Raw genomic sequence first — 288358 nt, forward strand, 5'->3', positions numbered from 1 at the left:
AATTATGTTCATAGGTATCCCTTAGCCTATAAAGCTTCACCCATCCCCATGTTTTCCTTTCAGTGTTTAAAGGAATAAATGAACAATATGTTTCTGGAATTTTTATCTGTGTTAAAGCACATGGGTAGTGTTGATGATTATATGGAGTGCATGCTTTGGGACAGCATGTAAACTTGTACTGCCAGCAAATGCATCTTTCTCTGTTCTATTGTATGCAGACCCTTTTATACGATATTCTTGTCTTTGATAGTTCTGGAAAGAGTTTCATCTTAAATAATGAAGGAACTATCTAGGCCTTGCTTGCTGAACACAAATATTTTCTTAACCCAACATGGAAATAATCATTGTGTCAACTTGTGGTAGAATGGCAGACAGGTTATTAATTTATAGAAGTGCAGTTTTCACTATTCTGTTTCAAGCTATTCCTTCCATCACTATTATTACAATCTGAAGACCCAGCATCATTATTTTCCAGGGACTAGAGAAGAAGGCTGAAGTCTCGGTTTATGAGGGGGAAAGTCAAGGATCTGGATATATATGATAGAAAATTTAGATGTTAATACATTCTAATTAAAATTGATGCTTGCATTGGCCATTCATATGAAAAAAGGCAGAAGATGAGGAAGCAGAAAATTTGAGATAAGGAAATATAAGATAAAGGATGGCAAATGTGACAAGAAATTAACCTCCTGTTACTGATAAGAACTGAATTGATGGTAGAAAGACAAAATGAAAGAAGTTTAATTGTCTCATAAATTAAGAAATTTGAGGATGACTAGAAAAGGGAAAATGTGTAATCTACAGATGGAAGTTTGACTGCAGTATCCTCACAAATTATGCCATAATAACTGTCAGGATTTTAACATAGATGACACTACTAAAAAAAAAAAAATCAAGAATTAGAAATATAGATTTTTTTTTTTTTTGCAACTGAACTTTTTATGTTTTTAAACCCTTACTAATCCTGGCACAGATAACTTAATCTAGATCTGTTCCAGTAAATTCATATCAATTCATATCAGTTTAATTGCTTATGTTAGCTAAATTCAACATTCACAAATCATTTCTAGTCCAATTTGCAAACACAGCCTAATCTTTCTTTGCTCTAACTGCTACTTCAGGTCTCTTGTGAGTGCAAATATTAGAGTAAGATTGCTGGTGGCACAAGGCACTTAGAAACAAGAGGAGCCCTTGAGCTCACCAAGAATCCCATGGCTTAGTGAAAAATGAAAACTATCTACAAGTTTCTGCTGTTCAGAGAAATACATTCATGGTTAACTTGAAGAGTAAAGGTCAGGAAAATATTAGAAATTCAATTGGAAGGGTAAAAATATCCAAACATAAGAGAAGGACAGCATTTCCATATTACCATTACAGCTTTTGTAAGAACTTAGGCAAATATACTGTTATGGTTTGGATATGAGGCATTTCCACAAAAGCTCACATGTGAGACAATGGCAGAAGGTTCAGAAGAGAAATGATTGGGTTGTGAGAGTCTTAACCCAATTAGTGAGTCAATCCACTGATAGGGATTAACTAAGTTGTAACTGAAGGTGGGCAGGGTGTGACAAGAGGATGTGGGGCATTGGGCTTGTGCTTTGGGTATATATTTGTATCTGGCAAGTGGAGATATCTGTGCTTCCTTATCATCATGTGAGCTGCTTCCCTCTGCCACAATCTTTCACCATGATGTCCTCCCTAACCTTGAGCCTGGAGCAACGAAGCCTGCTGTGTATGGACTGAGACCTCTAAAACTGTGAGTCCTCAAATAAACTTTTCCTCCCCTAGAATTGTTCTGGTCAGACATTTTAGCCACAGTGGTGAAACAGTTGAGTAATACATATACTACTATTAGAACTACTACTGATGATTACTTGTGCCAAGAGAACAGATTAATAAGACATCAACAGCCTAAGACACTAGAGACAAAAGACTGAACTCTGCTCTGATTCTTCATCTTCAACAAGGTCCTATTATGCAAATTGATTTCTTCCACATTCTTACAAACCATCCGATATTTGTACATATGAGGAGCATGAAGCTGTAGTTCAACAGAAAAATATTAAAGGTGCTTATAGACTGGAATGGAACTGTGTTGTGACCCTTGACTTTATTAAAATGTATAATCTGATTAATAAAATCTGCATAAAGATATCTACATTTAGTTAGCTTGGAAATACTGTGGACACTGAGAAAATTATTTATTTTCATAGTTTTATATTTATGTTCTTGATCTTAAATTAGCATTTTCATTAAAATTTAAGTCAATGTTCTTGTCAATTTTCAAATGCACAGTGTCAAACAGTACTATTTAGCAAACTGATGTATTCTTGAAGTCATTTTCTATCTGTCTCCCATTGGTGGACACATCATACGATCATCCTTCATTAGATTATATGATAATCTAAAAGAACCAAAATAAACTGCACCTTTTCTATTTTTCTTTTTATGTCAAAAGTTTACTATCATTAGTAACCATCATAACTTTCTATGCCCAAACTGTCTCTCACACCTTATGTGACCCAGTAGTTTGAGATCTAGAAAGATGTTTTCCTACGTAACATGTTTATCTTAAAGAAAGAAGGGAGAATCTCATGAAAATTGAGAGGAGAATAGTAGAATAGAGTAAAGGGACCAGGGGGAGGGAGAAGAGGACGGAAAGGGGAAGTACTGGCAAATGATATTGGCCAAATTGTATTGTCATATTTTATGTATGTAAAGATATGTAACAATGAATTCCACCACTATGTTCAACTATAATTTCCCAATAAAAAATTGGGGGTGGAGATAAAACTTTATCCTAAAGAAGAAAGTAAAATGTTTTATCTTCTCATGGACTGCTGAAATTTACTTTGTGTAGTTCTGCCTTGATACACATTTGTTCCAGAAAATATGTCTATCTCCTTTTCTTCAAAACCATTTCACTTTCAATAACTGTGGATCTATATATAATCTTCAATGAACACTACATCTGTAGTAGAACACCAAGAACTCATTTTTAATTGGAATTTCTGAAGAAATCTCCTGTAAAACAATTGATACTTGAGATTATTTATTCCTTAATGATTCTTGTCTAGGTCTTGCATATTATTATGTTAGTCCACTTTTCATCACTGTGAAAAATAACTGAGAAAAACAATTTAAAGGAAGACAGGTTTATTTTGGCTCACTGTTTCATGGGAAGCTGGTTCCATCACTATGGGTCTGAGTTAGGCAGAACATAGCAAAAAAGGGCATGACAGAATAAAAGCTACTCAACTCATTTTGGCCAGGAAGAAGAAAGAGCAAGAATCTAGGGACAGGATACAGTCCTGAAAGGCATACCCAATTCCTCACTGTTTACAACTAGGTTCCATGCACTACAGTGTCCACCACATCTCAACAATCCATTTAATTTTGAATTTCTCAATGGATTACTCTATTAATGAGGTCAGGGCCTCATGATCTAATTACTTCTCAAAATCCCCGCCTTTGAATATTAGTGCATTAGAGCCAGAGCTTTCAACACATGAGACTTTAGAGGACATTCAGATCCAAATCTTACAGTTATGCATTAAGGTGTTTGCTGAAATAATTACATTTTTAATTTCAACAGGTTATCTTCCTAATTTTGGCTTAAAAACTACTTAAAAACATTCCCTCTATTTTATTGAGTTGACATTTAAAAACTCATACAAAATTACTTTTGCTTATGTCAGTCCGTTGTTGGAGGTAGCATGTGTCATATATAATAATGTCTTTTAAAATGGAATCATGTAGAGGATCCAAGATGGCGGACTAGAGGGTGATTAAATCTCCCGTTGCTCCAGAACCCAGGATTCAAGAAGGGGAGGCATTGAGAGACTCAGACCAACATAGAACATTGGGGTGAGTCTCTCCCACTGGGTGAAGCTTGACCCGGGTGGCAGACCCAGACAGGGGCAGCTTCTCGGAGCAGGGCAGGGCAGCTAGAGTCTTCCCCAAGCAGCCCTGCTTTCTCCAGCAGCAGGCTCGATCCAAAGTCAGCTACTAGGAGGAGGCCCACCCAGTGAGAGCTTTTCTGCACAGAACCAACCCCAAGTCCTGAACCCAGCAGCAGGCCCTGGCCTGTAGGTGACTTCTGGGACCAGGGCAGAGCAGCCAGAGACTTCCCCAAGCAGCTCTGCTCCCTCCAGCGGCAGGCTCGATCCACAGCCAGCTTCTTGGAGCAGGCCGCCCAGTGAGAGCTTTTTCGCACAGAACCAACCCCAAGCCCTGAAACCAGCAGCGGGCCCCAGCCCGTAGGTGGCTTCTGGGACCAGGAAAGAGCAGCCAGAGACTTTCCCAAGCAGCTCTGCTCCTTCTGGTGACAGGCTCAATCCACTGCCAGCTTCTTGGAGCAGGCCGCCCAGTGAGAGCTTTTCCACACAGAGCCAACTCCAAGCCCCGGACCCAGCGGCAGGCCCTGGCCCACAGGTGGCTTCTGGAATCAGGACAGGGCAGCCAGAGATTTCCCCAAGCAGCCCTGCTCCCTCTGGCGGCAGGCAGGGTCTACAGCCAGCTTCTTGGAGCAGGCCCGTCCTGTGAGAGCTTTTCGGCACAGAGCCGACCCCAAGCCCTGAACCCAGTCTGCAGGCAGCTTCTGGGACCAAGGCAGGACAGGGAGAGGCTTTCCCCTAGTAACCTGGCTCCCTCAGGCAAGGGCAGGCTCTGTCTATAGACAGCTTCTAGGAGCAGGACCACCCAGTGAGAGGATTTCCACACAGAACCAACCCCCAGCCCTGGAACCAGTAGCGGGCTAGGGGCAGCTTTCTTCAGAAGCACTGCATTATCAAGTTCCTCCAAGACTTCAGGCTACTGAAGGCTGAGAGGTGATATATTGGAAATCTACAGGGACACTATAAGCCAAAGAGGAAATCTGAAGTATCTCAGAGTCCCACTGATATCTGACCAATATGAGAAAACAAGGGAAGAAAATGTCCCAAACAAACCTAGATACTATATCAATAAAACCCAATGATAGCACAGCAGAAGAAATGTCAGAAAGGGAGTTCAGAATGTACATAATTAAAACAATCAGGGAAGCAAATGAGGAGACAAAAGAGCAAATGCAGGCATTGAAGGAAGAGATGAAAGAGCAAATGCAGGCATTAAATGATCGCACCAATCATCAGTTAAAAGAGCAAATGCAGGAAGCAAAAGATCATTTCAATAAAGAGTTAGAGAGACTGAAAAAAACCAAACAGAAATCCTTGAAATGAAGGAAACAATAAACCAAATTAAAAACTAAATAGAAAGCATAACCAATAGGATAGAACGACTGAAAGACAGAACCTCAGACATTGAAGAAAAATTATTTAATCTTGAAAACAAAGTTGACCAAACAGAGAAGATGGTAAGAAATCATGAACAGAATCTACAAGAATTATGGGATATCATGGAAAGGCCAAATTTAAGAATTATTGGGATTGAGGAAGGCTTAGAGAAACAAACCAAAGGAATGAACAATCTATTCAATGAAATAATATCAGAAAATTTCCCAAATTTGAAGAATGAAATGGAAAATCAAGTTCAAGAGGCTTATAGGACTCCAAATATACAAAATTACAACAGACCCACACCAAGGCACATTATTATGAAAATACCTAACATACAAAATAAAGACAGAATTTTAAAGAATGCGAGAAAAAAGAACCAAATTACATTCGGGGGAAACCAATAGGAATATCAGCAGATTTTTCAATCCAGACCCTAAAAGCTAGAAGGGCCTGGAACAACATTTACCAAGCCCTGAAAGAAAATGGATGCCAAGCAAGAATCTTATACCCAGCAAAACTTACCTTCAAATTTGACGATGAAGTAAGATCCTTCCATGATAAACAAAAGCTAAAGGAATTTACAAAAAGAAAGCCAGCATTACAGAACATTCTCAGCAAAAGATTCCATGAGGAAGAGATGATAAACAACGATGCAAATCAGCAACGGTAGGAACTAGCCTAAAGTAATAGCCAAATAAAGGAGAAACCAAATCATGTCAAAAAACAAAAATGAGTCAAATGACTGGGAATACAAATCATATCACAGTAATAACACTGAATATTAATGGCCTGAACTCATCAATCAAAAGACATAGACTGGCAGATTGGATTAAAAAGAAAAATCCAACAATATGCTGCCTGCAAGAGACTCACCTCATAGAAAGAGATACCCATAGACTAAAGGTGAAAGGATGGGAAAAAACATACCATGCACATGGACACAGCAAAGAAGCTGAAGTATCCATCCTCATTTCAGATAATGCAGACTTCAAGTCAAAACTAGTCAGAAGGGATAAAGAACAACATTACATACTGCTTAAGGGAAGCATAAATCAGCAAGACATAACAATCATAAATATCTATGCCCTGAACATTGACTCTTCCATGTACATCAAACAAATCCTTCTCAATTCCAGAAATCAAATAGACCACAACACAATAATACTAGGCGATTTTAACACACCTCTCTCACCACTGGACACATCTTCCAAACAAATATTGAATAAAAGAAACCATATATCTCAATAACACAATCAAAAATTTAGACTTAATGGCATATATAGAATATACCATCCAAAAAGAACCAATACACTTTCTTCTCAGCAGCACATGGATCCTTCTCTAAAATAGACCATATTTTATGCAATAAAGCTACTGTTAGCAAATACAAGAAGATAGAGATACTACCATGTATTCTATCAGATCATAATGGATTGAAATTAGAAATAAATGACAGAATAAAAAGCAGAAACTTCTCTAATACCTGGAGATTAAATAATACGCTATTATATGATGAATGGATAACAGAAGACATCAGGAGGGAAATAAAAAAATTCTTAGAGGTAAACGAGAACAAAGACACATCATATCAAAATCTCTGGGACACTATGAAAGCAGTACTTAGAGGAAGATTTATTTCATGGGCTGCATTCAACAAAAGAAGTAAAAATCAACAGATAAATGACTGAACACTACAGCTCAAAGCGCTAGAAAAAGAAGAGCAGACCAACACCAAAAGTAGAAGAAGACAGGAAATAGTTAAAATCAGAGCCGAAATCAATGAAATTGAAACAAAAGAAACAATTGGAAAGATTAACAAAATAAATAGTTGGTTCTTTGAAAAAATAAACAAAATTGATAAACCCTTAGCCACACTAACAAAGAGAAAGAGGGAGAAAACTCAAATTACTAAAATTCAGAATGAACAAGGAAATATCACAACAGACACGACTGAAATACACAACATGATTAGAAGCTATTTTGAAAATCTATATTCCAATAAAACAGAAAACCTCGAAGACATCAACAAGTTTCTAGAGACATATGAATTACCTAAACTGAACCAGGAGGATATACACAACTTAAACAAATCAATTTCAAACAAGGAACTAGAAGAAGTCATCAAAAGCCTACCAATAAAGAAAAGTCCAGGACCAGATGAGATCTCAGCTGAGATCTAAAAAACCTTTAAAGAAGAGCTCATTCCAATACTCCTCAAAGAATTCCATGAAATAGAAGATGAGAGAAGCCTCCCAAACCCATTCTATGAAGCCAATATCACCCTGATACCTAAACCAGACAGAGACACATCGAGGAAAGAAAATTTCAGACCAATATCCTTAATGAACATCGACGCAAAAATTCTCAACAAAATTTTAGCAAATCGCACACAACAATATATTAAAACGATAGTGCACCATGATCAAGTGGGTTTCATCCCAGGGATGCAAGGTTGGTTCAACATCTGGAAATCAATAAATGTCATTCACCAAATCAACAGACTTAAAGTCAAGAATCACATGATTATTTCAATAGATGCAGAAAAAGCATTCGATAAAATACAGCATCCCTTCATGCTCAAAACACTAGAAAAAATAGGGATAGTGGGAACATTCCTTAACATTGTAAAGGCCATCTACACTAAGCCCATGGCCAATATCATTCTAAATGGTGAAAAACTGAAAGCATTCCCCCTAAAAACTGGAACAAGGCTGGGATGCCCTCTTTTACTACTTCTATTCAACATCGTCCTTGAAACTCTAGCCAGAGCAATTGGACATACCAAAGAAATTAAAGGGATACAAATATGAAAAGAAGAACTCAAACTATTCCTTTTCGCTAATGACATGATTATATATTTAGAGGATCCTGGAAATTCCACCAGAAAACTTTTAGAATTCATAAGTGTATTCAGTAAAGTAGCAGGTTACAAGATCAATGCTCTTAAGTCCAATGCATTTTTGTACATAAGTGATGAATCTTCAGAAAGAGAAGTTAGGAAAACTACCCCATTCACAATAGCTTCAAAAAAAAAAAATACTTGGGAATCAATCTCACAAAAGAGGTGAAAGACCTCTACAATGAGAACTACAGAACACTAAAGAAAGAAATTAAAGAAAATCTTAGAAGATGGAAAGATCTCCCATGTTCTTCGATAGGCAGAATTAATATTGTCAAAATGGCCATACGACCAAAAGTGCTATACAGACTCAATGCAATTCCAACTAAAATCCCAATGATGTACCTTACAGAAATAGAGCAAGCAATTATGAAATTCATCTGGAAGAATAAGAAACCCAGAATAGCTAAAGCAATCCTTAGCAGAAAGAGTGAAGCAGGGGGTATCACAATACCAGATCTTCGACTCTACTACAAAGCAATAGTAATAAAAACAGCATGGTATTGGTACCAAAATATACAGGTAGATCGATGGTACAGAATAGAGGACATGGACACAAACCCAAATAAATACAATTTTCTCATATTAGACAAAGGGACCAAAAATATGCAATGGATAAAAGAGAGCCTCTTCAACAAATGGTGCTGGAAAACTGGAAAACCATATGCAACAGAATGAAATTAAACCCCTATCTCTCACCTTGCACAAAACTCAACTCAAATTGATCAAGGATCTCAGAATCCGATCAGAGACCCTGCATCTTATAGAAGAAAAGTAGGTCCAGATCTTTAACATTTCGGCTTAGGATCAGACTTCCTTAACAGGACTCCCATAGCACAAGAAATAAAAGCAAGAATCAACAACTGGGATAGATTCAAACTAAAAAGCTTTCTCTCAGCAAAGGAAACTATCAGTAATGTGAAGAGAGAGCCTACAGAGTGGGAGAAAATCTTTGCCACTCATACTTCAGATAGAGCGCTAATTTACAGAATCTATAAAGAACTCAAAAAACTCTACACCAAGAATACAAATAATCCAATCAACAAATGGGCTAAGGAAATGAACAGACACTTCACAGAAGAAGGTGTACAAGCAATCAAAAGATATATGAAAAAAATGTTCCACATCTCTAGTAATAAGAGAAATGCAAATCAAAACTACCCTAAGATTCCACGTCACCCCAATTAGAATGGTGATTATCAAGAACACAAGCAACAATAGGTGTTGGTGAGGATGTGGGGAAAAAGGTACACTCATGAATTGCTGGTGGGGTTGCAAATTAGTGCAGAAACTCTGGAAAGCAGTGTGGAGATTCCTTAGAAAACTTGGAATGGAACCACCATTTGACCCAGCTATCCCACTCCTTGGCCTATACCCAAAGGACTTAAAATCAGCATACTACAGAGATACAGCCACATCAATGTTCATTGCTGCTCAATTCACAAGAGCCAGATTGTGGAACCAACCTGGATGTTGATGAATGGATAAAGAAACTGGCATATATACACAATGGAATATTACTCAGCCATAAAGAATGATAAAATCATGGCATTTGCAGGCAAATGGATGAAATTGGAGAATATCATGCTAAGTGAGATAAGCCAATCTCAAAAAACCAAAGGACGAATGATCTCGCTGATAAGTGGATGATGACACATAATGGGGGTGGGAGGGTTTAGTGTTAGTGTTAGGGTTAGGTTTAAGTTTAGGGTTAAGGAGGGTGGCAAGAATGGAGGAAGGAAGGACTGTATGGAGGGAAAAGAGGGGTGGGAGGGGTGGGGGGAAGGGAAAAATAACAGAATGAATCAAACAACATTACCCTATGTAAATTTATGATTACACAAATGGTATGCCTTTACTCTATGTACAAACAGAGAAACAACATGTATCCCATTTGTTTACAATAAAAAAATAAAATAGAATCATTTAAAGATTGGTTTGCAGAATTAGTGAAAATTAAAATTTTACCTTTCCCAGTGAAATGGCACTCTTTCGTTTATCAAAGTATGAGCATCACATACTTCCTTGTATTTTCTGAGGCACTTGGTTTTTAAAATCCCAAAGCAAATATTAATTTGATATAACATCACATAAGCGTAGCTGAATGAAAAGGGAAAAAAACTTAACAGTTGGCAGCAGAATTTCTCTAAAAACAGCTAAATGTCTTTGTTCTAGGCAAGTGTTCCCCAAATGTTAATATTTCATGAACTTTTGCAATTTTTTGCTGTAGACTAATACCTCTTATATTATTATCTACCTACCATTTTGTAAATTGACTCATTTTTAATTAAAGTACTTTTTAAGTGAAAGCAAAATTTTAATTACCACAAATAGAAATACAAAATTTTCAAAAATTCTGATTTTATTAGCTACTGTTGCCTATGAAGTCTTTATCCAAGGTTGCTTTTCTTTTATTTAAGAAAATCATTATTAGTTAATATTAGAAAATGATAAAGACAAAATAACTAAAAACTGTTGCTTTCTTCTGGCTTCAAAAGAAATATTGAAAGAAATAAACTTTATAATGGGTTTTATTACTAGTTGATTTTATCTGCTACTTAACATTTTGTTCTTTATCAACTAAAATGATACCAGTTCTATTAGAAAAGTATTGATAGTAAGAGTTGGAGACTATGAAATACCTAAAATATTCTTTAATTTAATTACACTGTTTGGGAGATGGCAAAGATTAAAAAAAAATGTGTGAAGGTGAACAAGAAGAGGGACTGACTGGATTTTATGTCTAACTTGTCATTTACATTTGTATGATATTAGCCATACTATCTCTACCAAAATTCAGTCAAGTTGTCTGCACACAAGAAATTGATGTATGCAAATAAGGATTGCATGTCACATCAAGGTTTCTATGGTATGGAAAAGGAAATGCACATAGATGCTGTTGAGCTGACTAAAACAATGGATTTAGAAGAGGCAATAATTCTGAAACAAAAATTGGCTATGGATTTATAAAATAATTAGGCAAACATTAATCTTTCCACAAATAGTGGAATAGATATTTCAGACAATGTTTTACAGATCTTAAGAGGATAGCTTCAGCTTACACTTCCATTACATATTGTAGAGTTAATTTTTAAAATGTTCTTCATATCATATCATATTTTATCATATCTATTTATTTCTGGTATTTGAGATCAAAAATAGGACCTTTCATATGCTAGCCAAGTACTTTACCACTGAGCTACACACCCAGCTCAATTCTTATTTTTCTAACATTTAAGTTATTGTGAACCTATATTATATACTCAATTCAGGTTTATTGGTTGAGCAAAATTATTTTTCCCCAAAACCCCAGAAAGAAAATACAAGAAAGTTAAGTTCAATATTAGTTTAAATACATAAATGAGCACCATTAAAATTATGTCAAAGTACATCAAAGATAATTATGCTAACAAATTTATTATTAAACTGTCAATGATTTTTTTCAAAAAAAAATTCTAGCCATGGTTTCATAAATTTTAAAAACATATGTGTTAAAAACAATATACTGTTCTCCTTTATATTTTGGAAATATGAATAAATTATAAACATGCATATGATTAGAAAATTGTTATAAAATCTCCACTCTGGGGAAGTAGATTTAGTCAAATTTTTAATTATGTTCTATGTTTACTTAGCTTAATGTGTTTGCACATACTTTAGAATACCTTCAAACTGTACTGTTTTTAAATATCAGTTTATCCCATAGTGTTGCCTCACCATATATAGCCTTTGTGTTTTGTTAGCTTATCTTTTGTTTTGTTAATTATTTATGCAAAGATCATATAAACGTGCTTGGATCTACATCTTCTCCCGGTTGATTTGACTTGGTACTATTTAAAACTTGAAAACAAATATATATTGTTTATTTGGAAAATAAAAAGAAAATTTCTTTGTTTTCAGTACTGGGGTCCAAACTCAGCAGTGTGCTGCTTCAGAGATATATTGCTGGCCCTTTTTAAAAATTTTTATTTTGAGACAGAACCTTACTAAGTTGTCAGGACTGACCTCAAAATTGAAATTCTCCTGCCTCAGTGTCCTGGGATTATCAGTGTGGGCCACCATGCCCAGTATAGAAATATTTTTAAGTTTATTTTATAAAATAGAAATAGTTCTGTTGCTCTTGAGTAGTAACTGAAATCTTTATATTATCTACTGTGAGAGTGTGGGGCATGGATCTTAGATTTTCATTTCTGACTAAAGTGCAATGATATAATTTGGTTATATGTAACTTTGCTGAAATTTTAGGCTCTGGAACACCTGAGAATTGTATGTTTGTGTCCTGTTATATATTTGACAACAAAAAACATATCACTAAAAAAATGTTTTACATGATGATACTTAGTAAATTCATATACGCATGGTGGACAAAAAATTAAGATGAAAAATAAAAAATGAGATATTTTTCTTTAGCCCCATAAAAAATTGTACATATTCAGGGGAAAAGGAGATTAACACTAAAAATACTTTCATCATATTGTCACAATTGAATTCTGGTTACAAAACTAGTGTGTCATAACATCTTCATACAGCAAAAACAGACACAGAAATTCATGCTGATAGTGTTGTTTCTAACCTGATCATGTAGTTCAGAATATTTGGAGCTAGTTTGTAGGAAGAGTTTGAAAACATCTGGAGATGCATTCTGGAGAAGACTTAAAATGTTGAAAGAAAAACTTAATGGGTAATTCTGGTGGGAACTGATAAGAATATGTACTGACTGTACTCTCAAGTTTCAGAGAAGAACAGGACTCAATTAGAAATTGAATTAGATGGTATTCATGTTAGATTCTGGCAAAGAAGTTGTACACATTTTGCTCATGTCCTAAGACACTGCATGAGACTGAATTTAAAAGTGATGAACTTTTTAGTCTGTTTATTGGGAAAATAAGAAGAAAATTTCTTTGCCTTTTGAAGACAGCACAGAATTCAGACAGTGGCATGGATTTTGATGTTAGCTTTTAGCCAGGTGAGAACTGGGAGCTGAAAGCAGAGCTGAAAGATTTTGAAATCTTATAGTTTAATCAGAAAAGTTCATACAAAACTGAACATGAGAAAGTTGTGATGGTTAAAGACACTACAACCACTACAGAGATGCTAAGTTCTTTTCACAGGTGTAAGGACATCCCACGGAAACCATGCCAGACACGGGAAATCACATAAGGGAATTTATTAAGCAAACAGAGTGTCTCCCTGCAGGGTAAGAGAGAAAATGAGAGGAAAAGAGAAAGGAAAGAGAAAGGACAAGCGACTAGAGAGAGTGGAAAGCGAGGAGGAGGAAAAGCAAGTGTTGTAGGAGAGAGAAGCAAGAGAGGAAAGATAGCGGTTGAATTCCACCGGGCTAACAGGAGACCAATATCGCAGAAGGATACTTGCAAACTGAATGATGAACCAATAGCTAGCTAGGATGTTCACAGATTGACAAGTGGTAGGGAGCTGGGGAAAATGACTGCACCAGAAAGGGCGGGGGAGCAGCTTTATACATTACAACAGGGAGAATAGAAAAGATGACTTGAGTCCTTTCAGTAAACAAAATACTACAACCATTGCAGGCTTCCTACTTGTATGAGTGGAATCAGTCTAAGAAGTTGTTTTACTGTGGTCAGCTGCCTAAACACTCAGAGACCACTCAGCCAGGGATTTTGCAAACTGATGGCAGACTTTGGCATCATCCATGTGGTGCTGGTTCTGCAGTAATACAGGATGTTAAAGGATCACGGAAGTTTCCACAGTGATTTCAAAGGAAGACCTGGGAGGCCAGGCAATGTGTGTTAGTGTGAGAATCTCTGCAGGTCAGAGGGCTATATGTGATGCTGTGAGGAGGCAGTTGAGGTTGCAGTGGAGATCCCCCTGATTAAGAGATGATAGTAGCATGGATCATCTGCTGAGGTAAACTGCAGACTGTGGACAGAGCCAGGCTAACAGAGCAACAAGCATGGCAAACAGCGAGGCCAAAGGGATTTATCAAATCCTTGGAGAAAACATCTCACCACCATGTACACTTAAGGCTGGGTGTGGAACCATAGGACTTAATATCTGCCCGCTGGGTTTCATTTTTGCTTTGGTTCCATTGTTTCTTTTTATGCTCCTCTCTTTCCCTTTTGAAATGGGAATATTGACTCTGAGTCATTATATATTGTCATATGTAACTTGCTTTTTATTTTAACCAGGACTTATGGCCAAGAGTTAGTCTTGAGTTCTAGGTGAGAATTCAGACTTCAATTGACAATATTAAAATGATGGGGACTCTTGAACTTGTAATAAATATATTTTGCATTGTGAGATGGGTATAAGCTTTTGGGGGGCCAAGAATGAAATATTATATTTTGAATATGGGGTGTTCCCCAAAAGCTCCTTTGTTAACACAGGAATATTCAGTGTGAAATGATCAGATTATGAGCAATGTAACCTGATCAGTTCATTCTAGTTTGAGTGAACTAACGCAATGATAACTCTAGGTGGCTTAGGTGGGTGGGGCATCAATGCAAGTGGCTGTTCACTGGGGGCTGCTCTGGAAAGGTTCATTTTCCTACTGGCCTCTTCTCCTTGCTCTCTTTTTTCCTGACTGACATGAATGGATCAGTGCTCCTCTTCTATGCCCTTCTGTCATGACATTCTACCTCATCATAGATGCAGAGCAATGAATTCAACTCACTTTGGACTAAACTTCTGAAATGTGAGCCAAAAAAAATACCCTTTCCTCCTCTAAATTGTTCTTGTTGGGTATTTGGATCACAGTGACAAAAAGCTGCCTAACACAAGAAGGGAGAAAAGAAACCTTTAAAAATTTATGTCTTGCTTTCAGGCAAATAGGGAGAGGACAGAGAGCTTTTCTAGTGTTTTTTTTTTCCTCTCAATTACATTTAGTTCAAAATGATCCTTATATTAAATTCAAGTGGTGTCTTTTAGGGTGGCATATTATGCTACCCTTCACACACATATAAACAAAAATAATTCCTGCTTATTTTGGATTATATATATTCCAGGCTAGCTCTAGTGTGTTTTAGGCACTAAATGTGTAATAAGTAGGCATTAAGAAAATGAATGAATTAAAAAATTTATTATTTCCCTGTTTATTGAATTTCCACTCTTTTTTCCCATCATGAAAGTAGAGAAAGTTCCTGAATCTGACTTGAAATTGAGTTTGGGTTACAAGCATTGGACACTGTTTTTGTTTTGGATGTTGTTTGTGTGTTTCCACTAAGGATTCATGTGTTAAAATTTAATTTCCATTGTGAAGTATTAAAAAAGGAGGAAACAATCAGACCGTGGTATTTGAGATGGGACCTTTGGGAAACCATTGGGATTAGATAAGTTCATTAGGGGGAAACACTCAGAATTGAATACTGTAGGTTTTATAAGAAAGAGGGAACAGAAGGGAAACACGTGAGTGTACACTCTGTCTTTTGCCATGTGGTGCTCTGCACCACTTTGGAATTCTTCCAATAAGAAGAACAGCATCAGATACAGATTCCTGAACCTCCAGAACTCTGAGATGACAAAGACCTATTCTTTATAAAGTCACTCAAACTCAGCTATTCCATGAAAATGGACTCCACAGACCTTCTGCATTTTCAACCATCCCACACTAAGGCAGACAACAAAATATAATAGAGAGAGCTCAAGTTTGATTCCAAGTCCTAGGTTCTGTGAATTGATTTGATCTCTAACTTCTTTCTGCCTCAATGAAATTGATACATCATAGTCAAAACTCACAAGATGATTTCAGGAATTAAATGAAATAGAGTGGTTACACAGTTTTTGCTAATAAACTTTCAAATCTAGTTTTCATACCAGAATGAAAATTATTCATAATTGGATAGAGTACAAAGTTCAGAAATAATCTAAAACATCTAGAGGTGAGTGTTATTTTAATATAATAGTTTTATAAGTAGAATATAATTAAGGCATTGAGAAGAATGAGGCAGATATTTAAGTGCAGATATTGGAGGATCCTTAAGACAAACTGATAAAACATTAAGATGTATAATAGTGAAATATATGTTTGTCTATATTCTTCTTTATATATGTATATCTTGAGTACTGTGTCTGAAATTGCTGATAATATTTATTTACTTTCTGGACACAGAAAATGAGTTAGGAAGTAGAATCATTTTTCACTGTAGTATTTAAATTTTGTCCCTTTTTATATGTGCCCATTAGATATATATGATGCTATATAACAATCTACCCCCAAATCTAACAGCTTAAAACCAATATCATTTATTTTCTTTCATCAGTTGATGTTCACCTGATGTATGCTGAAGTGAATCTGACATGACTCCTAGCATCAATCTGGTTCCAGGTATGGTCCACATATCTCTTATTCTTCCTAGATGAATTAGCTATCCAAGACATATTCTGCCCCTGGTGATGCCAGAAGCATAAGAGTCAATATCTCATTGCACAGGCATGTTTCAACTCCTTGCTGTGTTATACTGGTAAATATTTCATTGGCTAATGCATATGGCCCGGATAGGTCTAAAATCTAGAAGAAGAGAAAAACAATCTTTCACCATGGAACTAAACAAAGTTACTTGAGCAACATGAGCTACAGTGGAAAGAAGAAATGTACTTATACTTCCTTTCAGATGAGGATGAAATGATTTATAACCAAAAATAAATATCTATCATGTTGTGAATGACTCACTTACTCAAAATATATAGAAGAAACAACAGGAAGGAAAAAAAAGGTGCCAAAGTATGTATCTATAGGATAATTACAGGAAAGAGAAGACATCAAATGGTGGAAATGTTAAATATTCATCATACAGTTTTTCCAGAGCTAAAAAAGGCACATCATTTGTCATTCCCACTCTAGATAGAGATTGTCTACGTAGGTAGGTAACCTAATGAGGAAAATAAAAAAAAGGTGATTTTAATTTTGAAGACCCACTGTTCTCTTACTATAATATTACATAAGGATTTACTCTCATTCATACAGAGCAATAGAATGATTTTTGTCATTGTTTTTTAGAATATCATTAATTATGAAAATAAGTTTTAGTCTGATTTTTTTGGGGGATCATTTATTTATTTTGTGTTTCTATGGTCGGACATTATCCTGGTGTTCAAATTTGCATTTGTTTGCTTGCTGTTCTGTTTGCAATTAAAACAAAACAAGAACAATGGAGACACCCTGCAGTTTTCCAACAGTTTTGAGGTTTTATTTTTTCCACAGTGTAATTATTTGTCTTCTTTAAGGATTAAGTAAATGATGGGATCATTTCAAATGTATCCATGTTTTTAGTATTTTGAGATTTATACATTGTAATTTAAAATCAATCATTCATATCAATGTCATCACTGTGATTACAGATAGACTTAGACATTTATTTTTCTTGAAGGAAGTTGGAACAAATTTTCTCCTGGAATCACATTTCTCTGCAGGGTGCTTCTTACTTACTGGTGACCTTATGAGAGAGGAAAGAGAATTATTGTGTTTGAAGATGCAGAACAGAACACATTGAGCCTAACTTTGACTCTGCGCAAATCATTTATATTATAACAACTGCAACCTCATCTACTAAATGATGGTAAGAAGTTTGCTGTTTCTATAAAATCTTCAGTGAAGGGTGTGGTACTGCCAAAATGGGTTCTGTATGGCCAGCAGACATTTCCACTCTATCACAGTACAGGACCAACCCAGATTTAACATGAGAAAGGTGTCACTGTGCTATTCCTGATACAGAAAAATGTTGTTGGCAAAATCTGATGTCCACGTGGATTTCTGTAAGCTGTCAAAAGTATAAACGAAAGAGAAAAAAAGACCCATTCTATATATTGTATAGGCACATATTATTCAAATCCTACTTGACTACATCAATCAGAAGATCTAAAGAACAAATAGGAGATATTTTAGATTTTGACTGTGATAGACCCAATGTTGTGCCTCAGTATATCTGCTTGCTTTTGTGTCAGCAGGTGAGAGGAAGATAGTTACCTGCTGTGGAAATTTAGAAGAGGGATGTATCAAATAAAAATTTCACTGGACAGATTTAAAAGGGAGGGAGAAGATTTTATTAAAACTACTGCAACAGAGGAGAGAGATTGGACTCCATTCCACTGAAACAGAGGGTAGGAGGATTTTAAGCAATGTGGTACAGTAAGAAAGTATTAAAGGCTTTTAGGAGGGATGTTAACAAATGTGATTAGGCTATTTATGTTTCCTAATTGTCCCCTTTAGAATTTAGGATCTTACCTTTCCACAGAAATTAAGAAATAGGGATGCTTTCTTTCTTAATCATCATATTTCATGTCTCCCAGGTACTTATTCCTAGGCTGAAAGACTATCAAGAAACAGGATTTACATCTCAAAGGAGCAGAGGAAGAATTTACAAATTTGTAAAGTAAATGCTCTAAGAAAAAGTCACAAGTCTGTACTTAACAGGAAACCTGGCTGAGTTCAGACAGGCTAAGTTGAACATTAAGACTACCTTGGTCAGGAGATAGGTTAGAATGACTCATGTGGACCAAGGGAGAACCAGGACTGAAGAAAGGAATAGACTCAGTTTTCAAATTTTATTATTTGAAATAATTATTCAAAACCTAATTTGCTTAATGTGTGGTGCATTATAAGATGCAATATTATAAAGAAGCAATTCTTTCTTCTGGAATTTTACTTATTGAAACATAATACACACAGACACCCAATAACTTTGAAATAAGATAAAACTGAGTAAGTATTGTCACACACACAAAAAAGTTATAGAAACAAAAGGAATAATGTTCTCAAGATACCTTCATGAAGGTGGATAAATTTCCTAGATAGATTAGAATTTGACTAGTGAAAATAAAAGAATACTCAAAAGAACGAAAATCCTTTTCTTAAAATATTTAAGAAAATTAAAGATAAAAATTTTTAAATACTATCTTAAATATTTTTGAGTATCTGTGAAATATTCAAGTATACTCTTGAGTATTTATTTTAATATCATTCATTTATTACTTAAAATATTTCCCTAGAGCATCAGACATGTTGTTCAAGATGTTGTAGATTCAAAGATAAATACTACACTATCCCCTCAAAGTACTCATGAGTTCAAAAGACAATTGTCAAATAAACATACAATTAAAGAAAAAAAAATAGATGTTACAATAATGTAAATAACATGAAGTGGGGAAAAATGACAGGAAAGATCAACTGTTGTATGTCAGAGAAGGTTTATCCTAAGTATATAATATGGCAAAATACATTCTACTGTCATGTATATCTAGAAAGAACAAATAAAGGAAGAAAGAAAGAATATACGAAGAATTCAGAGAAGGACAAAAGTATTTTTGTTTCTATATATACAGTCCAGTAAGAATAAGAGAATAAGTCAACAATGAGGTAGAAGGGAAGTCAGGGGAAAAAATGTTAGGAGACTGATTTATGTTCTCCAATTCAATCACCAAACAGGACAAAATGATTATTTTAAAACATTAGTGAGATCATGTCACTTCCCTACCCTAACTCATTCTATAGCTTTCTGTTATTTTGAATTATATATACACATATAAATTAAAATTTAAAACTACATATTACAGGGCTGGGGTTGTAATTCAGTGGTAGAGTGCTTGCCTAGCATATGTGAGGCACTGGGTTTGATCCTCAGTGCCACATAAAATAAATAAATAAAGCAAAGGTATTTTGTCCCTCTACAACTAATAAAAAAAATATAAATATATATTTAATATACATTATATATATTTAACATATACATACATGCCTTCTTGGCCTACAAGAACTCTTCCTAGTTCTCCAAGATCCAACATAACTGTAGACCCTTTTCTCATTCCTACTAATGTTCAAATTCACTGGATCGATTTCAGGTTGCAAAATGGACCAGATGCATCCAATGTCCAGTTTATTAAATAAGTAGATTTTCCTAATTCATCATCTCACAGAATTAATGTCACTTCCCTATAGAAACTTTCCCACAACATCTTATCTAAGTATCCCCACAACACATTATTCTCAGATACAATGCAAATTAACTTTCACCTTAAATTGACAAAAATTTGTGATTATTTTAACCAGTATTTATTTGTATGTTTTATACTTTTCCTGAAAAAGAGTAATTTTAAGTCTTTAGTAAAAATTTCCTGAATAAATAAATGGAAAACTCTGGCTAGAGACCACAGAAGAGAAAAATTAGAAATAGAATTTTACATATAAATAGTAACATTTGTTTTTATATTTGTGAAAGACAAAACAAAACTGGAAGGCAAAAGCAAAAATCAATGAAGATGTTTTTGTATGGATATAAGGAACCTAGAAAGGGGTTAAGAGAAGAAGCCAGGTACTTCAGAAGATATATTACTATGAATTCTGACTTAAGACATGAAAATTTTTTATATATTAAAAATAAATTTACAATCGCAGAGCCCGTCCAACCCCCCACACCATGGTCGATGCCATTGCTGAGCCTACCTACCTGCCCACCTACTGCTGAGGGACACTGCACTTGCCTCTGTGCTGACTCAGCGCACTCTCACTGGGGCTCCCCAACTTCTTTGGAGGCTGGTGCAATCATTTTGAATTATTCCCGAGGGCGTGGCCATCATCATTGGAAGGGCAGCTCCCTTCCTGAGACATCTAAGGGAGATTGGAGGCCCTTTGACAGGACTCAGGATTCAAGAAGAGGAGGTATTGAGAGACTAGGGACCAACTCAGAGCCGCTAAGTGAGTCTCTCCCACTGAGCGATGGTCCCTGGATGGGGCAGTAGTCCTGGAATGCAGGGAACTTTGTGGAATAGAGTTGCCCAGTGAGACTCCCCCACTGGACCCATGAACGCAGACAACTGGGAGCATTTAGAGGAGGGCCACCCAGCAAGAGACTTCGACGCAGGGTGAGGTTCCCTGGCCCAGGCCGTAGTTCCGGACACCAGGAAACCTCCCAGAGGTGGGCTGCCCAGTGAGAAAGTCACTTGCAGGGCGAGGCTCCCTGGCCCAGGAGGTAGGTCAAGACTCCTGGGAACATTGCAGAGGAGGGCTGCCCAGCCCAGGAGGTAGTTCTGGACCAAAAGGAACTTCTTGGAGGAGAGCTGCCCAGTGAGACTTCCCCACTGGGTGAGTCTTCCCCTCAGGGCGAGGTTTCCCCACCAGGGCAGTATAACCATAGACACAGGCCCAAACCAGCCATGCCCCAACCCTAAGTCTAGTCTCCCTTTGACTAACTATCGGTCAACAAGTGGAAGTGCCTCTACCCACTAGCAGGGAATCTACTCCACCTGAAGGCCACCACCCCTAGAGGGGCAGCTTCCTTGCAGATCACTGCATTATCAAGTTCCTCCAGGACTTCAGGCTACTGAAGGCTAAGAGGTGAGTTATTGGAAATCTACAGGGACACTATAAGTCAATCGGGGAATTATGCAATATCTCAGAGTTTCACTACTAGAGGAGTAGATACCTGACCAATATGAGAAAACAAGGGAAGAAAATGGCCCAAACAAACCTAGATTCTACATCAATAAAATCCAATGACAGCATGGCAGAAGAAATGTCAGAAAGGGAGTTCAGAATGTACATAATTAAAATGATCTGAGAAGCAAATGATGAGATGAGCAAAGGCAGGCTTTGAATGATCGCACCACTTAACAGTTAAAAGAGCAAATGCAGGAAGCAAAAGATCATTTCAATAAAGAGTTAGAGATACTGAAAAAAAACAAACAGAAATCCTTGATATGAAGGAAACAATAAACCAAATTAAAAACTCCATAGAAAGCATAACCAATAGGATAGAACACCTGGAAGACAGAACACCAGATGTTGAAGACAAAATATTTAATCTTGAAAATAAAGTTGACCAAACAGAGAAGATGGTAAGAAATCATGAACAGAATCTACAAGAATTGTGGGATATCATGAAAAGGCCAAATTTAAGAATTATCAGGATTGAGAAAGGCTTAGAGACACAAACCAAAGGAATGAACAATCTATTCAATGAAATAATATCAGAAAATTTCCCAAATCTGAAGAATTAAATGGAAAATCAGTACGAGAGGCTTACAAGACTCCAAATACACACAATTACAACAGATACACACCAAGGCATATTATAATGAAAACACCTAATATATGAAATAAAGACAGAATTTTAAAGGCTGTGAGAGAAAAAAATCAAATTATATTCAGGAGGAAATCAACGTGGATATCAGAAGACTTTTCAACCCAGACCCTAAAATCTAGAGGGACCTGGAACAACATTATTCAAGCTCTGAAAGAAAATGAATGCAAACCAAGAATCTTATACCCAGAAAAACTTATCTTCAGATTTGATGACAAAATAAAATCCTTCCATGATAAACAAAAGCTGAAAGAATTTACAAAAAGAAAGCCGGCATTACAGAATATTCTCAGCAAAATATTCCATGAGGAAGAGATGAAAAACAACGATGTAAATCAGAAACGGGAGGCGCTAGCCTAAAGGAACAGCCAAATAAAGGAGAAACCAAGTCATGTCAAAAAACACAAATGAGCCAAATGACCGGGAATACAAATCATATCTCAATAATAACCCTGAATGTTAATGGCCTGAACTCATCAATCAAAAGACATAGACTGGCAGACTGGATTAAAAAGAAAGATACAACAATATGCTGCCTACAAGAGAGTCACCTCATAGAAAGAGATACCCACAGACTAAAGGTGAAAGGATGGGAAAAAACATACCATGCACATGCACAAGCAAAATAGCTGGAGTATCCATTCTCATATCAGATAATGTGGACTTCAAGCCAAAGTTATAAGGGATAAAGAAGGACATTACATACTGCTCAAGGGAAGCACAAATCAGCAAGACCTAACAATCATAAATATCTATGCCTCAAACATTGGTTCATCCATGTATGTCAAACAAATCCTTCTCAATTCCAGAAATCAAATAGACCACAACACAACAAAGCTAGGTGACTTTAACACACCTCTGTCACCACTGGACAGATCTCCCAAACAAAAATTGAACAAAGAAACCATAGATCTCAATAACACAATCAATAATTTAGACTTAACAGACATATATAGACTATATCATCCAATGAAAAGCAAATACACTTTCTTCTCAGCAGCACATGGATCCTTCTCTAAAATAGACCATATATTATGCCACAAAGCTACTACTAGCAAATACAAGAAAATAGAGATACTATGTTGTACTCTATCAGATCATAATGGATTGAAATTAGAAATAAATGACAGAGTAAAAAACAGAAACTACTCCAACACCTGAGGATTCAATAATATGCTATTGAATGATGAATGGAAAACAGAAGACATCAAGGGGAGATAAAAAAATTCTTAGAGGTAAACGAGAACAAAGATACATCATATCAAAATCTCTGGACACTATGAAAGCAATACTTAGAGGAAAATTTATTTCATGGAGAGCATTCAGTAAAAGAAGCAAAAACAACAAATAAATGTCCTAACACTACAGCACAAAGTCCTAGAAAAAGAAGAACAGAGCAACACCAAATGTAGTAGAAGACAGGTAATAGTTAAAATCCGAGCTGAAATCAACGAAATTGAAACAAAAGAAACAATCAGAAAAATTAACAAAATAAATAGTTGGTTCTTTGAAAAAATAAACAAAATCGATAAGCCCTTAGCCACACTAACAGAGAAAAGGTGAGAGAAAAGTCAAATTACTAAACTTCGGAATAAACAAGGAAATATTACGACAGACATGATTGAAATACAAAACATAATCGGAAGCTATTTTGAAAATCTATACTCCAACAAAACAGAAAATCTTGAAGACATCATCAGGTTTGTAGAGACATATGAATTACCTAAACTGAACCAGGAGGACATAAATAATTTAAATTGATCAATTTCAAGTAATGAAATAGAAGAAGTCATCAAAAGCCTACCAACAAAGAAAAGTCCGGCCCCAGATGGGTTCTCAGCCGAGTTTTATAAAACCTTTAAAGAAGAACTCATTCCAATACTCCTCAAAGAATTCCAGGAAATAGAAGATGAGGGAAGCCTCCCAAACCCATTCTATGAAGCCAATATCACTCTGATACCTAAACCAGACAGAAACACATCGAGGAAAGAAAATTTCAAACTGATATCCTAAATGAACATCGACGCAAAAATTTTCAACAAAATTTTAGCAAATTGCATACAAAAATCTATTTAAAAAATAGTGCACCATGATCAAGTAGGTTTTATCCCAGGGATGCAAGGTTGGTTCAACATCCGGAAATCAATAAATGTCATTCACCATATCAACAGACTTAAAGTCAAGAATCACATGATTATTTTGATAGATGCAGAAAAAGCATTTGATAAAATACAGCATCCCTTCATGCTCAAAACACTAGAAAAAATAGGGATAGTGGGAACATTCCTGAACATTGTAATGGCTATCTATGCTAAACCCATGGCTAATATTATTCTAAATGTTGAGAAACTGAAAGCATTCCCCCTAAAAACTGAAACAAGGCAGAGATGCCCTCTTTCACCATTTCTATTCAACATTGTCCTTGAAACTCTAGCCAGAGCAATTAGACAGACCAAGGAAATTAAAGGGATATGAATAGGAAAAGAAGAACTCAAACTATACCTATTTGCTGATGACATGATTATATATTTACAGGAACTGGGAAATTCCACCAGAAAACTTTTAGAACTCATAAGTGAATTAAGTAAAGCAGCAGGATATAAGATCAATGCTCATAAATCTAATGCATTTTTATACAAAAGTGATAAATCTTCAGAAAGAGAAGTGAGAAAACTAACCCATTCACAATAGCCTCAAAAAAAAAAAAATCAAATACTTGGGAATCAATCTCACAAAAGATGTGAAAGACCTCTACAATGAGTACAGAACACTAAAGAAAGAAATTAAAGAAAACCTTAGAAGATTGAAAGTTCTCCCATGTTCTTGGATAGACAGAATTAATATTGTCAAAATGGCCATACGACCAAAAGTGCTATACAGATTTAATAAAATTCCAATTACAATCCCAATGACGTATCTCAAAGAAATAGAGCAAGGAATAATGAAATTCACCTGGAAGAATATGAAACCCAGAATAGCTAAAGCAATCCTTAGCAGGAAGAGTGAAGCAGGGGGTATTGTAATACCAGACCTTCAACTATACTACAAAGCAATAGTAAAAAAAACGGCATGGTATTGGCACCAAAATAGACAGGCAGATCAATGGGACAGAATAGAGGACATGGACTCAAACCCAAATAAATACAATTTTCTCATACTAGACAAAGGTGCCAAAAACATGCAATGGAGAAAAGAGAACCTCTTCAACAAATGGTGATGGGAAAACTGGAAATCCATAAGCAGCAGAATGAAATTAAACCCCTATCTTTCACCCTGCACAAAAATCAACTCAAAATGGATCAAGGACCTTGAAATCAGACCAGAGACTCTGCATCTTACAGAAGAAAAAGTAGGTCCAAATCTTCAACATGTGGGCTTAGGATCAGACATCCTTAATAAGATTCCCATAGTATAAGAAATAAAAAGCCAAAATCAATAACTGGGATAGATTCAAACTAAAAAGCTTTCTCTCAGCAAAGGACACTATCAGCAATGTGAAGAGAGAGCCTACAGAGTGGGAGAAAATTTTTGCTACTCATACTTCAGATAGAGCACTAATCTCCAGAATAAATAAAGAACTCAAAAAACTCTACACCAAGAATACAAATAACCTAATCAACAAATGGGCTAAGGAAATGAACAGACACTTCACAGAAGAAGATGTACAAGCAATCAACAGATACATGAAAAAATGTTCAACATCTCTAGTAATAAGAGAAATGCAAATCAAAACTACCCTAAGATTCCATCTCACCCCAATTAGAGTTGTAATTATCAAGAATACAAGCAACAACAGGTGTTGGCGAGGATGTGGGGAAAAAGGTACACTCATACATTGCTGGTGGGGTTGCAAAATAGTGCAGAAACTCTGGAAAGCAGTGTGGAGATTCCTTAGAAAACTTGGAATGGAACCACCATTTGACCCAGCTATTCCACTCCTTGGCCTATACCCAAAGGACTTAAAATCAGCATACTACAGTGATGCAGTCACATCAATGTTTATAGCTGCTCAATTCACCATAACCAGATTGTGGAACCAACCTAGATGCCCCTCAATTGATGAATGCATAAAGAAACTGTGTTACATATATACAATGGAATATTACTCCGCTATAAAGAATAATAAAATTATGGCATTTGCAGGCAAATGAATGAAATTGGAGAATATCATGCTAAGTGAGATAAGGCAATCTTAAAAAACCAAAGGGGGAAAGATCTAGTTGATAAGCAGATGATGATACATAATGGGGTGTGAGAGGGAGGCAAGAATGGAGGAAGGATAGACTTTATAGAGGGAAAAGAGGGGCGGGAGGGGTGTGGGTGAAGGAAAAAAATAACAGAATGAATCAAACACCATTACCCTATGTAAATGTATGATTACAAAAATGGTATGCCTCTACTTCATGTACAAACAGAGAAACAAGTCGTACCCCATTTTTTTACAATAAAAAATTTTAAAAATAAATAAATTTACAAAAACTTGAGGACATACTTAAACAAATCAATTTGGTGATATAACCATACAGGTAAAAACCAAATCTTGTCAAGAAGACTTACAAAATAGAATTTGAACTGTACCTTCTGAATAGGAATGTTTACAAAGAGAGAGATTCTAAGGTAAAACTCTATTTGGTTGTATGGCTCTAGTTAGGACATCACTATGTTTATTTAAATTTGTCTTTATGTCCATTATAGAGAAAATTTTAAAAATTAGGTTTTTCAGTGTAAGTGAAGACAGGAAATCAAATTTTAAAAAGTTAAAAAACCATAACATTGAATTCAATGTTGAGAATGAATTCAGGGTTTCTGTTGTTGATATTGCTACTGTTAAAAAAAAAAATCTCCAGCTTTGTCCACTGAAAAGGACTAAAAGCAATGACAACTCTGTCTCTGAGTTTCCACATGAACATATCATAATACCTAAATATCATTTTTCTCTAAGTGTCATCAATGCTGCTTGAAAAAAAGAGCTTTGTTTCAGGCTTAGGAGAGGAAACGTACTAAAAAGAATATAGAAGAGTTTGCAAGACTCAAAATCAGTAACATGTCAAAGACTAAAATGGGCATGCAAGAAAATCACAGTTCACAATCTTAAGGGGATCCAGCTGCCCAAGATGGAACAATAAAAAGAATAATAACTGAAATTAACTTAAAGTTTTAAATATATTTTATATCTGTGCAGTTAAAAATTATTCTAAAGGTAGGAAACCAAAAAAAGGAAAGCCTCTTTTATTACTGAAGATAGAGTATAATAATATACTCAAAAAATAGTAATAAAGGCAATACATTAATTTTCTTTTTGTCTAAGTAAATTTTTAATTAATTAATTAGTTAATTAATTAATTTTGAATTACTAGAGATTATACTCGGGACGTTATACTACAGAGCTATATTTCCAACACTTTGTATTATTTATTTTGAGACAGAGTCTCACTAAGTTTTTTCAGGCTGGCCTTGAACTTGCCATCTTTCTGCCTCAATTCCCCAAGTATCTGGGATTATAGGTATAGCTCCTAAAGTCAATAAGAAATTATTTTAGGTAACAGAATGACCTGGTTGCTAAGGAAAAGTTCTTCATGTATTAATTTTAGTTAATGCATATGTAAAAAGAAAGAAAATATAAAATTTAAGAAAGTACAATAATATAGAAGAAAACAGTTAAAAAGCTATCATTTTGAACCAATAATGTAAAGACAGTATTAAGTCAGAAATGTCTTTTGAAAACATTTTTTGGAAGACTGATGGAGTATGCTTATTCTCTTTTAGAATAATTTGCTGATTTTAAGATGTAAATAAAAAACCCAATTAAACAAACAAATAAAACTTGCGTTTGCAACAGAGGGAACAAGCTATCACTTCCTGAACTGATAACCCAGTATATGAGAGAACCAGAAATTATTTGTCTTCTAAAAAGATGCAAAATAATATCCAGAGTACCTCTTATGTTGTGCTCCTTCCAAATGCTGACTGTTAATCTGATTGGTCTGAACATCTTACTTTTAATTTACAGGAAATAAGGGGGTAGAGTCATAAAATGAAATGACACCACAGAGAAATAGTATGGATCATTTTATATGATAATTGATCTAGTTCCATCAAATAGTCAATGTTATTTAAAAAGATACATTTTTCTCTAATAAAGGAGACTAAAGAAAATTAATCAAATACAATATAGAGACCTTGTACAGAGACTGACTTGAACAATAAAGCTGGGATATTTTTGAGATCATTTGAAATACAGAATGGATATTGTAGGGTACTGAAGACTGCTACAGTTTCAAAACATATAATCAAATTTATTTGACACTCCTTCCATTGAGAGTTAGGATACATATGCCCTTCCCCTTATTGTGGACAGGTTTTTGCTGTTTTGACCAATAAATCACATCAGAAGTAACACTATGTGACTTCTAAAGTTAGAGCAAAAGAGGGTCTGTGTTTTCTGCCCACAAGTAATTTTGGGTTAGTTATTTACCAGAGGTCAATATTTATTAGGAAGTCCAACTACCTGAAATTGCAATGTTGGAGATGATATAAGTGGATATTCCAGTCAAATACTCCAGTCCCTAACCCAGGTCATCTTGGTTAAAGCAACAGAAATTTGTGTCAAACAATTTCGAACCTTCTAGAGTGGCCCATCACCAGCTAAGTACTACTGAGTAAACACACAGAGCATAAGAATCAGCTAGCTGAGCCCTGCCCAAATTTGTGACCCAGAGAGCTATGAATGTAATAGCAGGGAAGTTTTATAACAATGATCGTAATGGATTTTTTATGAAGAGTAGATGACTGGGACAATTATTAATCATACAGTTTTCAGTGAGTAATGGTATTGGGAATATGACAATGTATTTATTTGTAGGAAATACAAAATAATATGTTGAAGGGTAAAATGTAATATTTGAGACTTGAATGAAGCATGTGAATAAACATTAATCCTACGTAATGGGTTTAGGAGAGTTTATTCTATTATACCATTTACCTTGTTTTTTTTTCTAAAGTTTCTGTTTTTGGAAGCCCTACAGAGAAAAATGCAAATGCAAATTTAATATCCTGTTCAAAATGAAAGCAGGGTGGGTGGGGGAACTCAGTCTCTTGTAATTTTAATCCAAATTCTAGAAAAAAGTAAGAATTAACATAAGACTTGCGAAGTACTTAAAAGACATATGTGAGAGGAATAAAGGTAGGATGAAAACTGGAAGATCAAAGAGCACCTTGAAAGACATGATAAAAATCACTTTGTACTGTGTTTTATGTAGGCCTATCGTCCACTAATTCGTAAAATCATTTTGGACCAGGACATTATCTTTATCTATGTATTCCTAATGACTACGAGCATGCTTTGTGGCATGTTTTGGACACCCAGAAAATGTTACATAAAGAAAAAAATAAAATTGGTAGAAATTGGAATTTAAAAAAAATCTAACATATATTAATCCAAAAATTCAATATTGAATCCATAGAGAAAGAGGTAGTGAGGATTAATGGTTTGTGTTCAGGCCTCTGAGTACTGGTCTGTCATGCTATAATGGATAGAAAGGAGGTACTGAGCATGGCATTGAGACTTTACAATGTATAAATGAAAATGAGAAATGGAAATTGAAATAAATTCACCTCCCATTTAAAACAAATGCAAATGTATGTAAGCACATAACAACTTTTCAGAATGTTATAAAAACTGACAAAAATTGTTTTAGTTCTAAGAAAAAAATGATAGAATAACTTCAGAAGAGGAATCGTCATTGACAATCAGCATCTTGACTCATACCATTAAGTGTTTTACAAATATTATAGCTTATACACAACATCTGCATAAGGGAGATACTGATATTTTAATTTGACAAATAAGAAGATTGAAGTTTAGAGATTTAAATATCTTGTCAAAAATCTAATATATAACAAATACATCTGAAAAGTGACTAAGAATCACATAATTAATAACAACCAAGTTAACATCATCTTCATTTTTTTCATGAAAAAATTGAGACACTAACATTTAGCTTATAAATGGCTGATGTCTTAGGTGCATCTAATTCTCAACTATTTGTTAATAAAGTAAAAATTGTCAGACTATCTGTAATACCAGATCGAAAGTTACTAATTTAGATACTCATGCTCACAGTTGTGAATATTTACCAAAAAATTCCCTGGAAAGTGGGTCAGAGGAACTGATAGTATTTTTTATACAAGGAAAAATAGAGGTTGTATAATGTAGTGTGAAAGATGTTAGCATTTCTGAACCTGCTATGGTAATAACTGAAATTAATTTCTCAAATGCGGAGAAATTTGGCAGAGGTATTTGGAGGTTAAGAATATCCCTATGAGAAAAAGAAGAAATTAAAAAGTATAAGAGGGATGATCAAGGGTAGAGAATCTCTGTTCACCTTTCCAGATGTCACAAAGTGGTGGCTCATGTTTAAAAATGATATAAAGAAAAGTCCTCAGGGAAGGAATCAAGCCAACAGCTTTATAGAGTGAAATAGCTGCAGAAATGTTTAAAGGAGTACACAGACTGAGAAAACCAGAACGAAGTCTTGGAAGTAGTAACCCATAAGAAAATAAGAGGTCTTGTAAAGATAGGGAGATGACAGAAGAAAGAGACAGCCAGACAGGAAAAAAATGCTTCCCACAGACATCTGAGTTTGTGTAGGGAAATAAGAAAGAGGGTTGAAGAACAAAAAAGGTTCAGGTTAAGTTGGCACTAATGAGAATCAACAACAATGCTCACATTACCTAAGTAAGGTCAATGATCTTTATAAAAGAACATCAGAAAGAAGAAGGAATCTGAGCTGATACAGGATGCCAGTTAAAGAATAAGAGAGTGATTTATTGGTAGGGATCACAGCTCCGTGCGGAGTTAAAAAAAAAAAGTATTGAGTAACTGTGGTCAAATTAAATGCATTATTTGATGTTGTTTACTAAAATATTTGCAAATGCTCATCACGGTGGAATCTCAAGCAGGTAAGCTTTAAAAGAATCAAAAGATGTGTATTAAAGTTGGAGAACCGTGGAACAAGATGTGGATTTCAAGTTTCTTTGAAGCATAACATGGGACATGATAGATGCCACAGTAGGAGGGGCTAAAGCTGTTGACTTTGGAGAATCTAAAGAGACATCAGGCTTTAAGAGGAAAGTGGGAAAAATATTAATTTTATTTCAATGAAGCAAATGTTTGATCAGGAAAACAGCAACACCACAAACAGTTTCTCTTCAAGACCATCTGTCTGAGCATTGCAAAAATATGTGAAGATATTTCCCAACACCATCAGCAGCTTGTACTCAGTGGTGGGGGAATGTGTGTGAAGGTTGTGTAATTAAAAGTGCCAGAGAAATGAGACAGACCTGGTTTTCTAGCTTCTCTCTGTGTGTGGTCTAAAGATTCTTTTACAAGGAGATTCTTCAGCACTTCCAGAGAAGTAAAATACAAAAATGAAGAAAAGACACTAATAGATGGTGCAAAATCAATCGTACTTACTGCAGATGACACCACCCTTTGAATTACAAGAGGAGCATGAGGATGCAGACAGATGTAGTGTATGGATCAAAACAGCAAAACCATAAACATGGGCACTGGCGCACACGTGGCACTATGACATATGGTGTGCTGAGAACAGCTCAAGGAGAATTATTGGCCTGGCTTATAATGGGGACCATGATGCAAAATAAAATGAGGTATGAAAGTCAAGGAAGAAATAAAGACACTAAGGGGACTGCCACCATGGAAAATAGAGCAAGGCTAAATTATCAACTTCCAGTGATAGATCTTTGTAGTACCTTAGTTTTATGATGTCATCCCACAGTAGTTGGCATTTCCAGCAGGGGATTGTTTCAGGCTCCATTGGACAAGTAGGAATGAGTTAAAAGAGGACTCATACCTGAGTGAAAAAGAAATACACAATTTACTATTGTTTCTCCATGTTTCTGTTAGGATCCAGAAATTAATACTCGGAAGAGTGATGCTTTGAATTGCTAGCTCTTCTGTTGTGGTTTGAATGGGAAGTGTCCCCCAAAAACTCACTTGTGAGACAATGCAAGAATATTCAGAGGAGAAATGCTTGACTTGTCGTAACCCAATCAGTGAATTAATCCCCTGATAGAGATTAACTGAGTGGTAAATGAAGTGATAGGGTGTGGCTGGAGGATATGGGAATTGAGGCATGGCTTTGTCGTATATGTATTTGTATATGGTCAGTGGAGTCTCTCTGCTTTCTGATCATCGTGTAAGCTGCTTCCCCCTGCCACATTATTCTACCATGATGCTCTGCCTCAATTCAAGCTCTGAGGAATAGAGCCGGGCTTCTATAGATTAAGACCTCTAAAACTGTGAGCTCTCAAATAAACTTTTCTTCCCTAAAATTGTTCTGGTTGGATCTTTAATCATAGCAGCGAAAAAACTGATGGAAACAACTTTGAATTAAAGGCAACTGGATGTCTTGACAGCTGCTTAAAATCAAGGTCTCTCTGATAGCCCCACTGCCAAACACAGGAAGGGGCTTGCTCTGAGCTTTCCTTATCTGACTGAAGGAAATTCCTCAGAGAGAAATAAAATTGTCTCAAACTCTCTCCTTGAAATTTCATCAACAAAGGAAATAGTCACCAGAGGAGCCTAAAGTCAGGTAAGTGTCACCCCCAAACAGACTTTTTGTCTGTTTTTCTGAGGACAGACAGCTTCCAGGTATCACCTGAGAGGCTTTCTCTGATTTTATCTGAATAATAAGACGGTCTTTTTCTATAGTGCAGTTCTGGTCCTCACCTTGAGCATGGTGTCCCTACCTCCCCCACAGCTCAGAGGAAGGTTGTTGCAGACTCTTATCTGTTCTTTGGGCTCACTCATGTTCCCTCTAACTGCTTGCTTTGGTCCGCTTCCTTCTTCCCTATGAAGAAGGTGCTGAAGCTTCAACCATTTAACCCTCATTTGGGGCCCCATGCACATGTGCAGATTTACTCATTTGTATGCTTTTTCTCCTGCTAATCTGTTTTCTCTCAGTTTATTTCAGTAGTCTTAAACCTTCAGAAGGAAGGGAGAATTCCATCCAATCCAACATTTCAAAGTGAACAAGACTTTGGGGAACAAACTTCAAGTTCCACATGCTCATGTGAAAGAGTGAGGAAATGGGAGTACTTTACTAAAGATAATTTTTTTAAGGACGAAAAGGGCAAATAATGAAAAGGATATGGTGAAGTAGATGACAGTGTAGAATATAAAACTTAAGCTTTGAAAAGAAAAAATGGGAAAGGTATCATAGAGAAATATCAGAGGAGATCTATATGTGTGAAGTAGAAACTCTTAATCCTGAGGATGAAGATATTAAAAATGGTTTTTAAAAATCTAAGGAAAGTAGTAGAACTGGGTCAAGATAAAGATGTCTTTTTGGAAAAAAGTGAATTTCTGGCTAAATTTCATACAAAGTTAGACTTAAGAGGACTAGGTAAGGAAGAGACCAAGGAACACATGTTCACTGACTACAAATCACTTGAGAGTTATAACAGTGATTGTTGCAATGTCCTCTGCATCTGTGTATGTGTTTTGGTGGACCCTGTATGTGTTCTTACACATGTGTCATTTTCTGTTTATTTTGTTTTGTTTTGTTTTCTTTTGTTTTTCTTGGTAATAACACTGAGTTTCAAAGAAATTTATCAGCAATTCTAGGGGAAAAATTGTTATTCTCATCAGCATCTGCTTTACTAATGTACAGATGCCCTCCTCATTCTCCAGGGAAATCTAGGAGCATATTAATGTTCTTATATCTATACTTCTCAAAGGCAGTAGTCCACACACTTGAGTGATGCTCTGGGTGCCTGTGTACCCCAAAGCAGTGGCCCTTCCCTGCAGTCCTTCACATATTGATGCATCTTTCTCCATTGGTCTCAGTTACATATATGACTTTCTTTCAAGTTCTGTAAAGATACTAGGTTCCACTTGTCTGGTTTGCTACTACCTCATCGAATTGTCTAGAATTTCTTATGTTTTGAAGACTGGATATTGAATCAGTCCCCAAATTCATGTTTGAGGTCCTTATATTTTTTTCCCCTTAGGAACTCAGGGGTACTTGACCACTGAGCCCCAGCCCCCAGCCCCATTTTGTATTTTATTTAGAGACAGGATCTCACTGAATTACTTAGCATCTCACTTTTGCTGAGGCTGGCTTTGAACTCTCAATTTGAGAATATATAGAACAAAAACATTGGGAAAAACTGACTACGGCCACTGTTGGTTGCCCAGTTGACTGAGCATCTTCATATGACCTACTTTGCTGCACTTGTGGATGCAGTATGTGAATTTTTTGGTTATTATCTCTGAGAGAAAGACATAGTCCATTCCCTTAACCTTAATTAAGTTGAGCATACTCTGTGCTTTATTTGGGGCCTGTGGAATCAGTGTCATTTATATCACAAGAGAAACGATGTGGGGACAGAGGTAGGAACAAACTGGCAAGCAACCAGGAAAGAAGGTGAGTAGGGTACTTTATTAAAAGAGAAGGGAAAAGAAAGTAAGTTATGCTCTGAAAGCCAGGAATCCACAAGAAAGCAGAAATGCTAAACAGGATGACTCAAGTTGTGGCTTGTAGAAAGGGGTTTGTTGCTGTTTTTTCCAGATAAGTGAAGAAATTGAGAATACATGTATAGAAACTAGTCAAATCTAGATCAAATAAGTAAACAAGCAAAAACAAATTCCTTTGTTATGTTAAAATGTTTATATATGGCTGGGAAAGGTGGCACATACCTGTAATCTCAGCAGTTCTGGAGGCTGAGACAGGACGGTAGCAAGTTCAAAGCTAGCTTCCCCAATTTAGCAGGGCCATAAGCAAGTTAGTGAGAGCTTGTCTCAAAATAAGAAGGAAAAGGGGCTGGCGATATAGCTCAGTGGTTAAACATCTCTGGGTTCAATTCCCAGTACCAGGAAAACAAAAATTTATATATGACTCTACAGTGTTTTTTCAGAGTGTGAGCTACATTCAGAATTTCTATTTCACTTATAACTCTTGGTTTAGTGAAAGTTGGAGTATAAAAGTTATAAATATAATGATAAGTGTTTTAATTAACAAACTTCACAGATTTTATAAACTTTTTTCTCATATTTGTATAATATTTATGAAAATTAATGTTTTTTTGAGTGTGATATTAAGCTTGAATTTGCATTTGATATATCTTTTCTACCAGTTTTCTAGTGATTCCTATCATATTTTATAAATTTATTCATCTATGATTAAAAATAAGTCTGAAAATAGTGCAAGACTTATATTTTACAACAATTATATTGAAAATCACTGTGCTAGAAAAAGTCAGAGATATCAGAAGGAGGACTAACCAGGAAGGTAAATTAAATCATGTAAAAAATTTAAAAATATTAAGGTAAAGTGATAACACTGGGGAAAATGAAATTTATAACAGAAGTTTTTTGTCATATTTATGTAACTATAAGAATAACTTAGTTTCAAAATAACCCCACAATAATAAGATATTGAACAAGCAAATCCACCTTATTTATGGACATCATGAGAAAAATGGAAAAATTGTATTAATTATTCTTGAGTTGAACATGAACATATCTGTATATATTTCTCCTGCTAAATTCTCAGAGGCCTAATTTTTAGATTTAGCATTTTGTATGGTTTGGGAGTTCCTAGCTTATATTGCTTTTTATGCTAAATTGCACTAGAGTAGTTTGAACTTTTTTTTTTTCTGGGCAGCTGTTAAAAAAGAGTGCATAATTTTTTTAAATCCTTGTGAACAAGTGGCACTATCAAATCATCTTAAACAAAAACTAAGCAAAGAATAAAAACTAAAGCATTGTAATGAGACCCTGCCTCAAAACAAAAAATAAAAAAGTGTAGGGGATGTGACTCAGTGGTTTAACACTCCTGAGTTCAATCTCTGGTGTAAATTAACAGATAAACAACAACTAAAAGGGTAAAAACCTGCTCATAGTTTTGATCATATTTCTACTGACCCACTCCTCTTTTTCTCTCACATATATATGTGTATATACTGTTAGGTACCATGTATTAGTCTTTGGCTTTATGGGAATGTAGGAAACCAGACTTTTCTGCAGTTTTCTGGTGGAGTGAGCAGAAGGTATTTCTGGAAAGAAATGTTGGGGCAAGGATGACAATACAAGATCCTGAAGCTGGGAAAAACCTAAGAGAAAGACTGGTGGAAGAGTCTTAGGAGGTGGCAAATTTTGAAGATGGAAGGAAATGGTCATAAAGTGACAGTCTGCAGTTGCTAATGAGTCTTCTGTAGGGACAGGATTGTGTGGAGAAGTCAGCTGCTGCCCAGAGGTGGTCATGGTGGAAGCAATATTGAAAATGGGCTTCTGAGCACCATTTCCTCAAGTTGGAGATAACTAGGGGAAGGAAAAAAGAGCCCAACACCTGCTGGTGTATTGTAATTTATAACATGGAGCAATGCTTGGAATTTCACCTACAGAAAGTTTCCAATATAAATAAACATAAAATATTTGAAGTTATTAATCTATCATGTATTAATAAAAAATTGTGCCTATTGCTTTTTCCACTAACAAACATAAAATAAGTTACTGTTTAAAAAAAAAAAAAGGAAATTAGGATTTGGTCTGGGTTTGCACTTCTTTGGAATGTGGATTATACAAGTAAGTTGCATAACTTCCTTATTTCTAATGTAGGACCTGAGGAAACATATTGTCATATGAAACCTGGAAAGCACCCACGTTTGTAACTAGAACTGTCATTGTTAGGGTCATTGGCATGGCTGTTTCAAAACTGGGCTTAAGGTTTTGCCTACGGGTAATATTTAAAAGTTCGTAGATTGTTGCTACTACTACTCCAAATCCAAATTACTGTAATTGTCATATTAATTTCACTTGGAGTCCTTTATCTGGATTTTGTAATAAAAATCCTAGGGAAAAATGTCTTCCAAAATCATATCAATACATGCACCTTTGTCTGTTCTAGTTATTAATGGCACTACAGTACAAAATAAAGAAAGGAAGGAAGAAGGAAGGAAAGAAGAAAGGAGGTAGAGAAGGAAGGAAGGAAAAAATGAAGTCCCTCCCAATCAATAAGAAAATTTTAATCTTGTTTGGGAGTCTGACTATTAATCATGAGAGAGCACATATTAATATATCATTGAAAATCAGGAAATTAAAAAATAAAAAGAGGGAAAATCACTGGTTTATAGATCAAATCTCAAAGTAGCATTTTATGATAAAGAAGGATCTTCCTGTATTTGGGCATTCTAACTTTGAGCATTATTATTTTTGCTGGAAGAAGCCAGAGAAGCAATCCCTTTTCAACCATTAACAACATAATTAACCATCTAAATGAGAGGTATAATTCAGAATATAGTTCAATCATGTTTGCACAAATGTGCAGAAATTACCTATTTACAAATAAGTCCTATATTCTTTCAACACATACATACACAAAACATTTCCCTTTTCTAACCACTTTCTTTGCCATTTACTATAGTTGTTTTGAGAAATGGTTCCTTAAGTTTGGAATCTTTCTACAATGGAGTAAAAAATGAGTGATTGATACCAAAGTTAGGGCAAAAATAGAGAAAATGGTCTTTGGGGTGAGCTTTTATATATACATATACATATATATATACATATATATATATATATATACACACACACACATATATACTTATATATACATACATGCACATATAACTTGAATGGATAATTTTATGGGTGGGTTAAGTAGACACATACTCCTCAGGGGAAATAAAATTTTCAATATCCCTTTGAGAAGAAAAATTTTCATTTTCTGACATATGTTTCCATGTAATTCTTATCCCTAAAGTTTATATCTATAAATTCACACCAAGGAAGTTTCTTTGCTAGTATTAAAATAAACTAAGGCTGTTTTTAGAACCATTGGTCATCATCCTGTGTGTGTGTGTGTGTTTGTGTGTGTGTGTGTGTGAGAGAGAGAGAGAGAGAGAGAGAGAGAGAGAGAAAGAGAAAGAGACAGAGGGGTGGGGGGGAGAGAGAGATTGGGAGAGTAAGAGAATGAAAGACTGTTTTGTGTATACACTTAAAGGCAGTATATCTCTAGGCCCTAATTTTTAGTTGCTATTTTATTTTCCTCCTTTCCAGTATCACTTTCCTTGCTTCATTTTTCCTCATGATATCTGTATGCCAGCATATCTATTAACACCTCTTCATTTTTGAAGATGGCAAAATTACTAAATCCGAAAGTCCTCTTAGCTCATACAGCAGCTGGCTTGTACTGCATCCAGAGAACAAACTCACACCTGTGAGTGCTTAATAGTCGCTTTTTCCCCTGGATTTTAAAATCACTCCACACTGAAACATTTGGTATTTGGGAAATCTTTTTAAACCTGCCACTGAAAGTCTCTGAATTTACATCCATTGCCTTCTAAATAACAAAATAATCCAGGATAGTTTATCTTTTCTATGGAACTGGAAATCCTTATGAAACAAATATTTGAGATGCCTTTGTAAGAATGATTCATTGGAATTCACAGTTGAATTTTTATGATTTAATTCATTTGTAGATAGATATTTGTAATGATCCTCCACTTTTAGCTTTTCTATCTAATAGGAAAGTTGCCAGGTAAGCAGGTAAACTTATCGGTCAATCTAGTGTGATTGTTTTCCTCCAGCAATAGGCAATTTTAATTTCCTATCACGTTTATAGTCATCATATTTGAGAAAGGGCAAAATAGGTTAATGAAATCATTATAATTGCATTCAAATGATATATATTTTAAAAGCTCAATTAAAGAAAGAGATACCAGGGCACCACACGTTAGTTTGCCTTATGGAGTCCATTGCTCTGTAGCACCTGTAAAAAATCTTGAACAAACAAATTTCCCAATGTCAAAATGAACGTGAAGTCAATAAACATGCCTATAAAGTAAATTTGTCTATTAAATAGATCTATGGTGAAAATAGATGATGTTTTGTTGAAAATTCATCGTTTCTATATGGAGTTAATGCATATTTTATCAAATTCCTGGTCTTTTTAAGACAACATAGCAAAGTTATTACTAAAGAGTACTTAGAAGTTATACTCAGCTGGAATGTTAACTTGCTTCTTATTAGATACTTGACTTTGAATTTGTTAATAAGCTTCTTTAATTATCAATTTCTTCGTCTGTAAAATGAATATATTAACATTGCTAGCCCCATATGATGGGGGAATGAGATCGCAATATAAAATAAAAAATATAAAAACACTGTGACTAATTGATAAGAGGTAAAGCATTTTATCAGTTATCTTTCTCATTATTACTATGTCACAGATTTTGGGATATGGAAGTTTCTGAGATAAATAACACATTGCCCTCCCCACAATTTCAAGTTGTCCAAGTGAGAAACAGATAAACACTGTACCACGATCTGATACGAATATTTATATTAATTCATCGATATTAACTGATATTATCAATAATTATTTTAGGTAGCTTTTATCAATTCATCGATATTCACTGATATTATCAATAATTATTTTAGGTAGCTTTTATCAATATTCCTATTGTTCAGATAAGGAAATGATTTAATAACAGGATAAGAATTGCTCAAAGTTCTCTGGCCAGCTAGCCTTGAGCAGGAATGTCATCCAAGGCAGTCTCACTTTTTCTTTTCTATAGCACTATAGGTGTGTATATTTCTGACAAATCTTTGAATGTTTGGACAAAATCAACACCTAAAGGAATCTGAAACACTTCTACTTTTCTGTCAGCACTCCCTGACTGAGAAATTTCAGGTAACATGTAATTCCATCTTGTAGAGGAAGGAAGAGTGGTTGTCCTCCAGCACATTTAATTCTACTTAACCACCAGGACACCAGCTTCCCTGTGCATAATTTCTCAGATTTCCAGGGTGGGCAGCATTTTTTTCTCTTGTTCTACTGTTCCATCATCTCTTGCAGAGGAGAAACAACCCTCCAGGGCATTCAGCTGTCTTTTTCCACAGTACTACAGCTCCTTCAGGCTGTGACACAAATGAACCACTACCTTGACCCAGATCACTTACTGAACATCTTTTCTGGTTCTAGCTCCAGGCAAACAATGAGAGGAATGCATGGTACTGTCCCTACTCTCTGGAAGCTTACAAACTTTTTCAACAAATATGCAAACCCAGGGTATGCATTATGAAATGTTGGAAGATGGATGGTGTGTCTTCAGAGCAAACTCACATTTATAAAAAATTATGACATTTGGTTTTAAATATAATGTAGAGAATTGTGTCTGTTTTAGAATTATTTTCTGCTTTCCAATCAGTGTCACGGGTCCAAACATATCCATTTCCATGGTGTGTATAGGGATAATAGTCACTATTTCATCCTTATTGAGATAACATAATTTCAAGGAATACACAAGGAAAATAAAGGAAAGAACAATATGCCAAGAATCAACAAACAGTGGAATAAGATCCACCAAAATTCCAGACACACATTTTGGGAATGAGCTTTAATTCTTTAAATCAAACTTCAGGTATAGGAAATATATGCCAGACTATATGATTTGATATGCCAGAATAAATGAAAATAAATTGATTAATATGAGTGTAAATCAAAATAAACTATGATTAGAAAAATGCTATGCTTAGAAAAAAAATTGTGAAATAAATTTTGGTGTTAAAAGAAAAAAACGAACTAAACAGATAATAATGGTTTGCAAAGTAGGAGCCTGGGATCTAAGACTTCATAAATTCTGCTACTATCAGGAGTAAGTTGAGAGAATATTCATAGAGATTTTGATAAGTATGCATATTCAAATCTCTAGGGCAATCACAAAAGAATAAAATGATAAAAATAACCTATCATATAATAAGAAACAAATCAAATGAAAAATGACTAAATTAACCCATAAAGATCTAGAAATGATAAAAATGTAAAACAGAAAAAAAAATCTATAATTTAACTGTCAGAAACTTGGTTCTAAAGTTAAACAAATGGAAACTTCTGACACTTTGGTCTGTCCCTCTCCAAAAATGACTTAATCATTGTTAAATTATTTGCTCAATTTTGATATTCAAATGAGGGAAAAAGCAAGAAATGAACATTATTATTCTCATTATCCCATACGCTAATGTCAATTCAAGGATAGATAAAGACAATTATGTATTGGGCTGGGTGGTGAATGCCTGTAATCCCATCATTTTGGGAGGCTGAGGCAGGAGGTTTGCAAACTTGAGGTCAACCTCATCAATGTAGTGATGCCCTAAGCAACTTAGTGACACCTTGTCTCAAAGTGAAAAATAAAAAGGGTTGGGGATATAGCTCAGTGGTAAGTGTGTCCCTGGGTTTAATCCCCAGCACAAAAAAATAAATGTATTAGCAATATGAAAATATAAACTAAAATCATAGTATAGTATCACTTTACTTGTACCCACATTGTTATTAAATTCATAGCTTTCAAATATTAAATATTGGTGATGCTATGAAATGATAGAATTTTTACATATTGCTGATAGGCAGGAATGCAAATTAGTATAAACATTTTGACAAATTGCTTGGCATTATCTATAACAGTTGATAACTTACATGTCCAAGGACTGGAAATTCTAACACTCAATCTTTACAAGAAAGAACCTTGTGTTTATTAATCCCAAAAGACATTAATATCTTCATAGGAGGACTTTTTGTAATAGCAAAAACACTGGGAAAAAGCTTAAATGTCTACCAATGGTAGAATAAGTTGCTTTATAAAATGTAATATAAGACTATTTTATTAGGGTTCTCTAGATGGAACAGAATCAACAGGAAGTATGATTACAAAAAAGGGGATTTATTAGATTGACTTACACAACCAGAAGCTGGATAGTCCACAGTGGCCATCTGTAGGCTAGAGAGCTGGAAGAATCAGTAGCTGCGCAGTCCAAGGTGCAGAAGCCCCAGAACAAGAAGCATCAATAGTGCTACCCTAATCTGAGAACAAGGCTTCTGAAAACTACCTGGAGAATCTCTGGCAGAGTTCATTTTGGAAGAGCAAAGAAGTGAGAGTCTGATATCCTCAGACAACGAAGCAGCAATCAAGAACCCGCTCAAGAAGTCAATCTTCATCTGCAATCTGTTTCCTTGTTTTTCCAACTTTTATTCCATTCAAGCCACCATCTTATTGGGCAGTGCTGTCCACTCTTAGGGAGGGTCTCCACTTCAGTTCACTATCCCACATTCCAATCATTCCTAGACATGCCCTCACTGACATACCCAGAAGCCTCTTAATCATTGGCATCTCTTAATCCAATCAAGTAGACAATTTAAATTAACCATTACAACTTTATAGTAATATAAATGAGTAAAGTTTAGGAAACTCAAATTGTACTAAGCCTCAAATAGAAAGAAATAATAATTATATTTTAATAGAATTTAGAACCAGGTGAAATAAATAATTATTTTTTAACAAATTCAAAATGTATGATAAAAATTTTTATAAAGCAAATGAAAAATAAATCCAAAATTCAGAATAGAGGTTATCCAGGAAGAGAGAAGGACAATTATGAGAGGAGGAGGGTTGCAAGATGTTAAAAGCAAGGGGAATCAACTTTCTCCCCCAAATATCTCATTTTTAAAGTAAATATGCCTTAGATAATAAAAATAATTTCAAAATTGACTTTTTCAAGTGATTAAATATAGAGTATAAAAAATGCTATACACGAAAAAGAATCTATATGTCAGTGTTCAAAAATGGCAATAAATGCATACATTTGATTTATATAGAAAATCAATTTGATTTTATTGGCTGTTAAAATACTGTATAGCTATAAAAATTCACGTATTTATTTGAAAACTAATTTATGCAAGTTCTGAAGAACTTTACATCATAAAAGTAAAAGTACCAGTTCTTTAATTTTCAACTTAAAAAATAAAAGTTTTGGATAATGCATAGCTTGAATCTGATTAAAATGGTTTTCAAAGATATTCTACTTCTTCCAATGTAAACTTTTTAAAAACAGACATTCTCAGTAACATTTATACAATTTAATGTAAGACCCTTATTTAGAATTTTCAAATAACCAAAACCAGATCAATAATTTAAATTATTACTGTTGTAGCAACTAATTTTTTAAATAACTAAACCCTAGAGTTGAGTAGAATTCACTTTGTAGACTTAATTTTCCCCAATATTTTTTTTAGTGAATACATCTCACTTGGACATTTCTATATTTTCTCTCACTCACACACTGCATATTAGGTTATAAGTTCCATGAGAATAGGGATCTTATCTGTCCTATTCACATCTCCCATACTTGAACACAATGAATGTTAATTAGTAGATACTTGATAAATACTTTTAAATGAATAAATGTATCATTTATTACATTGTTGCAAAAAGAAGAGATAAAGATAAAGACAATATTTCAAAAGTAACATAACACACTTATTCTTTTCCCTACTTAACATTTAAGAGATCACATGGCTCCAAAAAGATAAATTTAATTTTTAATTAAAATTTATTTTTATTAAATGATATATTAACATGATTCAAATTTCAATTAAAATATATATAGAGAGAAAAAAGTTGATTGTACCCATATCCTTCTCTATAGATTTTCTACTTCATTTTTAAAGTAATTCCTTTCTTAATGTATTATGTAGTCATCTATTCTTTCATCTAGTATTTCATTAAGCAAACAAAGCTAATATGAAAATAAGGTCTTATTGCCTCTCATTAATTATATATAAGTTACATATGATATATACAATTTTCGGATGCCAGTAGACTGAATCTCTTAAAAATATGCCCTGGAGAGCATTTCATATTGGTACACTGAGAGCAGCCTCAATCTTTTTCATAAATATGTAGCCTTCAACTGACAATGTTTGTTTGAATTCACCTCCTTATGTTCTTTACAATGTTATGGTCTTACAATGCTGTAATAATGAATAACCTTGTGTATACCTTATTTGGGGCTTGTATGGAACTGCCCCGTCAAAAGGCAAGCACATTTGTATATTCGAATGATACTACTCTATGGTTATCCTACTATTTCGTATGCCCACTGGTGGGTTAATCAAGGTCTTCCAAGAAATAAATGCCAAGATGGTATTAAACATGAGAGGATTTGGAGTAAATACCTAATAAATAGAGAGTGACCAGTAAAGACTGAAAAGTTTTCAGAAAGTAAGTTTTATTTGACTGAAGAGAAAAGAAAGGTTGAAGGGACTCTTTATCAGTCATGCTGTCTAAGGAAAAGTTGGCAAAAACCATCAGCAAATCCTAGAGCCAAAGTCAGCCACCAAAGACCCTTTTCTTCAAAGAATGGATCTGCTTCTGTATCTTTGCTTGGTATATGGTTGATGAGGATCAGTCATGGAAGGTCAAAAAGCAGTAGCAAGGGTTCTTGAGCGATTAAACTCTCTTTAGTTGGAGGTTTGTTAAGGAAGGACAAATAAGAGTAAAAACCAAGAGAGGTTTCATTTTTCCTGTTGAAAATGAGAATAGAGATGCTCTTCTATTTTCTTTAAACAATATTTACCATAGAAAACTTTTCATCATATAAATTCTTTGAAAGACTAGACTGGCATTTATTCAGCTATTTTGTGACCTACAGATATCTTTCTCAAGGACACTGGAAAGTCTCTGAAATGCAAAGGTCAGGAGAGATAGCACCCTGTCTCTCAATTTCTGTGGGAGGGGAGTAGCTTGTCTTTGATGAGCATCTTGCCTCAAGTTACAAAATTACTTTCTGTTCAGAGGGAATGCTGTTTTTCCTCTGCGTAAATCCAATCATCTAACATAAACGGTCACTCCAATTACAAGGTAAAGTTAGGATGAATGATGAATGACAAATGGTGGTGTCAGTCCTCTTACCTGAGGACTAGTTTTTGTTCATCTTTGGAACATGTATGTTATGGACTGTATCTGCTTGGCTATGTAAGAGGGTAAGATTTCTTTCTGTTTTCCCAATCTCTGAATTTCCTGCAATGCTTAATCATATTCCTGTTTAATGCTTTTTCAATAGTAAAAATGTTTTATTTCTCTGTTACATTTTTGGAGAGGATTTGGGAATTGGAATAAGATATTATTTTTTGTTACATATTCTCAACAGGTGCAGAAAGGTATTGTCAGTTTACCCACAGCTGCATCAATGTACCTTATCAAACTTTTCACTTTTAGATGCTCAGTTTTCCTGTTTTTAAATGAACATAATTATACTTGGCTGCTCATCTACAGTATTGTATGCTTTGGAAAGGCTAAATTAAATTATGAAAATCAAACTATTGAAAAACATGAAACACCATATGTATAAGTTCGTTAATCCGAACATTATTTAAAGGCATTATTTTAGAAATATTTATAATATTTAGTATTATGAAATGCTTAGAATAGCATGAAATGTCCTGGAAATATTTAAATACAAAAAGAAGTTTAACATACTGCTTACTACCTAGTCTATAAGAGCATTCTTATTAGTACTTCATTTTAACAGAATTGGAATTTGCTTGAACAGATCAGGTGATACATTGAGTCCCTAGTATAATAGAAATAACAGGGATAACATTAGTGGTTTTGAGCACAAAAGGGTTTTGCATGAATTTACAAATAAGCTGCTGGGTAATGGTAATTATAGCATTCCTCTCTGACTTTGTATTATATAAATGTATCTGGGAAGATCAAACAGACATGAGTGGGGAAAACATAGCATTAATATAACACTATAATAGATTTTAATGGAAGGATTAAACTCACTTTAAATAGGGCAGGATAAAATTATGAATTCCACAACTATAAATGCTTCTCCTTTGTCCATTATTTTACTATCGTTTGCTGAGTGTCAGTTTTGATGTAAAACATTGCTCCACTTGTTGAAATGACTTCCTTCACTCTGCTACACTTAAACCAACTTTAAACCATTTCTCTCCTGTTTTGTAGATAGAGGAGCTCTGGCAGAACCTCCTTCACTTGTAACATGAGCACTATGCCAAGCAAACCCCATTTAGATACTACCATTATTAGGCTCAGCAATCAATGAAATACTTATCTAAAGTAGAGGCACTTAAATACATATTCAGAATGGAAAATTCTCTATTCAAATTCCTTAACACACAGTGTAAAGACTAAATCTGGTACTGAATTCTCTGTATCTAGACTGAGCTGTGTGCCATTATCTTTATGCCTTTCCTGTTGTGTTTTTCCCTAGGGGCACATTTACCTATTCTGCATTCTATCTTGGTTACTTTCTTTGACCTTTTCTTGCTTTCATTTCACTCCTTTTGACTTACAAATCCCTTTCAATCTATAGTAAATGCAATGGATAAATAGCACAACTTTAACTTCTCACCTCTTTATTTTAAATACACACTTTCTGCAAACTGCTGGTAGTATTTATAGAAATGTACCGATATTCTACTTTTCCATAGGAGATAACAGTCAATACTTCTGAAAATTTTAAACTTCTCTCATTCTAAATGAAGGAAAACAACTTTGAGTTTTACTGAATAGGAAAAATTCAAATGACAAGAAAGTATGTGCAAACCTTTAAGCTGCTCAAATTTCATTTATGTAAAATTAATCAGAGGATGTTGTGTTAATCATCTGTATTGGTAGAGACAGTTGAAACAATGCAATTATTGTATGTATAAAGCTCTCTTTGATTTCAAAACAAGTGCTTCTTAAGGTTTTATTCCATAAACATGCTACTTGTAGCATGTTTGACCAATACTAACCAGTACTACATATTGACTGAAATGACCACCTGATCCCTATATTACACACATATTTGTCTATAAAGACATATTGTAAAGCAAAGTTTTAATGTGAAAAAGAAAAGAGTGATACCATAACAACCAAAAATCTACCTAGCAAGAAATATGCACATCAAAAATAAAACTATCAGTTGATTTGGGCAGATAATCACTGTATTCCAGTTTCTTGCTCACTGGAAGATGGTTGAAAACAGAGACAGCTATAAGTGTTGGGTTTCTGTTTTTTCAGTTTGTTGTCTATGAATTTCACACAAGGGCTTATGAGTTTTGTCTTTATTTGGGAAACAGGGTCCTAGTAATGTTGTTTTATTTTGTCAGGGTTCACATTTCATAAATATTGTTAGTCAAATCTCCTAGCAGTTTGTAATTGCTCCCCAGTTAGATTTTTAAAAATATTATAGAGCATTTTCTTTCTATTCCTGTTTACTTTCTATCCTTTGGAAAGATATCTATTTATGTGGTACCTCTCTTTTTTTATGGTGAGCAAACTGCACACAGAAGTTGGAGTTCTACTTCTTTTCTCCTAGGGCAGGGCTGGTAGGCGTTCAGTAAACCTACTGGAAGTGCTGTCAGATTCTGTACATTGGTATTGAAAATTTGATTTACTCACACATGTATTCTTTAATAGTAAATTCTATCACACCTCCATATGCCAACTATTTTGTTTCATTTCTTAATGTGTTCAGTGTTTGGACAGATATAAGGGGTAGTTGTTACTGATATGCCCTAGAGGTACAATCTCAATATATTTGGTTGATTTCCATTTAATATATCCTGTCTGAAAAAATCTGTTGAAAATTACTTAATACAAAAAATATACACTAATGTTTTTACAGCCCTAAAAATTGGTTGAAATTTCTTTATTTCACTTTTGAGTCCTTAGTGTTTTAGAGTACTGTAGAGATAATTTGATAATAAGGAAAATGTTATTTTATTGTATCGCTAAGGTCTGAAACAGGCCTACCAGATTCCACAGCCCAGAGATTTATGCCCTACATTCTATTTTCCTTCCAGTTTGGCTCTGCTCACTCACTATTAACCTTTGGATGAATTTGATTCCAACCAACCCAAAAGAGAAATGAAGCATCCTAAAAGTACATAAAAATAATGAGAATCAACCTGTTTATGCACCCAAAATGATAAAAGTCATGCATTTAAAATAAAGATTAATTTTAAAACATCGTTTCCTATCTCAGTTTCTCTGCCTACCTCGAGTCTCTTCTAATATTAACATGCCATTATTATTAGGCTTGACTGCCTGCTGTGAACCACAGAGAAGCACACAGAAGAATCTCACTACAGGCAAATGCAAACGCTGAGATTTTAATGGCTGTTAAGTAAATTTGAACTTAAAAATAAACAACAGACTTAATAGAGGCTTAATTACTGTCAGAAGCAGTGCTTAAAAAAAAAAAAAAAAAAAAAAAAAAACTGAATTTATCTCCATACCTGTCAGGAAAATGTATTTCCTCTTGAAGGAAAATCTTATTTGTATTTTAAAATATGGGATCTGCCAGGCAAGCAGGTACTTCTCTGTTTAATTATTGATTACTTTCCTTTAGATATAAGACCAGCCTTGCAGATGAGATAAAATTAGACCATCAAACTACAAAAATGTAGCATGCAGACATTCAGTTCTCTTTGTTATAGACACACCAGAGTATAGTGTCTTCTGACACTTAATTTAAAATATCAGTTAAGTTAGAACTTGACTTTGCTCTTTGTTCTATTTGCTTTGGTATTTGTCTTATTGCTAATCTTATTAGCTTGCTTTCTTAGAACTGCCACTGTTGGATATTTATTGATTACAATTTCACATTGATGTGTCTCGAACACATCTACAAAGACATGGACATGTGAAAAGAGCATAAAACCTTTCTTTACCTTCTTCACATTAATGTTCTATGTATCACCTATCTATCTAAATTCAGATTGTCAAGAAAAAGACACAAAACTGGGAGAAGACAACTCTTCAAGAGTGACTTCTCTCAATTTTATGTTTGCAGATAGGGAAAATGAGGCATGGATATATTAACAAAGGTTTGTAATATAACTGCAGCTGTATGGAAATTTTGCTGACTCTAATGATATAGTTACTACATTTGACCTTCCATAGGATGACCTGCCATGCCCAAATCAGAAGTTACTCACCATGTTGCTCAGCTCCACTTCTATGTGGTGGTAGACAGAGCCATGATTTTGGAAAATATCTTGTTAGTGTAATACAATATATTTTTGGAACTCAGAAGATGTCACTGGACCCCAGAAACCAATATCCTATAAACTACTGCTTTGTCATAGTGAGATCTTAAAACCTACCTTGGAATTAAGGTCTCTCTGACCTTTCTGTGTTCCTGTCCCTCCCAACTCAGGAATCCCTGAGACTTACTGCAAAGTTCCCTCATTTGTCCAATGTCTATTGTGTATTCCCACCAATGAAGAAATAGTTACTTCAGTTCCCTTCCCTGAGTTTTCATTAATACACTCATATTGCAGAAAGAAAGATGAAAGTCTGTCAACACACCTGAATGGACTTTTGGCACACACCATTGTCCTCTATTTGGGTCCCAAAGACAATTATTTACAAACCATGCCTGTTCTGAGGGCAAAATATACTTTTACCCAAGGTTATTTTACATTCTCAAAGTCCATTGAACTCTCCTAAAATCATATACTATTCCTCTAAAAATTATCTACATTCTCATTCTCAGCTCCCTATCAAGAAAATGGGGTACATAAGGTACTGAATAATAGTGAGCAGATGGGTAATTAACACTATGCAGTTGTCTCTATGTGTCAAACAAATCTGTATGCCTTTTATCCTATTTAATTTGCCTCTATTAGATTATTCCATCAAAACTATAAAAAGCAGAAGAGAAATTTCCCTTTGCCTCTACAAATTTGGTGCCATGACTCAAATAAACCAAAGCTGCTCTGATCTTCTGGAAGCCAGAGTTAAGGGAACACAGAGCCTTATATGGCAGCAAAAGGGTAAGCATTTCTTCCCAGTAGGTTCCCAGACTCTGACTGTGAAATCTGGTTTAGTGGATGGATTTTTACTGTCTACTAGTCTCCTTTTTCTTTCAAAATTAGATTAATGAGAGAAAAGTCTTTGATTTGTTTGGGACTAGTCCTGAAGTCTACTGACTCTGGCAGATTTTGATTTGAGTAGTCATTTTCTGATCCCTTTCCTCTAAGAAACTGTGTTTTGCTTTGTTCTTTAAGTTATTTGTGTTGAGGATGGGTTCTGTAGGATGGAATACAGGCCAACAATTCTAATAATCCCTGGTGTAAATTGGCCCTGAAGACTGGTGAGTTTTGCAATTCTCACCAGATTGGTTTCTGTTTGATTCCCTGAAACAAACACCAGATGAGGTTCCTCTCATCTTGTTTTATGTTCTTGATCTTTGACCAAGTGAGAAAATTCTCTTGGTCTCCTCCAACCCAGAATAAAGTGTTGGCTGATAAGGAGTGAACAGTCTGAAAGAACTAAAAATTGAGACTTCTAGGATGTTAAATAGCATATTTTTGTCAGATATGTCAATCTGTCAGGGGAGTTTGTCTTAATAAGAAAGTTCCAGTCGTAATGGGTGTTTGTCTTAACCTGGTTGCCCAGTAAGTGTTAAGAAAGTCCAATTCTAAGCCTGTTACCAGTGTTTCAGATTAACAGTTCTGTGATTGGACAAACCTAGATATCTCTGTGTTGTGTTCCAATGTGCCCACATGTTACTGCAAGTTATCACATATTAAACAAATCCTTGAACATCCATGGCAGCAAGAGTCCTTGACTTTCTTAAGTTTATTTCTGGAATGAATTTGGGAGCATTATGGGGGCTTTCTCTGCCTGCTTCTGGAATGCCTCTTGCTCTCATGGTAAAATTTTATTCCAAATCTGTAAAAGTATACCACTCAGTCTTTCTCTGAAGAGGGATATTTGAATAAATACACCATTGTGGATCCTAATTGTCAGTGACCGGACAATGGATCTTTTGAATTACAAAGACTTCTTCATGTGAAAGAAAATTTTAAAGAGCTCTCTCCTCTTAAACAGATGTCTTATTGGTACCTATAAAAAGATACAAAAGAAATATAATGAATAGCTTTAAAGGACTCCTTTGACAAGATTAAAAGGCAGAGATCAGATTTAGAACAAAACCAAAATCCTTTAAACCTGAAGATCTTTTGGATCTCCCTAGGCCTCTGAATTGAAATTTCCTTTCTCTCAATCTAGTTCTGTTTCCTCAAGTAAATTCCTTTCACTCAAGAGAGACACATTTAGTTTGAATTATTTTAAAGAATTAGTTTGAATCATTTATGACTTGAATTTTGGGGGAATCCATTAGTAATCATTTTCTTTTCCCTCAGGGACAGTTTTCCTTCTGTCTTGTCAATGGCTCTTTTTGACTGTCTATATGGACACATGGGTTAACAAGCTTTGTGTGCACACAGCCAAATAAACGGGTTGGGCCTCCTGAGAGGATGACCTACTGAAATGGTTTGTAAGGCTAGTGAAACCTGTTTTTTTTTTGCCTCTTTAAACTGATATTGTGGGTGGTCTGCACCTCGGAAGGGCTGCATTCTGGCTCTCTCTGGAGATAGGCTAAAGTCATCAGAACTGACTTGTTTTGGTCTCATGCACTTTGGTTTTGAGTCACCTGTTTTGGTCCACCTCTGATTTAAATTTTGGTTTATATTGGTTTATATTTAGAGTTAAGTAGGAACATTGTTTTGTTTATCTTTCTCTCTTAGGCTGAACTGGGACTGTATACCAGGTCACTAACAGAAGAAACAGTAGTGCACTTTTGGAAGGTCTCTACCCTTCCTCTTTCCCACCCATTAGATGCTTTTCTATAGTTTTTCTTAGAGCACACTGGGCAGCCATTGAGGCTAGGCAAAGACCGAACTAGAGAGATAAGCTTCCTACCACTGCTGGGAGTGGGCAATGCAGGCTCCTCTGGGGGAAGAGAAGAGCTGCTCCCACCAACACCACTACCTTGTGACTCTGGTGTGAAGTCAGATGCTCTTAGGGCAAATTCTTCCAATGTTTGTCTTTCCTTACCAATCTCTGCACCTCAACTACTCACCTCAAGAAGGAAAAGGGATTCTTTAAAAGGGATGTGTGGTAAAAAAATCAGTCAAAGTGGAAGCCAATATTATGAGTGCATGCGTATGAGTGTGTGTGAATTTTAAGGCATTTCTTTTCTCTTTCTCTCTTATGCCTACTCAGTCAGCTGAACCCCTTTACTCAAGTACTTGCTAATGAAAACTTCCCTGGACCTTTTGGGGAGAGATTACAATTTCCCATCTCCTATAAGACACGATCTCTCCATTTGTTCCTCTTACGTCCTTCATTGATGCTCAGTGGATATGGAATTGCTAAGGAATACCTAAGTGGTCTGGCTATCACATAAGGTGGCCTGGGAAAGACATAGGAAATCCAAGACCCCTTGCGGAACATAGAAATAATGTCTCCATTTGATTTAATGCATATTTTTCTTATTATTTTCATTTTAAGAAATTGTTTTTTTTAAAAAATTTATTATCATTGGATGCAGTGGCTCATACCTATTATCCCAGTAACTTAGAAGGCTAAGAAAGATCACAAGTTTGAGGCAGACCTCAGCAACTTAGCGAGACCCTGCCTCAAAATAAAATACAAAATGTGTTGGGGGTATAACTTACTGTAAAGCACTTTTGGATTCAATTCTCAGTACCTCAAAAAACTTATAACATATATATTAATATACTTACTCAAAAGTGAACAAATGATAAGTTTTTATTTGGTCAAATATTTACAAAGTGACTATACCTACATAACTGTACTTAAACTGAAATCTAGAAAATTACCACCCCTTTTATTTTATAAAACTTTATGTTATATAAATAATTATTATATAAATGAAAACATGCTGTTTTATTTGGTTTTTGTCTTCTTTCATTAAATACCAGGTGTTAGTTGTATGCACATTATAGAAGGTATTTTGATTGCAATATTATATTGCAACATATGAATATACTAAAATTTCCTCACTTATTCTATTATTGGGGGAGCCTTTAAAGTTGTTTCTACTTTTGATTTTTATAAATGGCATTGTTACTACTGCTATTTTATATATACATATATATGCATATATAAGTGTACCAATAGATATATATAACAGATGTAATATATATATGTATATATACACATATATGTATTTATATATAAAACTATTTCTATATATCGAGAAATGGAATTGGTTGGTCATAGGTTGTATTCAGTTTGGTAAAATATGCCAAAATCATTTCAATTTGTGATGGGCTGACAGATCTGACTCCATGAGAATGTTATAGGCCAGACTATAAGGGAAATCACTAAACAGACTCCATTTTGCTCTCAGACTCCATGTTATGTAGGAAATAAGCTTCTCCCATGGGAACACCTCGCCTCTGTACCCATCATCAGTTACTTAGTATGACATGTTTAACAATACAGAATGACAATTCCTATGTAAAGAAAAATTGCTCTTTTTTGATTCCTATTGCTCCTAAACAATGTACCATGTAAACAGTAATTGTGTGGATGTTAGTAACCATTCTTTAGTTTGCACCTAGGTAAGGGTCATTTTGACCCACTTCTCCCTCTGTTGATGGTCTCATGATGTTAGTTTGTAATTTTGAATCATAGCAACAGACACTTATGATTGATGTGATTTTTGGTATAAGAACCCCTACAACCCTATGATCAGGGCTGTTCTCCCAGTAGCCATTTCTTGGGGCATTGTATGAGAGTCAGCTGGCTGGCTTAATAAAGACTCTTAAATTTGGACTTCTCAATGGTGATCGGTCTGATCTTAAGTTGCTCCCCATAAGAAATTTACATGCATTCTCATTAATACCTAGTTATACCAGTTTTTATTTTGTTCATTTATGTATTTTGTTTTTCTTTTAGATGTTATTATGATATGTGGTAGAATATCTTCTACTTAAAATTTTTATTTTCCTGAGGGCTAATCATATCAATTACCTTTTCATTCTCTGCATATGTGTGTGTGTGTGTGTGTGTGACTGCATCCAGATCTATTCTTGATGCTCCATCTGGCTCATGCTCCTGGAGGTTAACTGGCCCTGATGGCACCAACACAGTCCTTTGCTTTCTGGGTTCCATTATTGGCAGGAATTGGAAGTGAGTCAACAGAGGAATGAATGAAACATTTACTTTCTCTACATTCTCCTGGTTGGGCTGCAACCTGTCTTACCTTCCACATAGAGTCCTCAGCTTCTGTCATTCAACTTGTCTCACAATCTTCTCTGTCTGTAATTTTCTGCTCACTGTTGCTTCACCCACCCCAAACCTAGCCATTGTGTTGGAGACTTGATATATCACTATCACTTTGTTTTTCCTATCCCTTTACACAACCAGGTATATAGTTCTTTTATTAAGCCTTCATGAATTTTAATGTGTTCTTTCTTGCAAGAAACCTATATGATATGCAGTCATTTCTACATTTTTTTTTTTTTTTTTTTTTTGTGGTGCTGGGATTTGAACCCCAGGGCCTTGTGCTTGCGAGGCAAACACTCTACCAACTGAGCTATCCTCCAGCCCTCTACATTTTATTATGTATGGAAAGATGGTATATGCAAGAGACTAGAATTTTAAAATTGAACGAAGGATATTTGGTAAGAGTTATAAGTTTGTGTTTTTTTTTTTGTTTTTTTTTTAAATAACACTGAGCTACATCTCTTTTGGGCTTGTGGTGAGGCAGCACATCATGACAGGGAGGATGTGGTAGAGCAAAGCTGTCTGCCTCATGGTGGGGAAGTGAAAAGAGGAGTAGGAAAGGGCTAGGGTTCCACTATTCCCTTCAGTGGCCCCATCTGTAAAGTTTCCACCACCTCCCAATAGTGCCAAGCTGGGGACTAAGCATTTACTATGTGAGCCTTTGGGGGACATTTCAGATACAAATTATAGTGTAAATAAAACCATTCAGAAAGAGGAAACTTTACAGGGATTAGAAATGTACAAATCCCGGAAAGAGTGAGAGCGAAGTTTATAATTCCAGTCTTAAATATCTTTAAGCCAGAGAGCTAATCTTTTTTAAGGAGGGGGTTTATAATTATGAAAAACGAATAGGGGTCTAGCAACAGTGCCAACTTAGAGCTGAATCAACTCAAAGTGCACAAAACAGCCCTGTGATCAAATTAATTTTCACTGATGCAGAGGGCGACTACTGGAAATAGTTCAGCTGGTCTCATGAGCTCTTCACCCTCCAGTTTATACCCCAACCCATTCCAATTTGGTATCTGCCCCAAACAGCCCTCTGGAAACTGTTCTAAAATTTAGTAGTGATTTTTTAATTATGAAGTCTACTTAAATTTCTGCAGCAATTGATAGTGTGGATCCTGCCTTCTCTCTTGGAACTTAATGACATACTGCCCTCCTTGCTGGTCACTACTTTCTGGTCCTCTGCCTTGATTCCTTTTTCACTACCTGCCTCTTATTATCTGTGTTTTTGCAGCATTCAGTTATTGGACTTTTTCTCTCTTCATTCTACATGAGTTTAGTGAACTAATTTAATTCCTTCATAAGAGTGGTCATTTATTCTAAAGAGTTCTAAAATCAGTATTAATAATATCCCCTTGATCACATAACAGGGGCCTGCATCCAAAAGAGGCTTGCTGAGTATGTTCCTCACGGACACTCATAAAAGACCTTAGTTTCAACACATTCCAGGTTAAAGTTGTTATCTTCCTTTCCAAAACTTCTCTTTTCCTCTTTACTTTTCCTTTTAGTTAATGAAATCACTATTCAGTGAGTCACCCAAGCTAGAAAACCTCATTATGATCCTCAACTCATCCATTTATCTCATCTCTCACATTCAATCAGTCAGCCCATCGTGTTAATTCCATCTCCTGAATATCTTTGGGATATTCTACTTTTCATTCCTACAGCTACCTCTGTTGTTTATAGCCTCATCATCCCTTTTTCAGCTCGTAACTATGGCCTCCTAACTAACTTCCCTGACTCCTGTGGTTGGCTTACAAACAACCTGACCCTCCATTGATCTTCGGCCCTGCTATAAATGTGTGTTTCTAAAACATAAATCAAATCATTTGCCACTCTTACTTTAAAAGCTGCAATTACAGAATTAAATACATGTTTTATGAGATCTGGCACAGGATGAACCAGAATTTGAAACAGTAATATCTTTTTTGAAAAAAATAAAATAAAATAAAAGGCATATTTTCCTCCCATGGAAAAACCGAAAATGCATATGGCAAAGCATTCTTATTAATTTATAATGTTTTTTATGTTTTTAAAGAGTATACAGTGTTTATCTTGAAACTATTCAAGGATATAATACAAATTTAATATACAAAAGTCCATTTTAGATTTTCTCTTTAAATAAAGTTATTCTCTAGTTACCTTCTTCTCTGTCCCTCTCCATCCCCCACATAGTATATGTACTATGTAAATATATATACATATGTATATTCTGCTTAAGCAACAATCTAAGTGAAACAATATTTATGAATTCATAGAAATTTATGAATTCATTAAAATGAGCCTAAACTATCTAATTAGAAAGATTTTTTTTTAGGAAGAAAGAACTCTTGGGGTGCACTGAAAAAAAATGAAAATTGTTTCTAATCAGCACTTTTCCCCTTAATGAATAGGGCCAATGAGTTGGTATTAAAATGTGCATTTATAAGTAGGATTCTGCAGGCATGTGACATTACACACCTGCCCGATAGCTTTAAATTGCAAATGCAAGTTTTTTCTTGTCTTTTTCTATTTTGTATATATTTATAGCAATTGATCAAATTGTTTTTCATACGTGATAAAACTTCTATTACTTTCTACTATTTAAAATTCCAAGTGCTCAGCTTTACAGCAAAATACTAGCTAACTTGGGTATTAATAAACTTTATCAAGTAAAGAGAGCATGGCAAAGTGCAACCTTAATGAATTATTATTCTGCTACATCTTTAGAAAACTTCTCTGATTTTTTAAAAAAAGGAACACATTAAGGAACTTGATTTTGCCCCTCTTTTCTTCCTGTAATGCTTTTAATAATTCAAGGTTTCGGATTTGTGCTTCTAGAGAAGCTGCAAAATCAAGAAGCATAGATTGAGTGTGTGGGCAAGAGCATGGTTGCTGATTAAAACTATGAATGGGTGAGTTTACCATGATTCCCCTCTATTAAGGAGAGAAATAGAAGCAAAATGAAAACTGCATGCTTGATCATTAGTTATCAAAGTAATTAGTACTCTCTCTCTCTCTCTCTCTCTCTCCTCTCTCTCCTCTCTCTCTCTCTCTCTCCTCTTTCTTGCAGTGATAGAGATTGAACCCAGGGGCACTTTATCGTCTTTATTTTTATTGTGAGACAGGGTCTCACTAAGTTGCCAAGGATGACCTCAAATTTGCAATCCTTCTGCCTTAACCTCCCAAGTCACTGAGATTACCGGCATGTGCTAGTGTGCCTGCCTTCAGCATTCATCTCTAATTCCTTGACCCTATTCATAAAAGGAAGACCCTTCTGAAGTCCTAGGGAATAAGTTTGTAACCCTTGTATTTTTCACACCTGTTAGACATTGTTCTATTTATTGGATCACAAAGTGTCAGGTACTAGAGAAGAAAGGTATCATTTGATGATTTATTGACTTGTGAACACTCAAGGTAAAATGACTTTCTCAGCATAGTGACTAAAATATAATCTAAAATTAATGCTACATACTACTGTAACTGATGCACAATGTTGTTTGAATAAATGTATAAATAATGAGGGGATTAGAGAGATACATGTTTTGATGTTGTTATAGATAATACTTAGAGATCTAGATAATTTTCCTGACTTTTCTGAGAATGCAAAATGAAGTAACCTATGGCCGAGATATCATTGGTAACCATACTTCCATTTCTGTGTATTATCAGGGCATGGATCTGGTTATACGTATTAGGTTCATCAACTTAAGGATTTCAAGAATGGAGGTCATTAAGAAAACTTAATATCCTTGAAGAATAAACTCTTAGGTCATATTTGTCCTCCTAGCCAAGAAGAAATATGCCACTATTTTGGGCATAGTCTATAGCTCCAATAATTTAATTATTATTTGTGTTTCATTTTACCTTAAAGTTTTAGATAATGCAAATGTCTGCCTAACATTCCAATTTAAGGTGGAATTGATGTTTATCAGGTACTTATACAATGTGAAAGTCTGTCAATGATCTTCAAAAAGAGTTTACAACACATAAACCAACCTGGACAGCATTCAGAATATGTAACAGTTACTATGAATCGATAAAAAAAAAAAAATCATTACATAAGCTTCACTGAAGAATCTCAGTAAGAAGAGCTCATAAAATTTATGAAAAGATGTTAAATTCATTAATAATCAGGAATATGAAATTAAAAATGACGTGCAGTTTCAGACTCAGCAAATGATCAAAAACAACTAATATCATGTTTTCATATGGATATTGGCTGCTAGGAATTTTAATTGTTATAGTCATTTGGCAATCAGTTTGGTGTAACCTAATACTGATTTGCATGCACTTACTCTATAATTATAGATTATACTCCTGGTTATCTTCCTTAGAACTTTTGCACATGTATATTAAGATGTATTAACAAAAATGTTTATATCAACATTATTATTGATATAAATTTAGTACAACTCCTACCCAAGTATCTGAAAATGGAATAATAATCTGAAATACATTCATACACTCATTACTGAAACAAAACTGAAAACTGTAAAGTCAATACATCAAAACTGTTGAATTTCAAACCAAAATTTTGAGCTCATAGAAGCATTTCACAAAAGAATATCTTTTAAAATACTGTTCTACTTCTATTTTAGGAATTTTGTTAAGGAAGTCAGTTCCTAAGTCAATAATGTTGAAGTGTTGGGTCTACATTTTATTCTAGTATGTGCAGGGTTTCTCTTCTAATTCCTAGGTCTTTGATCCACTTTGAGTTGAGTTTTGTGCAGGGTGAGATGTAGTGGTTAAATTTCATTCTACTACACATAAACTTCCAGTTTTCTCAGCACCATTTGTTAAAAAGGCTATCTTTTCTCCAATGTATGTTTTTGGCATCTTTGTTTAGTAAGAGAAAACTGTATGTGGGTTCGTCTGTGCGTCTTTCATCTATTTTATTACTCTTTATGCTTCTTTTGGTGCCAGTACCAAGCTATTTTTTTTATTATGGTTTTGTGGTATAATCTAAGGTCTGGTATAATGATGTTCCTGCTTTGCTTCTCTCACTAAGGATTGTTTTGTGTATTCTGGATTTCTTTCCAAATAAATTTCATAACTGCTTTTTCTATTTCTGTGGAGAATATCATTGAAATTTTGATGGAAAGCACATTAAATCTGTATGTGCTTTTAGTAGTATGGCATTTGGACAGTAAATGCTGTGGCATCAAATTAAAAAGCTTCTTCACAGCAAAGTAAACAAGAATCTCAAGAGAGAGACAACAGAATGGCAGAAAATTTTTCCCACCTGTTGCTCAGATAGGGCATTAATATCCAGGTTAAACAAAGAACTCAAAAAACTTAACCCCCCAAAAACCAAAGAAACCAAATAACCCAAATAATAAATGGGCAAAGGAACTAAGCAGATACATCTCAAAAGAAGAAGTACAAACGGTCAACAAGTATATGAAGAAATGTTCAACACCTCTAACAAGCAGAGAAATGCAAATGAAAACCACACTGAGATTTCCTCTAGTCAGAATGGCAATTATAAGAATATAGGTAACACTAAATATTGGTGAGGATGCAGGGAAAAGGGTACATTCAGACATTGCTGGTGGGACTGCAAATTGGTGCAATCACTCTGGAAAACAGTATGCAGATTCCACAAAAAATTAGGAATGGGACCACCATATGATCCAGATATTCCACTCCTCATTAAATATTCAAAGTATTTAAAGTCGGCATTCTACAATGACATAGCCACATCAATATTTGTAGCAGCACAATTCACAGTAGTCAAGCTATGGAGCCAACCTAGGTGTCCTTCAATAGATGAATGGATAAAGAAAATGTAGTATATATACACAATGGAACCATGAGTATGATGACTTTATGGCATTTGCTGGCACATGGATGGAACAGGAGACTATCATGTTAAGTGAAATAAGGCAATCCCAAAAAGACAAAGGACAAATGTTTTGTTTGATATGTGGAAGCTAATTTTAAGTAATGGAATGGGGATAGAAGTAAGATCATAGGAATAGACAAAGGGGAATGAAGGGAAGGGAGAAGGAATGGAATGGGGGAGACAATGGAATGAATCTGACCTAACTTTCCTATATACATATGTGAATCTCACCATCATGTACACCCACAAGACACTAATTAAAAAAAAAAAAAAACTATAAGTAAATAGCAGAAATATCAACAGAGTAGAGGGAAGGGAAGCAGGGGTGGGAAGAAGAGAGGGGAAGGGGAATTACCAGGGATTGAATTGGAACAAATTATATTCCATGCTTTTATAATTATGTCAAAATGAATTGTATTGTCACCTATAACTAAAAAGAAACATTAAAATTTTTTTAAAAACTTCTATATCTAGACCTGAATGATCATAATCAGGTATTTATTTTTATTTACTTTTTGTCTTTAAACTGTGTGCTTATGTTCCTTTGCCCACTATTATATGTCCTGTGTTTTAGATTTTCCAAAAAGAATCCACGTACAAAAAGGCAGTACTGGTTGATGAAGGAAGGGAGGACATCAAAATAAAGAGCAATTGAAGGAGTTTTCTCATGTAGTTTACTTTTAACTCCTTTTCAGCATTCTAGATTTTTGGTATCTTTTCATAATTTCTACCTCTTTTTCTAACTGAAAAACTTCCCTCTCAGATCTCTATTTTATCTAGTATTAGAGGTTTTAATAAACCAATTTTAAAAAGCAAAAAGAACAAATTCCCTATAATCTCTTTGTAAAATCGAGCTTATCTGGTATCAGAGTTCTCTAACAGTGATATTGGTGTGTGAAATGTTGCTAGGAAAGCTGTATCAGCAAGGTCAGTGACATTGCATTGGTTGGAACCCAAGGTAGCGATGGCAGTATGTAAGCCCTGAAAATAAGTAACATTAACTAAAGAGGTAATACTTTTGGTGATCACTGTTGGCAGGTCTCTAGCCTTAAAAATGATATCGAGTAAAAAGAACAAAGATGAAAAACAACAGGTAGGCTAAGGCAGATCCCACATAGCACCTTTTATGGTAACTTTTAAAGCCCATGCTAAATAGCTTTTGGAAACTCCTAGTACAGTAAGCAATTTGAAATTTGTAGGAAAAGAAATTGAATGGAATAGAATCATGTTTAGGAAGGACTTCTGATGGAGATGGTGGATATATTTTTAAAATATATTTATTTTGTTGATACTTACCAATTTATTACATCTCAGTCATTGTAGCCCTACAAATATTGGTCACACTCACATGGGAATATAAAAACATATTTCCCATCGTAAAATATTATAATGGTTTATATCCATATCACCCAAAAATGTTGCTCAAAAGGTTTTGGTTGTCTAGTGTTTTAGTCAGCTTCTTCACTGCTGTGACTTAAGGACTCAACCAGACCAACTATAGAGGAGGAAAAGTTTATTTAAAGGCTCACAGTTTCAGAGGTCTCAATCCATCGGTAGCCAGCCATCTAGCTCCATTTCTCAGGTCTCCAGTTGAGACAGGAACAACATGGTGAAAGAGTGTGCTGGAGGGAAGGGGCTTACATGGTGATCAGGAAGCAGAGAGAGACTCCTCTCACCAGATACAAATATATAAAGCCACGCCCCAATTCCCACTTCCTCCAGCCACACCCTACCACTTCAGTTACCACTCAGTTAATAGTGTATCAAATCACTGACAGGGTTAAGACTCTTACAATCCAATCAATTCTCCTCTGAAACTTCTTTCATTTTCTCACACATGAGCTTTTCGGGGATACCTCAGATCCAAACCATAATACTTCACCACTAGTTCTCAAAAGCTCACAACAATCTCACAATGCAAAATATACTTTTTCCATTTCCAAGAGTCTCCATAGCCTCAGCAGTTCCAAGATTGCTCAAGTTCAAGTCCAAAGTCTTCTCTGAGGCTCAAGGTCATCTCTCATTGTGAGTTCCTGTAAAATTAAAATCAATTTACAAGAATCCAATATATAAAGGTACAGAGTAAGTATTTGCACTCACAAAATTAGGAGCATAAAAAGAAGGAATAGGACCAAAGCAAGACTGAAATCCAGATGGGCAAACAAGTTCTGTAGCATGTGGGTCTCAGGGCATTGTGAAGTTCTCTCCAAAGGGCTTGTGTAGATCTGCCCCGTGGCCTTGTTGGTTGCAGCCCAAGTGGTCTCTCTGTTGGCTTGTCTCTGCTCAGTTGTTGCAACTTTCCTAGGACAGTCTCCCACCTTACTGGCATTTCTTAATCTTGGGGTTTTTCACTACAGCTTCAGTTTACTCCTCAAATCTCCATACCTTGCCTTCTCAGGGAATGCCTGCAGGGACTCTGATCCTGTTGCACTTTGCTTGACCTCCCAGGTCTTCCTTTGAAATCTTGGCAGAAGCCTCCATGAACCCTAACTCCAGCAGCCTGCATTCTGACAGAACGAACACCATTTGGTTGACACGAAGGTCTGTCACCATCCAGAGCAGTAGCTAAGCCTCCAGGGGCCATTTCTACAGCAGCCTCTGAATGTCTGGCTGGCGGAGCATGTTGAAAAAACTTGTGCAAGAAGGGTGCCCCACTGGACTCTTCTCAAGAGAATTTTCACCTTTACTCCCTTGAGCTTGATATAGGTATGGTCTTGCCAGCTCTAGAGATACCCTCAAGTGATTTTTCTTATTGTCTCTGGGCATTTCTTTAGTGGCAGTAATGTCTTTAACAACTGCAACTTTCTTAACCCCATTTTCACTCCCAAATTCCAAGTCCAAGTTTTTCAAATTTTTCTGCTCTTGATTTTCACAATAAATTTGGTTAAAAGCTGCTAGCAATATCCATGCCCCTTCCTGAATGCTATGCTGCCTAGAAACTTCTTCTGCCATTTTTAAAATCATCTTCACAGAAAGTCTCATGACATGGGTAAAAGGCAGATAACTTCTCAGTCAGAACATAACACAAATGGCCTCTAGTCCAATTACTGATAGTGTCCTCCTTTTCCTCTAAACCCTTTTTAGTTCTGTCTTTACTATCCAGAGTCCTATTGGCATTCTGGTCTTCTGAGCTCTCACCCAACTGGCACTGCTAAGCATCTCAAAATTCCTCCCACCAATTCCAAAACGTTCCCAAAGCTCCTGAACCATGTGGTCAGGTTAGTCACAGTAAGGACCCCCTTCTTGGTAAGAATTTCTGTTTCAGTCAACTATTTCCCTGTTGCGACTAGAAGACCCAGCTTGCACAACTATAGAGGAAGAAAAGTTTATTTGAGGGCTCACAGTTTCAAAAGTCTAGTCCATAGAAGGCTGACTCCATTCCTTGAGGTTGAACATCATGATGGGAGAGGGTGGTGGAGGGAAGCAGCTCACATCCATCATAGACTCAGTAGCTTATAGACAACAGGTTTATGTCAGGGGCGGGCTCTGAGGGCCCCAGAGCCGCACTGTGGCCTGATCTCTAAGATGGCGCCTGGCAGCTTGCCAGACATAGCTGCACTCATAAACAAGTTTTAGGAAGTAACTCTGGTTGGCTGTTGTACATGAGGCGATCCTGGTATCTGCCTGGAGACTGTTCCTTGTTAGGCTGACTTTCCTGGTAGTCTACTCTCTGATAGGCTGATGTTCTCAATATAAGTCGGAGACTTGTGGAATAAAGCCCTCTTTTGGTTCCTGTGATCAAGAAGAGCCTATGTGATGTGATTGCCCACCGCCTGTGGGCGGTGGGCGGTCATAAGTGGTGCCGAAACCCGGGACCCTCGAGTTATAAAGAAGAAACTGATCAGGTAAATACAGGGAAAGTAAAGTACAGTCTGGCCAGGTTAAAGTTCGCTGGATAAGCGACGAGTTAAAGTTCGCTGTGTAAGCAACAAGTTAAAGTTCGCAGGGTAAGCGATGAGTTAAAGTTCGCTGTGTAAGCGACAAGTTAAAGTTCGCAGGGTAAGCGACAAGTTAAAGTTTGCTCGATAAGCCACAAGTTAAAGTTTGCTGGATAAGCGACAGAGTTAAAGTTCACGGGAAGCGACAAGTTAAAGTTCGCGGGGAGCGACGGAGTTAAAGTTCGCAGGAAGCAATGGAGTTAAAGTTGGCAGGAAGCAACGGAGTTAAAGTTCGTGGGAAAAGTGATGAGTTAAAGTTCGCAGGATAAGCCATGACGCGGAGATTGAGTGTTTGTAAGTGCTTTCGCTTTTGTTTTGCTAGTTAAAGTGCTTTGCATTGTTAGTTTAATAGAGAAATATGGGCACTGAAATGTCACGAATGCGCATGGAAGGTCCCTTAAAGGATTTGCTCCGGGCCAATGGAATTCCTCTTGAAACTAAAACAGCCCGAACCAAATGCAGAGAGGCCATAAAACAAGGGGAAGAGGTTTTGGAAGAAATAAAAGAGGAAAGGTCTAAAGCATCAGAAAGGGTGTCAATAAGATCAGAGACAGACAAGGAAAATGAAACTGGGTGTGAGGAACAACTTGTTAGGAAGAGGGAAATCAGTTTAGGGGAGGGTCCCCCATTAGGAGTCTGCCCTACGTTATCCGCCCTTAAGGCCTGCTTCTCTCCAGGACTTCCTAAAGGGCGCTCCAAGTTTCTCCCCAAAGAGCCACCACCTAAAGAACTGCTGGCTCCTCCCGTTGCATCTCCTTCTAGAAACTCACAAACTCTAACCTTCCCCCTCCCTGTAGGGCCTTCCCGGTAAATGTTAAAATGTTAGTTTGGGAAGGAATGACTACCGATAACAAATTGGCCTGTGCAGGGATGAAAGATGGTTCCATGGGAAGGTGGATTGTGGCTACCAAGGATATTGGCACACAGCTTCCGCAAGCGAGCGGGCAGATGGAAAGGGATTTCTTATCTTCAAGTCTCTTCTTTCTTGCGCTTCTATGCTAATTCCTTCTCCTCCTCCAACTTCGCCCCACCCAGCCCACCTAGTTCTCTTGCCATGAGGTGTGGAGGGAGTAACCAGCCCAACCATCAGTGGCATGTCCTAGTAAGGAGTATGATATAGTAGCCCCAGTCCCCACAATATTGGGAGATAATTGTTTCACAATTTTCTGCGTCCAAACCTGAATTGATTACTAACCAGGATTAAGGGTGAAAATGCCCTAGGCATCAAGTTTCTGCTGGAACATTTCATCCCCTTTCAGATCCAAATCTCAGTCAAGGCTTACATTGAAATGTAAATAGAGAAAGCCTGAAGGCTCAGTAGGAGACCGGTCTCAAACCCAAGGAAAAAAAAAAGAGCAAAAAGAGTCTTACTTGAACTCCAGCAAAAGTAAATTTTATGGTGCTTTACTAAAGTAATTAACAGCCGTATCATTTTTCCCGTATCATTTTTCCAGTACTCTTGTTTTTTTTTTTTAATTCCATATTTTATTTTTTGAGCTCATGACTTTTTTGATCAGTTCTATTTTTTTTTTTAATTCAACTAGAGTTTTTGAACATCTGTTACATTGCAATGGAGATTCACCTATAAAGTTTCAAGGCCTTTGATTTTGTGTTATGTGTATGTCGTGCTGTCTAATATCATGTTTTGTCTGTATCAAAATTGAACGCTCCTAAAATTAAAATTTAAAAATGGATCCAAATACTTTTAATTCACGTGATTTAAAGGTTCAATTCAAATTGGGTAAACTAATGAAAGTAAAATGTCTTTGAAAATAACTCGCAAGTCTCTAGGTGGTCAAGCTAATAAAATATTGATGTTAATAAAATGTCTAATATCAATTGTTTCTAGGACTTTTCTTCAACAGGAAAGAGACAGCAAATACTGTTCAGGACTCTTGTCTGATTTCTTGGTTTTTACAGAATAAGTGAATTAGAGTTAACATGTATGGGATTACTCAAATGTGTTTGTAGAGACATCTGATTAATTTACAAAGTTAAAATGCTAATTGTTAAATAACATCAAGTACTTTTAACTCCTTAAATTACATGGGGTAACATACTTAAACATTATTGGTGTTTTCATAGATTGGTAAATAAAAAGGGTTTAAACTTGCTTTGTGTCATCGCTAAACTAAAAACAAAGTTACTAAGAGTTATGTCCTAACAAGTGCAATTCTATATACAAAGGGTCCCAAAAGTTTCAACTATGCTTCAATTAGAGTACTATAAACAACAAAATATTTAATCTTATTAAAATAGAGTAATTTATCTAAATTCAGAAATTTCATAAGAGTTGTTTCAGAATGTGAATAAAAAGGGGTCAACAGGAAAGAGAAAATAAAGGTTCTGGGTTTGGAAATATATTTAGTAAAAGGAAAAGGAAATGTTTCTGGGTAAGAAAGTGCTTGTGTGATTAAATAAATGAGGGTCTAAGTAAGTGCTAAGAAAGTCTACGTAAGTAAAGGGCAAGTTTCAACAAGTTTGCATGTAACTAAGTTGGTTGTATGTATGTGAAACATTTAAAGCTATTTAAGGTTTTTCCTAAGGTGAAATGCTAATGTTCTAATATAAACCAAAGTTTAATCTATATGGTAAAATGACATGGTAAAATAACAAGGATTTCTTAGAAACACTAATTTACTCTTAACTTTGTGTCTATTAAGTTTTATTCTTTAGAACAATTAGTCTTAAAAATAGGGGTTTATACAATTATGGTTAAGCAACTGTTAGAGTATTGTACTACATTATAGAGTCTAAATTTTTCTTTAAAAACTAAATTTGGTAAGAACCAATTTCTCATTAAATTTGAAATAACTCTAACCACAGGTATACCTTATGACCCACAAGGACAAGGTATTGTTGAACGTGCACATCTCACCCTCAAAAATACTCTTTATAAACAAAAAGGGGGAATACAGGAGACCTTCAGGTCTCCTAAAGATAAACTTTCTCTTTGCCTCTTTATTTTAAATTTTTTAACTCTGGATAATGAGGGTCGCTCTGCCCCTGAGAGACATGGCAATCATAAACAACATTATAGAGCAACGGTAAAATGGAAGGATGTTCTTACAGGACAATGGAATGGCCCTGACCCAGTGCTTTACTGGAGCCGTGGCTCGGTTTGTGTGTTTCCACAGGATAAAACATCACCTATCTGGGTTCCTGAGCAACTAACTCGACCAGTGCCAACGCTACCAACAAGTAACTCAGACCAACATACTCCTGATAACCATGATGATCGTAGCCCCCCTTGAACTAACTTACAACCTCTTTTTAGTCTCTTAGGATGCTATCTCTCTCAATGTTGGAATGCTTCTAGGTTCCCGCTGGCAGTCTTAATGTGTGTTCCTACCTTCCTACCAGTCCCAGTCTCTGTTACAGATGCGGAATTGCCAGTGTTACTATCAAGAAACAGGAGAGAATTTGGCATCACAGCGGCTATGGTCACTGCAATAGTGGTTTTTGCAACAGCAGCACTAGCAACTGCCATACCTACAGCAACAGCAGTCAATCACTTGGCCGAAAATACAGCTGCAGCCTTACAGACTTAAGAGACCCTAAACCAACATCTAAGAGCAGCCTTACTCCTTGTAAATCAAAGAGTGGACTTACTACAAAACAAGTGGATATCTTGCAAGAACTTTTGGGACTGGGATGTGTTTATCCTTTAAGAGCAGTGTGTGTCACCCCTATTGCTTATAATAACTTTAGTTCTGTGATTATGTTATCTAAAAATTGGTCATCTACGTTTGATACTCAGAGTCAATGCCACCAGGGTTCAGTTACATCGGTATCTGAGATGTTCTCTTTGTTATCTAAAGCCCTGGGATTGACAAAACAGTGGGCTGGAACAGTAGCTGTTCTGATTATTATCTGCTTAGGGATAGCCTATGTTATACGCAGTCAAATCAGTGCTCGCCAAGATGCCTGATGTCATCGATGGGCTATAGTACAGACTTTGACAGCCATTGAGACAGGCACATCCCCCCAAGTATGGCTAAGCATGCTGGACCAGTAGTCAAAGATGGGTAAGATCCGTGGAAATGCATACCAACCTAAGACAGGGTTCTGACGCCTGGAGGTCAGAATTCCAATGACGGGTAAGGATGTACTTTGCCATGGACAACCTAAGACAGGCATGGTCCCAAGTCATCTTTTCTTTATTTAAAGAATAAGGGGGAGATGTCAGGGGTGGGCTCTGAGGACCCCAGAGCCGCACTGTGGCCTGATCTCTAAGATGGCACCTGGCAGCTTGCCAGACATAGCTGCACTCATAAACAAGTTTTAGGAAGTAACTCTGGTTGGCTGTTGTACATGAGGCAATCCTGGTATCTGCCTGGAGACTGTTCCTTGATAGGCTGACTTTCCTGGTAGTCTACTCTCTGATAGTCTGATGTTCTCAATATAAGTCGGAGACTTGTGGAATAAAGCCCTCTTTTGGTTCCTGTGATCAAGAAGAGCCTATGTGATGTGATTGCCCACCGCCTGTGGGCGGTGGGCGGTCATAGGTTTATATCTCACTGTTCTAAAGTCTGAAAATTCAAGCTTACTGTGTCAAAGTGTTCAACGTTCTGGTGAAGGTCCTTTTCTGGGTTGCAGATTATTGACTTATATTATTCCATTGCAGAGAAAGTAGGGGAACTTGCTGGACCTCTTTTACATGGTCACTGGTACCATTCATGAGGGTCTTATCCTAATGAAATAATAGCCTCCTAATAACCTAATAACTTAGGAGGAAAGTATAAGAAATAATGTAAGCTTTCTTTCCTCAGATGAGAGGAGACCATGTTCATTCACACGGAACAAGAGAATCAGGCCCATAAAGCTGAAGCAGCATATAATCCACAAATATAAAAAAAAATTATCAGTAATAATTTAAAAATAGCAAATCTGAGAGACATTGTGATTAATGATTTTGTTTGTTTTTCTTTTTTATTTGTTTTATAGAAGTTTGAATGATTGTCTCATGTAACCAACTGTAGTTACTTACACATTTTAGGTTAGTTACCTGATACAATGATAGGGTATAGTTTTGCAAATTCCTTAAATGCAATTCATTGAAATAATTTTGTTTTTGTTTATTAAGATTAATACAATACCATTGTAAGAATATCTGCTCTGGATTTCAAATTTCTGTTAGAACCAGATGGATAGAGAACTTTAAATGGAGAAAATAGAAAGTTATGCCAAATTGCTAATATTTCATGAAGTTAAATATCTGTGTAGATGCAAGGAAATAATAAAATAACACTCAAAGAACCTATGTAGATATCCAAAAACATTTAACATATTCACATAAGAATGATAAACTAACATTAAAATCCAAGAAACATTAAAATATTCACATAGGAACAATAAACTAATACCATACAAATACAGTGAAACTAAATTAGTATTTACAGTGGCTCTTGTTTATAATATCACAATGTTAAAATAACCATATTTATAATTCAACATTATGTTATCTTGATCTTTTTAATTTCCTAAGACATATAATGAAGTGATTTTTTAAATCTTTTCCCATTTAAATGATATTGCATATGGAGCAATTACATACTATAATTATTTACTTAGAAAAATAAATTGTATATGTGTGTGTGTGTGTATGAGAGAGAGAGATGAGTTTTAGTGTACATAAGAATTGAGATTGATACTATTTGTGGTGAGTATTTGAATATAACTATGAATGTACATTTGTTAATAAAATTCATTTTTACACATGTTCATCTAACAAATATATGCAGAATAGTATCATCTATATTTCTGTATATTTAGAATACAGTAGTAGATTAAGAAAACTTATTTTCTTCATGGATTTTATATTCTATTTCAGAAAGTTTTTCTAAGGTTACATTTTCTTTTTTAAAAAATGTAACAAGTATTTAAAAATTATAAATTACCAATCACCAACTAAAACTGGCAAAGTGCAAAAATATTATTTTATTGTTAGCATTAGCATTAAGAATAACAATCAAAATTTGCTCTTGTACAGTCATTTTCATTCATGAGTCTCAAAGAACTACAACATTCTAATTAATTTTACAGCACCCAAGAGAGACAGGTAAGTATTATTATTATAATTTTACAATTGAGGAAAGTAACATATGAGCTGAATTCACATTTTCCTTCATACCTCAATAGAGCCCTTAAGAAACCCCACAGCTATTGTGAGGTTTCAGCTCAGGTATAGATGTGTACCTCTGTGACAATTTTTTTTATTACTCAAGATAGACATTGTTTGGGAAGTGATATAGAAGAAATCTTTATGGGGATTGTGTCTGAACAGTGTTAAAAAGTTGATGGAATCTACCCAGCAAATTATGTAGGAAAGGTAGACTAGTCAATGCTTATTTCTCTTGTTATTTCCATAAAGATGCAAAACCAGACATGCATTTAATTATAGAAAACAAGATCATTTTTCCAATACTTCATGATACTGTGACACTCCCAAATTAAATTTTAAATATAATTCCTTCAGTACAAGAGAAACCAACCAACCAACAACAACCAACAAAAGAAACAGGAAAAGAAGGCAGTTTTTTTTTTTCTTTAATATACTAACAAACTATTGCTGTATTCTAAAGAAAGTACTAATGTTCAATTAATGCAAAATATAAAATGTAGACAGTTCTATTAATCAATGAGTACAGATTCGAGAACATATAGGCAAGGAGACCATATAACTCAATAGAGGGAATATAATAATAAAAACTATTATAATGATGTTGGAATTACTAAAATCAAACAATAGGGAGAAAAAGCAATCAGAAAAATCTAGATTCAAAAAGCGACTCAACAGAGGAAGAATGCAAGAAGGAGGCAGTACTGGAGTGTGGCCTCCCAGGCTGGAGAAAGAAAGAAAACCCAACCTTTGCTTTTTGATCACCATTCCAATGGAATGCAATTATCCTCACACTGTTTCATTTCTGAAAGGTCAAATGCCTCTCTCCAGACCATCTTCATAAAAATCTTACAATCTGGTTTTTCCAAGTCACAGAACAATGACACAATCAGACAATGCTCATGAATAAGTAGCATGGAATGTGTTTTCTTCCACATAAAATGACTAGACACACATCAATCAGTTTAGTGCAAAGGCTTTTTAACTGGTTTTCCTGTTGTTATCTTCCATTCTTAGTCTTCATACAGCAGCCATAGTGATAATTTTTGAACATAAGGTGGTATCATGACAGAACTCTGTTCAAAACTCCAGAGAAGTTTCCACTCACTTAAAAGAAAATCCAGATCTTGAATTGTGATCTGGCCTTTGCTCTAACTCTGTAAATAGACTTCTACTACTGTCAAAGTAAAAATTATACCAGACACAGTTAAATTGACCAGGAAGACTTCATGGAAGACCATCGCAGTAGGGAACAGTGACTGAACTGGACTCTGGTTAAAAACAACAACAACAACAAAAACCTGTAGAGTTGTTCCTAATCTCCCAGGGAAACTGAAAGATTAAGGTTACTATTTCCTTCAGTGTTTACATTTCAAACAGAAGGTTCCAACTTCCTTGAGAAAGATATTTATGAGTTTGCAAAACTGGTATGTAAAAAGATTTACATTCATTTCAAAAGGGCAGAAGTAGTCAGGAAGAGGTCTTTCTAAAATTTAGTCAAGTCGAGGGGAACAATGAAGCCATATTGATCTGGTACTCGATTCACATCCTCAGTCTCAGCATATTGCTCAAACACAAGCTCATTTCTGTTCCATAATCTTTGCAGTTGCAGAACTCCTTTCTGGAACCATATTCTGTCAACTTACAATGTGCCTTGTTTTCTATTTCCTTCTGATTTGTTCTTACATGTTAACATAGCAGAGTAGCATTTCATGACTCTCTATTTAAACAGCAAACTTCATATCACTCCTTATGCCCGTTACTGTTTTATTTTTCTCTTTATCACTTAACATCTGATATAGTATCTATAATTTAAGTGCTAAGAACCTAAGTAAGGACTTAACCTGAGTTATTACTCATATATCCTCAAAATGGAGCATATCCTAGGTACTTATGGTGGGTGTTCCATAAATTCTTGTTGAATGCATGCATTAATGAAGGAGTGACTTTATTTTTCATAATGAGGACAGCAACTACTAAATATATTAAAAGTACTTAAAGCTATAGAGTTGTTCAGTGCCAGAGTTATTTATTAGTATGTTCAACCTTTGCTGACTCCAATCTAATAATTAAAACATAAAAAGTACTTGGAATTTTTTTATAACAAATTCATTAAAGTGATTTTAATATGTCCAAGTTAAAATGGGAAAGCAAAGTGGCCACTCAGTTCAAATGTGGTTTTGGTTTGTGTTGGTTTGTACAAGTTTTCCACAGATCTTACTGCAGGGTATCACCCAAGATAAAAAAAAAAATCACTAGTGTTTTAAACAAGATAATATTCAATAGTCAATGAATAGTACATCAAATACTGTAAGTTTAGTCTGGATTGAGATATCTGACTATTCTCTATAAACCTGGAAAGAATCATTGGTGGCAAAATGAGAACATAGGGTAGATTGTTTTTATAATAGTGATGGCTTGCTAGCCACCAAAATTCATACTCCCCTTCCATGTAGAGTGTTGATGCTAAGAAATAGCTACTTCACATAAGTCTATATTCTGATTTTTTTTTTATTCCAGGGCTCATCCCAGTTGGAATAATTTATATCACATGTGGACTGAAGTTTAAAGAAGTAAGTATATATTTTCCACACTTCTTTACCTTTCTGATTATAGATTTAGGGAACCCAGGCTAGGTAAAGATAGAGCTAAAGAAAAAAAGCAATCCATCTCTGTAAGTTACCATGTGGAAGAATGCCTTCGCAATCAGCAGCACATAAAGTTGAGCACAAAATGATATTTCCTGGTATGTGATCCATGAGATATTTGAGTTTATTTGTTACTAAGCTAATCATAGCCAAAGTATGATAACCATTTTGTTCCAAATATAAAATTCAATATTTTGTAGTTCATATAATTTTTAAAACGTTAAACATAATTTCCCAATTAGAAGACGATAGTATAATGTGCTAATTATTTTAAGTTATCAGTGCCATAACCCTAGTTGTAGTACAATTAGCTAACATTTTAACGGCCACACCGTCTGTGTGGTCTCTTTCATCTTTTTTTCTTCTTCAAATGACTGACCTTCAACAATATTTCTTCCCATTTATTTTTCAATTATGTGCTATCACTTTTAAGCAGGATAGGTTTAAATACCTAAATCTGACTTTGATGTCTTCCAAAAAGTCCTATCTAGAATTCGTCTCCTGGTTTTCCCCAATGTAAATCTACTTTAACCAGATCTCTAGCCTATATCTCTATCTCTTCAGATCATATGATTATTCTAGTTCCTGAGGCTTTACTGCCCCCCTCCCAGTTACTTTCTTTTCATTTGTACTAATATTTAAGACCTATATGGTAACATTTTTTTTGAAGACTTTACCCTCCCCCCAGTCTATGTAATTATTGTTGATTTCATCTGTGTATCCTTTGATTCCTAGTATCTGATGTCAGAAATAAAAATGTTTAAAGTATATTTTACTACCTTGGATATAATCCTGCCTCTATTATTAGGACAGTATTTCTGAATGATCTAATAAAATCAGACTCTGAATCCTTCACAAAAGTGGATTTTAGGCTGAAACCATAAATTAGATTCAGTGACCCATTCCTATTTTAAACTATAAGCTTACATCTCTTAATTCTATGGAAACATCATTCTTAGGTATATATAATAATTCCATTAGACTACAATGTTATTAAGAAGAGGGATTCTGATAATGACTCTAATCACAGAGTATAAACTTTTTAAAACTATTAACAATAGTCAATACTGTACAAAAACCCTAAACATTTGAAAACAAACAAAAAAAAGGACATAGATTCGAAATATGCAAACTTATCTCTAATAGTAATGTGTTCAAAACAGGGATGTAGAGACAATCCAGCCTAGTAGAAGTATGGTATGATATTGTAAGTTTTCTGTACACAGTTGATGGTCAACATAAAATAAAATATTTTAAGTTTATGTTGAGAGACAACACATATTTCAAAAAAAGATGTTGCTTTCACTTTCATTCAATTTAGTACAAAATTATTAAAGCAGAGAAGGTTGAACTGAGGAATATTACTGCAGTAGGTAATATTATTTATTTATTTTTAAATTTATCCATTTATTTTTTTAGTTTATAAAAGCAAGGTAGATGATCTATATTAGTCAAAGCATTGTTATGCTTAATAAATGCTAATAGCAAAATGATGTTAAGTAGAAATATTTGGCTGATAAATAAAACAGAAAGTGAATCACAAAACAAAATTACCTTTGAGTGTTTGGCAGATTTCTTCAGGTGAAGGCAACATGAGAGTTCATTCAAAGAACACTGATACTTCCAAGAATATTATTATAAGACAGTGTTTATTTTCCCAAAATAATGTTCAAATACCAGAAAAAATGCTTATTAGCCTATAATTTCTTCATGAAATTTCATAAAACTTATTTGATGAAGTAATTCTAGCAAATTTTGATAGAGGAGTCTAAAATTGTAGATAAGCTATGTGTTTGGCAAAAATTAAGCAATACAAAACTATTGTTATTACAGAAGTAGAATATAAATTTTGAGAGTCTATTGTCTGCTAAATTTCTCTAAAATTTAATTTATTTAAAAATACTGCTATGAACACTTTACAGTTAATTACGAAGCAAAATAAGTATAGTGGGTTTAGTATGAAAATTTAAACATATTTTGGTGCAAAGCTTTTCAAATTAATATTTGGAGTTAAATAAATAACATGCTTTCATGATTTTATCCAAAAAGCTATTCAATGGTTGAGGTTTTATTCCTCTACACATTTATACAAATGCCAGCAGTAGATAAACAAAGGTATAAATACAGTTTATTTAGTGTTTATCTTCTCAGTCAAGTTCAAGTGTTCTGTCAATTAGAACTTAAACTAATTCAAGACATCTGCATAATGTGTTCTTATCAGTGCTGTAAGAGGAATCAGGGTTGATAAACAGATTCATGAACATAGCAGCAGGCTAAAAATGAGTTATGCCACCAGGTGGTATGCAGAATTCTGGGTTTAAATTGGGAAATTTCAGAGATATTTTAGTTATACAGGTGACTATGATAAAACTTTTGTGTTAGAATAGTAATTTGTGATAATATGGACTTGAATGGTCTTGTTAACAAAAGCAAAGACAATCCCTAGCAGTCCAAGTACTCATCTATTTCTCACTGGCCTCTATAGGTTGCTGGGGTAGGGTAGGCCTTTAAAGAAGAAAATCTCCAAACTAGGAGATTCCTACTGCTAGCAAGTTGTTCTACTTCCTGGAGTTGGCAGGAAGCCAGAGCAGCAGGTATAGGAAGCTGTTGTATAGCCACTTCCCTAGCTTACCACAGCTGCTGAGAACAGATCTGGTCTATTTACCTGGCCCCTATGGAATTCTCCCTCTTGCTCACCCACCTGGCTAACAGCAATCTAAGCAATGCTAGCCTTCATTTTAAGGTTTTTCTAGTGCTTTGAAGAATTAATGCCTCTCCGAAAATGTTTTATATTCAGGGATATCTCATTAAATCATGAGAGTACAGTATAATTTAAGAGATGCTACCTTTGTAAGAATCAGACCATTATAGACTTAGATAGGGATGGGATGTATGGAAAGTAATACCTAAGTATGCCTTGAATGTGATTGTAGACATTTAGTTGAAGGCATAGAAGTCAGTACATACCATTGTTATTTGCTCTCAGAATTCCATTAATCCTAAAGTCACTAGTTAGACTAACTGAACACCCCCATTATGCACTTGTTAAGTCCTGGCCAGTAAAGAAAGGATCATCTAAATCGAATAGAAATATTACTCTCCACTGTCCCAGAAAACTTTTCTCCTAAATAAATAAAAAAAATGAAACTTGAGAATTATCTCTGAAAGTGGGGAAAAGGGTAGATGATTCACACTGTTAGTTTTCTTGATCTTTAGACCTACTGCCATCATTGCAGTTATATGAATTTTATCTTATTGGGAGTGACATTTTTTTTTTTTTTTCCATTCAACATTCTGTATTTAAGTCTGTCCATGTCAGGTTATATAGAATCTATCTAGTTCATTCCTTTTAAATGCTCTGTGGTATTCCATTGTATAAATAGACTACAAATTATTTATCTTTTTCTCTACTGACGGAGACATTTGGATTAGTTCCAAACTTTTACTTCTACAAAAATATTTCAGGGCTTATAGCTGTGCATGTCTTCTTATACTGAGGGAATTTTAGTAGGCTATATAATAAAAGTGTAATGACTGCATCAATAGACTACCATTGGTTTCACTAACATACCATTCAACAAAAGGTGTCTGGGAGTTTTTCCCCCGCAACATCCCACAAATACTTGATATTGCCAGATTCATTTTTATTTTGCTAATCACCTGCAAATGAAAAGGATCTCATTTTTAAAAATTTGCATTTCCCTACAGAAATGCAAAATGGATGAGAAGCTTTTCATATGTTTATTGGCCATTGTGTCTCCTGGTTTACTAATTCCTGTTCATATCCTTTGCACATATTTCCTTTTGAGCTATTTGTCTATTTTTATTGATTTGTGGTGGTGACATATTTTCTCAGTACTTTTATTTATTGTAAATATTGGAAATATCTCTTATAAGTCTATGGCTATCCTCTAATTTTTTTATTTGTCATGCAGAAGATTTTTAGTTAGTGCAATCATATTAAAAATCTTCTAATTTTTGCTTTGCACTTTTTGCATTTTGCATAGATTGCTTTGTTCCTCTATCCACTCAAGATTTATAGTTGAATATAAGTCATACCTCCAGTGTGACTATATTTGAAGATAGGGCCATAGTAATTATGGTTAAAGAACATCACAGTGTATGATCTTCTCAGGTTGCCATAACCAAAAAAACAAAAACAAAAACAAAACAAAACAAAAAAAACAAACACACACACACACACACATTGGATAGCTTAAGCAACAAAAATTTATCAGAATTTTAAAGAATGAGACGTCTGAAATTAGGATTCCAGGAAGGTGGCTTCCATTCTGATGATTTTTGTCTGTGCTTGTATGTAGCTTCCATCTCACTTTGTGCTCATATGAACTCTTTTTGAACATTGGAGAGAGAAAAAGGACTCTGATATTTCTTCTGAGAAAGACACCAATCCAATCCAATCCAATTAGAGCTCCAACCTATGGCTTAATTTAAACTAAATACTTCTATAAATTTTTTGTTTTGTTTTTGGCAGTACTGGGGATTGAACCCAGGGCCTTGTGCTTGCATGGCAAGCACTCTACCAACTGAGCTATCTCCCCAGCCCTTCCATAAAATTTTATACCCAACTCTGAGTCACATTGGAGGTTAGAACTTCAGCATATTAATTTTAAGGTGCCTTAGAACATTTTCTGTAGCTATAACAAAATGTAAGAGACAAGGTATTTTATAAAGACTATAAATTTATTTAGTTTATGATATTGGAGACTGAGAGAGTCAAAAACATGGCACCCATGTCTGGTGAGGACCTCACAGCTGTGTTATAAAATGGTGGAGGTAGGCAAAATAGAGTCACTATTCTACCTTGGGTTCTTCTACCTCTTTTAAAGTCAGTAATTCCATCATAGGGGTCCAACCCTCACAACCTCATCTACTACTAATTACCTCTCAAAGGCCCCACCTTCAAACACCATCAATATATGAATTTGAGGATTAAGTTTTCCACCCTTGAACTTTTAAGCCATGCTTTCAAATCATAGTCATTGAAGACATAATCAGTACTTAAGAGGTGGGGCTATATGATAGGAGGGTGTGGCCTTATAAGAAGAGGATAATCTCTTATCCTTCTCTCTGTCTGTTTCCATACATGCTGAAAAGAAAGGTTCCTTAAGTTCAAAGCAGCTATCTGTAAACCAAAAAGAGACTTAACCCTTCAGAAGTGTGAGAAAATAGTTTTCTTTTATGTATACCACCCAGGTTATGGTATTTTATGGCATCCTGAAGTAACTTATATACATATGTTAAATATATATATATATATATATACACACATACATATAGATTTATATATATATATATATATATATATATATAAATCTTTCCTTCTACCAAGCTTATAGAGATATTCCCCTATAATGAGTTTTTAAAATCTGTAAAATCTGACTTTTTGCATGTTGGGCAGTTGACCTATATAACTTGCACACACACACACACACACACACACACACATGTATTGTTTCATAGTGAAAATATATTCTTCCCAAGGCATTTATTGAAGAGATGACCCAGTCACCACTGAATAACAATGTTTCCTCTTTCCCTTGAGGCCTTGCCAGAAAGCTATATGTAATAGGTTCTATTTATGTTGCTTATTTTGGTTTATTTTTCATCTATAAATGTTTCAATGCCACTTTGTCATGAATGCCATTCTAGTAATAAGAAGTGCTAGTATCTGACAGTAGAAACTCCAATGCCTCACAATTTTTTTCTTTTACAGTATTTTGGCTTTATATTCTTGAAAAAAATATTACTTTCCAAACTTTTATGTATGTTCAAGTCACTTGTGATCTGGGTGATATATTATGTATAGAAAAGACCTGAAATGCTGCATGTTTTAAGCTCGTCATTAATCAACTCACTTATTGTAACGAAGACCCAATATAAGTCAACTTAATAAAATAAAATTTTACTTTGGCTCACAGTTTTGATGCTCTAGTCCATGGTCAATTTTCTACATCGCTTTTGTGTCTGTGTTGAAGCAGTTCATTGTGGTGGTATGTCACAGTGTTCACTTTATGGTGATTGGCAAGTCATCGTGTAAAGAGAAGAAAGAGTGCCTGGGGTCCCAATATCCCCTTCAAGGGCATACACCTTGTCATCTAACTTCTTCCCACTAGGCTCCACCTCTTAATGGCTCCACTACCTCCCTATAGTGCTATAGTCTACTGAACTTGTAATGGGGTTATTATTTCATATTGTGTTGTGCCCAGATCACAAATCCCCAAAGACCACCAGGGAACTGTCTCCGATGCAAAAGCAAAAGGGTCTTTATTGCAAGCTAGAGCTCGGACTCACAGCATTCACTGACGCAGTAGGTACTGGCTGTGAGTCCTGAGTCTAGATTCAGTGGGATTTTTATGAGTTCCACAGTAGAGTGGGAAATTTGAAGAAAACAAAGTACACATTAGGCCGATCTTTCAGCATGTGTGGTTTGGCATGTTCCCATGGGCTTAGGGTACCCAGGTCTTAACATATTGACATATATGGTTTGGAATGTTAGGCATTGGATTGTTAGCTCCTGATAGAAAACTAGGCCTGGAATCTTTCATGCCCTAAACACAGCCTGTCATGGCCGCAGTTCAGCTCCCTTTTCAATTATAAAATATGTTAATAAATGCATATTTTAACATTGCTTTAATTTTTAAATGCTATATACTGATAGACACAGCCTGCATAAATCCAAACTCTTGTGCTCTTCAATAATTTTTAAGAATTTTAAAGTTCCTAAGACAAAAAATGTTTGAGAATAACTGCTGTGGAAAATTATGCATTTTGTCTATATTTTAGAATTTACTATATAAAAAATTTCAATATTTGCTCATCTTTTAAAAACAATATATTAATTGCTTTTTATACTGATTTTATTTGAAAAGTTTATTTTATTATACTTTTAAAGTGATCATCTTTTAGTTTTAGTTCTTTCTTCTGGTTGTTACTTATTTTATTAGTAATTTTTTTGTGTGTATTTTCTTCCTTTTATGATGGTTTGGCCTATTTTATGTGGTTAATACTGTTTCTTGAATACTGACCATATCAGTCATTCTTATATTTTAGAAAGGAAGACTAAAAGTACCTATTTATCACTCTCTTTTCATGTAATAAGTTCTCTGACAGAGAATATTTTTATTAACTAATCCTAAGAATTTTTAAAAATGTCATTTATTCTGTACTCCATTTTTCACAGATTTTAACTATTTAAAAATGAATTCAGTAGACATTAAGTATATTCTGTATGATTTCAATTCTTTCAGATTCACTTAAATTTCCCTTGCAACCTAGTATGTGGCAAATATTTCTAAGTATGCACTTGGACTTACACTGACACATGAATCCATACACACACTTATCTAATATCATGAGCTTTCTTTAAAATTTGTGCATTAATCATAAGCAATTATTATTGACTTTATCTCTTACTTTTTGTGATGGGCTGACAGATCTGGCTCCATGAGAATGTTATAGACCAGACTCTAAGGAAAATGACTAAATAAACTCCATTTTGCTCTGAGACTCCATGTTATGTAGGAAATAAGTTTCTACCATGGGAACACCCTGCCTCTGTGCCCATCATCCGTTACTTAGCATGACATGTTTAATAATATACAATGGCAACTACTATGTAGTAAAGAATTGCTCTCTTTTGATTCCTATTGCTCCTAAACAATGTACCATGTGAACAGTGATTGTGTGGATGTTGGTAACATTCTTTAGTTTGTACCTAGGTAAGGGTCATTTTGACCCACTTCCCCCTCTGTCAATGATCTCATGATGCTAATGTGTAATTTCAAATCATAGCAACAGACACTTATGATTAATGTGATTTTTGGTATAAGAACCCCTACAACCCTGTGGTCAGGGCTGTTCTCCCAATTAGCCATTTTTTGGGGCATTGTGTGAGACAGTCCGCTGGCCAGCTTAATAAAGACTCTCAAATTTGGACTTCTCAGTGGTGATTGGTCTGTTCTTAAGTTGCACCCCATAACACTTTTGAGATACGTATATTTAAATCTTCCATTATGATTTAGGAATTATCTATTTCTTTTTACCATTTTCTCCATATTTTCAGCATATATTTCAATGTTACATTGTTGAGTGCATGTATGTTTATTATTGTTACAAACGGTTGGTTGGAGAAAGAACTGTGAAGTATTTGAGATTTACCTTATCTGAAAAGTTAGCATTTATTAATTTCAAGGATACTACCAAAAGATATAAGATTCCTGGTTTTAAGTCAGCATAGTTTATAATTCACAATAGTACCTGTCACAACATATCTTTATATTTCTTCATCAGCTCCTTGAGTCCCAATTCCCATAGGGTGTTATTTCAAGGACCAGATAATTGTGTAAGAGAGAAACTTCAAACTTAAAAATTTAGTCTTTTATAATATGTTGCTATCAAAATAAGCCCGAATTTTCTCTAAAGAGACAATTTAACAAATTATCATACTGGGCAATAAACAAATCTACTTTTGCTCTGGAAGAAAATTCTATCTCTGTGGTCCAAACCTGTTTTCTACACAAACATCTCTGAAAAGATACTTGGGAAAGAAGTCTATTGATACCTCTATTTGTAAACTACATAAAAATGTGAGAGATTCTTGGAGAACTACAATATATTGTTACTAATTGTCATTAGGCCAAATTTAATTTGTTAACACTAGAAATAGATTTATTTTTTATTTGGGGACATTATATAATACTCATTAACTTCATCTAATAAACATTATAATCTGAATGGAATATTGTCAAACTGGCATTAATTGTTAAGTGGTTAAATGATATACTTTCTCAATACTGCTATGTATTATTTTCAATTTGCCTTTCTATTTTGATTTGAAGGTAAGTGTATAAAAGCTTCAAAATCTAACTGGATACATCTTCATTTTTGCAGAAAAAATTACATATACATTTAAAAATATTATATATACATTATGTGGATTTATTTTCATTCAAATTTGACTTTATATTTCACCTGCTTTGCTTTTCATTATTTTCTTCAATTCATTTTTAAGAACTTTTAACCTACTTCTTCCTGTAGGTACTTGGGATTTTATGTATATTTCCATATGCTTGCAGAATTTTCTCTTCCTTTACTGTTCATAGTTAGGCCTCCTTCCCAGGAAATCAAAGCTCCTCTCCTCCCCACCTCATGGGGAGAGATGTCATGATACTGACATTTATTTCACAAAATAGTTCTCTTTGGCTGACTTCCATTGGAGTTATTCGGGTGCCATTATCCTAACGCAGTAGAGTTTCCATCTATCTCTTACTATCTTCCAATGTTAGGTTGTAAAAGAATCATAAGAGGTTAAAATGCTGTGAGAATCAAGTCTAGACAAGTTGTAACAAGTTGTCTAATTATTATTGTCATAAACTAGGGAATGTTAATAAGCTTATGTTTTTGAAGGTCAACCTTCAGCCAGTCACCTTTCTAGCTCTATTGGTATTATGATTCGTAATTAAAGTAAGCAAAGAACTGAATGTGTTGGAGGATAACACTTGAAAATGGGACTGGACTTATTTATGTTTTCTAACTTTCTTTTTCTTTGGTCAGGCATAAAGTGAAGTTAAGTCTTATTAGGATTAGTAAAATGAGATTAGTAAAATTCTGTATAATTTGAGAAGCCCAATTGTTTTTTGTTTCCTTTATTTTTCTACAAAATTCTAAAGAGCTAAGCTGTTCAGAGGAGGGTTTGTGTCCTGCAATAATATTTATGATCTCATTTACTATTGCCATTTTTTTTATTGATGAGAGATATTTTATATTTTATTACAATTAGTATAGATGTATTAGAAATAAATTTTAAAGCAGTTTTCAGAAAAACGAGACTAGCCAAATTGAACATGACCAGAAAAAATATATTGTTCATGGCATATTATTTTCCTAATTTGAAGTCAGAATTGTCACCAGATTTTTCTATTTAGCAATTTTTTAAAAAAAGTTTCACAATGTATTGTTAGGTGCTATTAATATTTTGAGAAGGAAAAAAAAATCACTTTTAATGTGAAATCTTCCATGGTAGACAGACTTCTAATATGGCCTGCAATGATCCCCACCTCCTGCTTTTTTTTTTTTTCTTCCTTTTGTCTTTTTTGTTTTTTTGCAATTGCATCTCTTCAGATGAGACCTGGATTCATTTATTTACCTCTAATGAATATAATGTACCAAAGGTGATCAGACGTCTTGTCCAAGGTTGTTACAAAGCATGGTGACTTCTATCTTGCTGGTAGACTCTCTATTGTTGGATTTGATAAAGTCAGTTATTATGACAAAGAAAAAAAAATAACAGAATGAATCAAACAACATTTCCCTATGTAAATTTATGATTACACAAATGGTATTCCTTGACTCCGTGTACAAATAGAGAAACAACATGTATCCCATTTGTTTACAATAAAAAAAAGAAACCCATGAGAAAATGTACTAAGGGAAGAATTTAGCCAATAGATAGAAACAAACTGGTGTCCTCTATTTAACATGCCCTGAAGAATGGAATTCTACCAACACACACACATTAGCTTGGAAGTGAATCTGACTCCAGTGCATCCTTAGGAGCACTCCCAGCCCTGGCAATATATTGATTGACCTTTTTGAGAAACCCTGGAAAAGTAAGACTCAGTCAATCAGTGCCCAGATTTCTGGTCTACAAAAAGTGTAAGATAATGAATGTGTGTTGTTTTCACGTACTAAGTTCCAGGGTAAATTTTTGCACATCAGTAGATAACTTAAATAATCCCCATGACTTTCAAGCTAAATGTTATATTGTTTTCTTATGAACGCTACAAAGTTATTTACTCATAATGCTAGTTTATTCTTGTCATATTATTTCCCCAGAGCACTCAAATCTAAATCCCCAGGGGCAAAGATCTACATCTGAATAACACATTCCTAAATCTAGTAGAGGTTTGACTGTATTCTCTCTTTTTTGGAAAGGAATTACAGATATCTCTAAACCTGTTATATAAATATCATTTTTATCACTTAGATTAGGGCACAGAATAAATACCTTATGTGGCATACTTGTTTTCATAAATTTATAATGTGAGTTACATAATAAACATAAATTTCATGTAGTTTTTACTGTGCTTGATTGCAAACATTTTTGTTTTTGTAGTATATTGGAAATTATTGCTTCAGTTTTTCCAGATCACTTGTATCCAGATTCTCATTTTTCTTTTTCCATGTAATATTTCCTGGGACAGTTTCAAGCAATAGAAGAAAAACAATCTTTTAAAATGTTTAAAAAATAATTTTCACCAATACATCCACTTTATACATTATTTAAGTACTTCTTTTCTGGTTTCAATAAGTTTAGTGCGCCCCTTTAAATCATAGTTTTAAAAATGATGCTCCTGTATCTAACAATTTGTGATTAATTTTTCCCCATGACACAAACTGAAGCCTGAAAGTACTCCCTGTGGTTCCCTTTATTCATTACTCAATGATTCTGTCAGTGATTGGTACATAGAATTAAAATTTTTCTAAGCTAACTGGACTGCCTCAGCAGGGTCTGGGAAATCTATCTATGAGGGATAAAAGGGGAAGGGTCAGGGGATCTCCATATACATGTAGGCGAACACCTGTTGGAAAGTCTTTTCTTTTCTGCCTGGTCCCTAAAAACACTGAAATTCATTTGCATGTAAAATCTTCAACAAAGAAGTAAAGAAGAGAAAGTCTTGAGACTATTTTATTTGCTTTTAAATAAATACAGGCAATCTCTCAGAGCTAGGGAAAAAATGACATCTATCTATATGAATCCAGCTGTTACGATTTGCTTTATTTTTAATTTATTATTATTAGTAATTATTACATTTTTTGTCAAAAGAAGGAGCACATTATATTTGGAACTTGGAGAAATAAGTTTTTGGAGGCAACACATGCTTTATTTTTTTGGATAATGCTACGTGAGTGCATCAATAAATCTACATATTTATTATGTATTCAGCATTAAGTTAGATGGTGTTAGGTTGCTGCATGATTCCAGGACATTTACCCTAATAACTACGATATATTTTCAGTTTCAGAAGCTTTCCTCTGTTATTTTTTACCTTTCTGCCTTCATCTTCAATTTATGTTTTCTGCCACAGGTGGCGGCAGAGTCTCATGGGTCCAGGAGAGTGAGCATGCTGGTGTGAGATCCAAATTTATTAACTTGGTTCAAACTTCCTTTTAAACACATTTGTATTTAACTTCACATTTAACTTAGGTTTTATAATCTTGAGAATAATATATGGTATAGTATAAATATTCATATGGAATAACAAAAGGTTATAGGTAGAAATTACTTCATTGTAACATTATCAGCTTCATAAAACCATTTCTCAGATATAATAACTTTTGAAGTATTTCTTAGTTATTTTTTCCAGATAATTTCTATGCACATGTCAGAATGTTTCAAAAGTAACGATATAATTTGTGACACTTTGTGTAACTTGATTTGTAAAATTAACAGTGAATCATTCTATATTCTTTCAATTAGGTTTTTATATGACAATCTCTTATTCCATAGGGTAGTTGTCCATTAGTATGTTAACCAGTCTCCTATTCTTTTAATTCTCTTTCTCTTTTTTCTTCCTTTTTGTTACAGGACCCCTGTAATGAATTTCACTTTACATATATCTTTGTGTACATGTTTGTATTTAAATGTGGATAAACTCCCCAATGTGCAATTGCCAGTTCTTATTGTATACGCCTTTAAAGTTTTTCATAGAAAATGTTGAACAACTTCGAAATCCTACTAGTAGCATTGGTGGATGCTTAATTCTCCTCAAGAATTATTCGTTATTAATCTTTGCCAATCTGATTAATTTTAATAATTCATATCTTGTTTTAATTTGTTTAATGTGAGATTAAGCACATTTTCCTATATTAACTGGTTATTAGTATTTATTTTTGTTTAAACTTACAGTTTAGGTTTGTATTAGAATCTTTTGCTGTGATAAAAATCCTGTATCTTAGTGGTTTCTGACAAAATACATTTATGCTTTGCTCATGTTATATAAATACATGGGCCTACTCTGACAGTTCTGTAAATGTTCTCATTTTGGAACACTGGCAAAGTTCTAATAGTGACTATCTGGAATTTGCATTTTTCACAGTTATAGATCAGAGCAAGAAGGACCCTGTCAAGATATATAATCACAGCTAATGCTTCTGTTCAGAGGCGGGACCTCCGAATTGGGACAATGCATCCCTTTATAATTTCCCTTTAGAATGAACAATTGGGTCCCGGGGTCAGGATAAAATTCAGTGCAGTATGAAGATGTACAGAGGAAGGAAAGAGAAAGAAAACAATTGGGATCATGTGATCTATCATTATGGTTCATTGTTAGTCCTTCTGTTGGTTTAATTTTCTTGTATATGATTAAAATTATTTGTATAATGAGAAAACTATTCCCTTGACATATTTATATGAAGTTTTTGGTGAATGTTTTCACTTTGTTTTTTATAGTTACTTTTATGCTAAATAATTTAGAAACTATAAACTTAATTTAAGGAATGATGAAATAATTCAGTGGTAGAGTGATTGCTTAGCATATAATAGGCACTATGTTCAATTCACAGTACCACCACAAAAAACAAAAAAACAAAAAACATAAAACAAAAAGAAGTTAATTAAACATTTCTTTTTATAGATTATGGTCCTACATAATGTTAGAAAGAATATACCTATTCCATTAATATGAAAAACAGCTAAACAATATATTGATAAATAAGTATGCACAAAATTCATGCAGAATAACTAAAAACATGGATTTTAACAGATAATTTCTATCTTTCTACTTTCCATCAAACTTAATTATTTTAAGAGAAAGAGGATCTGCTCACATTCTCTTTGTTAAGATAATTCAATTAGTCCTGTAACAAGTGATTTTTCTTGTCCTTAATCTCTGTTTCTTTGTGTCCATATATTTACTGCTTGTGTGCAGGAATGTAATACAATTCCTGAACATGCCATAAAGTTCAAGTTCCTCAATCATTCTACTTGATTCATTTTCAAAAGATCTATGCTTGACATTTTCCATTTTTCAAAAAATGCTATTTCTTCTCTTGAATCTGTACATACATGTGTATGAGAACGTATGAATATGTGTATATTTTTATATTCATATCCACATTATTAATTGTGTATTTATCATTGTAGAATGAAAGATTTCAGATGACTTTTATCATTTAAAGAATATTTCAATGATGTCTGACAAAGCTATCCAATTCCATGAGTTTTGGAACAGGATAACGCAAAAGAGAGTTAAATCATAGTCTCACTAGGAAAGGACTTATAATTTAATTCAGGTAACAGTTATATGTGGAAAATAATTACTAACTAATACACAATATTATGTAACAAAGTTACATGGGAGCAAAATGGAAAAATAATGACTTAAGGGTCAGAATCTGCACAGATTAGAGTTATCAATGTAAGTTTGCTAGAGGATGGTTGAGATCTAGGTAGATTCTATCAAGGCAAAGGAGCAAACATTGGGTATAAGAACATGATAAAAAAAAGACAGTCAATAATTATACCTATAAATGCAAGACATAGCATCTAGAATAACCTGCTTACTCAAGACAGAGTGTCTATTAACAAAGAGTAGACAGGTGAGCTTATGGCATGGCAGTGTGAGCAGCTAGATGACCACCTACCCAGTAAAACTGATGAAAATTAGTTAAAAAAAAAAAAAAAAACACATTAACTGGGCTGAGGTTGTGGCTTAGAGGTAGAGAGCTCACTTAGCATGTGTGAGGCCCTGGGTTCAATCCTCAGCACCATATAAAAATAAAATAAAGGTATTGTGTCCATCTGCAACTAAAATACATACACACACGCACACACATACTCACACATATTTATATATATATATATAAAATCAACTATTGAAAGTCCGTGGCCATGATCATAAGGGCATATTATGAATAAAGAAATATCTATTTAAGAAAATCTATGCAAGTTTGATAAGAAAAATAAGAATGCATGGTTTTGAAACAAGATTCATTCCTCCAACTCCCTCCTAGTTGATTCAGGCAGAAAGCCCACTCCAGACTGATGCTTTTGAGAGTACAATGCTCCCTTTTATCCCCAGCTCCAGGTCAGAAGGTTTTCTTCCTGAGAGGAATAAAGCATCAGTATTTCTCATACAACTCCATTCTATAAGCTGCTGAGTCTAATTCTGAGCAAATGCAGTTGAGGTATGGGGGTTCCATTCCTTCATCCAGTAGCCACCCATGGAATTGAGACTACCTTGGGCATGGTGTCACCGAGAACATTGGAATACTAATCACATTTGTTCTGACTTATGTGGAGGTGATACCATGAGAACCAAGAAAAGAAGTCTTTGTGCTACTGAACACCCCACCAGGAGCTAGCTCCTGAAGTAGGAGTATCACTTAGAATGAAGTGTAGTTTTGTTGCACCCCAGCCTCAGAGACCTGGTTCAGAGATTTTGCCTCGGGGGTAGAAGCAAAATTTAAACCAAATAGTTTCTAATCTAAAAAGTGGTTGGGTTAAGCCCATGGAAGGTTTTTGTCAAGGCAATTGAAAGGAAATTAACGGATTTGGTGAAGATACAGGCGAAATTGTGTGTTAAGTTTTTCAGAGAGAGATTGAAAGGAAAATTGGGGAGAGGAGACCTCTTGTGGAAAGAACAAATGTCAGATGTTGACCTAGGGAACTGCTCCTTCAAAGGAGCAACTTAGGTTCAGCAATTGTGGGTAACAATAGAACAGTCACTCAGCCATCAGTGGAGTTTAATAGTTGGGTATGAAAAGAGAAAAAGACAAAGAATACTCCTTAGTACTTCATGTACATATATGACCGCATGACCGATGTGATCCTACAACATGTACAATCAGAAAAATGAGAAATTACACTCCATTTATGTATGATTTATCAAAATGTATAAATGCATTCTACTATCATGTACAACTAATTAGAACAAGCAAAAAATATTTATAAAAATGAGCACTCCCTAAAACATGGTTGTTTCAGCATAACTAAGCTTCACTTTCTTCAAGAATACCATCTGCCAAAACGGGTTTCATAAGGTGTGAGAAATAATAAACTAAACCAGTCACTGAGCAAATAATAAGCCCCCATTCCCAGGGGCTGAGGGGATACCTAGATTCGCAATAATGTATTATTTCAAATGCCCAGTTTATAACACAAAATTATTATGGGCGCAAAAGTGGTAAAAACTGTGGACCTATACATTGGAAAAAGCTACAAACAGGAATTGTCATTGAGAGCAACCACAGAGAATAACAGGCACAGACTTTTAGGCATTATGAAGATGTTCTAATAACTAAAAGAAATGATGATTGAAGAAGAAAGTGATATAATGACTATGTTGTATGTGATAGAAAATATTAATAAAGAGAATTATTGAAAAATCTGAATTTCTGGAGTTGAAAAGTACAGTAACTAAAATGAAATATTTATGAGCATGGATAAAAAAAGATTTGAATTGGAGGAGGAGATAATAAGCAAACTTGAATTTAAATCAATAGAGACCAGGTATTCTCAAGAACTGAGAGAAAAAGAATAAGTAAATTTCAACAGAACCTATGAAAAATGTGGGAAACATATACATGCATGAAATGGCACTACCAGAATAAGCAGAGAGAGGAAAAGTAGCAGAAAAAATGCCAAAAAACATGTCTGGAAAATGTCCAAATCAAAGAAAAATTAGATAATACTTTGATATGAATAGAAACATAACAACTTCTCTGATATAATCAAAGCAGTGCTTAGAAGGAAACTGACAACAGTAAATATATATGGAGAGAAATATTTCAAGTCAGAAATCTAAACATTCACCATAAAAGACATTAGGAGCTGGGCATGGTGATGCCCACTTGTAGTTCTAGTGACTTGGGAGGCTGAGGCAGGAGGATCACAAGTTCAAGGCCAGTCTCATCAATTGAATGAGACCCTGTCTCAAAAGGAAATGAAAAAATAAAATAAAAAGGAATGAAGATGTAGCTAAGTGGTAAAGTGTCCCTAAGTTTAATCCCAGTACTAAAATGAAAAAAACAAAACAAAAATAAGAAAGGAAAACAGCAAACTAAATAAAGCACTTAGCAAGAAGTAAACAATAAATGTTAAAATGGAATTAATACAGAAGAAAAAGTAAGTGATACTAAGTTTATTTCCTTTAAATAACAAAAAAATGACACGTTTTTGGCTAGACTGACCATAACAAAAACCAAATGAGGGAGAACATGTGGGGGTAAACACCAGTCAGTGCCTAGGAGAGTCTGTTGTTCCTGGTGTTGATATCAGAAGGACTCAGAAGAGTGTGATCATGAAGGCAACTGGCCACTTTCCTTGTCTCCAATTTTCAGGTGGGAATCAAAGTAGCAAGTAACAGAATTTATTTATCAAATATCTGAAAAAAAACTGTCGATACAGTGGGCATGCAACCTGTCCTGTAAACTCGCCCTCCTTGTAGTTGGGAGGGCTGGGGGCAGCACTCTGGTTTGTCCTAGCCTGCCAACAAGGAGCATGTGAATAATAAAATGCCCAAACCCTCTCTGTTGAGTCCTTCCAGTTCTCTGAGCTCAGTAAATAGTATGCTGGGGCTTTGGCAGCACTGGGATTGAAAAAAGTACTACAATCAGAAAAAGGAGATATTATTATAGACCTAACAGACATAAATATAAATACTATATGTGTTGAAAAGTTATATAATGTAGATGAAATCAGTGATCCCTAAAAGGTCACAAAATACACAATCAACTTAGGAAAATGAAATATTACTAGATTTAAGCTATTTGAATCAGTAGTCATAAAATTATGCATAAAGAAAAGCCCAGTCCTGTATGCTTCACTGGGGAATTATTTAAATAAAAATATACCCATTTTTTAACAAATCTTCCAAATTCTAGAAGAGAAGAGGATATTACTAATTCATTTGAAGTTAGACATAATAAAACCAGAAAATAAGGTTTTGTAAGAAAAGAAAACTATAGCTGGAGCTCTCTTATGGATACATAATCAAAATCTTCAATAAAATAGTAACAAATCAAATCAAGCAACATACAGAAAGGCTTATATACCATGAGCATGTGGGATTTATCTCAGAAATGCAAGACTGACTTATATGAATTCATCTAGTAATCAATTAACATTATATGCCATATCAATAAATAGCAAAAAACACATGGTTATCTCCATAGATGCAGAAAAAGCATTTGACAAAATTGAATATCCTTTCACTTCGAGTACTCTGAAAACCATTTATAGAAGGGAATTTTCTCAATGTAAAAAAGGACAGATAAGAAATAGGCATACTTAACATCCTTTCTCATGGTAAAAGACTGGATGCTTTTCCCTCAAGATCAGGAACAAGATGATAATGTTTGCTCTCAGTATATCTATTTAATTCTGCCCTGGAGGTACTAATTAATGCCAGAACATTTAGGCAATAATAAAAAGGCACTCAGATAAGAAGTAGAACTATCATTATTGGCAGAAAATATGATATTATATATAGGAATCCATTTAAAAACTATGAGTCTAGCAATGTAGCAGCATACAAAATGAATATATAAAAATAACTTGCATTTCTAAACTTCGATAACTAATTTTGTGTGTCAGCTTGACAGGACCACAAAATGCCCTAATATCTGGTTAAACAATTTTTCTGGGTGTGTCTTTGAAAATGATTTTTGGAAGAACCGGCATTTGATTGGTCCTGAGTTTACAGATGGCCCTCCCCAGTGTGAGTGGCCATCATTCAATCTGTTTTGAGGGCCACAATGGGACAGAAAGGTTGAATTTGCTCTTTGCTTAACTGCTTTAGTGTGGCTATCAATCTTTGGTTCTGTTTCCCAGTCCTTTAGACTCAATCTGGAATCTATACTATTAGTTATTCTACTCAGAGTTTTCCTAAATCTGCCATACCTTTCCTGGATTTCCAGTTGCAGATTCTGGGACTTGTAAGTCTTCATAATTATGTAAGCTGATATCTTATAATGAATATCTCTCTCTCTCTCTAACTTAATATTATATAAAGAAACCAATATACTTCTCAATTATTACCTTTGACCACTGTAGAGTCTGCAATTTTTAGAGGAAAATGGACGTATTTCCATTCCTTTGTATTTTTTTTTACACCTTTGTAGCTGTTACTCTATTTCTAGATTGTTGAGGCCATATTAAGAACACTTTAAGAAAATAAAATAAGCATTCTTTTAGTAAGCAGCATTATGACAAAAACATAATTTGATCAGAAAATTTCTGTGGCATGTGACTCTTTTTAGTGTCATGTATGACTGACTGAACTGTTATTAAAATTTCTCAAAAGAAATGAAGTGCTACTAAGAAGTGTTTTCTTTTATTTCCTGTTATTGTTGTCTTTTTGTTGGCAGATGGATCTATTTATAATTGTCAAAGATATTCTTGGGATGTTTGTCTAGGAGCTAGATTTTAGGAGCTAGATATCCATGCTGCTCATTTACTACTTAACATAGTCTGGCTGTGTGAGATAGGCAACCCCCTCTCCCTTTCTCCCAGCTAACTTAAGAATTTGAAGTGGGAATTCAGGAAGAACCAAGGATTGGCAGAAAGCAGCACAGTCTGTTGGAGAGTGTATTAAAATCTAGGGCATATAGTTCAATGTAGTTTCATCAGTATGGCTCATGTAGCAAACTATTTGAAAAATAGTATCAATTATTTGCTAAACTTATTTTTTTAATTGATAAAAGTATAGTTCTAAAAACTGATTTAATGAAATAGTTTGGTCACTGGGTCATTAAATATTTTTGACCTTGAAATGTGTTTATCTGACTGGTGGCCTTTGGCAGGGTCACTATCTTACCTTACGCTGGTTGCATCACATGAGGTGCATGCCTATAATCTCTGTCTTGGGAGGTTGAGCCAGCAGGATGGTTAAGTTCAGGCCAGCTTGGGCAAGTTATCAAGACCTGTCTCAAAACCAAAAAATACAAAGAAAGGAGATATAGCTCAGTGGTAAAGTACCCCCAGAATCAATTCGCAGTACCACCAAAAGTAAAATAAAATAAAATAAAATAAAGCTAAAAACACCTGGTTGAGAAGGATGTGTTTTATTCTACCTGGATATCTGCTATCCTTTACAAAAAATAACAAAGAATAATTCATAGGCCATTGAGATATTCTAAGACAAACCTACAAGGGATCATTGAGAAGGATATTAAAATTGGAGTGCATTTTATCTTCTAGTAAGCAAGTATTCATTACTTGTGATGGCATGAGTTCATAATAATTATTTTGTGGTATATTCAAAGTTACCATGATGTATTTTATTTAAGAGGAATTATCATCACAAAAACTTTGTATGTTGATTTTTATTAATTTATATTTAGTTTATATGTCTATATTTTAAAAATAAAAAATTACTTGCTTGATTATATTTTTTGTGAATTACAGATGAATTTATAGAAATTTAGTAAATAGAGTAAGCTCGAAAAATAATACTTTTGCCATCACAGAGATGGTGACCAGGGTTTTAAAATTTTCTGCTGTCCCTTTAACTAGTTATAAAATAGCCTATCCCTAAGATTAATTTGAACCTACTGTGACTTATAAAATAACTGAATGTGCAACCAACTTTTTAAAGGTCACAGGGAATTGAAAAGGGGTGGATGGGTAAGACGGTTAAATGCCTTTTTTTTAGGTATGAGTTTTTCTGTAAAGCCTTAGAGAAACCTTTGGCCCAGAAAGTAGTTGAGTAGGGATTAAGTTCTTGTAGGGAAAAAAAAAAGTTTGTTCCCTGAAGGTATTATAAGGATCCCAGCTGTTGGGGTACATACTCCCTGGTTATGATTGGCACTGAAATGTCAAAGCTCAAAATCCCAAGCCACTAAATTGCCTGCCTTAATCAAGCAAGGCTTGTCTACCCCCCACTGCTCTGGATCAGCCAACGGCTGTCTATCTCAGTTTCTTTTCTTTTTAGCTACAACTGAACCACTTCCCACCCCTTTAACTATGCTACTCTATTTTTTTTTTAACCCTAAAGAGAATCTTTCATTTCTATAAGACTCTTTTACTTATAAAACATTTGCTTCTAAAACTCTTTCATTGTGAGCTACATAGAGAATTAGAAAAAGATAAATGACCATTGAATCAATCACTCAAAAGATCATAATTTGGGTTTATGTATCTAGATTGATCAGAGGAAACATATATAATCACTTAATAGTGATTAATAACAATAATTTTTACATAATACTATAAATATAATAATTCTATATTACAAATATAAGATACAAGTGTGTATATATACATTCACTTTTGTATGTATATATATATATAGGATATGTGCATATGTGTATTACAGAGAGAGAGAGATAAGAGATAGAGAAACAGACACAGAATTCATAACATACCAGGCAAACCTTGAATATCATTTACATAGGATATCTTTCTTATTAGATTCAATTTTTTCACTAAAAAAATACACTTTTAAAAGTTTTAGTCTTTCTAGGCAGTGTGACTTGTCATGAAATATATTTTTAAAAGTATCTGTTTTGCTGATTCATCCCAATGATGGCTTAAGATTTTTTCTTCAGATCTATGAGTTAAGTAAAATGTTCTAAAAATTTTCCATATCACTAGGTAATTGAATGATAAAGAATAAAAACTGGACATGGAAAAAAATTAGTCCTGCTGGGCATGGTGGTGCACCATGTAATCCCAGCGACTTGGGAGGTTGAGGCAAGAGGATTGCAAGTTCAAAGCAAGGCTCAGCAACTTAGGAAGGCCCTAAGCAACTTAGTGGAACCCTGTCTCAAAAGAAAAAAGGGCTACAGATGTGGCTCAATGGTTAAGCACCTCTGGGTTCAATCATGGGTATAAAAAAAGAAAAAAATCAGTCCTACTGTTCCTTACCACTGCCCTAAAAACCCATGTCCTTAAATTGTGCATCCCCTATGATAAGTTATTTAAATCGATGTTCTGATTCAGATGGACTGGAAAAGTCCTTAAGATTCTCTAGTTTTAACAAGTTCCAGGGTGCCATTGCTGTTGCTGTGTGGACACTATTTTGAGGAATGAGGTTATACAGAAGGGACACAAAGTTTTTCCTTTTTCCTGTAAACAATTCTGGCAACTCACTCTTTTTCTGGTTTCATGTTCAAAAAAGTCTACACAAGTTGAAATAAATCTCTCATCTAATTAAGCTGCCTTTTTCCTACAGCCAGTCCTGATTCTGTCTTAGAAACTTGAAGAAAGAAGGCTGGGAAAGACCTTGCTATGAGCTTGTTCAGTGAGGTTTAACAGAATCAGAGAAACAATATGGGGAAACTGCAGTAAGAGCAGAATGTCTTCGAGATCAGAGAGAGCAAAGGAAATAGGAAAAAATGCTTACTTGATTGGTATAATATTATATTGGTGCCTGCTTGCATGTCAGTTGTCCACATATCAATTCTGTTGGGGTTTTTGAAAATCCTCATTGTGGAGGATTTCCCATGTAGTTTCTTGAAAAATCCATTTGCCTACTCTGGTACTCTGCTAACTGAGCTGTTTTTCTCACACTATGTGTTTAAGTATTTTATTTCAGTTACTTTGGTCCTACTGGTAGTACTCATGAATGAAATATCTTTCTAAATAGTCTAGGTCTGATACCTTTCTGCAAAGTCCTCATTCCATATGCAGAGATCAATCTTTACTCTGCTTATTCTTACAGTGTAGCCAGATCCATGCAGCACTGATCTTGCCCTTAGCTCAAGGACACGCACCTCCAGCTAGTCTTTTAAAGGTAGGCCAGCATTTGGGGATATGCATGATTCAAGTCTCAACCTTTGGATTCTACATGTTAATAATCTATTGTAGTAATTATTTTTGAAGCAACTTCATTCTCAGAAGTTCCCAGAAGGTAGCAAAAGATCTACGTAACTTTCTAAAGAAATTCTCATGCTTTTATTTCATTCTTTTCCATCTTTAACCTATTCTCATATACTTCAATGTATGCTATGTGCTATGCATAGAAAAAGTTTTCTTAGTTTACTTATATTCTGTGTAGGTTCTCTGGCATTTTGCTTTACAGTGTGGAGGTAATTAGTAATTATTGAGTCTGACCTTGTGTTTTCAGACAAATCTTGCCAGACATAGTAGAGACCCATTATAGAATTTTATCACATGAGTCACTTCATTTAACCTCAACACACCGGTGAGGTACAGCTCTTATTATCCTTACATTAAATATGAAAAATAAGGCATAAAAATTAAATTATAAGTTGAAGAACAGCAATGCTTTAGTTTTTCGAGGCTTATAAATGTGAAAATGTTAATACGGATTGTCAACTTGAAAGAACTAAGAGATGCCTAGGATTAGGAGATGTGGATAAGAATGTTTCCAGAAATAACTGGCATGTGGGACAGCAAACTGAGGTGGAATACCTTCCCTGAATATGGACAGCACTCCAATAGCCTGGAGCCCAGATGACCCAGATGGAAAAAAAGGTGGAAGAGGTAGGAACTGGGTATAATGGTTAATTTGAATTGTCAACTTGAAAGGATTAAGAGATGCCAAAGATTAAGAGACTTCTGTCAATGAAGGTGTATCTACAAATGACTGGCATGTGGGATAGTGAACTGAAGTAGAGAGTCTCCCTAAGCATGGGCAGCATCATCCAATAGGATGTGACATGGATGGAATAAGTTGGAAGAATAAGGAAGCAGCAGCAGATGCAAGCTCTATTCTTCTTGAACCAGTTCTTGATTGCTGCTGCGACTGTCTGAGGATATCAGACACCAGCTCTTTCACTCTTCCAAAGTGGACTGTGACCAGTGATTCTCCAGGGAGTTTCCAGGCCTTCAGTCTTGAACTGGGTCCCATCACTGGTCTCTCTTGCTCTGAGGCTCTGGCTTCTTGGAGTGAGCAGTTCTTGGTTCTTCTGACTCTCCAGTGTGCCAATGGCCATTTTGGTACTATGCTTCTTATCATATAAGCCAATCTAATAAATCCCCACTTATAATCATAGATATACTTATCCTGTTAGTTCTGTTTCTCTGTAGAATCCCAATGCATTTTTTAAGTGTTGTGTTTTATCCGATTCTCCAGTGATACCATTATTCTATCTTGCCAGGGGCTCTGGTTGATGGAGAACATGATAAAATGAGTGAATCTCATTGACATCAGTCAACACCTTTTCTCCTTTTCCTGTGCAGTAAAAATGTTGTCAGCAGTCATCCTGTGAGAATTATTATGACAACATCTGTGACAATCAGTATATGGATAGTGCTAGCAGAGAGAGAGAGGAAAGAAAATCTGACTGCAAATAAATTATTTCTTTAAATGAGAATTAAATCTACATCTCCTCCATAAAGGAAAGATTTTTTTTTTTCCCAGAAGAAAATCTTGAGACAAGAATGCATTTGGGAAGGCAGGGAACACAAGAGGATGTTATGAAAGTGATGCAAACCAGATCAGGCAATCATGGGTTTAATCTAGGTTTAATCCTATAGGAACACTTAGGAAAGCCGCAGCACAGATGCCTCAAAATTATCCTACAAGAAGAATGAAAGAAACAGGATATTTATACAAGAGGTCCTGAGCACCATTAGTTAAGGATTATGACAGTATGATTTCTTCCTGACAGCATCTTGGAGAGAAAAGTATAGGGAGATCTGGGAAATGCAGTGTGCACAGTAAACCTGGTACACTGATTTTGGAAGACTGACTGTTGATCATGTGATTTTTTCTTTCTGTGCTTCCAAAAGAATTTTATTGGGTTTGTGTTATGTTTCAATCTGCAATGTTCTCCAAAGGCTCACACATTGAAGACTTGGTCCTCAATATTGCAATATTCAGTGTTTGGAAGAGATTTGATCATACAGGCCCTATATGACCTCATCTGTAGATTAATCTATTTGGTGGGTTAATAATTTGATGATATTAGTGGGTGGTGGTAGGAACTTGAGGAGGAAGAACCTAATAGATGGAGGTAGGTCACGGGGGATGTTCCCTGGAAGGGTATTATTTTATTTTATTTTTTCCTGGTCCCATTCCCCCACCACACACACACGTCTGCTTTTTAGCTACCCTGGATTGAGCAGATGTCCTCAACATGTCCTTGGGCCTTAATGTTCTGCCTTACCTGAGGTATAGAGCAACAGAGCTGTTATTTCTTTTTAAAACCAGGTGCTTTTTCCCAGTGATGGAGAACTGATTAACACAGATTTTTTTTTTTACCAGTTTCTAAATACTAGTGTAGTCATAGTCTTAGGATAGTTAGAAGCATATAAAACTTTCTAAGAAAACTTTTTAAAGGATGTGATCCATGCTAAAAGAAAGCAGGGTGTCCCTTTGGGGAAGTAAAGGAAAAGAAATTGCCCTATTAAGATGGGAAGTGATTCTCTCATGCTCTGTATGGTCATCTTCATGCAGCTAGATTATTGTATTCATTAACTACATTATACATAAAGTAGTTTTGCCTATATCTTGTCATTTACTTTTTATCAGTTGTTATCACTTTGTAGGATCCAAAGTAATCAACCTGCTCTTATCTTATAATGGTTCCATATATAAATGCTCAGAATTTGTCAGTGTTCCAGAAAGATTCAATTATCAGTGGAATAGTGAGGATAGACTTAGTTAGAATAAATCCATATTATTAAATTTGTCATAGTCTTTATCCCTGGCATCATGGCAAGTTTGTTTATGAGACCATAGAGGATGTTAAGGGTACCTGAGGTAAAAGTAAACTGATATCCTCAGCAAATTTATCAAAACTCCATTTCACTGCAATGGGTTCCTTTAAGGAAACATTTATGTGGTATATAATTCTCCTACTCTTTTTTCCTTTTGAAATATTCAAACTCAGCCTACTTCAGGTTCTATTTCTTAACTGTTTGCCACACTTGCTAATTCCTTTCAGTCTCTGTACCATCTCACCAGTACATAAACTCATACAGTTTAGAGACTCTGAGAGTTTTGACTTCTCAATGCCATTTACAATGACTCAGCAATGAGACCATAAAATAGTTTGTAAGTTTATCTAAAATTAGCATATCAAATTTTGGGATCCATATATCAATTAATTCAGGATGCTTTAAAATCATGTCTCACACACCTTTTCTAAGAATCTCCGATGTTCCATTTCTGTGAATTTTCTATGTATGTTTTAATGGCAACTTCTTTGGTTATTTCTCTGTGTAACATTTTTAGTTCTTGCTATATTAATTTGACCCTAATATCCTATCCACCCAAAGTCATCTTGATTTGATATTACTTTTACTTGCCATTCAATATTGAACTACTGGGCAAATGAAAACTTTCGTTTTCTTTTTTCCTTTATGGACAACTTCTTATCCAAGGATGACAGTGATTTTCTATAAAAGTTGTACAAGTAGACATGTTTTATCAGAATTTTGAAGATTGGCCTGTTTTCTGTCTTTAAGTTAATCAATAGTATCCTCATAGCACTAAGCAAGAGTCTAGACTTTTCCAATCAATGTTCTAACATTCATATGAGATATATGGTCAAACTGAATTAATTGACCCTTTTATTCTGCAAGCTGCAAAGTCAATATCTGGATTTGTTCTTCAGCGATTTCTGTTCTCAGCAAAGTCCTGTTCTTTAAACTAGGTCACAAGAAGTCTGAATATTTTCACTTTCTTTGGAAGAAATTAATGAAGTTGGTTTGTCCTTTATTTACTTTTGCTCATCAAATGTTGTTTGAAATATTCATCTGACCCATGACACAGAATTTTAATTTCTCTACAGTAGAGATAATTTGTTTCCCCAGAATTTCATTCTAACTAGTAGGTAATTTCTGTTTTTCTTCCTAGCATCTATTCCCCTACTTTTTCTTCATTTTCTAAATGTACCATACCAATAATTTAATTTCCCCTTCCTGAATTACATGTAAATGGAGTCCATTCAAATTATAAAGACAGGCAATGACTTTCTATAGGTAACAAGTACTTTACATTCCCCTAGCTACAATCACCAGTGCAGATATAACCTAGTGTGTCCATTTAGGCTAAATACTAATATTAATTTGGGAATAGTGAGAAAGTGATATCCTCATATTAAGGTTAGACTGCTCCACAATTTCTGCTCAATGTGAGGTGCCTAAGAAAGGAAGAACAATGTACACATGATAGGATGAAGAGAAAAAAACACTGAGGAAATGACATCTGGAACTAAATAAAAGCAGGCATGCATATGATTTTTTTTGTCATTGTTTTTGTCTGTACAATTACCACTCTTTACCCCAATCCCAAATACCACTTATTAAGGCAATTGGAATTAGTTTCTATTACTTAGAGAAAGAAGGCTTCTGCTATTTCCTTGCCATGGTTCTAGAAGACAACAAGCAATAATTTCATCTTCAAGCATATCACTGAGTCCTATGGACAGCCAGAATTTTTTCTATAATATGAATGAAGATACTATTTTCTTTCAGTCTAGCTGAGCCTAATGAGGGATTCTAAATATGGTTTATGTTTTCTAATCCATTTTCTAGTACTAATTTCTGTATTAGTCAGGAATTTTTCTGTTGCAATTATTAAACACACAGTTAAGGCTGCTGTAGGCAAAAAGGGGAAATTATAATCACATTTCATGATAGTTCATAATGATTCAACTGGTTCTAGGAACAAATAGATCCAGAAGTTCAAGAGATGTCACTATTTCTCTCTCTCTCTCTCTCTCTCTCTCTCTCTCTCTCTCTCTCTCTCTCTCTCTCAGTCTCTCTCTTTCCCTTTATTCTACCATCTTCTCATTTTCTACTTTTTCTCTCTCTCTCTCTCTTTCTCTTTATTCTACCATCTTCTCATTTTCTACTTTTATTTGTACTATTTTCTCTTAACTAAGATTTCTGCTTGAGTTGGCTAGATGGTTTATAGTCATGCTGTCAGTCACTCTAGCTAGGAACTCAAATTATCCTGACTGAATGGGCTGTGGACACATGTATATCACTGGAGAAATTTAATGGTGTAAAGTCCCACCAAAGCTGCATAATCCAAAATTTCAGAAGTAATCATTTACCCAAGGGATATTGAGGTGGTGATATCTTAAAAGTACTATGAAATTTCCAGAGAAACAACATGTATCCCATTTGTTTACAATTTAAAAAAAAAGTGCTATGAAATTTCAACTTCGAATTGCTTTGCTGTGTTCTAAATTTTCTATGGACAGTTTTATTACATTTAAAATGAAAACAAATGGATAGCTATATGGCTTTCTCCTACTTTTTGAATCTGTTTCTCAAATGGCTTTTTCCCTGAATAGTAATTCTGCAAGGGACACTATATATACAAATGAGTTATGTGAATGGTTGGAATGTATTTTTAAATGAGTTCAATGGCAACCAACTATTAGTCTGTACCCTCCTAATCTCCACACTTCCATTGTAGTGAGGTAGAGGGTTTAGTGGGATGAGCAAGTACAAGATGGCAATGTCATATACGGCACCTTTTCTCTGTTCTACCTTGACAGTTTTGCAAGTAAAGGAAGTCCCTCTTTTAGCACAAGGCTGTCCAGAGGCTGTGACAAGTTTATCATTCAGAATGAAAGAAAGGTGAGTGAGCTTCACAGGAAGAGGAGGCATGGGAACTGAGAAACATGGTGGGGAATGTTTTGATGAGAGTTTGAATGAAAGTAGTGGCCTAGAGACTTTACTATAAAGTCCATGATTGGTATATTTGCAGCAGTATTGGAAGTTATGCAAAGTAGGTAGACTATAAATGACTGAAATTCTGCTTACAATGCTTAGAACGATTCTGCCACATTTACACCATAGTTAACAATTTCTTTTTTGGTCAATATATTTTTTTAATTTTAAAATTTGTTTTAATTAGTTACACATGACAGTAGAATGATATGCTTTGATACATTATATATAATTGCTCATTCTTCTGGTTGTACATGATGTATAATCCTACCAGTCATATAGTTATATATGTACATGAGGTAATAATATCTGATTCTTTCTACTATCCTTCCTATCCCCATATCCCCTCCCCTTCCTTCACTCCCCTCTACCTAAAGTAACTCTGTTCTTCCCTAGCCCCAACCCACTGTGAATTAGCATCTGCATATCAGAGAAAACATTTGGCTTTGGTTTTCTGGGATTGACTTATTTTGCTTAGCATGATGTTCTTCAGCTCCATCCATTTAATGGCAAATGCCATAATTTTGTTCTTCTGTAAGGCTAATATTCTATATGTATATATGTACATATATATATATCACATATTATATATAAATATATATATCCCATTTTTTATCCATTCATCTGTTGAAGAGCACCTAGGTTGGTTCACAGTTTAGTTATTTTTAATCAAACTTCTATAAACATTGATGTGGCTGCATCATTGTAATATGCTAATTTTAAGTCCTCTGAGTAAAAACAAGAAGTTGGGATAGTGTGTCAAATGGTGGTTCCATCCCAAATTTTCTGAGGAATCTCTGTACCACTTACCATAGTGGTTTCACCAATTTGCAGTCCCACCAACAATGTATGAGTGTACCTTTTCCCCCACATCCTCATCAAAATTTATTGTTGTTTGTATTCTTGATAATTGCCTTTCCGACTGGGGTGAGATAAAATCTTAGTTTTGATTTGTTTTTCTCTAATTGCTGAAGATGTTGAACATTTTTTCATTTATTTGTTAATTAATCATATTTGTTCTTCTGTGAAATGTTATGTTCAGTTCCTTAGCCCATTTGTTGACTGAGTTATTTGGTTTTTTGGTGTTATTTAAGTTCTTTATATATCCTGGAGATTAATGCTCTATCTGAGGTGCATGTGGTAAAGATTTTCTCCCATTCTGTAGGATCTCTCTTCACATTATTGATTATTTCCATTGCTGAGAAGAAGCTTTTTATTTGAATTCATTCCATTTGTTGATTCTTGATTTAACTTCTTGTGCTGTAGGAGTCTTGTTAAGGAAGTCAGATCATAAGCTGACATGGTGAAGATTTGGGCCTATTTTTTTTTTTTTTCTGGTAGGTGTAAGGTCTATGGTCTAGTGCCTAAGTTTTTGATCTACTTTGAGTTGAGTTTTGTGCAGGGGGAGATAGAGATTTAATTTCATTTTGTTACATGTGGATTTCCAGTTTTCCCAGCACCAGTTGTTGAATAGGCTATCTCTTCTCCAGTGAATGTTTTTGGTGCCTTTGTCTAGTATGAGATAACTGTAATTATGTGGGTTTGTCTCTCTGTCTTCTATTTTGTACCACTGGTCTACATGTCTGTTTAGGTACCATACCATGCTGCTTTTGTTACTATGGCTCTGTAGTATAGTTCAGGTTCTGATATTGTGATGCCTCCTGCTTCATTCTTCTTGCTAAGGATTGCTTTGGCTACTCTGGGTCTCTTATTTTTCCAAATTAATTTCATGACTGCTTTTTCTAGTTCAATGAAGAATGTCATTGGAATTTTAATTGAAATTGCATTAAATCTGTATATTGGTAGTATGGCAATTATGACAATATTAATTCTCCTTATCCAGGAGCATGGGAGATCTTTCCTTCTTCTAAGGTCTTCTTTAAATTCTTTCTTTAGTATTCTGTATTTTTCATTATACAGTTTTCACCTTTTTTTGTTAGATTGATTCCCAAGTATTTTATTATTTTTAAGTTATTGGGAGTGAGGTAGTTTTCCTAATTTCTCATTCAGTAGATTCATCACTGATGTATAGGAATATTTTGATTTTGGGGTGTTGATTTTATAACCTGTTATTTTGCTGAATTCATCTATGAGTTTTATAATTTTCTGGTGAAATATTTTGTCTCTTCTAAATATAGAATCATGTCAGTGGCAAATATAGTTTGAGTTATTTTTTCCTATTCATATCCCTTTATTTTCTTTTGTCTGTCTGATTGCTCTGGCTAGAGTTTCAAGGCCTATGTTGAATAGAAGAGCTGAAAGAGGGCATCCTTTACTTGTTCCAGTTTTTAGAGGGATTTCTTTCAATTTTTCTCCTTGGGTTTAGCATATATATCTTTTAAAATGTTGAGGTATGTTCTACTATCCCTAGCTTTTCTAGTATTTTGAACACAAAGCAGTGTTGTAGTTTGTCAAATGTTTTTTCTGCATCTATTGAGATGAACATATGATTCTTGCTTTTGAGTCTATTGATGTAATGAATTATGTTTTTTGAGTTCTGTATGCTGAGTGAAATTGTATCCCTGGGATGAACTCTATCTGATCATGATACACTATCTTTTTAATATGTTTTTGAATGTAATTTACCAGGACTTTATTGAGAATTTTTGCATCTATGTGCATCAGAGATGTTGGTCTGAAGTTTTCTTTCTTTGATGTGTCTTTGATTTTGGTAACAGGGTGATAGTAGCCTCATAGAATGAGTTTGGAAGGGTTTCCTCCTTTGCTGTTTCAAGGAATATTTGAGGACTATTGGCATTATTTCTCCTTTGAAGATCTTCTAGAACTTGACTGAGAATCTGTCTGGTCCAGGACTTTTCTTTGTTGGTAAGCGTTTGATGTCATCTCTTTCATTACTTGTAGTTGATCTGTTTAAATTGTGTATGTCATCCTGATTCAGTTTGAGTAGGTCATATGTTTCTAGAAATTTGTCAGTGTCTTCAAGGTTTTCTACTTTATTGGAGTAAAAATTTTCAAAATAGTTTCTAATTATCTTCTGCATTTCAGTTATGTCCATTGTGATATTTCCTTTTTCATCACACACTTTAATAATTTGAATTTTCTCTCTTTTCTCTTCATTAGCTTGCGTAGGTATTTATCAATTTTATTTATTTTTTCAAAGAGCCAACTTTTCATTTTGTCAATTTTTTCAATTGTTTCTTTTGTTTCAAAGATTTGGCTCTGATTTTAATTTTTTCCTATCTACTACTATTTTTGGTATTGATTTGTTTTTCTTTTTCTAGGGCTTTGATATGTAATGTTAGGTCATTTATTTGTTGACATTTTATTCTTTTAATGAATGAGCTTAATGCAATGAACTTTCTTCTAAGCACTGTCTTTATGGTGTCCCAGAGATTTTGACATATTGTATCACTATTCTCATTTACCTCTAAGTACTTTTTTCATTTCATCTCTTATTTCTTCTGTATCCAGTCATCATTCTCAATAGCATATTATTCAGTCTACAGGTTTTACCTAGCTTCTATTTTTTATTCTATTATTGATTTCTAATTTTATTCCATTATGATCTGATAGCATGAAGGGTATTATCTCTATTTTTTTTTTTTTTTGTATTTGTTTAGAGTTGCTTTATGGCCTAAGACATGTTCTATTTTAGAGAAGGAACCACGTGCTGCTGAGAAAAAAGTGTATTGAATATTCTATATATGTTTGTTAAGTCTAAATTGTTGATTGTGTTATTTAGATCTAGAGTTTCTTTGTTTAGGTTTTGTTTGGAAGATCTATTCAGTAATGAGGGAGGTGTGTTAAATTCATCCAGTATTATTGTGTTGTGGTATATTTAATCCTGGAAGTTGAGAAGGGTTTGTTTGATGTACGTAGTTGTTCTATTGTTTGGGGCATAAATATTAATGGTTGTTATGTCTTCTTGATTTATAATTCCCTTAATCAGTATGAAATGCATTTCTTTATCGCTTCTGATTAACTTTGGTTTGAAGTCCACTTTGTCAGATATGGGGATGGAAATCCCTGCTTGTTTACACAGTCTATGTAAGTAATATTTTTTTCCCATTCTTTTACCTTCGGTCTGTGTATGTCTATGCCTATGAGGTGAGTCTCTTGGAGACAGCATATTGTTGGACCTTTTATAAAATCAAATCTGCCATTCTATGTCTTTTGATTGATGAGTTTAGGCCATTAATGTTCAATATTATTATTGAGATATGATTTCTGTTCAAGTCATTTTTGTTTATTTCTAGTTTTTAATTTGATTTGGTTTCTCCTTTGGTTGACTATTCCTTTAGTGTTGTTCTTCATTTTGCTACACTTTTTTTCCCCACTTCATCTTCATGGAATATTTTGTTGAGAATGTTTTGTAGTGCAGGCTTTCTAACTGCATTCTTTTAACTTTTGTTTATCATGGATGGTTTTCATTTCATCTTCAAATCTGAAACTTATTTTGCTAGATATAAAATTCTTGGTTGGCATCCATTTTCTTTCAGAGCTTGAAATACATTATTATAGGATCTCCATCTTTGATGGTGTGAGTTGAGAAATCAGTTGAGATCCAAATTGATTTCCCACTATATGTAATTCGATTTTTTTCTCTCAGGGTCTTTAAGATTTTATCTTTATTCTCTGTGTTAGCCATTTTTAGTATAATGTGTCTTTTGTGAGGCTGCTGTAAATTTGTGCATTTGGGGTTCTGTAAGCCTCTTGTATTTGATTTTCCATGCCATTCTTTAGGTTTGGGAAATTTTCTTATACTTTATCATTAAAAAGATTGTGTATTCCTTTTATTTATGTCTCCACCCCTTTATCTATCCTAATAACTCTTAAATTTGGTCTTTTCATTTTATCTCATAATTCTTGGATGTTCTGTTTATGGTTTCTTACCATCTTCTCTGCATACTCAACTATATTTTCAAGATTATATATTTTTGTCTTCCTTGCCTGGGTTTCTGTCTTCCAAGTGGTCTAGTCTGTTGGTGATGCTTTCTGTTGAATTTATAATTTGGTTTATTGATCCCTTCATTTGGAGGATTTTTGCATTTGTTTTTTTTTTCATAATCTCTAAGTCTTTATTGAAGTGATCTTTCACTTCCTGTGTTTTTTCTTTGACTTCACTCCTTACACTATCCTATACTTCACAGATCAGTTTAACTATTACATTCTAAACTTCTTCTCTAACATTTTTTCGACTATGCTGTCGATGGATTCTGTCATTGGAGCATCTTGGTTTATTTAGGGTGCTTTATTCCCTTGTTTTTTTCATGTTGTTCATGTGTTTTACCCTCTAGCAGTATGGATCTAAAGCAGCACAAATTCCAATTTGAGATGTACAGTGTCCCTGAAGGTTTCCAGTACCTCACCTTCAAGTGGGGACACCAACATCAACACCACCCTATGCAAACAACACAGAGTCCCAAACCCACTATATACTATCAAGACTTCCATAACAAACAGAAAAGAGTTCAATTACTCTCCACACTATACACAGCAAATTGGCTAAAAGGGTTCACAGTTCCAAATGTTGGACAAAGAGAAAACTGAAGTGGTGCAGGACATGATATTCAGGAGGAGGGAGGAGAGAAGCAAGAAACAAATAGCTATAATAAGAGTGGAAGAGGAATTGACAAAGACTGACCATTAGCAGTAGAAAATATAGAGAATCCAGGAAAACAGGCAAACAAGAGGAACAAGATATACAATAAAAATATTAAAAATATAAGAATACACAAAACTGCAAAATACCATCCATACACCACAGTGCTCAACAAATTGGTGCGTGAAAAATATCCGGTCCCCAAAATAATAGAGATGCTAGAGAAGAAAAAAATATTATTTAAAAATAAAAACAAAACAAACAACAATGACAACAAAAAACTCAATGGAAAACTGAAAAACTGTTTGCTTCAAAGTTCAAAGTTTTCTCAGTCCTGTCTGTGATTCTTCATGGGATTACCAGGCCCAGACCAGCCTATGCAGACTTAGTCACTATCCCAACAATCTGGTTTTCAGGTACCCCAGGCTTGGACAAATTGAAGTCCCAAGATCTCAATGCTGCACCAATTTGCAGAGAGATCACCAGGGATGGGCTCACAGAGATAAGCGACCCTGAAAAGAAACTGCAAGATGGTGGTCACCAGCACTCCCAAAAGGAAGATACCAGGTGCAGCCAATGCTGCAGGCACTCCAAAACTGGACCTCCAGGTTCCAACCAGTTGCCCCAAACAGAGGTGACTGCACACTTAGAGGACAGTGGTGGCAAACTGGCTGACACCCTGGCCCCCCCAGGTGATGGCTGGCATCCCAATATGGAGGCAGTTGCATGTAACCAAACATGCAGGCACTCTGGCAGTGGACTTCTGGGTAGCAGCATCAGCTGGTCAGCAGTAACAGGTGGTGGGTTGTCAACAGTGGCACCTAGAGAACCTGTTGGTGGCACCAGCACTGTGGGAGTAGTGTCCAGAGAGAAGAGTTCTGGATGATGGTAGGAGTGGCATCTGAGGCAGAGGTGTAGGTGGTAGCAGCACCCAGGGTAAAGACCTCTGGGCAATAGTGGCAGTGGCATCAAGGGGCAGTGACATCTCTTTTTTGGTCAATATTAAACCATGAACTCAATTTCATTATTTTGTGTTCTTGATTTGACAGAGTCAGTATATATAACACAGTATATAGTTGTATGGTATATAGTATATAGTTGTATATATATATATATATATCATATACATTTATTTTCTGGCAGTGTTGGAGGTTGATCCCAAGTCTTGCCATTACCTATGTAGTGAGGGAATCAATAAGCCATACAGAGGTGTGGGCTGGCGGGAAATAAAAGGCTAAAAAATAGTATTAAGAAATAAAGGGGCTGGAGTTGTGGCTCAGTGGTAGAGTGCTTTCCTGGCATGTGTGAAGCCCTGGGTTTGATCCTTAGCATCACATAAAAATAAATAAATAAGTAAATAAATAAATAAATAAAACCTTATAAAAAAGAAATAAAGACAAAGGACACAAGAAATACAGTTAAAGCAGGGGTTTTCAGGTGTAAAAGACCTGATGGGTCTGATCCTAACAAAGGAAAAAGGCCCACAAATGCTTTATTTATAGAAAAACACATCAAAGGGGGATTTATGGTGAAAAAAAAAAAAAAAAGTCTTTTCAAGAGAAACAAGAAGTGAGAAGCTATAGGAAATTGACCTGATTGGAGAATTATTACTTGCACAGTAATTCTTTCTCCTCCAGGCAGTTGGTGCCTCAAGGCTATTTGGGTTCACTGGTATCTCTTTCTACCTCTGGGGATTTGTGTTTGAACCTAGGACTGTCTGAACCAACAAATGCCACAGTGTCACAGAACTCTCTTTGAGCAGGATGTTGCCAAGACAATGGAGTAGTCTCAGATTGGTGAGATGTCACCAAGAGTTCTCTGAGGGACACACCTCTGCTTAGGGATGACTCAGACAAGCCCACAACTCATTTGCTCCCAACACCCAAGGCTATTCTACATCTGTGCTACATACTTAGTCCTTCTCATTTTAAAACATAGTCTCGATGAATTGTTTAGACCAACCTTGAACCTGAGATCCTCCTGCCTCAGGCTCCATAAATACCTGCTAGAAAATAGATGAAATAGTTGGTTATTTTATGGAAGTATGTGGTTGCAAGTGGTGAAGTAAAGGAACCATGTAAAATGATTTCTTGATTTCTGAAACATGTGGCTTCCTTTACTATTGTTTCCAAAAAATAAATTTGAATATAAAGAAGTGGAGGGTGCAGGCAATATTATGGTTAAATTGGAACTTTAAAGTTTAAGATGATTTTAAGAATTTTAAACACCTCATTGTTAATATTTTAAAATGGGGAAATATTAAAGCTAATGAACTGTCTGCATCTACTTTGGAAAACTACTTGTACACTTCTTTTTAAGTCTCATTACTAAACAAATGATGTGGAGAAGTTCTAGAAAATGTTATAAAATTTAGCAAATATAAAGCTCTATTGTGGAGATTCAACATGGTGGATTAGAGGAAGTTTGCATTTCCAGTTGTTCTGTGATCAAGCTATAGGAGTACATCCTCCTAAGCAAGGTGGGTGAAGGAATTCATTGAAATTCAACATTGGACAGTCAAAGACTCTGAGATCGCCGACGCTTAGAACAAAGGACAAGAAAGGGTACTCTGAACCTAAGCCTGTGGCAGCAGTGGTAGCAGCATCAGTTCATTCCAGAGGGTAGCTGTAACAAAAATAGTGAGAAATACAATGGATAAATCTGGCACAGAAAACCTATAGAACAGAAAAGCAGTCTGAACTTAGCTAAACCAGAGACTGCATAGAAAGTGGGTGTTTGAAAAGCGCTATGTTTCTCAATTGTCAAGTGGAGAGCTGAGGTGGGGAGGCCAGAGTGTAGTTTGGCCTCCTGAAGGAGAGCAGGACATCATAGCAAATATTGCCATACTATCTTGGAAAATGTTTGCCATGTGACCTAGGATCCACCTAGCAGAACGTGATTGAAACAGGCAAAGAGAAAAATAGACACAGGGAGATTCAAATCAGAGATATGAAGGGGAATGTAACTTGCTTTTCATTTGAGATTGGCAGCTCATGTGAACAGCTGAAGAAGGTCAGAAAACTGAACAGGTGAGAAAAAAATGCACTTGGGGATCTGAGCCTGGGATCGCCACACTCATGTGTGGTGGAGTGTGCAGGATATGTGGAGGGTTGGCTCCCCTGACCTACAAATTGAAATCTTGGGAGACCCTAGAGATCCAAATAATCAGCAGAGATTAACATTTTCCTGGTCCTAGGAATGTGGAAGAATTGTTGATCTCATCCCTCCAGAGCAGATACTACCCACAAAGCTCTAATGAACCAAGAATAAATGGAAAGAAGGGCAATCTGGGCTAGGCAGTGAACATTCATCCTTCTCAACAGTTCTGATCACCCCAGCAGAGATAATACTTTTTTTCATTGAGTTTTTTTTTTTTTTTTTTGATGTGTGTGTGTGTGTGTGTGTGTTCCTGCTCTTTGGTTCATGGACATGGGTATATGTATGTATGTGTGCATGTGAGATATATATATATATATATATATACACAAACACATACATATATACATATATATATATATATATATATAAAATGAGGAGAAATATATGTATTTATATCCATTTCTCATTTTTTTTCATTTTTCATGTTATTTTTCTTTGCTTTATCTTTTGAGGGTTAGGGTTTTTGCTTGTTTCTTTTAGTTTTGTTCATTCCTATTATTTTTCTATTTAATTTATTTCTTCCATTCACTTTTTTCTCATCCTACACTCTTCTGCTATATCTCTGTTCCCATATTGAACATTCTAAAATTACTTTTACCTTCCAACCACCTCTTCATTTCTCTTAGTGAACTGTATTTTTACCATCCTTTAGAACTCTTTGATTTGTATAATTTATATAATTGGCTTTGGTTTATATAATTGACTGGCAGAATGGAGTGAAAAACAAGACCCAACCACATTTGCTTGCAAGAAACTCACCTTGCAAGCAAAGAAATTCACTGGCTGAAATTGAAAGGATGGGAATCAATGCACCATGCAAACAGAGCCTGAAAACAAGAAGGGGTGACTGCTCTTATATCCAACAAAGCAGATTTTGAGCCAAAATTCATCAGAAGAGACAAAGACGGTCACTTCATACTGGTAAATAGAATAATATGATAAGAAAATATGACCATAGTAAATATTTATGCTCTAAATATTAGTACACCTCATTACATAAAGCAAATACTACTTGACTTAAAGACTCCGATAGTCTCCCATACATTAATAGTAGTGGGTGATTTCAGCGTACCTCTCACACCAATAGGTAGGTCACCCAGACAAAAACCCAGTAAAAAAATGTTATAGACCTAAAAAAAATTACAAATCAAATGTACTTAACTGACATTTACAGACTATTTTATCAAACAATAGATCAATTCACTTTCTTCTGCCTGCTCATGAAAATTTCTCTATTGTAAGCCATATTTTAGGTCACATATCAACTTTCAGTAAATACAGAAAAATATAATAAGATTCTTTGCTTTTTTTGTGGGGGAATTCTGGGGATTGAACTCAGGGGCACTTGACCACTGAGTCAAATACCCAACCCTATTTTGTATTTTATTTAGAGACAGGGTTTCACTGATTTTCTTACTGCTTCACTTTTGCTGAGGCTGGATTTGAATTCACAATCTTCTTGCCTCTGACTCCGGAGTCACTAGGGTTACATCCAGGTATGCACTGTACCTGGCAATTCTTTGCATCTTATCAGAGTATAATGGAATGAAATTAGAAATCAACAACAACAAAAAGTACAAAACCACAAAAACACTTGAAAATTTTACAATTTAGTTTGAAATTATGAATGGGTTATAGAAGATATCAGTGGAGAATTTAAGAAGGTTTTAGAATCAAAAAGTTTTAAGAACCCACTGGAATATTATGTAAACAATTCTAAGTGGAAGGTTTTCAGCTAGGAATGCCCACATAATAAAATCAGAGAGCTCTCAAATGAACAACCTAATGATGCATCTCAAGGTCCTAGAAAAAAAGAGAGAGCAAACCAATTTCAAAAACAGTAGAAGGAAGGAAATAATTAAGATCAGAGTCATAATCTATGAAAGAGAGAAAAAAGAAACAATAGAAAGGATCAATGAAAAAGTTGGTTCTTTGAAAGATAAATAAGAGCAATAAACCCATAGACAAACTAACCAAAAGGTGGTAGCAGAGAACACCCAAATTAGTAAAATTAGAGATGAAAAAGGAGATATCACCAGACATTGTAGAAATTCAGAGGAAATTTGTGATTATTTAAAAAACTTGCACTTCAATTAATTGGAAAATCTAGAAGAAATGATTATGTTTCTAGAAACTGATATGAAAAATTGAGCCAAATGGATAGATAAAACCTAAATATACTAATATTCAGTGATGAAAAAGAGGCAGTAATAAAAAAAATATTTCAACAATTAAAATCCCAGGACCAGATGGTTTCTCAGCTCTACCACACTTTTAAAGAAGAACAAATGCTAATTCTTCTGAAATTATTGCATAAAGTAGAAAGAAGTTGAACACTTCCAAATTCATTCTACGAAGCCAGTATAACCAAAATCAGGTAAGGACACATCAAGGAAAGAAAACTATAGGTCAATATTACTGATGTGCTTAGATGTAGAAATTCTTAACAGAATATTAATAAATCATATTCAACAACCTATTCAGAAGAGAATACATTATGACCAAGTTAGTTTCATTGCATTGCTGTAAGGAGGTTTAACATACATAAATCAATATATGTAATTATCACATAAATAGAAGTAAGGACAAAAATCTCATAGTCATCTTTGTAGATACAGTGAAAACCTTCAACAAAACTATTGACAAAAACTGTGAACAAATTAGGATTAGAAGGAACTTTCCTCAACATCATAAAGGCTGTATATGACAAACCAAAGCCAACATCATAATGAAGAAAACATGAAAGCATTTCCTCTGAAATCCAGAACAAGACTAGAATGTCCACTCTTACTATTCCTATTCAAAATAGTACTAGAAATTCTAACCAGAGCAATTAGACAAGAAAAGTCATAAAAATAGGAAAGGAAATGTCAAATTATCACTGTTTGCAGATGATATGATTGTGTACTTAGAAAATTCAAGTCTCTATTAGAACACTGCTAGAACTAACTAGCAAATTCAGCAAAGTAGCTCAATATAAAATAAAAATGAAAAATAATAGCTTTCCTATATGTCAATAATTAATTTATTGAGAAAAATAATAAAACTAAGGAAAACACTTCTATTCACAATAGCTTACAAAAATAATTTATAAGGTATAATTCTAACCAAGAAGGTGAAAGACCATTACAATGAAAACTGTAGAACAGTGAATAAAGACATTGAAGAAGACACTAGAAGATGGAAAGACTTTCCATGTTCACCAAGAGGTGGAATTAATATTGTTAAAATGGCCTTATTACCAAAAGCAATATAAAGATTCAATGTGACGTTCATCAAAATACCAATAGCATTCTTCACAGAACTAGAACAAAAACCCTAAAATTAATTTGTAATAATTAAAAAGCAGAATAGTCAAAGCAACTCTTAGGAAAAAATGCTGGAGACATCACAATGCCCAACTTCAAATTATACTACAAAGCTATAATAACATAAACTGTATGGTGCTGGGATAAAAACAGATAGATCAGTGAATGCAAGAGAAGACACAGAAAAAAACCCCACACAGATACAGTCATTTGATCCTTGAAAAAGATACCAAAAACATATGCTAGAGAAAAGATAGTCTGTTTAGCAAATGCTGCTGCGAAAATAGATTATCCATTTATAATGAGACTTGAGTCTTACTTCTCACCTTGTACAAAAGTAAACTCAAAATGGATCAAAGATTTAGAGATTGGGCCAAAATCTGTTCAACTCTTGGAAAAAAAAATGTAGGTCCAACACTCCAACAAATAGGCTTAGACAAGGATTTCCTTCATAGAACTCCTAAAACTCAGGAAATAATACCAAGAATTAATAAATGGATGACCTTCAATTTAAAAGCTTCTGCATAGCAAAGGAAACAGTTAAGGATGTGAAGAGACAACCTACAGAATGGGAGAAAATCTTTCTAACTAAAGATAAATATTCAGAATATATAAAAAACAACAAAAAAAAAAAACTTGCCATCAAAAAAGCAAACAAATCAATAATCCAATTAATAAGTAGGCAAAAGAACTAAATTTATGCCACTCAAAAGAAGAAATACAAATGGTCAACAAATAAATGAAAAAAATATTCAACATTTCATTAAGGAAATGCAAATCAAAATTACTTTGAGATTTCATCTCATTCCAGTTAGTTTGGTAGCTGCCAAGAATTCAAACAAATCATTCTAGAGAGGATGTGGGAAAAAAGAACACTTTTACACTTGTGGTAGGATTGTATATTTGTATAATCACTATAAGAAATTAATGTGGAGTTTATCAAAAGACTAGGGATGAAACCACCACATGACCTGATATTCCAGTCCTCAGTTTTTATCCTAATGAATTAAAGTCATCTTGTGATGCTAGTACATTCTTACCCACGTTTATAGCAGCACAGTTCACAACAACCAAATTATAGAACCAGCCTAGGTGTCTATCAGTGGTTGAATGGATAAATAAAATGTGATATGTAGGAGGATAAAGAAAATGTGATATATATACATATATGCATATATATATGCTTTATTCAGTCACAAAGAAAAATGAAATTATGTCATCTGTAGGAAAATGGATGGGACTTAGAAGAGTTAAGTCAAGCAAAATGAATCAAACTCAGGAAGTCAAAGGTGTTATACTTTCTCTATTATGTGGAAACTAGAGAAGACAAAGAAATACGGTCAGGGACATCCCATGAAAATGGAAGAGAGACCAGTAAAGCAGAGAAAATGGACCAGGGAGAGAGGAGTGGTGGAAAAGGGAAAATACTGTGGAACAATATTGACCAAATCATATTATTATATTGTGTGCATGTCAGAATATGTAACAAGAAAGTCCACTATTATGTATAATTATAATGCACCAACGAAAATATGGGAAAATTGTATTGTGTAAAAAAGGACAAGTTCTTGAAGAGACTCACTTTATATGGAGATCCAATGGAGTGCTTTATTTTCCATTTCTTCCAGGTGCACTCATTACCACCTTCTTTTTTTTTTCCATGCTGGGGAAAAAAATTGATCCCAGGGCCTTGTGCTTGATAGGCAAGCCCTCTATGAATTGAGCTATATCCCCAGTCCATTGCCACCTTCTTTGATAAACATCGACTTAAGTTGAACCATTAAGATTTTGGACTAGGTACTTTTATTAATAGAAGTATCTGTTTACTTTTCCACTCCACCCACCCATAAATCATTAATCTCCTAGCTTCCAATGTGTGGCATTAATATGCAAAACCCTATATTACTATTTTTGGAATAATTCACCTTTACTTTTAGTGTTTTTGGATAACTGGACTTCATTTGAACTTTACCTGCTCAGTAATTTTTGAATTTTGGTCTTGGTTTTGATTCCCTGGTATGCCATATGATATTAAGCACCAGATCTTCGAATGAAAGCAATGATGAAATACTTGAGTGATCATAAGAAAATGTATATTTCACATACAGCTCTTTAAGATGATGGACTTCTTTATAGATACTTTTTGGTTGTATGATTCATTCTCATAAACAGAAATCATTAGTAGCTGAAGTTTTTTATGTAGATAGTTTAGTATTTATTAATTACTGTTGGTAGTATAAATTCAAAGAAAAATTTCAGTTTGATTTTCCTCTAAAATGTGGACTTTCTTGGCTTGTAGGAATCATGGAATTTATCATGGAATTTAGTGATTCAAAAGTCGTCAGTGATTTTGAGTGGAGTTTGAGTAATGTACTGATGGTAGAAGCAGGAGAGCAAAAGGTTAAAGATAAACATTATTTCTAGAGTGATCTTTGACAAAGCAACTGGTTAATCTCTCATGATTTTAAACATCCATATTTACTGAAATAGGAAAAGATAAGGTCTTTATTATGTGTCAAAATTCACAAATAAATAAAGGGTTAGTTGCTGTAATCCATTTATTTATAGGCCTTTGACATTCTACAGGCACTGCTCAATGTTCATCCAACTCAAAATCATGAAGTGAAGCACACGTGCTTTCACTAGAAATATTTTTTTAAAGTGGGTTTCTTATTTTGTTCTTAAGCTGAAGATTCACAAAGCATTGATTGGAAAGTTTTTTTCCCTATGATTTGACATACATTTGTCTTTGAATGAATATAATGCTTAGTAAGCAATGCATTCTTTTTTTTTTTTTTTTGTATTGGGGATTGAACCCAGAAGCACTTCATCACTGAGCTACACCCCAAGTCCTTCTTATTTTTTATTCATGAAAAGGCCTTGTTAAGTTACTTACGGTCTTCCTAAGTTGCTCAGGCTTCTGCCTCAGCCTGGGTTTATAGGCAAGTACCACCACACCAGGTTGTAAGAAATGAAGTAGTGGAAAATTTACCTCCTTGGAAAATTTTGTGAAGCCAGAAAGCTAATGGGATTTGTTCAGGTTATTTTAGTAAATTAGACTTATGTTGACATAATCATCAATTTCCTTATAAATAATTTTCCCATTTGATTTTATTTTCATTTTTCCTATTTTGTGTTAATTTGCTAAGTAGTCAGTCCACCCAGAAAATTGATCACAGAGTAACAGTTACTAGACAAGATGATTTGACTTTTTATAATATAGATAAGTTACTCATTTATAAAATGTTAGGATTTTATTGATCTCTCTGTTCTCTAGTCCTACAATTATCATTTTTGAATCACTTTAGTACTGAAGGGAGTCTCAATGAAAATAGAGTTTTGAAGCATTTTCTATGATGTACAGAAGTTAGAATAGACAACTTTTTATTTTATATTATTTAAATAGCTATGCCTGGTTGTAATATTGATATTTAAACCTTATTCATTGTTATTGCCCTATGATCATTATAGGTTGTGGTTTTATTAAAATAAGGGAAGAGATTTATAATCATGTAATAGAAGCCATCAGCAACATGATTCAGGTTTATAAAATATTGGACTGGGTTCCCTGGAAGTAGGCCCGGGAAGAGATTTTTTTTTTTTTTTTTTTTTTTTTTTTTTTTTTGTTGTTATACGTTTAAAAGGAGAAAGTAGGAAGCAAGTTTAAAAAAAAAAAAAAACACTAAAGGAATGTCATCAGATGACTGCCTCCAGGTAACCTCACAGACTATTCTTGTTTTTATTTTTTTGATACCAGGGATTGAACTCAGGGGAACTGCATCACTGAGCTACATCCCGAGCCCTATTTTTGGAATTCATTTAGAGACAGGGTATCACTGAGTTGCTTAGTGCCTCGCTTTTGCTGAGGCTGACTTTGAACTCTCAGTCCTCCTGTCTCGTCCTCCAGAGCCACTGGGATTACAGACATGTGCCATCGTGCCTGGCTTCACAGGCTATTCTGAAATATAAATTCCATCATAGAATTAGTAGTTTCTTAAGGAAGGAAGGAAGTTCTTTCTTATTCATCCCACACTGGTCAGTGATAGGCTGAGGTACAGAGAAGGGGAAGCATATGACCAGTGGGAAAAGTGAGATCTGTTCCCATACCTTGGGATACTTAGAATTCTCTCTGTACAGTAGAAAGGACAAACAGATGCTCCATCAAACAATGCTTATGGGAAAGATTTCCTCTCAGCCCTTTTGGTATTATACCTCACTGCATCTGGAGGCTGCTGAGTCAGTTCATGTTTGTCTTACATTCAGAAACTAAGTAGACACATCTTTGAACTAAATATGAATTTTTAATTGTCTTTTAAATAGTCTTAGGTGAACACTGTCAGGAGGTCATTGGTCTGAGACAAGGGAGAAATATTTGTGCAGTAAGTGACATGGAAGTCTCACAGATTCCACAGTCATGTAGCTTATTGTGCCTTCTAGATGTGTCCTGTTTCATCTCAGAATTTCCACATTTGTTTAAGGAAATATTTTTCCTGGCTATTGGTGCCCATAATGGTATTTAGCTCATTTAGTGAAGTTCTGACTTCATGGAAACTTCAATTTAAATGGGTTCATATAGAGCAGAGCTCAGATGCATGCTGGAAGCTTTAGTTTTGAATAGTCTATAATCTTTTGGTAAAGACAATTATTACCACACTCTAGGTTTTAGAATTATGCACTGTGATGGTCCTATTGAGAAATGTAGTATTCCATATTTTTCTAATACTACTGGATCACCAAGTCATGCTGCTCAATTTGACCTGTTTGTACCACATTCATATCCTGCTTTATATATTTCTTGTTCTGGATGCCATTTAACATTGGCAGCTGTACACATCATCTAATAGATGTGTTTAAGAGGTAGTCTCAAAGAGAAAGAATGATGCTTCCAAAACTCAGGGGTGTAAAGGTTAATTGGGGTCCAGCTATAAGGGTTAAGGTGAGAGCTAATAAAGAGGCAAGCACACATGATGGCAAAGAGCAAGAACTGTCTCCCGTGGGAAAGCCAGTCCAATTTTGTTATCTATTCCAGGGTCATGTCAAGTTACCTAGGTTACATAGTACAGTGAGCTTTGTGCTTGTGCAGATCACATAACTTGCTTGCTTCTCAGAGTCCACTAGTACCAAAGGGAATTATAATAAGATAATGTCTCCTGGTCTCAAGGACAAAGGTGTTGCAGAGCATCTCTAAGTCATTCAAACAGGGTGCCTGTTGTGTCCTGAGGAGTTTTCTGGACTCAAGAACTTTTGCTCCCCTGTACATTGACTGACCTAAAATTTCTACACTGGGGACTTTAGTGGTAGGAGTTTCAATGTGCAAATGATGTCTTTTAATTTTTGGCATTCTGTGGACCACTAGACTGGGTTGATTAATACTGAAGGCTGTAAATTATTAGAACCTTATTTTTCATTTGATGTGGTTCATATGCCTTTCCAAGGAATACAGAAAACCTGCTACTTTGTGTTAGCACTTAAAAAAATAGTTTGGATTTACATGAGTTGGTTCCAAAATGTCTAGGTGATTGAGTAAATGCCATAGGTCTCTTTGGAGACCTGGAATAATTGTTTCTCTTCTCATTGTAGTATTGCACGATCCTTCATGTAGATCCTATTTCTTCTTGGGTTAGTGAGTTTTGGGTCTTAGAATCACCTACAGTTGGGAATGGAGTAATTGACTGCAATTTCATGCTGTGACTTACTACATTCTTTGCTCTCTTTGACTACATATATTAAATAATATCTTCATTGGCTGCCTATTTACCTTACCTCTAAAGACATAAAGTTCTGAGTCTTTTTCATAGATACCAGTGGGTCTAGTCCCTAGTTGATTTTAACCAAGATGTCCTTTACTGTAACTATAAGCAATTAGCAAATTAGCAATTATTCTTATATATCCTCATCTCAGTCTCAAGAGTTCCATTTTTTTTTCCTACAAGCATTCTTATTTGGCACAGAAGATTTGCTTGTGGTGTGAATTATGCATTGTCTGAATTTTTGGCACACTAAAGTTTGGTGTCTGACCTTTCGCTGTGTTTGAACTTCACAAGCAAATGATAAGAATTTCAAGTACTGCCAAGAACTCTAACTCACACACGTTGCCTTAAATCAGTGATTAACAGATTTGAACTACATTACTCCTTTAAAGGTTTAAATGGTACTCAGAAACACTCAACATCACAATCATTATAATCCTGATACCCTCTAAACCTGTCAAATGTCCCAGATAATGCATAGACTATTACTTCTCTTTACACCAATTATCTTATCCCTATTTACCACACATGAATGTACCAGCAACCTCGGTAATAATATATTACAAAAAACAACTATTATTTTTTACATATCACCAGTAAAGGAGTACTGTTTACTATCTGAGTGATGAAAAATCTGGCTAAAGAATATAAATATTCAAGTCAGTTTCCTCGGAAGAATTCTAGCACGTTTATTTTAGGTCAGGTTTCCTAAAAGGAGCCCAGAATACAAATTAATCTTCAAATTAGTTAGTGGGGGAGTGCCTTAAGATGAATAGGAATCTGAGTAACAAAGTAAGATAGACCAAAAAAGCTAATCAAAATTTCCGTGTCAGATTATGCTATCGTTTGGATGTTGTATGTCCCCCCAAGACTCAGATATTAAAGATTTTGTTCTCAGAGTGGTGTGACTGAGTGGTGGTGGGATCTTTAGGAAGTGGAACATAATGGGAGGTCCTCAGGACAATGGCATTATGCCCTTGTTAGACCCCAGCCTTTTCCTCTTTCTCTGTTTTCCCAAGTTGGTGATGTAAATAATTTTGTTCCACAACATGCTCCCACCATGATAGGCTGATTTGTCATAGGCCCCCAAACAACAGGGACGATCAACCGTGTACTGGAACTTCCAAAACTGAGAACCCAAATAAACTTTTTCTCTGTATAATTATCAGAGATTTTTATTACGATGACAGGAAGGTGCCCAGCACAGCTTAGAACCAGCTGCAGTCTCCTCCTAAAAGAAAGACATGGAACACAACTTGCACCCCAGAGTTAGCCCACTTTGAGGTAAGGGAACATTCTTTTGTTACTTCCTATGAGTCAGCTACTTACCAAGATAGTTAAGGATGGTGTTATGGTTTGGATATGAGATGACCCCCAAAAGCTCACATGTGAGACAATGCAAGAAGGTTCAGAGGAGGAATGATTGGGTTGTAAGAGTCTTAACCCAATCAGTGATTTAATTTTTTGATAGGGATTAACTGAGTGGTAACTGAAGTGTTAAGTGAAATGGTAGGGTGTGATTGGAGGAGGTGGGAATTGGGGCGTGGCTTTGGGGTATATATTTTGAATCAGGAGAGTAGAGGCTCTCTCTACTTCCTGATCACAGTGTGAACTGTTTCCCTCTGCCACACTCTGCTCCTGTGATGTTCAGCTCACCTGGAGCCCCAAGGTATGGAACTGGTTTTCTATGAACTAAGACATCCGAAACTGTGAGCCCTCAAACTCTTCCTTCTCTACAGTTGTGCTGGTCGGGTCATTTAGTCACAGCAGCAAAAAAGCTGACTAAAACAGATGGAGTTGAAGAGACAGAGCCTCCAAGAGAAATGGACCCACTTTGGCTGAGGACAATTTTTGGTCAAAAGTGTAGCAGGTATAAGCTAAGATTCACAGCTTCTTAGGAAGAGTTGTGGGTGAGAGTGTATTGTAAAGGAGAATCTGATTGGGGTACCATTTATATTCTCTGCTTAAAGTTCCACATGCATGGATTAATCTTTGCTTTAAATCTCCCAGATCTGTATAACCACAGCAACTGAAGTACTTCAAGTGAACAAACGACGTCTCATGTAATCTTGTTTGGTTTCCTTTGTTCGAACAGAATACCCACACTACAAATTACTCAGATGATTGTCAATCCTCACTTTCATTTTGGGCTGTGAAATCCTGTACATTAGTTTGTTCATATTACACTGTGTGAAATGAAGATGTGGCTATTATCCTGTTATTTGGATCATCCAGGGTGGATAACTTGGACCTCAAATTGGCTTTTCTTTTCTTACTTGAATGAATCAATTTACCTGTTTAAATTGATAAAAGCCAGCTTTCGGCTTTAGTATATTGGTCTGTACCTGAGTGGGATTGGTTTTTCTGCACAACACCAAACAGTTTAGATGAAATGCTAAACATCAGGTGGCTCAGATGAAGAGTGCGGCACCCTGGTGTCCATACAAAGCTAAGCAAATGATTTCAGCCACTTTTTCAAGTTGTGATGAGTAATGAAATTGTGTTTTTATTTAATCTCTGTCTACAGTTTCTGCTCCCTTCAAGGTAGTTGATCTGATATAACAGTACTTTTCTCATCTAGTGAAATGTGATTGCCTTTTTCCTTCTGGGGAACAGTGGGAAGTCAGAATTAGATGCTGAAACCATATTTAAAACTGAATATTGTTCAATTTAAAAATTGAATTTGGGATTACCTACTCTTCTAAGACATTTTGATGCAGAAATTTGGATTACTGATCTAAAATATCACTTAAAATATTAGTCTGATAGTATTGTGAACTGTAAAGTAAATGCGGGGATTCATAGAACCAAGTCATTTTCATGGGCATCTGGGGAAAGTGATTATTTGTTCCTTACATTTTAATTTATCTGATGAGAATTATATAACTAAGGAAAAATTTTCTTGAGTATTTTTGAAGACTTTTTACTTTCTTATAGATAATAGGTTAATTTGTTCATTAATAATTTGAAGTGTTAATTTTAGTAAGGCATGTAATAAGAAAGACTGAAGGCTAACACCCTCCACCTTCCTTCTGGATTTTACAGTTTGCATCACTTTATGAAACATTTTTAATTTTCCCAAGATGTAAGAAAATGTCTTTTTTTTAAAAAATAAACATTTGCCTGAAATTTCCCAAGGGGAGAGAAAATAAGTTTTCTGTAAGGAAATATCTATAGGACATTTAAGACTACTTTTGAAAATTACAAATATATGAAACAAATACATGAAAAAATGTTCAACATCTCTTGCAATTAGAGAAACACAAATCAAAACTACTCTAAGATTTCATCTCACTCTAGTCAGAATATCAATTATCAAGAATACAAGCAACAATAAAGGTTGGCAAGGATGTAAGGGAAAAGGTAATTCATACATTGATGGTGGAGTTGCAAATTGGTGCAACCACTCTGGAAAGCAGTATGTTGATTCCTCAGAAAACTTGGAATGGAACCACCATTTTATCCAGCTCTCTCACTTCTCAGTTTATACACAAAGGACTTAAAATCAGCATTGTACAGTGATGCAGCCACTTCAAAGTTTATAGCAGCTCAATTCCCAAGAGCCAAGTTATGGAACCAACAGATGAGTCAGAAAGAAAAGTGGTATATACTTAATGGAATATTACTCAGCCTTAAAGAGAATGAAATTTTGGCATTTGCCATTAAATGGATGGAGCTAGAGCATGCTAAGTGAAATAAGTTAATACCCCAAAAACAAAGGTCAAATGTTTTCTCTGATATGCATGCTAATTCACAGTAAGAGGGGATAGGAAAAATAGAGGTACTTCAGAGTAGATAGAGGTGAGTGAAGGGAGGGGGAGGGGGTTTTGGGATAGGAAGGATAATAGAATGAATCCAACATTAACACCCTACGTACATATTTGATTACACAACTGGTAAGATTCTACATCACGTACAACCAGAAGAATGAGAAGTTATACTCCATTTATGTGTGATGTATCAAAATGCATTCTACAGTCATATATAACTAATTACAACAAATTAAAAAACTTAAAAAATACTAATTACTAGAAGAAAAAAAATAAAATGCATACAAAAAAATTAAAGGTTTTACACAGGGACAAAAACGTGTGTGTCTGTGTGTTTTTTTCTCTCTGTGTATGTGTGTGGTGGTGGGAGGAGAGAAATAGAGACAGAGAGAATGAATGAATATTGTATGTGTTACTGGGAATTGAACCCAGAGAGCTCTATCACTGAGCTATGTCCCTTGCCCTTTTGGCTTTAAATTTTGAGATGGTATCAATAGGTTGGTGAGACTAGACTTGAACCTGTGAATCTTTTGCTTCAGCCTCTTGAGTAGCTGGGATTACAGGCATGTACCACTGTACCACCATGTGCATTCATTCCTCTTGTTTACTTTAGAATACTTGGGCCCCACTCAATTTGCAAAACTACTCTTACTATCATAGGTATCTTTGAGAGAAGAAATCGTTCTATGAAAATCTTCATACAAGTGTTATATTGAATACTGTCATGTCAAAGTTCACAACTGAAGCCCTAACTCCCAATGGGATTGTATAGAAATTTCCCAATGGACAAAGGAAATTTAGGGAGATAGTTAAGGTTAAATGAGGTTATGAAATTGTGGTCCTAATTGTCAGGTCTCAAGTCCTCATTAAGAAAGTAGGGGATACTAAGTCTTTCTCCCTAAGCACTGAGAAAAGAACATGAGAGATATAGAAAACAAGGGACTGCAAATCAAGAAGATAGCCTTCACTAGGAACTGAATGCTCCAGGATCTTAATCTTTGATTTCTATCTTCCAGAAATGTGAGAAAAAAAATTCAGAATTTTTATTCTTCAAGTTACTCAGTCTATGGTATTTTTTCATGGCATCCTGGAAATACTAATGCAGTGAAAGACTGGTGACAGGATTCAGACATCTCAAGACTCTTCTAGAATCACTGATAAAACATTTACATTTTGTAGTATTTGTAAAAAGAACCAACTCCATGTGCATTGATTTTTCTTTTCTTTTTTTTTTTTTGTACCAGGGATTGAACTCAGGGACACTCAACCACTGAGCCACATCCTCAGCCCTGTTTTGTATTTTCTTTAGAGACAAAGTCTCACTGAGTTGCTTAGGGCCTTGCCATTGCTGAGGCTGGCTTTGAACTCGTGATCCTCCCGCCTCAGCCCTCTCAGCGACTGGGATTACTAGCGGCATTGCCCTTGCCAAGAAAAGATTGCTTCTTAGCCAGGTAGGTTAAAAAGAAGTTAAAATTATAGAGATGCTTCTAATAAATTAGAAGCGCCAGCCCAAGTGCCAGTGAAAAGGGAGGGGTGGCACAGGTAAACAAAGGAGACAGTGAAGCCGGCAGATAAAGAGAGAGAGAGAGAGAAAAAAAATGGCTTGAGGAAAGCTGTGTATTAGAGAGGAAGGCTGATATCTGAGACACAGAGGTGGTAAGGGAAACAGGTAGTGTAACAAAATCCAAAATCAGCCACTCCAGATCGGGAAGTGTGCTGGATGTTGAAAATGCAGGGGCTTAGGTGAAAAGGACTCCGTGCTCCTAGAAGTTGGCAGGAAGAGCCTCAGTGGCTCTAGCTAGGCTCCACCTGTGCTTTAGGGAGGAAAGCACCTGCCTGCAGTAGCCACGTTCTGCACCTGCCCCTCATGGTTAAAACTACCCCTGGCACCCGCAATCCTTTGGCGCGAAAAACACCCATTGGGTGCATGCCTGGTGGGAAAAGCCACTGCCACCGCTGATCCTCCGCAGGTAATAAAAACCACCTCTGCACCCATGAGCCCAGAACAACTTCTGGTAGTGACAGGACACTGGGAACACCTGCAGCCTACTTAACAGAAAAAAAAATATTCCCAGAAGACACCTGAATCAGAGAGACTAAAGTATGCACATAGAGAATTATACCTGGACCATTCAGTCTCAGGATCCCAAGGGAGAAAGCTAACTTTATTTCTGGCACTACGGTGAAAACATAGGCGCATCTGCACTCCAGGACAGATAACCCTGTATTTCATAGGTATAGTGGTGAAGCTGAAAAGTGTGCAAGTTTTGTCCTTCTGACCTAAAAGTGAAATACAGACATTCTGCAGTGACAGGCATTCCCCCCAACCCCCCAGTAATAGGGCTGTGCACAAATTTTAACTCCCACCCACAGAGTTCCAAGATTCAGTTGGTACTAAACCTCAATTACTAGAATATCCAATTTAGAACACTAAACAAATCCTGTCACAGACACAGAATTTGTCAGCACCTAAATTGTGATAATTCACTGTATACTAGGAGACTAAAAGCTGGACTCAGTTACAAACAGCCATGCCTCCTAGCCACAAAGGCAGACAACATTGACCTAAAGGCTACAAAGCCAAAAACAAATATGAAGATTGAAATTCTATCCCTGTCTTTAAAGTTTTGACAACCTCAGCAGAAAAAAATTCATTTCTCAGCAAGATATTTTTTCCTTTTATTCTTTCTTTTTTCTTTACTTCTTTATTTTTCTTTTCCCCATACTTCTATTTTATCCTATATTTATTTTTAAAAAATTTTAACTATTTAAAATTTTTTTTCTCAACATCATCATTTCATTGTATTGACTGACTTTCTACTTTTTTCTGTTATGCACAATTTAGTGTGTGGGTATGTGGGTACATGTGTGTGGGTGTGAGTGTACTCACTGTGCAGATAAGTTTTTTAAAAAAATGTGTGTACTTATAATTTTACCTTCACATTAGTTGCTTCCTTCTGCACTTACTATTTAGCCTTGATTTCTCTTAGGTGGGGTTCTAATATATGTGGATTTGAATTGATTGAATCCTACAGTTTCTGGTTTGCTTATACCTTGGCTCTGGAGTCACTCATCTCACCTTCTTGCCTCTCTTCCTTGGCTAACAGATGAATTTTCCTGTTCCCACTTCCTCTTTTTCTTTATTACTTTCAGTTAATCTTTTATTCCTTCTTCTATACAACTGACATCTATCTACATCCTGCCTCTTCTCTAATTACTTTAAAAAATATTTCAAACTTTCTACCACCTTCCCACTCTATTTTCTCTTTACTTAAGAAACTGTAATCCTAATTAATAATAGAATTATATCAGTTTATGCAATCTGTACTCCATTCATGCTGAGATGATTATTAATAACAGTGAACAGCATAGTGGACACTTGAGATCAAATGCCAGCTCTCCTTCACAGTTGTGTATTATGGTACTGATGTTAATCGTTGATCCCATCTTTCATATATAGGTACCAATTAATGTTGCAGACCTTAAAGTAGACATCAGACATTTATCTTTACACATCAGTTACTGAAATTAGTGCTATTCCTAACTCTTCCCACCCTCTAAGAGGGGCTGGAAGGTGATTAGGACACTTCAAATTTACAGAGTAGAAACCTTGCTGCCAAGAAATTCTTACAATCTAACCAAACAACAGAGAATCTCACCCCACACATGATCTACCCCAACCTCAGTCTATTCCAAATTTCATCTCATAGAATTAGGAGGGAAAATCCCCCAAACAAAAGCCAGGCTCCAAGAAGGAACAACCAGAGGAGATCATTAACCTCCCCTGACGTCTACTCACACATCAAAAACAGAGAAATCATAGAATAAAAAAAACTCTACACACATAAGAACACACATATAAAATTCATCTCAATTTATGCACAAGTCCAGGATATCTGAAAACATGAAGAAACAAACAACTCTCCCCCCAAAACTCATAACATCCTATGAAAGGGTTCACAGACTCTTTCAGAGAAAGAAATTTCAGAGAAAGATTATTTAAAAAAAACCCTGGATTATTGTGTTTAATGAACTAAAAGATGATCTAAGGAATGAATTAAGAGAACAAATTCAGGAGATTATAAACCATTTCTTTAGAAATAGATATATTAAAAAGAAAGTAATCATATCTTCTACAATGAAAACCACAATGAATCCAATTAAAAATTCACTTGAAAACATCACCAACAGATTATAGTGCATAGAAAACAGAACTTCAGCCCTTGAAGACAGATGCTTAGGCCTTGAAGATAGGATATATGAATTCGAGTACAAAGTTTACAATAAAGGAAAAAAATAGAACATGATCAGAATATACAAGAAATCTAGGAGACCCAATCTGAGAATCATTGGGATAGAAGAGAACATGGACATACAATCTAAAGGCATTAAGAACATTTTCAATAAAATTGTCACAGAAAACTTTCCCTATTTGAGATATAGGATAGACATACACATACAAGAAGTATCAAGGACCTCAATAGGATCAACCGAGAAGTTCTCCAAGACACATCATAAACAAAATGTCTAATGTAGAAAATAAGGAAAGAATATTAAAAAATGCAGGACAGAAACATTAGGTCAAATCTAGAGGCAAACCAATAAAGCTCACTTCTGACTTCTCAATGCAGACACTAAAACCAAAGAGGGCCTTGGGTGAGATATTCCAAGATCTAAAATAGCCAAATTCCAAACAAGATTGCGATAGCCAGCAAAATTATCTTCCATACTTGATGAGGACATAAAAACTTTTGATGGCAAAGATAAGCTAAAAGAATAAATGACAACCCAACCAGTACTACACAGAATTTGCAAAGATAATTTGTGCAAGACAAAATACAAAAGTCCTGAATAAATAAAACCAATCAAGGACTAACCAGCTAAATGAGAATCAATACAGAATTAAAAAATAAGTTAAATGGCAGCATGCTACAAACATATCCATAATAACACTGAATATAAATGGTATTAACCCCTCAATTAAAAGATAATGACTTACAGAAAAGATCCAAAAACAGTATCCAGTTGTATGCTGTTTGCAAGGGATTTATCTCATGGGCAAAGTCACTCAAAGGCTAAAGGTAAAAAGATGGAAAAAAACATTCTATGCAAATGGAGTTTGAAAACAAACCAGAGTAGCTATCACATATCTGACAAAGCTGATTTCAAGCAAAAATTACCAGAATAGACACATAAGGTCATTACATCCTGGTAAAGGGAATAATCCAACAAAAAGATCTAATAATAGTAAATGTTTATACCTCAAATGCACCCAGTTACATTAAAAAATACTCCATAATATTAAATCCCAGATAGATCACAATACAGTAATAGTAGGTGATTTCAACAAATCCTTGTCACCAATACACAGGTCATCAATGCATTAAATCAATAAAGATATATCCAACCTAAATCATACTACAAATCACATGGATTTAATAGACATGTATAGACTGTTTCACCCCACAACAGTTGATTTCATATTTTTCTCAGCAACTCATGGAACCTTTTCCAAAATAGACCATATTCTATGTCCCAATGTAAGTCTTAGCAAATACAAAATGGTTAATATAATCCCTGCATTCTATTGGACCATAATGGAATGAAACTAGAAATCAACAAGACAAATAATAGAAACCACACAATCAAATGGAGATTATACAAGACTCTTTTGAATGATGAATGGATCAAAGAAGAAACTTAAATTCTTAGAAACAAATGACAATAAAGATACAACATATCAAATTCTTTGGGACGGCATAAAAGCAGTACTAAGAAGAAAATTCATTGCATTGAGTGCCTACATTAAAAAATTAGAATGCTTCCAAATTGTTGGGGTCTTAAGCCCCCCTGCTCTTCTCGACCAGCGAAAAGGGAAGGGGGCACTCCCCAACAAGGCCAGACCGGGATAGGTAGGGCCGACTGACAGCCCGCACCCAGCCCTCCTGACGGAGGACAATCAGACATGTCAGGGAGACCAGTCACAGCAGGAACTCCTTTATTGAGGAAGTCACACAGCTTTTATGTAAGGTGGAGGTTAGGTGGGAACCAATCAGCTTAAAGGTCAGCAAGGCAGGGGGGTTCATACAGGTGAGAATCCCATAGGACTATATGGCAAGCACGAGCTGATCACCTTCGCAGAACTGTTGTTAACCAATCCCTGACGGTGGTCCGATTTATCCTCATTAACCTTTGAAACCACCTTTGAGGCCTTGATCTTGCTCACTTACCAGGGAGTAAGGAGTCAGCCTGAGTTAGTTAACATGTCATTAGTCCCAACACCAAATAAATGAGCTTATGCTCTATCTCAAAGTCTTAGAAAGAGAAGAACAAAATAATACCAAAGTTAGTAGAAGTCAAGATATAATAAGAATCAGAGCTGAAATTAATGAAATTGAGAATAAAAAATAATAATCAGAATCAGTGCAATAAAGAGATGGTTCTTTGAAAAGAAATGATTAATAAAACTTCAGTTAAAACTAAAGAAAACAAAGAGAGAAGTCCCCCAATCAACAAGATGAGAGATGGAAAAGGAGATATTAGCACTTGTGAAATTCAGAGGTTCATTACAAGCTATTTTGAAAATATATCCTGCAAATTCTAGAAAACAATGACAAATATTTAGACACGTACAACTTTTCTAAACTAAACCAGGAAGATATAGAAAACCTAAACAGTTTCCTTTGCTGAAACAAAGCTTTTTAGTTTAAATCTATCCCAGTTATTGATTCTTGCTTTCATTTCTTATGCTATTGGAGTCCTGTTAGGGAAGTCTGATCCTAAGCCGACATGTTGAAGATTTGGACCTACTTTTTCTTCTATATGATGCAGGGTCTCTGGTCTGATTCCAAGGTCCTTGATCCATTTTGAGTTGATTTTTGTGCAGGGTGAGAGATAGGGATTTAGTTTCATTCTGTTGCATATGGATTTCCAGTTTTCCCAGCACCATTTGTTGAAAAGACTATCTTTTCTCCATTGCATATTTTTGGCACCTTTATCTAGTATGAGAAAATTGTATTTATTTGGGTTTGTGTCTGTGTCCTCTATTCTGTACCATTGATCTACCTGTCTATTTTGGTACCAATACCATGCCGTTTTTGTTACTATTGCTTTGTAGTATAGCTGAAGTTCTGGTATTGTGATACCCCCTGCTTCACTCTTCCTGCTAAGGATTTTTTTAGCTATTCTGGGTTTCTTATTCTTCCAGATGAATTTCATGATTGCTTTCTCTATTTCTGTAAGGTAAGTCATTGGGATTTTCACTGGAATTTTATTGAATCTGTATAGCACTTTTGGTAGTATGGTCATTTTGACAATGTGAAGAGACAGCCTACAAAGTGGGAGAAAATCTTTGCCAGTCATACTTCAGATAGAGTGTTAATTTCCAGAATATATAAAGAACTCAAAAAACTCCACATCAAGAATACAAATAATCCAATCAACAAATGGGCTAAGGAAATGAACAGACACTTCACAGAAGATCTACAAGCAATCAACAGATTATGAAAAAATGTTCAACATCTCTAGTAATAAGAGAAATGCAAATCAAAACTACCCTAAGATTCCATCTTACCCCAATTAGAATGGCGATTATCAAGAATACAAGTAACAACAACAGGTGTCGGCGAGGATGTGGGGAAAAAGGTGCACTCATACATTGCTGGTGGGGTTGCAAATTAGTACAGCCACTCTGGAAAGCAGTGTGGAGATTCCTTAGAAAACCTGGAATGAAACCACCATTTGACCCAAACCACCATTTGGGTATAGGCCACTCCTTGGCCTATACCCAAAGGACTTTAAATCAGCATAATATAGTGATGCAGCCACATCGATGTTCATAGCTGCTCAATACACAATAGCCAGATTGTGGAGCCAACCTAGATGCCCTTCAATTGATGAATATATAAAGAAATTGTGATATATGTATATATATATACATATATAAATATATATATGAATATTACTCAGCCATAGAGAATAATAAAATTATGGCATTTGCAAGTAAATGGATGAAATTGGAGAATATCATGGTAAGTGAGATAAGTCAATCTCAAAAAACCAAAGGGCGAATGATCTCACTGATAAGTGGATGATGACACATAATGGGGGGTGGGAGAGGGGCAAGAATGGAGGAAGGACGAACTGTATAGAGGGAAAAGAGGGGTGGGAGGGGTGGGGTGAGGGAAAAAATAACAGAATGAATCAAACACCATTACCGTATGTAAATGTATGATTACACAAATGGTATGCCTCTACGTCATATACAAACAGAGAAACAAGATGTATCCCATTTGTTTACAATAAAAATAATTTTTTAAAAAAGCATATAATTATTGCATTTGAATAAAGTATCATTCTTGCTTTATATTTTGAACAAGAAAAAAAAAAAGAAAACTTAAACAGGTCAATATCAAGTAATAAAATTGAAAACAGCAATTAAAACACTACCAAAACAGATAGTGTCTATTGACAACCCAGATGCCTGTCTGTATATAAATGGATTAAGAAAATGTGATATATGCACAATGGAGTTTTACTCAGCCATAAATTAGAATGAAATAATGACTTTTGCTGATAAATAAATGGAAATGAAGTCAATCATGCTAAGTGAAATAAGCCATACTCAGAAAATAAAGGGTTGAATGTTTTCTCTCATATGTGGAAATGAGAGCAAAATAAAGGAAAGAGTTAGGGACGGTATCAGATATCATAAAGACAGAAGGAAGATTAGTGGAGTTGAATGAGAACAAGAAATACAGAGGAAGGAAGGGAAAGGGGAAGATAATTGCATTTAACAGAATCATGTTATAGTAATAAATAAAGGAACCAAAGGGAATTTCACCTTTATATATTTGTAGTAAAAGGGGAATTTAGTAGAGGAGGGAGAATAGGGGGTGAGAGGAGGGGAGAAAAAGTGGGGGAAATAAGGATTGAAATCAAATTCCTGCATGTATGATCTTTTGTCAGAATTAATCAACATAATATGTATAACTAGAATGCTCTAATAAAAGTGAATAAAATAGAGATAGTTTTTGTTTAATATATACAAGTAATATTTATTGAATATGTTTATATATCATGTGTATACTATATATGGTAGGATTATTTCTGTTATGAAATCAGCATATGTTACAATTAAACTTTTTCCTCCACCATTCAGTAGTAGACTAAAATGTATTAGTAGACTAGTACCCATTTGCCCATCACTCTTTAACAAGATTCCAAGCCGGAAGCTATGAGAAAGTGCAAACCAAAGCATGTGATATGACTTTGACTCTTGATATTTTAGTGTATGGAAATGAGACACATAAACTTGACCAGGCTATTGCACAATTATTATTATGCATTTAATTCAGAAATGCAGTTATTCAGTCATTAATTCATTTTTGTAAAGTTTTCATGTGATTTATTTCATAATACAGATGAGTTTATAGAACAAAGTACAGTTGAAAAAATAATTATAAGTGAGGAGCTGTGTAATTAACACAGAAGACAAGATAGCTAGTGTTGTATTACCTCAGAAGTCCTCAATTGTCCCTGAATTTCTCTTGTCGGGATAACATTTTAAAGTACAGTGAAGAATTGACTATATTTTGGGATGTTAAAGAGTAGCCTGGAGGTCAACGGGCTCTCCCATCACACCCCATTCTCTCTTACCAATCACCTGTCCTATATGATCACTTTTACAGAATGTTCTTTTGAGATTTTATGTCTTTTAATCACCATTATTCTGATAATTGTTCCATGTGTTTTGCAAATAACTGGTTTTTTCACTGATGCTATTATATACTAAGGATTTACCTCAATTCATTGTTTCGTTCTTCTAAAAAATTGAGACATAATTCAAGTACCATAAAATTTCACCTATTTTTTTTCCTTTTTCTCAAGCTTTTTTGAAGTGTAATTGATAATAATATTTTATATATTTGAAATGTTCAATTTGATGATCTGGAGTGCATATACATCATGAAAAGATTGCCACATAAAGTTGATACATCTTATCACCCTAAACAGTTACTCATTTCTTTTTTTCTTTCTCTCTCTCCCTCTTTCTTTCTCTCTCAATCTGCCCCATTTTTCTTTTGTGACAATGCTTAATATCTACTATGGATTTGATAAGTAACCTCCAAAGGTCATGGATTAAAGTTTAGGTCACAGTACATGGTGCTATTGGGAGGTGGTAGAAACTTTATTGAATGGCTCCTAGTGGAAGGCAGTTAAGTTACTGCCCTTGAGGAGGGTAGTGGGTCCTCAGCCCCTTTTGCTCTCTTTGCTTCCTGGCTGTGAATAGCTCCTTCTGCTATGTGCTTCTCCCTGTCTCGTACTGCACCACCACAGGCCCAAAGAAAACAGGGCAAGCAACCATGGACAAAACCTCCAAAACTATAAGCCAAAATAACACTTTTCTCTTTTTAAGTTGATTTATCTCAAATTGTTATCAGAGTAAAGGAAAGCTGACCAGCAAGATACTTACTCTTATAGCATTTTTCAAGTATACATTGACTATAGTCATCTTCTGTTCATTGGATCCTCTGACCTTATTCATCATATAAAGTTTGTACCTTTTTTAAGGCAACAAGGCAAACAACCATAGAGGTGAACAGCTCCCTCTGCTATGTGCTGTATACCATATTTGTACAGCATTATGACAAATTAACATGTTTGCAATATATAATGATCAGAGTAATTAGGGCGCAGGTGTGACTCAGTAGTAGAGCACTTACATGTGTAGGGCCCTGGTTTTAATACCAAGTAGTACAGAAAATTAATTAATTAAAAAAATTAAAATTCAGAGTAATTATGATCCATCTCCTAAAACACTTATTATTTCTATATATTAGAAAACTTTGGACTCTTCTAGTTATTTTGAAGTATAACATAAATTGTTATAGACTATATTTACCCTACTGTGATGTAGAACACTAGGACTTATTTATCCTGTGTTTTGGTACACTATCTTTCCTCTCTCCATTCTCTGTCTTCCCTCAATGTCTTAGTCTCTACTGAGTACTATTCCATTATCTTCTATGAATTTTTTTTTATCTTCCATAAATGAGTGAGAATGTGTGGTATTTATCTTCCTATTCCTGACTTATTTCACTTTAAATGATGTACTTTAGTTCCATCCATATCGATAAAAATGACAGTATTTCATTCTTTTTATGATTGAATAATAATCCATGATGTGCATGTATACCATATTCTTTTATCTATTCATTAATCAAAGGACACCTTGGTTGATTTGATTTCTCAGCTATTGTGAAAGTTTTACAGTAAATATGGGAATATAGATATCTTTTCAAGGTACTCATTTTGTTTCCTTTGAATATATACCTCATAGTAGAATGAATGGATCACATGGTAGTCCTATGTTTATGTTCTTGAAAAACCTCCCTATGCTTTTCCATAATGACTGCACTCATTTACATTCTCACCAATAATGTACTAAGATTCCTTTTCTCCATGTCCTTGTCACCACATGTTATCTTTAGTGTTTTTTATAACAGTCATTCTTATTGGTGTGAGATAATGCAGTACTGTGGTTTTGATTTTCATTTTTTGCATTTTCCTGATAATTATTAATATTGAGCATTTTTTCATATACTTTGTGGCCATTTTTATGTCTTCTTTTAAGAAATGTCTATTCAAATCATTTGCCTGTGGTTTAATCATAACTTTTTTTTTTTGCATTTGATTTGTTTGAGTTTCTTCTATGTTCTGTACACTGAACACTTGGCAAATGCAAAGTTAGAATATATTTTTCTCCCATTCTATGTGTTATTGTTTCTGTGTTTCTTTTGCTGTGCAGAAACTTTGAAGTTTGATAGGATCCCATTTGTCTATTTTTACTTTTGTTGCCTGTGTTTTCAGTGTCTTAAAAGAAACTCTTAAAAGAGAATCTTTGCATGTACTAATGTCTTGAAGATTTCTTGCATGTCTTCTAGGAGTTTCATAATTTTAGGTCTTACATATATATAGGTCTGTAGTTCATTTTGAGTTGATTTTTGTATATGGTGAAAAGTAGATCAGTAGTTGCATTTTCTTGCAGTTTATATCCATTTCTTTCCCCAAAAACATTTATTAAAGAAACTGTACTTTTTCTACTTTTACAGTTGGCTGTAGGTAGATTAATTTTGGATTTTTTTATTCATCTGTGTCAGTTTTTATATTAGTACCATATTATTTGGGTTATTACAGATTAGTGGTATATTTTGAAGCCAACATTGTGATACCTGCAAATTTTTTTTTGTTTGTTTTTGTTCCAGATTCCTTTGTCTACTCAGGGTCTTTTGTGGTAGTTCCATATGAATTGTGTAATTTTTTTTCTGTTTGTGTAAATAAATAATTCATAAATTGATGAGTATTGAGTCTATAAATGCCTTTGAGAAGTATGGACCTTTTAGCATTATTATTCTTTTAATTTATGAACATGGGGATTTCTTTCTATTTTTTTGATTTGTCTTCAATTTCTTTCTTCCCTGTATTATAAGTAAAATTCACCCTTTAGTGTAAATAATTATTTTTTTAGTACAATCACACACTTGTTTAATCACCTCCACCATCTAATCATAGAACATGTTCATTAACCTAGAAAAAGTCCCCATATTAATTCATAGTAACAACCATTAACTTCTCTTACCCACCCCACTCCAGATGTTGACAATTACTAATTTGCTTTCTGTCTCTATAGATTTTCGTTTCAAGGACATTTCATATAAATGGAATAATGCAGAACATGGACTTGTGTATCTGGCTTATTTCACTTAGTATAATGTTCTCTAAGTTGACCATGTTGTGTGTATCACTACAATTCATTTTATTGCTTAAGGCAAATGATCACCAATTTACAATGATTTTACTTCCCATTTTCAAATTTAGAATAGTAGGAAAGTGATACATTCAGTAGAAATGATACTTTAGATTTTGAATTTTGATCGTTTCCAGGGCTATCATTGTGTGGAATGATACTTTTAATGATTCTGGGCAGTGGTGACAAGCCACTCCTCCCACATCATCACAAGGGTAAATAACCAGTGCTCTCCCATGTTGCTCAGTGGACATTCAGTAAGTTACTCCTATTAAATTTACTTTCACATTAGGATATTTTCAGTTTGTGATGAATTTATTGGGACATAATCCCACTATAAATCCAGAAGTATCTGGATTCACCTGAATTTATATGCCACCTTTTGTTTACTCATTGATCATTTAATGAACACTTGCATCAGTTGTATTTTTTGACTACTCTGAATTACATTGCTATCAACGTCTGGTTTTAAGATTTTGTTTGGAAGATATATTTTCATTCCTTTGGAGATATACCTAAAAGAGAAATTGGTAGGAATTTCCAATTTTCCAACAAAGTGTGAAGTTTATAATTTCTCCATATTCTCATCAGTACTTCTTATTTTCTTTTTGGTTATAGCCATTTTGGGAATGTTAATTATTATCTCATCATAGTTTTAATTTGCATTTACCTAATAACTAATGATGTTGAACATTTCCTTATGTACTTATTGGCCATTGGTATATCTTATTTGAAGATTATTATTGAATGTCTTTTCAAATTCATTCACCATTAATAATTGGATTGTCTTTATAAGGTTTTTTTGTTTTTTTTCTGTTTGATACTGGGGTTTGAACCTGTGAATTACTTAACCACTGAGTTACATTAGACACACGTCCACCCCTTTTTCTTTTGAGACAGGGTCTTGCTAAGATGCTTAGGTCCTTGTTAAGTTATTTTTTTTATTGTAAACAAATGGGATACATTTTGATTCTCTGTACATGGAGTAAACGCATACCATTCATGGAATCATAAATTTACACAGGGCAATGTTGTTTGATTCATTCTGCCATTTTCCCTCCTTCCCCCCCACCCCACACTCCACTCTTTTCCCTCTGTACAGTCCTTCCTTCCTCCATTCTTGCCCACTTCCCTAACCCTAATCCTAAGCCTAACCTTAACCCTAACGCTAACCCCTCCCACCCCCCATTATATGTCATCATCCGCTTATCAGCGAGATCATTCATCCTTTGGTTTTTTGAGATTGGCTTATCTTACTTAGCATGATATTCTCCAATTTCATCCAATTGCCTGCAAATGCCATAATTTTATCAATCTTTATGGTGGAGTAATATTCCATTGTATATATATGCCACGGTTTCTGTATCCATTCATCAACTGAAGGACATCTAGGTTGGTTCCACAATCTGGCTATGGTGAATTGAGCAGCAATGAACATTGATGTGACTGTATCTCTGTAGTATGCTGATTTTAAGTCCTTTGGGTATAGGCCAAGGAGTGGGATAGCTGGATCAAATGGTGGTTCCATTCCAAGTTTTTTGAGGAATCTCCACACTACTTTCCAGAGTGGCTGTACTAATTTGCAACCCCACCAGCAATGTATGAATGTACCTTTTTCCCCACATCCTCCCCAACACCTATTATTGCTTGTATTCTTGATAATCACCATTCTAATTGGGGTGAGATGGAATCTTAGTGTAGTTTTGATTTGCATTTCTCTTATTACTAGAGATGTTGAACATTTTTTCATATATCTGTTGATTGCTTGTACATCTTCTGTGAAGTGTCTGTTCATTTCCTTAGCCCATTTGTTGCTTGGATTATTCGTATACTTGGTGTAGAGTTTTTTGAGTTCTTTATATATTCTGGAAATTAGCGCTCTATCTGAAGTATGAGTGGCAAAGATTTTCTCCCACTCTGTATGCTCTCTCTTCACATTACTGATAGTTGCCTTTGCTCAGAGAAAACTTTTTAGTTTGAATCTATCCCAGTTGTTGATTCTTGCTTTTATTTCTTGTGGATGGGAGTCCTGTTAAGGAAGTCTGAACCTAAGCCAACATGTTGAAGATTTGGACCCACTTTTTCTTCTATAAGATGCAGGGTCTCTGGTCTGATTCCGAGGTCCTTGATCCATTTTGAGTTGAGTTTTGTGCAGGGTGAGAGATAGGAGTTTAATTTCATTCTGTTGCATATGGTTTTCTAGTTTTCCCAGCACCATTTGTTGAAGAGGCTATCTTTTCTCCATTGCATATTTTTGGCCCCTTTGTCTAGTATGAGAAAATTGTATTTATTTGGGTTTATGTCAATGTCCTCTATTCTGTACCATTGATCTACCTGTCTATTTTTGGTATCAATACCATGCCATTTTTGTTACTATTGCTTTGTAGTAGAGTTGAAGATCTGATATTGCGATACCCCCTGCTTTGCCCTACTGCTGAGGATTGCTTTAGCTATTCTGCATTTCTTATACTTCCAGATGAATTTCATAATTGCTTGCTCTATTTCTGTAAGGGATTTTAATTGGAATTGCATTGAATCTGTATAGCACTTTTGGTAGTATGGCCATTTTGACAATATTAATTCTGCCTATCCAAGAACATGGGAGATCTTTCCATCTTCTAAGGTTTCCTTTAATTTCTTTCTTTAGTGTTCTGTCGTTCTCATTGTAGAGGTCTTTCACCTCTTTTGTGAGATTGATTCCCAAGTATTTTATTTTTTTCGTTGCTATTGTGAATAGGGTAGTTTTCCTAACTTCTCTCTCTGAAGATTCATCACTTATATATAAAAATGCATTGGATTTATGAGCATTGATCTTGTAACCTGCTACTTTACTGAATTCACTTATGAGTTCTAAAAGTTTCCTGGTGGAATTTCCAGGTTCCTCTAAATGTATAATCATGTCGTCAGCGAACAGGGATAGTTTGAGTTCTTCTTTTCCTATTCGTATCCCTTTAATTTCTTTGGTATGTCTAATTGCTCTGGCTAGAGTTTCAAGGACGATGTTGAATAGAAGTGGTGAAAGAGGGCATTCCTGCCTTGTTCCAGTTTTTAGGGGGATTGCTTTCAGTTTTTACCATTTAGAATGATATTGACCATGGGCTTAGCGTAGATGGCCTTTACAATGTTAAGGAATGTTCCCACTATCCCTATTTTTTCTAGTGTTTTGAGCATGAAGGGATGCTGTATTTTATCGAATGCTTTTTCTGCATCTATCGAAATAATCATGTGATTCTTAACTTTAAGTCTGTTGATATGGTGAATGACATTTATTGATTTCCGGATGTTGAACCAACCTTGCATCTCTGGGATAAAACCCACTTGATCATGGTGCACTATCTTTTTAATATATTTTTGTATGTGATTTGTTAAAATTTTGTTGAGAATTTTTGTGTCAATGTTCATTAAGGATATTGGTCTGAAATTTTCTTTCCTCGATGTTTCTCTGTCTGGTTTAGGTATCAGGGTGATATTGGCTTCATAGAATGAGTTTGAGAGAGTTCCCTCCTCTTCTATTTTATGGAATACTTTGAGGAGTATTGGGATGAGCTCTTCTTTAAAGGTTTGGTAGAACTTAGCTGAGAACCCATCTAGTCCTGAACTTTTCTTTGTTGATAGGATTTTGATGACCTCTTCTATTTAATTGCTTGAAATTGATTTATTTAAGTTGTGTATGTCCTCCTGGTTCAGTTTAGGTAATTTATAAGTCTCTAGACATTTGTTGATATCTTCAAAGTTTTCTGTTTTGTTGGAATATAGATTTTCAAAATAGCTTCTAATTATGTTTTGTATTTCACTCCTGTCTGTTGTGATATTTCCTTGTTCATTCTGAATTTTAGTAATTTGAGTTTTCTCCCTCTTTCTCTTTGTTAGTGTGGCTAAGGGTTTATCAATTTTGTTTATTTTTTTCAAAAAAACAACTATTCATTTTGTTAATTTTTCTGATTGTTTCTTTTGTGTCAATTTCATTGATTTCGACTCTGATTTTAACTATTTCCTGTCTTGTACTACTTTTGATGTTGGTCTGTTCTTCTTTTTCTAGGGTTTTGAGCTGTAGTGCTAAATAGTTTATTTGTTGATTTTTACTTCTTTTGTTGAATGCACCCCCATGAAATAAATCTTCCTCTAAGTATTGCTTTCATAGTGTCCCAGAGATTTTGATATGTGTCTTTGTTCTCGTTTACTTCTAAGAATTTTTTTATTTCCCTCCTGATGTCTTCTGTTATCCATTCATCATATAATAGCGTATTATTTAATCTCCAGGTATTGGAGAAGTTTCTGTTTTTTATTCTGTCATTTATTTCTAATTTCAATCCATTAAGATCTGATAATACAAGGTAGTATCTCTATCTTCTTGTACTTGCTAACAGTAGCTTTGTGGCATAAAATATGGTCTATTTTAGAGAAGGATCCATGTGCTTCTGAGAAGAAAGTGTATTCGTTCTTTGTTGGATGGTATATTCTATATATGTAGGTTAAGTCCAAATTGTTGATTGTATTATTGAGATCTATGGTTTCTTTATTCAATTTTTGTTTGGAAGATCAATCCAGTGGTGAGAGATATGTGTTAAAATTGTCTAGTATTACTGTGTTGTGGTCTATTTGATTTCTGGAATTGAGAAGAATTTGTTTGACGTACATGGATGAGCCAATGTTCGGAGCATAAATATTTATTATTGCTATGTCTTGCTGATTTATGCTTCCTTTGAGCAGTATTAAATGTCCTTATTTATCCCTTCTGACTAGTTTTGGCTTGAAGTGCACATTATCTGATATGAGGATGGATACTCCAGCTTTTTTGCTGTGTCCATGTGCATGGTATGTTTTTTCCCATCCTTTCACCTTTAGTCTATGGATATCTCTTTCTATGAGATGAGTCTCTTGCAGGCAGCATATTGTTGGATTTTTCTTTTTAATCCAATCTGTCAGTCTATGTCTTTTGAATGATGAGTTCAGGTCATTAATATTCAGGGTTATTATTGTGATATGATTTGTATTCCCAGTCATTTGACTCATTTTTGTTTTTTGACATGATTTGGTTTCTCCTTTATTTGACTATTCCTTTAGGCTAGTTCCTCACATTGCTGATTTGCTTTGTTGTTTTTCATCTCTTCCTCATGGAATATTTTGCTGAGAATGTTCTGTGATGCCGGCTTTCTTTTTGTAAATTCTTTTAGTTTTTGTTTATCATGGAAGGATTTTATTTCATTGTCAATTCTGAAAGTAAGTTTTGCTGGGTATAAGATTCTTGGTTGGCATCCATTTTTTTTCAGGGCCTGGTAAATGTTGTTCCAGGCCCTTCTACCTTTTAGGGTCTGGATTGAAAAATCTGCTGATATTCTTATTGGTTTCCCCCTGAATGTAATTTGATTCTTTCCTCTCGCAGCCTTCAAAATTCTGTCTTTATTTTGTATGTTAGGTATTTTCATAATAATGTGCCTTGGTGTGACTATGTTGTAATTTTGTATATTTGGAGTCCTATAAGCCTCTTGAACTTGATTTTCCATTTCATTCTTCAGATTTGGGAAATTTTCTGATATTATTTCATTGAATAGATTGTTCATTCCTTTGGTTTGTTTCTCTAAGCCTTCCTCAATCCCAATAATTCTTAAATTTGGCCTTTTCATGATATCCCATAATTCTTATAGATTCTGTTCATGATTTCTTACCATCTTCTCTGTTTGGTCAACTTTGTTTTCCAGATTAAATATTTTGTTTTCAATGTCTGAGGTTCTGTCTTCCAGGTGTTCTATCCTATTGGTTATGCTTTCTATGGAGTTTTTAACTTGGTTTATTGTTTCCTTCATTTCAAGGATTTCTGGTTATTTTTTTTTTTCAGTATCGCTAACTCTTTATTAACATTTAAATAAATCTTTTGCTTCCCATATTTGCTCTTTTAACTGTTGATTGGTGCAATCATTTAATGCCTGCATTTGCTCTTTCATCTCTTCCTTCAATGCCTGCATTTGCTCTTTCATCTCCTCGTTTGCTTCCCTGATTGTTTTAATTATGTACAGTCTGAATTCCCTTTCTGACATTTCTTCTGCTGTGCTGTCATTGGGTTTTATTGATATAGTATCTAGGTTTGTTTGGGACATTTTCTTCCTTGTTTTCTCATATTGGTCAGATATCAGTGGGACTCTGAGATATTGCAGATTTCCTCTTTGACTTATAGTGTCCCTGTAGATTTCTAGTATATCACCTCCTAGCCTTCAGTAGTATGAAGTCTTGGAGGAACTTGATAATGCAGTGCTTCTGAAGAAAGCTGCCCCTAGCCCGCTACTGGTTACAGGGCTGGGGGCTGGTTCTGTGCATAAAGTCTCTCACTGGGTGGCCTGCTCCAAGAAGCTGGCTGTGGAAGGAGCCTGCTGCTGGAGGGAGCAGGGCTGCCTGGGGAAGTCTCTGGCTGCCCTGCCCTGGTCCCAGAAGTCACCTGCAGGCCAGGGCCCACCGCTGGGTCTGGAGTTTGGAGCTGGTTCTGTGCAGAAAGGCTCTCACTGGGTGGCCTGCTCCAAGAAGCTGGCTGTAGAAGGAGCCAGCTGCTGGAGGGAGCAGGGCTGCCTGGGGAAGTCTCTGGCTGCCCTGCCCTGGTCCCAGAAGCTGCCTGTGCACCGGGGCCTGCCGCTGGGTCCGGGGCTTGGAGCTGGCTCTGTGGGGAAAGGCTCTCACTGGGTGACCTGGTCCAAGAAGCTGGCTGTGGAAGGAGCCCGCCACCAGAGGGAGCAGGGCTGCCTGGGGAAGACTCTAGCTTCCCTGCTCTGCTCTCAGAAGCCACCCCTGTCCAGGCCTGCCGCCTGGGCCGAGCTTCACCCAGTGGGAGAGACTCAACCCGGGGCTCTATGTTAGTCCAAGTCTCTCATTGCCTCCCCTTCTTGAATCCTGGTTCTGGAGCAACAGGAGATGCAGTCAACCTCTAGTCCACCATCTTGGATCCTCCTCGAATAGATCTTTGTTAACTTATTGAGGCTGGCTTTGAATTTGTTATCCTCCTGTCTTAGCCTGCTGAGCTATTGGTATTACAAGCATGTATCAGTACCCCGGCTGTTTAAAAGTTCTTTATGAGATACTTGTTCATTATCAAATGTTTTTTCCCATTATGTGTGTTTCCTTTTCACTTTTTAATAGCATCTTTTGAAATACAAAAGTTTATAATTCTGATAGAGTAGAATTTATCTATACTTTATATTTGTTATTTTGCTTGTGGTGACATATCTAAGGAATCATTGCTTAATTTATGGCTATGAAGGCTTTATGTCTATATTTTATTCCAAGAGTTTTATACCTTACATTCAGGAATATGAACAATACTGAGTTAATTTTTGCATGTAGGGTCAAGATGAGGTCCACATTCATTGTTTTGAAAGTGCATCTAGTTGTCTCAGAGCCATTTGTTGAAAAGATCATTGTTTCCCCAAAGAGTTATCTAGGTATCCTTATTGAAAGTCAATTGGCCATAAAAGTAAGGATTTATTTCTGCATTCTCAATTCTATTGAGTATCACAATGACTGGATTATGTAGCCTTCTGCAAGTTTTGAAATTGGAAAGTGAATCCATTTTCCTTTTTAAAGATTGTTTTCTTCTTTCTGGGTCTCATATTTCTGTGAATTTTAGGATAATTTGTTAATTTCTGCTAAAAATGCAGTTGGGGTTTTCTTATAAATTGTTAAATATGGAGATCAAGTTTAAATCTCAATGTGGCAACAGATTCCGAATTTCCATTTATTTGTTTTTTTTAAAGATCTTATACTTTTCAGTGTACAAGTTTTGAAGTTCTTTAAATTTAATATTAATTTTATAATATTTGATCCTTTGTTGAATAAAAATATTTGTTAATTTAATTTTCAGATTACATTATATAGAAATTGATTTTTTATATTGGTTTTGAATTCTGCAACATTAATAAACATATTTCTTGCCTTAGGTCATTCTTTTGTGTTTTTAATTGTTTCTGTACAAGACAGTATAACTTACAAATAGCTAAGTTTTATTGTTGCCTTCATGGTTTCAAATGCATGTGCTCTCTCCCTCACTCTCTCTCTCTTCTCCTTCTTCTTTTTCTCCTTTGTCTTCATCTTTGTCTTTGTCTAATTGTCTTGGCTAAAACCTTCATTATAGTGATCAATAGACAGTAGATATTGATCTCATACTCCTGATCTCAAGAGAAATGTTTTTAGTGTTTTACATTAATTAAAATGTTATTGCTAATTTTTTAATGTATTCTTTTTATCAGGCTAAGGAGATTTCATTATGTTGTCAGCTTGTTGAGTATTTTTATTATAAAAGGATTTTACCAATTTATTCTGTGTCCATTGAGTTGATAAGGTGTTTTTATTCTTGACCGTTTATTGTAGTCATCTGTTACAATATTATATTTTTGATTGTGAACTAATCTTGCATTCCTGAAATATGTCTTGTTTGACCATATTGATCATACCTTTTATACGTGGATGGATTCGATTTACTATTATTTTGTTGAGGATTTCTGTGTTCATAATCACTAGGGATACTGTTCTCTATGTTTAAAATTTGTGTTATTTTTATCTAGGTTTAATATCAGAGCAATATTGGTTATATATATAAACAGGAAAAAAGTTTCTTTTCCATTTTATGGAAAAGTTTGCAAACATTGAGAATTAATTCTGTCTTAAAAGTAGGTAGAATTTTCCAGTTACATCATATTTTAGTCAGTTTTTTTGCTGCTGTGACTAAAGGACCGAACCAGCACAACTGTAGAGGAGGAAAGGTTTACTTGAGGGTTCATGATTTCAGAGATCTTAGTCCATAGAACACCGGCTCCATTCCTCAGTACTGCAGGTGAGATGGAACATCATGGTGGAAGAGTGTGGCAGAGGTAAGTGGCTCACATGGTAATCAGAACGCAGAGAGGTCTCCACTTGCAAAACCATGTCCCAATTCCCTCCTCCTCCAGCCACATCCAACCACTTCACTTACCTAAACTCAGTTAATCCTAATCAGAGGATTAATTCACTGATTGGGTTAAGTCTCTTATAATCCAATAATTTCTCCTTTGAACATTCTAGCATTTTCTCACAATTGAGTTTTTTTGGAGACACTACACATCCAAACCATAATACATCAACTTGGTCATGATTTTCCTTGTGAATCATTTATTCTTAAATCACTAGTTTAATCTTTTTACTTATTGGTCTATCTTATTTTATAGTTCTTATTGACTCACATTTTGTAGTATGAGTTTTTTGTAGAAATTTGTCCATTTAATATAGATATACCATTTTGTTTTTATACAGTTTTGCACAGTATACTCTCATACTACTTTATATTTCTGTAAGGTCAGTAGTAATATCTGGTTTTTCATTCCTGATATTAGTAATTTAAAAATCTTTCCATTTTGTTTCTTGGTTAATTTAGTGGAAGACTTTTTTTTTGTCATTTCAAAGAATACATTTTGGTTTTACTGATTCTATTATTTTTCCATTTTCTATTTTTTTTCCTAATTTTTATTTGTAGTATTTTTTCCTGTTTATTTGGGTTTAGTTTGCTCTTCTTTTTTAGCTTTTTAAGGTGGAAGCTTAGTTTATTTACTTGAGATGTTTTTCATATTTTTAAAAAATTGTTGTTCACAACTTCCTCTCAGAACTGTTTTAGATGCATCTCATATTTATGTGTTGATTTTTTTTAATTGAATTAATCTCACAGCATTTTAAAATTTCCACTTTGATTTCTCAACTTATTTGTATTGTGGGATATAAAGTATGACTTGTAGATAATGGTTAGTTTAAGCATATTTTTAACCCATTCTGACATATAATCTGCAGTGCCTTATATCATTGTGTTGATCCATTTACGTAAGATAGGATTTGTTCATAACATTTTTTATTTTTTATTTGGTACCAGGGATTGAACTCAGGGACACTTAACCACTGAGCAAGATCCCCAGCCCTTTTTTAAATTTTATTTAGAGACAGGGTCTCCCTAAGTTGCTGAGGCTGTCTTTGAACTTGCGATCCCCCTATCTCAGCTACCAGAACTGCTGGGATTACAGTCATGCACCACCTGCCCTGCTGTTCATAACATTTTGTTGTTTGTTTTATAAGCCCGATATCTCTGATTCTCCTATTTATCCATGATGGTCTTATTTTATGTTAAACATACATTTTTCTGCTTACATTTTAATTCGCTTTTAATTTCTTTTTACTATATTTTTGAGTTATTTTCTTAGTGCTTGCTCTAATTTTTTAAAAGTAACTTTCTGTTTTAACTAAACAATCTAGTTTAGATTAAGTTAAGCAACGTCAAAAGCACACAAACACAGGGCTCCTGGATGGCTACCTTCCCTTGTATTATTTGTGTATTTACTACTGGCATCATGGTATCTATATATTTGACTTACATGACCATAAATATAGTTTTATGTCTATTACTATGCGGTTATATTTTAAATCAGGAGAAAAAAAATTCCAAGAAAAAATTACATTTACTCTCTTTTGTATTTGTTTATGTAGTACTTTTTATCAGTACTCTTCATTGCTTGAGATATTTGAGTTACTGTCCTAATGTCTAATTTTATTGTAAAAGATTCCTTTTAGAATTTCTTCTAGTGGAGATCAGATAGCAACACATTTTGTTTATATATAAATACCTTAAATTTTCCTTTACTTTTGAAGGATAGTTACAACGAATATAGAATTCTTAGTTGACAGTCTTTGTCCTACAACACTTTGAAAATGTCACTCCCTTACTTTCTGTTCCCCTTTGTGTTCTGATAAGACCTCACCTGTTAATCTACCTGTTTTCAAGATTCTCTCTTCCTATCACTCATTTTTCTGTCATGTGTCTGGGTAAGGATCTCTTTGAATTTTTTTTTTTCTTTCACTTTGAATTGATTGAGTTTCTTGGCTGTTTCTCGTCAAATTTAGGAAAAATGTGGAAAAAAAAATTTTAAATATTTTTGTCTCTTTCACTCTCTCTTCTACTACTTTGAGTTTCACGTAGGTTCATGTACTTGATGGCTTATTATGAGTCTCCAAAGTCTGAAACATTTTGAGCACTGTTAGTTTTCTGTAATTATTGGAGATATTTAAAATAGCTGATTTCATGACTTTGTCTACTAATTTCAACATGTTGGCTTTCACACAGAGAGTTTCTATTGCCTATTTTTGTCCTCTCTGTGGACTACATTCTTTTTCATATGTCTAATTTTGAAGATTTAAGTAAAATAATGTAGCATCTGTTATTCAGATCCTACTTCCCTGGGTTTCATCATTGTTTTTACTTGTTGCTATTGTTTGTGCTCTTTGTTTAGTAACTTCTCTGAAATAAAACTGGAAATACTATTCTGGGTCTTGTATGGTCACTGATATCTATCAACTCTGACAGCTAGAGTTCAGGTAACAATTAGACAGAGATTTATTTTAAATGTCTGGAGGCAATAATCTTCTGACTTCTGCTGAAGGGGTGTAAGGCTCTGCTCATCCGCAGATCTATGACTTAATGTGCAGAAAGGCAGTTTGAAAGTTGGCCATGATGTTTACCTCTTGGTTCTGAAGAGTCTGAAGATCAGCTGGAGGCCCTCCCAGCATGTGCTAGCCCTACACATAAGCACGACCATAGTTACGTACGTGAATTCTAGATTCTCAGAGGAATGTGACTGAAAGAGCAAGAGCACTTTGAAACCTCCCAGCAATGTCTCTTACCTCCTCTTCCTTTTAAGTACTATTAATTAGTTTCTTACTTTCTGCTATTGGTGTGTCAGGGCGGTGTGATGTAAAAAGTTTTTGTTGATTGTTTTTGGCGAACTCCTCCCAAGAAAAGGCTATTTGTACTGAATGAGTTTTTAATAAGAACAAATAAAGACAAACCCTGAAAATGGGTTTCTATGGAACAGTCAGACAGATCAAAAGATGGTAACTGTGTGAGAATGGGGCTTATGAGATTTAAGTGTAGTATGTTCTCTCCAGGGGCAGCCAGACTGCTCCTTCTCACTGATTGTCGACCTATTAATTTCCTTGGCTACCACAAAACTGGAAGGAAGAAAATAGGAATAGGACAAGTTAAAATGCTACCAAGGTCATTGTTATTACTGAAATTTTTTATAGTTTGCTTAGAGTTTTTATCATCAATACAGGTTGAACATTCCTAACCTTAAAACCTGAAATCAGAAATTCTCCAAAGTCTGAAACATTTTGAGCACTGACTGACATGAAGTCATAAATGAGATATTTTATATCTGATCTCATGTGAGGAGTCACAGTCAAAATTTAGGTTTACTAAAAACTATTGTATAAAATAACCATGAGATTATAAATATGTATTAAATTATATATTATATATATGTGTGTGTGATGTTTAGACTTGGATCGCAAGATGAAATATTTCTAAATATGAAAATAATAAGAAATACAAAACATTTCTGACCCCAAGCATTTTGGATTGGGTAACTCAATGTGTATATTGTCGATTTTGTCAAATGATTTTTTCAGCACATATTATGAAATGTATTTCTTCTTTGTAATAAGGTGTACAATTAATAAATTTCTAAACAAGTTAGGGTACATTTCAACTGGCTATAATATTTTCTTACAATACATTGATGTTCTGTATCTGTCAATTTTTTAAAAGTTTCATCCTCATGTACAAATGATATTGATTTATATTTTCTTATACTTGTCAGGTTTTAGTATCATGGCTATGCAAGCCACATAAAACAAGTTAAAAACTAATCCCTCTTCCTGCTTTTTTAGAAAAGAGCTGATGTCAGGTTGGAATTATATTATTTCTGAAAAATTGGATATACTCCAACAATGAAGCTATGTGTTCCTAGAGAGTTCTTTGTGAAAATGTTGAAAATTTTTGACAATGTTTATAAATATTCTGTATATCTAAAATTGCTCTATATATGGAAACTTTAAATTCATTAGTTGTATATATGAATCTAAGTCAGCCATAATTTTCTCTCAGCATATGGAAGATAAGTCTACCAACTTTTCCCTTCTGTTATTGATAATTATATGTCAAATGACAATGTACAGAAAGATTCAGAAGTGTTTCCTCTGGTTTCTTTAAACAAAAAAAAAATTTCTATGCTTTGGTATTCTGTTGTGAGCATATGACAAATTCCATTTATCAATCCTGCTTGAGAATCCCTGAGTTTCTTTTGGTTATGGATTCCATCATTTTGGAAAAATTTCCAGTCTTTTTATCTTCACCAATTTTTGGTTATCTATTGTTTCTCTTTTTTTCAGTCATTCTGTATAGACATGTTTGACCTTGTAATTCTATATTGTTTAGTCTTGCAATTGATAGACTAATGATGATCCAAAGATGTCCATATCTTACTTTCCCTTACCCTATGAGTATGCTACCTCTTCATGGACAAACAGATTTTGCAGATGTCACTCCTTATTAAAGATTCATTGTTATTATCATCTATCAATGTGAATTAGACATAGATCTTGACCACTTAAAACTCATGGCCTTGTGACAAAAATAGATAAACAAGAAAATTATAAGCTGGAGAAACAGTATTAAAAAAAAAAAAAGAAAGGAAGGGAATCTTTAGCCCATCTAGATAAATATTCTCATTCATAAGATAATATGGTGGTGTTGATTATGCATGTTGTTATTTGCAAACTCAATCTAAGATCAGGGCTTCACCCCTCTTAAATGCTTGATTACATTTCACTTATTTTTTGTCAGTGATCTAATTGGTGGGATTTTGTTTTACTGTGTGAATCAAGCTGCTTGTGAGTTTAAGTTCTTTACATGTGTTCTTTAAGAACTTTCTCTAAGGAAATATTTTTCATGAGCTTTTAATTATGATGGCTAAAAGTGCATATATTTTTATATTCATTTAAGGCTATAAAGTTAGTATGTCCACTTAAGCCTGCTTGATGTATTTTATTTAGCTAGAATAAGACAAGAAAAATCACACAATTTTTTATAAATGTCAAAGGCAAAAATTGGAATATTAGGATGGAGATATGGTCAATGGCCTAGGCACAGAGTTATGATAAGAAAAAGAAAATAGTCAAGGAATTGAGAAAACATGCATACGGATTATTCCTTATTATGTATTCAAAGTGTAGGAACATATTCAAATGTAAAATTGAAACTTTTTTCTTCTCTGCAAATCACCCACTGATCTCCTAAATAAACAACTTCATCTAATTGTGAACTTTGCTATTTGGGTTACAATTTCTTGTCAGACAGTTTTCAAAGTGATTATCAGTTTCTTCTATAAACATTTTTCTCCCTTCCTCCTCTCTGACTATAGATTTTACAATTGGTGTTTGAGCCAAACACTTGACATTTTACCACAGAACATTAAATTACTACCCTTCCCACCCACACAAATGTTCTTATTTCACATTTCTTTTAAGGACCTTGTTCCCACAAAACTCATTACTTTGGAAAAGCCTTTCTATATTAGCACTGACTAGAGACAAAAATTCCATAATTTTCTGATCATTACCTAAAAATAATCAAACATATAGGGACATTTTTTTGAGTGCATATCTTTCTGTATGTAAAACACATTTCTTTATTTTATGGCTGAATAAAATGTGGACAAATCAGATATTTCTTATGTATTGATAATAATTTCTGTTCTATATTGAGTGGTTTCTGTAGGCCAGTCAGTTCCAAATTTTGTCAGGTGGAGCTCACTTAGTTCTCAAAAAATATTTGAGACAAGTACTATTACTCATAATTTACAGATAAGGAAGCTGAGACTTTAAAGGGTAAAGCCACTTGCCACAGGTACACAGCTCTTAAGTGGAAGAACAAAGATTTGAACCAAGACAGAACGGGTGCAGAGCCTTTGTGCTTCAGTGTTTGCTATCTGACTTTCTACTTACTGCGTTTACTTGACTGAGTCAAGATTCTTGTAGATAGTTTGTAGTGCATTTGTTAATAAAGGTCTAATTTGTCTTACATTCTTATTTTCTGATTTGTGAGATTTATCTAAAATTTGTACTTTAAAATGTAGGCTCTGATAAGAGATCATGTGTGTGTGTTTTAAATATTATATATATGTGTATATATACATATGTATGTATAATGACTTGAAAACTTAAAGACCAGACAGTATAGAAAAATTTACAATTTTTTTCATTTTATAAAATTAAATAAGAATTTAATATCATTAAATACTATTAAAAACAAAAAATTTAAAACCCTTCATGTGACCGCATCCTAATGTTTTACATACCCAATAATTCATTGTTATTGTATTTCTTTGATTTCACTATGATTAAAAATTACTTCTTTCAATGTTTAGGTTTAATCATTTAATCACCATTCACATTCCACCTAGATTGCCTCAGATATCATTTTTGCATGCCCATTTACCTCCCCAAACTTGTTGTACTTTGCTTTTAATGGTCCAGTCTATAAAACCTCTTAAAATACTGCTATAGCAGTCATTTACCTACAAGCAGAAAGCACAAAGAATTTAGCAGATTACCGGCCTCATGCAGTGCATTGTGCTGGAGTATAAAAGCCCAGCTCCAATGCATCCAACAGACTCTGTTTATTCTTGCTCTAGATCCTAGTCTGGAGAACTTGTGGTTTTAGTTCAAAGCTGGCTTATTGTCTGAAATCTTACTTTGCTGGACTTATTTCTCCTTCCCTTTCTGATGAATCTATTTTCTTACTGGTTTCTCCTGGGAGAACCTTCTTAATAAATCACTTGGAGATGAAAGCTAAGGCACAGGATTGGTTTCCTGGAAAACTTACCTAAGACAGAATGTCTTTATATGTAAATTTTTGTCTATAACTCTCATAATATTCTTAATATATCTTGTTATATTTGGAATGATTTTTGTCAAAAAGTGTGAACTTTTTCTGGTCTTGACATTTGTACTAATATTTATTCTTACTAAATTGTGGCAGTGTCAATATCACAGAACTCTCTGTAGTGATTTACTGCAAAATAGATTATGTTTTTTAGCTTATTTCTCCTATTGATAGGAAATTTTCTTTTCTTTACTTTTTCATTTGTCATTTCCATGGTATTCTGAGAGGAAGCAGGCATTTAGAAACCTGTTCTCATGGTGTTATTTTGTCTACAAGACCTCAAGATCAAGATCAACACTAAACATGTGTTGTAATTGAAGTTGTTATTGTTATTATTATTATTATACTGAAATAAGACATAACTTTCTATGTGGATTTTTAATAACTAATTTGTGAGTTTTTCCCCATTTTATTTTAGTTCATAATCTTAGAATTTCAGTAGTACTATTTTTTTTTCTTATAGATAACACTTTTATTCCATAAATGTTTTGTAATTTATCCCCCAATGAACATAATTGGTTCCAAGAAATTATAAATGAGAGAGATATGGGTCCTACCAACAGTCTAATAGTAGATATGGGTAACAAATACTTTAGTGAAGGAAGTACACTTTACTTTGGTGAGTTCTTCAGAAAAATATTTAAAAATCAGGAAAGGAGTCCTTTTCACTGGATTCTGTGTTGTTAAGGTTTGGATATGGTTGTGCCCCAAAGTCTCATATGTTGAAGGCGTGGTCACCATTGCTCCAACGTTCAGAGGTGGGTTTTGTTGGAAGTGATTGGGTCACAAGGGCTGTAACATTATCAGTGTATTGATTCATTGATAGTTGAATGGACTACTGGGAAGTGTGTGTGAGGGGGCATGGCTGGAGGAAGTAGATCACTGGGGATATTTCCTAAAAGGGTATTTCTCTTCAGACCCGCTCCTCCTCCCTGCTTCCTAGCTGCCATAACCTGAGCATTGTTTCTGCCATGTTCTTCCACTATGATGTTCTCTATTGCCTCAGGTCCCAAGCAATGGAGCCAGCTGACTGTGGACCAAAACCTCTGAAATCATGAAACAAAATAATATTTTCCTTTTTTAAGTTGTTTTTCTCAGGTATTTTCATCACAGCAAGGAAAAACTGACTGATACATGTATTGACTGAAGAATTAGAATTATTGAATGAAAACAGACATGACCCATGAGAATTTATGAAGGATGTTTCAGAAAAATTAAAACTTAGTGTAAGGAGAAAGTTAATGTTAGCAAAAGTGGAGAAATTTTACTATTGCTGGAGATGTTAGCAGAAGTCAGTTAATGCAGAACATTGCAGACCATAAGAAGAAGTTTGGAATTATATAGAAAGGCATGGGAAACTGTTGATTAATGTTAGTGTTGATTAATGTTAGTTACATGTCATCAATATCATTCAGCTTGGTGGATGGAGAGTGGGTTAGAAAAGGGATGGGGGGGAAAAAAGTAAGCATTTACAAAGTAGCTGTAATTGCCCTAGCAGGAAAACAATAGGGTATGAATTGTTGGTAATTGTGGTGTAAATAGAGACAAGTAATTAGCAACAAGTTGTATTTGGTGGTAAAATCCAGAAAAATTGTTATCAAGTCGATATGGGGCATATGTGATAAGAAGGAGTGAAGGATAATGTGGAGATTTCTGTGTTTGGCATTTGTAAGAAAATTTGTGCCATTCTTCCTGAAAGGAATGAGAACAGAAGAACATGATCAATGCTGAAAATGAGACATTCCTTTCTGAACATGTTGATTCTGCTATTAGCAGAGAAAAATGAAATATTTAACATATATATGATGTATGGGTCATGTTTCAATATTTAATCAGTTCTAAGGTAGAGATTCAGTTTGGGAAGACATAAAAAATATGCAGACAGTACTGAAAACAATGGAATAATGAGAATGCTTAGAAAGCATGATTAGAGTGAGATAAAGAAAAAGATTAAGGCTGAAACTTGGATGGTACAATACTTAAAGGATCAATAAAAAATACCATGGAAGGGTAGCCAGAAAGGTGGAAAATATTCTAAACAACAACAAAAGGAACTAATGGTGATGTCAGACAAAATAAGGACTGATGATTGTTCATTTATGTCTTAGTTCATTTTGTGATTTTATATTGCTATAATGAAAAAACTGAGGTGTTCTTTTTTGTTGTTTCAATAAGGAGAGATTTATTTAGCTCACAATACTGAAGGTTAAAGAGCACAGAACCAGCATCTGCTCGACTCTGGTGAGGATATTTTGTCAGAGGGCATCACAATGGCAGAAGTACTCATGAGAATGGCAAGTGGCACATGCAGAAGACAAAAGTGCTTGGATAACATATAAACACCAATTCTGATGGAAGTTAATATAGTTCCAATGACTGAACCAAATCCCAAATGACAGCATTAATCCATTCATGAGGGTGGAGACCCCATGACCTAGTTACCTTCTGTTAGGCCCCACCTGTAAAGTTTCTACCACCTTAATAGTGCCAATCAGGGGATTAAGTTTCCAGCACATCAAACTGTGTGCAACAAACAATAACTTTAGGGAGAACCTAACAATGTATTATCAGTAAGATTGGTAACCATCGAGTAAGTAATTCAGTGGAGTTACATGGACAATATCTAGACTGAAGTCAGTTGAGAAGAAAATGAACCCTGGAGAAGTAGAGAGAGTGAATATGGAAAACAGTTTTAGAAGCATAGCTTTGTCGAAGAGGACAGAAATGTAATCAGAAGCATTGGTAGAAAGATTTACCTTTAAAAGAAGGAAAACTTTCCTTTATGACCAAAGAAAACAAGGTTAGAGTAAGTGGAAATGCAAAGAAATGCATGAGTTGGTGATACCACTGGAAGATCCATTTTATTATCTTTGCTCTTACTGAGGTCATTTTCTGAAAAGGACTGAAACAAAGGGAAGGAATAAGATTTGAACAAGTCACTGAAGAGAATTAGAGCACAGTATATAGTCCTGTTATAAACTCTTTTAAATTTTATTTGGGTTCCTTTGAGTAGTTGTTAGTGTAAATATTATATTCTCTCATTTCTTATAATTTTTTAGCAGTTCTAGAAATGACTTCATAGTTTATAAATTATTTTCATAGTTATCTCCCTTGACACTTATAAGAGCTTTGGGACATCTAGAAGAAATATATTATTCCTTTCATTAATAAGTAAGAAAAATGAGTCTTAAAACTTGTACATATCTATCTTTCCCAATGTTACTTGGCAGAGCCAAGACTAGTTCAGGTCTTCTTTCAATTTATCATTGTCTTTTTTGGCAATTCTTCTCCATGTATTGTTTATATAATAAACTTTAGAAGAGGGAAGAAATCCGGAAACGGAGAAAAGTCATCTTTAATTAGAATTTATATTTGATAATCTATACAAGTAACTTGTTTTGAAATTAAAACCTGAGGTCAAATGCTATTCCTGCTACTTTCCAACTGCAAAACCATTATTAAGTCAATGAGTTCTAGACCTCCAGTTTCCTAAGCTGGGCAATGCAAGAGTTCATTTTGGCAACTTCTCAGATATCTGTCAGTTTTGTAATTCTCTGCTACTCTTACTTTGAACAGTTGATTTCTTTGGTTTATTCACTGCCTAGAACATAATAGCATAGGAAGTTCTTAGTTTAATCATAAATATTTAAATATGAAGTCTTTTTGCATTTGATAAGATAAATGATACTGTTACTATTCCTAAATATCATTTAATGTTTAACTTTCTCTATTCCTTTCCATTTGCCTCATTCTTCCATGGATATATTCTTCCATGGATACTTGAAATAAAAAATGTATTTAAACACTACCTTGACTTAGGGTTGGTATAGGAGATCTCTAACTGGTTCTTTCTTAGATAGATGCAATTTCCTTCTCACCATCATGGCTCTTCTTGGTTTCTGTTGTGCCCCTTTCTTCTCATGGTGGGAAGAAAGACTCCTGTATGCCCTAGATTCTTGATCAGATAGCAGTGTTGGGTTGGGAAGTCAAGGCATTTGAACCTTTGGGAGATTCATTAGCAGGTACTAGTTCAAATTGCCAGAGAGACCCTAGCAACAAACTCACAATTCTCTGTATCTTAAAAAAAAGTCAATAATATCATTACATGAACCCCACAAAAACTGATTTATCCTTGCTTCTACCAACTATATTCAAATGCCTGTCCAACCTAATGAATACCTAGCACTGACTTATCTTCTTTATGGTTCTATGGTGGTGAAAAGGAATAGTTTTGCTGGTAAGATCTTTTCATTTTCTTAATCTCATGATGCTTTTTCTCTTGATCAGTAACTGCTCTTTAACTAGTTCATGATACCTTTTAGTTGACTTTCCTCTAGGGACAATGAAACTATAATGTTTGTTTTTTGTATCTAAAGGTTTGCTATTCAACCTAAGTCATTATACTTATTATATACCTTCCAGTATATGTGGATTGATACATATACAGCTGTCCTCTCCTCCATAAAGCAGTGGGTGCCATATCTAGTAACTGAAGGTTAGGAAGAGAAGATCCTTGTAGAATAAATAGATAATTCGAAGTATTCTATTTTTAGATCTTTAATGTTTCTTGGAGTATTAGGAGTAATTGTCCAATAGTATTGAATCACATATGGTACATTTCTTTGAATAAACTACTCAATGTTCTCAGAATTATTAATCAATAAATTCATATGGTTAATTTGAACTAATTAGTGTTTTTTTGTTTATTTATTTATTTATTTATTTATTTATTTTTGATACTAGGGATTGAATCCAGGAATGCTTAATCACTGAACCACATTTCCAGCTCCTTCTTTTTTTTTTTTTATTTCAAAACACAGTCTTAATAAGTTACTCAGGGCCTTAGGGCTTTGCTAGGTTGCTGAGGCTGGTTTTGGAGTTGCAATCCTCCTCCCTCAACCTCCTGAGCTTCTGGGATTATGTGCATGTGCCATTGTCCCTGGATGAACTAATTTCTTTATTTAAAATGTCCCAATCATTTGGGAATATTTTTATTTGATTTAGAAATAGGTAGCATTTGTTTTGACCCATCTTATTCAAGTTTAGGTTTGTTTAAAAAATCTATCAGCATAACAGTGATTGAGAAGATAATGTTTTCATTTTGCCTGTTCATTTAGACTAATACACCTTTTTACATTCTTGGAGTTTTTTTTTAATCCTCTTGGGGATTTTATTGTATTTAATATTGTATTTAATATGCACAGATACGGTTTTGATAAATGCTCATAAAAGCAGCCCAGATACTTAGAACACAAAAGACATTTATTTTACATACTCTATTTCCTACTGTTTATTTTCATAGATATAATACGACATTAAATGTACCATTGTAGAGAAAAAGAGATAGAAGAGGGAGAATGAACAGAGAAAAATGCATGAAAAGACTGATATGTTTCTAGAAACTTTATCTTTTATTTTGTGTTTGTAGTTTTAATGTATTTGTATAAGTTATTTGGATAAAATGGATGCCAAAGAGATCATGTAATTTAACTGTAAAATTTAACTATAGTATGTGATGTTATATTATTTAAATAACAGTCAATAACAGTGGATTCATCTTTTATTATAGTCAACTATTATAACTAAGTTTCTAGTAACTTAAATTAAATGCAATACAAAAAAAGTACTGTTGAAAGCATTTGTCCCAGAAAGTAGGCCAAAACGAAACCCAAACAAAAGCCAACCCATTATCTTACATATCCTTTGCATTATAGTTATCATTTGTCATTTCAAAGGAGCTTTCCTTCTTGGAGATTTTTTTCTTAGTTTAAATTTAACGTGTAAATCTTAGCAATTAGATTGGTTTCTAAAACCTAGGGTGTGCTGGCAAAATATATGGACATTGTTCTTTTGCAATGAAGATAATTCAAAATTATAATAGCCTGTTTCCCAGAGGAATAACAATTTATGAAGAACAAAGAACAAGGTTTGAAGAACGCTTATTTTACTTATTCTGCTGTCTGTGTGCACCTCTCTCTCTCTCTTTTTTTTTTTTTTGAATAAGTTTGAGTCTTTTTTTTTTTTTTTTACTATAAACAAATGGGGTACAATTGTTTCTCTGGCTGTACATGAAGTAGAGGCATACCATTTGTGTAATCATACATTTACATAGGGTAATGGTGGTTGATTCATTCTGCTATTTTTTTCCTTCCTCTCCACCCCCACCCCTCTTTTCCCTCTATACAGTTCATTCTTCCTCCATTCTTGCCTCCCTCCCACCCCCCATTATGTATCATCATCCGCTTATTAGCAAGATCATTCATCCTTTGGTTTTTTGAGATTGGCTTATCTCACTTAGCATGATATTCTCCAATTTCATCCATTTGCTGGCAAATGCCATAATTTTATTATTCTTTATGGCTGAGTAATATTCCATTGTATATATATACCACAGTTTCTTTATCCATTCTTCCATTGAAGGGCATCTAGGTTGGTTCCACAATCTGGTTATTGTGAATTGAGCAGCTATGAACATTGATGTGACTGCATCACTGTAGTATGCTGATTTTAAGTCCTTTGGGTATAGGCCTAGGAGTGGAATAGCTGGGTCAAATGGTGGTTTCATTCCAAGTTTTCTAAGGAATCTCCACACTGCTTTCCAGAGTGGCTGCACTAATTTGCAACCCCACCAGCAATGTATGAGTGTACCTTTGCCACTCATACTTCAGATAGAGCACTAATTTCCAGAATATATAAAGAACTCAAAAAACTTTGCACCAAGAATACAAATAACCCAATCAACAAATGGGCTAAGGAAATGAACAGACACTTCACAGAAGAAGATATGCAAGTAATCAACAGATATATGAAAAAATGTTCAACATCTCTAGTAATAAGAGAAATGCAAATCAAAACTACCCTAAGATTCCATCTCACCCCAATTAGAATGGTGATTATCAAGAATACAAGCAATAATAGGTGTTGGCGAGGATGTGGGGAAAAAGGTGCACCTCTCTTTTAAAAGAGGTTACCAGATAGGGTTTATGACTTACCTTTCAAGGGTTAGAATGGTAGCCAGGGGAAATCTGCCACTGATAAGCAGGAAAACAAATGTAAAGAAAAAAAAGCTTGCCCCTAAGCATGAGATAAAATGAAAGTTTAAATATCCCTAGGATAAGTATTAGATGGAGTAGAATCTCATTAATGCCTGACTGTCCACTCCATCAAGACAAGCAGATGGAAAGTAAGCATGTATATTTTCACAACTTATGTATAGCTTGGGTTTATAATACTTGTGGGTGAAAATTGGGAGGTGGCATTTGAAAAGTTTGGGTAAGCAGACTTGATAAAAATTATTTAGAGATAAAATTTAGAGGTAAAAATTATTTAGAGAGGAAGAGTAATGATTTAGTTAATTTTCCTTTACTGTAACTGAATACCACAGACCAAGTAATTCATACAGAATAAAGATTTTTTTGGCTCACAGTTCTAAAGAATGAGAAGTTCAAGACTGGTACTTAGCTGCATCTGTTGAGGTCCTTTTTGTTGATGAGATATTCTTTGAAGTTCCATGTTTGCACAGGGCATTGCATGGAAGGAGAGAACAAGCTTGTTAGTGCTGGCCTCTTCCTCTTGTGTAGCCACTGATGTGATCATAATGGTGACCTCATACCTTAATGACTTCCCAAAGGTCCCACCTCCAAATACCATAGTTAGATTGAGTTTCCACCCCCTTGGTATCTCATAATGGGGTCTAAATTTCAACATGAGTTTTGGTGGGGTCATTCAAACCATACCAGGAAAGCACATTATCAAAATATATGGTATAAATGTAGTTATATAAAGCAATCACGGTAGATGCTGATGGTGTCCTCTCCATATGCACCGTCTCCTAGCTGTGAGGTTAACAACTTACATCTGGGATTGTTGTTACTTTTCCCATTCACCTGCACTCAGTGACATACTGATAGGGGAACTCTGGTCTATTTGCCTTCTCTGAATGGAATGTTCCTTCAGTGTGATTTGTGCTCCAGAGCATGCTCATGAATCAGATCACAGCTAGAATTTACATGAAAATGCACTGTTACTCAGCTCCTTCCTTTTCCCTATTCATCTTCCTCATTCACAGGTTTTCCTTATGTGAATGCCCTCAATTAATTCTGTACACCTGAGTCCCTGACTGCAGCTTCACTTCTGCAGTGCCTGAACTTGGATAGGTGGTACCAGAAGTGATCCTGGGAAGAACATTAAGGACATGATTTTAGAGATAGATTATTACCTGCCTACCTGATAATGAGTAAGCACTGAAAGTAGCTGGAATATTAATAATCCTTAGCATTTTGTAGTTTTTCATTAAGACTTTACCTGTGGTAAATTGGGAAAGGATAGAGGTGGAATGAGGTGCACTGGCTCATGCAATGTGTAATAACACTGGCATTTTCGAAGAATAGGGAATATACTAATTATAAAGGGCAGGGAAACTGGTTGTTGGTGAGCACCAGTGATGCTTTCAAGAGAAAAGAGTATGAGTTGAGGATAATCATTCATCAAGCTAATACAAAGTATGAAAACCAGAGGGCCTTGATGGTAGACTTTAACACAGTATTAATTTCCTGTAGCTAATGGACTGATCATTCTGAGTAGGCTCAGGAACTATTTGCAAAAATATCAAAACTCCAGATAATTTTCGCTTTTCAGTCTCAACAAGTTTCCTACGTCTGAAAAGGGAGGAAATACAATTCTGAGATTAAAAAATGAGACTAACTGGATATTGTACATCCACTTGAAAACACTGGGTACCCAGATTTCCTTGACCCTCTGGGACTCCAGATGTTGTTCGTTGCCTCAAGTGAGAGGGTAGCAACTTCCTCCTTCCCTTCCACTTTCTTTGCTTATAGTTCTTTCAGTGATCATAAATCAGGCTGTTTCTCCAAGGGATAATGCTTCTTAGGGTCTGCTCCTAGTTTCTCTACAGGAAACCAAAATATAATTAGGGGCAAATTTCAGCACAACCCACACTAGTCTTAAAGTGCTAGGACTACTAAGGGAGAGAAGTAGAGAGAAATTATGGGCTAGGGGCTTTAAGTCAATGGATTGACTATGTTTTATTGGTAAAGACTGAGAGAATATGACTGGGAGAATGTGCTGATGGTGTTAGAGTAGGGAAAGTGGAATATAAATCTGCATATGATATTATTTGTGGTATGGGGATACTTTCCCATGAAATGATTTAAATTTGGCTGGGGTATCAAAGAGAAAGGAGTTAGTTCTAATTCACTCCTATAAGGATACTCCATGATGGTTGAGACAATAGTCAACATCATCTGAAGTAGAAATGTCACAATTTGCTCTGGGAAAATATGGGGGAGTGTTGAAAAGCTCCATGAATTATGTTAAGGGGAAATAGTTATTTAAACTACCTCTGTCCCCCAGCTTCAGCTGCCTATGTTTCTTGGGAGAATTTTTTATTTGCTAAGGGTATAAAGGATAGACAAATCAAGAGGGACAATAGTGACACTCTGAGGCTCTGTGGATTAGGATTTATGGTAGGAGATTCTGGTCCATACTATGATCATTGACTCTCCCAATTTGGCAACACTTAGCATTCAGTAGCAAGATGAGAAGTTTGTTTTGAGCAAGAGTTACATGATTGGAAGGGATCTATGGTTTTCCTAGATGAGTTGTCTGATAAAAAAATACATATAACATCCAGTTAAATTTCAGTTTTAGATGATGTTCATTTTTTTACCATAAGTATGTTCTGAATTTTGTATTGGATTGTATATTAATAACATTTTTACTATGTAGGTGAAATTCAAATTTAAGTAGTTTTCTGTGTTTTTCTTTGCTGTATCTGGCAAGCATATCTTTCAGACAGGATGATCAACTCACCAGAGTACTGCTTAATATGAATATTCAAAGGTGTTCAAGAATGGAATGAGTAGAAGGTAGAAATCAGCTACTGTCATGGAAATTCACTATTCCTTGTCCAGATTCCACAATTAAGCCAGAGTCACATCTTGAATTCTTCCCTAATGGACAATAGGGTTCCCATAGAAGGGAGTACATAGAACTTTCAAGGACTTTTGAAAAGATACTAAATTTACATTAAAGCCAGATGTACAATGTCATCAGTCATACCCCTCTAGACTAGGGATGCATAGAAATAAGGTAACAGAGTCCTTGCCCAACTTTATCTTATAATACATCCACTGAGTCCACCAACCGATCACTACTGCTCATTTCCCAGTTTCCTCTAAGGGTCATTTTACTACATTATAAAATGTGCATACATGATGATTTAATTTATTCAGATATCTAACATGAAGATCTGGGTAGCTGCATATACTAGTTAAGAGGAAGTCCTAGCTGACAGGGAAGGCAGCCAATAATGACAGGTGGGAGAGGGATGATGAGTGTCAGTTTAAACCTCCAAACAACTTCAGAGTTGTAGTTTTCCCCACTTATCATCCATCATAAATTTTCCCAGAAATTAGAACCAACCATCATCTCTGAAATTCTATGCTTTCTTGGAATGAACATAATTTTAAAAGCAAGTATGTTTACCCATATTTTAGACAGCTTTGTGTAACTGTGACCAAAAGACCCAACAAGAACAACTATGAGAATGAAAGGTTTATTTGGCTTATGGTTTTAAATGTTGAGTTCATGGTCATCTGACTCTATAGCTCTGGGTTCAGGTGAGGCACAACCTCACAGCAAAATGGTGGCAGAGGAAAGCTATGCAGGACATAGCAAACAGAAAGGGGGGCAGGGAGAGAGAGAGAGAGAGAACAAAAGCTAGTGTGCTCCCTTCATCAGGGAAAAATACGAACTCTAAAGTTACACACCCAGTGACCTACTTCCTCCAGACTTATCCTACTTGCCTACAGTTAATCCATATCAGTGAATTAATCCACTGATCGCATGATATCACTCATAAACTAATCATTTCACCTCTGAAAATTCTTGCATTGTCTCACACATGAGCTTTTGGGAGATACCTCATATCTAAACCATAATAACCTGTGTTGGGCAAGAAATGGACTGGAGTGGATGCTGTTGCCATTGTAATTGCTGTACTCCCCAGTCCATCCCCAGTTGGTATCAATGCTGAGATACGCCTTGGCTCATAGCATATACATTGAGATTTTTTCTAAATTGTCTTTGGCCAAGTCTCCCTGTATAATTTTCAGGACCCACTAAAATTTATAAATGTGGAGCCTCTTATTTACAAACAAGAAAATTTAATTGCAGACTACCTATAAAGCTTTTTTTTAAATGGTCCTTCTAAATTATTCTAAGATTTTAAAAATTTGCTATTTGAGATTAAATTTTTGATTTATCACTATAAAACTACCATTTATATTGTGCAGTACCAGTTACAGTATTTAACTCATAGGCAGAATCTTCAAAATTATTTCATCCACATTTCATAACTCATACATTATATGTATCTCATTTTTACCAGAAGTGGAGATGATATGCAAAACTAGCTCCACTATTTATTTTCTTAATTTTTACACATTCTACCAACACTCTACTTTCTCATGAAGAAGGAACAACTGAAAAATAAAGGCAGTACCGGTGGTCTTTTCTTTCCTTTTCTTTTCTGTCATTTTCAGTATAAGAATTGACACGTACAGAGAACAGAAATTAAAAAGATGCAGTATGGTGATTTTTTTGCTTCTAAGTACATAGTTGCCTTCTTTTATCCTTCAGAACAAAATCTTTTTGGAATGCAAAGTGTAATGTCCTGGAGCTGTCAGCACCCTCACTTAGTGGTCTAAACACATTTATCACTTGCATTCTTGCTGGTCCCATATGTTACAGACCACTGGAGTTTGGTAGTCATGGAGCATTGTGTGTCCTATATGCAATTGGGGCAGCAAGAAATGATGTACACACATATTATATACAACTCCTGTGCACATGTTCACACTCCATTGTCTCATTGGATTTGACAAGTTCAAAGACAATATTGTTAATTTCAAGACTGGGACAGGAGAGCATTGAAGCAAGCATGCAACTCTTTTGAGTGGGATCTCTAAGTAACTGCAAAAGACACAGGCAAATGAAAAACAAAAACAAAAACAAACAAAACAAAACAAAACAAAAAGCCCTGACTTGAGAGGTAAAGCTTTATTTGTGGGAGCAATCCATGTAACCACCTAGTAAATTGTACTTCTAAGCCCCAAGTTAAACACTCTGGTGTTCATGGTACATAAAAGCCTGGTTCCTTTGCCTCTGGGGCAAGTGTTGTGATCCCCAGCTCCTTTGTCTTCCTTAGGATCAGTCCAAGACTGGATCTTGTTGTTTGGCTTCCCCCATTCCTGTTTTCCTTTCCTCACCGCCATGTTTCTCCTGAACAGCATGTGAATGATGTCTACTTCTGTTTCTAAAGAACCCAGCATAAGACAACTTGTGCTTTTCTAAATTTAAGCTATTAAGGTTTCTTATTTGAAAGCTGTTAATTAATTTTAATTTGTGCACACAAAAGAATTTCTGTTGTAGTTAAACTCAGTTTGTGACTTTAGGGCTTAGGTTAAGACTGCTTTCTGTCACTTTGTGGGAACAAATACCTACTGGAATAAGAAAGTTGTGGATTCCTAGACATGTCCTTCAGGATAAATATGAAATCTGTGGGAAGAAAAAGGGAGTTTTTACAGTGGGGATTGTAGGAATAACCACAGGGAACAAAATTATAATTCACCAAGTTTTAGGTAAATTATGGTCTGAAGAAACTACTTTGATCTGTGTAATTAGACTATCTTAATTCCTCAGGTAGAAACCCATACAAACCAGGATATAACTTGTCAAATTTGTTCTTCAGAAAGCATGAAGAAATGGCTTATATGAAAGTAAGAAAGAGTGAGAGAAATACAGGGAACCTAACCAATCTACTTGTTTGTTGCTTGGTTGTAGAAAGATTCATTTGTCTCTTACTCTCAAATAAAACATCAGACCAGATAAGAGATTATTCTACTCTCATTGGTCTAATCTCCCGTCAATGTAGTTCTCAGAGCCTAACATTTGCAAATGGCTTTTAAAAATCAAAGTTAGAGTAGTTTTATTTTCAACTGGTTGAATGTGATGCTTTGAAATAGTGTATATTATCTTACGTATATGTACTTCAGAAGAATGAAGTAATGACTTTTAATACTGTCTCAATCATTATTTCACTTATTCACATGAAAGGACCAAAAAAGGTTTTCCCTTTTCAATTTTTATCTGGCATTTAAATTTCAGTATAAAAATAATAATGTGCTTTGACTATTGTTTTGCTAATCTATTAATGGTAATTAGTTGGGCATGGAATAGAATATCTTTAGGCAACTATGTCTTTCTCCGTAACTCCTTTATCCAGGTCATGTATAATGACTCAAAACCAACATGTTCTGTTTCCTCCACCTAGTATGACATCTTACTAGAACACTTAGAATACTGATAGTTCCACATCCTTTTGTTCATAAGTCATCTCTTTCCTACCCTGCAGAGTGGCAATGTGAAACCATCTCTGTTTCAGCTTCCTTTATGAAAGTTGCATAATAAAAATATCTAGACTTAGTTTTGCTTTCCTCTCCTCCCATCTGAGTTTCTGAATTCTACATATCCTAACAAAATAAATCAACTGGATTCATTTTTCATCAAATTCCTGTGGCATGTTGATATTCTACAGTTTGGCAGACATCTATTAATGTGATTTTTCCTTGTTAACAAGTTTCCTTCACCTACCCCCATGTTTGGAACTTCCATTGCAGAATGTGGTTCTTAATACATTTTTTTGTTAGTACTTTTGTTTACTTTTTAAAATAAATCTCTATGCTTTGGACAAAAAGTTTTATGCTGATTTTTCTTTAAGCCCTTAAAAATTTTGCCCTTTTAATCTTTAAGATCTGGTACTGATGGAATTGGGCATATCACAAAGAAAGAATCCATTTGCTTGTACTTACATTTATAAAATTAGACAACAAGGATTTCTTTATGCATAGCATACTCTGTTAAGAAGAAAGAGGCAATGCAGTGAATGTACCCTTAGAAATCTTGAGGGGATTGGAGGAATAAACACGAGGTTGAGGTTCCACAAATGGTTCTAATAAAAATGCAAGGTAGGTAGAACAAGGCAATTGCTACCTCTACTACAATGAGGAAGTGACCAAACAGAATGTCTTTGTGCCAACTGTTGCCTGCAGAGTATTGCCACAACTGCACTCTAGAAGTAAGTTTAGCTATTTGGTCCAACAGACATACTGCCATATTGTGTACCTTGAATGCAAATTTTTTTTTCATACTTCTTTAGGTTTTAAATTTAAATCTCATATTAATCCATTCATGCACAGAACTGAAAAATCAAGATGCTAGCTGCAAGAAAGTATATGAAGTTTAGAATAGTAGTTCTCCTTTTATCTGCAATTTCTCTTCTGAAATTCAAGTTACTTTTGGTCAATTTGGGTAAGATAATATTAAATGGAAAATTCCAGAAATAAAACTTACTTTAAATTGCCTGCTACTATGATTAGCATGATAAAATTCTGTTCCACCTGGGATGGAAATCACCTTGTCCAGCACATCCAAACTCCATATGCTGCTCAATCATTGGTTTGCTTACTAACTGACTTGGTAATAGACAGACTCTCATGGTATTGAAGTATTTGTGTTCAAGCAAACAGACCAATAGTAGCCTAATGTCCATGACATTCACCTCACTTTATTTTGTCCTTTAGGTATTATCATTTCAAATCATCAGAAAAAGAAGGGTGAATATAATACTCTGAGGTATTTTGAGAGAGACACCACATTTACATAACTTTTATTACAGTATATTTCTGAATTGTTCTAGTTTATTGTTAGTTATTGCTAATCTTATTGTGCCTATTGTATAAATAAAAATTTATCCTAGGTATACATGTAATGGAATAAACAGTATAGGTAGGGTTCAGCATTATATGCATTTCAGGCATCCACCAGTGGTCTTAGAACATAGGCTTGTGGAAAAGAAAGGACAATTGTATTTTGCTTCTAGTCACTGTGGTATATAGGAGGTCATATTAGGAAGCAAAAAAGACAATATTTGGTTAGTCAGACTTATCAGGTCAGTAGCAAAATATCTCAATTCTATTCATGGAATTGGCTGTTTGTTCTAGGTGAATTGAAATATTACTTATGTCATACTTCAGATTTTCATATATAAAAACTGGAGTTTCATTGAATTGAGCAGGTATTCACTAATGTTAGGTACTTTTATTGGGTCTTTTGAGTGTGTAACTAGTGGTGATGAACTTCTTTAACTTTTGTGGTCTGGGAGAGACTTTTTCTGTCCTTCACTTTTGAAGGACAGTAATGCAAGGTATAGTAATCTTGGTAGGCAGTTTCTTTTTTTCCCTAGCATTTTGGAAATATCCTACTTCTTTCTAGACTGCAAGGTTTCTACTGAGAAATGTGCTTATAGTCTTATGACAGGTCTCACATGCAAGACAATTTTTTATTGCTATTTTCAAAATTTTGTTTGACTTATGATGATTTGATTATAATTTTTCTTGGTTGGGATTTCTTTGGGTTCATCTTATTTGGGTATTACCAGATTTCCTTGATCTGGAAGCCAATGACTTTTTCCCATAATATATGTATTAGCCTATTTGATGATGTCCCATAAGTCCCTTAAACTTTCTTCATTGTTTCTTTACTGATTCACGATTTTTTCTTTGTTTCTCTGATGGGATAATTTCAAATGACCTGACATTGAGTTTTTGAACCCTTTCTTCAGCATGATCTTACATTAAATCTTTCTAGTAAAATTTCCAGTATTGTTAGGGTATTCTGATCTGCATTATTTTAATTTGGTTATTTTTTATATATTTTGTCTTTTTTTGAAATTCCAACTCTCTTATACATTTCTTTCCTGAATTTGTTGTACATTTTGCTGATAGTTACTTTGAATTCTGTCAGTTAATTCATGTATCATTTTCATTAGAGTCAGTGTTTCAGTCAGTTGTTTTTGCTCCTGTGACCAAAAGACTTGAGAAGAAAAATTAGAGGAGAAAAAGTTTATGTTGGGGTTCACAGTTTGAGAGTCTTAGTCCATAGAGGGGCAACTTCATTCCTTAGGGCCTAAAGTGAGGCAGAACATCATGGTGGAAGGGTATGGCAGAAGAAAATGTCATCACAACACTGATCCAGAGAGAGACTAAACTCAGCTTACAAAATATATACCCCAAAGTCATGTCCCCAATGACCCACCTCCTCCAGCTACACTCCACTTGCCCATAGTCACAACTCTGTTAATCCCTATTAGGGGATTAACACCTACTGGGTCAAGTCTCTCATAATCCAATCATTTCACCTACAAACCTTCTTGCATTGTCTCATACATGTGTTTTGGGGGGACACCTCACATCTAAACTATATCAATCATTTTCTAGAACTTTATCATAACTTTTGGTGAAGCCATGTCTCTGGGTTTTTGTTGTTGTTTATTTGTTTTATCTTTCCTCAACCTTTTGCTGATATCTGCACATCATTGAAAAAAAAAATCTATCTGTCCCAGATTTCACAGACTGATCTGGTACTAGAAGAAGACTCTCAGACTGGGCTGAAGAAGTCCCTTAATAGCTGAATCAAAGATTCTGGGACCTTTCAAACCTCCTTTATGTATGAATCTTCTAGAATTGTGTGTGTAAATTTCCAATAACATTTTGCTGTATCAGTTAGTCTTTCCTTTATCCTTTCCTTAGTTCCTTCTTTCCCTTCTTCCTTTCCTTCCATCTTTTCTTCCTTTCTTTATCATAATCTTCTGTTCCCTCTGGTTTCTATCTGCAATATCTTGAATCTTCTGAGGAAGCTTTGGGTAGGTGTTATTTGAGGCTGATATATAAAAAAGATTATTTAACATGGTTTTCCAATGTTGAATGTGAGAAGATTCCCTGATATCTAGATGGAGAAAATAGACTAAAAACCCCCAATTCATTTATATTAAAAAGGATAACTTGCTTTTTTGTACAAAAGGCATGATTATATTGCATTTTCCTGGAATATATAAAAATTCCCTAGGATGTTTCCTCAGGAAATTATTTCTACTATTAGAAAAAAAAATCTAGTATGGAAAGCTGATTTTTTTTTTTTGTAAACAAATGGGATACATGTTGTTTCTCTGTTTGTACATGGAAATACTACATTAAAATCAGGAAAAGAGAATTTTTGAGACATGAGTGGTTATGTATTCAGGAAGTTGACAGAATCCTAGATATCAGAGTCTGAGAAAGCTATATCAGTGGTATTAGGAAGTAAAAGATTCCAAGAAATTGACAATGTTTTTGAGTTAGTAGATTGGGACAGATTAATAAGCTTATTTAATGTAATAAAAACTTGTGAAAGGTAGAAACAATTAGTTTTCTAATTATCATAACTAGTCATATATAAATTAGTAGTTTGGTGTGTCTATGTGTGAGATACTTCCCTTGTTGAAACAAACTGAAAATTATTTGCTTGTTGTTATATTAAGAAAAATAAAATGTGAGGTGGCTCTGCCCACTCCAGCCGCAGGCTCTCTTCACGGGGAGATCCAAGATGGCGGCTTAGAGGGTGACTGCACCCCCAATTGCTCCAGAACCCAGGAGTTAAGAAGGGGAGGCATTGAGAGACTCGGACTGAAATAGAGCCACGGGTGAGTCTGCCAACTGGGTAAAGCTTGGCCCGGGTGGCAGGCCCAGATAGAGGTGGCTTATCGGAGCCGGGCAGGGCAGCTAGAGTCATCCACAGGCAGCCCTGCGCACTCCGGAGGTGGGCCCCGCCCACACGGCCAGCTTCTCCAGGTTCTCGGAACAGGCCCGCTAGTGAGAGCCTTTCTGACCAGAACAAGCTCCAAGTCCCGGAGCCAGTGCAGCACAGCGTACTCCGGCATGCAAGCAGCTTCAGGGACCAGGATAGGGCAGCCAGAGACTTCCCCAAGTGCCTGGACCCCTGCGGTGGGAGGTGCCTTTCAAGGCTAGCTTCTTGGAGCAGACCGCCCAGTGAGAGACTTTCTACATAGAACCAGCCACAAGCCCCCGAACCAACGGAGAGCTTCGATCCGCAAACAGCCTCTGGGATCAGGGCAGGGCAGCCAGAGACCTCTTCAGGCGGCTCTGCCCACTCCGGCTGCAAGCTCTCTTCATGGGGCGATCCAAGATGGCGGCCTAGAGGGTGACTGCACCCCCAGTCGCTCCAGAACCCAGGAGTTAAGAAGAGGAGGCATTGAGAGACTCGGACTGAAATAGAGCCACGGGTGAGTCTGCCCACTGGGTAAAACTCGACCTGGGTGGCAGGCCCAGATAGAGGTGGCTTATCGGAGCTGGGCAGGGCAGCTAGAGTCTTCCCAAGGTAGCCTTCCACAATCCGGCAGTGGGCTCCTCCCACACGGCCAGCTGCACGGTGCAGGCCCACAGTGAGAGCCTTTCCGCACAGAGCCAACTCCAAACCGTGGAACCAGTAGGGGGCGAGGGGCAGTTTTCTTCGGATGCACTGCATTATCAGACTCCTCCAAGACATAAGGCTACTGAAGGCTGGGAGGTGATACACTGGAAATCTACAGGGACACTATAAGCCAATAGCGGAAAACAGCAATATCTCAGGGTCCCACTGACAACTGACCAATATGAGAAAACAAGGGAAGAAAATGTCCCAAACAAACCTAGATACTACATCAATAAAACCCAATGACAGCACAGCAGAAGAAATGTCAGAAAGGGAGTTCAGAATGTACGTAATTAAAACGATCAGAGAAGCTAATGAGGAGATGAAAGAGCAAATCCAGGCATTAAATGATCGCACCAATCAACAGTTAAAAGACCAAATACGGGAAGCAAGAGATCATTTCAATAAAGAGTTACAGATACTGAAAAAAAAAAAAAAACTGAAATACTTGAAATGAAGGAAACAATAAACCAAGTTAAAAACTCCATAGAAAGCATAACCAATAGGATAGAACACCTGGAAGACGGAACCTCAGACACTGAAGACAAATTATTTAATCTTGAAAACAAAGTTGACCAAACAGAAAAGATGGTAAGAAATCATGAACAGAATCTACAAGAATTATGGGATATCATGAAAAAGGCCAAATTTAAGAATTATTGGGATTGAGGAAGGCTTAGAGAAACAAACCAAAGGAATGAACAATCTATTCAATGAAATAATATCAGAAAATTTCCCAAATCTGAAGAATGAAATGGAAAACCAAGTACAAGAGGCTTATAGAACTCCAAACATACAAAATTACAACAGACCCACACCAAGGCACATTATTATGAAAATACCTAACATACAAAATAAAGACAGAATTTTAAAGGCTGCGAGAGAAAAGAATCAAATTACATTCAGAGGGAAACCAAAAGAATATCAGCAGATTTTTCAATCCAGACCTTAAAAGCTAGAAGGGCCTGGAACAACAAATACCAAACCCTGAAAGAAAACGGATGCCAACCAAGAATCTTATACCCAGCAAAACTTACCTTCAAATTTGACGATGAAATAAGATCCTTCCATGATAAACAAAAGCTAAAGGAATTTACAAAAAGAAAGCCAGCATTACAGAATATTCTCAGCAAAATAGTCCACGAGGAAGAGATGAAAAACAACGATGCAAATCAGCAACAGGAGGCGCTAGCCTAAAGGAATAGCCAAATAAAGGAGAAACCAAATCATGTCAAAAACAAATATGAGTCAATTGGCTGGGAATACAAATCATATCACAATAATAACCCTGAATGTTAATGGCCTGAATTCATCAATCAAAAGACACAGACTGGCAGATTGGATTAAAAAGAAAAATGCAACAATATGCTGCCTGCAAGAGACTCATCTCATAGAAAGAGACACCCATAGACTAAAGGTGAAAGGATCGGGAAAAACATACCATGCACACGGACACAGGAAAAAAGCTGGAGTATCCATCCTCATCTCAGATAATGTGGACTTCAAACCAAAACTAGTCAGAAGGGATAAAGAAGGACATTACATGCTGCTTAAGGGAAGCATAAATCAACAAGACATAACAATCATAAATATCTATGCCACGAACATTGGCTCATCCACGTACGTCAAACAAATCCTTCTCAATTCCAGAAATCAAATAGACCACAAAACAATAATACTAGGCGATTTTAACACACCTCTCTCACCACTGGATAGATCGTCCAAACAAAAATTGAATAAAGAAACTATAGATCTCAACAACACAATCAACAATTTAGACTTAACGGACATATATAGAATATACCATCCAACAAAGAACGAATACACTTTCTTCTCAGAAGCACATGGATCCTTCTCTAAAATAGACCATATTTTATGCCACAAAGCTACTGTTAGCAAGTACAAGAAGATAGAGATACTACCTTGTACTCTATCAGATCATAATGGATTGAAATTAGAAATAAATGACAGAATAAAAAACAGAAACTTCTCCAATACCTGGAGATTAAATAATGCACTATTATATGATGAATGGATAACAGAAGACATCAGGAGGGAAATAAAAAAATTCTTAGAAGTAAACGAGAACAAAGACACATCATATCAAAATCTCTGGGACACTATGAAAACTGTACTTAGAGAAGATTTATTTCATGGGGCGCATTCAAAAAAAGAAGTAGAAATCAACAAATAAACGACTTAACACTACAGCTCAAAGCGCTAGAAAAAGAAGAGCAGACCAATACCAAAAGTAGTAGAAGACAGGAAATAGTTAAAATCAGAGCCGAAATCAACGAAATCGAAACAAAAGAAACAATTGGAAAAATTAACAAATAAATAGTTGGTTCTTTGAAAAAATAAATAAAATTGATAAACCCTTAGCCACACTAACAAAGAGAAAGAGGGAGAAAACTCAAATTACTAAAATTTGGAATGAACAAGGAAACATCACAACAGACACGAGTGAAATACAAAACATAATTAGAAGCTATTTCGAAAATCTATACTCCAACAAAACAGAAAACCTCGAAGACATCAACAAATTTCTAGAGACATATGAATTACCTAAATTGAACGAGGAGGACATACACAACTTAAATAAACCAATTTCAAGCAATGAAATAGAAGAGGTCATCAAAAGCCTACCAACAAAGAAAAGTCCAGGACCAGATGGGTTCTCAGCCGAGTTCTACAAAACCTTTAAAGAAGAGCTCATTCCAATACTCCTCAAACTATTCCATGAAATAGAAGAGGAGGGAACCCTCCCAAACTCGTTCTATGAAGCCAATATCACCCTGATACCTAAACCAGACAGAGACACATGGAGGAAAGAAAATTTCAGACCAATATCCTTAATGAACATCGACGCAAAAATTCTCAACAAAATTTTAGCAAATCGCATACAAATATATATTAAAAGATAGTGCACCACGATCAAGTGGGTTTTATCCCAGGGATGCAAGGTTGGTTCAACATTCAGAAATCAATAAATGTCATTCACCATATCAACAGACTTAAAGTTAAGAATCACATGATTATTTCAATAGATGCAGAAAAAGCCTTTGATAAAATACAGCATCCCTTCATGCTCAAAACACTAGAAAAAATTGGGGTAGTGGGAACATTCCTTAACATTATAAAGGCCATCTACGCTAAGCCCACGGCCAATATTATTCTAAATGGTGAAAAACTGAAAGCGTTCCCCCTAAAAACTGGAACAAGGCAGGGATGCCATCTTTCACCACTTCTATTCAACATTGTCCTTGAGACTCTAGCCAGAGCAATTAGACAAACCAAAGAAATTAAAGGGATACGAATTGGAAAAGAAGAACTCAAACTATCCCTGTTCACTGATGACATGAGTATATATTTAGAGGAACCTGTAAATTCCACCAGAAAACTTTTAGAACTCATAAGTGAATTCAGTAAAGTAGCAGGTTACAAGATCAATGCTCATAAATCCAATGTATTTTTATACATAAGTGATGAATCTTCAGAAAGAGAAATTAGGAAACTACCCCATTCACAATAGCATCGAAAAAAATAAAATACTTGGGAATCAATCTCACAAAAGAGGTGAAAGACCTCTACAATGAGAACTACAGAACACTAAAGAAAGAAATTAAAGAAAACCTCAGACGATGGAAAGATCTCCCATGTTCCTGGATAGGCAGAATTAATATCGTCAAAATGGCTATACTACCTAAAGTGCTATACAGATTCAATGCAATTCCAATTAAAATCCCAATGATGTACCTTGCAGAAATAGAGCAAGCAATTATGAAATTCATCTGGAAGAATAAAAAACCTAGAATAGCTAAAGCAATCCTCAGTAGCTAGAGCAAAGCAGTGGGTATTGCAATACCAGATCTTCAACTCTACTGCAAAGCAATAGTAACAAAAACGGCATGGTATTGGTACCAAAATAGACAGGTAGATCAATGGTACAGAATAGAGGACACAGACACAAACCCAAATAAATACAATTTTCTCATACGAGACAAAGGTTCCAAAAATATGCAATGGAGAAAAGATAGCCTCTTCAACAAATGGTGCTGGGAAAACTGGAAAACCATATGCAATAGAATGAAATTAAACCCCTATCTCTCACCCTACACAAAACTCAACTCAAAATGGATCAAGGACCTCGGAATCAGACCAGAGACCCTGCATCTTATAGAAGAAAAGTAGGTCCAAATCTTCAACTTGTTGGTTTAGGATCAGACTTCCTTAACAGGATTCCCATAGCACAAGAAATAAAAGCAAGAATCAACAACTGGGATAGATTCAAACTAAAAAGCTTTCTCTCAGCAAAGGAAACTATCAGCAATGTGAAGAGAGAGCCTACAGAGTGGGAGAATATCTTTGCCAACCATACCTCAGATAGAGCGCTAATTTCCAGAATCTATAAAGAACTCAAAAAAGTCTACATGAAGAATACAAATAATCCAATCAACAAATGGGCTAAGGAAATGAACAGACACTTCACAGAAGAAGATGTACAAGCAATCAAGAGATATATGAAAAAATGTTCAACATCCCTAGTAATAAGGGAAATGGAAATCAAAACTACCCTAAGATTCCATCTCACCCCAATTAGAATGGCGATTATCAAGAACACAAGCAACAATAGGTGTTGGCGAGGATGTGGTGAAAAAGGAACACTCATACATTGCTGGTGGGGTTGTAAATTAGTGCAGCCACTCTGGAAAGCAGTATGGAGATTCCTCAGAAAGCTTGGAATGGAAACACCATTTGACCCAGCTATCCCACTCCTTGGCCTATACCCAAAGGACTTAAAATCAGCATACTACAGAGATACAGCCACATCAATGTTCATTGCTGCTCAATTCACCATAGCCAGATTGTGGAACCAACCTAGATGCCTTTCAGTTGATGAATGGATAAAGAAACTGTGGCATATATATACAATGGAATATTACTTGGCAATGAAGAATGATAAAATTATGGCATTTGTAGGCAAATGGATGAAATTGGAGAATATCATGCTAAATGAGATAAGCCAATCTCAAAAAACTAAAGGACGAATGATCTCGCTGATAAGCGGATGACGTCATATAATGGGGGTTGGGAGGTGTTAGCATTAGGTTTAGGGTTAGTTTTAGGGTTAGGGATAAGGAGAGCGGTAAGAATGAAGGAAAGAAGGACTGTATAGAGGGAAAAGAGGGGTGGGAGGGGTTGGGGGGAAGGAAAAAAAATAAACATCATAAAAAAAAAAAGAAAAATAAAATGTATTATGTGTGCAAGTTAAAATAATGGTAGTTGTTTGAAGGAAGGATGTTTTTCGGATATGAGTTGCTCCCAGTAAGTCCATGGAAAATAAGTGGCTAAGTATGCCTGAGCTGTGACTGTGGTTAGATGTGATTTAGGATTTAATAAGAACATGGGTTTGAGAGTACTTTTAAGGGATCAAAATAAAGAATCAAAACAATGACACAAAGGGATATTTTTTACTTTATGTTTGAAATTATAAGTCAGACCTGATCTCTGAGGAAGAGGCAGAAGAGTTTTTGGGTATAAAGTAAGTGTAAATTGGAAAGGAATCACAGTGTAGGAAAAGAAATTCATGATATAGAAAAAATAATTATGAATTTAGAGACAAAGTGACCTAAACTGCTTTTAATAGCTTGGAAAATATGGACTTTTTGGTGTCTTTTTGCTGATATAAAACTAATCATACAAACGAATAATTATAAAACTGACCTGGTAGAGTTATTGTGAGGTTATAGATCATAAAAGAAAAATAAGATTGGCACATAATAGAAACTAAATAAATCAAAGATTTTCTATTATTCAAAGTTCATGTGTAGATATCAGAGAACCATGGTTTTTGTGATGAATGCTCAGATCAAAACTGACAGATATCTCCCCATCTCTATCTCCATTTCTTAGTTTCCATCTCTTTCTCATATCAATCTACATCTATATATTGAAATTCACATTATATTGTAGCAATTTTCTCAAACCTTCTACAACAAATAAATTTTTTTTCAGGAAGAATGTAATCTGTTCTAATATCTAGCTTGCTTTTAAAGATAACCCTATAATATTTAGTATTTTTTTTTTTTTGAGAGTTAGCTCTAAACTTTTCTATAATATCCAAAAAACACATGTATTTATATAAATGTAACATGAAGTATTTAGGAGATTCAGATTTGTGAACCAAATATATTATTGACCACCACCCCAAAGAAAGAATAAAAGATCAAATACTTACAGACATTAGCTGTTCTTCAGTCACAAAGTCTAAAGACTTAACATTCAGTTTTGTTGATTACCTTTTTATACATCTAATGAAGTAAAATAGAATGAAAAGTCTTTGATACTTCAATTTGTTAGACGTTTTTCAATTTCAAATTCTATTTTCAAAGGGGAATGACAATGTAATTGAATACTATCATTAGTCATTTTGTAGACACACGCTGCATTTTCATTTTAACACTTGCTTTTGAGTTCTGTACAGTTGGGCATTTATAGAATTATTGAAAGGAGACAATGGAGTGGTAAGAAGTCCTAAAAAGTAAGTTTTTCGATGCTAATTGGTTATTCAAGTAGTACACAAGTCAAAAATACTTGTAGAAAAATTATGAACATTATTTTCTTTTTCTATATTTACTTAAGCTATCTATAAATAAGATTCAGGTTATTAAATTAAATAAGAAATCATGAATGCCACGTGTCCTAACAAAAGAATTTTTAGATCCAGTATCATGACAAATATCAATAAATGTTATTAGTACATTTGATATGCAACATAACTGCCAATTATAAAATGTAATCTTTTTGAGATATTTTTGTTATTAATAACTATTTGACATTATTTTAATGTAATGACATCCAATTATATATATATATATATATATATATATGATGACATTTTCTTGATGAACTGAACTGTTTTATTTATAATTGAAAAATATAAATTTAAAAATAATGATAACTGTGTTGCTCAAATATTTATTCTTGTAATTCTTATGTACAATGTATAGGGCAAGGCAACAGGAAACTATAAATTAAGTATTATACATATATTTATATAATTCTGTTTGATGATGGAACACTATAGAAGTAAGTAAATTACTTATAGAAGTAGTGGTCTGAATCTTCAAGTCAGGCTCTACATCAGATACTGTGGATTGAATTGTTGCTTCCATTTTTTTTCACATCATTGCTATGGATACATGGTAAACAAAATGACTTCCCTGTACTTTCCCTTGGTCTTAGATGATTTAATTTTTGCCAACTAGATTTTAGAGCAGTCATACAAATGGAGACTTGAAATGTAAATCGTCAAGAAAAGAGCATGCCTCAAGTAGTCAGTACCCCTTTAATGAGGCCCCAATGTGAGATACTTGGTATATATATGAGTTTAATTGAAGCCAAGAGCCAACCTGGCTAGATTCAACCAGTCCCAGTCAAGATCAGCCAAATGCCATCTAACACCTAAATCTGAGTGAGAAAAATAAATATTTGTTGTTGTAAGCCACTAAATGTTTGAGAGTGTTTGCCATGCATCATTACTGTGGAGAAAGAATAGATATAGTTTAAATATTGCAGTAAAAATAAAGGAAAATATATTTTCTCAATGGGGAAAAGTTCTATTCTCAAAATAGACAGTGGGCAAAATCTGCAGACATATTTTTTTTGTAATGAATCCAGAGATAGAATCCAGTCTAAAATATCAGTAATTACCCAGTGTGATCATCCCATGCTAGAAGTTTAGACATTGAAATAAGTGAAATATACAAGAAAAGCTTAGGTTTTTAGTTCATGGACTTGATTTACAGGTCAGACAGTCACCAAAACAAAACAAAACAAAACAAACAAAAAACTCAGCAATATAACCCCATATTGTCATATATTAATTATTCTCCATTCTTACTGCTTCTTTATTTCATGTTTATTATTCTACTTAGAATATTACATCTTGGGAGGCTACCTGATTCCTGTGTTTCTGATGATTCCAATATACATTGTGCATTTCTTTCTACCAGCCTAACCTTTCAAAAATTCAATTTTGATCATGTTGCACAGAGAACTTATATATGTAATTTTTATGACTTTCAATATCTTTCATATTTTGATTGGCTCTGAAATTCATGCTTTAACAAGCTCAGACCCACTATCTTTCACACATCATATCTTTGATTGCATAGAGTACTTTCTTTTCATTGAATATTTACTCATTTATTCACACTTTGAATCCATTTTTAAATATTTGTTCAAGTCTAAAAATCCATGCAAAGCAATTTCTTTCATTCAAAGGAAAGGCTTTAAAGCATATGTGTTATATAATATATGCATATGAAAACGTGTGTGTATTTGCATATTGGACCTAGTCCTAGGACTACACCCAAGTGTCCTATCTTATTAACTTGACACATCTTACTTATTATCTACTTCTCTCTGAATTTGGTACATAAAGAAAGGCAAGCCTGATAGTTAAGCATGCTAACATCACATTATCTTGCAAAATGGGGATAAAAAATGTTGATGTGTATATATGGTTTAATAAAATACAATACAGAATAAAATTTTGGAAAGATAATTATAATTCTCTAAGTCTGTCTTTGGTTTATTTTAACACAAATGCATAATCTAAGTAAAATTTCATTATGTTGAAGCATTAAGTTTGCATTTTGAGTCAAATGTGCTCTAACACAGAACTTTTATTCTAAATCTGTATTTTTCTACTTGTTTCTTTCTTTCTGGTATTAATAACCTGATGAATAGCTGCCTTGTGTGAGTGTGTGTGTGTGTGTAGGTGTTTGCTGAACATTTCTTTCTGTCTCTGTCTCTGTCTCTCTCAGAAAACCTGGACAATGGAAGATATGTAAGCATATTATTGAATAAATGAATGAATGTAAGTTACAGTTTTAACCCTAGATTTCATGTTTTAATTTTTTTTCATGAAAGACGATAAGGAAATAGTATGTTAAATAATGCTCACAATTTTTCAACACAATAATTTTAGTTAGCATTGTCTGGATAATATGCAGTGCAAATTCTTAATTTACTTGATGCAATATCTAATTTGATTCCATGAGTACTGCATTTATCATTTGGAACCATGGGGAATCCTTGTGGGTTGCAGGTTTATCACCAACACTTATTAGTTATACAGTCTTTAACTTTTAATTATTTTCAGTTAAGTATCATAATAAAAATGTTATTTATTGTGCATTTCTCTTTGTTCTGTAGTGTAATTTAAGCCATATTCTTAACTTGATTATTTTTTAGATACATATCAATAGAGTTCTTTTGGCTGGGAACTTCTGTCTGATACCTGGATTAATGCTGTTATTATTGGACTTGTGCAATCTCTCAGATCTGTTAGAATAAGAGAAAATATCAATAAAATTCAAATTGTTTATTTTAAAATCAGTATCTAAAAGTAACAGTATGTGAACTGATTACTCATCTGTTGGTAGGATTTAATGCATTATTGAAAGTTGTCTATGTTAATAAAAGTTGAATTCTAAAAATTTTAATAGTGTGATTTAAAGTCAATGGAAAATGTTCTCATACACAAACAGGAGAATGTTATTAATATGAACACAAGATCAAAGGGAATATGTGAAATGCTAAAACCTATGTATTTTACTCTAATTTGATTTCCATAATTATCACTATTTCTTTGAATTTTTTCTCTTTTGGGTAATTAGAATTGAATTATTTGTCTCTACAATATATGGAACTTCCTACTTTAATTCTTACTGAATATCAAAATATTATAAAAGTATTCCATCATTTTAGGATAAACAATTTCTCTGAGAAGCATAAGATTTTTGTGTCTACAGTATCAACATCTTATAGTCAACATATTTTTCCATGTCCTTAAATTACTCAATTAAACAGCATTTTCAAAGTAGCTCTTTTAATATCAAATAAATTTGTGACCTTTCATGTAACATACATAATTAGTTTGAATATTTATTTTGGGGGGATACATTTTTCTTTAAAAAAAAAACAAATTATCTTCTGGGTTAATAAACTTTTAGACTAACTTACATTAGGCATTTGAATGATAAAGTTTACATATTGACTTACCTCCTCCAGAGAAACTAGTACAATATTGTATGGGAAAATTAAAGCACTAAGTTGGGTCTCAAATTACCCATTAGTATAAAATTGCAATATATCTTAATGTCTGTTTTATCATTCAGTATATCATCATAAACATACCTTTGAATTCAGATCAGTGGGCTGAGACACATTGTCAATTTTACTATATAGCAGTGGATGGCAAACAAAGTTTTAAATCAAATTAATTTGTTTTGAATAAGCACATTTTATTTATGTTCTTCTATGCTTTTCTAACATACATATAGTCAAGAAAAACTGTTTTTAAGAGCTGTTTTGGGCAATGGGTAACTACCCAACTGCTTTCCAACTACACTGGACTAAACCCTCAGAAGAATCTAAGAATTACAAAACTAAATTTCCTACTTTCAGAAAGAGTCCCTTAATACAAGAGATACATTTACAAAATTGCTTTCATTACCTTCAAATACCACAAGGAAAAGTGACAGTGCTGCAAAAGCACAGAACTCCATCACCAGGAGTTAGAGAAAAAAAAAATGCATTTTCTATCCAACTTTAACTGCTGAGAATGAATAACCAGGAAAAATGTTACAGAGAATAAAATACCAACAAAGTCTTCGAAAGTGACAAGAAGCAAATAAGGGGCTCATCATTCTAAATTCTGTGAGAGAGCACTAGAATAAATCAGGAGAATCACACATTATGTGGTAACTTTTACAATTTTATGCTTCTTTACACTTTTTATTAATTGAATGACAATTTCTATTTACTGTGGAGCACAGGGAAATTTTGACACACAGTGAAATATTCTGCTTTTCCCAAAGAGTGAAGAGCACTTCCCTTAAAAAAAAGAAGTAAAGAAATAAAACTAAATATTACTTCTTAGTTATTAAATCCAGAATATAAAGTTCTTTTTAATAAATTATTATTCTGAATCACTAATTATTTTAACTTTTAATAATTAAAATTAATAAGCAAATTATAGTTTCTAATTTGAGAATGTACTTGCTTGACATAGACTTCTTAACATTCTGACCTAAATGGCTTCACAACATGAACCAGTTCATAAAGGCAGAAAGGTTTAAGTAACTAACACATGTTCTGATGGACAAATACGCCTGTAGTGACATTTGTAAGTACAATATCTTCAACTTAAGCCACCTCCAGCTAGGATAATAGTATATCTGGATATAACCAAACAACAGTATACAACTTATACTGTATGTTTAATTCCTAAACACTTTAATCTTTGTGTACTTTTTCATGTTCTTATATTTTTGTAAAATGTTATGGATTTTGAGTTTGAGGCTATACAATTTTAATCTAGAAAAAGAAAAAGTGAAAAAAATTATTAGAAAATAAGGGGCTTAAATATATTTTAGCCAGAATACTTTTACTTGCAATGCTATTATTAAAAGAAATGCAGTATATGATGTGGAGGAAAAAATTGTATTTTGTAAATATGATTCCATAGTCATATGGTTAAGGTGATATTTTTCTTTCAGCTATTTCTAAACTATTGGTGGACAAATTATAGGCCATGAGCCAAACCTGCCTTATTGCTAATTTTTATAATAAAGATATATTGGAAATAAGCCTGTGCCTATTCATTTTTTTGATGGCTGCTTTCACACTTCAATGATAGCTGAGTAGTTGTGAAAGAGATCATACAACTTACAAAACTGCAAATTGCTCTCTGACCTTTTGGTGAAAAAGTTTACTGACCCCTGCTATAAACTATCAAAAAGGAAATATCAATTACTTCCATATCCTTTTGATTTGGAATAATTTATATTTTCAAATATTACATTTTGGAAAATTAATTGTGATTTTTAGAATGTTAAGAGATGATTTAAAATGTAGAATTTTATTCCTAGTCTACCACATATTGTAGTCAATATGAATATTTAGAAAGCAATTTAGTGAGCAAAGTCAATAAAATAACATTTGAGACTGGATTGAAGAGGTACAAAAGGGTTTTGCATGCTGTCTGTGATTCTACAATAACATTATTACTCCACAGTTCCTAACACCTAAGATTTTGGTTTCATCAATACTACCGAATATTGGAGCCAACTGGTCAGTCTGTGTGAATGGTAAAGCAAAATGCAGTTTGATGTTACCTACATGTTCAGGTTGCTGTAGGATCACCTAAGTGTCAATGGACTCTTATAGCTTCTGAGTTACTTGGTCTTAACGGATGATACCCTAATGAAAGCTTTTATCCAAGCACTGTCCTTACAAATGACAAATATCTAGCCTTTTCTCCCCACTCTGAAATCTCTCTTCCATGTCCCCTGGATGTTTTACAATGTGAGGAGTCATGCCTCTCTATATGCACTACTTAAGCTAACCACCCCAATACTGCTGAGACTGCTGCTAGTTATGTTTTCAGTTTCTTTTGTATTTCCTTCAGTCTTCTAGGTCAGAGTGATTTATACGTAGTGTTGTTTCTTCTCTTGCTCCTGCTGTCATCTTCTGCCTTAATGGCATGCTTATGAGGATGGATGCTATTATTAGTCTCACTTGCTTACATAGTATGGAGCCATTATAATCTCAATGGAAGAAGGGGAACAGAATGATTCAACTATAATGGCTTTAGTGGAAGAAGCTCATGCATCATACTGTTTCTTTATCTCTTTTTATTTTTGTTTTAACATTTGACTTTTAAAACTTTTTAACCAAACTATAAAAAAAATTAATGAAACGTCCTTTTTGTAATTCCCATTGATTTTTGAGGTATTTAGTTCTTACACAGATACACTTGCCATAAGAAGAGTATTACAGTTTCTACCTTTATTTCAGGATTCTATCCAGATTTCCTAACCATATTTCCATGATTGCTTAAGTGAATAACTCCAATCTGAAAAAAAAAAAAAAAACTCAGCTTTTTAATAGACAACACTGAAAAAATATATAGCTCTTCATTATGATAAAAAATCTTCAAAATGCTTCTTAGAGCACTGTTTTTGAAAAAAAGTTTCAAAATAAAATTTTTATTGATTCTTAACACAAAAATGCGATGTGTATTATTTTTATTACCTTGAGACAACTATCTTAAAATAGTCTCAGCAAGACGACATTTCTGAAAGTATTTATAAATTTTAGTTCCTTCTCCAGCTTTGAAATAGCTCCAGATTCAACTACAAGTAAAAGGATTTCTATCCTACATTTTCAGCTTGTCAAGGAATTAACATGTTTTACTGCCATCACACAAGACTCTGGGCCAGATAATTTTTTTTTTTTCAATTTTAATCTCTATTATTTTTCCATTTGAAAAGATGTGAGAACAGTGAAAATATTCCTTCAACAATCAAACTGTCAATGTGTTTGTCTGCTGATGAGTTTAGACTACCATAGACACTTTCATCTCACCATTTCTGTATATGAATTTGCTTAGTGGCATAAAAGCATTGCTGTTGATTCTACAACCTTAGGAAGATGTACATTTCTTCCACTTGCCACACTGGTCCTACCTCAATACTAGTCCTACCTTAATACCTGAAAATTTGCGTAGTGTGTTTAATTTCAAAGGACTGAGGACAGGCTCTGCCTACTCTTAAGTGATTCAGTGCCCTTCATTGTGTCCAGGAGAGAGGCTCCAGATGGCCAAGGCTAAGTTGTTTTGCATGACCATTGAATTTCTGATTATAACAAATTTTCACCACTAGTACCTTGTGGTAATTCAATAAAAGTTGGCTCAGCATATAAGGACACATTTAATGTTTAATAATAGAATTCTGAATGGCTCTTTTGGGGTATTTTCTAAACAAATATATGAGGCTTATATGAAGTGCATAGTCAAATAGAATAATCTTGACACTGTAATTAATAAACTTTTTGCAGCTAACTCAAGAATCTAAACTTTCTAAATGTTAAATCACAGAATGATACCATGACATTAAGTATTACCTGTTTCACAGACGATCATTAACCTATGTGTTTTAGAAGACAGTCAATCTTCTTGTTGACTATACACAAAGTTAAACAGATCAATAGTCCTTAATAGTCCTCCTTCCTCTGTAGATTGTCCAGGAGATGTTATCCAAGAATTTGACTGAACAAAATAAACTGTCTTAAAAAGACTTATCCTGACTTACAACCTTGTATACTTTTGGGCCAGTGAAAGATATTTGGTTGAATACAGGTGTTGAAGTATTATCTTATATGCCTTTGTAAGAGTCAGCACTCAATAATATTGTGTGTTACTGCTACTATTGCTACTACTACTACTTCTACTAGTATGTTATTACCAGAAAGGGACCATTGGAAAGAAGATTGTATTAAAAAATTTCCCTTTGAGTAAATTCTAAATAAAGTAAGAGGACACGTTTACCTCATATTCCTTTATCAGAACAGAGAAAGGAGGTGAATCTAAAGAAGATCAAGGTTTTAAATTTATACATTATATAAAGTATAATCATGTTAACATGTTCATATTATTTTAATATAAACTATCAGGCATACTGATCACCATGATGCTTGACTCAGTGAGATTTAGGCACAATGCAAATTAAAATGTGGTTTCTGGTATTCTCCTACATATTTTATTTATTTTCTTCTGACTCTTAACAGGATCTTAACCAGCAGCCAGTCCTGATTCTTATTTCTATGGGGAAATAAAAATACTCACTAGAGTGTTCAGCAACAAATTTGTGTTCTGATTTTAAAAATTCCCACTGAAGCTACTCATAAGACTCAGAAGAGTAAATATGTAAGAGCACCTATTTTAGAATGTAGAAGGAACATTTGATCAGAGCATTTTCTCTAGACCATTTAGTTCTATTGTGTACATTATTACTACCTACTCTATATACCCAAAGTCTCCCTCAAGTCAGACCATGTCTTTTACTTTTTTATATTTTTTGAATTTTTGAACTTCCTTAACATGTAATTTTCACTTTATAAAAAAGATTGTTATTAGATTCTGTCTGTTGTTGAGGGCCCCCATTCACAGTACTTTCAAAGTATAATTGGTGTAATTAAATAGGTTATAATGGTTTGCATTTCTGGTATGTAAATTAGATCTTAAAATTTAATTTTCTAATCTTATACATTTTAAAATCTGACCTTTTGTGAGCATCTGTAGCAGTACACAGTTTAGGATTTTTTGCAGAGACATTTTTAACAATATAAAAATTTGTTCTATAAGTATATTTTTCCCGTTGGATTATATATACTTTGATAATTTAGAGGGATATCAGGAAATGAATACCATAAACCCAACATTCAATAACTAATACTTTGGTATAGTTCATAATTTGTTCCTGAAGGTGATTTAGAAGAAGAGATAGAAGATAATCAAATAAATATATCAATCCCTGAAACGTATCAGTTCTTCTTCAACTGAGATACTAAATAATTTAGCTTACTTGAAAGAAAACATTGAACTATAGGTTTACTACAGTTAGATGTTGGGTGTGGCGAACACAGTTTGTTGATAGGAAGGGGGTATAATATTCCACTTTGGTGCTAAAGATAATCACGTTTCTAGGATTCAAATTTCATTTGTTGTTAAATCAATGTAATGATCTGTGTGACTTGTTAAATGTATATTCTACATAAGACTACAATTATTTTTTTTTCTACCTATGTGCTTCTCCTTTGTACTTGAATCTAAATAGTAGAAGCAGCAGGAGTCTAAGGAAAGTGTAGTCAAGGATGTGCTTTGAAAAAAAATCAATGGACTGCTTTGACTGGTCAGGTCAATCAAAACAGCAAGTGCATACTGAAACAACTTAAAATAATTGTAGAGATCCTGGTGGTCTGTGGAATGTGATTGCTGAAACATTCTCTAGCTGTTGTTAACTTTGAATTATTTGAAGATAAGAGAACTTAGCCACACTTTTAATTCTCAATCAGGGGTTAACATTTGGTGTGTGAACCAGTGTTTGAACTCAAGAGTCATCTGACTTTAGAATCCATTATTTGCTCTTCAATATGTACTCAGATTATAAAGTTCTCTATATTTAGTTTTGTTTTTCTTCATTTTAGTAACTGTATTTCAATGTATCCCATTCAATTCCATAGAATCTTATCAATAAGAGATAGCTTTTAAATCATTGCTAGTTAATCTTCATTCACTTCAGACATATTGCTACTTTAACCTAGGTCTCACAAATTTCCATCGTAATAATTAAATATCCATGTAATCATATGAATTGTATCAAATTTATTATAGTTAGATGCTTAGATGCTTACAATTCTCTTGATTTTCCCTTCTACAACTAACAATTTGTTTTGTTTCTGAAATGCTGGACATGTTCAGAAAATTAATTTAATATCTTTTCTAGCAGAAGAAGAAAACAACTCAATTTTGGAGCTCCAGTATTTCTGGGAGCAAGAGCAAGATAAAATTAAAATTGATCTATACTTTATGCATATCATTAAAAACCATATTTCTAAGTCTTCTATAAAATGTGGATGTTCTGTTGATGTTAGTTCCTTTTATTAGGTGATAAGATAGTATGTGGTATTCATCCACAACTGTGGTGAAGATGTAGCTCTTTCAAAGACTTCTTTATTTGCTCCTGGGTGAGCGAGTCAATGTGGTAAACCAACCACTGATGTTTTTCATTTCTTCCCTTTAGAAATCTAGACTCTATTTAAAAACAGAACATAAACATTCTATGGCTTCTTTAACAAGCAGAAAAAGCACTCTTAGACAGCATAGATTTTTAGATTTTCTCTGTTGAAGGTCCCCACTCATACTACTTGAAGTAGAGTAAACTGCATACAAAATCATGTAATATGTTTAACTTGATGGACATTCCCCAAGGTATAAGTGTATTGAAGCATCACATGACATCCCTATTAATATGTACAATTTTTAGATTTTTATATACCAATTAAAAATAAATTTAAGAAAATTTGTGTGGATCAAGAGCTAATTGCTAGTGAACTGTATAACCAAAGATCTCATCTGAACTAAAGAAGCTCCTTTTTATTGTTTGGACTTAATTGTTTATAAAGTTCAAATTATTGATAAATACAGAAATTCTTCCAATGTAATAGAGAATGTGCTATCTGGAAAAGCAGAGAGATCATGCTTCTCTGTCTTGCATCCAGGTAGAGCCATATGACAAACTCTGGTTGATAGAATTTGAGCAGAAGTGATTTCCATTTCATCTTTTGTTACTCATTAGCAGGATGAAGGAAAATGACCTAGTGAAGTCTGAGGTCCCTGATTGGTGTACCTCTTGAAGTCTGTCTGATCCCTGAAGTGATAGTTGAAAGGTTGCCTACTGAAACCTGATTCAATGAATATAGATAAGAAACTTTATTTTTATTAAAATAGGACTTAACAGATGTTTCTTGTATCAGGAAGTTTAATCTAAGTAATACATGTGTGATAAAAGCCATCTGTGATTTAATGCCATAATGCAAGTCTATATATTACAATAATTAATGATTCTTTATGCATTTTTCCTCTTGTATATTTGGCCATTGAGCTTTAAAAGAAAAGTATACAGATTGAAACCATTCTCATTCCTTATCATGCTCTCATAGTTGAGTTATTAGAAATTAAAAGAAATATAAATATGACAGAAGGCAAGCAATTCTTGTATTTATTATATATCTAGTTCAAATTAACCTAAATCATACCACCACAAAGACACAGATGTTATCTTTGAGAATGAACTACAGCTAATGTTTTTTATTGCACAGAATCTTATTCTTCAGTGATTTAATACATGAGACAAAATTAGGTTTAATTAATACAATTAATAATATGATGTTAAATACAAGAATGTCATATAAAATGTGGCCTTGTTCATATAGGTGGTTATTATTTATTGTGAGTCAAAAAAATTTTTTTTAAATTAAAAAGGACTGATTCTAGATCAGCAAGATACTGTGAATGTTCAGAATTAAGTACATGATTCCTCATGTCTATTATCGAACCATAAAATATACTCCTAGTAGATGTCATTTCTTAGAAGTAGTCTAAAGTTAATTAAGGGGTTTAGAATACTTATATGAACTGAAAATCCTTAAGCAACTGAAGTCTTCAGATGTCAACTTTCTGCCCCAAAGTCACTGATGAAGAGACAAACCACATTCTTCCCTTTGATTTTTGCAGTGACTTTGTGTTGGGAGCTGTTTCAAGGATGAACATTAGGACTTCACATCCTTTCACTTCCCCCACATGCTCAATACTCTCTTGGATGCCTGATGTTTGTTCTTCTTTTGAGTTTCACATCCAGGCCATAGGACTACAATTAGGGGAGGACAATTGGTCCTTTGCCCCAGTTCTCCCAAATTTAGAAGGTGCATCACGAAAATAATAATTTTAAAGATGTAGCACCTACTTAGCAAGAATGATTAGCTAAAATGGGAAGTTACCAGATGGCACACATAGTTAATAACATCCATCTGTGAGCCACATCATGAATAACAGAGTTGATTTGAGGGCACATTTAGTGCTACTTACATCAAGTAGAAGATATTACACCTCTGTTGGTCCAGGTTCTCTTTTGAGTGCATTGCCTATTTACTAAGTTTAACCCCAGTCATGGCTTTAGCTTATTCTCTTCCTTATAATATTAGCAAATAAAGGTGAATCATTTCCAATAAACTACTATTTTTCAAGAACTGGTACAGATGGATAAATAGAAAAATAGAAGACAGATAAAGAGATACAGAAATGATCTAGGATTCAACAGTGTAGCCTCCATATGAGGTATTTTGTATTCTAAAATACACAATTGTCAATATACTCTAGGTACTAAGTGCTTGAGATTGAAAGCAAGATTATTTAGGTTCAAATCTCAACTCCATTTCTCACTGTCTGTGTGTTTTAGACAAGCAACTTCACTTACCTGTAGCTAAGTTACTGCATCCTATTGCATTTGAAAGTGGAGATGATGACAATTACATTAACTACCTACAAGGACAAGTATGGATATGTTATATTTAAAACATCGAGAACAAATTCTTATACATAATTAGTGTCATATGTTTTATCTTATTTAATAGTCATTATTTCTTCCTACTCATTTCTACTCATCATATTGAATAATTGGCGTATGAGAACTTTACAATGTTTTGTACTGGTTTGAAAAGAGTCAATGCTAACTTTTTCAATGAAATTTACCATCCAACCTAAGGCATTGCCATGGAACTAATCTAGTACAAATAATCAGGAAAAGATTGTTTGAGTCAATATTCAAATGAAATAAACTTGGAGTTTGTGTGGAATGTATAAGCCCATGTATAATTCATAATAGAGATGTAAATCTGTTTTTATTCTGCCATTGATCTAAGTTATATACCCGTCACTGGAGCCTATTTGATTTTTTCCTGTTATGAAATCCACCAGAAGTGAATGAAAGGTGAAGGGTATCTGGGTGAATTGCCAGAGGCCTCCTTCAGGTTCCCAAAACATCATGAACTTTTGATAAATCTAGAAATATCAGCCTTGCCTTGTTTTCAGCTGGAGAGTGTCACAACTCCCTTAATAAACCTGGAGACTGAATGTGGGTAACTTAAAAAGTTCAAAAGACTTATACATGTACTCTTAGAAAAAAGAAAAAAAAAGTAAAATAAGCAGTTTTAAAAAAGCCCTAAATTACTCATTAGACTTAAATAAAATTAATATTTACCGTGGCATATATATTTGAATAAGATTTTGATAATATTTATCTTTCAGTTGGAAATCATCTTTCTGGAATTCCCTTTGAGAAATTGTTGCTATTTGTCTTTAAGTACATTAAAGTCATTACTTTGATACTATACCTAAAATCCCACAATTTCAATAGTGTATTTTTATTTGCAGTTAAGACTCAGTTCTATTAAAAGGACTAAACTGGCCATCCCTACCCCTTTTAAACAAGGAGTACATAGTATGGGGTCACTGTGCATTTTGTAATTCCAAAAATCCTTATTTGTTTCCTGTAAATATGATATTCACATTTGAATAACATCATGAAAGATTGTCCTGAGTTAATCTAAATTACTTTGTATATATAAAGAAAATGTTGAGTCTTAGGAAGTGAGATTTTGCATGTATTTAAATTCATTTTACTTTTTCTAGTCTGGTAAAAATTATTTCCATAGCTTACCCTGTTCTTTTTCATCCCTGTTTCTTTTCCTAATGCTGTCCTGTCTATATTGTTCTAACTTAGAAATATATATAACTTGGACATATTCAATGAAGATACTAGTTAACATATGTGCTGACATGATTTCAGCATAGATTGACAGATGTACCAAAATATCTTACTCATATGTCTACAGGAGATATTTTTAAATCTCGTTAGAGAAATCCAAAAGGCAAAAAGGAATGTGGGTACACTTAGGGTTAGACGTAACTGACTGTAAGAAAATAAAAGCAGCCTTATTTCATAGAACTTTGGGAGAGGTATAAAGGTGAGATAGGAAAACAAGGTGCAAAGTGTCAACTTAATCTAATTGCAGCTCTTTCATAAGGTAGGGGGATGATCACATAATCAAATTTAAGGGGGAATGGAGGATAAGATGTTTGTTTTCCTTGCTATGTGACCTTGTATAAATTATAAAAAACCTCAACATGTCAACCACTTCATTTAACAGAAGTTGATCACTCACTTCTGCATCACATGGCCTGCTATTGGTCTTGGTGACTCTCCTAGATACTGCATTGCAAACAAACTTTCATGATGACCATGACAAAGCAATTGAAGTCTGTGGAGTTAAGAATTTTGAAACATCCACCCAGGGGCAATGCATACTGTTTCCTTCCTTACACAACTTGTATCAAAAAGTTTTTCTCATGAAAGCAACAATTTAAAAAATTCCTTTATGGAATATGAATATATATGCACATATGTACATATATATACTTGTATATATGTTTCATATGGCTTTATTCCTTTTGTGTCTCTGAATTGGAATTAAAATGATTTTCCTTCAGGATTGACAGAAACAGTGGTCTGTAGAACATATTCATAAACATGTAAGCTTTCAATATCTGGCCACACCTACCATCACATACCATGGAAATTTACATTTTCTCCTATAACTTTGTTCCAAGTGTCTCTACACTGTAGCCTTACTCCTGCTCCCTGGAGATGTAACACCTATCCATACTGTTTCTCCTTCTCCTTTCTTCTCATCCTTTTCCTTTTCATCTTTCTCCTTCTCTTTTTCTTCTTCTTCTTCTTTCACACTGGGGATTAAACACAAGGGTACTTTACCACTGAGCTATGTCACCATTCTTTTTTATTTTTTATTTTAAGATAGAGTCTCAGGTTGTTCATCCTGGCTTCAATCCTGTGATCTTCTTGCTTCATCCTCCTGAGTAGATGGGATTATAGGTGTGTACCACTGTGCCCAGCTTCCAGGTTTTTTATTCCTTATCTGATCAGAGTTCTGATGCTTAACACATTTGATCACTCCTTCTTTCAGTATCTTTGTATTGTCTTGACTTCTTTGACACTGCCATTTCTCTTCTTCCTAGTCCTCAGTTTCCTTCCATGACTGTTGTGCTCTTTAGGATTTGATCTACCTGGAACTATTTTAAATTTTATTCTTTTTACCATTCGTCATATTTTCCTTTAATATTATTTGCCTAATAACCTCTCCTTAGTTGAGTATGATTTAGAAACCATTAGCCAACTGTGGCTATAATGGAGCCTTCAAACCTGAAAGGAGTTGTAATCCAGGAAATGACATATATAAGAAATGAAAATTTGAAAAGCAAGATCACGTGACCATTAAAATACTAAATGGGTCATAAGCAACATGTTGTATGCTGTTCTTTGAATGTTTTTGTTTCCACTAAAATTCATGTTGATACTATCCCTAATGCCACAGACTTCAGTGGCCCTGCCTTTGGGAGGTGACTGAGTCATGATGACTTTGCCTTGACAGGAGAAGTTTGATGATTTTTGATCTTTCCATTCTTTTTGTCATATTGAAAACGTGATATTTCTTCCTCTGGAGGATATACAGGGGCACTGTCTTAGAAAGACAAGACCAGGCCCACCCTAAACAAATGAGCTTGGGCTTTCCAGTCCAGTGATTCAGTTTATGGTTTTCTTATTCATTTTCTTAATAGTTTTTTTTAATAATAAAATCATAGTATTTATTTTATTTTAGGTTTTTTTTTTTCAGACTGCATTTTGATTCATTGAACACAAATGGGTACAACTTTTCATTTCTATGGTTGTACATAATGTAGATTCACACTATTCATGTAATCATACATATACATAGGGTAATACTGTCTGTCTCAGTCTACTATCTTTCCTTCCCTCACCTCCTCCCACCCTATTTTCCTCTATACCATCCAAAGTTCCTTCATTCTTCTCTTACCCGGCCACCCCCCCCCCCCCCCCCCCCCGCCACTTTATGTATCATCATCCACTTACCAGAGAAAACATTCCGTCTTTGGTTTTTTGGGCTTGGCCTATTTCACTTAGCATGATATTTTCCAACTTCATCCATTTACCAGCAAATGCCATGATTTTATTCTTCTTTATGGCTAAATAATTAAATCCACCCTAAGATTTCATCTAACTCCAATTAGAATGCTATTATCAAGAATACAAGCAATAATAAGTGTTGGCCTGGATGTGGGGGAAAAAGGCACACTCATACATTGCTGGTGGAGTTGCAAATTGGTGCAGCCACTCTGGAAAACAGTATGGACATTCCTGAGAAAACTTGGAATGGACCCACCATTTGACCCAGCTATCCCACTCCTCAGTTTATACCCAAAGAACTTAAAATCAGCATACTACAGTTATGCAGCCACATCAATGTTCATAGCAGCTCAGTTCACAATAGCTAGATTGTGGAACCAACTGACATGCCCTTCAATTGATGAAAGGATAAAGAAACTGTGGTATATATACACAATGGAATATTACTTAATAGTGTTTTTTAAGAAGTAGGTATTTTTGATTTTACAAGGTCTAATATATCCTTAAAAAGTCTTTTGACTTGCTTTTTTTGACCTGCTAAAGAAACTTTCAACTATCCCCAAATTATGATTCTATGTCTTTCTCTAGAAACATGAACATTCCAGCCTTCAGGGCCAGAAGAAGTAAATTTGTTTCTTATAAATAACTATTTCAGTTGCATTTTCAAAAGCGCACAAATGGACTAAGACACTGGGTCAGGAAAGGTGAACTATCAGGTATAACAAGGAGGCTTATAAAGTCAGATAATGGCCCTTATAAGATAGCTGGTATTTTTTAAGAGCTTGTTATTTGTTTATGCTCTACAGAAATTAATATATTCAGATTTATAGCCTCTTCTCTGAAATTCTTTCTGTAAATTATTTTGCATTTCTTAATGTTTTAGATGTTAGAAAGCTTGAATATGCATACACTACAACTGGTAGTACCTCCAAATTCAGTATGAATATTTATACTGTGTTTCATAAACGATTAGTCCAGTGTTGTGTCTTGAAGTCATGTCAAATTTTGTCATTTGATAATTTTGTAGCAAACTTATCAGAATAAAACAAAGGAGAAACTTTTTAGTTTTTAGAACAGTACAGATTTAATAATTGTGCCAAAAGATATGCTATGCCTAAATTTTGTCATTTAGTCACTAAGGAAATATTAAATTAGTATTTATATTTACCTGCCAAGACAAAGAAAATAACCCAACAATGCACAATTGGTGTGTGACAAAGCTAATAATTCACCTCTTTGACAGTCTTTTTGTCCTTTTTATCATTTACATTAGTTCCTCAGTGAGAACATCTGAGGAATATAAGGTTTCTTTGAAGCAACTCTTGCTAATCTGTATCGAAGAAAAAATCCTACCACCTCAGTTTCCAATGATACTTCTATACCTATGACTTTTAGATCCATCTCTGAATTTCTCCAGACACATATTACCAACTGTGTGTGTGTGTGTGTGTGTGTGTGTGTGTGTGTGTGTATCTACTTGACATTTAGGCTTCTCTAAGGCTGTATGATCAAAACTTCATTGGAGTCTTTGCTGCCTAATGAGGACCACCTTCTTACGATTCTCCTCCTCCTCCTCCTCCTTCCTCCTCTTTCTCCACCTCCTCCTCCTTCTCTTCTTCGTTTTGGTACTGGGGATTGAACACAGAAGTGCTCTACCACTGAGCTACATCCCCAGCATCCCCCACCTTTTAATTTTCATTATGAGACAGTGTCTCAATAAGTTGTGGAGGCTAAACTTAAACTTGTGACTCTACTGAAATCTGTCTCCTGAGCCCCTGGAATTATAGGTGTGCACTAATGTGCACAGTAAGAGCCACTTTCTTTAGTCTGTATTCTGCTAAATTTTTCCATTTTTAAATGATAGAGTTCCTTAAAATTGCTTCTTCCAAGAAATACCTTCGTTTTTTTTTTTTTTTTCTTGCCTGGACTATTTTAGTGAAGACTGTATTATTATTAAATCTTTTCTTCTTTAATTACTACAATGATTATAGTTAAAATTATTGTATTAATTTATAATGTTTCAGTAAATTAATGATATGTAAACACTTTCAATATCTATACAATAATTTCAAATTCCTTAATATGTTGCAAAAGGCCTTCCTAGATCTGAAATATTCGAGTATTTTAAGTGCATCTTTTAGCATCCCCACAATCCTCTCTTTAACCCAGTTCCATTGGGTTTCTGGTTAGTTTTTGAGTTGTCTGTGCTCCACATGCCCTTGTGTTAGTGTAAACAGTTTTCCCCCAACTTTTATCCCTTTATGTTCTTCCTAACAACCCATTTCTCAAAATGTAGGTCAATATTCCTCCTCATGTAATCTCACAAATTATTTGAGGCTCAGTTCTTTGCTCTCACTTTTAGGCTCCAATGATACTTTGTTCAGTGTTCTGACAGTTATTATCACACTTAATTTTATTTATTCAAGTGTCTTTGGCACTTGGTAGTTTGCGTTACAGATGACAGATATTTTTTAAAATTAGTCTTTCATAAAGTTTTGTTATACACTGTAAAACATAAGGCATGATAGCTAACTGGATGAATTGGAAATCCAATTTAATTTAGGATTTTTGAATTACACCTATAATTATGCATAGTATGCTCTGAATTATCTCTAATTATTAAAAAAATTGTTAAGACACTAGAAAGTTTTAAGTCACAAAGAACTGGTAAAATATTACAGATTCACAGAAAAACAATTATTTGTGCCCGTTTGGTCCTAGTCCATTCTCTACTTTTATGAGAGTACTCTACTACTGATGAGAGTAATTCCGAGTTCTCCACTGAATCTTCTAGAAGCAAACATTGCATAAAATATTTTCAATTAAGTTAACAAAAGTGGAAAAATTGCTATTAATAATCTAAAACAAGTCATTTAATGGTTTTTGCCCCCTTTGGGGGATAGGTAGAAAAAATCCTGGCACCACTTAGAGGTTCTATTGACTAGCCACTGAGAACTTGAGATAGGCAATATGAGGGGAAGTGCTCCAATTTTCCTTATCACACCATGGAAAAAGTGATACTTCCCTACTTTCTGGGTCATTTTCATCTGTTATGTCAATATACTGTTATGTTGAAATGAAAACCATCAACACAGGCTCAGAAAGTGTAACTACTAAATCAAGAGGAGAATAAAAAAAAAAATGAAGCACGACATTTAATACTTAATTTTGTTGAATAAAACCTCAATTAAGGGGCTACTGAAATTAAAAATGATCTTAAGTTTTATCTTGAGAAAAAAATGGTTATTGTGTTACATAGAAAAAGTTGAAATTAAATTTCCAGGAGGTTACTGTGTATGTAATGTACATAAAATAAATTCATCTATTACAAAACTTTTGTTTTAGATATATAAACTTTCTGAAGCGAAAAGTGTAGCATGTAAAATTATAATTTACTATATACCCTGGAAAATATATTCACATTAGTTCAAGTCCTGTTAGAATCTGACACAAAGATTGGATTAAACAGGCAATGATTTTATTAGGACAATCGCCTAAGTGAGAAGAAATGGAAAAATAACCTAAAACTGGGAGAGGCCTCAAACCATGCTGAAAGTCTCATTCCAAGTAAAGGAGAGAGGGCAGGAGGTGGAGTAGAAACATCTTAGACTGCTGTGCAATTTAAGGAAGGTTCAACAGGCCATCCAGAGTCCTTGAGCCAAAGCCAGCTGCCAGAACCCTGTCTTCTAATTAATGAATGTTCCTTCATGTCCTCGTTCACTTATTCACTAATGTGAGAGCAGCCTGTGTGAAGTGCAAGACTTGGCAGAAACTCAAGGGTGGATCTTAATATGTTGTAGTTGGGATCCTCAATTATGTTCTCCAAAGTTGGAGGCCTGAGAGAATTTCATGGAGACCACAATACCTTTTTCATTTTTGTTTCTTTGAGGGAAGATAATGTGTTTGTGCCACAGAAGGAAAGATAACTCAGTGTCCTGAAATTTACATTACTAAACTTGTTACCTTGGAGAAGGAAGTTTCTTTATCTATAAAAGATTCAAACCAAAAACTATCTAAGATATCCGAATATTGTAAAATATGTAACATCTTTACTCACTTGGCATAGCAATACCAGAGCAAACAAAAATTGAAATTTGGATTTTTTCTGTGGTTCTCAGTTTTCTTTTTCCATGATAAAAGACCTGATGAAAACTTAAAAGTGAAAGGCTTATTTTTTTCGTATAGTTTTGAGGTTTCATTCTATTTGCTTCTGTTTCTCTGAGCCTAGGTAGCATAGTGCATCATGGTGGGAGCCTGTGATGAGGATGCTTGGTTACTTCTGGTGACTGGGAAGTGAAAGAGAGGAAGAAGAGAGTCTTGTATTCCAGTGTTCATTTTAAGACACACCTTCAGTGATCTAACTTTCTTCCACTAGGCTCCATCTCCTAAAAGTTTTATCACACTTCAATTATATGGACTAGGAAACAAACTGTCTATCCATGGATCTTGGGGGATATTTCATATCCAAAGTATAGAACTTTCATTTAGGATCATTCCTATATATTTTTTTTTGGCTTGTTGATACTCTACGATTGTAGTTGATACTCATTCATTCCTGATCCTCTTCTCTTTATCTACTATAGAAATTATGGATATTGATGCTCTTTGATGCAGATTCCCTTGTAATGCACTGTTGAAAAATGAAATGTAAAGAAACATCTTCAGGGAAAGGGAGTTAGGACTTGTTTTATTTCCTGACAAAATGAATCTGATGTGGCAGAACACTTCTTCCCTTGTATGTGGAAGATCTATCTCCGATTTTATTGATAGCTTGTAACCATAGTGACAAGTGTATGAACAAAAGTCACTATGCAAATGATAATACAATGAAAGATGTAATCAGAGCAACCTGAATACTTGCAAATATGTAGTTTATAGGATGAAATATTCCCTTCTAAATGTATGAGCTCTATTTCTGAAGTGATTTGATTCTCTGCTTTTAGCCTCAATACTTGATATTTTTATAACTTTCCATAATATTTATTTACCATATCCAAAATTAACTTTAAGCACCTTGTTCCTTTGGTTAAATAAATATATGTATTTAGAGTACCTGGTTAGCTAGTGTGACACAGAAATACATGTCAGAGTATTAAAGGATGATAAAGAATTAATGTAATACTTGTATTTTTAGACTATCTCCTAGAGTATGAATGTATTACTTCTAAAACTAGTTTTAAAATAAATTGTCCTCATTGAAAAAAAAAAAAAAAAGACTTCCCCTCCCATCAGGAAGACAGTTAAATACTCTACTTTGACTAAAGGTTTATCCTAGAACCAGTAAATATTTATCAGATTCCCAAGAGACTCCTATATTTAAAATAGTTTAGTTGCATGAGTTTTGTTTGTGTTGAATGCTTTGAGTCAGAAGTATGTTTTTGGGAGGATTGGAAAAGGAAGCGAAAATATTCCAGAAGTTGTAGGTGTTGTTACAAGTGTTTTATTTTTGATAAAAAAGGGGAAAAAAAGTCCCTCCAATTTAGGATATTTTTATTTAAAGTTTTTAAGACTAACAAAGGACCAATTTTCACCATCTGTTTCAATTTCACTGTGATGTAGATTTTCTATTTTTTTCTCTTTGGATAGATATTCTTGTACTTAAAGTACATGTCTTTGAGTAAAAAGAAAAAAAAAAGACTTATTCTGTCTGACTTCCTGTCAAACCAATATTTATTCACAATTATCTTTTCTGTTGCTTTCTCACATAAAATCATATAGCACTTTTCCCACGTGAACCGTTGGTTCGTTGTGGTAGTATGAGGTGCCAGCTGGAGCTTTTACAGTTTTGAGTATGCCAGCTGCTTTCATGGTGGACAACTGGGTCTGTGCTTTCAGCTTTACATATTTTTTAATGGAAGTGAATTACGTTTGCACCAATTATGAGAGGAGAGTGTATTTACCCTTATATTCTGCATGCGCATATATTGATTGCTTAGTTAAAAATCACAATAGCATTTCTTTTTAAGTTATTATTCTGATGACCTATTTTGAGACAAAGGCAACCCCAGTACTAACCTGCAGCTCTCTGTAAAATAACTTTCAAATACTTCAGAAGACTTCACTGGATGCTCCTGTTCACATGGAAAATTTGGAGAAGAGAAAAATGGAATAGGTTCTAGAATGATAGACCAGGGTCTTTTCCCCATCCGTATTTTCTGTATGGCATTATTTTTTTAATATATTTTTTTTTATTTTTTAAATCTTTTTTATACAGGTTGCATTTTGATTCATTGTACACAAATGGGGGTACAACTTTTCATTTCTATGGTTAGACACAATGTAGATTCACACCATTCATGTAATCATACATATACATAGGGTAATACTCTGTTTCATTCTACTGTCTTTCTGTGCTCCACCCTCTTTCACCCCATTTTCCTCTACACCATCCAAAGTTCCTTCATTCTTCTCTTCCCCCCAACACTGCCCCCCCCCCTGTTATATATTGTCATGCACTTATCAGAGAAAACATTTGGCCTTTGGTTTTTTTGGGCTTGGCCTATTTCACTTAGCATGATATTTTCCAGCTTCATCCATTTACCAGCAAATGCCATAATTTTATTCTCCTTTACAACTGAGTAATATTCCATTGTGTATATATACCACAGTTTCTTTATCCATTTGTCAATTGAAGGGCATCTAGGTTGGTCCCTCAATCTAGCTATTGTGAATTGAGTTCCTATGAACATTGATGTGGCTGCATCACTGTAGTTGATTTTAAGTCCTTCGGACATTATTGATGGACAATTTTGGTTTTGGTTTTTTTTTTTTTTTTTTTTTTTTTTTTTTTTTTTGCCTGTCTCTGTTGATTCAGGAAGGTAAGGATTAGGTACACCTGCCCTAAATCTCTTTTGGAACTACTTAACAGTGAAGGATAATATTTTTAAATTATTTTCTTTAAAGTATTTGCCCATGCTTCTGAAATAAAACAAAATTTGAGAGGGGAGCAAGTGAAAAAATACCAGTATACTGAAAATGCACTAAGTTTTCTTGACTATTTAAAATATTTCTCTTGTTTTGAGGAAATTTCTGTTTATGTCATTATCCTCACAGTCTTTTTTCAACCTCCATAACAATTGGAAAGCAAACTAATTTTTGCTTTGGTAAAATATTATGTAAAATAGTGATCTTGCAATATTAAAACCTGCCCATTGCCTTTCAGAGACTTAAAATTATATTAATTAGCAAGAACATTTATACTTACTAGGAATTTAAAACAAAAGAAAATATAAAATAATTAAGTCAAATTGTATATGCAGCCTTAGAATTTGGAAATAAAGATATTATTGAGTAGTAAATGGATGTATGTTTTAAAATCTTGTGTGATATGAATAAAAGGAGACAAAAAAGAAAATAACATGCACTTGTATTAATACATGATCATGAAATACCACTTTCTATAATACAAATCTGTCTCAGTACACTAAAAAAGAACTTGAAGAATATTCTTCTTCCCTAACTGCATGTTTTTATCAGATAAACTACCAAAAAGAGTAATTTGCTTATTTATCCATTCATTCACTCATTAAAAAACATTGCTATGTTGATCTTCTATGCACATCTCTTTTTTACATAAACCAAATCAGTTTTAGAATATTTGAAGATTTCTTAATTATAGTAACCTAAAATTGAATAAATATTTGGAATAGTATTTTGGAATTTGGCATTCTAGTTCTCACTTTATCTTATGTGTACTAATGCACCTAAGTATTTATAGTCTGTTTATAGTTATCTTATGTGGAAGGCACCTAAGTAGTTATAGTCTGTTTTATGCTGTTTTTAGAAGATGAGATTAACATAATACTTGTACTTAAAGTCTTTAATGATGGTGGAACAGTGAACTAAATGGTAAGAAAAGAGAATGCTGTATGAAAGCATAATTTACTGGTCTCCAGAAATTTTAAAATGTAGAATTTTATGTTTGAAGGTACATTTGATTTAAATGCGTGACATTTCAGATTTGTCAGTGAAGCAAATTACATACTATAAGTGAGTCATAGATGTAATGCAAATTTGTAACTACCAACATTATTTATTACACATGTATACAAACATATACATAGGTGCATAAACATACCTATGACATACATGTAGATATGTACCTATATATATATGTGTGTGTGTGGTGCCTGAGATACTTTAAGATTTTTTGAAGTTTCATAAGTAATTTAGTTATTGAGTTCTCCTCTTAAACTCTTTAAGGGAATATAATTGTGTATATTTAAAAATTATTTAACATGTGAATATATCTATCTGTGTTTATCTAGATACAGATTTAGATTTCACGTACATTAATTATTTATTTATATCTTTTTGAGATAACATATACAAATCATGTACAAATATCAATCTTGGTTTAAAAATAAAAGCTATATGAAGTATTAACCAATTATGTAAGCAAAGTAATATTCAAATTTCTACTGTCAACTATTACAGATGTTATTTCTTCTAGATGTATAGACTTGTGGGAATAAGTAGAAGAATGAATATTTTTCCATAAGGGGGAAATGACATTTGCTATGATTCATAAATGGAAAAGCAAAACACTGAGAAAAAACACATAAATGTAAATGATTCTTCAACCCTGATGACTCAACACTTCCTGTTACCATATAACCAAATTCTGTTCTTACAAAAAAATAATAACAAACATCAACAAAAAAATTCACAACCCTTTTGTCTTGGTTTAAAATTTATGTGTTCTATTTAAATTTATTTTCAAATTTGAAATTTGCTGTCAGGAAAAAAAAGATCTCACACTAGGCTAACAGGATATCATTTTCTCTTAGTTCATAATTTTAAAATTGGTTATGTCTTGATCCATTGCTCTAATTAAATAAGGTACTCTGACATAGAACACATTTAGAGACAAATTCATTTCATATAAGTTTTACAAATAAATTAACACTAGAAATAAATAGTATAAAATAATTTTACTTATTTACATATTTTTATTGAGTAAAAATTAAATTGCTCACAGCATTTTATGAGAACATGTTGTAGTCTGATAATCTTATATATATATTTTTTTACCTCTGCTCCCTGTTTTGAGGCAAATTATTATTGTTTTGAGGCTTAACCACTGAGCCCCATCCCAAAACCTTTTTTACTTTTTCTTTTGATACAGGGTCTCATTTAGTTTCTTAGGGCTTCACTAAATTGCTGAGACTGACCTCAAACTTGCCATTCTCCTGCCTTAGACTCCCCAGCTGCTGGGAATTTTGGACAGCATATATATATATATGCCTTGATTTATCTTGCTTCTATCATATCTCTCATCCCTAGCTTTGCCATTTATATTTTACATCTGTTAATCCAGAATCTATAATAAATATAATAAAATTCCTTGTCTTGTTTCAAACATTTTAATAGTATTTTTTGAGTTCCTGCTTTGTGAGAAAATCCATTTTATCCTCTATTGTTCTTGATGATTTCAATTCCCACCGTCTCTTTATACTCTGCCTTACAGCTTCAAATAAGACTTTCTGGCTTTGGCCCTCAGGCTGACTGTTATATTTGAAAACTGCATATTATGACCATTCCAATATTATTCAAATTAAGAACAAATGTTTCACTAAGATTACATTTTCTTCTTATCTATACATTGCCTTTAATCTGAGTCACACCAAATCAGTGTTTCTAGCGTTAGGATTAAAAAAATATGTTTTTAGAAACTTCATTATTTGCTCAGAGACAGATTACAGTTTTAATTTTGTTGAAATATTCGAATTAGACTTTTTTGGGTATTGTTTTGATTTGGCAAGTTTTTAGGTATGTTTGTTTGTTTGTTGTTATTTGCTAAGAGGAGAGCTTATTGCTCTCTCCTCAAGTTTTGCAAGCTTTCCATCAACCTTTTTATAGCACCAGGTGTCCTTTATGCCTGAATCTGGTCTTGTGGAGCTGTGATGCTCCTGCACCCAGGAATAGGTAAGGGCTATGGGGAATGGTGGTGGTCTCTAGTATATTCACTACTGTATTTGCTGAACTTAGCTAGGTTCCTAACACACAATAGTTTCTCAGTAAATACTTATGGAATGAATAATAGAACAAAGGGATAAAAAAAAAAACAGGAAAGAAAAATATTCTTCAGATTTGAAAATTTGGAGATCATTGGATTTTTTATCAGAATGGACTAATAATAATAGAATGAAAATAAGAAGGAAAAGATCAATTTGTTTACTATGTTTCAGGGTCTTTGTTGTTTCTTATGTATATTCTCATTAATCCTCAAGACATTCCTATGAGGTGGTTATTGTTTCTATCTAAGATCTGAACATTAGAAAACAGAGTTCAGGTGAGTTTGTTTCTACTAAGAGGAAGTGCTAAGCTAAGACTCAAATCCATGTAATCCATGAAGCTATTGTGAGCTTAATATGCTCTGATTTTAATGAGTTGAGAAGTAAATGGGAAGAAATTAAATGCAGAAAGTGAAAATATACTATGCTTTTGAAAAGTTTAAGTAGAGAATAAAAGAATGTTTATGTTGAGGAAGATTTGAAAATGGTGAATACATTGTAGAACTTGAACATATGTATGTACTAAATCAAGAGATGGTTAAATTTTTGTCAGTGGATTTTGAAACAAGAAAAGTCAATTGATAATGTAAAATTCTGGAGGTTTTGGAGGAGTATGTAATGATGAGTAAAGATATCCCTAAAATATTCTTAAACTGAAAGAAAAAGGAACATATTTTGAGGGTAAATACAGTAAGTTTATAGTTGGGAAGTGGCATAAAGACTTGATAAATAAAGCATTCAGAGTTTTTTTCTTTCTTTCTTTTTTTCCCTCCCAGTGGAGAATAGGAATTATAGGAGAAAAAGCCATATGACAGAACAGGAAACCAATGAGAAATGAAGAATTAATTTCAGTGAAATGGTTAGTCGAACAGCATATTGTAATTGAAGAGGTAAGGGAACACCTGCTGGGCTCTCTCTTTCATAAGACTGAATGGGGTCCATACTCATCAAATCATTGCACCTATGACTAATTAAATAACCTCCAAAAGAGTTTACTAATTGCTCTAATGAGCTTTCTATAACATGTTTTATAGACATCATGTTGCATGGTGGATCTTGAGAATTTTAAGTATTTCGATAATAGAATCATTTGAGACTTAGAACTATATTATAATGTTATCAGCTCCTATCCATGAATTGTCAAAAAAAGAAAGGAAAACAAAAGGAAGGAAGGAAGGAGGGAGACAGGGAGAAAAAATAACTCTAATATAGATTTCTTTTGTTAGTAAAATTCTAATGATATTTGCACAATACATTCAAAATTGCCATAAAACTGGGTTTGAAGGGTTTCAGTCGTTGATTTGTAAGCAGTGAATCAAGATTTTTTTTCTTTGACACACATTACACATTCTCAACTAAGTGTGAGTTACTATTGTGTATATGAAAAAAAATATATATATATAGTCATGTGGAGCATGAAACTTGCCTTCAAGAGGCTAATAATGTTTTTGTAGTGATAGAAAAAACACGTAAAATAATTAGAGCATATTCATGAGATAAACTGTAAAATTGGATTTCATATACAAAAGGACAAAAAGAAAGAAAAGTCAGCATCAGTTAAAGTAATCAAAAGAAGGCTACAATGAGGTAGATGGAACTTATTCTAGATCATAAGAAGTAAGAACAATTTAGATAAACAGAAAGAAAGGTGAGGGCAAATCTCAATAGTCTAAGACCAGGAGCCAGGTTTGCAAGCGATAAAGGGCAATGGTCTTGAAGGATGTAAATGCTTCTGCAGGTAACTAAAGTCATCAGACCACAATCAAAAGCAATTGCACAAAATTTCAGTAAAAAGAAACAGTAACTGTGGCAGATATTCTGACTGCCTACAACATTAGGAGCAGCAGATCGACCAGATGGGATGGCAGAAACCAGAGATGGGGTGGCTCTTTTAAAAATAGGCATCAAGCTACCCATTAAATTGAAAAGCAGAACTCAGGATGGTGACAGGTTTTGAAAAGAATGGGCGGAAAGAAACATAAGCCACAATTTGGTTTTTCAGAGTCACACTTGTATAAATGGAAAATATCTTCAAATATGAAAGATGAGAATGCAAAACACAAACCTCAAAGCCCTTTAATTTTCAATTTGTGTTTCCTCTGAGGTTTTTGTGCTTCAAATCCTATTTCTTGTGTCAAATTATTATCCTCTGATCTTTGTATACTTAATTTCTCTAATGAGTTCACATGAAAAAATGTAAACTTTGGATAATAACCAAATCAGCAATAAATAGTATCAAGAGAAAATAGTGCTTTTCAACTGCTTGACAGCACTTTTAAAAGTTCAATCTTACTCTTTATTTATAAAATTATTTTAGTTTTCTTTTGTAATTTGCTGCTTTTCTGCTGATGTGGATTTGACTCATTTCTCTTAAAGACTTTACAAAAGGAAAATATTCTTTTTGCATTTAATTGGATTATAAAATAGGTCTTGATTGAATTTGTTGGCATCTTGGAGATATCAAATGATATGTACACCTACTTCATGTAATTGGTAAATCTACATGAAGTCCATCAAGAATATCAAATATTCAAAATATTCTGGTATAATAGATATGAATAAATAAATAATTGGGAAAATGAAACAAATGAGTAAACATTTATGGATACTTAAGTAATGATAGTTTATAATTATTTTTTAAATTTTCCAATATTCTAGTGTTATGAGAATGTAAGAAAACTATAAATTTTTGCTGATCTTTCTTTTTCAAGTGGGGTAAAGCATACTGCAGAAATTAAAATATATGATAAATTCATTACACTCATTCTAATGAGCTTTAATTTAAATAAAGTTTAGATCAAATGTGAGATTAAAAACTTTTCTTTATCCTACAATGAAGAAATTCTGTTTTTATATGCTTTTTCACCCCATCCCTAAAGGATGATATAAGTAAAATAAAATGGAACAATTAATTAGGGTATAGCTTCTAATATGAACACATAATTTGTCTTAGCTTTGGTTAGCCTAATGTTTGAAAGAATTATAGTTATTATTCAAAATAGTTTCCTTCTTATAGAATGTGACTCAGTATCAATAAACTATTGCCATTTGGCAACCTGGCAGAAATAGGCACACAGATATGAGTTATAATAATAAAATTATTTTCATATTAAATCAATGGTTTATAAAATAAACTGATTATATTATATATGTTTTTATATCATGTACAAGGAAATAGTGTGAGAGACTGAGTATTATCCCCCGAAGTGATCTTAATCTTTATCCCCAGAATTGGTGAATATGTTATTACATAGTAATCAGGACTTGGCAGTTGTGATGTAAGTTTAGGATATTGGGATAGGGAGTTTCTCCTCTGTTTATGGGGAGTGAGTTTTGATGTTACTGCAAGGGCGCATACAAGAGGGAGGCAGGAATGATAATAATTAAAAAAAATCCATGTGACGACAGAAACAGAGATAAAGTGGTCCATGGTTACTTTGGAAGGTGGAAGAATGGACAACAAAACTGAAATATGGGTTGCCTCTGGAAGGGGGAAAAGGCAAGGGGACATACCTAGATGGTTACCTCTTAAAAATCCGTGTCGGGCTTCTGACCCTCAGAACTGTAACCTAATAACTATTTGTGACTTTAAGCCACTGAGATTCTGGTAATTTGCTATAGCAACAACAGGAAATCAATGCAGTCACTTAGGTTTCTCTAGACAGTGAATACGGAACATATAGAAGGAACTTCTTAAGGACATGCCTGTTATTGTTTGAACCTTGCAAATCTGGAAATGCTGACTTAATTTAGCTCATTCTCCATTTAAATTGAGGTGACTTATCCATTTATCTTTTAGCCAGAAGTAAAGGAACTCCTTTCTAGAAATAGACATGTCATCTAGAGTCTCAAACATGTTTAAAAAATTTCTAATAAAAATTTCAGTAAAAGATCAAAGTTTGGTCCAAATTATTATGAGACAATAAAAAATTGGGAAAAGGTAATTGAAATCAAGCAGTAAGATTATAGATAAGACCATGAATATATTAGCAATTATGTTTAAATTGAAAAGATCCAAAACTTCAAAGGATGAATAACATACTTTAAAGAGAAGGTAAAAGAGAAAGGTGGATTAAAAGAAATTAAAATATTTACAATGAAACACAAATAAAATATTATTTATTTACTCCAATGTTAAGAAAAATTAACTTTAAGTTAGAAAGATGAAAGGAGTTTTGAAAAAGTCACCCAAAACAGGTGAATCCTTCTGAGTGTGGAGACATGGATCTGTTATTGTAACTTCTCAGAAGGCTGAGGCAGGAGTGCAAATTCAAAGCCATCTTCAGCAACTTAGCAAGATCCTATCATAAAAAAAAATGAAAAAAGAAAATAAAAGGAAAAATGTCTGGGGATGTAGCTCAGTGGTACAGTGGTAAAGTACCCTGGTTTCAATCCTCAAGGAAGATATTCCAAACATAAAAGACTCTACACATAATAAAAGAGCTTCAGACTACAGAGAGAAAAAAGAATATTCAGAGATAACAAGAAATAAGCAATCTGGAATCTTATGGAAAGATATTAAAAACAATTATACTGTGATGGAACAATAGATTTAAAAATCAATAACAATAACAAGATTAAAAAGTCTGAAAAATACAAAATAAGAAACTTGACAAAAACTTACAAATATTGAACAATGAACAATGAAAACAATACATTTTCTAAAATCTAGTAAATCTTTCTAAAACTTCTACTGTCTTAGTCATAAAGCAAGAATCCATAAATATCATATGACTGAATCAATTTGTAGTGTATTCTCTTTATGCAAGGAATTAATATGAATACATAAAATTTATCAAGATAATTTCCAAAAGTTTGAATTAATTTCAATTAATTTTGGTACAAAAAATTGTACCAGAGCATTCATAGATTGAATTTTGAATCATAATACCAATTAGAAAATACTTTTGAGTTGAAAGATAATGAACAATAGAGTTAAAGTTAGATTCTCAAATTTAGAAATGAGCGAAAAATGATCTGTGTGTACATTTCAGTTTTAAAATGCATATTGTTTATATAGCAAAAATAAAAGAAAATGGAAAATGGTAATAGCAGAAATGATAAAATAGAAAATAAAGGTATAAGAAAGAAAACTATGAAAAAACTAGGTCCTTTGAAAAGTCTATTAATATTCATTAAAAAATAAGAATAATTTATGAATTCACTCGTAATAGCAATGAAATGGTGACATCATTACAGTTCCTTCAAATGTAAAAATGAAAATAAATAATGTTACCAACAATGAATGCCAAGAAAAAAATAGTTCTGTATCTGGTAATGAAAATGAATCTGAAAGAAAGTCCTCCCACTAAAATCTCTATGTCTTTATGAATAAATTTCTCAAAATATTTAAGGTAATAAAATTAACAAAAATTGTTCCAAAGAAATAAAAGTAGGAAGAGCAGTTTAAACTTATTAAATAAATCCCTCATAATTTTTGCTAACAGTTCTTACAGAGATAATAAGAAAGGGAAACTATACAAAACCACCTATCTTAATCACAGATGAAATGAAAACTAAACATAGAATTAAAAAGAGTAATCAATGTATATTGAAAGATAATAAGTAATGTCTCAACTGGAATTATTCTGACAATGAAAGAATCATTTAATATTTGAAAATTGGTCAAAACAATTTATAAACAAATAGAATAAAGTAAAAAATTTAGGCAATAACTTCATAAGTTCAAAATATGTATTTCATAATACTAAAACAATCTTATACATTTCTTTCAGTGCCTAGTAATTTTTACTTTGATAAAGAATATTATTAATGGCAATATATCAAATATGATATTTTATGATACCAAAATACTAAAAATTTCCCCTTTGAAATTGGCAGTGAGACAATAGTGCTCACTTAGCATTTATTTCGGATAATCCAGCAAGGAAAAGCAAGAGTGAAGAACACAAAATATAATTAGTTCTATTTTCAGTTGGCAGGATTATATACTCAGAAGTGCTAAAATAATCTATACGCTATGCAGAATTTAGAAGCAAATTTAATTAAATGCAAAGATTCAATTCTATGTAAACATCCAATCAAATTTATATATACTAACAACAGATTAGAATATAATTTTAAAAGATACTTTTCTCAATAGCAGCAATATCAGTTACCTAACACATAATCTAAAGAGCAACGCACAAGAATACTGTATATGATAAAACATACAGACTATTACTGATAAGCATTATAAAAATCTAAATAAGTGAAGGATTGTATTAAAATTAAAAAGTGAATCAATTAAATGGTCTTGCCCATTTTCCCACAAAGCAACTGAACAATCCAACCTGAGTGTCTTTTCCTGAAAATCTCCCTGGGAAAAACTAAAATGTTCCATGTATTTATACATGGATCTGGGAAACAGCAAGCCTGACTCATCCTCTTGGAGGACAGTTTTTCTGAGAAACTTGACCTTTGAAGGCCCTAAGAAGTTGACTGGTCATCCCTCCTACCATTTCATCATTAAGAAAGAATTTATTCAGGCTTTCCTGAGCAGGTAGATTTCTTGAGGCCCTGTCAGAGCATATATAAATTATCACTGATGTGTGCCCTGCCTGGGTATTGTGGTATAGAAGGGGCCTGGTCCTTAAATATTGACAGATAACCCTCCTACACTAACAGACAGATGGCACCAAACCTACCTTGGACTTCTGGAAAAAGTTCCACACCTTTAGGATGCTATCAGAAACTGGCAAGCAGCCATGTCAGTCATGTCTTGCTTATACAAGCCTTCCAGAGCTGCCATGTCCCGGGGAAAATGATGGATGCCCCAAACTCATCATTAGACATACCTTGCACATACCCTCCATTGAACCTACCTACTTAAGTGTGCTGCATTTCAGATGGTGGAGCAGGCCCACTAATTCCTTTTGGACAGACCACTGAGGAACTGAGAGGCATCACCAGCATAGATTACAGTTTAAGATGCTACCTGGACAATATGCCACTGCGCACATCTGAAATAACAACCAGTGAAGCTGACCCAACTGACATCCTAGGACAATTCCCCAGGAAAACGTTTTTCTTTTTTTAATTATTTTCTTTTTTTTTTTCAGACTTCATTTTGATTCATTGTACACAAATGGGGTACATCATTTTGTTTCTATGGTTATACACGATGTAGATTCTTGGAATGGACCCACCTTTTGACCCAGTTGTCCCACTCCTCGGTTTATACCCAAAGGACTTAAAATCAGCATACTACATTAACACAGCCATATCAATGTTTATAGCAGCTCAATTCACAATAGCTAGATTGTGGAACCAATGGAGGAAATCTTTTATTACAAAAATCAACCACATAAAATTGATAGAGTAAACTGATCTGATCTTGCACACGTATCACTGTAGGGATTCAATAAGCATGAAAAAGTAAAGTAACATGAAAATGACTTCTTATCAACATAGCACAAAGAAAATTAAATCAATGAATTTCAAAAAAGAATTTTAAATAGAGTTATTTAAGGAAATGAAATGAAATTCAGAAGAATATGGACTGACAGTTCAAAAAAAATTAGGAAAACAATTCACTATCTGAATGGAAAATTCAGTAATACATAGAAATTATAAAAAAGAAACAATCAGAAATCTGTATCTAAAAGATATTGTATACAAAATAAAAAATACAGTTGAAACCTTCAACATCAGATTAAATTAAGCAGAAGAGAAAATTTCTGAGATTGAAGACAGGTTTTTTGAAAAACACTAAACCATAAAACTTTTTAAAACTAAAAATAATGAGGAAAGCCTATAAGATATATGGAGTACTATTAAGTGAAGAAAGTTTCCCATGATAGATTTTACTGAAGGCAAAGAGATGGTTTGTTGAATAAAAGGACAAAATTATAGCTGAAGTCTTCTAAATCCTGCAAAAGATCTAGACATCTAGGTCAAGGAAACTTAAAGGACCTCTAATAGGTTTAACCAAAAAAGGGCATCTCTGAAACAAATTACAATTAAACTTTCAAGAATCCAAGATTAAAAGAGGTTTCTAAAAATAACAGAAGAAAAGTATCAACATATAAAGAATTCCACATTCAACTGATAGCAGACCTCTTAGCAGAAACCTTACCAGTCAGGAGAGAATTGGATAAATGATTCAAAGTTCTGAAAGAAAAAAAAAAATGTGAATCAAGAATATTATACTCAGAGAATCTACTTTTCAGAAATAAAGGAAACATGCAGTATTTCTAAGACAGAAAATATCTGAGGTAAATTATCACCAGTAAAGCAAAGTGTGGGGAAGGGGTTTTTTTGGGATGGAACCCAGGGTCTGGCAAGGACTCTACTACAGAAAACTTCTCCAGCCCTTATAAGAAATTTGTAAGGGAGTTTTATACTAGAAAGGAGAGGATAATAATGATCACCTTGAATATGCAACATACAAAACTCATAGCACAGCAAATACATAAATAACAATAAGAAAATAAATATTATCAATACAGATCATCAAATTACAAAGATGAACAACACAAGAGAATAAAATAACAAAAGATATAAAAACAACAAGAAACAAAAATAATGGAATGGCTTGTGTATGTCTTTTCTTATCAATAAACCTTAAATGTAAAAGGATTAAATTTTCCAATTAAAAGATTTAAGGCTGGGACCAGTAGCTCACAGCTGTAATCCCAGTAGCTTTGGAGGCTGAGGCAGGAAGATTGCGAGTTCAAAGCCAGCCTCAGTAATAGTGAGGCACTAAGCAACTCAGTGAGATCCTGTCTCTAAATAAAATACAAAATAGGGCAGGGCATGTGGCTCAATGGTTGAGTGCCCTGAGTTCAATCCCTGGTACCCCTTCACACCCCCAAAAAAGATTTAGACTGGATGAATGGATTTAAAAAAAAAACCAGTTATCTTGTACCTAAAAAAAAAAAAAAAACTCACTTCATTAGAAAAAACATTCATAGACTTAATGTACAAGGCAGAAAAAGATATACCATTTGCAAACAGAAATGAAAAATAAGCAAAAGTAACTTAGCTTATATCAGATAAAGAAAACAAGACAGAAATGTAAAACATGACAAAAAAGATAGCTATATAATGTTAAATGGATCAATTCAACAAGAGAAAACAATTAAAAAGCATGCACACACACATACAATATTGAAACATTCCATTATATTAAACATACATTATTAAATATAAGGAAGAGATAAACTCTAATATAATAAGAATTGGGTACTTCAATAAATAATTTTCAGCAATGGACAGATCATCAAGACAAATAGTAATAAAGATTGATTTCAACTATACTACAGAATAAAAGACCTAACATTTACAGAACATTGTGTCCAACAGATGGAGAATACACAATTTTTAGGCAACTCATGGAGCATTCTCCAGGATATATCATATGTTTGGATACAAAATTGAAAAATATTTAGTCAAGAATTTTTAAAAAATCAGTTACATATCACATATCTTCTCTTACCAAAGTGAAATAAAAGCCATTTCCAATTGCAATTAGAAATTTGCAAAAAATTAGATCCTTTGTAAATACATGCAAATGAAATAAAATTATGATAAACAATAGGTTAACAAAGAAATCTAAATTATATTTAAAATTTTTGAAACGAATATTCATAGAAAAAGTCTATTTCAAAACCTGTAGGACAGAGCAAGAGAAGTGCTAAGAAGAAATTTTACAGCAACATTTGCCTACATCAAAAAAGAGAAAGATTTCAAATACACAACTAAAGACTCATCTCAAGGAAGTAGAAAGAATAAACCAAATAAGAAATTGTCAGAAGGAAAGAAATATAAAAGATAAGAGCAGAATAAAATAAAACGGAGATAAATACAAAAGATTAATAAAGAGTTGGATTTCTGGAAAAATAAATAAACCTGTAATTTGCTAGACAAATAACAAAAAAGACAGAAGATGCAAAGTAATAAAATTAGAGATAAAAAAGATACATTACAACTTATACCACAGAAACACAAAGAATCACTAAAAATCATTAGAAACTATACATGAACAATTTGGAAAACAGATGAATTATAAACTTTTGGAGACATATAACCTATTAAAATTGAACCACAAACACAGGAAATTTATACAGACCAAAAATGAGTGTTTAAATTCAACCAATAATAAATGATCTCTGAACAAAGAGATTGCTAGGACAAGATGGCTTCCTTGCTGAATTTTACCAAAGTTATATAAGGAAAAAGAAAAAAAAAAATGGCATCAAAATAGAAAGAGCAGAAGTCAAATTATCTAACTGCAGATAATTTTATATATAGAAAACCCTAAAGACTCTACCGAAACCTTCTTGAACTGATAAAAAAATTCAGTAATGTTGAAGGGTACAAAAATAAAACAGAATTCCAGTAACTAAAGTACAAAAAAAGAAATGAAGAAAAAAATCTCCGTTCAACATTGCTACAAAATACATTCAATACTTGAGAATAAATATATCCAAGGAAGTACATAAACTTCACAGTGAAAAGGACAAAGCTGATTAAAGAAATTGAAGAGGTCACACACAAAACAATGGAAAGGAATCCCATATTCATAGATTGGAAGAATAAATATTGTTAAAAAGTCCATACTATACAAGTGATTTAAAGATTCAGTGCAATTGATCCTTATCAAAATATCAATGGTATTACTAGCATAACCACAAAGGAAACAATTCTAAAATTCATATGGAACCAAAATACACCCTAAATACCCAGTACAATCTTTTCTTTTTCATGACAGTAGACTATATTTTGAAATATTATATATACATAGAATAAGTATAACTTGTTCCAATTAGGATCCCATTATTGTGGTTGTACATTTTGTGGGGTTACATTGTTTGTGAATTTATATATGAGAATAGATATGTCCAATTCATTCTCCTGTCTCTCCTATTTCTATTTCCCCTCCCTCCCCTTCATTCTCCTTTATCTAGTACTTCTAATCTTCCCTTCCTTTGTTGTGGGTTAGCATCCACATATGAGGGAGAATATTCTGTCTTTGGATTTTGGGAACTGGCTTATTTCACTTAGCATGATATTCTCCAGATCCACCCATTTACTGGCAAATGTCATAATTTCATTCTTATTTATACCTGAGTAATATTCCATTGTGTATATACACCACATTTTCTTTATCAATTCATCTATTGTAGGGCACCTAAGTTGGTTCCACAGCTTGGCTATTGTGAATTGAGCTACCATAAACATTGAAGTTCTGGGTTACTGTAGTATGCTGCTTTTAAGTTCTTTGGATATAAACCAAGGAGTGGGATAACTGGGTCAAATGGTGGTTCTATTCCACGTATTTTAAGGAATCACTATACTGCTTTCCAGAGTGATTGTATCACTTTGCAGTCCTACCAGCAATGTATAAGTAAATCTCTTTCATCACATTTTCACCAACATTTGTTGTTGCTTGTTTTCTTGATAATTGCCATTCTGACTGGGGTGAAATAGAATCTCAGTGTAGTTTTGATTTGCATTTCTCTAATTGCTAGAGATGTTGAACATTTTTTCACCATTTGTATTTCTTCTGTGAAGTGCCTGTTCACTTCTATAGCCCACTTGTTGATGGGGTTATTTGGTTTCTTTTGGTGTTACATTTTTTGAGTTCTTTGTATATCTTGGAGATTAAAGCACTGTCTAGGTGCTAGTGGTAACGATTTTCTCTGTAGGCTGTCTGTTCACATTCTTCATTGTTTCCTTTGCTGTTAACGAAGATTTTTAGTTTGATACCATCCTATTTATTGAGTCTTGATTTTATTTCTTGCACTTTAGGAGTCTTATTGAGGAAGTCACTTCCTAAGCTGATATGGTGGTGTGTTGGGCTTACTTTTTCTTCTAGTAGACTCAGAGTCTCTGGTCTAATGCCTAAGTCCTTGATCTACTTTAAGTTGAGTTTTGGGCAGTGTGAGAGAATTTCATTCTTCTGCATATGGAAATGACCATACTAACAAAAGCAGTATATTAATTTAATGCAATTCTACTAAAATTCCAATGACATTTTTGTAGAAGTAGAAAAAGCAACCACGAAATTCATTTGGAAAAATAGGAGACCTAGAATAGCCAAAGCAATACTTAGTGAGAAAAGTGATGCAGGAGGCATCACAATACCAGACCTTAAATTATATTACAGAGCTATAACAACAAAAATGGCATGGTATTGGCACAAAACAGACATTAAGACCAGTGGAAGAGATTAGAAGACACAATGTCAAACCCACATAAATACAGTTATCTCACACTAGGCAAAGGTGCACAAACATACATTTGGAGAAAATATAACCTCTTCAACATATGGGGCCAGGAAAACTAGAAATACCCAGGGAAATCTTGAGGAAAAAGAACAAAGTTGGAACCAGGCATGATGGTGCATACCTGTAATGCCAGCGACTTGGGAGGCTAAGACAGGAGGATCATGAGTTCAAAGCCAGCCTCAGCAAAAGCAAGGCACTAAGCAAATCAGTGAGACCCTGTCTGTCAATAAAATACAAAATAGGGCTGGGAATGTGACTCAGCAGTTAAGTGCCCCTGAGTTCAGTCTCCTGTACCAAAAAAACAAAACACAAACAAAACAAAACAAAACAAAAAAAAATCAAAGTTGGAGTCATCAGAATACTTAAAATATACCCTTAAAATATACTTAAATACCCTTAAAATATACTGCAAAGTGATATAAAATATAGTGCAAAGTGATAGTTATCCAAGCAACATGGTAATAACATAAAAAAAAGTCTTAAAAAATCCCTGAAATATAGACAAATGGGACAAAATAGAGAACTTGAAAATAAATCTACACATTTGGCCAAATGATCTTCAACGAAGATGTCTGAATCACACTGAAAAGTGACAGTCTCTTTAATAAAAGATGCTGGAAAAATGGAATATTTATAAACATACAAAGAAAACTTGACCTTTATTTCTCAATTAAAATTGTACATCAAACTTAAATGTAAGACTTGAAATTGTGAAACTACTAGAAGAAAACATAGAAGAAATATACCAGTACATTTACATATGCCAAGAGACTTTAGAAGACATCAATAGCATAAACAATGTAATTCCAGCAACCAGGGAGGCTGAGCTAGGAGAATCGCTAGTTTGAGGTCAACTTCAGCAGTTTCATGAGACCATGTCTCAAAATAAAAATAAAGAGGACTGAGGATGTAGCTCAGTGATAAAATGCTCCCATATTTGATTTGAAGTTCCAAAAACAAAATGAAACAATTCAAAACAAAACAAAACACTTCCAACAAAATACATAAGTAAAAAATATTTAAAAATAGACAAATGGGAACATAGCAAACTAAGAATCCTCTGCACACCAAAGGCACAATCCATGGAGTGAAGAGAAAACTTGAATCATGAGAGAAGACATTTGCAAACATTTTCCAACAAGGAATGAATATAGAGAACACACAAGGTACAGAAAAAATTAAACAACAACAAATTATAATATCAATGAATTTTAAATATGGTCAAAGTATCTGAATTGACATTTTTCTAAAGAACTCATACTAATAGCCATGAAGTTTATAAAATGTTCAACATTATTAATCATCATGGAATTTATATTAAAACCATAATGAAATGTCATCTCACCCAGATTACAATGACTGTAATCAAAGAGACAAAAAAAAAAATTAGAAAATCTGAAAAAACTGTAAAAAGGTTACTAGTGTTCCCTATTGTTGGCCAAGTAAATTATCATATACTTTATAGGGAAAAGTATGGAGATTCCTCAAATAACTAACTATAGAAATACCATATGATCTAGCTATTCCTTTACTGGATATATATCCAAAGGAAATAAAATCAGTCTACCAAAGAGATACCTGATCTGCCTCAAATATCACATCAGTATCCTCGGTACCAAGGAATGAAATCAACTGAGATGTCCATTAACAGATAAATGAATTAAAATTGTGGTATATAGACACAATAGAATATTATTCAGCTGTCATAAGAATGAATTTCATTTGTGCGAACATGGTCAAAATTCTAAGACATTAGTTTAAGTTAAACAAGCCAAACACAGAAAGACAAGTACTTATATCAAGAAGCTAAAAAAAAAAAATGATTGTATAGAAGAGCGGAGTAGAATAGGGATCATTGGTGTTTAGAAGTATAGAGGGGAAGAGGGAAAGAAGGGTATATAACAGTCATCAAAATACAGCTAGATAGGAGGGATAAGTTCCAATATTCTACAGCAGAGTGAGATCACAGTAGTTCACAATTTTATATGTATTTTATAAAGAACTAGAATAGAGGAGGTGTTTAAAGTTTCTAGACATAGAAATAATGAATGCTTAAGTCAAAAATGCTAATTACCCTGATTCAATCTTTTCATATTATATACACTATATATACCGCATATCTGTATATGTCACTAAATATTCCTTGAAATTATGAATAAAAAGATCAAACAATAAAACAGATATTAAAAAGTGATAATATTTAAGATCATGTGATATGTTTCATGGAGAGGCAACTCCAGAAATGCTTATGTAGTTGCTTTATTCATGACAATAATGATTCTTATTGCAGAAAGAAAATGGTGGTTTCAAAATAATGTTAGGTGAATTCACTATCCATATTGAAAACAGTGAGTTTGTACCTGCCATCATATGTAAATATTAAATCCATATGGATGCATAAGTAGATGTGTTAGGTAAAATGGTAAAACCCTAGATTTAAACATCAAAGTATATTCCTGATTTTGGAGCAGGCAAATTTTTTTATTTTGTTTTTAACCAAGTCATGTAAGGAGTAAAACCAATGTGAAAGATTGTGAAAATGGATATCTTTAAAATTAAGATCATTTATTAAAGGCATCAGCATGAGAATTGCAATATAAGACAGATTGAAAGAACACGTTTGTAATATATTTGTCTGATAAAGTATTCCTATACAGAATATTCAAATAAACTAAAGTTTAATAAGAAAAGTGAGAGGCAACCTCCAAGGAAAAAGAGTTAAATACCAGAACGATAGCTTATAAAAAAGTAATCCTTATGGCCAATAATCTCATAATAAAATGCTCAAGCTCCTTACTAATCATGGAAGTAAAAATTAAAATTTCAGTTAGATTTAACTACTGTCACTAGAATGTTTTAAAGAACTGTTATGCATTAGCAAAGATAAAAAAAAACCTGAAATTCGTATACTTGGTATTGTGGTGCCTTGACGTGAGTGTATTGCATTATAAATGCTTTGAAAATCTCAGTTTACAAAGCTCAGTGCACAGGAGACTGAAGACGGTATATGTATACGTGACTGTGTGTATACACTTGTACAGAATGATATCACATGAAGTGCTGGTAATATTCATGTTGGTTCATAGCTGATCTTTCAGTGAGAATTTATTTAATTATTAAATTATTAACATTAGGGCTTCTCAATATTTTTTGTTAGTTATTTATTAGTTTCCTAGAGTTGCTGTAGCAAATGACCTGAAATCACATGCCTTCAAACAACAGAAATTTAGTCTCTCACTTCAGAAAGCTGGAAATCTGAAATCAAGGGAGCAACAGGGTTGCTTCCTTCTGGAGTGTTTGAGGGAGAATCTGTTCCATGCTGCTTTCCTGGCTTCCAGTGACCAGTCATTCCTGCAGTTCCATGGCTTGAAGATGCCTGCCCATGGCCCTCTTCTCTACATCTCTGTGTATCATTTTGTTTCTTATAAGAACAGGTTCATTGGATTGGGACTTACTTTATAATCCATATGACCACATCTTGATGCTAATTCTAATTATACTGGCAAAAATCATATTTCCAAATAAAGTCACATTCTGAAGTTTGGGGGAGATATTAATTTCAAGGGAATATTTTTAAACCCATTATAGATATGCCTCAACAAATTGTTTTGTAAATAGTCAAATAATATATTTTCAGAGTTATATTTAGCATTATATCAATCTAATTATACTAATTACTATTAAAGTAATCACTATTAATCAAGTAATATTAATAATAATTACCATTAATCACTATTAATATAATAAAATGTATTATATTAATTATATTTATCAAGCATTTAATATTTATTTTATTCTTGGGGCTGCATTAATTTTAGCTAAGTCTATTTTGTGGTAAAATAGAGTTATATCTTGGATTCCTTTTCATATCAAGGAAAAGTGATGTTTTATATCTGTATATCTATATACATAAACACATACATATGTAATGATATAAATGAAACATGATTATTTTGTGACAAAAACTCTATTTTATTAGAGTGCTTTTCATCATTGCTACATGTTGCTTGTTTGACTTTGATAGAATGGATTTAAAATCTAAATTTGACAAAATGAAAAAACAAAACAAAACTTATTTTGTGGAAATTAACCTACTTGAAATAACATTTCTAAGCCTAAAATAAGAGACTATAGAAAGAATTAGTTATTACATTTTAAATAATTGTATACATTAATATGTTATACAATTTAGTGTGATGAGGTTAACATTAAAAGACAAAAGGCTTCATTCTTCATATTGTTATATAATTTAAACATTTACTCCAAATACATATTAGATTAAAGCCACTAATCACATAAAAGTATAATTATAGTTTTCCTTCTTATAAAAACTGATTTTTTTTACATTCTAAGACAATTTCAGATTTAGCTTTCACCTTTTCAAAAACCAATTTCTTTCTTATTTTACATGCAATATGTTCATCATGAATTTCTATGTGGCATATTGAATAAAGAATTCTATCTTTAATCCATACAGCTTTTTAAACTAAATCTCAATTTCCAAATTAAAGAGTGCTTTAACATTGCTTGTTTATATGCATGCCAAAATACCTTATCTTGGTTTATGATGTTGTTTGTAAACTCTGGAGATACTAATGCTAATTTCATCTTTGTTACATTCTTGGATAATCTGTTCTGAGGCTTTGTGTATTGCTGACATACAATGTTCAGATTTTATTTTTCCTTAGTGGAGTCTGTTGTTTAGTCTTGCTATCACTAAAGCTTGTTATCGTTTATCCTGCTCATTCAGCTGCAAGGTTCAATCCCTGTCCATCATGCTCTCTAATGCCCAATCTCTGTACTTTCTTGCAACTTATTGTTTTTGTTTATTGGCATAAGCTCTTTTTCCCCTTTGGGAAGATCATAGTTTGTCTTATGGTAAGAACCATTTAAAGTTTTTCTTTTATTTCCAAAATATAATACAGCCTTGCATTTGTTATATATAAAGGAAAATGTACTAGTGTTTCAGTTAACAATATATTTAAAATGAGAAATTACAGAATATTATTGGAAAATAAGCATAGCTAGTATTGAAGTATAGCATATATTAAATAATGTCAGGGTAGCCAACAAAGGGTGTTATAAACAAAACAACACAGTCTTTAAAATAGTCTAGGAGAAGCATTAAACAGAACCAAATAAAAAATTCACACTGACAGTGATATAAAGTTCAGCTAATAAAGACATTTATAAAATGGAACTGTAGAATTCCTGCCATCTCAAAACATATGGATTAGCAAATTTCTATTATTCACCATTAATAGTCATGTGCAGCATAATCACATTTCATACAAGGACAAATGACATGTATGACAGCGGTTCTATAAGATTATAATGGAGCTAAAAAATTCTTATCACCTAGTGATATTATAGCCCTTGTAAGATCATAGCTCAATACATTCCTCAGGTGTCTTTGGTGATGTGGTATAAACAAACCTAGTTTGCCACCAGTTGTATAAAAATATAACACATACAATCACATACAGTACACCACATTTGACAAAAATTGCATATGACTATGTTGCTTATTTGTATATTTGCTGTATTAAACCTTTTAGAGTGTACTCCTTATACTTATAAAAACATTTAGTGTAAAACAGTAGGCTGTGGTACATTGGCAATATCTTTAGACATCTCCCATTTATCTCTGGATTACATTTTTTTCGCATGGACTTGATTTTATGTTGTGTTATTTCGTTTACCATATAAAATAGGATATAGCATAAGGAGATATCCCATAAAACCTAGGTGTGTTATAGGCTTTAGTATACAGGTTTTTGTAAGTACACTCTATGACGTTTATACAAGGATTAAATCATCAGACGACAGGTTTCTCAGAATGTATTTTCATTATTAAGTTATTCATGGTTGTATATGTAATGTAAGAAGTGATAAAGACAGTTTCAGGTTTATGAAAGTTGTTAAAGATGTCCTATTCCACATCACCTTGGCACTTGCTATTCCATGCATTCAGGAATCTTGCTGCTGGAAATAACTGCTGTATTTAACGACTTTACTATAAGCACTTACCTAAAAATGGACCCAAATTGCTGGGGAAGAAGATGCTGTGGAAACAGTCCTTATTCAACAACAGTGTAGGAGAAAAAAGACTTTCCTGCTATATAGATGAGACAACTCCTAGGTACCCCAGGAGTATCACAAATCCACAAACTGTAAGAATTGGCATTAGGTGAAGGTTTGTTAAAGATTCTAGTGGTCCATGCTAGACCTGGTGAGTCAGAATCTCTTGTGGACCGACTTTAGCGTCTGTTTCATTTAACTAGATCTCCAAGTAGTCCTTATAAATGCTAAAATTTGAGAATTATTATTTTATGCCTGCTGTCTAAAACCTTTTCTGTGAAGGTTTATGTTTCCTAGTGTGAGTGTTGCAAATTGTCACAAATTTAAGTTGTTAAAACAACACAGATTTATGATCATATAGTTGTGGATATCAGAGGTCCAACATCCTTCTCACTGGGATAAGGTCATGTTATTAGCTAGATTGATTCCTCTTGGACATTCTAGTGGGGAATCTGTTTCCTTGCCTTGCCCAACTTCTTGAGGTTACGTGTATTCCTTGCCTAGGAATCCTCGATCCACCTCAAATCCGAGCAGTGTTGCCTCACTACATTTCCTTCACAGATTCCATTCCCATTGCCTTCTTCAGTCTGACTCTTCTGCCTCACTCTTAGAGGAAACTGTAATTGCACAGAGTAATCCAGGATTATCTCCCCATATTGAAATTCTTAAATTAATTTCATCTCTAAATTCCCCTTTCCCAGGTAAGGTGATATATTTTCAGTTTTTGGAGGTTAGGATGTGGATCTCTTTGGAATGCCATTATTCAGCCTGACACTGGTGAGATATAAAAATACTTAGCACTATCTTCCAAGAGACAAAATTGAAGCAATTGTGTAGGTAATTTATATATTTAGAGGAAAAAAAAGAAAACCTCCAACCTTACTTCATTTCTTATGATGGGCCTGAGGTATGTACCATAGTGGAAAGTATGGGTGACTCCTCCTCTGTCCATCATTTTTATTACCTGCCTAAGGAACATGCAGATCCTTGTGCTCTTTTCTTCCTAAAATGGTTTGCAAACTCAATTTGGGCAGTTGTACAAAGAAGAGGCAACTTTTTGAATCTCCAATGACCACCTGCACTGAAATTGCAATGCTCAGTGTTCATAAGTTTCCCACAGATTACTAGGTGAAAATGAGTTGGGTCCTGTGCAATCATTGTAGACTAAGGGAGGCAACTGCTAGGAGAAACAGGATCCAAGGCTGGTTTTCATGAGATACAGTGCTAGATTTCTAGAATGGTGCCTCCCTCCACAAGGGCAATAAAAATCAGCAGTACGCCAAATTTCACTTGAAGACCACAGATTGCTGATTTCCTTTCTATCATTTCCCCAAGGTCACCCCTGGGAATGAGCATCATCATTTTAGTAAGTTAGGCATGCTTTGGGGTCCAGCTATGGGATGGGGGAGGAAAGTGAATGAAGTTGCCCATAGCAGTGCTTTCTACTTAGTTCCTTCCCTTTTATCTCATGAGGTCCCTGCCCCACTAATGCTTCCTGTACTAACTTTGTGAATTAACTAGCTGGACTTAAATCCATTCTTCAGGAACAGTCCTCATGAAACACAACTAGGGCATATTGTGGTCATAGATAGTAGAAATGTTTATAGCAGTAAATTCTGTTTGTCAACTCTATGCAAATTACAGGCCAAGCATGGTAGTGCATGCCAGCTTCAGCAACATGGTGAGACACTATCTCAAAATAAAAATGAATAGAAAGGAATGGAGATGCAAATGGAGATGTACTCAGGGAAAAGCTTTCCCTGGGTACATGTATGTGTATATATAAATATATACACACCAATCATAAAACAATTATATACTTTATTTCTCATGAGGTTTTTTAGGAGATAGAAAGGTTTTCTTTTCCAAATGCTTACATATTTCCACTTGTTTTCCCATTGTTTATTATATGGTACTTTGTATAGATTGAAAATTGTGGTAATATTAATAAGGCAATGTACAGAGAAATTATCTAGATGGGACAGAGGATAGAGAGAAAATTATCTAAAAATATAAGAAAATTGATTGCAAAAAGTCCTTCTTTATAAAATTAAATTGTTTAAACCTCTAATATTTAAAAATCATTCTAGAAGAATAAAAAGCTAATCATGTTTTTGCCAACTTGCCAGTGCAGTCTCCAAGTCAACTAATCTCCAGTGCTCTACTGAAGTTTAAATAGTGTTTCTCTAGTACAAACTCAAATGCAAGTTTGAAATCAGAAAAGCTATTTGGTTTCAATGAGGTGAGAAGAGGGACTTTAAAAATACTTTCATATTTATAAAAAAGTCCTAGACCTTTCCTAGGGCAATATAAGTGGAACATGACATAGACACGATATTCAGTATGCTCAGAATAACATGTTTTAGTTATTAATATGTTTTGGTTAGAAAATAAAATCCAATTTTTAAATCTAAAATTCTTACACAGATATGTGGCTAATGCAATAAGAACTCACATTTTACACTTTTTAACTAATCAGGCTAACAGTTTTCACAACATATCCTCTTCTAATACCATAATTAGGGAGAAACATTTCATGTAGTACAATTGTCACCAACTAGATTCCAATTTAACTATAATAACATTAATGAGTAACAGGGCATGGAAATGAGTTCTATAAACTGGCAGCACAAAGAGATTTCATATCTATTCTGTGGAATGCAGTCACTATGGTCTTAGTGACTCATGATTGCTCACCTTCTCAGGTAAAAATAAGTTTAACATATTACAATAATTAACATTTAAGATGAAAAATTCAAGTCTATGTAGAATTAAAATGCAAATATGCAATATTTTGTGTTTCTTTTATCTGCACCCCTTCCATAATAATATGACTAAAAACACATAAATTAAATCTATTGCATCACCTAATAGTGAATTTTATATGAACAGAAATATCTGTTCATCCATTTTAAGCTCTTTTCTTGACTCTGAGTTTTTGTATACTTTGTTATATACTGGTATAGATAAAGATTAACTTACATAGAGATTTAGACAAAAATATACGTAGTGATTTCTAGTTTAGTGTAAAATTCAAGTGATGGAGGTAAATATATTAACTAATTCTGATAACCTCTGAACACTTGACAATGAAGTAATGCCCTAAATGGGAATACTTTCATTATCTCAGTACTCTATACATTACAAGAGAGGTACTTTTAATGGCATGGTCACTATTAAAATATAATAGAAGATGAATGGGATTTGTTTTTATAAATTAAAATACAAACATTGACATATACTAAATTTTGACCATTGGTGAGATACACATTACAGATTAACATAACTCAGTAGCAGCAAAACTTTGGAAAATATATGGGTATGTGAGAATTTTACATTTTTAAAAGGAATCCTGAGTTAGATGGTAGTTGAATAACCCCATCCTAAGGACTTATGCCCATGGAACTCTTAATTAGCTTCTTTTAGCTAATGATTGTAGGTTGATACAAAAACATGGTTAACTTCCTTTAATGATGATGTGTTTTGTAGTTTGTTGGTAACCAAGTAGTAGACATAAAAGGTCATGTGTGTGCTCCCAAAAAATAAGATATAATTATGTTGAACAGGTACTGTATTTGTTTTCAGTTTAACTCTTCAATTTTTCTAACGAATTGGCTATTACACAATGAGTTTAAAGCAATATTTATTTTAAACCCTTACTTATTAACACAATGTTTTATTAATACTGAGCTGCTCTATAACATTTTGAACATGGGATTTCTAATTAGAGAAACTATAACTAAATTGTGACTTATTTTGAAAGATAAATTTTATTGTCTATATAATGGTTAAAAATGAATATTAATATCTCTACATTAATTTTTATGATTTTTGAAATTTTTGAGATACAATTAACATGATTACATCTACATATTTAAACTTTCCAAAATTTAGTAAGTTTTGATAGTGTATACACTCAAAAATAATTATGATAATTCAGATATTGAATATATTTTACAATGTATTTTACAATCTGAAAAATTCTGTGTGTCCTTTGCTAGTCATAGTCTTCTACTATGACTGGTTACCCATAAATATTTGTTTGGTTATTTTAATAGTTGGAGTTTTAACTTCCAGAGATACCATATGAATAAATTTTGACTAGAAGAACTGGAAATAAACCTCCTTTTACTTCTCTCCTGGTCATTCTGTTATTTTTGTCTTAACACTTATTTCCTCTCATGTTATAAATTCTACACTCCATTATTATTTTTTTTGTTTAAACAATTATGTGTTTTTCAACTTTTATTATTGTAACACATAATATACAAATTACCATTTTAACCATTTTTTAAGTGTATGGTCAGGGGTACCAAATATGTTCATATTCTTGTGAAACCATCACCACCATCCATTCGATGAACTTATTTTGTCTTGTGAAAATGAAAATCTATCTCTGTTAAACAATAAATCCCAATTCCTCTCTCCCACACATCCCTGGAAATTCATTCTGCTTTATCACTCTATGATTTTGTTTACTCTAAGTTCCTCATATAAGCAGACCATGGCATTTATCTATTCGTGACTAGCTTATTACACTTTACATATATTCCTGAAGGTTCTCCTGTGTTATAGCATATGTCAGAATTACCTCCCTTTTAAAGCTAACACCAATGTGTATGTTTGTGTGTATGTGTGTGTGTTTCACATTTTACTTATCCATTTATCCATTAATGGTCACTGAGTTTGCTTCCACCTTTTAACTATTGTGAAGAATGCTGCTATCAACATGGATATACAACTGTTGTTTTAAGACCCTAGAGGAAAATGTCCCATGTGTACTTCAGAAAAATATATATTCTATTGTTGGGTAAAATATTCTTTTGTACTTATTATTAAATTTAGTTGGTTTGTTTTGTTCAGGTCCTGGGTTCCTTCTTTTTTACTTGTTCTATGCATTGTAAGAGTGAGGTACTGAAGTCTTCAAATATTATTGTAGACATATCTATTTTTTCTTCAATTCTTTTAACTTTTGCTTCATTTATATTAATGGTTTCTAATTAGGTGTATAAATGTTCAAAATTGTTACATATTCTTGCTTCACCAAATGTTTTATTAATGTATAATGTTCTTTGTCTTGTAAACTTTTGAAATTTACTAAGAATATTTTTTTCAGGTACTGAGAATCAAACCCAGGGTCTTGCACATTCTAGACAAGCACTCAGTATTCACCAAGCTACAACCCGAATCCTAAAACTATTTTTTTAAAAATTTAAATTCTATTCTAATTTTAATGCATCTTTCCTGATCTCTTTTGATTACCATCTGCATAGATTATCCTTTTTGTTCTTGCACTTTCAACTGTTCTTTGGTTAAAGTGACTTTCTTGTTGTATATGGTATATAGTTGAATCGTCATTGTTTTTAATTAATTCTGTCATTTTTAAAATTGATCGTTGACATTTCATTGAAAGTCTGATTCATTTACATTTAAAGTATTTCCTAATAAGGAGGGTCTTCTACTTCTGTGGGGTTTTTTTCATTTTTTTTACATATGGCTTATAGCCTTAGTCCTTTATTTTCTGTAGTGTGGTTTCTCTTTCTGTTGAATTATTTTTGTAGTAAAATGAATAAATTCCTTTATCATTTCCCTTTGCGTATATTCTAAGTGTTTCCTTATAGTAATCATTGATTATACTTAGCATCTTAACACTACTATAGTTTTTTTTTTATTGTATACAAATGGGATACATGTTGTTTCTCTATTTGTACATGGAGTCAAGGCATACCATTTGTGTAATCATACGTTTACATAGGGCAATGATGTTTGATTCATTATTTTTTTCCCTTCCCCCCACCCCTCCAATCCCTCTTTTCCCTCTATACAGTCCTTCTTTCCTTCATTTTTACCACACTCCTTATCCCTAAACCTAAACCTAACTCTAACCCTAATGCTAACCCCTCCCACCCCCCATTATATGTCCTTATCCACTTAGCAGCGAGATCATTTGTCCTTTAGTTTTTTGAGATTGGTTTATCTCACTTAGCATGATATTCTCCAATTTCATCCATTTGCCTGCAAACGCCATAATTTTATCATTCTTCATTGCAGAGTAATATTCCATTGTATATATATGCCACGGTTTCTTTATCCATTCATCAACTGAAGGGCATCTAGGTTGGTTCCACAATCTGGCTATGGTGAATTGAGCAGCAATAAACATTGATGTGGCTGTATCTCTGTAGTATGCTGATTTTAAGTCCTTTGGGTATAGGCCAAGGAGTGGGATAGCTGGGTCAAATGGTGGTTCCATTCCAAGCTTTCTGAGGAATCTCCACACTGCTTTCCAGAGTGGCTGCATTAATTTGCAACCCCACCAGCAATGTATGAGTGTTCCTTTTCACCACATCCTCGCCAACACCTATTGTTGCTTGTGTTCTTGATAATCACCATTCTAATTGGGGTGAGATGAAATCTTAGGGTAGTTTTGATTTGCATTTCCCTTATTACTAGAGATTTGAACATTTTTTCATATATCTGTTGATTGCTTGAACATCTTCTTCTGTGAAGTGTCTGTTCATTTACTTAGCCCATTTGTTGATTGGATTATTTATATTCTTGGTGTAGAGTTTTTTGAGTTCTTTATAGATTCTGGAAATTAGCGCTCTATCTGAAGTATGGTTGGCAAAGATATTCTCCCACTCTGTAGGCTCTCTCTTCACATTGCTGATAGTTTCCTTTGCTGAGAGAAAGCTTTTTAGTTTGAATCTATCCCAGTTGTTGATTCTTGCTTTTATTTCTTGTGCTATGGGAGTCCTGTTAAGGAAGTCTGATCCTAAGCCAACAAGTTGAAGATTTGGACCCTCTTTTTCTTCTATAAGATGCAGGGTCTCTGGTCTGATTCCGAGGTCCTTGATCCATTTTGAGTTGAGTTTTGTGTAGGGTGAGAGATAGGGGTTTAATTTCATTCTGTTGCATATGGTTTTCCAGTTTTCCCAGCACCATTTGTTGAAGAGGCTATCTTTTCTCCATTGCATATTTTTGAACCCATTGTCTAGTATGAGAAAAATGTATTTATTTGGGTTTGTGTCCATGTCCTCTATTCTGTACCATTGATCTACCTGTCTATTTTGGTTCCAATACCATGCTGTTTTTGTTACTATTGCTTTGTAGTAGAGTTGAAGATCTGGTATTGCAATACCCCCTGCTTCGCTCTTGCTACTGAGGATTGCTTTAGCTATTCTAGGCTTTTTATTCTTCCAGATGAATTTCATAATTGCTTGCTCTATTTCTGTAAGGTACATCATTGGGATTTTAATTGGAATTGCATTGAATCCATATAGCACTTCAGGTAGTATGGCCATTTTGACAATATTAATTCTGCCTATCCAGTAACATGGGAGATCTTTCCATCTTCTAAGGTTTTCTTTAATTTATTTCTTTAGTGTTCTGTAGTTCTCATTGTAGAGGTCTTTCACCTCTTTTGTGAGATTGATTCCCAAGTATTTTATTTTTTTCAATGCTATTGTGAATGGGGTAGATTTCCTAATTTCTCTTTCTGAAGATTCATCACTTATGTATAAAAATGCATTGGATTTATGAGCATTGATCTTGTAACCTGCTACTTTACTGAATTCACTTATGAGTTCTAAAAGTTTCCTGGTGGAATTTCCTGGTTCCTCTAAATATATACTCATGTCATCAGTGAACAGGGATAGTTTGAGTTCTTCTTTTCTTATTCGTATTCCTTTAATTTCTTTGGTTTGTCTAATTGCTCTGGCTAGAGTCTCAAGGACAATGTTGAATAGAAGTGGTGAAAGAGGGCATCCCTGCCTTGTTCCAGTTTTTATGGGGAACGCTTTCAGGTTTTCACCATTTAGAATGATATTGGCCATGGGCTTAGCGTAGATGGCCTTTATAATGTTTAGGAATGTTCCCACTACCCCAATTTTTTCTAGTGTTTTGAGCATGAAGGGATGCTGTATTTTATCGAATGCTTTTTCTGCATCTATTGAAATAATCATGTGATTCTTAACTTTAAGTCTGTTGATATGATGAATGACATTTATTGATTTCCGAATGTTGAACCAACCTTGCATCCTTGGGATAAAACCCACTTGATCGTGGTGCACTATCTTTTTAATATATTTGTATGCGATTTGCTAAAATTTTGTTGAGAATTTTTGCGTCGATGTTCATTAAGGATATTGGTCTGAAATTTTCTTTCCTCGATGTGTCTCTGTCTGGTTTAGGTATCAGGGTGATATTGGCTTCATAGAACGAGTTTGGGAGGGTTCCCTCCTCTTCTATTTCATGGAATAGTTTGAGGAGTATTGGAATGAGCTCTTCTTTAAAGGTTTTGTAGAACTCAGCTGAGAACCCATCTGGTCCCGGACTTTTCTTTGTTGGTAGGCTTTTGATGACCTCTTCTATTTCATTGCTTGAAATTGATTTATTTACGTTGTGTATGTCCTCCTCGTTCAGTTTAGGTAATTCATATGTCTCTAGAAATATGTTGATGTCTTCGAGGTTTTCTGTTTTGTTGGAGTATAGATTTTCAAAATAGCTTCTAATTATGTTTTGTATTTCACTCGTGTCTGTTGTGATGTTTCCTTGTTCATTCCGAATTTTAGTAATTTGAGTTTTCTCCCTCTTTCTCTTTGTTAGCGTGGCTAAGGGTTTATCAATTTTGTTTATTTTTTCAAAGAACCAACTCTTTATTTTGTTAATTTTTCCAATTGTTTCTTTTGTTTCAATTTCATTGATTTCTGCTCTGATTTTAACTATTTCCTGTCTTCTACTACTTTTGATATTGGTCTGCTCTTCTTTTTCTAGGGCTTTGAGTTGTAGTGTTAAGTCGTTTATTTGTTGATTTCTACTTCTTTTGTTGAATGCGCCCCATGAAATAAATCTTCCTCTAAGTACTGCTTTCATAGTGTCCCAAAGATTTTGATATGATGTGTCTTTGTTTTCGTTTACTTCTAAGAATTTTTTTATTTCCCTCCTGATGTCTTCTGTTATCCATTCATCATATAATAGTGTATTATTTAATCTCCAGGTATTGGAGAAGTTTCTGTTTTTATTCTGTCATTTATTTCTAATTTCAATCCATTATGATCTGATAGAGTACAAGGTAGTATCTCTATCTTCTTGTATTTGCTAACAGTAGCTTTCTGGCATAAAATATGGTCTATTTTAGAGAAGGATCCATGTGCTTCTGAGAAGAAAGTGTATTCGTTCTTTGTTGGATGGTATATTCTATATATGTCGGTTAAGTCTAAATTGTTGATTGTGTTATCGAGATCTATGGTTTCTTTATTCAATTTTTGTTTGGAAGATCTATCCAGTGGTGAGAGAGGTGTGTTAAAATTGCCTAGTATTACTGTGTTGTGGTCTATTTGATTTCTGGAATTGAGAAGGATTTGTTTGACTTACGTGGATGAGTCAATGTTCAGGGCATAGATATTTATGATTGTTATGTCTTGTTGATTTATGCTTCCCTTAAGCAGCATGTAATGTCCTTCTTTATCCCTTCTGACTAGTTTTGGCTTGAAGTCCACATTATCTGATATGAGGATGGATACTCCAGCTTTTTTGCTGTGTCCATGTGCATGGTATGTTTTTACCCATCCTTTCACCTTTAGTCTATGGGTATCTCTTTTTATGAGATGAGTCTCTTGCAGGCAGCATATTGTTGGATTTTTCTTTTTAATCCAATCTGCCAGTCTATGTCTTTTCATTGATGAATTCAGGTCATTAACATTCAGGGTTATTATTGTGATATGATTTGTATTCCCAGTCATTTGACTCATATTTGTTTTTTGACATGATTTGGTTTCTCCTTTATTTGGCTATTCCTTTAGGCTAGCGCCTCCTGTTGCTGATTTGCATCGTTGTTTTTCATCTCTTCCTCGTGGAATATTTTGCTGAGAATGTTCTGTAATGCTGGCTTTCTTTTTGTAAATTCCTTTAGCTTTTGTTTATCATGGAAGATCTTATTTCATCATCAAATTTGAAGGTAAGTTTTGCTGGGTATAAGATTCTTGGTTGGCATCCGTTTTCTTTCAGGGCTTGGTAAATGTTGTTCCAGGCCCTTCTAGCTTTTAGGGTCTGGATTGAAAAATCTGCTGATATTCTTATTGGTTTCCCCCTGAATGTCATTTGATTCTTTTCTCTTGCGGTCTTTAAAATTCTGTCTTTATTTTGTATGTTATGTATTTTCATAATAATGTGCCTTGGTGTGGGTCTGTTGTAATTTTGTATATTTGGAGTCCTATAAGCCTCTTGTACTTGGTTTTCCATTTCATTCTTCAGATTTGGGAAATTTTCTGATATTATTTCATTGAATAGATTGTTCATTCCTTTGGTTTGTTTTTCTAAGCCTTCCTCAACCCCAATAATTCTTAAATTTGGCATTTTAATGCTATCCCATAATTCTTGTAGATTCTGTTCATGATTTCTTACCATCTTCTCTGTTTGTCCAACTTTGAAAAATATGGAACGCTTCACGAATTTGGGTGTCATCCTTGTGCAGGGGCCATGCTAATCTTCTCTGTATCGTTCCAATTTTAGTATATGTTTTGCCGAAGCGAGCACGACTACTATAGTTTTATTTAAATTTATACCAGTTGTGCTTAGTAAAGTACAAAACTGCTTTTTTGTAGCTCTAATTCCTTCATTATCAGTTGCTAATATCTCAAAATTACATCTTCATATCTTTTGCTTCAAAAACAAACTGAGAATTTTAAAATATATTAGTCTCATGTGGAAAATAAAAAGGGGAATTACAAATTATAGTTACAAAATTACTAGTTTTTAAGTTATTTCCTATGATATTTCATGTATTACAATCCTTATTTCTTCATGTGCCTTTGAGTTATTGTCTGATGTCCTTTTGTTATAACCTATAGGACTCCCTTTAGTACTTCTGGCAGAGAAAGTAAACTGGTAATAATCTTTCTTAGCCTTTGTTTATCTGAGAATATCTTAGTTTCTCCATAACTTTTGAGTCATAGTTTTGTTGGATCTAGGATTCTTGGTTGAAAATTTTTTTTTGTTTTTGTTTTTGTTTTGTTCCTTTTGCTCTTTGTTTTCCAATATAGAACTTTGAAAATATCAATCAAATGCCTTCTCACCTCAGAAGTTTCAGAAAAATAATCTGCTGAAAATATTACTGAGAATCCCTTAGACTGATGATTTATGTCTCTCTTGCTGCTGTCAAGACATTTCTTTTGAAAGTTTAATTATAATGTATTTCAGTATATATCTTTTTTAGTTCATCCTACATGGAGTTTAATGAACTTTTTAGATGTTTTTATTCATACCTTTCATCAAATATGTAAAGTTTTCGGCTGTTATTTCATCAACCATCCTCTCTGACCTTCTCTTCCATTTTTATCCCTTTGGGACTCCCATAAGGTGTATATTTGTATCATTTATGGTGTTGTAGTTTATTAAGCTCTACTCTTTTTTTTTTTTTTTTTTTTTTGTATCAGAGATTGAACCTAGAGGCACTTAATTAACCACTAATTCACATTCCCAGCCCATTTTTGTATTTTATTTAGAGACAGTGTTTGCTGAGTTGCTTAGGGCTTTGATAAGTTGCTGAGGCTGGCTTTGAATTTGTGGTTCTCCTGCCTCAGCCTTTTGAACTGTTTGGATTATAGGTGTGCACCACCACAACTGGCTATACTCACTTTTCTTCAGTCTTCTATCTTTCTTTTCCCCAGTCTTGATAATTTCCATTATCCTGTCTCCAAGTTTATTGATTCTTTTATCTTCAAAATCAAATCTGCTTTGAATTCCTCTAGTGAATTTTTAATCTTAGTTATTCCAATTTTCAGCTCCAGAATTTTTTTTTTAGGTTTGCTCTTTCTTTATTCATAACCAAATTGCATTCATGCATATCTTTGTGATCATCTCTATGTCTTTCCTTAATCCTTTTAACTTCTTTAATATAGTGTTTAATGTCTTGGTCTTCTGGGTCTACTCTGAGTTCATTTTTTAAGAATAATTTTTATCATAGTTTTGGGGTACTTTATAGAAAGGAGGATTATATAGCTCATAGTTTTGAATGGTGAAAGTACACAACTGGACAACTCCATCAGTTTGGCGTTTGGTGAGCGCTCATGGCATTATGGTGACAGCACATGAGAAAGGGAGTGGTCACAAGGAAATGCAGAATGTAAGAGACGGGAGGAATCATTTCGTTCTTGTACAAGAGTTCATTCCCAGCCTTGCTGTTTTATTACTATCTCTCAAGAGAACTAACCAGGGTTCCATGATATGTACTTAAACCTTTTCCAAGATCTAACAATCTCCCATTAGATCCCATCTCTTAAAGATATAGCCATTTGTTAATATTATTGGAACCATGCTTCAAAAATATGAAACATTGGGAGAAATACTTAATTTGTGTCCAAACCAGAGTATTTATGTTGATTTTTCCCCTTTCAATATGCCATACTTTTCTTTTTCTTCATATGTCATGTGGGTTTTGTTGTGGTTATTGCTGTTGTGTTTGTTTTTGAAAACTGCACATTGGAATGTAATAAAGTGTGACTTTTTTTTGTTGTCGTTGTTTGCTTTTGATTTTTGTAAATCATTTCTGTTATAAGGATCAGTCTAAGGTGTAAACTTCAGGTCTTATCAGGTCATTTCTGAGCCCAAACCATTTTCTGGGTCTGTGTATTGACTTTTTAATTTCTCCTTATATATGATTGCTTTTGAATGGTCTGATTGATTGTTAATTTCTGGTTCAAAAGAGAAAAAGAAAAAAATGAGAAAGACACTGGCCCTTTAACTCCTATGGAAGTCACTTCAGTTGGAGTGTGAAAGTCTTAAAATTACGTGGAGGAGTTTTAGTCCTTTTTCTGTTGCTATAACTGAATACGAGAGACTGGGTAATTTATAAAAGTTAGATTTTTTTTTTCAGCTCCAAGAAAAGAATACTAGCATTTGCTGCACACCTGGTGAGAATTTTATTGCTGCATCATATGGCAAGACAGAGCACATGTGCCTGAGAGAACTTACCATTACAGAAAAGTCACACCTGTGACCCATGAATAGCTTAATCCATTTCTGAAGGCAGTCTTCATGAGCCATCACTTCCCCCCAAATTCTACCTCTCAACAGTGCCACATTCAGGAACAAGTGTCCAACATGTGAATTCCATTAGGACATGTCCAAACCATAGTGATGAGGGGGTGTGACTGTAATAGGAGCTGCCTGCCTCCATGATTATGCCTTTGATTACAACTGGCAATCAGAATATAGATCCCATGTATTTCATGTATTTCTGAGACAGGATCCTCATTATCCAGCCAAGATTAATGAAACCAGCTCCAGGAACTCATGCACAGTTGCTTGCATGGGATTGAAAGTGACTGAAGGCAGGTTCGTAGCCAAAGTGAAGCTAAATTCAACCAAAATCAACTGCAATTTACCACCCAGGCCTCCTACTGCAATTCGAGAGCCTTCAACAAACTCCAGAATTCCAAAATATTTGTAACATACTGATTCTGCCAGTGCAAATTTTGGCTACATGAGAAGAGAAATTTCTGGTGCTTCTCAGTCATCTTCCAGAATCCTCTTCTAAGCAAATAATTATCTGAGCAAGAATTAAATAGTGATGAAAAGATACAATACATTTTCATAGGTAGTTACCTTTCATTTTTGTAGACCTATATTTCATTGGTTAATCTTTTTCTCTGTAGGGACTCCATTATTCATCATGTAGGACTGATATCAAAATGTTTTAAAACTTTTATATGTGTGCTTAAGTCTTTATTTTGAATATTTTTTGCTGGACATAAAATTGTAAGTTCACAATTATTTTCTTTCAAAACTTTGATGTGTTACTTGGCTGTTTTTCACTTATTGTTTCCAATGAGAAATCTGCCATTTTTATCTCTGTCCCTTGGTATATAACATTTTTTTTCTTCTCTGGTGGCTTCTAGAACCTTCTCTTTAGCATTGATTTTGAGCAGTATGATTATGGTGCAATATTTGGTAATTATTTTTATGTGCCTTGCACTTGGGTTCAATGAATGCCTTAGATATAAGTTGATATTTTTCTTCAGAATTGTGAGTTTTTCAGTTATTAACTCTTCAAGTATTTTCTGCCCCTTCCTCTTCGTATTTGTAAAAACCCAAAATTATGCATTTATTATGTTAACTGATTTGGAAAACAACTTATTTATGTTTCTTCATTCATTTTTAATATTTTTTTACACTGTTTTTTTTTTGAATTCTCTATTTTCTTGTCTTTAATATAATGAATATTTTATTTGCAGTATCTAATATATTATTTATCTGATACAGTATAATTTTTATGCCAATCATTGATTTTTATTCTCTAGAAGTTCATTTTGGATTATGCATATATACTATAATTTGTGCATTTTGAATATGCCTGTAATAATTGTTTTGTCTGCTCAACTGAATACCTGTGTCAATTCTGGAAAAGTTTCCATTGACTAATTTTCCTCTTCATCATGGGTTCATTTTCCTACCTTTTTGCATGTCTGGCAATATTTTAAATTTTGCATGTCTGTCTGTAAATATTTTAAATTTTTCTTCATTCAGTGATGGATATTTTTTAAAATTTTTATGAACATTCTGGACTTTGTTCTGATAGTAACTCATTTCTTTGATATGTGTTCAATCCTTTCAGGCATTACTTTTAAGATTTATTATGTAAGAAGCAACACTTATTCTATGGCAATTTCTGTAAGATTCTTCTGAGCTTGTAATCGAATGTTTCATGAATTCTGAGGTTAACACTCTGTCTTTATAAATTTCCAACATATCACTTCTCCCGTGGACAAATTATAACACTCTGTATGTCAGGATTGTTTTGAAACTTTCATTAATTTCTTCTCTAAGTCAACAATCTTAGCATTTACTTCAATATTGTTCTCCATTTTTGTTGCATTTTTAAATATTTGAATCTTTTAAAATTTTTCTATATGCCTTCTGAGTACATTTAGTTTCATTTGTGAATGGTACAATTTTCTTCCACTTTGGGATTGCTTTTGTAGAAAATTCCATTACCTCAAATGTTTTGATTCTCCTATTTCATTTTATAGTAATTTCGTATGGAGTTGGTCTGATGTTTGCCATTCTTATGCATTTCATTAACAATTCCTAGTGGAAGATTATATTTTTTATCACCACATTTAAATCAATTTTTTATAAACAAATAAGCTCTTTATGGAAAAGGTAAATTCTCTTAACTGAAATATTTTGATTCTCATTTTCTGTCCTCTTGTTAAGATAAATTTATAAATAATTTATATATAATTTTTATTCTTATGTATTTCATAGATTCTTAGTTTAAGAATATCTTTTGTTAGGAGAGCAAAATGGAATTTTTTAAAAATAAAATATTTGTTGTTCTCATTTGTCATCAATATACCTTATAATCTATGATTACTGCCTCATCTGAAAATGCCATTTAGTACTATTTATCTTCTTCTTCTGTAGAGCAGTGTTTTCCAAAGTTGTCACCTTGGTCCCATTCACTTTAACGTTTTATTCCTGGTACAAGAGATGTGTATAACCAATGACCAGACTTCATTTAATAACTTAGCTCTTAAACTTGGACTTACCTCTCAGGAGACTTTTATAAGCAAGCTTTGATTTTAGTTTCTATACCTCTTTCATATCTTCTCAGTAGACTTCTCTTTTAGAGTGAATAGTGTCCCCCTAAAATGACATATACATCTTGAACTATGAAGGCGACTCAACTTTTTTTTTTTTTTTTTTCCCCAAATAGGGTCTTTGCAGGCATAACAAAGTTAAGATTAGTTCTGGTTGGATTATGGTAACTCAATAAGATTTACCTCTTCAGAATTATGAAAGAACACATTTCTGTTGAGTTAAGCCACTTAATTCATGGTAATTTGTTAGGCCAACCCTTTTACAAAGCGTATCAGGATGATATGGAAAAGGATGGCTTTGCCTGAGAGTAGAGTCAAAGACTCACAATGATGATAGACTTGGAAGATGATAGACTTACACAATAGATTTCTAGATGAAATGAACCTATCCAGACCTGAAGTGAGGATTGTGATGCTTCAGATTTTAAGCTAAACGCTGCTACTGGTAAAACTTAGGGAGTAACATCCATTGGGAATACATGAGTGGTTAAGAGGAAAGACTGTAGTAGATTTTATTGTCCCAATTTTTGCTTTCTTTAAAATGATAGCATATTTTTTCCTCTTGCTATAGTGTATTCTTTACTGTTGCTATAAGGATTTTAGTTCTTCCTGCACTGTGAGAAAAATACTGTACCATATTAATTTCGGGAATGGTCATGTCAATTTTTTTTTTTTTTTTTTTGAGTGGGAATTGAACCCAGGGACACTTTACCATTGAACCACTTCACAATATTTGTTGTTGTTGTTGTTGTTATTTACTGACAGCATCTCACTAAGTTGCTTAGGGCCTCACTAAGTCCTAAGGCTGGTCTCGAACTTGGCAATCCTCCTGCCTTAGCCTCTGGAGTTGCTGATACCACAGGCATGCTCACTGCTCCTGATATTGATCATTCAAACATGAGCAGATATAGCTCAGACCATATCAGAGTAACAGTAATAAGTCCAACTTTCTGTCTGCTAATTTGATATTTAGAAGATACAGATGTTTCAGCCGCAGCTTATTCCTTTAGATACATTCTCAAATGGAAAGACACATGCGGCAGAGTAGCAGCTGTGGCCACATATTCTCTGGTAATATTTTATGTCACTGAGAATTTGGAGCTTATTTGTTAACCACAGCAAAGCTATCTCACAGTCTTTAGAACCTTAAAAGAGCAATTGCAAAACTAATTTTAATAGTGGTAGATGGTTGATAAGCTGAACTAAAATTTTGCAGATTCCTTCATCTTTCGTAGTTGTGTTACAATGCTTATTTTTCCATATTGAAATAGTATGCTAAAAATAGAACACAAGACTATAACTATTTAGCTTTCTTTCTTAATCCTCTTTCTCGATTAAGGAATATTAAGTAATATTTATCAGAAGTTTAGCAAATACATGTCCATTGCAATATAACTTTGTGGCAACTCATATTATCATTTTTAGTTTCCTTTCACATTCTTAAATCTGGGCTATCCTTGTGTTATGTTCTGGGCAAAGAAACACAAAGGAAATGAGAATATGCCAGTTCTGAATTTAGGCCTCCAGTGGTATTGAATACTTCTGCCTGTATTCTTGGATTCTTGCCACCACAATGAGCAGGATAGCCGACTGGAAATGAGAGACAGGGGGACACTAAAGCCAGCTTACAATCACATGTAAGAGCCAATTGTGTGCATCTTTTCCCAACTTCACATTCAGTGACATCATATTGGTAAGTCAAAAATACTTCAAAGTTGAATGTTCATCTGCCTCATGGACGAAAATGTTTTCTCAATTTTATCTTTTCATATTGCAGTTTTAATTCAGTCAATTTTTCAACATTTAAAGGCTTTGTTTTTCTGGAAGAATGACTGCTTTTTTCCTGAGTTTGTCTGTTTCTCTCAATAACTTTCTTAAACTATAAACAAGTTTATCATTATTCTTTAAGTAAATTTATATCTAAGTTTCCTAGATGCCCAACCTTTCTTCTAAATTATTTCAAACAACACTTTTTATGAAATATTTCACCACTGAAAATTTTAGCTTCTAATAAAAGTTTTACTTTACAATCTGCTGAATTTAGAAGGCAATAACGTATAATTTATTTTTAAAAGCAACACTCTGCTTTTGATGCTATGAACAGGGGTTCATCTCCATATTATCTTCTTTGCAGAGAATAAATTCATGGAGATACCTCTGTCTACAGAGATGTAGGTGGTTGTGGCAGTAGAAATGAGACATGGCAAATTATGTGTTATGTCCTAGTAGTTTTTCTTCTAAAAAGAAAAATGTGACTTCATCTTCATTCTTTGGCATTGCAAAGATTAAGCCTATGATTTCTCCAGAAAGAAGTGAAGAGAAAAATCCAAGAATAACATTAATCATTACCATGGTAACTATTAAAAGGACATACAATAGAAGAGCATGTATACAAGATAGAAAGAATGGCATGATTAAAGGAAGAAAACCATGGCAGTCATTGAAGAAAGTGTTCATTAGCTTTCTGGTGCATTGATATAATCACATGCAGAGTGCAAGACTGGGTATGAAAAGAGAGTCAGCATTTGGATGCCTGCCACAGAGAGAGTATCTATGGCCAGATAGTCTCAGCAAGCACAGCAGGAATAAAGACGGGAGAACTACAGCAGCTCCCAGATGAGTAACTATACGTCTTTTTCCATTATAGCAGAGGAAAAGGGAACTTTGAATAGTGAGAAGAAGAGTAAAAGAGGCGCAGCTTCACCCTCACTCCATCTGGTTAGCTTTTGGCAAGAGGAAGCAATCATTTAAATGCACATTAGGTTGAAATTTTTAAGGTTGGCTAAATCTTTGTCTCTAACTGAAATGACTTAAATTTGAGAAACATGCATAAAAAATTTGCTATTTTGAATTTGGAAGGGAGATTAAAATATATCTGAAGATAGTGTTTGTGTATAAATAAAATGAACACTGTCTATTTTCACGATTTGTGAAAGTTACATTCTGGAAGTCAAGACAAATACTGAATTAGTAAATAATGAACTATTGCTTCTAAGGAAAACACAGAATAATATCCCTGACTGCCTCTAATCACAATACTTAAACTATTATGTCACAACTTTGTTGTGCATGTGTGTGTTTGGGAGTGGGGTGGGGATTTAATCAAGGAAATTTATATAACTGAACTATATCCCCTGACTTTTTTTTTTTTAATTTTAAGACAGTATTGCTAAGTTGCTAAGACTGGCCTTGAACTTGTAATCTTCCTACTCAGCTTCCATCTACAGGTAAGCTGCCGTGCATCTGACTTGTATGTGTGTTTAGTACTGAGGATTGAACTGAGAGGTGTGTTGCCACTGAGCTATATCCCAAGATATTACTATGTTTTAGTTTTAGTTAGGGTCACATTAAATCACTGAGGGTCTTGCTAAATTGTTGGAGCCGACCTCTACCTTTCCATCCTTCTACCAGTCATCAAGCCCTACCGAGTTCAGTTGCTAGAATGATAGGTGTGTGCCGCTGTACCAGGTGGGTGTTTGTGTTTAAAGCCATCTTATTTAATATATAGTTGATTCATTGATATTAAACTCATGGCCAGTGGTGCTATTAAGTCATGCCTGGTTGCACTCCATCTAATGTGTTTTCTTTGTAAGGTGCATCATAGACCTGCACTTAGAAACTCTAGATAACAATTCAGAATTTTTCTTGGAGGTCATTTTAAATAGAAAGATCCATGACAAAAATCCCACACATATGTAAAAAATATGTAGTGCAAACTGAAGTATGTGACTTAGACAAACTGGTAGATAAATATTTTTGGTTCACCACAGCTAGGAAAATGTGTATTGGGCAACTCAAATATTTCACTCCTCTTTGCCTGTCTGTAAATGATCATTGATTTGGGGACCAAAAAAAAAAAAAAAAAACTTTACCAAGAGAATGAATTTATAAATACACAATATGTAAATCATGAGAATCAATTGTGTATAAAATACCAATAATTATCATATGTAGGATGTGCCTTATGGGAAGCATGCTCAAGTCATGATGGTAGTGAAAGGAATATGCAATGTTTTACTGCCTCGTGATGAATGTAAACCCTAAAGCCAGATTGCAAGGTTTTAAATCAAAGCCCTCAAAGCCATCTATCTCTCCAAGTCTCAATTCTTTAGATGTACAATGGTAATTCTACCTATTTCATTGAGTTTTTGTGATACTTAAATGCTAATAACCTATATATGTGTATGTGTATATGTTTACATAGGCTAAGGGCTGTATAATATTAATCTGTAGAAAGTTTCAGAGTAGCTTCCAGAGTGGTAAATGTTTTGGAACTGAGTTTGAAGTAGCAATTTGCTAGACAAATGTGTACATTGGGAGATGAAGTCAAGTTACTCTGAAAGACTATCATATAGAAAGACATGAAAACAAAATGTCTTCTAGTACTTTGAGGGACATGTAAGAAATCTAAAATGTGATGAAAAAGTCCAGGACATATTTTGAACCACAAGCAAACAAGCTATTTCTGAGGTTGGAATATGGAATTCTAGTTTGGAGTTTGAGGAAAACAACTTTGAAGAAATATTTAGTTATTTCTGACAGATATGTGTATGTGGATCAAAATCAAAAAGAAAGAACTACAAAAAGTCATCAAAAGTAAAAAGATCAGTATTTTACCTAAGTCCTCTAACTATTCAAAACCTGCTGCTAGAGTACAAATATTGTCACACAAAAGGAAGGAATCTAGAAGAACTTTGTATTCTAGAGGGGCTTTGATGGTTGATGGTTCTTCTGGATTTAGAGGTGGAGTGTGATGCACTTGTGGAGAATTCATGAGACAATATTGATTGAAAAAAAATCATGGAAGAAAATTGTGAGGAGGTCCAAAAGTAGAAAGAAATTTATCAAATACAGTTTTAGAAAGAGGTACCAAGCAACATAATCATAATTTGGTTCTCTTCTGAATTATGAGTTTTAAATATGTTGAGTATTATATCCATTTATCTGAGAAGTGTATTTTTAATTTTATTTCACTGGTAAGGTATGCTTAATATTCAAAGGAAACCTCCACCTATTAATTTTTATCCCAGTGACTTATTTTAGTAGAAAGTGATTATGAAGGACTACAAGGAAACCAAATCAAACAGTGAAAAGAAATGAGTAAAATAAAATATTATTTGAATTGAATAGTCATTTTTGATTGTGTCAAAAGCTTTGGGGTTTTAAACAAACTCATCTGAAATAGTTCTACAGTCCCATGAAGTAGGGGCAGGCATTATAATCTCTATATTACAGCTGGAAATCTCAAGGCACAAAGCCATTTAAGTGATATGTCCAAGGTCACTGAGCAAGTCACTGGTGAGGCCAAAAATAGAATCCCAATTCCTCAGCTAGTTTTTGTTCAGGAGACCATATTGGTTCTTTTATTACTCTGAGTTGAAAATTTAGCTTTATATCAGAGGCTTTCCCCCCACTTATATACCTACCTAAAATTCAACATTTAAAAGACCATTCAATTGCTATTAAATCAAATAGTATTTCATGCTTGAGATTTTCAAGTTACTTTCAGAAAAGTATTTTCTTGTTTAAGAGGAGACTATCTATAGGTAGTTTTTCACTGTTATCATCTCAATTCATAAAACTTTTCTTCTTCCCCTAAATATTTAATGGCTCTATTTAACAATGACTATGTTCTGGTTTCTGCACAAGGAAATGCAAGCTATAGTAATTGGCTTTTCCTTCAGACAGCTGAGTCAGCAAGAAATCAGGCAGCCTATAGAAGCCTTTTTATTTGCTATCAGTTTTTCAGAGTTTCAAGCCATTGAAATATATTGAAAAAAATATGGGAGCCAACTAAACCATGCAAATTAACCTTACATCTGCTTTATACAACGCTTGAACCTCAAGATTTGTACTTCCTTATCTGTGACTGCTTAAACAATTTTCTGGTTCATAATGCTGTCAGTGCAATAGTAGGAAAGGAAAGTGGATTATAGTTTTGAGTACATATTTGTGTAAAAGTACTTGTATTTTTTCAGTCCTGAAAAGAATTCTATTCTACTCTTGTGGGAATTCTTGACAACTAGATATTCTACTTTTTCAAATTCCTATCTACATATATGATTTTTTGTGTAAAATAATTTTATAAGGTTCAAACTTGTTAAATATTTTTAAAGCAATGCATGTTCTTGTACACAAAATAGGACTAAAAATGTGTTTAATCTGTCTTTATATGTATACAATAATAAATAATTATCTTAGGCCTGGAACTCCTTGGATTTCTTTACATATAATATTTCATTTAACCTCTTCACAACACTATAAAGTGACAGTTATTATTATCTCCATTTACTTAATGAGAAAATTGAGTCACTAAAAGGTTAAGTTGATTGCCAAAAGTTATATAACTTTTAAGTAGTAGAGCAGGAATATAAACACAGGTAGGTTAGGTTTCCTACACTTTATGGAGAAAGGAATCATTGCAAGCATATGAGTAAAATAAACTACAAAATCTAGCGGTTCAGTTACAGCTGACTAAATTTATAAACTGAGATGAAGAGAATGGATATGTCTTTAACCAGTTAAAGAGGGAGTCAGTTCCTAAACCTGGGTTATAATTTAGGTAGTTTTCACTATAGCTCTCTTGAATAAATATCATCAGACAATGTCAACATTTGCAGACTAGGTAAGAAGTATTTTTTATGGTAATTATGCAATGGACATTCAATTATTCTAATTAAACATCTAGCTATTGTGCCATCTTTCAGCTGAGATAATTTAAAAGATTAGGTAAATAAAATATTTTTCACTTGTTTAATTTTCTGTTGATATTTATCTTAGGGATTTTTTTTGTTGTTATTGTTTGCTTTCTTGTATTTAGCCACATATAGGGACCTTCATACTTCCACAAGGTTGGTATTCAATAACTTTTCTTTACTCTCATTCATTATTCAGACTACTTCTCTCTAAATGCTAATCAAATGCCTTTTGTTAAGACAATTAGATCTGTAAAAAGCTACATTTAATAGAAAGCATTAGTTTTTATCTCAAGGGAACTTTTTGTAGGATTTGATACTCTTGATCATTCTTCTCTTCTTGAAATTCCTTTGGGTTTGACTCCATCCTATTTTGATTCCACTAGCAATTTTTAAAATCTGCTTCCTCTTATTTCTCTATGAACAAGGCTTTAATGAATGTTGATTTTTCTCAGTACAGTGTGTAGCAACCCATTTTTCTTACTGTATAAATATCTCATAGGTAAGTGTGATCACATCTGTGATAAACATGTTTGGATAACTCTGGTGGAGACCATCACACACATGTATGTGCACAAGAAAGAGAGGAAACCAGTGAACCCCAGGTTTCACTTGTTTATGTGTTTTCTTAACTTAGCTGAACATCATGGAGGATACAGAGCATTTAAATATGATAATGAGAGGTAACCCTATGGAGACAAAATACTTAAGTTGAAAACTACAGCCTGAAAATGATCCTGATATATGAATGTACCTTGCATATTTTTTAAAACCATACCTTTTCATAACTATGCTTAAATGCTACCATGTAGTTAAAATACCCTGCTGAATAGAAAGTCATTAAACAACCAGATCCAATAATTTCTCTGAGACCTTTTTAGATTCTAGACTGATCTACTTTCCCAATTAAGGCTGACTTGATACAAATTAATGCTTCATTCTCAAATCAACAGTATTTTCCCCCTATCTTTATACTTACAGTATCAACTAACTTTACCTTGGACTACAGAAAGATGGAGAGAGTAAGCAAAAATTATGATCCAGACTTTTGTGCTTTATGAACTTTTCTTCCTTCCTTTTTTGATATTAATTCCTCTTCTTAACTGAGCTCTAAGTAGGGGGGGAAACCCTCATATTTTGGGTGATTTTCAGCTGAAGGTCTTCATATTTCCTGAATGTCCATGTCCCTTTGCCAATTCACTCTACAAATCTGTAGGTGAAGTAGCAAGACCACCTCCTACAGGTTTGTCTACTCTTTTTAAGACTGTTGGGTTCCTGCAGAATGTTACCCTATGGGAAAATTTAGATGAGGTATTCCTTAATTCCTCTATGTCTTCTACAAATTCAGAGCTCTTTCCTCTCTCCCTTCTCCTTTTCTCAATTGAGTTGGCACAGCAACTTATCAGTAAGTCCTCCTTTTAAGCAGATACATGAACAAATAAGCAAAAATATTTTCTCTTCTTGAAGACTCTACCAATCTTTAGAAAGAATCTTACAGAGTTCCCTCTCATGTCTTTGAAGGAGGAAAACTCTATGAATAGGGAGCTCTCTAAATGTCATCCAGTGTTTTATTTCCCACTACTTATATGACAATAAGCAGGGAGATTGAAGAGCTGACACATGTGTGTTCTCTAACCTGTACTTCTCAATCATTCCAACTGCTAGTTTCTCTCTGATAAAGAACTTAAGGTCTTAGATTCTCACTTTTAGCCATAATTTTAGAACAGAAAAAATCATTGATGTTTTTAAAATATAGTTTGATGAACAAAAGGCTAATTCATTGGAAAGGAAGTAGGAACTCACTTGGTACTTTAACAAAGACCCTGACTTCGTTTTTGATGTTTAAATCCTGACATGTTTTTATGACTTACTATTAAATTTTCTCTTCTGTCCTGCATCTGGGAAAGTTAATAAAAAGAGTAGGTGCTTCCTTCTTTGAAAAAGGCAGAAAGTTCAAATCCTATAAGCCTCACCATGCACAGGGATCTTCACCCTAACTTTATCTCCTGATCATAATGAAAGCCAAGGCAAACTCCTTTTTCTGCTTTCTCAAGTTACTGTTTTTGGATTTGCATGGGAATATTTCCTTACTTTCTGAAGAAAGTTTCATTATTTGAGTAATATTAGGCCTTTTCAAAACCTCATGCTGTGGGTGCTGTTTAATCAACTACAACACCATAACCAAAGTTCACATAAGGGTTGTCCTTCTGACATCTGTGGGGTGAACAAAACCATTGAACTATGAAGCAGATGGTCTCTTGTTCTCCCTTGAGTCAAGACACAGAAACCAGAATTCCTCTTTCTCAAGTTAGGTCATAGAAACAAGAGTCCCCTTTCCCCAATGTCAACCATAAAAATTCACAGTATTACTGTAATTTTTGCCACTTTTCTGTGATAAGAATTGGTCACAAAGACATTTTTCAGACTTAACCTTATTTGATTGTAAGTCATAAGACTCCCATTGCAGAAAAAGTCCTGCCTCATACCACTGAAAATGAATGCTTCACACAGAGTCAAGAAGGATATGCACAGATAACCTCTCTTGGTTTTCTGCCCAAGTGTGTTACTATTAGACCATACCTTTATTGTCCAACCATATTTCTACACAGATTTCCATGTTTCATCAAACATAAGCATGAAAATAGATTGTTCACTCTGGGTCTTTGATTCTTTCTTCTGAAGGTTGAGGTGATATATGAAACTATGATCAGATAAACTTATCATGGATTTTCTATTAATTTTTCCATTACCAGTTTATTTCAGCATACTTAAATATAGGACCTTTAGAGTAAACATTTGAACCTCCTTACAATATGTCTCAATCCAGCATTAACTCTCATGTATTAAATATTCAAGGAAAAGAACCTGAACCCATGCAATGTCAGGAAACAATGGTGGTTGTCACATGGAGGAAGAGTAGTTATTGAACTGCAGATGATTGAATGATGATTTAAACAAATTCCTTTCTGTTATTTCTCTCTCTTCCACCTCAAGAAAGAGCTCAGGATGGAGAAAGAAGAAGAATAAAATAGGACATTAATAGAAGTGCTGATGTGGATAAGGTGGATAAGGTAAAAAACTGACATTAATAGAAGAGCTGATATGGATAGTCTTTAGTGTCTTGATTCATCTCTCAGCATCTTCACTTCACTCATGAAGGATCTCATCTTGCTATATTAGTAATGGTTCCAGGAATTCTAAATTTAGATTGAACATGGATTGGTGAGAAAGATATTTTAGGCAGTGTTTTAGACAGCTTTTTGTTGCTGTAACTGAAATATCTGACAAGGACAATTTAGAGTCGAAGTGTATTTGGAATTCATGGTATCAGAGGTTGAGTTCACAGTCAGCCAACTCCATTGCTGTGGCCCTGAGCACAATGAAACAAATCCTAGGAAAATAATTTCCTGGGAACCTCTGTACAAGGACAGTGCCCCTAGCATATCTTAAACCAGTTTTCATTTTTAGTGTCTTGAGTCTTTGATGGGTGTGGCATTGCTGGTTCCCGAATTGCCCTTGAGGCATTTTTCCTATTGTATCTGTGTAAAGTACTTAGCTTCTCCTCAGTGGTGATAATCTTTTCAGCAACCACCATTTCCTTGGCCTATTTTATGTGTGCTTCTTCTCTGACCAAAATGCCAGTTTATCCAATCTTTCCTTTCTGCTTCCCAGCTGTCATGAGCTGAGCAGCTTTTCTCTGCCATTCTCTTTCACCACAAGGTTCTGTCTCAACTCCTCAGGTCCAAAGAAATGGAGTCCTGCAACTATGGACTGAACATCTGAAACCATGAGCCAAAATAAATTCTTTCTCTTCTAACTTGTTTTGTCAGATGTTTCAGTCATAGCAAGGGAAAACTGACTAACACAGACAGTGAATGACATCTGCTATAGAAATGAGGAAAGGGAGATATAAGAATTCCCAGGAATATAAGGCAAGTAAAGAATCCTTTATTTAATTTTTTCTGTACAAAGAGTATTTTCTGAAGAGAGGCCTTAGGCTCTTTTAACTTCTCTTCCACTCTGCCAAAGGCACTTTAGAGCATTTGAGAAAGTTCATGTTTTTGTTCCACTTTCCTGTCTGTGATCAATCTCTGTTTATTTAAGACTCAGTTTGGTGAATTTAAAGTTATAATAAACATTATTTAAACAAATAAAGTATTGAAAGATAAGTACAAAATAATTTCCTATGGTGAAAATTAAAATATTAAGTGATCCTTAAGTCACTATTTTTGGTTTTGATTTTGTGTGTGTGTGTGGTACTAGGGACTGAACCCAGGGGCACTTTACCACTGATTTATATCACAAGATTTTTCTGATTTTTCTTTTGAATCCAGATCTTTCCAAGTAGCTTAGAGGTCCTCTAACATGCTGAGATTGGCCTTGAACTTGCCATTGAAATGCCTTCATCTCTCAAATTGCTGGGATTATAGGCATGGGTCACCATACCCATAGTAAGTCTCTAATTTATTTTTCCTTTTTGTTTACTGAGGATTGAAACCAGGGTGCTTTACCAATGAAATACATTCCCACCCCTTTTTACTTTTTATTTTGCGGCAGGATCTCACTCAATTGCCTAGGGACTTGCTAAATTGCTGAGGCTGACCTCAAATTTATGATCTTCCAGCCTCAGCCTCCTGAGTTGCTGGGATTATAGGTTGAGTGACTATTGTTTAATTCAATAAGTAGTAGAGCAAATAAAGGTCATTTTTTCAATGTTAGGGATTAAACCCAGGGACACTTTACAACTAAGCTTTTATATATATTTATTTATTTTTGAGAATGGTTTTACTAAGTTGCCCACACTAGCCTTGAATTTGCTGAGACTGTTCTCAAATTGCCAATCACCTCAGCTTCCTGAGTCATGGGCATTAGAGGTGTACAAAACTATACCTGGCGAAAGATCACTTTCAAAACTTGCTTTTTAATTTTACAACTAATGTTTGTCCAATAAGAGAATCATATTAATTTTATTTTCATGTCATTAGAAAATATGGACATGGCTGTTTTCAGTTACTCAAAAAATATATAATTAACACCTACTAAATTACTTGCCCCCCAAAAAACGTTTGTGAAGATACAAGAACAGAAACATTTATAAAATAAAACATAGGCATGAATCATAATCTTTATTCCCCAAATACTTTTAAATCTTTTCCTTATTTCCCCGGAGATGCAGGATATATACAAACAGTATTTCTGTGCCATTGTCATAGCCATCATATTTTAGCAAAATTGATGATTTATCATCTGTCCTTGTCACAAAGCTGTAAACATATTAAAGGACAGATATTATTGATTGTTTTCCCTCTCTGGATCTCCAGTGCTAACCTTTCTGCCTGCTAAATGATGAGTTCAATAAAGTTTTGATAAATAATTGTTTAATTAAGGTGAACCAAAAGGAAACAAAAGCCTATAAGGTGAAAATACATAGAAGTCTATAAGAAAGAGGAAATAAAATTTAGTTTTCATAGTTTAAGAAAAAAATATTAAATTTATCTTTTCTGAAAGGTATGAACAAGAAACTCATAATACATTGAGTTACAAGAGCCACAACTGATTCATAGGTGGGATGGCAGCTTTGAGTTTGATCTTGCGAGAGAGCTAATGTCTGGGGGAATAAAAGATGCTACCATAATACCCACGATTTTATCACAGGGAGTCCTGTAGTTTGGTAAATATTTAAATTACAAATACTTTCCTAACCTTCCAAAGAACAATAGGAAGTTCTTATTTAAAAAAAAAAGGATTTGGTAGGATACACTAAGACAGATATAAGCCTGGAAGTTACCTGTAAATCTGGAAATTAGAATATCTACAGCTTCATTTTTACATTAGAATTAAGAAACAGCATTAAAATTTCTTAAGGATGATTATTAATGGCTATCTTGAAATACAAAGTTTATGCTACTTCCCTTTGTTGTTTTAAAAAATGTATTGTCATTTTATCAGTTGTTTACCTTGAGATATTAAAATCATTATGACAGAACATCGTTACCCTATGTACATGTATGAATACACAGTGTGACTCTACATCATGTACAACCAGGGAAATGAAAAGTTGTATCCCATTTTTGTACAATGAATAAAATAAAATAAAATAAAAATCATTATGACAGTGCCCTTTACTTCATCTCTAAATATAATCAATTTCTGCTATGATTTGTATGTGTCCTCCTAAATTAAGGTTTGTTGAAACCTTAATTCCTCAATGCAAAAGAATTGAGAAGTGGTACTGTCTTTAAGAGGTGATCATGCCATTAAGAGTGATTGATACTTTTCTCATGAGAATAAGTTCTCATTCTTAAGGGCTTGATTTAGTTAATTTGAATGCAAGTTGTTAAAAATGAGTTAGCCCTTCATGTTTTGTTTCTTCTGTATGCACCCACTTGTTCTGCTTTCTGTTCTGAGTTGAAGCAGCATGAGGACGTTACCAGATACTGAGCAGATTCTGATGTCATATTCTTATATTAGCCAGTCTCCAGAAATGTGAGCCAAAATGTCTTTTATTTATAAATTACTCAGTACAAAGTATTTTGTTATAGCAACAGAAAATGGATTAAGATGGACTCCCAAACCTATCAATTCTTCTCTTTCTTACCTGGTGCTCCCTTAGTATCTTATCTGTTTCTATGGTATTTCAGGAGAGCATCTACCATGGCACTAAGACACTTGAAGTAATGCTTCTCATAATTGATCATGCATTTAATGATCTATAAATCTTGGTAACATGTACATTTTGACTGAGCAGTTCTGGAAAAGGTTCTAAAATTCTTGCAGGTGCTTCTGAGCCTGGGCCACATGTGAACAAAGTTTTCAGAGGTTTCACCAATGTCCTGAACACTGCTGCCCATATCATTCCAAATTAAACAAAAAGTTAATATTAAACTCACTCCATGAAATAAGTATAAGGGCATGGAAAAATTGTTCTAATACTTTTAAAAATGCATTTGAGTTGAAATTACAGTATCCAAATTCTAATGCATGCTACTTCTGCCTATTAAGTAACTTACCCAAGTATTACTCTATTTCTCTTTTTGTAAGTATACCCCATTTTTTGTTAAATCTTTTTCTCTCCTTGCAAAACTGTCCTAAAAACAATATGAACATTATTACATAATTTTACATGACCCCAGTGTTAAACAAAATACACAAAACATAAAAAAATAAAAAAATAAAAAAATTTACTTTTCATTATAAACTAATTAACTAGGCTAACTGACCTTATCTTGTTCTCTAAATCTTGTTGAACCCTTTACTTTAAAAAATTCTATAATCTACTTTGGAAAATGTTAAATGCATTACATATAATTATTTTGCCTACTCATTTATTTGCTAATTCATATATTAGTAATATTCATTGACTATTTTGTTCAGTATAATTTTAGATTCTGAGGTTATGTTAGTATACAAGACACATACAGTTCTTTTTCCTATGAGATTCGCAGTTCAGTAGAAGGATTGGGATATTTTACTTTAATTACACACACAATACTAATAATGATGTGTTTTTCATAATATAGAAAGATTTTAAATGTGTAGAAGTCACTGCTGGTGTAGTTGATGCATGTTTCAGTGAAGATTTTTCTAAATGAGAGACATTAAGTTAAAACCTGAAGAAGTAGTAGAATGTAGACAAGTAAAAGTTGTAAAGAATATCTATGGCAATCTGGACATAGGAAGAATTTGAGCATCTTTAATAAAATGAATTCCAAAGCAGACAAATTACCAAGAATGTAGTTGAAATGGCTTGAAAGGACTTTGGAAAAATTAGTAGCAACTAGATCATATAGAGTTATGAAGGGTGTTTAAAAATGTTATTTTTTCCAAGACTTTAATCATTTTCCATCTACTGTCTGAAATCGTTTTTTCTGTATTTCTGTTAATTCTCATCTTTCAAGTTCTGTTGCCTAAAACCTAATCATAGTGACTAAAGTTATTCATTGACTATTATGTGCCAGTCCCTATGTGAAATGATTCACATATGATATCCAATTTATTTCCCAATTCTGTTGTTTAAAGGGGCTCTATGATTCTTCTTTAGGAGAAGAATACACAGAGATACTCAGTAAATTTTCCAAGATTACATGTGTCAGAGTCTGGTTGTGAGTCAGACTCCCTGATCCAAAGAATGTTTAACCACTCAGAAATATTCCTTTAAAATAAATTCATTCCGTTAACCTCTGCTCTAACACTTTTTAAATTCAATCGAAAATGTGGGGCTCTTAGTTTTTCAGTCATTCATTGATATAAGTGGCCACAATCCAACTCACAAACTGGCATTGATTTCTGTCATGCATACATTATAAAAAGAAGAATCATAACAAAAATCTTTGTCTTGTATAAAGATCACATGCAATTAATATTTTGGGGTATTGTCTTGGTGATTAAATTTCACATTAAACATGGTTCAGCTTTGCTATGGTTTCCCAAAGGCACTATGTCCCTGAGATACATCATATTAGACTGGGCCACAATGAAGATAGCAAGGGTTCTTTTTTAATCTACTGAAATTGACTCATCTGTCCCAAGAACCCCACTGAACCTCCCAGTGAGGAGAAGATGGACCCAAGAGTGAGTGGCTCTTCATTTGATATAAATAACCAAGACTGCTCAGTTTTCCACCATGGGGGAAAAAATAGGCTTTAGAGTCAATAGAATTATAAATTCTAATAACCTTGATCTCATTGCAGCATAACCAAACACTCAAAATAATACAGTTTAATTGCATATGAACTTACAGATTGGAATAATAGTATTTAGGTGTGAACTTGCTGAAAAATCGTTTACTTTTAGCAAAAGTCTCAATGCCTTATTTGGGTATCAGTATCAAGGGAGAATCTCTTGTATTTGTCAGCCATTACATAAAAGAGCTCTTGAAAATTAAAAATCATATTTATGAAAGTGATAGCAATGATTTATCATGAGTTAATATTATCTGGAGACTCTTGAATTGAGATTTCCCTTCGATTCTTGAAATGACTTATAAGCAAGGAAGCTTAATTAACAGAAACATGTATAAATTTTCCTGTCTACTATCATTGATATTCAGTGAACATAGGGAAGAAAATCCATATTTTGTTCAAAAGCACAGTTCTCTGAACTAAGATGTAGGTAATTTGTATCAGATGAGGAATAGTTAAAAGTTTTAAAATTCTGTTTCAAAAACTGGTCTTCCATTAAATTGAAAAGAAATATTGTCCTGAGCATTGAATCCATGCACTAATATATAGTTATGTAAAAATCATTTTATTTTTAACATGTATATTTGTGGAAATATACTGTTTTTTTAATTTATTATTTTTTATATTAGAAGTATTACTTGCTTGCTTTTTAATTTATAACTCAATATATGAATTCTTTAAATTTAACTATCAGAGTAAAAGTTTCATAACCTTGTTTCATGAAGAAAAATAGTAAATAAACACCATTTAAATTGTCTGAATTTGTGATAGCATTATACAGGTAACATATCCTGACATCTGTTCTTTCCAAGGTACTTGGGTTAGAGGATCATCAGTTTGTAGCTTTTTCCTATGAAACTTCCTTGCCTGTAACTATTCTGCGTAACAGACTAAGGAACTAGATACACATATACCTTTCTGGTCACTATTGTCTCTACTTCTGCAGGAAGATATAGTTCTTAGTGCTTGTTTGGCTGACTCTGAATGACAAAAATTGCTCTTGGATATGATCATGACATCATTCATTCTTTCTTGGAAAGCTGCATTTATATATAACTTTTCTAAATCCAGCCTGGTGTGGTTAGCTTTCTTTCTGTCCTTTTTATGTTGTACTCTTTCCCCTCTAGCTAAAGAAACAAGGTCAAGGCATGTTCTCTGATGCCTGCTCATTAACAGCTCTGCGGGTGATGCTCCTAGAGAGGTCTGATGTGTTGTGTGATGTTCTCACACACACTATGTTAATTTTTGATCAGTGATTATGAGTTTTAATTGTGTTTAGGTAACTGGAGATTTGTTAAATAGGTTTCACTTTGAAATGCTAAGCTGAAGCAGTGAATCTTAAAAACAAGGAATCCCCCAACTTCTTGAACTTTATATGTTGCATATTAATTCCTGAAGAGAGAAAAATGATGGGTTCGTGTCATGTTTACACTAGACTGCAGATGTGAATATGAGAATCACTCTATGATGTTTTTCCACTGGCAGGATGTTTGCTTTCATATGTCTATAACATTTTATATATTCTCTCTCTCTCTCTCTCTCTCTCTATATATATATATATATATTTATATATACACACACACACACATATATATATGACTACATATGTATTTAACAGTATTTACATATAAAATATGTGTGTGTTGTTGATGTTTTGTTTTGCTTTGAAAACTCAGCATTATTTTTTTTGAGACCTCATTTGCTAAGTTGCCAAGGCATGGCTTGAGTTTGCCATTCACCTGCCACAGCTTCCCAAATGATGAGATTAGAGATGTTCACCACATCATTGAACCTTGCAAACTCAAATTTTATAAAAGAGAATCCAGACAGATATAAAAAGGAAGGAGAGAGAAGATATGTATGTATACATATATACATGCAAATATATGTGTGTATGAATCTATATAAGAGAGAGAAAGAAAGGGAGAGAGAAAGAACACTTCTGTTTAATAAATTACAAACAGAATCTGCATTCGAATTCAGGCAGTCTGGCAGTCTGATTCTGTTACGGTCTGGATATGAGTGGTCCTCCAAATGCTCCTTTGTTAATGCAGAAATATTCAGAGGTAAATTATGAGAGATAGGACCTAATCAGTTCATCTATATTTGAATGGAATAACTGGGCAGTAACTGTAGGGAGGTGGGTCATGGCTGGAGGAGGTGAGTCACTGGGGGCTTGCTCTAAAAGGTTTCATTTTCCTTGTGGTTCTTTCTTTCTTGCTGCACCTTCATGCAGTGAGCAGCTTTTTTCCCATTGTGTCCTTCTGTCATGATGATCTGCCTCACCTCAGGTCCAGAACAATGAAGTTAGCTACCATGGACTGAATAATATCTGAAACAGTGAGCCCCAAATAATCTTTGCTTTTTCTAAGTTGTTCTTTTGGGGTATTTTGGTTGAAGCAATGGGAAACTGACTAACATAGACTCCTAAGTCACCAGTCAATTAAGACTACTCTGGAAATTCTGAATCTCTTATTTTATATAAATACAGGTCATCACCATAGAAATAAACATTTCTTTGTTTTAACTTAAGAGAAATATTTTTATTTGTTGTATACATTTAAGGTTTTTTTGCACCAATGTTTTGGTGACTGTTCATCACTCTTTTTAATACACATACTCTCAATATATGTACATATATATGTATACATACATAAATATACATGCTTATATGGGTTTGCTATTTTATTTGTTCTGTATAGTTTTTGTGTGTGTGTTTCTACCACTGGTAATTTAATTCCTCAGGATGTGCAGTTAGATTACTCACAACAAATTCCTTCTGGCTTCTTCAAATCCTTTCATAGGTTTCTTTTTTTATGCATTTGGAGAAAATGATAAAATGCTTTTGGATAAAATGATTCTTCTTCTTTCTTCATTGCTCCTTTATTCTACCCTATTACCTTTGTTAGGAAGAATTGCCAGGTCTTTTGAGACATAATTTTGGGTTAAGTCTCCAACTTGCTATTGCTACTTAAGATGAGTGAATAGGGACTTAATGTAACCAAGAAAAATATTTTAGTGGCATTTCTCCACAGTTTATCTATGTTTAAATAGAATGTTATTTCTATCTCTGAAGTTAGTTTTGACCATTTAAAAATGCTGGTTTAATTTGGTGCTTTTTTAAATATGACACACATGCCAATAATACAAACATCCAAGTTTCAGTAGGTTATACAGCAAGCGGTAAGTTACTTTTCAACTGCTGTTTTACACTCAACTGGTAATTTAAATTGTTTCATAAGAAACAGGATGTTAATATTAAAAACATTTCTTCTCTCCTCAAACTAAATTAGCTATTGGTTCTATAATGAGTTACCTTCAATTAGTTATATAATTTGATCAGAATAAATTTCATCAGATCTTAGCTAAGCTCCTTATAAGATCATTTTCCTTCAAAATCTAACACGCTGAAATTTCCCAACAGTAAAGGTTAATTTTAATTGTATGAACTAATGTTTCAGTTTCTTTAAGGTCATCTGAACTGATAGATATTAGGGTTTATATCTAATTTCAGAACTGTACACAGTAGGGAATAAACAAGTTAGTTTAAAAGACTGATCCATGTCAGGAGGTCAAGACCAAACAAGGTGTTAATTTGTCCACACATTTTGCCAGAGAGGTTGCTAATATTCAAGACCATAATGCAGTAAGACTCAGAGGAATTCTTTGGAGCTGCAATGTAAAATACCTGGTTGTATAATTAGAAAGTCTGCCTTCTGGTATCATATTCCTAGGGATGGAATAGATTGCAAGGGAATGTAAATAGTCAGAAGCCAGTGATTTTTGGATAGAAGTATGACATAAGGATCCTGGTACTGCCCTTTGCAACTTTAATTGGATGTCAATAGCATAATTGAAGAACTTTTTTTCCCTTGCATGGTGCACTTCGTGAAATTCAGAATTCTTACTATATGTGTTGCTTAAACTTAATGTACTCTGTGGTCCCAGACTTCGGCTTGGTGTAAGGTGAAGATTGACCATAAGCAAATGCAAATCTATTCAAAGATTTGTTTTCTCATGGACCAATTTCAACTTCTGTTGTGCATGATTCTGAGATGACTGAGAGTTCCAAGGGCAAGGTCAATCTTCACATGTGATGACTGGATACTCTCATTAGAGTAGTCTGTAGTATTGACTGAAATTAGAACTTCAGGCACAGGGGAAAAAAAGAATCTTAAGGAAAATGAGATTCCAGGTTGTAAAAACATCGTTATCAATATTTCTGTTCATATCTGATCTGAAAATACACTCAAATCAACATTTATTCAGGCTCTGTCATTCACAAGGCATTGTGCTGGACAACAGAGATAAAAAAACAAAAGGCATAGATTTGCCATGAGATTTAAAAAAAAAAACAAAAAAGACAGATCCTTCTTTGTTTTGATAATTATTTGAATACATTTAAACACTAAATTTATGGGCTCATTAAAGTTAAAAAAAAAGAAAGGAAAAAGGAAGGAAGGAATGAAAAAAAAGAAGAAAGGAAGGAAGGGAGTGAAGAAGGGAGAAAGGGAAAATAAAGGAAACTGAACAAAAGCTCTATCCTGTTCACTACAGGCCTGAAAGTTGGCTCTGCTTGCAAAAAAGACTGCTGATTTATTCTACTCCAGTTCACATCTTTTGTTTAACTTTGAGAATGACATAAAGAATAGAGTTCTCCAGTTATTTAGTCATGAACTTAGAAAGAAAAATGCATTGTTTTCTTGTACAATAGATTTTTAATAGCTTAGAAGAATGCATTGGTAATTTATAAAGGCAGTAACTCTCATTAAAATATATTTTTGATAGAATTATCGTATACTTGAAATATGATAGATTCACATCTTGAATAGTATTATCTTAAGTGAGGGTTATATATAACCAAAATATCAGTAAGGCTAATTTTCTGCGACCATAGGAGAACCAAGTCAATATCCCCATAGCTACATCTTATTGATCATTCATTTGATTTAGAGAGAAAGAAGACAAATATGTTAGTGAAAGAGAGACAAATGAGTCTTGTGCCTGGCCAATTTCTGACTCATCTACAGAGGAAGCTAATGCAACTTTCTTACTCATTTTATGGGAAATATGATAGATCTGATTATATAATTTGTGCCTCCTTTAGACTTCCTATACCCCATTAATTGTCTCTTCCTTTCCCTTCTCCACTATTTTCTCAGGCATTTGGCAGTTACTGCACTTTTTGGATTTTTTTAAAATGCTACTATCAATCTTTCGCCTAAATTTCAACTGCATACCCATGGAAAAGATCTCATTTTTAGACATAATATTTGCAAATTACTTGAGAGGTAATATGAGGGGAAAAATTAAGCATTCACTCACATATGTCACTGTAAGTTTAACATTTTACTTAGCATTGCATAATCAAAACCTATCACTGTTTTGCTGTATAGTATTAAAAATAGTAGATTACTTGCTTTAAGTGGATTTTTCTTTATCTTAGAACTTTGGTACAATACATTAAGTAGAATTAATTCTTACTGGAATTGTAAATATTTATTTTCTAAGTTAAAAAACATTCAAAAAATTTGTTTTAAATTTTGAGATCTGTGCATAATATCCTGAAGTTTCTAGTATGAATAAAGAGGTATACTACACACACACACACTCACTCACATATATGCTGCTATTAAAACTATACGGACATCAAAGTATGCTTTAAAATTTTAGTATAAATTAGTTCAAAACATAGATTACACTACTTTGAAATCTATTTTGTGTTTAAAATTTAATGTGCTTAGCTTGAATATGTCTTGGGTTTTTTCTTAATACAAATATTTGTGTTATTGAACTAAATTAACATTTTTAACTAGGAATAAATATGCAACTGGCATACATTTCTAAGGAATTCAAATGCAATATAATTGATATACTTAGTGAGGAAACTCTAGACCAGTACTTCTCAAAGTTCATAATACACATATGAATTGACTGAGGTATAGGTAAAAGAAAAACAGTTCAGTTATGTGTGGAATAGGCCCTGAGATTCTCCATTTCCATCAAGCTCCCAGATGATGCTGCCACTTGTGTTTCAGAAAGAGCTTTGAGTAGTAAGATCTAGATTGCAGGTCACTTGGGGAAGGTATATTTGATTCCTGGGCTTTAAACTTAAAAAAAAAAACACTTTGTCACAGAAAATTCCACTATTATTTGTAATTATAATGTACCAGTAATTTTTTTTTAAAGTTAAAAAAGCAACCAAGCAAATAAACACACAAAAATAAAAACAAAAGAAAAGAAAAATACTTCCTTTATGTAGTGTAATATATGAATCTCAAGTCCTCCTTCCTAGACTTCCTTTCAGAAACCTCTAGCTTAGCTACCCTCTGAAGGTCTAGAAGTATCATACATGTATGTCAATATATAACTTATTTCTCTTTCTAATTAGTTGCCTTGCTTGTGGACTTGAGAAATACAGGGTTAATCTGTTGCTGGGTTTTGAACTTAGGAGGCAGTTGGCTAGCACAATTACAATTGCTGTCAGCCACAGGTATAGGCTTCAACTTCAACTAACTATATTTAAGCAAGCGTAAACATTGTGAGTCACGGTTGTGGTTCCAGCTAAATTAGAAATAGAGTTTAACAGTTACTATCTGAACAGGACTAGACTTGACAGGGAATATGGGAAATTTGCTTTGACAGGGTAAGCGCTGGACCTTTATGTTTGTGGTTTATCACAATAATAATAATTTTAACATCTCACAAAGAAAATGATTTTAATAGGTTGTTAAGTATGAATTCCTAATCAATGTGTTGAGTTTTTGCATTTCTTGCCTTGTCATATGATTTCATAATGAAGAAGCAAAATACACAGGGATCATCATATAGGGTTCTTGGTAAGAATGGTGAAAATTTTCATCTGTGATACCAAGCAAAAAGACAATGTGTCCAATAAATTTCATTTAATTATGGTGATTGATTTTCATTTGTTCCGTAGTCAGATTAATCAAGATATAATTGTTCTTTTTTACTACAGTTTATAAACCTGTACCAGGAATTAAAAAAGCAGAAACACGGTTTGTTGTAATATTATAAGCAGTGGATTTTCTTCTAATATGACTGGATTAAAAATTCTATATATCATGTAAATAAGGACTGATAAATAGAATTTCTATTGTGTGAGAAATACCACAAATGAACATAAATATTTTTACTTGGGTTTTTAGTGACATCTCATTCAAGAATTCAGGAATAAAAGAAGTATAATAGATGTTTAAAAGAAAACTGTGAAATGATCACTGTTAAGGAGAACAGAAATATGCAGATGACTGGAAGGAGAAATATTACTTCCCAGTCATGTGTGACCTTATTGTTACTGGAGTTAATATATTAGCACATGTGATGATAAAATGGCATGTTCCATGGTGAAATTGGCCATTAGAAAAGACTCAGATAAAGGAGAATATCTAGAATAAGCTTTGGCAGCATGCATTATGGCACTTTTCTTAGATGGAGTCCTAACCAGTATGTGAACACTCTGCATACCTTATCCTCCCCACTTCCTGTCCTACAACCTCACTCTCCTCCCCATGAGACCCTCTTAATTGTGAGATAGATGATGATAGACTTCTTAACTGGATGTCACTAAATAATTAGTACACCGATTGCTTGTTTTGGTTTGATTCCACTCAAAAAAGCTATTTAAAAAAAAATCTGGTCTCTCCATATAGATATTATTACAACAAAAATTTAACAAATCACCTGGATATGAGTATTTCAGGACTGAAGCACAATTTATTTTTTTTTCATTTAAAAAAGTGGTTATTACAATTTATGGTGGAATACCAGTTTGAGAGTTAGGTTTTAAAAACCTGAATTGAGTGGAAAAAAAATAAGTGACTTCCTCTTCAAATTAGCATATGCATGTATGTGTGTATGTATGTGTGTGTATACACATATGTATGTATATATGTATATATATCTCACAATGCAGTTGCAATTAATCTTTTTGAAAAAAATTCTTTATGCAAACTGCATAATTTTTTTTTAAAGTTTAGTAAAATTAATGGGAAATAATAGCTCTTTGTAAAATGCAAATTACACTGCCAGATTCTCTAAACCAAAGTATAAGTACAGAGATGAGAATTGAGGAGGAAATAGGATCATTCAGGAGTATTTATTTTAAAAAATGTTGCCAATTCTCAAAGATCAGCAAAGCCTTCCTTCATCTGATCCTTGCTTTCAAGTCTTACAGTAAATGGAACAGTTTGGCAGCATTTAGATTATGCTCACCCTCGTCACACACTCTTCTAATCTAATAGTATTGGCTTTTTTTTCTCTCTTCAATGATGGAACAACTGTAAAAATATTAGCACAAGATTTTCTGAATTCATTCAGAACAGGAAGACCCAATATTGGGCCTGTTACTTTTCACACCTTTTTGTTTGGTGATGGATGGGTTCTTTAGGAGCAGAAAAAAAATTATCCAAGAGAAAGCAAATTTGTAATTGATTCTGTATTCTCAGTTTATTGCATACATTTGTAGTTTTTTGTTTATTCCACAAATATTATTAAAGTATTATTAGATACTTGTAATAACAATCATTTCTCCTCTTAACCTTCTTGCATTGTCTCACAAATGAGCTTTTGGGGAACACCACACACCCAAACCATAACATGCAGCATATGAAAAGATCATGTGAAATTGAGCATGGTTTAAAAGAGAACAGCTGATAGTTAGTATAGGTAGAACCAAATGTGCTAAAGTGAAAGTAGTATGAGATCTGGAAAAACCAACCCAGTTTTGACTTTACAAGGTTTGTCAGACCTTGTTAAGAGTCTTGTACATTATTCTAAGCTTAAAAAAAATTTTAAAAGAAGTGTGCAAGTGGGATAGGTATGAGATGATTGAACTCTATAGAGAAGAAATAAAGCTAGTTGCAAATACAGTGATGTTGCTAGGATTTGATTTTAAGTCCAGAATGGATAGTCTATTGTATAGTGAATAGTCAGGGTTTGCTAAAGGAACAGATTCAACAGGAAGTATGACTATGAAATGGGAATTTATTAAATTGACTTAAATGACCAGAAGCTAGATAGTCCACAATGGCCATCTGTAGGCTGGAGAGCTGGAAGAACCAGTAGCTACATAGTCCAAGAGGGAGAAGCCCCAGAACAAGAAGGATCAACAGTGCTACCCTAGTCTGAGACCAAGGCTTCTGGAAACTACCTGGAGAATCACTGGCAGAGTCTACTTTGGAAGAGTGAAGTGAGAGTTTGATATCCTCAGATGATTGAAGCAGCAATTAAGAACCCATTGAAGAAGAGTTAAGCTTGCATCTGCATCTGCATCTGCTTCCTTGTTCTTCCCACTTTTATTCCATCCAAGCCACCATCCTATTGGGTGGTGCTGCCCAAGATTAGGGAGGGTCTCTGGTTCACTATCCCACAGTCCAATCATTCCTAGACATCCCCTCATTGACACACCCAGAAGACTCTTAATTATCAGCATCTTTTAATCCAATCAAGTTGACAGTTCAAATTAACCATTACAGATAGAAAAAGATCCCAAAGAATTAAGTCCTTCAGTTTCAGCCCTGTAGTTAAAAAAAAAAAAAAAAAAAAAAGTGATTTACTTTTCCATATTGAGTCAGTTTAAAGAACTTCTACCAGGCAGAAACTAGACACTGTCTGGGCAAATGGGCATAAATGCTCTCTCCATCTAGGAGATTCTGAAGATTGTCCCTAAAATTGAAGAAACAGAATTTTTTAAAATTATTTTTCTTCTTGTGAGTATGAATTATTTAAAATCTTTGACAGTACAGGAGGTAATGTTGCATTCAATGATGACTTTTAATCTATGAATTTGCATCAAAGCATGCAAATTCCTGTTTTTCACTGGTTACAGTTTTGTCACAAGTTTACTCTGGAAAAAGCTGAGGTAAATTGTTACAGCCCTTTAAGGACATTTTCCAGTCAATCACCTTGTTTTTGCTGATATGGGAAATGAAATTTGGACAACATGGCTCATGGTTTTTTATCAAGCATCTGATCCCTTGACACTTAACAGAGTAATTGAGTCTGCTACTCAGACTATTGGGGTTAAGCTTCAGGATATGGAAAGGTAGTTTTTAGAACATATCTTGCTCAACTACACAAGAAAATAGAAGTCATGTGTCCTTTGGAGAGGGTAGAATCAGTGAAGAATTGGACATTCATTCAACATTCAAGGTTTGGCTTGTAGAATTATGTACACATATAAAATATAATTATATATGTATATGTATAAAATATACACAATTACACTTCAGAGGATTGGTTTCCTTTCTTTTCTATTCAAAGAAAACTGAACATATGGAAAAAAGCTGTAAAATTTCTGTCTATAAACTCTGAAAACATTCTAAAAGGGAATGGGCAGAGAAGGTGGGGAATATTCTGATTCCACTGTCAGAGACTGTGGTATGAAAGAAATGGCACTTATAGTAAAAAGGTATCATTTAATTAAAAACGGGAAAACAAACAAGAAGGAACCCTAGCCTAAAGGAGGGTTAAGAACCCACTGCACTCTGTCCATAGATCTACTGACTTTCTGCCTGTGTGCAAAAGTCACTTGAGTTTGATCAATATCTTCTCCAGGGAGAAGGACACCATTTGCTGACAAAATCAGGTTTGTACATTGGTGGTAATGAGTGGCAGATCTTTGAACACGACAAATTTCCTTAAGTAATGAAAGCCTCACTGGAAGACTTCCAGTGGCATCATGCTAACCTAACATTCTAGTCAGATTTTGTCACTGTGACCAACATACCCAACAATAATGACACAGAGGAGTAAAGTTTATATGGCTTACATTTTCAGAGATTTAGTCTATAAATGGCCAACTCTATAGCTCTTGGCTCAAGGTGAAGCAGAACGTCATGGCAGAATTGCAAGGTAAAGGAAAACAGTTCAGGACACGGCATCCAAGATAGAGAGAGTTCTGGTCACCAGGGACAAACTCCAAGGGTGTAGCCCTAGCTATCTACTTCCTCCAGCCAAACCCTGCTTTCTTAGAGTTCAACACAGTTAATCCATATCAGTGGATTAATCCATCAATTATGTTACACCTCTTATAAGCTAATCACTTCTCCGAATATTCTTGCATTGCCTCACGCATGAGCTTTTGGGGGTCATCACCTACTTAAACCACAGAATCTAATGTAAGAAAAATTCTCCATGCATTATTGTAAAGATATTGGACTAACCACTATTTGTTATTTATTGGATTAATCACTATTTGGAATTCACTTTTGGGAGGTGTTGATCTGCAGAGATATAAGCACATTTGAACATTAAGTGGGAAGCATGACCCTTTACTTATGTATAATATTCCATACTATTACTAAATGCAGTTGAACTATTTTAACTCCATATTAAGAATTGGAAATTTTAGGAATTATCATCCAAAATATTTTAAATATAATATATTTAGTAGAGAGAAAGAGAGAGAGAGGGAGAGGGAGGGAAGGAGGGAAGAAGAAGAAGAAGAGGAAGAAGAAGAAGAAGGAGGAGGAGGAGGAGGAGGAAGAAAAAAGAGAGAGAGAGAGAGAATATGGGTCAATATCCATCCAAAATACAAAAAATATCTTGGCAAGCTAAATTTAAAGAAAATAAAAAAAAATTATATACCATAATCTATTGTTTCCCCCTCTGGAATGTAAATTTGGTCCAGCATACATAAATGAATCAAATAACAGAATAAAGTACAAAAAATCATAGTCATTGCTAGGTAAGAACATCCTAATGATATTTCTTTAACAGCTTTCTAATTCTTTTGTTCTTTTACTTTTTCTCACTCTCATTATTTTTTCCCTTTTAGGTAATTTTATCTAGTGACATGCAAGGGATCCTTCCTTTATTTTTTTTTTTTTATGTCCTTTATGGGATTTTGCTTTGTGAATACCATGAAGCTTACATGAACTATCTTATAGTAATAACAGACTATTTTTAAAAAGTTAACAACTTAACTTTGTTTTCATATAAAAATCTAAGAATTTTAATTCCACCTTCCCTTTTTCATACTTTTGATTTCAACATTTATATCTTACATGGTATATCACACAACAAATTATTGTATCTATTAGTACTTTTAATAGTTTTGTTTTCTATGCTCTATACTAAATATTTATGTGGCTTACAAACTACTCTTATAACATTAGGATATACTCAATTTGACTCTGTACCTACTTTTAAAGATAAGATTTGTACTTTTATATGTTTTCATATTACTAATTAGTACTCTTTCTTTTTTAGCTTGAAGAACCTCTTCTAGCATTTACAAAACAGGTCTGATGATGATCAAGTTTCTCAACTTTTGGTTGTTTGGGAAACTCTTCATCTGTCATTTCCAAAGGATAATTATACTGATTAATGTATTCTTGGTGGCTTATTATTTTTTCTTCAACACTTTGAATATAGCATCCTACTCTCTCCTGGTCTGTCAGATTTCTGCTGAGAAATCCACTATTAACTTTATTGAAATACATTATTTATAATTTGCTTGTTCTCTCTTGCTGCTTTTAGAATCCACTCTTTGCTTTGACGGTTTGATTATAATATATATGTATATAATTTTATTAGGATTGACAATGATTAACTTTCCCAAATCTGGATATTTATGTCTTTCCCCAGATTTGAAATAATTAATGCTACTATTTATTTTAATAGGATTTTTTGACATATTGTCTTTCTTTTCTCTTTCTTATGCTCATATAACTCAAATATTTGTTTTTTTTTAAATCTTCTTATGAATTCTAAAATCCTTTTTTCATTCCTTATCATTATTTTTTCTGTTCTAAAACTGGGATCCATGTAGGCAAACCTGATACCATGACCATGGGCTAGCTCTGCAGCTTGTTTCCAGAGAAACAGGCCTGAAGCCTGTGTCAATCAGCTTCAGTATAGCTCCTTGAGACATGGGGGCCATCCCAGCACTGGTATCTACAAGGATAGGCCTTAACCCTGGATCTACTAGAGTGTTCTTGCTCTCTGGAGCTTCTTGAGCCTGGGGCCATGGAGTCTAGCCTTGTACTGGGGCAGGCCTGGTTTACTGATTTGTTTGGCCCTGTACCCTTAAGAGTTGGTCTGGTGCTGAGGCTTACTGTGTCCAACCTGGCACTCAATGTTTAGGGGTAATTCTTATGACATGGAACAGGTCTGTGTTGATGCCTTGGTTCTGGAGTGTTAGCCAGGTGCTGGAGTCTAGCAAGGCAAGCATGGACTGTGGGTTCCTTGGACTTTCAGATTATGCAGATGCTCCTGGATCTTGGGGTTGATGTAAATATGTACTTTCTTAAATATATTGTGATCCTAGAGTTACTTTTCAAAAATCTCTTTACCTTAAGTTTCAAGAAGCTTTTTCTTCAAGTTCATTAGTATTTGAAAGACAGTATATATGCTATAGAATTACCTGTTAATAGCATCATATCTAGGAAGTATTTGGGTATTATATGTGTTCCATAGTCAGTTGACTATACTGTTTAATAGAGTATCCCTGGTGGAGGATCCTAAATAAAAATGAGTTTTTTATAAATAGATTGTCCATATTAATGTACAAAATCTGGAAGTAAATGAACATCAATGACCACGGGTCCTCAGATGGATGACTTTGGGAGAGGGCTGGTCGAGTCATGCTTCAGTAACAATAGTAACAAAACCCATAAGAAAAACAATTCTTTTTAAAAAAATTCTTACATCTGGCAATATATTCAACCTTTTCATATTACATCTTGTAATCCTCACTAGAATTGTGGGCTACGAATTATTATTTAAATTAAGAAAATTAGTTATCAAATAAATTTAGTAATTTTTTGGCATCACAGTCATAGTCAGATGGAGTAAGTAGCAGAGTTTAAATCTGAATCTAGCTAAGTCTGATTTCAGAATCTTTTATATATACTTATTTTATGTCATAACTTCTAGTTCCTTAAACCTAGAGAAAGGGTTGATATTTATAACTTCATCTTAGGCATAAATTTGAGTCAACCATACCAAAGTGGATATACTATGAAATGGTTTTATTTGCTTTTTTTGTTTGTTTGTTTTGTTTTTGTACTGGAGATTGAACCCAGGACCTTGTGCCTACTGGCAAGTGCTATATCACTGAGATGCACTCCCACCCCAGTGAAATGTTTTAGTATACAAAAACCCAGGAATAGAAACTCTTAGATTATCTAACAATTGTAGTAAAATTCAGATAAAGAAATGGGACCTTAAAAAATAACAGAAGAGTAGTATGGAAACTCACTAAGAAGGTAGAAAGAATAATTAATACGATATTTCCAGTATTTTCAATATATGATTATGTTCATTAGATTTTACACTAAATGTATATTTACACAATTAAGTATCCGTAATGAAACAGTGTCTTTTAACTATTTCTACTTTCTTTTCATAAAGTGAAAATGCAACTTCTTCAAACAGTAGAGTATTACAGTGTTTAATTATAGGAGTTCTGTATTCTGATTGCCCGGATACAAATTAGGGATTTGCTGCCAGAGACAAAGTCAGTTTAAACTTTTTTTTTTTTTTGCTTTTAGCAAATAGGGAATAGCCATAGTATCTATCTTCTAAGTGTGTTTATCTAATAGGATAACTACTTATCCTTATTTCTGGCACATATTAAATGCTCAGTAAATTTTTCAATTTGTTTTTATAATTGTAGTTAGACTTGTTTATATAATTAACCTCCAATGCTAAGCATGCTATTCAACTTGTGTATTTATTTGTTTATAACATAATCTTCTGCCTTATGAGTTTTCTAAAGCACTTTTTAGATTTCCTAACACAAACTGTCTTTTCACATCTTTCTTTCCTACCCACAAGTATTTCTCTCTTTTCAGTCTACGGTCATCTACTCATTCTTTTTTAGAGTCAGACACAACAGGATGGTAATATTTTCTCTACCTCATTCAAACCCAGATGAGTTATAGTTTCTCCTCAACTATGGCAGCTGCTTAGAAAATGACATCTTGTAAATTTGGAAAAGTTAACTCAATACAGATTTTCTTGATCCTTTATCATTTTAGGTCAACAAGAAAATCTCTTGCCTCTTTTCCACAGTCCTTTGTAATAGATAAATAAATTTAGGTCACTAAACAGTACATAGATGAAGAGATAGACGATGGAATGTGTTAATGTGTAAGTTTTACCAATTCTAAGATTCACACTTACACAAGCCCCACTATGTCTAATTTTAAAAACTTATTTTTAGAATAGTTACTGAAAGTCTATGAGAAATATGAAACATATTCTCTAAATCTGACTTATTTGAAAATTGCTGGTATTCTGTAGCTCATAAAGAAAGAGTGAAAATGTAAACTAACACAAATAAATACAGGGTAAGATGACACCACTCAGCAAAATTCTTAAAAGATAAAACTATACTCTAAACAACTTTTGTATAATGTATAGAAAATTGATTTAATAATTGAATGAAATGTCAGCAGATAAAATTGCAGCCTGGGTTTTGTTGAATCTTCTTTGTGGTATTATTCTTATATTGTTATAGGATGTCATGTCATACAGGAGATAGTGTTGTAAAATGCAGTATAGTAGATTAATCTGTAGGGTACAATAAACACTAGAGTCGAGTCAGAAAAATTGTAATTATGAGATTCTTACCACATATAAGTTGACATAATTAAATGTATTATTGGCTTAAAAATGGGAAAATATGATGAAATTATAGTATAATACTCTTGAAGAAAATGTAAGTTTATTTTTTGACACCAGCCAGATAAGATATTGTAGTAAATTAATAGAGAGCCAAGAACAAGTAGTGTAAGCAAAAACAAATTCATCATTACCTATTTTAATAGTTTTTCAAGACTCAAATTTAAAGTGCAATTGGAAAATGTGTCAATTTGTGGTATTTTACTCTCAGATGGAGCACAGATTTTGTTACATAAACCAGTCATTAGGCAATGGTTATTAAATGCTGAAAATGCTATTTAACTTAGTTTCTACATGCCCTAATTGTGGAGAGAGACACAAGAAGTTATACTAAATTAGAGAATCATTGTAATGAATTTTTTTGTATCTTGGAGGCCCAGTTGAACATATAACTATCATTTTTACTTCTCACTTGGCTGAAAAATTCAATGACATTTATGTAGCATTTTCTTTTGGAAATAAAGTACCTCAGTATCTAAGGACTTGTGTCAATATTGGGAAGGTGCACTGGCTTATCAAATATGTAGCCCTTTTACTTATGAATCTTAATAGTTTAAAGATTGGTTCATCTCAGTTAAATTGACAAAAAATGTTGTTTTTGCTGCCAGCACAAGTCTCCTGAGCATTTCTTATTTCTTCAGCTTTTATGCTTTTGACCTCCAGAAAAACTATGCCATTCATGGTGTCACAGTCTTTCCAATTGAGAAAAATAAAGGATACACCACAGATACGGGAGTTCTTTCTTCAGTCTCATTTTAAATAGTTATTCTTTGTTCTCCCGCACCACTGCTAAAGAGAGATATTAGCCTGTCATGTACTCATCCATGTCCATTATATCTCAACACTGTTGTTCTACCTTCAAATATCTAATATTTTTTGTTTTAAAAATTATTTTGTGCAATAATTTTCATTCCTATCCCCATCTAATTTTTTCTCTTCTTAATTGCTTTGTTATTGATGCTTTTAGATGACAAATATTGAAAAATGGCAAAAGTTACAGCTTTTGTTAGAATAAAACTTTAGTAGTATATAGCATGATTAGATATTACATTATTCAAAAGTGGGAATAATTCTGTTTCCAATTTAATCCTCTTGAAGTAAAGGCAGGTTTTTTTTTAAGGTTAGTTTAAGAAGTTTTCAAAATCATCAAGTCTTTACCATAAAAACTCATAATCCCATATATTTTCTTTTAGACTAACTTATTCTACTGTATTCTACTCTTGGTTTATAGTTTTATTTTTTAGAAGCATAGATGGTGATATTTGTTTATTATTTATTCCTAAGTGCTACTATCTCATGTATTACTTATTTTCATCTTATAAATTATGTACTCCTATAGCAAACAAGTTGAAAGAAGTTTTTAAAATTTTTTCTAGCACTTATAAATACCACAATTCACATGTTCAGATACTAAATACCATGCTCCCATAACTAAAATGTCAAAACCCCATTGTTTGCCATGTGCTTTAATCCATTTTCTTGATTCTACTAAAATTGAATATAAAATGAGACTTATTTAGGACACCTCAAATATTAATATGCTTTTGCTAAAATTTAGTTATGCTGTCTGCTATGTCTTCATTAAACTTATTATGTGTCTTGTAAATCAGGACAATTTGAGTTTCTCATAAAGTGAGGAAGGAAAACAAAACTTAAAAAGTAATTTGGACAGATACTAAAACATTACATATTAAAATTTCAGATTATATAATTTAATCTATTTTTGTAATAGTACTGTAACAGTACGAAACATATTCTAGATGCTCCTTATAAAAATGTCTCTATATCAGTGACTTATGTTATAAATAAAGCCAACATTTAGGCAAGTCTTTTAACCATATTTATTTAAGTAGAAAAGAACTTACTATAAGTGAGTAACAGAATAGGAAATAAGAGTTCAAAAGATGTCTAGGCCTTCACAATATGTACTATTTGACTTAGAAAGTTCATAATGCCATTCACAAGACACAACATTCATTTATTTAGTAATTGCTAAGGACAAAGACCCTTCTTGAACAAACTTTAGTTAGGATCTTCTGAGACCTCATCCCTCGCTCCTTGATATCCAATTACCCTTGGTATTTGCTCAAATTCATCATCCACTACTTTGGATGTATAATTCCTGGCCTGCCTTTTATAAGAATACACTTAGGACAGTTGTAAAAAAATCACTGTACCCATTATGGCTCTTAGTAATTTTCTACACGCTGATCCTTTGCCTTGTACTTTGGTTGAACACTCCTTGATACATTCAGAGATGACACTTACCCTCTTCTCTGTTGCAATAGCTACAGTAGTAAACTTGGTAAAGATGTTCTTACCATTTTTACCAAGTGTCAGAATAATTTTGTTTCAGTTTCTACTAGCTGTGTGAGTGAGGACTTTCTTTTTGAGATGAATAACCCCAAATACAGAATGTAATCAAATAATTTTATCTCAAGTTCATGAAAATCCAACACAGATGTCCTTGATAAAGTACCTTTTTGGCAGTTTTTTTCTATGGAATAACCTTGAATCTGGGTGCTTTCTTACATGGCTCCTCATATCTTATCTCTTCTCTTTCAGTGAGTAGAGAGAACATTTGGGAGAGGATGAAGGACATTATATGGTGTGACATGAATGTGGCATATAATTCTCTCCAGCATTCCACTAATAGTTGCCAGGTCTCCTCTAGATTAAAGGGGACTAAGGAATGTAGTTATTTTGCTTATTCAAGTGGGAGATAAATTTTTTTCATAACATCTCATGGGAGGGGACACACAATAAGAAAATATTTTAAGTGTTAACAGGTTATGGAAAATAAATTATGAGAAATAAGATGGAAAGAATGTGTGCTCTTCACGTACATATTTTAAGGAGTCTCTTATAAAATGACCTTTGAGCAGACACTAGAAGCTAATAAGGAAACAAATCATGTGGTTTCTGGGTATGAATAAAAGAAACAGCACACACAAAGGTCCTTAGGCAGAATGAGGAAAACAGTGTCCAATGAGAATGAAATGGTATGGGACATGGAAGAGTGGTGAGCAAGATGAGAACTGAGGGATGGTGTGGATGATTGGGTAGGGGAATGTGCTTGGATCTACACAGAATGTGCAGAATTCTGTCTTGTTTTTCTGAGTTGTGTGGAACAACATCTATTCACCATCATTGAATAGACAAATTAGTAATGATGGCCTACACTTTTTTATTTCCTCACTTTTTATTGGGGCATTATAGTTTTATATATCGATGAAATTTGTTACATGTACATACATGCACATGATATAAAATATAGCTTGTCTAATATTACTCTCAGCATTTTCTCTCTCCCTTACTGATGGTCTATACTTTTAAAGTTGCATTCTGACTGCTCCTCAGAAAACAATCTGAAAGAAGCATCAATAGAGCCAAGAAGATCATTTAAAGGTAGTTCAGTAGTCCAAGGAAGACACAGTGTTGCTTTTATAAAGATAGAGTTAATGAAAAGTTGTTGAGTTTGGGATGCATTTTCAGTTTTTCAACAGGGTTTTGCTAATTGCTTGAATATGAGTTTTAATGATAGAGAAAAATTCATCAGCAACTCCAAGAGTGGTTGAGAAATTGGATGAATTGGATGCCTTGATTGAAGAAGTCATGATTTTAAAAATAAGAGATTCAGGGATGGTCCAAATTGAGTTACACTTGATTTACCGATTAGACATCAAAGAAAAATTCTTAGAGGATAGCTGGACACTTCAGTCAGTAGTTAACAAAGGAAGCTATTTCCCTAAAAGCCAAAGGCCGAATGTTTTCCCTGATAGTGAATGATGATATATAATAGGTGTGGGGGGATGGAGGGTGGGAGGAGAATGGAGGAACTTTAGATTATGTAGAGGGAATGAGAAGGAGGGGGGTATAAAAAATGGTTCAATGAGGCAGACATCATTACCCTATGTACATGTATGATTACACAAATGGTATGAATCTACCTTGTGCACAACCATAGAAACTAAATGATGTACCCCATTTGTGTACAATGACTCAAAATGCAGTCTGTTAAAAGTAAAAAAAAAAAATTATAAAGGAAGCTATTTTTTAAAGGCATACGTTCTCTAACTCAATCTATAAAGATTTTATTTAAGGATATGGAACTAAATATGATTCTTGAGGAGTGGGTATATATAGGAGATGAAAAGCCCTAAAATAAAAATTTTGATGTATTTCAACATTTATAGTTTAGGTACATTAGGGGAACACAGAAAGGAGACTGAGTAGGAATGGTCAGTGATACCAAGGACCACCTCTATGCGTGTGATCTCATAAAGATGATCATTCAGAAGCATTATTAGCATCATAGGGCCAATATGCTGGGTGACAGTAGATTCAGGATTCACTATTGGATGTGATAATATGGTGGCCATCTGTGATTTAACAAAATGAATTCAAGGAAAGATTCTGGGATAAAGTTTGAGAAGAATGGAAAATGGGAAAGTGCAGGTAGCAAGGAGAGACAGCTGTTTGGATAAGTTTTGCTAAAGAAGAAGAAATTGTGCTGACTATAGGTGCATGTGGGAATAAAGAGGTTTTTGAAACAGGTATAGTGTAGAATGTTTCTCTTTTGGGAAGGGTTCAGGAGAGAAAGAAAGAGAGCAGGGGAGAGAGAGAAAGAAATTGATGACTAGGGAAGGCAAGGGATAATCAAGCTTGTCATGTTACCACCTACAATAGCAAGGGCATACTTTTTATTATTTCTGTAAAAGCAAGATCTTTTGACATTTTTCACAGTTTATATCTCTAACATTCAAAGCAGAGAAGCAAAGGCGCAAGCTTGAATGCTCTATCTTATCGATCAAGAATCCCCTGTGAGATAAAGGGCCACAGCAGCATCAAGACCCTTAACTATCTGCTTCTCACTTTCAAATATAACCACATCTATCTCTATTTTTACTTTCTTTCGTTTTACTTCACTGGAATAAATTGTTTTCCCTTCTACTCAAATGTAATCTTTTTGATTTGTGGACATTTCAGAATTGGCAAATTTGAATTGTTTTCTGTTGTTTTCAAACAAAAGATCACCAATAAGGACACACTGAAGATGCTATATTTTATGATTGAAGAATGAATGGATTGAAGCAAATTTCTATGATCCACTGTGTCTCATAATCCTCTGTCTCACAATCATACACATCACCTCTTTTGTATCATCTAGTCTTAAAATTGTAAAATATATCAATTGCAAAGTAGAGACAAACTACTAAAGGTAGATTCATCACACAAGGAAATAATTGAAGTGAGAATCAACAATTTGGTATAACAGACTTAAGTGGATACCAGAGAGCAAAGATCAACCAAAATTCGCCAAAATTTGCCAAAGAATACTTTTCTTCATATGCTGCCACTGTTAACTGCCACCAGATAATTGAAATGAGTTGCCATATTATTGGATCCAATCATTCTCAAATTCTCACCATTCATGTTACTGCCACTGTGGCCATGAATAATCTTTAAGTGATTGGCATAGCTTACACCATGTGACTTGTTTTCTAGGTAGCGGGAAATGGGAAGAGGGTTATTTCTCTCTTTCAGTTTTTATAAAAGAATGTATGATAGAACTTCAATTTAATATAGGGAAAAAAAAAACTTAAAATTGATTTGAAACCTGTGTTGAAGTAAAAGCAAACCCCTGAGTTACATAAACTTCTAAGAATAAATAAAATATACAGAGAAATTGGACCCTACTGAAACAGTGTCTTTATCAATGTTTTCCTTTCTTTCAAAAACTCATCATGAAATAAATTGCCAAATTTATGTTTTGGCAGATAGGCCCAAAAGCATAATTGCCATCCAACACATGTTTCTTCGGGAGTGAGACAAAAACTAGCAGTAAACAGTGTGTATAATTTTGCTAATTTTGTTTTTGGACATGCCTGCCATTTATATATTATTTTATATTCCTGGTTTGATATTCTTCCATTACCACATCTCTCTGTCAGTGGAGAACTTGTCTCAGATCAGTACTGGATATACTCAAATACTGTGCATCTTTAAAACCCTTATAAAAACACAGATCTTTGGACAAAGATTTGTTTATTCAGGATTTCAATGTTTCCTTAGCCATTTTCTACCTATTGGGAGATGGTCAAATTCTTGTCCTCATCATCAAATTGTGACAATAATACTTCATAGCTGTCATTAAAATTACCTTAAACACAAAAGGCAAAAATAGACTTTTTTTAAAAATATAAATGCTGTGTAAATAAACTGTTTAAATTATTATATTTGATAAGACATGTTTAATTCCTCAAAAGATTAGCTTGTGAAAATAATATTAGAATATGGAAATAAATTAAGCAGAATTTTTCATATGAAATAATTTATGAGTTAAGAAATCTAATTAAAAATATATTTAATAAAGTAAATACTGTTTCTTCATTATCTGATTCTGCTTTTAGCCTTAATAGAAGTCTCTTTTCCTATTACAGATTCCATGTTAATAAAGACTGAAAATAATTACTAGCTGATGGTCACTGGTTTTTATGAACTCCTCCTAGCAGAGAGAAGTACACTTTTCTCAGTAGGACTTTAAACAATGCCATTGAACACTATAGGAGCTCCATGAATCATTTATAATAATTCAGGAGGCCACATGTCCAAATCCACAGTCATTGATACCTTTTGGCATGGATATCAAAGAGTGCAATATTGGCAGTTTTGAATACTGAGTAGATGCTGGACATTGTTAACTTTAATTAAGAGTTGGAGTATCTTGGTATGTAGTACATAGAGCTCACTAATAAATGCCTCGGTAAGGATTTGGAAAACCTAGGTTCTAGATCCAATTTTGCTTTTATCATTAAGTTTTGATACATATAGATTTTTTCATACATGAGGAGAGAGATGCATTGTTGGAAATGCAATGAAATGCTAAAATATAATTCTAAAGTAAAATTTTCAAGCTAAAATGTTCTTCAATGTACTGGATGTAAAAAATATATCATTGTATAATCTAACCCATTAAACTTATTTCAGTTTGTAGGTGTATACATGCCATACAGAGTTTTTGCAAGGATAAACACATAAATTCTGTGAAAACTGTAGTGTACTATGGAAAATATTATTTTTATGGTTATAACTACATTGGAATCAATTTAACAATGTGTTAAGGTGAGGGAGAGCATTTTCATTGCAAGAACCAAGCTGACTTTTGTATTGACAAGTTCTATCCCAGTGATATCAGCTTGAGGACTATCTCCTTTGTGACATAGAGAGGTATCATAGAGAAGTTGCAGACATTTATCCTCCACTCTCATCTAACGTTAGGTTAGTGACTCAAGATTAATTGACTAATATAACCTGAGTTTTAGAAGCCCATCCCTACATCTGTAGTGCAAACGAATGTCATCTCTTACCACTACTACATAAAAATAGCAGTGACCAACTAGAAATAAGCCCAATGGAGATGCTGGGAAAGGATGTACATCCTAAGAAAAGGCAGTGTTTGAATCGGTATTATACACTCTGGCAGGGAATATTTGACATTATATTAGAGAAAACACTCTATGTGTGCAGGTGTCTGCATTCTCATATAATGAACTTCCTTCTACCAGAAGCAAAGGTGAATTCCTCAATCAGTTCTTGAGGAAAACAGCGTAAGCCCCTTAGGGGCTTTGTTCATCCCTGTGGCATGCAGGTTGGTCCCATAGTCTCCTTTTTAGATAGTCCTCTTGGGAGGACTTTTTCAAATGAGAAAAGAACATTCTTCTTGTGATGTTATTTGAGGGGTATAAAAGAGAGTATACTGCCTCAAAATATAGTAGTTTCACTTTTTTTTTATTAATTTGAATTATATTTGCATTCCTAAAAGGAGCAATAAATACATTACGACTTGCCTGTGATTAATAACTTATTTTAAATAGTTCATTAGAGCATCCCAACAGAATACTTCTCTGACTGTGGTATTTTTTACTTGGTTCTTTGGAAATCAAGATCCAGTAGATAGCCCCAGGAATGAAGAGCTTAGAAGATGGATAGAAGACAAAAGGCTTTGAAACAGCATTGGGCTTGAGGAGTGGAAATGAACATACATTATTTAGTACACGATGTTTCAAAAAGAGGGAGGGAAACAGTTTCGAATGAAATAGATTGGCATGTAGAAAAAAAGATCTCTATAAGATTTCTTATACAAAAGGATATATTAGGAATAGCAGTTCATATGTAAATTGCTTTGGCTTTCACTGAGGAAAATCTTATTTATAAAATTATGAAACATGCTTTGACTCTGATATGGTGTGCCCCTGATACTTGGCTTTTGTCAGACAGGCATGATGCCATTCAACTGGTGCCAAGCTGGGCTAATCAAACATGTGAAGGCATTCATGAGAAATGCTTATCGTTTTATTGCGTAGCCTGTACCTTTCTTTTTAATGATTTTAGCACTTCAGTGTCTAGAAATGTCAGTCCTCTCTATTTTTTCAATACTGGAGGAAATGCTTTGTGATAATGCCATGAAATGAGCATTTGGCACAGGAAAATCTGCAAATCAACTTTTCACATTAGTTACTGTTACAATGCTTCACTCCAGGGGTGCCATTTCTAGGCCAAAGCACACATAACTATGACTTAGTAGCAAAGGACAAGAGAAATTAATGCTGAGTCTGGAAAACAAGAGTGTATTTTGTGAATTCTGGAGAGGCGGCCTCCGCAGAGGAGAGAATCTTAAAATGAGTTTTCTCTGTGGGAGAGTCACTCAATGCAAGGTACTGTATATCCCAGACACGTATTTACTGATAGAATATGGTGTGAAAATCAGCAGTTATGGTAGGACCCTAAATGCTGCTTCTACAGCCCAAACTGTTATATTCTCTCTTCATCCCTGATTTGAAGCAGTAGGTCTTCCCTAAGCATCATTTTTTTTTCTTTTCATTTTTCTCTTTTAAAATTTCATTTTGCTCCCAGTAAATTCTGTGGGGATGATAACTGACAGAAAGCAAAGAGAAACAGTGAGAAAAAAAGAAACCATGTGCTAGTTTAATTGTATGCCTCAAAGTCATATTCCAATATTATCATCAGTTCAGTCACAGTCCATCCTGAATTTCAGATGAAATCTAAGCAGATAAACAATTTAAAATAAGTTTTATGTTGCTTGTGGAGAGCAGACAGATCACTGCATCCATCAAATCCCTGTTTACATCAATAGAGACGGGCATGATCTTAAAAGAGCAAAAACTGCACTTGCTTTTTGCTATTAGTATTCTCAGCTGCTTCATGGTCCAAGGCCAGCAGCAGGAGATCACTTAGGCGTCCATCACCCATAGTGGCTCTTAAGGAATACAATCCCTAACTTGCTTTAGCACAAAGAAGTGTCTTTCATTCTGAAGGGCAAAAACTAGTAAAGAGAACAAAATTTTGTTATCAGTGTGGCTGATAAACTCGATAATTTGGTAGAGGGCTCAGGGTGTTATTGTTCAATTAGAATTTTTTAAAAGTTATGGATGTTTTGACTGCTTTGATTTCTTGGGTTCAGGCAGATTATAACTGAACAGGATGTCAAATAATAGTGAAAGAGCAGAAGTAAAACTTCAAAATGTGTGGATGCCAATGAATTGGAATGCTGAATTTGTAAGGTGCAAGTGTTATTGCCCTACCAGCTATTTGTAAAATTTACAGAATTTCTTCAATCCACGTACAGCAATTATTGCTACTTACATGGTGTTATTATATGTGGGTACAATTTAATTGCTATCATATCTTTGTAGGTATGCAAGTACAAATTAAAATAAAATTGAACCATAGGTTAAGCAAATTGAGAAACCTGCAAATTGCAGTTTTAAAAATCAGACTTCATTCTTATTATCATCACCTACTATAGGATAGATTTTACTGTTCATTCATGTCATCATATAAATTGATTACTTAAACTTTGCATAAAAACTATCTCATGATTATAACAAAAATAATGCAATAAAAATTTCAAGATAAAAAGTAATGTTTACTTAGCCACTTTTAGTTTTCTAAAATGGTAATACAAATGAATTTAATATCTAATATGAGCTGGACATGGTAGTGCACACCTGTAATCCCAGCACCTCAGGAGACTGAGGCAGGAGGATAACAGTAATAGTTATTAGTGAACTATGGACAGATTTAATATAAAGTGCTTGGTTGATGTTGCTTAAATAAATTGAATTTTAAAACATTGTATAGTTTTTTAATAATCTTATTAGAAGATTGGTTTAGAATTAATCATATCTGATCACATCTTGAAGACAAGTTATATAAACTTTAATCATGTTAGGGGAAAACTGTAACCTTCAACAGAACATGAAATAGAAAATAAAAACAACTATTAAGATAATTTCTTGGGGGAATCCAAGATGACTAGAGGGAAACTTTATTTCTTGTTGCTCCATGACTCAGGATTCAAACAGAGGAAATACTTTTTCTCTAAGAGGCAGTCATCACTGCCCACTGATTCCCTGCTGTTTGTCCCTTCCCCATTCATCTACAAGGATTATCCACCTTTTTCCAGCATATTTCTGCCTATTGCATGCTCATTGGCTATACCCACTGCCCATCACTCTCTGACCAACGTCCACCCACTGATTGCCCACTGTTTGCCTGCAGAATGCCCACTGCTGCTGCTGCCTGGAAGTCCACTGTCAGAGTACTCACAGGTTTAATTATATGCAGCCACCACCATCTTGGGACACCAACCAGGGCCTGGGAATCCAGGACCTGCAGGTTTGCCACTGCCACCGCCACCATCTCAGAATATAGCTGCCTGGATTTGGGAGCACTGGCCAGGGCCTAGAGATATACTGTCAAGGTACCTGCAGGTCTGGTTGCATCTGAGGTCTTCTTGCTGGGTGGCTCCCTTCTGGTTGCTTCTTTGCAGTTGTTCCTTTGTATGAGCACATCCCTGGTGGTCTCTCTGTAAGTTGAAATGGCATTGAGATCTTGGAACTCAGCAAAGAGCCTGGGGAAACTGAAGCCCAAATCTGTCAGATTGCCTCTGGGTCTGTGTGGGCCAGTCTGGGCCTGGAAAGCATGTGGAAAGCCAGAGAGTGGGAGCAGTTCCCCTAGGAAGCACAGGTTGGAGAAACTAGAGAAAACTGGGCTCTCTTCAGCTCAGTGAGTACTGGAGCATGTGGGACAAAAGGGACCAGCTACAATGAATGGAAAGACTGGAAGAGGGCATGAGGGCATCTTCTTATTGGCTCACCCAGCCAACCAGTCTGGCACCCACCAGATTGGAGCTACTATCAAACTTCAGACAACTCCACCCATCAGGGAAGAAGGGAGGCTGAGAAAAATTTTTGAAAGTCAACAGAAGCAATCATTCAATTTTCCATTGAGACTTTACTTTTTTTAAAATACTTTTTTTTTGTTTGTTTTTGATCTCTCACATGTCTAACATTTTTGAATCCAAATATTTTCATGCATCAATTTATTGAGGAGTGGGATCTCTTAATAGTATGTTACACTTTTGTTGTGTATTCTTATAATTAATCTGTATATACTTTTTCTCTCACTTCTCTGTCTCCTTGGATTCTCTTTCTCACTTCTCTCATGCTAACAGACAACCTCTATTAATTCCTCTTTCACTCTTACTATAAATTTTTACCTCAATCTTCTCTCTTTTTCCCTCATAAACATTGCATCCAACACTACTTTTGTTCCCTTTTTATCCATCATTTGAAACACTAAATCCTTTTAGCTAATATGCTATTTATATTGTAGACAATAATTGAACCCTTCATTTCTGTTTATTGCAACAAAACTGTAGATGCCTTAATAGGAACTATTTGGTTTAAGGTGGTATATTGTTTGCATTGGACACTATTAATATTAGTCTCCCACTTAAAGGTGAGGTACTGGAAGCTTTCAGGGACATTCTAAGACTATAGGGTAGAATCTGTACTGCCTCAGCTCCATACCACTAGATGAGAAGACACACAAACACTATGAAAAAAAACAAGGGAACAAAGCATCTCAATTAAAACCAAGATGTTCCAACAATAAAATCTATGGACAACAGGATAGAAGAAATATCACAGAAAGTTTAGAAGGCACATAGTTAGACTGATCTTTGAAATAAAGAATGGTAAAAGAGAGAAAATACAGGAAGTGAAATATTACCTCCATAAAGAGGCAGAGATCATAAAAAGGAATCAAGCAGAAACCCTCAAAATGAAGGAAACAAAAAAACCAAATCAAAAATCCAATGAAAAGTATCACCAACAGACTAGATCACTTGGAAGACAGAACCTCAGACAATGAAGACAAATATATACTCTTGAAAATAAAGTCAGCCATACAGAGAAGATAAGATTCCATGAACAGAACTTCCAAAAAATATGGGATATCATGAAAAGATCAAATTTAAGATTTAATGAAATAGATGAAGGCATGGAGACACAAAATAAAGGAATGCACAATATTTCCAATTACATAAAATCAGAAAATTTCCCAAATCTAAAGAATCAAATGGAAAATCAACTACAAGAGGCTTACAGGACAAATGTACAAAATTACAACAGACCCACAGCAAGGCACAATACAATGAGAAGGACTAACATACAGAATAAGAAACCTTCCAAATTCATTCTGTGAGGCTAGTATCACCCTGATACAAAAACTAGACAAAGACACATCAAAGAAAGAAAACTTCAGACCAATATTCCTGATGAACATAGATGCAAAAATTCTCAGTAAAATTGTGGCAAATTGCATACAAAAACATATTAAAAAGATAGTGCACCACAATAAAGTGGGGTTTATATCAGGGATATAATGTTGGTTCAACATCCAGAAATTAATAAATTTAATTTGTCACATCAATAGACTTAAAGACAAGAATCATATGATCATCTCAATAGATGTAGAAAACGTATTTGACAAAATACAGCACCTCTTCATGTTCAAAATGCTAGAAAAAACTAGGGATGGTAGGACTACACCTCAACATTGTAAAAGCTATCTATGCTAAATCCAAGGCCATCATTATAAATGGAGAAAAATTGAAAGCATTCCCTCTAAAAACTGGAACAAGACAGGATGCCCTTTCAGCACTTCTATTCAACATTGTCCTTGAAACTCTAGCCAGAGCAGACAGACAAAAGAATTTTTTTTATGATCTATCAAAATGTATAAATGTATTCTTTTTTCTTATTGTAAACAAATGGGATACATGTTGTTTCCCTGTACATGGAGTAAAGGCATACCATTTGTGTAATCATAAATTTACATAGGGTAATGTTGTTTGATTCATTCTGTTATTTTTTCCTTCCCCCCCACCGCTCCCATCCCTCTTTTCCCTCTATACAGTCCTTCCTTCCTCCATTCTTGCCACCCTCCTTCACTCTAACCCTAAACCTAACCCTAACCCTAATGCTAATCCCTCCCACCCCCTATTGTATGTCATCATCCGCTTATCAGTGAGATCATTTGTCCTTTGGTTTTTTGAGATTGGTTTATCTCACTTAGCATGATATTCTCTAATTTCATCCATTTGCCTGCAAATGCCATAATTTTATCATTCTTTATGGTGGAGCAATATTCCATTGTATATATATGCCATAATTTCTTTATCCATTCATCAATTGAAGGACATCTAGGTTGGTTCCACAATCTGGCTATGGTGAATTGAGCAGCAATGAACATTGATGTGGCTGTATCTCTGTAGTAAGCTGATTTTATTTAAGGGATACAAATAGGAAAAGAAGAACTCAAACTACACTATTTGCTGATGACATATGATTCTATATTTAGAAGATTCAAAAAATTCCACTATAATACTTCTAGAACTAATGAATGAATTCAGCAGAGTAGCAGGATACAAAATCAGCACTCATAAATCAATGCATTTGTATTCATAAGTAATGAATCCTCTGAAAGAGAAATTAGGAAAACTATCCCCTTGACAATAACCTCAAAAAAAAAAAAAAAAACTTGGGGATCAATCTAATAAAAGAGGTAAAAGACCTCTATAATGAAAACTACAGAATACCAAAGAAAGAATTTGAAGAAGATCTTAGAAGATGGAAAGATTTCCCATGCTCTTTTATAGGCAGAATTAATATTGTCAAAACGGCCATTCTACCAATGCATTAAATTTAATGTAATTCCTATTAAAATCCCAATGACATTCTTCATAGAACTAGAAAAAGCAATCATAAAATTCATTTGGAAAAATAAGAGACCCAGAATAGCCAAGGCATTTCTTAGCAAGAAGAGCGAAGCAAGAGGCATCACAATACCAGAATTTAAATTATGCTACAGAGCAATAGTAACAGAAACGACATGGTATTTGAACCAAAATAGGGGTAGATCAATGGTATAGAATAGACAACACAGAAACAAACACACTTAAGTATGGCTTATATCATATTAGACAAAGATGCCAAATATATACAAATGGTACTGGGAAAACGGGAAATACATATGTAGCACGATTAAATTAAACCTTTATTTCTAATCCTGCACAAAAATCAACTCAAAGTGGATCAAAGATAGGCATTAAAACAGAGATCCTGCACTTAATAGAAGAAAAAGTAGACCCAAATCTTTATCATGTCGGCTTAGGACCTGACTTCCTTAAAAAGACTCCTAAAGCTCAAGAAATAAAATCAAGAATCAATAAATGGGATGGATTCAAATTTAAAAGCTTCTCCTCAGCAAAGGAAGTAATAATGTGAAGAGAGCCTACAGAATGGGAGAAAATCTTTATCACATGCACCTCAGATAAGGCACTCATCTCCAAGATATATAAAAAGCTGAAAAAACTTAACACCAAAATACATATAACCCAATCAGTAAATGGGCTAGGGAACTGAACAGACATCTTACAGAAGAAGTACAATGGATCAACAAACATGAAAAAAGTGTTCATCATCTCCCACAATTAGAGAAATGCAAATCAAAACTACTCTGAGATTTCATCTCATTCTAGTTAGAATGGCAATTTTCAAGAATACAAGCAATCATAAGTGTTGGAAAGGATGTATGGAAAAAGGTATGCTCATACATTGCTGGTGGGACTGCAATTTTGTGCAACCACTATGGAAAGCAGTGTGGAGATTCCTCAGAAAACTTGGAATGGAACCACCATTTGACCCAGTTATCCCATTCCTTGTTTTATACACAAAGGACTGAAAATCAGAATACTAGAGTGACACAGCAACTTCAATGTTTATAGAAGTTCAATTCACAATAGCCAAGGTATGCAATCAACCTAGGTTCCCTATGACACATGAATGGATAAAGAAAATGTGGTATATATACACAATGGAATATTACTCAGTCATAAATGAGAATGAAATTATGGCATTTGCAGGTAAATTGATGGAGTTGGGAAATATCATGTTGAGTGAAATAAGTCAAACCCTCAAAATGGGAAGAATGAAGAAACTTTGGTTAATGCAAAAGGGAGTGAGGGGAGTGGAGGGGGTGAGGGGATGGGAAGGATGATGAAATGAGACAGACATTATTACCCTGTATACATGTATGATGTGACTCTGTACCATGTTCAACCAGAGAAAGTAGTTGTACTCTCTTTATGTACAATGTGTCAAAGTGCATTCTACTGTCAAGTGTAACTAATTAGAAAATTTAAAAAATTTTAAAAAGATAAGTTCTGTAATCCCATATGAAATCTTTGCTTAATTCTTCAAATTCATGTCCCGAAATATTTTCCCCTTTAATTTTCTAAGAGGAAATTCATGTAATTTATTATTTTAATTTAGTGACTTTTTTTGAAAGAAAAGTTTCTGTGTACTGTTTTGAGCATACTAAATAAAGATTTTAATCCATTTCTATAACAGAAACAGTTTGTATATTACTGTATTAGCTGGAGCTTCATATATACTGGATAAATATTGTATCAACATAAGATAAATCACCAGAGTATTTTTAACTCATGTGATAACCTACATAATGTAGACAGGTGTCATGAATCAACATAGAATATCCCCAGCAGACATAAAGTAATACAAAATACCAGTCATACTTATTGGTTGATAATGTTGTTAGGTTAAGTAAACTGTCTCTAATTGAAAATAGAAATAACGAATTGAATTTAATTTCTTAGTTTCCATATGCTTTATAAAGATTTGGGGATTTACAAATCATCTTAAAATATTTAATTCTGAAAAGAATTAAGCCTCTCAGGGCATTTGGTCATGTCATTGAAAGTACTCTAAGAATAAACATCACTGTTCCTAGAAATCCTCATGATTGCTGTACTGATCTTAAGAAAATCATTTAGTATTTTATAACAAGTTTTAAAGGACAATGAACATGTCAGGGGAAAAAATTCAACTTCTTGGAGCTCATTATTTGTGCTGACTTTATTAATGTGAAGTAGAATTACCATGCTGAGCTTACTCTGGTCTTCTCACAGAAGGCAATACTTCCATATTTCTATATTCTTGGCATGTAAAATATCATGTGCTTTTCTTAATATAGTTTTAGAAAAACCTACAGAAACCATCTTAATCATTGAAGTATCTGCCTATGCACACAGTTACCAACTGGGTCAGATTCCTGAAATCATCATCAATCTAAGTTGAAGTAAATCATTTACCAAGGAATTATGTGTGGAAATGACAATAGCAGATATGCAAAGGGATAATAAGGGAATAGAGTATATGTGTCAGAAAGAAAGAGAATCTAGGCATGATTTGAAAGGGAATATGAATTTCAGAATGATGGACCAAAGCAAAGGTGATGGAGTATTGTATGAGTTAGAACAAAGTGAATGGGTGCCTTTGAGTACAAGTGAGAAAAAAATATTTAGGGGAAGTTTAGTGTAAAAATTTTTAAAAATTAGGAAGACAGTGGAAAATGTTACTTATGAAAACTAATTCTAAGTCAATTTGAAGCCACTTGTACCTAATTGCATAGAATCCCTTTCCCTGGGCATGGACTTGCCTAATAATAATAGCAAATAAGGTATTCTTTCTTCATATCTGTTTTATTCTAATGCTAAAATAGTATACTTGTCCAAGTGTCTAGGTTCTAAAGTGATAGCTACTTTATAAATTTTTAAACAAGTAATAAATATTAATCATTGTGAAGCATTTTATACAACTATCATCTGGGCATTTCGAAACATGTTGCAAACAGTTTACAAAGATCCTTTAATTAATATTGGTGCCAGGGATGATCGGACTAAACATTTATTGAAGGGCATCAATGTGAAACATTTCATAGACATTAATTTGATCTAATAAAGAAGCTAAGGCAATAAACATGTGAAAACAAGGACTTACCCTAGAGGAACTTATCTGGCCTTCATTCTATTTTATATTGTCAAGGATTATGGTCTTCTCCAAGGACATCAGATTTCATGGGGGAGAAACTGATGTGATTAACTAAAAGTGAATATTAAAAATAGATAGAAAAGAGGAAATGAATATGCTTGGCAATTCAGGAAAAGGTTTCAAAAGTAAAAGAAACTGCTTGAAATCAAACCAGAAAGAAATGTTAAAAAATAACCAAAATCACTCTTGAAGGCATTAATGATTCAAAAAGAATGGTATTTTATCCTCTGTCTCTCCAAGTTCTTCCAATTTTCAAATTCCCAGTCAAGTATGTTTTTATAACCTTCAACACTAGTTCCCATTGGTATCTACATATAATTACTTAAAAATTAGCTTTTTTTCCCTCTCCCATGGAAATTCAACTGAAATTTCACCTTATTTATGTCATTGAGACTGTGGTTGGGAGAAGAATATCTGACTATCATTCTCTACAAAATTGAAACTTCAAGAATTGGAAATCTGAGTGGAGACAGTCCTTAGAAATTGTTGTTTTATTTTGAAATGCTATGTAGTTTTAGATTGGCAATACTATTTTCAAAACATTTAGTCATGTTTTACATATCATTTTGGACATTTGCCCAGCTCTTTCCATCTTGAGTTATGAAACTGTGGGATGAATTTTGTATAAGTAGTCATACACTCACCATCAAATTGTGTGTCAAAATTTCTAATGGAAGTCAGGTGTTTCAAACTCATTAAGAAACTATTTTTTTCTCGAAGAAATTATTCAAAGCAAATCACTTTCTAAGAATCATACATAAGAATTTAATGTCACTAAAATGAAGTTGATATTTAAGGTTTAGATAAAATTTCAATACTGGGCTCTGAAAAATCATTCCCAATTCTATTCTTCTTGATATGGAGTCTTATTAAAAATATTTCTCTCTCTTTTCTATTTTTGCTATGTACACCTAGAAAACAGAAGTGTCCTTCAAGCTTATGAAATATATGGCTCAGAAATTTTGGAAAGGGAAATTTCACGACAGCATATGTGGAAAGTGCATGCTCAAATTGGAGGTATCTGTTTATAAAGCATATTTATAAACTATGCACATATGACTTGAAGATGAATTATCTCTTTTTAGTGTTAAGATCAAATATGCTCCTGGAATAGAATGAAGATGACCTACTTATTCATATGATTTTATTTAGGAATACATGCTATGTCTTCTTTTTTCTTCTTTTGGTACTAGGGATTAAATCCAGGGAAGCTTAACCACTGAGCTATTTTTTTTTTTTTTTTTTTTTTTTTTTTTTTGCTATTTTTTATTTTAAGAGAAGTCTTGCTAAGTTGCTGAATCTGGTCATAAATTTGTAATTATTCTGCCTTAACTTCCTGGGTTGCTGGGATTACAGGTATGTGCCACAGTGCGCGGCTGTATTTTCATTTTTTATATTGTTTAGTTGGGATGAATTTTGATCAATATAAATCAACAGTAATTTAGTGAGTTTCTATTGAATAGCAATCATTATGCAATATGGAAAATTACAAACTAAGAAATAATGAGACATAATTCCTATTCTCAAGGCAAACACTAATGTAGGATTAATAATAAAAGATTTTTAAATATAAGTGTCAAAGAAGCTATTTAGCAATATAAACCTTAAGCTTTCTAAGGGAAAAAAAATATTTAACTGAGATGACCTCAGAAAGACATATGGAAACTTTTTTCCTAGATTTCACAGGAAAGGTAGAATTGATAGAAAAAGTATATTGTAATTGATATCATTTAAACCTAAGAAATTTTATTTTAATTTAAAATCAAAGGAAAGGAACAGCACTATCTATCTTTGGGAAAGAGATAACAGAAGTAAAGCATCTAAGGAAGGAGAAAAAGGCAACACTGAGTAAGATCATGTTGTTAGTAATAGTTGGAATGCAGAGAACAGATTTGGGTAGACCTTTGTAACAAAGAGCAGGCTGGATGATGAGAATCTCTAAATTTGCTATAAAATTTGTCCACTATGAGGCACTTAAGCCAAAGTGTTAAATATACAGCCTAAATCAAAATGTCCACAGATGGTTTGAAGGATTAGTTTTAGAAGCTCACTTCTGGGTGTGCAATCATTAAGACTAATTTTCAAGTCCATCCATGAATTCTCCACCAACTCTACAAATTGCCTCTTTATTCTGACCTTCCCCACATCTTAGTCTACTTTAGTTGCTATAACAAAATATCTTAGATTGGGTAATTTATAAATAATGGAAATTTATTTTTTATACTTCTGGAGACTGAGAAGCATGAGATCAAGAAGCTGACATCTGTTGTCTGATGAGGGCCTTTTATTATATTCTAACATGGCAAAAGAGTAGAAGAGCAAGAAAGACCCATCTGGTTCCTTCCAGCCTTTTATAAAGTCATAAATTCCATTCATCAGGGCTTTACTCTCACAATATAAGTACCTCTTAAAGGCCTCAACTCTTAAAACTATCACAATGGCAAAAAGTTTAAACATATGAATTTTGAAAGTTTCCATTAGTTTTTGCTTTGGTCTTTTTTCTATTTTTTCCCTTTTAAATAGATTTTATAAATCAATTTTTGATTTATATCAATATTGAATAGAATGTACAGAGAGATCCCAGATACCCCTTGCTACACCACAGCTATTTCCAACTATTAACACAACTATCATAGCAATGCATTTGTTACAATTTATCAACCTGCGTTGACACATGATCATCACCACAAGTCCACAGTTTACATTAGGGTATTCTTGATGCTGTCCATTCTACAGATTTTGACATATGTATAAGGACATGGATCCATAATTATGGTATAATGCAAAATAGTTTTACTAAAATGAAAATCCTTCGTATCTTGTCTGTCTTTCTGTGCCTGATTTATTTCACAATTGCCTCCAGATCATCTATGGTATTGCAAGTGATAGGATTTTCTCCCTTTTGTAGTTATGAATATTCTGTTGTTCATATATACCATCTTTTCATTACCCATTTATATGTTCTATATCTTGACTTTTGTTAATAATGCTGCAATAAATATGGGAGTTTAGATGTTTCTTGGATACACAGATTTCATATCATTGGAGATACACTCAGTAGTGAGATTGCTGTATAACATGCTGGATCATATGATGCCTGGATCATGTTATGTTTTTGAGGAACCTCCGAGTTTGTTGCCAATTTATATTCTCAACAACGGAGTACATAGAGGATCTCCACATCATTGCCATCATTTTTTGTGTTTCATCTTTTTGATGTGAGTATTTGAATAGTGTGAGGTGATTTCTCATTGTGCTTTAATTTACATTTTTTTGTGATTTTCTATTTTATATATAATACTTGGAAATTTGTGTGTCTTCTTTTGACACATGTCTATTCATGTCCTTTGTCTCTCTTGTAAATAGGTTGTTTTCTTATTATTGTGTTGTTTGGGTCCTTTATGTAATTTGGGTATGAGCAGAACATGCAAGGTATGGTTTGTGACTATACTCTCCCATTCTGTAGATTATCTTATTTCCTTTGCTGTGCAGAAGTTTTTCAGTCAGATGTAATTGCATTTGTTTATTCTGTTTTCCTTGTCTGTGCTTTGGGTATCATATCCAATCTGTGTAATGATATTTTCTTCTAGTGTTTTTATAATTTCAGGTCTCATTAATAAGCATTTAATCCATTATGAGTTGATTTTTTTCTTTTTAATTTTTTTTTATTTGATACTGTGGTTTGAATAGTAGGGGCTGAGCTACATCCCTGGCCCTGTTTTTTATTTTCTGTGATAGCGAGGATTGAGCCCAAAAGTGCTTTGCCATGGAAGCACATCCCCAGCCCTTTTTATTTTTCATTTTATTTT

General features: G+C 34.1%; 1 non-coding gene across 1 annotated transcript; it reads right to left on the bottom strand.

Annotated features, from left to right (window-relative positions):
• Nucleotides 1-231064: 231064 nt before the first annotated feature.
• Nucleotides 231065-231169, bottom strand: LOC124993876 (U6 spliceosomal RNA). The gene has a single exon (XR_007110390.1). It is a non-coding gene; the product is annotated as a U6 spliceosomal RNA (small nuclear RNA).
• Between the last annotated feature and the right edge of the window lie 57189 nt (nt 231170-288358).

This window comes from Sciurus carolinensis, chromosome 9 (assembly GCF_902686445.1).
Source record: "Sciurus carolinensis chromosome 9, mSciCar1.2, whole genome shotgun sequence".
In the NCBI taxonomy this organism is placed as follows: Eukaryota; Metazoa; Chordata; class Mammalia; order Rodentia; family Sciuridae; genus Sciurus; species Sciurus carolinensis.